Source organism: Xenopus tropicalis, chromosome 6, assembly GCF_000004195.4.
Source record: "Xenopus tropicalis strain Nigerian chromosome 6, UCB_Xtro_10.0, whole genome shotgun sequence".
Taxonomy (NCBI): Eukaryota; Metazoa; Chordata; class Amphibia; order Anura; family Pipidae; genus Xenopus; species Xenopus tropicalis.
This window is the reverse complement of record NC_030682.2, coordinates 7,821,247-8,109,604: the sequence shown is the minus strand read 5'-3', so window position 1 is coordinate 8,109,604 and position 288,358 is coordinate 7,821,247. Positions and strand designations below refer to the sequence as shown.

General features: G+C 45.5%; 1 long non-coding RNA gene across 3 annotated transcripts; it reads left to right on the top strand.

Annotated features, from left to right (window-relative positions):
• Nucleotides 1-84,439: 84,439 nt before the first annotated feature.
• On the top strand, nucleotides 84,440-272,196 carry crhr2. 3 transcript variants are annotated; one of them, XR_001923284.2, is made up of 13 exons: nucleotides 84,440-84,699; nucleotides 144,180-144,273; nucleotides 190,511-190,630; nucleotides 246,937-247,022; nucleotides 253,042-253,148; nucleotides 256,623-256,740; nucleotides 258,051-258,204; nucleotides 261,136-261,196; nucleotides 262,822-262,894; nucleotides 267,596-267,681; nucleotides 268,556-268,691; nucleotides 269,306-269,347; nucleotides 271,627-272,196. It is a non-coding gene; the product is annotated as a corticotropin releasing hormone receptor 2 (long non-coding RNA). The 3 variants fall into 3 exon arrangements; XR_001923285.2 differs by lacking the exons at nucleotides 84,440-84,699; nucleotides 144,180-144,273 and adding an exon at nucleotides 189,976-190,417; XR_004223211.1 differs by lacking the exons at nucleotides 84,440-84,699; nucleotides 144,180-144,273; nucleotides 190,511-190,630 and having other exon boundaries at nucleotides 246,941-247,022; nucleotides 253,044-253,148.
• Nucleotides 272,197-288,358: the final 16,162 nt, after the last annotated feature.

Genomic DNA, 288,358 nt, shown 5'->3' with positions numbered 1-288,358 from the left:
TAGCCCATAACAAGGTTACAGATATATAGAAACATTGGGGTAACAGTCACCCCGCTATAGTTCCAGGGGTACCCAGGGCACAAATAAGCACTCACCCCAAATCCCCCCCTAACTGGCCTTCAGGCTGGGCCCCCTTAGCCCATAACAAGGTTATTTATTTATTTGGATCTCCATACATTAAATCGACTAAAATATGTTTAACCATGAAATAAACCCAATAGGGCTGTTCTGCCCCCCAATAAGGGGTAATTATATCTTAGTTGGGATCAAGTACAGGTACTGTTTTATTATTACAGAGAAAAGGGAATCATTTAACCATTAAATAAACCCAATAGGGCTGTTCTGCCCCCAATAAGGGGTAATTATATCTTAGTTGGGATCAAGTACAGGTACTGTTTTATTATTACAAAGAAAAAGGAAATCATTTTTAAAAATTTGACTTATTTAATTAAAATGGAGTGCATGGTAGATGGCCTTACTATAATGTGCAGCTTTCTAGATAACAGGTTTCCGGATAACAGATCCCATACCTGTACAGAAATATAGCGCTCTAAGAAATATTGAAACCATTATCATTTATTATTTGGGACCTGTATCAGTCTTTTCTATAGAGACTGGGGCAGCCCATGTAATGCCCCCATACTCGGGTTCAGCAGACAAAGACCATTACACAAAAATAATTAAAGATGGACCTGATGTGACACAAGCCGACCCGAACAGTCTGCATTTCTTTTCACACTAAAGCTTAATCCGCGCAGACGGGGCAGTCACAACATATTAAATACCCAGCATATTCCTGGAGGATCGTATATCTAACACAATGGCAGGAATGTGAGTGAGAGCAGAGCGGGGCAAGTCAGACAGAGGGAAAATAGCCCCGACAAAGCCCCTGTCTGCCCTATATTAGGGAACATGTGCAGCCACCGGCCGGAATAAAAATATCAATAAATAAACGTTCTCCGGCGCGTAGAGCCCCACAGCTGTCACCCCCGGGCGGGGATTGGAGCTACTAGAAAATAGAACTTGTTCTGTTCCTTGTATCTTACGGTTCCATCAGACTTAGCATTGTGCCCAATGCTAAGGCCTATGGGGGTAATATGCCCAATGCTAAGGCCTATGGGGGTAATATGCCCAATGCTAAGGCCTATGGGGGTAATGTGCCCAATGCTAAGGCCTATGGGAGTAATGTGCCCAATGCTAAGGCCTACGGGGGTAATGTGCCCAATGCTAAGGCCTACGGGGGTAATGTGCCCAATGCTAAGGCCTACGGGGGTAATGTGCCCAATGCTAAGGCCTATGGGGGTAATGTGCCCAATGCTAAGGCCTTTGGGGGTAATGTGCCCAATGCTAAGGCCTATGGGGGTATTGTGCCCAATGCTAAGGCCTATGGGGGTAATGTGCCCAATGCTAAGGCCTATGGGGGTAATGTGCCCAATGTACAGGCCTGTGGGGGTAATGTGCCCAATGCTAAGGCCTATGGGGGTAATGTGCCGAATGCAAAGGCCTATGGGGGTAATGTGCCCAATGCTAAGGCCTATGGGGGTAATGTGCCGAATGCAAAGGCCTATGGGGGTAATGTGCCCAATGCTAAGGCCTGTGGGGGTAATGTGCCCAATGCTAAGGCCTGTGGGGGTAATGTGCCCAATGCTAAGGCCTGTGGGGGTAATGTGCCCAATGCTAAGGCCTATGGGGGTAACGTGCCCATTGCTAAGTCTTCTTAGAACTGCTTCCCAATCATATGAATGGGACTTCATTGTCTATGGAAGTCACCTATCATAGAGATCCTGAGTAGCCATGTAGGTGGCATCATAGAGATCCTGAGTAGCCATGTAGGTGGCATCATAGAGATCCTGAGTAGCCATGTAGGTGGCATCATAGAGATCCTGAGTAGCCATGTAGGTGGCATCATAGGGATCCTGAGTAGCCATGTAGGAGGCATCATAGGGATCCTGAGTAGCCATGTAGGAGGCATCATAGGGATCCTGAGTAGCCATGTAGGAGGCATCATAGGGATCCTGAGTAGCCATGTAGGCGGCATCATAGGGATCCTGAGTAGCCATGTAGGCGGCATCATAGAGATCCTGTCATAGGGGAACAAGTGTTCTGAGGGTCAGTTATTATCTTGTGTTTCACAGATCTCTCAGTTCACTAGGAACTGCCTATTTGCCCCTATTTGCCCCATATTCACAGCATCTAAACAGACACTTGCCTCCCTGAACCACCATTCAATGGAAGGAATATATTTCTAAATAACGTGGGTGGTATTTTTGCTTCTCTATTTACCAAGATCAAAGGCAGCAGAAATATGCCAAATATGAACGGAAACAAAAAGAAAAGTATTAAATCTCTCTCTAACAAAGCCGAGTACTAACCCTCCTGTCCTACTCCTCTCTATGTTACAAGTTAACGTTTACCCCCGGCTGGGACAATCTACCCCGTTGATCTCTTTTTCACAAGTGTTTTCAACATGAAGTACCATTTAATGTGTTTAAAAATAGCCAGAGGGGACTCTTTTGAGCAATGCCTGTTCATGTTTAAATATTTACCCATTGCTGCTTCTTTAAACAGACGAGAGGGACTATCATTGTTGCTGTCGATCTTTTCAGCACCGGATAATGAATGGGTTAGCGCTGAGCTGATTAATGCCCCTCTTGTATAGAAACAACTGACTAATCATGGGCCCCGGGTTCGGGAGACTTGAAAAGAGGGTGACATATTAATCATTTTGTCAGTTCTCTCTATTGGCTGCTAAGTACATACATTGCTGTAATGTTCCACGTTACGCTAAGTTTAACCTACAGGAATGCCGGCGCTTGTACACTAATGACTGCCAATGGGGATATTGAAAGGTGGGAGAGGACCACAGCATTGTGACCAAGGGGGGGGGGGGGGTTGAGGCTGTGTCAAAATAGGAGTCTGAGTATCTGATGGAGTTGAATGTGCCGTTTGTCCCTTGTTTGTACCTTCTCCTTTGTCTGTGAAGGTGTTACTCACCCTATTTGAGATGTTCCTCAACTTTTTAGATCCCACAGCTGAACATTAGTATCCTAACCAACTTACACACCAAGAATGGCCAAGGGTGTTACTTGCCCTAATTGAGATGTTCCTCAACTTTTTAGATCCCACAGCTCAACATTAGTATCCTAACCAACTTACACACCAATGGCCAAGGGTGTTCCTTGCCCTATTTGAAATGTTCCTCAACTTTTTAGATCCCACAACTCAATATTAGTATCCTAACCAACTTACACACCAAGAATGGCCAAGGGTGTTACTTGCCCTAATTGAGATGTTCCTCAACTTTTTAGATCCCACAGCTCAACATCAGTATCCTAACCAACTTACACACCAATGGCCAAGGGTGTTACTTGCCCTATTTGAAATGTTCCTCAACTTTTTAGATCCCACAGCTCAACATTAGATCCCACAGCTCAACTTTTTAGATCCCACAGCTCAACATTAGATCCCACAGCTCAACTTTTTAGATCCCACAGCTCAACATTAGATCGGCTTTAGTGTAAGGACAGCTATTCTGGAGTTCATGGATTTTCATGAAGGCTTGGAATGTGACTGAAGCCTGGTTGCAAGATCACTCCCCAACTGCAGTTTTTGTCATGATTTTGAGTAGCCATGTAGGTGGCATCATAGAGGTCCTGTCCTAGGGGAACAGTGGCAGTTATTATCTTGTGTTTCACAGATCTCTCAATTCACTAGAAACAGTCTATTTGCCCCTATTTGAAATGTTCCTCAACTTTTTAGATCCCACAGCTCAACATTAGTATCCTAACCAACTTACACACCAATAATGGCCAAGGGTGTTACTTGCCCTATTTGAAATGTTCCTCAACTTTATAGACCCCACAGCTCAACATTATTATCCTAACCAACTTACACACCAATGGCCAAGGGTGTTACTAACCCTATTTGAAATGTTCCTCAACTTTTTAGATCCCACAGCTCAATATCAGTATCCTAACCAACTTACACACCAAGAATGACCAAGGGTGTTACTAACCCTATTTGAAATGTTCCTCAACTTTTTAGATCCCACAGCTCAACATTAGTATCCTAACCAACTTACACACCAATAATGGCCAAGGGTGTTACTTGCCCTATTTGAAATGTTCCTCAACTTTATAGACCCCACAGCTCAACATTATTATCCTAACCAACTTACACACCAATGGCCAAGGGTGTTACTAACCCTATTTGAAATGTTCCTCAACTTTTTAGATCCCACAGCTCAATATCAGTATCCTAACCAACTTACACACCACGAATGACCAAGGGTGTTACTTGCCCTATTTGAAATGTTCCTCAACTTTTTAGATCCCACAGCTCAACATTAGTATCCTAACCAACTTACACACCAAGAATGGCCAAGGGTGTTCCTCACCCTATTTGAAATGCTCCTCAACTTTTTAGATCCCACAACTCAACATTAGTATCCTAACCAACTTACACACCAACAGTGGCCAAGGCCTGATGGCCAAGGGAGGGTGGTGTGACATACTGAGGTGTAGCTAGTCATAAACAGTCAACAGGCACCTCAAGTGAATATGTTCTGAGAAGATCACACTAGGGGACAATTTTATTGACTACATTATTGTAGACCCTCCATATTCTTATTGTTGCCACTATTAAATTTGTGTGGGGTTACCTAAAGACCCCACTTCATAAGGAGCGAAAGAATTCCCACCAAAATCTCTGCTCCTGTCCCAGGCTGTGCAGGGGAGCCGGCCCTCAACATTTGCCCTGTAGGATTGGAACCATAGAGCAACTAGGCAGACCTGACAGAGAACTGCAGCCTGAGTAAATGCAGAGTTGTGATTGGCTATCCACATTCTACTGTGGTTCTGGCAGAGAATGGTAGGACACACCCACCACTTATTTGAATCATGACAGGGGCCATAGCGGATCTATGGGGAGCTCCAATAAATGGGCCATTTTGAAAGATAGCTCATGTATTGGAGATCCCCCCGTTGACCCAGAGTGGTCTTTTTCGGGCCTTTTTCAGTTATGCTATATGTCTTCAAATCCAGAGAGGGATATAAAAACCAGTCCAACCAGTTTGAGTTGTATGAATAGTGCAGGCATTATTTAGAAACTTCTCCAAGCCTGACAGTTGCTTTATCTAAATCAAGCCCTTCGATACGGCCTATACTTTACTTTGTCATTATAATGATAACCAGCAAAAACAATCATAAGCTTAAGGTTGTGTTTAACTGTTGCTGGGCCAAAGCAATAGAATGTACAATTGTCCAAGTTGTGGCCCTTTCACCATCTTGTCCTGCTGTCACCATTTTGTTCTACTGTTGCCATCCTTTTATACTGCCCCTATCTTGAATTATCTTGTCCAGCTGACTCCATCTTGCCCTACTTTCCCCTTCTTGCCCTACTGTAACCTTCTTGTACTACCGTCTTCCTTGTATGATGGTTTATTTCTTGTCCATTGTCTTCATCTTGCCCAAAGCCACACTCTTGCCATTCCAGTTCCGTTTTGCCCTACTGTCACCATCTTGCTCTACTCCATTACTTGTGTCATCTAATTCCATCTTGTCCTACTGTCACCACCTTGCTCTACTATGGCCATCTAGCCCTACTGTCTCCATCTTGCCCTACTGTCTGCATCTTGCCCTATTGTCCCCATCTTGCCCTACTGTCCCCATCTTGCTCTACTCCATTACTTGTGTCATCTATTTCCATCTTGTCCTACTGTCTCCATCTTGCCCTACTGTCTCCATCTTGTCCTACTGTCTCCATCTTATCCTACTGTCACCACCTTGCCCTACTGTCTCCATCTTGCCCTACTGTCTCCATCTTGCCCTACTGTCCCCATCTTGTCCTACTGTCTCCATCTTGCCCTACTGTCCCCATCTTGCTCTACTCCATTACTTGTGTCATCTAATTCCATCTTGTCCTACTGTCACCACCTTGCTCTACTATGGCCATCTTGCCCTACTGTCTCCATCTTGCCCTACTATCTCCATCTTGCCCTACTGTCCCCATCTTGCCCTACTGTCTCCATCTTGCCCTACTATCTCCATCTTGCCCTACTGTCCCCATCTTGCCCTACTGTCCCCATCTTGCCCTGCTGTCTCCATCTTGCCCTACAGTCTCCACCTTGCCCTACTGTCTCCATCTTGCCCTACTGTCTCCATCTTGCCCTGCTGTCTCTATCTTGCCCTGCTGTCTCCATCTTGCCCTACTGTCTCCATCTTGCCCTACTGTCACCACTTTGCTCTACTCTGGCCATTTTGCTGTACAGTTTACCTGCCCTACTGTCTCCACCTTGTCCTACTGTCTCCATCTTGTTCTACTGTCTCCATCTTGCCCTACTGTCTCCATCTTGCCCTACTGTCCCCATCTTGCCCTACTGTCCCCATCTTGCCCTACTGTCTCCATCTTGTCCTACTGTCTCCATCTTGCCCTACTGTCCACATCTTGCCCTACTGTCTCCATCTTGCCCTACTGTCCCCATCTTGTCCTACTGTCCCCATCTTGCCCTTCTGTCCCCATCTTGCCCTACTGTCTCCATCTTGTCCTACTGTCTCCATCTTGTCCTACTGTCCCCATCTTGCCCTACTGTCCCCATCTTGCCCTACTGTCTCCATCTTGCCCTACTGTCCCCATCTTGCCCTACTGTCCCCATCTTGCCCTACTGTCCCCATCTTGCCCTACTGTCTCCATCTTGTCCTACTGTCTCCATCTTGCCCTACTGTCCCCATCTTGCCCTACTGTCTCCATCTTGCCCTACTGTCTCCATCTTGTCCTACTGTCTCCATCTTGCCTACTGTCTCCATCTTGTCCTACTGTCCCCATCTTGCCCTACTGTCTCCATCTTGCCCTACTGTCACCATCTTACCCTACTGTCTCCATCTTGCCCTACTGTTCCCATCTTGCCCTACTGTCTCCATCTTCTCCGACTGCCTCACTGTTGCTATAATGTCACATTCTTCTCCTTATGTCACCATCTTGCCCCCTTGCCTATTATCCCACATTCCCCTATTTACAAGAGTGCTCAGTGGGAGCCCACTATATGTGCCCCCATTGGGACAAGCTTTGGATAAGTTTTAGTAATAATAATAATAGCAACAATACCTCTATAAATATAACTATACCTAATAAGTCTGTCAATTTATAATAATATATTTGTCACGTTAGTGTTTCCCCCTCCCCCTCTACTGTTGGCCACTAAGAATCCAGGAGAGTGAGTTCTACTCCGTATTCCAGATACCCCCGGCTACAGCTGCCGCCCCCCCCCCCCATGACATATACTGTACATACTTTACTTAAGCAGAAGGATTAACAGATTTGTGTTGATTAATATTTAAACATTTTAACGCCTTAAAAATTGATGGTTAATTAAGCGATGTATTTATAGCAAATGAATGTTTCGCTAAACGGAATAAGAGCGGAGAGAGCTGGGTCTCAATCATTCAGCCGAGGATTCGGGGGGAGAGAAGGAAAAGCAAAACTACTGCAAGAGACTTCAGATCAAACATTAAACCTGCCCAGTTGAGTTGTAGCCATGAACACTGGTGAGCAACCCTGGCTATTGGCTCTGGGAGCCAATTAAACTGAATACAAATGCCCCAGTGTTGCTATAGGGGCAACTAGATTTGTCCTCTTATAAACATTTCGAATTTAGAAAAATTTCCAATTTAGAAAAATTCACAAAACGACTAAAAAATTTGTGAAATACAATATAAAAATGCCAAAGAAGCAGCCAATACAGATGCCCCCTTACCAGTGTCCATAGTTGGTAAAGACATAAGGAACCAGCCTGCCAGGGTGAGGGTTTTCCTGCAGTAGAAGACAGTGGGTGAATTTAGGGTAACCCCACAATGGGGGTCATTTATAAAGACTGAGAAATTTGCACCTGGGCAGTAACCTATAGCAACCAACTGCAGGTTGAGCAGTGAAAGCAAATACCCCAATGTGTTGCCCAATACTGTATGTAAGTGGCTAAAACCCATGTGATAGGCTACATATAGACGGAACTTTGGCCATTCACCAACCTGGGGTAGGAGATGCATCCAAACCCCCAATGAAGTCCTAAACTGAATTGCAATTCTGCAATCTGACTGGCTAAAGGTCAACGCACCCCTGGTGACTAGTTGGTGAGGCATGACTAGTACTCCCTGTCCCTTATTAGAAGTCACCAGTAGATACACAGAGATGTTTATGTTTGGAATATCCCACCGAAGGTCATATGAGGGGATGGTTACAGGGGTGAATCAGTAACTATCCAGTGGGAACATGATATTCCCTTCCTAATGGAGCTTCCATCTCCCAGGGATCAGCTTGACTGCCCCTAAATAGCTTTGTAACGTTCTCATTCATTCAGGTTTTCATCCAGGTCTGTAGTAATAAGTCAATCAAGGGATATTATAAGTCCCAGAGGAGTTTCTTATAATATATAGCGAATAATGTTCCCCCTATTGTAACATATAAGGATATTATAAGCCCCAGAGGAGTTCCTTATAATATATAGTGAATAAAGTTCCCCCTATTGTAACATATAGGGATATTATAAGTCCCCGAGGAGTTCCTTATAATATATAGGGAATAAAGTGCCCCCTATTGTAACATATAGGGATATTATAAGCCCCCGAGGAGTTCCTTATAATATATAGTGAATAAAGTACCCCCTATTGTAACATATAGGGATATTATAAGCCCCCGAGGGGTTCCTTATAATATATAGTGAATAAAGTGCCCCCTATTGTAACATATAGGGATATTATAAGCCCCCGAGGGGTTCCTTATAATATATAGTGAATAAAGTGCCCCCTATTGTAACATATAGGGATATTATAAGCCCCCGAGGGGTTCCTTATAATATATAGTGAAGTACCCCCTATTGTAACATATAGGGATATTATACGCCCCCGAGGAGTTCCTTATAATATATAGTGAATAAAGTGCCCCCTATTGTAACATATAGGGATATTATAAGCCCCCCGTGGAGTTCCTTATAATATATAGTGAAGTACCCCCTATTGTAACATATAGGGATATTATAAGTCCCCGAGGAGTTCCTTATAATATATAGTGAATAAAGTGCCCCCTATTGTAACATATAGGGATATTATGTCACCCAGGAGTTCCTTATAATATATAGGGAATAAAGTGCCCCCTATTGTAACATATAGGGATATTATAAGCCCCCAAGGAGTTCCTTATAATATATAGTGAATAAAGTACCCCCTATTGTAATATATAGGGATATTATAAGCCCCCGAGGAGTTCCTTATAATATATAGTGAATAAAGTACCCCCTATTGTAACATATAGGGATATTATAAGCCCCCGAGGAGTTCCTTATAATATATAGTGAATAAAGTACCCCCTATTGTAACATATAGGGATATTATAAGCCCCCGAGGAGTTCCTTATAATATATAGGGAATAAAGTGCCCCCTATTGTAACATATAGGGATATTATAAGCCCCCGAGGAGTTCCTTATAATATATAGTAAATAAAGTACCCCCTATTGTAACATATAGGGATATTATAAGCCCCCGAGGAGTTCCTTATAATATATAGTGAATAAAGTGCCCCCTATTGTAACATATGGGGATATTATAAGTCCCCGAGGAGTTCCTTATAATATATAGTGAATAAAGTGCCCCCTATTGTAACATATAGGAATATTATAAGTCACAGAGGAGTTCCTTATAATATATAGTGAATAAAGTGCCCCCTATTGTAACATATAGGGATATTATAAGTCCCCGAGGAGTTCCTTATAATATATAGTGAATAAAGTGCCCCCTATTGTAACATATAGGGATATTATAAGTCCCCAAGGAGTTCCTTATAATATATAGGGAATAAAGTGCCCCCTATTGTAACATATAGGGATATTATAAGCCCCCGAGGAGTTCCTTATAATATATAGTGAATAAAGTACCCCCTATTGTAACATATAGGGATATTATAAGTCCCCGAGGAGTTCCTTATAATATATAGGGAATAAAGTGCCCCCTATTGTAACATATTGGGATATTATAAGCCCCCGAGGAGTTCCTTATAATATATAGGGAATAAAGTGCCCCCTATTGTAACATATAGGGATATTATAAGCCCCCGAGGAGTTCCTTATAATATATAGGGAATAAAGTGCCCCCTATTGTAACATATAGGGATATTATAAGCCCCCGAGGAGTTCCTTATAATATATAGTAAATAAAGTGCCCCCTATTGTAACATATAGGGATATTATAAGCCCCCGAGGGGTTCCTTATAATATATAGTGAATAAAGTACCCCCTATTGTAACATATAGGGATATTATAAGTCCCCGAGGAGTTCCTTATAATATATAGTGAATAAAGTGCCCCCTATTGTAACATATAGGGATATTATAAGCCCCCGAGGAGTTCCTTATAATATATAGTGAATAAAGTACCCCCTATTGTAACATATAGGGATATTATAAGCCCCCGAGGAGTTCCATGACCATATAAACGGACGAGACCAAACGCCGAGGGCTTTTATACAAGTCATGGAACTCCTGGGTAATATCCTCATATTTTACAACATGGGGAACTTTATTTATTATAATATACAAGTTTTAGTGAGTCATGTGACAATTTACATCACTAAGCTCCGATTATAACTGATGACATCACAAAGCATCATTTATAAGGATATAATTTACAGTTTGGCTCCATAGGGAAATGACCCAACTGTATATTATATATATATAGTATATATAGCTTGTTATAGAACAAATAAAGGTATGGAGGTAAAGGTATTTTTGTTTTATTAGCTCCATCTGCTACTGATATTTTGGAATACTTTATATTTGTAAAGTGCCAGTTTGTATAGTAATCTATAAATATAGGTAATAATGGACAGTCTCAGCCATGAAGGAAAAAAAACCCTAACCCTGTAGGCAATTATGAATAATATCCGGTGCTGGTTTCCCTTTGGGCTAAACATTAACCCTATCTGTAACAATGGCCCCTTTATTGGAGCTCCCTATAGATCCTCTCAGGTCCCTGTCTGGGTTTCACATGAGGGGTGGGCGTGTCCTAACGGTCCCTGCCAGAAGCACAGTAGGAGGGGGAGAGCCAATCACAGCCCTGCAGTCACACAAACACAGACAGGCTTCAGTTCCCTATCAGGTCAGCCTAGCAGGAAGTGGAACAGAGGGCGGGGCTAGTGTGGGGAGAAACTTTGAATAAATCAGCTGGAAACGCTACTGTTTAAAGCCCATTCCTTCTATGTTTAGATGAGTACAATTCATTGGCACAATGTTGGTTTGCACACAATACTTCCCCTTTAATATCCATATCCCAGTATCCGTATGTGCTGGGAGCAGCGCCCGTTACAGGATGATTAGGTGCAAACGTGCCGCTACATGAATCTGTAATTAAGCGCAGATCAGTTAATAACATTCTTTACATTTTTCTACTGTAACAACAACCGCACGGGGTTTATTTTTGTCCTGCTAATAACATTCTTTGTACTAATCAGGGTTCTGCTCTTAAATACACAGCGGCCGCTTACTAGTCGCACCCCTATTCCTTATATTCCCTATATTCCCTATATTCCTTATATTCCCTATATTCCTTATATTCCTAATATTCCCTATATTCCTTATATTCCTAATATTCCCTATATTCCTAATATTCCCTATATTCCTAATATTCCCGATATTCCCGATATTCCCTATATTCCTGATATTCCCGATATTCCCTATATTCCTAATATTCCCTATATTCCTAATATTCCCTATATTCCTTATATTCCCTATATTCCTTATATTCCTAATATTCCCTATATTCCTTATATTCCCTATATTCCTAATATTCCCTATATTCCTAATATTCCCGATATTCCCTATATTCCTGATATTCCCAATATTCCCTATATTCCTTATATTCCCTATATTCCTAATATTCCCTATATTCCTGATATTCCCAATATTCCTGATATTCCCTATATTCCTAATATTCCCTATATTCCTTATATTCCTAATATTCCCTATATTCCTGATATTCCCAATATTCCTAATATTCCCTATATTCCTGATATTCCCTATATTCCTGATATTCCCTATATTCCTTATATTCCCTATATTCCTAATATTCTCTATATTCCCTATATTCCCGATATTCCCTATATTCCTGATATTCCCCATATTCCTGATATTCCCGATATTCCCTATATTCCTGATATTCCCAAAATTCCCTATATTCCTGATATTCCCGATATTCCCTATATTCCTGATATTCCCGATATTCCCTATATTCCCTATATTCTTAATATTCCTGATATTCCCTATATTCCCTATATTCCTAATATTCCCTGTATTCCTAATATTCCTGATATTCCCTGTATTCCTAATATTCCTGATATTCCCTATATTCCTAATATTCCTGATATTCCCTATATTCCTAATATTCCTGATATTCCTAATATTCCCAATATTCCTGATATTCCCAATAGTCCTGATATTCCCGATATTCCTGATATTCTGGATATCCCCAATATTCCTGATATTCCCGATAATCCCGATATCCCCGATATTCCTGATAAAATTACATCTGATCACTATGATTTCCCGCGGAGCAGAAGACATGAGGGGGGGGGGAGAAACAAAAACCTGAATTTGTTCTGTTTTGCAGAAAGTTTATTTTTGTCTCGAGTAAGAAATGTAGAAGTGATGAGTTCCATGTATTTCCCTAACATCGTGCCGAGCTCCGAGCTGGAACTTTTCCCTTCTGGGTATAAATAGAGTCTGTCAGCCGTACGTTGGGCAATAGGGCCGACACACTCAGGTACAGACAGATTTATTTGTTCCATTCCTTGTTAAAGGGGAACAAAACCTCATTTATAACCAACCCACCGCCTGAGTCAGAGTCAGAACGAGGGGTGGGCAACAGAGGCCCGTGCCTGGGGCACAAAGGTGAGGGGCAGTGGGGTAACTATAGATACAGAAGACCACACAGTTGAGGGGGAATCCTTCCTACATTAAGGGGGGGAGCAGACTTGGGGTTTTTCCTGGTGTCCCGCCGGCCCAGTCCGACCCTGGTAGAGGGAGGATATTGGAGCTTCCCAATGGGATTAAGGGGGTTGTTAGTAGAGAGGTCGGGCAGGGGGAGCACCGACAAGGGTCGGGTCTGGGCCACCAGGGCCCACTAGAGCCGGGGCCCACCGGGATTTTTCCCGGTGGCCCAGTCAGACCCTGGCTCTCCCCATTCCTGTTTCATTAGGACAAACTATTGACAGGGGGAATTAGTTAGGCACCCCCCCAGTGAATATTGGAGCTAACCATAGACCCCAGGCCGACACTCCTGCTGCCACCCCCCCCCCCCCGGGGTACCTTCTATTGTGGGCACCACTTGTCCATACGTGCCCTGGGATAGTGCAAGGAACCCCTGGACTGAACAAAGATGGAGACACGGGGCTCACACAGAAGGTACAGGCTTGGTCTGTAGAGAACACACGTATGTGCATAGTCACACACATGTTCAGTGCAGCCTGGGCAGGAGCTGAGGACTTACATTCCCCATGTATCTGGGGCAGCAGAAAGTCACTCCTGGTAACTCCAAGAGCTGAAAGTCTGAATTCAATGTGAATTTCAACTCTACTAGTGCCCTAGTGATGTGCCCCACCCCCCTCGCCCCTATGCGGCACTCGGAAAGGTAAGTACCAGGTACGTGGGTGGGTGCGAGGGCAAAAAGGTGTCTCAGGGTGGGAAAGACCCCAGGAATGCCCCCACAGTCTATATTTAATTACAGCAGTGCAATTTAATATCGCTATTAGTAAATAGATTAGTCGCTATTGTAGGTACATTTAAGCACTAGGGCAATGTACTGGCCGCACTGGGGATAAACCCAATAACCCATCCCAAACCCCCCCCTTTTCAGTTCATGCACTTTCCTTTTTACTCTGCGGTTTCCATTACCCTCAGTCTCTATCAATGATTTACATTCCCCTTCCTCTCACTTTACTCCCCTGCCTTTCCCTCTGTCCCACCTTTGCTTTGTTGCCCTTTGCTCTATTCTCTGCCAGACTGTAACCAGCAGCCCTGCCCTCCATTCATAGATTCGCTAGGGCACTGCGGGGGGGCCCCAGCCCTCATCGTACAGACGCGCTCTCCTATTGGTTCATTCACTGTTGCTCGGTATGTTCATAGGAGACACATTTAGTTTAGTCTCACAAAGCTACAATGATACAAAGAATAAAGGGGAGGGTCACCTTTATGTTAACTTTAAGTATGTTATAGAATGGCCAGTTCTAAACAACTTTTCAATTGGTCTTTATTATTTATTTTTTATAGTTTTTGAATTATTTGCCTTCTTCTTCCGACTCTTTGCAGTTTTCAAATGGGGGTCACTGACCCCGGCAGCCAAAAACCTATTGCTCTGTGAGGCTCCAGTTTTATTGTTACTGTTACTTTATATAACTTTCTTTTCTATTCAGTCCCTTTCCTATTCATACATCCAAAACCACTCCATGGTTGCTAAGGTAACTTGGACCCTAGCAACCAAATAGCTGCTGAAACTCCAAACTGCAGAGCTGCTAAACTGAAAATGAATTAACTAAAAAGCTACAAATAATAAAAAATGAAGACCAATTGCAAATTGTCTCAGAATCTCACTCTCTACATCATACTAAAAGTTAACGCAAAGGCTATTGGTTAATACTGGTTTGTACATGACTCTCCCACAGATAATGCACGGATACAGTTTCTTTCCATTTCCAAAAGTCATTAGAATCATAAAAGGGAATTTACAATACTGGAATCCCCCGTGTTTCCTTAGTGCAGAATTTGCAGAATAGGAATTTTCTCTGATTTGCAATGAACTTGTAAAAAAAAAAACTACAAGTAAACTCGCTGTAGATGACCCCCACCTCGAGGGTACATCATGTGACTATCACATGGTTGGAGAAAATATTGTGGTTGGTTATAAATACAATAACACACAGAAAAAGACATTAGGGCAATGACACACGGAGCTACTTGTTGCAGCTACAAAAATAGACACGACTGATAATTGTCTCTACGTGTGTTTTAGCAGCGACAGTTCTCAGTATTGTCTATGGCAGGGGATTTTCTGGTGTTTTGTAGCTGCAACAAGTAGCTGTTACTAAGTAGCTCCATGTGTCATAGCCCTTAGGCCAGGGGTGGCCAATACGCCGATCATGGTCGACCAGTCGATCCCCCGTAGAAATCTGGTGGACTGATATGAAGCCGGGGATGCCGGTCGATCGCGGATGAAAAAGGTCTGGCCACCCCTGGCTTAGGCTGATGTCCCGTGGAGAGATTTAGTTGCCCACAATAGATCTCTGCTACAGCGAGAGACTAATCTCTCCAAAATGCCTTTCCACCGGCAATTGGATCTAGATCCCCAGTGCTGCAAGGCAGTAACACTAACCTCTGTGCCACCAAATCAGCAACTAGCATTTATAAGCTACATATTTGAAAGCAAACATTTTATTGGTTCCTTCCCATATTTTAAGGCCAGCCTTACTTTAGAGGCTCATTTTCAGTTCTAGTGAGGCTTGAGTGGACTGCTTGGACCAAACCATTTCCTTTGGCACCTTCTGCTTCTTGTTCTGCTAAACAACCCCCTGCTGTGGCTTTTAAACAATCAGATTTGCCGAACACAATGATCAGTTCTCCCTTAGGCTGGCCATACACGCACCAATATTATAGTAGGAAATGAGGTTTTGTGCGATATTCGGTGCGTGTTCAACAAGGGACCAGTATCGTGGATCAACAAGGGACCAGTATCGGCAAAAGCCTTGGATATTTGTCATCTCGTTAATCAGGCGGGATAAAAACTGCGTTTAGGGCTGAATCGTCAGATAGGGGTAGAATTATTGTTTCTGCCTCCATATCTGACAATTCAGCCCCAGTAGTCACAGGAAAGACTGTAATTGTAACATGTATGGCCAGCTTTAGGCTAATGTCCCACATTGCAATTTAGTCGCTCTGCTAGATCTCTGTTTTCCGAAGTCGCGTGAAGTTGCCTGCAGAAGGAAACTTTGCTCGACGGAAAGCAAGGTGTAGGCCTTTCCACCAGCGATTCCCTTTGTTGCCAGTGGAAAGGCATTTTGGAGAGAATAGTTGACCGCCATAGCAGAGATCTATTGCAGCAACTAAATCTCCCCATGGGACATCAGCCTTAGGTGGTAGTCTCTTCCAGAACTGGTGCATTCATGGTCTCAGGTAGATAAGTATGTCAATTCAGCAAAACTGGGCCTTCATAAAACTGGTCCTTCAACAAAACTGTTCCTTTGACAAATTGGCTGTCAACAAAGCTGGTCCTTCTGGTCCATCAACAAAACTGGTCCATCAACAAAACTGGTCCTTCAACAAAACTGGTCCTTCAACAAAGCTGGTCCTTCTTGTCCATCAACAAACCTGGTCCTTCAACAAACTGGTCCGTCAACAAAGCTGGTCCTTCTGGTCCATCAACAAAACTGGTCCTTCAACAAAGCTGGTCCTTCTGGTCCATCAACAAAGCTGGTCCTTCAACAAAACTGGTCCTTCAACGAAGCTGGTCCTTCTGGTCCATCAACAAAGCTGGTCCTTCAACAAAACTGGTCCTTCAACGAAGCTGGTCCTTCTGGTCCATCAACAAAGCTGGTCCATCAACAAAACTGGTCCTTCAACAAAGCTGGTCCTTCTGGTCCATCAACAAAGCTGGTCCTTCAACAAAGCTGGTCCTTCTGGTCCATCAACAAAACTGGTCCTTCAACAAAGCTGGTCCTTCTGGTCCATCAACAAAGCTGGTCCTTCAACAAAACTGGTCCTTCAACGAAGCTGGTCCTTCTGGTCCATCAACAAAGCTGGTCCATCAACAAAACTGGTCCTTCAACAAAGCTGGTCCTTCTGGTCCATCAACAAAGCTGGTCCTTCAACAAAACTGGTCCTTCAACGAAGCTGGTTCTTCTGGTCCATCAACAAAGCTGGTCCTTCTGGTCCATCAACAAAACTGGTCCTTCTGGTCCATCAACAAAACTTGTCCTTTAACAAAAGTAGTCCATCAACAAAGCTGGTCCTTCAACAAATTGGTCCGTCAACAAAGCTGGTCCTTCTGGTCCATCAGCTAAAGCTGGTCCTTCAACAAAGCTGGTTCTTCTACACAAAACACAACTCTCAAACACAAAATAAAGATAAAATCTTTTAACACAACCTTCTTCCCTGGTCATTTATCAGTATAATTCCAACTCCCTCTTCCATCATCAGTCTCCTGTGTGTAATTAGACTGAATATGGGCCCCCGTAGTGTGAAAAATGGCTGTACAAGGGGTCACTGTCAGACAAAGCCCAAGAGTGACCCATCAAGTTACATTTCCCTAATAAACTTTGCATAAACCTTACATGGCGGTTATTAAAATTCTTGATTGCAATCAGTTCCCTTGATGCCGAGCCGGTACATCTGTAATATGGAACACGCCATTAGATTAATTGTACCTGCTTTAGACTTTGGGTGGGACGTTCCATTTGCGAGAGTTCCTAAGGTGAATCTGCCTCTACATTGAACTTGCGGACTTTATATCACCCCGTCACAGAAGTTCAGTTTTACTGAAATACATAGTAATAACCTTAGCAAAATTAGACAAATTCTCTTTTCATAAAAATACACTTTTTTACACGACATGATATTAATATTGTTTTCAGCCACAAATAGTATATTTGTATTTTACTAAAATGTATTTAATGATATTTGACAGATATGCAGAAAGCTTTTTGTGCATAGTAGTGAAAAACTCAACCCGACCCTAACCTGCCTGATCCCAACCCGATCCTGCCCTGCCCCACCCTGCAATGATGTCATAAAAGGGGCGTGGTGGGGGCGTGCCTATAAATACAGTCAGCAGTGTTAGGTCTTGGGCAGCGAGGGCAAGTGGAAGAGCTCAACCTGAACCCACTTGCGACCCACAAGTGATGTGCAGAGGCCGGCCCGAGGTCCGGGTTCCAAGGGTATCGGCCCGGCCAACACATCACTAGTGCATAGTAATAGTGATAAGCAGATTTCTTCGTCAGGCATGGATTCGCAGCAAATTTCCGCAATTTTTTTTGCAAAAGTTCAGTGAAAATTTGCTGCGGAAAAATTTGCTGCACAGAATTTTTTGTTGCACATCAAATTGGGCGTGGTTGAGGAAAAAAGGGCATGGTCGTGTCAAAATTATGTGCGGTTGCGTCAAAAAAGCGCGGGCAACAAAATATAGATGCGGACAACAAAAAAGACGTGGCAAACAAAAAAAATCATGCAACAAATGCAGTTTGCAATTTTTTCGCCATTTCGTGAATTTTTTTGCCGTTTTGTGAATTTTCTGGCAAAGCAGATTCACTCATCACTACATAATTTTGTTAGTTTTAGCAATGAGCAAACTTTTTCGCCAGGCATGGATTTGATGGCAATTTATGCATTTTGCCAATTGCGAAAACTTCACGAAACGCATTTGTTGCACGTTTTTTTGTCGCCCGTGCCCATTTTTGCCCAATTTTGACGCGACTGCACCTATTTTGATGCGACCACTACTTTTTTTGCCACGCAATGAATTTTTAATAGGCAAAAGAAGTTTTGCGAAACAATTCGGCAATGGTGAAATGCGGAAATTCGCTGCGAATCCATGCCTGCCAAAAAAATTCGCTCGTAACAACTGTTGAGCCTTTATAGGAGCCAATAGGAATTTTTAAAGATTTATTTTGAAAAACTCAAAAATTCAAACTGGCAGCTAAACCTGTTGTAGTGATGAGCGAATCTGTCCTGTTTCGCGAAAATTCGCGAAACGACCGAAAATTAACGAAATGGCAAGAAAATTCATGAAAACGGCGAATTCACGAAACACATTTGTTGCACTTTTTTTGTCGCCCATGCCCATTTTTGCCGAATTTTATTAGGCGTGGCACCCAATTTTGACGCGACCGCACCGACTTTGATGCGACCGCCTCTATTTTGACGTGACCGCGCTCAATTTGATGCGATCACTACTTTTTTTGATGCACAACAAATATTTAATAGGCAAATTTTTGCGGAAGTTTCACGAAACAATTCGCCAATGCGGAAATTCGCTGTGAATCCATGCCTGGCAAAAAGATTCGCTCATCACTACCGTTGAGCTTTTATACGAATCAATAGGAATTTTCAAAGATTTATTTTGAAAAACTCAAAAATTCAAAATGGCAGCTAAACCTGTCGAGGGTTTATAGGAGTCAATAGGAGGTGTATTTTTAACTTTCAAGCTATAATTTTTTTTAAAAATTAGAAACAAATGAATGTATTTTAGTTCTATGTTCTAAGAAAAGGATGAAGAGATGGAAGTGGAGGAAGGTCACCTTTATCACTTCCTGTTTTACAGGAAGTGATAGTGTTACTGCTTCAGGTTTGGCATTCTAGGCCTGCAATACAGTAACGTCTTGAGATATATTCATTTTTTCTGAATTTTTCTATTTAAAGAATGTATAACTTGAATAAAATAAAGAGTTACCGGCACAAGAGGAGACTTTTCCTAGAACATAAACAATATCTAACGGCCCAAGCTAGAAACAAAAACACCATCCCACAAGGGGTTACACCGTGTTTCCTGTGTTTGGCTACAATTGCACCTGCCATTTATTCATAAATCTTTTATACAGATTTATATCGCTGACATTAAAGGATAAACTGTTCTCGAATGTTGACGAGGAATAACAATTAATATTAATCACCGTCACAAATGATATGAATTGAGTTGCATATTTTTAATATCCCGGCAGATGTTGGGCACGCAGAGTGATGGGTTGTTTTGCCTCGGTGGCTGTTTGTATGTGCCATGTATGGGGAGATCTGGTAAAGGGCAAGTTAATATGAAAGATGATTATTGTCATTACAAAGTTATGTGAAGGGCTACAAGGCTACCCCAAGCTTTCTACTATATAACATATTGGTACATGCACATTTATTTTATATTCATATAATAATAAAACAGTACCTGTACTTGATCCCAACTAAGATATAATTACCCCTTATTGGGGCAGAACAGCCCTATTGGGTTTATTTCATGGTTAAATGATTCCCTTTTCTCTGTAATAATAAAACAGTACCTGTACTTGATCCCAACTAAGATATAATTACCCCTTATTGGGGCAGAACAGCCCTATTGGGTTTATTTAATGGTTAAATGATTCCCTTTTCTCTGTAATAATAAAACAGTACCTGTACTTGATCCCAACTAATATATAATTACCCCTTATTGGGGCAGAACAGCCCTATTGGGTTTATTTAATGGTTAAATGATTCCCTTTTCTCTGTAATAATAAAACAGTACCTGTACTTGATCCCAACTAAGATATAATTACCCCTTATTGGGGCAGAACAGCCCTATTGGGTTTATTTAATGGTTAAATGATTCCCTTTTCTCTGTAATAATAAAACAGTACCTGTACTTGATCCCAACTAAGATATAATTACCCCTTATTGGGGCAGAACAGCCCTATTGGGTTTATTTAATGGTTAAATGATTCCCTTTTCTCTGTAATAATAAAACAGTACCTGTACTTGATCCCAACTAAGATATAATTACCCCTTATTGGGGGCAGAACAGTCCTATTGGGTTTATTTAATGGTTAAATGATTCCCTTTTCTCTGTAATAATAAAACAGTACCTGTACTTGATCCCAACTAAGATATAATTACCCCTTATTGGGGCAGAACAGCCCTATTGGGTTTATTTCATGGTTAAATGATTCCCTTTTCTCTGTAATAATAAAACAGTACCTGTACTTGATCCCAACTAAGATATAATTACCCCTTATTGGGGGCAGAACAGTCCTATTGGGTTTATTTAATGGTTAAATGATTCCCTTTTCTCTGTAATAATAAAACAGTACCTGTACTTGATCCCAACTAAGATATAATTACCCCTTATTGGGGCAGAACAGCCCTATTGGGTTTATTTAATGGTTAAATGATTCCCTTTTCTCTGTAATAATAAAACAGTACCTGTACTTGATCCCAACTAAGATATAATTACCCCTTATTGGGGCAGAACAGCCCTATTGGGTTTATTTAATGGTTAAATGATTCCCTTTTCTCTGTAATAATAAAACAGTACCTGTACTTGATCCCAACTAAGATATAATTACCCCTTATTGGGGGCAGAACAGTCCTATTGGGTTTAACAGACTTTAGGTAGGAGATCCAAATTATGGAAAAAAACCTTATCTGGAAAACCCCAGGTCCCGAGCATTCTGGATAATGGGTCCCATACCTGTATATTTTCTAGCGGAAAACACAGCGACGCCCACTTCCAATGATGTCTCTTCTGGTCTAAGGGGTTCTCAGTCCACAAGGGACCTACAGTGCAACCTGCGGCTAATGGGAAGGACGTATTATCCTATTGCCTGACTCTCCCTGGTATCTGACTATGATAAGCAAAGTCATCTTTAATACTCGTCCAACGCACAGGAAAGAAGCATAAACCAGTTTCCTTAAAACTATACCCCAGAATTACTACATAACCAATAGATAATTCATATCACAATAGGTTGCCTATTAAAGAATCTCCCCAAACTGGAATATATATATCAGTAAATATTGCCCTTTTACATCCTTTCCCTTGAGCCGCCATTTTGTGATGGGCTGTGTGCCCCCTCAGAGATCAGCTGACAGGAAGTGATGCAGCTCTAACTGTAACAGGAAGTAGTGTGGGAGTAAAAGGCAGAACTCTGCCCATTCATTGGCTGATGGGGCCTAGCATGTATGTGTGCCTTGGCTTGTTTGTGTGCACTGTGACTCCTATGATCCCAGGGGGCGGCCCTTAGTACCTAAAATGGCAGTTTCCTAATTGACAAATGACCCTATATATCTAATTATCCATGTAAGTAATTCCATGCAGAATGTACAAAGGGGAGGAGTCTGTCTGGGCCTATGGAAGTCTAGGATTCTGATTGTCACCGGGGCTGAATGAGAACTACAAGCCCCTTTCATTTGTTTGAGAAAATGCCACAAGTGATTTGTGTGTTCGGCTTCTGTACATTTGTTGTCAATTGACTAAATTGGTTCCAGGCCGATTTGTCTGAGATCATTTTTGATATGAAATTGAAAAAATACGTAGCTTTTATTTTTTTTTTGGTAGAATTCTATGAGGGTATATTTATAGGAAGTGCATTGTTGGATTGCTGGGAATAGTGATGGGGAATAGTGAGTAGTGCATGGATTCGCAGCTAATTTCCGCATTTTGCCATCGGCGAATTGTTTCGTGAAACTTCCGTGAAAATTTGCCACGTAAAAATTTGTCCGCCGGAATTTTTTTCATTGCGCGTCAAAAAAGGGAGCAGTCGGGTCAAATCGGGTGCAGTCGCTCCAAAAAAGGACATGGTCGCGGGTGACAAAAATAAGGCAGGCGACAAAAACAAATCACGCTACAAATTTTTCGAGTTTCGCTAAATTTTCTTGCCATTTCGCAAATTTTATGGCAAAGCGAAATGGGACAGATTCCCTCATCACTAGCTGGGCATAATTTATTTACTAAAATAATATGATCTACAGCAGTTGCCAATATGGCAGCCGTGTCTATAGGAATGGAGGTATTGTTGGGTGCTAATGGGCACAGAAGGAATAGAGATCGTAGGTAGTGATGAAGGAATTTTTTCGGCAGGCATGGATTCGCAGCGAATTTCCGCATTTAACTCCCATACGGAGCAGTGGGGAGAAATCCCCATTGCTCCGTATGGGAGCAAAATGTCAAAGTTTTGTTGCGGCGGGGTGGCATGCCGCCCCTAAATTTATGCCGCCCTAGGCCCGGGCCTTTGTGGCCTCGCCACAAATCCGGGCCTGCTAATGGGCGCAGAAGGAATAGAGATCGTAGGTAGTGATGAGGGAATTTTTTCAGCAGGCATGGATTCGCAGCGAATTTCTGCATTTCGCCATTGGCGAATTGTTTCGTGAAAATTCGCCACGAAATGCGTCAAATTGGGCTAAAATGGGCATGGTCGTGTCAAAATAAGGGCGCGGTTGCCTAAAAATGGGCGCGGCTAAAAAACAGCGGGGGCGACAAAAAATAGATTCAGGCGACAAAAAAAATAGCTGCGGGCGTCAAAAAAGAAGCGGGCGACAAAAAAATTGTGACAAAAGCATTTCGCGAATTTTTCGACGTTTCGCGAATTTTCTTGCCGTTTCACGAATTTTATGGCGAAGCAAAACAGGACAAATTCCCTCACCACTAGCTGGGCATAATTTATTTACTAAAATAATATGATCTACAGCAGTTGCCAATATGGCAGTCGTGTCTATAGGAATGGAGGTTGGGTGCTAATGGGCGCAGAAGGAATAGAGATTGTTGGGACTGAAGGTAATGAATAACCAGTGAGGGTTCCATAAACAAAGCTCATATGATTCTCATTAGTGATATGTGAATTTTTTCGCAAGGCATGGATTTGCAGCGAATTTCCACATTTCGCCATTGTTTCGCGACACTTACGTGAAAATTCATTGCACTGAATTTTTTTGACGTGCGTCAAATTGGGCGCGGTCGCGTTAAAATGGGCATGGTTGTGTCAAAATAAGGGTGCGGTCGCATAAAAATGGGCGCGACTAAAAAACAGCGCGGGCGACAAAAAATAGATTTGGGCGACAAAAATATAGCCGCTGGCGACAAACAAATTGTGCGACAACAGCGTTTTGCAAATTTTCCGACGTTTTGCGAATTTTCTTGCCGTTTTGCGAATTTTATGGCGAAGCGAAACGGGACAGATTCGCTCATCACTAATGGTAGGGACTGAAGGTAATGAATAACCAGTGAGGGTTCCATAAACGAAGTTCATATGATTCTCATTAGTGAAACACAAATTTTTTCGGCAGGCATGGATTTGTAGCGAATTTCCACATTTCGCCATTGTTTCACGAAACTTCAGTAAAAATTTGCCAAGAAAAAAATCATTGCGCTGAATTTTTTTGCCGCACGTCAAATTGGGCGCAGCCGCGTTAAAATGGGCATGGCTGTGTCAAAATAAGGGCGCTGTCGTGTCAAAATGGGCACGGCTAAAAAAACAGCGCAGGCGACAAAAAATAGATTTGGGGCAACAAAAAAATAGCCGCGGACAACAAAAAAATTGTGCGACAAAAGCGTTTCGCGAATTTTTCAAAGTTTTGCAAATTTTCTTGCCGTTTCACAAATTTTATGGCGAAACGGGACAGATTCGCTCATCACTAATCGTAGGGACTGAAGGTAATGAATAACCAGTGATGGTTCCATAAACGAAGCTCATATGATTCTCATCTTAGTCTTTTGCAAGTAAAGGGCTGGATTCAATTCAGTGAGAAAAGGGCTTATCACATGAAAACTTTTGTAGAAGATTCAAATTGAGAAAAATGGAGGAGATTCAATTCAGAAAAACGTATCACATGGAAACTCTATTGACACCTATGGGACAAAAACTGGAACTAGATTAGGAGAAAAGTTTTTTCTCCTCAAATTGAATCTCATCCATAAGTTTTTACATGATAAACCATAAAATAATGTTCTCTCAAGGAGTTCAATCTGGCCCAAAGTCTTAAATGTGGCATTATAAGAGGGGATTTAATACATTTATTTATTTATTTTCTTCCAGATTGTCTGTGGTTTTGAAGCCTAGATGGCTGGCTGCTGGTAGCTCAGATTACGGCCAAAAGGGGAGGGGGAGAGAGCAGAAGGGAGGGGGAGAGAGGAACAAGCTGAGCAAACTCATGCTGAGCACTGAAGGATTTTTCTTAGAGCAGGAAGTGTGACACAGAATATCATGTATACAGAATAAAATTAATAAAAAATGTTTCTTTTCACTGAGGACTCAGAGCAGCAGTTCTGTAAGTGTTTATGGCTGTATTTTACACAGACCTTTCTGATAAAGCTTATTTAGTTTTTACCTTTCCTTCTCTTTTAACGTTGTTGCCATCACACATCTTGATATTAAGGGCTATCTTACCCACGTGTAGTGATGGGCGAAATGTTTCACCAGGCATGGATTCGCAGCGAATTTCCACGTTTCTCCATTGGCGGATTGTTTCGCGAAACGGATGGAAAAATTTTCCGCGGAAAAATTCGCCGCATGTCCAAAAATTATCACCGGCGTAAAAAAAGAATAGTCGCAGGCATCAAAGGAATAGCCGCGCGATGAAATAATAGCTGCGGGCGACAAAATAATAGCCGCGGGCAACAAAATAATAGCCGTGCGACAAAATAATAGCTGTGCGACAAAATAATAGCCGTGTGACAAAATAATAGCCGCGGGCGACAAAATAATAGCCGTGCGACAAAATAATAGCCGCAGGCGTCAAAATAATAGCCGTGTGACAAAATAATAGCTGCGGGCGACAATTTTTTTTGCTGCATGACATCTTCGGTGTTTCGCGAATTTTTCGCCGTTTCGTGGATCGAAACAGAACAGATTCGCTCATCACTACCCACGTGGCTCAGGGTAATACTGCATACGTGTGTATCGGGCCAATCAGCACCATGCCAATTCTGTAATATCCCAGTTGAGCACTTGATACCATTAATCTAAATGGGACCTTACCAGCGCTTTATAAGGAGATGGATGAGCCCCTCCCCCCACGAATGTATGCCCCTCTCTCTGCTAAATCATGGGAGATAGGAAGGCTTATTTATTACTTTTAGAATTTGTAAATAATAGATTTTTTTTTATCAGTTTGAATACACCAAAATAAAAAGAAAGTTTTATATACAAGTTTTTGGATTTTTGAAAGTTTTAGAGAAAAAAAAAATCCAACATGGCAAAAATTCAAATCCGAGCGTTGATAAATTGCCCCCCTTAACTTGTGAGCAAATACGGCGTGAATTATAATTCATAAACGGATCTTCAATTCATTCTTAATCAGCATTTGCTTAATGTGCTTGTCTGCTTTGTCTCCGCTCCTATGGATGGTGGAGGATGCGGAAGTCCGCCTTGATCCGTATGAATGAATAGATGCAATCACTTGCACTTCATCTGTAATTTGGTTTACATATCACAGCTTATTTATAAATCTGCAGAGTGGAATTTATATCTCTATGGAAAAGTCACTGTAAAATGCGTGCATTATTTGTAAAGCGCTTCTGTACGAAACCATGAGAAGTAATGAAAAGTTTCCCTTGCCCTAAAGGCTGTCAAGGTCATGTAGAAGCCAACGGCAGCTGTTTCAATTGGCTAGTTTGGTTTGCATTGTGGTTGTTCTACGCTTTTATTTGTGAGACAAAATGAAAAAGTTGTGGTTTTTGGTTTTTCGGGGGTTTTCTTTTCAATTGCGCTTTTGTGGTTTTTTTTTTTTTTAAAAAACCACTAAAACCAAGAAAATAAGAATGTTGATAAATGGGCCTCTCCAGTGAATAAAGAGACAGGAATAAAAGAACTATATGGCTGAATATGTTGCACCAGTTATGGACTCACGTGGGGGACAAAGTGCGGAATATTCCGGAGCGTAGCTCAGAGCGCAGAACGTAATTTGTCTAGAATCGGAAATCAAATGGACACTTAGGCCCTTCCCTTTACATGCTGTAGCTATTAGTACAAATCCATTTCAGCACTCGGCGGCCATTCCTGGATGTAGGCAGTCGGGTTAATCACCGTGACCCCTAGAATAACATTCCCTTTAGAAGCCTAATGGTTTCTTGCCTATATTTCTGATCGATGCTTCAAACACTGCATTTCCTCTCCTGGGTTCAGTTACTGCTTGAGAGATTGTTGTGTTGCTTATGTTTTAATTTACAATGTAAGTCATGGCTCTCTATTCCTACCCCTTCATCCCTAGGAAATGGGCCTCTCATTTTTTAAGCCTGTCACTTCACCCTTGTGAGTTTAGCTGAACATTAAAGGGAAACTACACCCCCAGAATGAATACGTAACCAACAGACAGTTTATATTATGTTAAGTGACATGGAATTGGCACTGTATTTATCCTGCTGTGGGTTCTGGGGTATTATACATGGAATTGGCACTGTATTTATCCTGCTGTGGGTTCTGGGGTATTATACATGGAATTGGCACTGTATTTATCCTGCTGTGTGTTCTGGGGTATTATACATGGAATTGGCACTGTATTTATCCTGCTGTGGGTTCTGGGATATTATACATGGAATTGGCACTGTATTTATCCTGCTGTGGGTTCTGGGGTATTATACATGGAATTGGCACTGTATTTATCCTGCTGTGGGTTCTGGGGTATTATACATGGAATTGGCACTGTATTTATCCTGCTGTGGGTTCTGGGGTATTATACATGGAATTGGCACTGTATTTATCCTGCTGTGGGTTCTGGGGTATTATACATGGAATTGGCACTGTATTTATCCTGCTGTGGGTTCTGGGGTATTATACATGGAATTGGCACTGTATTTATCCTGCTGTGTGTTCTGGGGTATTATACATGGAATTGGCACTGTATTTATCCTGCTGTGGGTTCTGGGATATTATACATGGAATTGGCACTGTATTTATCCTGCTGTGGGTTCTGGGGTATTATACATGGAATTGGCCCTGTATTTATCTGCTGTGGGTTCTGGGGTATTATACATGGAATTGGCACTGTATTTATCCTGCTGTGGGTTCTGGGGTATTATACATGGAATTGGCACTGTATTTATCCCGCTGTGTGTTCTGGGGTATTATACATGGAATTGGCACTGTATTTATCCCGCTGTGGGTTCTGGGATATTATACATGGAATTGGCACTGTATTTATCCCGCTGTGGGTTCTGGGGTATTATACATGGAATTGGCACTGTATTTATCCTGCTGTGGGTTCTGGGGTATTATACATGGAATTGGCACTGTATTTATCCCGCTGTGGGTTCTGGGGTATTATACATGGAATTGGCACTGTATTTATCCTGCTGTGGGTTCTGGGGTATTATACATGGAATTGGCACTGTATTTATCCTGCTGTGGGTTCTGGGGTATTATACATGGAATTGGCGCTGTATTTATCCCGCTGTGGGTTCTGGCGTATTATACATGGAATTGGCACTGTATTTATCCTGCTGTGGGTTCTGGGGTATTATACATAGAATTGGCACTGTATTTATCCCGCTGTGGGTTCTGGGGTATTATACATGGAATTGGCTCTGTATTTATCCTGCTGTGGGTTCTGGGGTATTATACATGGAATTGGCACTGTATTTATCCTGCTGTGGGTTCTGGGGTATTATACATGGAATTGGCACTGTATTTATCCCGCTGTGGGTTCTGGGGTATTATACATGGAATTGGCACTGTATTTATCCTGCTGTGGGTTCTGGGTTATTATACATGGAATTGGCACTGTATTTATCCCGCTGTGGGTTCTGGGGTATTATACATGGAATTGGAACTGTATTTATCCTGCTGTGGGTTCTGGGGTATTATACATGGAATTGGCACTGTATTTATCCTGCTGTGGGTTCTGGGGTATTATACATGGAATTGGCACTGTATTTATCCTGCTGTGGGTTCTGGGGTATTATACATGGAATTGGCACTGTAATTATCCTGCTGTGGGTTCTGGGGTATTATACATGGAATTGGCACTGTATTTATCTGCTGTGTGTTCTGGGGTATTATACATGGAATTGGCACTGTATTTACCTGCTGTGTGTTCTGGGGTATTATACATGGAATTGGCACTGTATTTATCCTGCTGTGTGTTCTGGGGTATTATACATGGAATTGGTACTGTATTTATCCTGCTGTGGGTTCTGGGGTATTATACATGGAATTGGCACTGTATTTATCTGCTGTGGGTTCTGGGGTATTATACATGGAATTGGCACTGTATTTATCTGCTGTGGGTTCTGGGGTATTATACATGGAATTGGCACTGTATTTATCCTGCTGTGTGTTCTGGGGTATTATACATGGAATTGGCACTGTATTTATCCTGCTGTGGGTTCTGGGGTATTATACATGGAATTGGCTCTGTATTTATCCTGCTGTGGGTTCTGGGGTATTATATATGGAATTGGCTCTGTATTTATCCTGCTGTGGGTTCTGGGGTATTATACATAGAATTGGCCCTGTATTTATCCCGCTGTGGGTTCTGGGGTATTATACATGGAACTGATACTGTATTTATCCCGCTGTGGGTTCTGGGGTATTATACATGGAACTGGCACTGTATTTATCCCGCTGTGAGTTCTGGGGTATTATACATGGAATTGCCCCTGTATTTATCCTGCTGTGGGTTCTGGGGTATTATACATGGAATTGGCCCTGTATTTATCCTGCTGTGTGTTCTGGGGTATTATACATGGAATTGGCACTGTATTTATCCTGCTGTGGGTTCTGGGGTATTATACATGGAATTGGCGCTGTATTTATCCTGCTGTGGGTTCTGGGGGTATTATACATGGAATTGGCACTGTATTTATCCTGCTGTGGGTTCTGGGGTATTATACATGGAATTGGCACTGTTTTTATCCTGCTGTGGGTTCTGGGGTATTATACATGGAACTGGCACTGTATTTATCCCGCTGTGGGTTCTGGGGTATTATACATGGAATTGCCCCTGTATTTATCCTGCTGTGGGTTCTGGGGTATTATACATGGAATTGGCCCTGTATTTATCCTGCTGTGTGTTCTGGGGTATTATACATGGAATTGGCACTGTATTTATCCTGCTGTGGGTTCTGGGGTATTATACATGGAATTGGAGCTGTATTTATCCTGCTGTGGGTTCTGGGGGTATTATACATGGAATTGGCACTGTATTTATCCTGCTGTGGGTTCTGGGGTATTATACATGGAATTGGCACTGTATTTATCCTGCTGTGGGTTCTGGGGTATTATACATAGAAGTGGCACTGTATTTATCCTGCTGTGGGTTCTGGGGTATTATACATGGAATTGGCACTGTATTTATCCTGCTGTTTGTTCTGGGGTATTATACATGGAATTGGCTCTGTATTTATCCTGCTGTGGGTTCTGGGGTATTATACATGGAATTGGCACTGTATTTATCCTGCTGTGGGTTCTGGGGTATTATACATGGAATTGGCACTGTATTTATCCTGCTGTGGGTTCTGGGGTATTATACATGGAATTGGCACTGTATTTATCCTGCTGTGGGTTCTGGGTTATTATACATGGAATTGGCACTGTATTTATCCCACTGTGGGTTCTGGGGTATTATACATGGAATTGGAACTGTATTTATCCTGCTGTGGGTTCTGGGGTATTATACATGGAATTGGCACTGTATTTATCCTGCTGTGGGTTCTGGGGTATTATACATGGAATTGGCACTGTATTTATCCTGCTGTGGGTTCTGGGGTATTATACATGGAATTGGCACTGTATTTATCCTGCTGTGGGTTCTGGGGTATTATACATGGAATTGGCACTGTATTTATCTGCTGTGTGTTCTGGGGTATTATACATGGAATTGGCACTGTATTTACCTGCTGTGTGTTCTGGGGTATTATACATGGAATTGGCACTGTATTTATCCTGCTGTGGGTTCTGGGGTATTATACATGGAATTGGCACTGTATTTATCCTGCTGTGTGTTCTGGGGTATTATACATGGAATTGGCACTGTATTTATCTGCTGTGGGTTCTGGGGTATTATACATGGAATTGGCACTGTATTTATCTGCTGTGGGTTCTGGGGTATTATACATGGAATTGGCACTGTATTTATCCTGCTGTGTGTTCTGGGGTATTATACATGGAATTGGCACTGTATTTATCCTGCTGTGTGTTCTGGGGTATTATACATGGAATTGGCACTGTATTTATCCTGCTGTGGGTTCTGGGGTATTATACATGGAATTGGCACTGTATTTATCCTGCTGTGTGTTCTGGGGTATTATACATGGAATTGGCACTGTATTTATCCTGCTGTGGGTTCTGGGGTATTATACATGGAATTGGCACTGTATTTATCCTGCTGTGTGTTCTGGGGTATTATACATGGAATTGGCGCTGTATTTATCCTGCTGTGGGTTCTGGGGTATTATAAATGGAATTGGCACTGTATTTATCCTGCTGTGGGTTCTGGGGTATTATACATGGAATTGGCAACTGTATTTATCCTGCTGTGGGTTCTGGGGTATTATATATGGAATTGGCTCTGTATTTATCCTGCTGTGGGTTCTGGGGTATTATACATGGAATTGGCACTGTATTTATCCTGCTGTGGGTTCTGGGGTATTATACATGGAATTGGCACTGTATTCATCCTGCTGTGGGTTCTGGGGTATTATACATGGAATTGGCACTGTATTTATCCCGCTGTGGGTTCTGGGGTATTATACATGGAATTGGCCCTGTATTTATCCTGCTGTGGGTTCTGGGGTATTATACATGGAATTGGCACTGTATTTATCCTGCTGTGGGTTCTGGGGTATTATACATGGAATTGGCACTGTATTTATCCTGCTGTGTGTTCTGGGGTATTATACATAGAATTGGCACTGTATTTATCCTGCTGTGGGTTCTGGGGTATTATACATGGAATTGGCACTGTATTTATCCTGCTGTGGGTTCTGGGGTATTATACATAGAATTGGCACTGTATTTACCCCGCTGTGTGTTCTGGGGTATTATACATGGAACTGGCACTGTATTTATCCCGCTGTGGGTTCTGGGGTAATATATATGGAATTGGCCCTGTATTTATCCTGCTGTGGGTTCTGGGGTATTATACATGGAATTGGCACTGTATTTATCCTGCTGTGTGTTCTGGGGTTTTATACATGGAATTGGCCCTGTATTTATCCCGCTGTGGGTTCTGGGGTATTATACATGGAACTGATACTGTATTTATCCCGCTGTGGGTTCTGGGGTATTATACATGGAACTGGCACTGTATTTATCCCGCTGTGAGTTCTGGGGTATTATACATGGAATTGCCCCTGTATTTATCCTGCTGTGGGTTCTGGGGTATTATACATGGAATTGGAACTGTATTTATCCTGCTGTGGGTTCTGGGGTATTATACATGGAATTGGCACTGTATTTATCCTGCTGTGGGTTCTGGGGTATTATACATGGAATTGGCACTGTATTTATCCTGCTGTGGGTTCTGGGTTATTATACATGGAATTGGCACTGTATTTATCCCGCTGTGGGTTCTGGGGTATTATACATGGAATTGGAACTGTATTTATCCTGCTGTGGGTTCTGGGGTATTATACATGGAATTGGCACTGTATTTATCCTGCTGTGGGTTCTGGGGTATTATACATGGAATTGGCACTGTATTTATCCTGCTGTGGGTTCTGGGGTATTATACATGGAATTGGCACTGTAATTATCCTGCTGTGGGTTCTGGGGTATTATACATGGAATTGGCACTGTATTTATCTGCTGTGTGTTCTGGGGTATTATACATGGAATTGGCACTGTATTTACCTGCTGTGTGTTCTGGGGTATTATACATGGAATTGGCACTGTATTTATCCTGCTGTGTGTTCTGGGGTATTATACATGGAATTGGTACTGTATTTATCCTGCTGTGGGTTCTGGGGTATTATACATGGAATTGGCACTGTATTTATCTGCTGTGGGTTCTGGGGTATTATACATGGAATTGGCACTGTATTTATCTGCTGTGGGTTCTGGGGTATTATACATGGAATTGGCACTGTATTTATCCTGCTGTGTGTTCTGGGGTATTATACATGGAATTGGCACTGTATTTATCCTGCTGTGGGTTCTGGGGTATTATACATGGAATTGGCTCTGTATTTATCCTGCTGTGGGTTCTGGGGTATTATATATGGAATTGGCTCTGTATTTATCCTGCTGTGGGTTCTGGGGTATTATACATAGAATTGGCCCTGTATTTATCCCGCTGTGGGTTCTGGGGTATTATACATGGAACTGATACTGTATTTATCCCGCTGTGGGTTCTGGGGTATTATACATGGAACTGGCACTGTATTTATCCCGCTGTGAGTTCTGGGGTATTATACATGGAATTGCCCCTGTATTTATCCTGCTGTGGGTTCTGGGGTATTATACATGGAATTGGCCCTGTATTTATCCTGCTGTGTGTTCTGGGGTATTATACATGGAATTGGCACTGTATTTATCCTGCTGTGGGTTCTGGGGTATTATACATGGAATTGGCGCTGTATTTATCCTGCTGTGGGTTCTGGGGGTATTATACATGGAATTGGCACTGTATTTATCCTGCTGTGGGTTCTGGGGTATTATACATGGAATTGGCACTGTTTTTATCCTGCTGTGGGTTCTGGGGTATTATACATGGAACTGGCACTGTATTTATCCCGCTGTGGGTTCTGGGGTATTATACATGGAATTGCCCCTGTATTTATCCTGCTGTGGGTTCTGGGGTATTATACATGGAATTGGCCCTGTATTTATCCTGCTGTGTGTTCTGGGGTATTATACATGGAATTGGCACTGTATTTATCCTGCTGTGGGTTCTGGGGTATTATACATGGAATTGGAGCTGTATTTATCCTGCTGTGGGTTCTGGGGGTATTATACATGGAATTGGCACTGTATTTATCCTGCTGTGGGTTCTGGGGTATTATACATGGAATTGGCACTGTATTTATCCTGCTGTGGGTTCTGGGGTATTATACATAGAAGTGGCACTGTATTTATCCTGCTGTGGGTTCTGGGGTATTATACATGGAATTGGCACTGTATTTATCCTGCTGTTTGTTCTGGGGTATTATACATGGAATTGGCTCTGTATTTATCCTGCTGTGGGTTCTGGGGTATTATACATGGAATTGGCACTGTATTTATCCTGCTGTGGGTTCTGGGGTATTATACATGGAATTGGCACTGTATTTATCCTGCTGTGGGTTCTGGGGTATTATACATGGAATTGGCACTGTATTTATCCTGCTGTGGGTTCTGGGTTATTATACATGGAATTGGCACTGTATTTATCCCACTGTGGGTTCTGGGGTATTATACATGGAATTGGAACTGTATTTATCCTGCTGTGGGTTCTGGGGTATTATACATGGAATTGGCACTGTATTTATCCTGCTGTGGGTTCTGGGGTATTATACATGGAATTGGCACTGTATTTATCCTGCTGTGGGTTCTGGGGTATTATACATGGAATTGGCACTGTATTTATCCTGCTGTGGGTTCTGGGGTATTATACATGGAATTGGCACTGTATTTACCTGCTGTGTGTTCTGGGGTATTATACATGGAATTGGCACTGTATTTATCCTGCTGTGGGTTCTGGGGTATTATACATGGATGGATATGCCTATTTCTGCTGTGGGTTCTGGGGTATTATACATGGAATTGGCACTGTATTTATCTGCTGTGGGTTCTGGGGTATTATACATGGAATTGGCACTGTATTTATCCTGCTGTGTGTTCTGGGGTATTATACATGGAATTGGCACTGTATTTATCCTGCTGTGTGTTCTGGGGTATTATACATGGAATTGGCACTGTATTTATCCTGCTGTGGGTTCTGGGGTATTATACATGGAATTGGCACTGTATTTATCCTGCTGTGTGTTCTGGGGTATTATACATGGAATTGGCACTGTATTTATCCTGCTGTGGGTTCTGGGGTATTATACATGGAATTGGCACTGTATTTATCCTGCTGTGTGTTCTGGGGTATTATACATGGAATTGGCGCTGTATTTATCCTGCTGTGGGTTCTGGGGTATTATAAATGGAATTGGCACTGTATTTATCCTGCTGTGGGTTCTGGGGTATTATACATGGAATTGGCACTGTATTTATCCTGCTGTGGGTTCTGGGGTATTATATATGGAATTGGCTCTGTATTTATCCTGCTGTGGGTTCTGGGGTATTATACATGGAATTGGCACTGTATTTATCCTGCTGTGGGTTCTGGGGTATTATACATGGAATTGGCACTGTATTCATCCTGCTGTGGGTTCTGGGGTATTATACATGGAATTGGCACTGTATTTATCCCGCTGTGGGTTCTGGGGTATTATACATGGAATTGGCCCTGTATTTATCCTGCTGTGGGTTCTGGGGTATTATACATGGAATTGGCACTGTATTTATCCTGCTGTGGGTTCTGGGGTATTATACATGGAATTGGCACTGTATTTATCCTGCTGTGTGTTCTGGGGTATTATACATAGAATTGGCACTGTATTTATCCTGCTGTGGGTTCTGGGGTATTATACATGGAATTGGCACTGTATTTATCCTGCTGTGGGTTCTGGGGTATTATACATAGAATTGGCACTGTATTTACCCCGCTGTGTGTTCTGGGGTATTATACATGGAACTGGCACTGTATTTATCCCGCTGTGGGTTCTGGGGTAATATATATGGAATTGGCCCTGTATTTATCCTGCTGTGGGTTCTGGGGTATTATACATGGAATTGGCACTGTATTTATCCTGCTGTGTGTTCTGGGGTTTTATACATGGAATTGGCCCTGTATTTATCCCGCTGTGGGTTCTGGGGTATTATACATGGAACTGATACTGTATTTATCCCGCTGTGGGTTCTGGGGTATTATACATGGAACTGGCACTGTATTTATCCCGCTGTGAGTTCTGGGGTATTATACATGGAATTGCCCCTGTATTTATCCTGCTGTGGGTTCTGGGGTATTATACATGGAATTGGCCCTGTATTTATCCTGCTGTGTGTTCTGGGGTATTATACATGGAATTGGCACTGTATTTATCCTGCTGTGGGTTCTGGGGTATTATACATGGAATTGGCGCTGTATTTATCCTGCTGTGGGTTCTGGGGGTATTATACATGGAATTGGCACTGTATTTATCCTGCTGTGGGTTCTGGGGTATTATACATGGAATTGGCACTGTATTTATCCTGCTGTGGGTTCTGGGGTATTATACATGGAACTGGCACTGTATTTATCCCGCTGTGAGTTCTGGGGTATTATACATGGAATTGCCCCTGTATTTATCCTGCTGTGGGTTCTGGGGTATTATACATGGAATTGGCCCTGTATTTATCCTGCTGTGTGTTCTGGGGTATTATACATGGAATTGGCACTGTATTTATCCTGCTGTGGGTTCTGGGGTATTATACATGGAATTGGCGCTGTATTTATCCTGCTGTGGGTTCTGGGGGTATTATACATGGAATTGGCACTGTATTTATCCTGCTGTGGGTTCTGGGGTATTATACATGGAATTGGCACTGTATTTATCCTGCTGTGGGTTCTGGGGTATTATACATAGAATTGGCACTGTATTTATCCTGCTGTGGGTTCTGGGGTATTATACATGGAATTGGCACTGTATTTATCCTTCTGTTTGTTCTGGGGTATTATACATGGAATTGGCTCTGTATTTATCCTGCTGTGGGTTCTGGGGTATTATACATGGAATTGGCACTGTATTTATCCTGCTGTTGGTTCTGGGGTATTATACATGGAATTGGCACTGTATTTATCCTGCTGTGGGTTCTGGGGTATTATACATGGAATTGGCACTGTATTTATCCTGCTGTGGGTTCTGGGGGTATTATACATGGAATTGGCACTGTATTTATCCTGCTGTGGGTTCTGGGGTATTATACATGGAATTGGCACTGTATTTATCCTGCTGTGGGTTCTGGGGTATTATACATAGAATTGGCACTGTATTTATCCTGCTGTGGGTTCTGGGGTATTATACATGGAATTGGCACTGTATTTATCCTGCTGTTTGTTCTGGGGTATTATACATGGAATTGGCTCTGTATTTATCCTGCTGTGGGTTCTGGGGTATTATACATGGAATTGGCACTGTATTTATCCTGCTGTGGGTTCTGGGGTATTATACATGGAATTGGCACTGTATTTATCCCGCTGTGGGTTCTGGGGTATTATACATGGAATTGGCACTGTATTTATCCTGCTGTGGGTTCTGGGGTATTATACATGGAATTGGCACTGTATTTATCCTGCTGTGGGTTCTGGGGTATTATACATGGAATTGGCACTGTATTTATCCTGCTGTGGGTTCTGGGGTATTATACATGGAATTGGCACTGTATTTATCCCGCTGTGGGTTCTGGGGTATTATACATGGAATTGGCACTGTATTTATCCTGCTGTGGGTTCTGGGGTATTATACATGGAATTGGCACTGTATTTATCCTGCTGTGGGTTCTGGGGTATTATATATGGAATTGGCACTGTATTTATCCTGCTGTGGGTTCTGGGGGTATTATATATGGAATTGGCACTGTATTTATCCTGCTGTGTGTTCTGGGGTATTATAAATGGAATTGGCACTGTATTTATCCTGTTGTGGGTTCTGGGGTATAATACATGGAATTGGCACTGTATTTATTCTGCTGTGTGTTCTGGGGTATTATACATGGAATTGGCACTGTATTTATCCTGCTGTGGGTTCTGGGGTATTATAAATGGAATTGGCACTGTATTTATCCTGCTGTGGGTTCTGGGGTATTATACATGGAATTGGCACTGTATTTATCCTGCTGTGGGTTCTGGGGTATTATACATGGAATTGGCACTGTATTTATCCTGCTGTGGGTTCTGGGGTATTATACATGGAATTGGCACTGTATTTATCCTGCTGTGTGTTCTGGGGTATTATACATGGAATTGGCACTGTATTTATCCTGCTGTGTGTTCTGGGGTATTATACATGGAATTGGCACTGTATTTATCCTGCTGTGGGTTCTGGGGTATTATACATGGAATTGGCACTGTATTTATCCTGCTGTGGGTTCTGGGGTATTATACATGGAATTGGCACTGTATTTATCCCGCTGTGGGTTCTGGGGTATTATTCATGGAATTGGCACTGTATTTATCCCGCTGTGTGTTCTGGGGTATTATACATGGAATTGGCACTGTATTTATCTTGCTGTGTGTTCTGGGGTATTATACATGGAATTGGCACTGTATTTATCCTGCTGTGTGTTCTGGGGTATTATACATGGAATTGGCACTGTATTTATCCTGCTGTGGGTTCTGGGGTATTATACATGGAATTGGCACTGTATTTATCCTGCTGTGGGTTCTGGGGTATTATACATGGAATTGGCACTGTATTTATCCTGCTGTGTGTTCTGGGGTATTATACATGGAATTGGCACTGTATTTATCCTGCTGTGTGTTCTGGGGTATTATACATGGAATTGGCACTGTATTTATCCTGCTGTGGGTTCTGGGGTATTATACATTGAATTGGCACTGTATTTATCCTGCTGTGGGTTCTGGGGTATTATACATGGAATTGGCACTGTATTTATCCTGCTGTGGGTTCTGGGGTATTATTCATGGAATTGGCACTGTATTTATCCCGCTGTGTGTTCTGGGGTATTATACATGGAATTGGCACTGTATTTATCCTGCTGTGGGTTCTGGGGTATTATTCATGGAATTGGCCCTGTATTTATCCTGCTGTGTGTTCTGGGGTATTATACATGGAATTGGAACTGTATTTATCCTGCTGTGTGTTCTGGGGTTTTATACATGGAATTGGCCCTGTATTTATCCCGCTGTGGGTTCTGGGGTATTATACATGGAACTGGCACTGTATTGATCCCACTGTGGGTTCTGGGGTATTATACATGGAATTGGCGCTGTATTTATCCTGCTGTGGGTTCTGGGGTATTATACATGGAATTGGCACTGTATTTATCCTGCTGTGGGTTCTGGGGTATTATACATGGAACTGGCACTGTATTTATCCTGCTGTGGGTTCTAGGGTATTATACATGGAATTGCCCCTGTATTTATCCTGCTGTGTGTTCTGGGGTATTATACATGGAATTGGCACTGTATTTATCTGCTGTGTGTTCTGGGGTATTATACATGGAATTGGCACTGTATTTACCTGCTGTGTGTTCTGGGGTATTATACATGGAATTGGCACTGTATTTATCCTGCTGTGGGTTCTGGGGTATTATACATGGAATTGGCACTGTATTTATCCTGCTGTGGGTTCTGGGTATTATACATGGAATTGGCACTGTTTTTACCTGCTGTGTGTTCTGAGGTATTATACATGGAATTGGCACTGTATTTATCCTGCTGTGTTTTCTGGGGTATTATACATGGAATTGGCACTGTATTTATCCTGCTGTGGGTTCTGGGGTATTATACATGGAATTGGCACTGTATTTATCTGCTGTGGGTTCTGGGGTATTATACATGGAATTGGCCCTGTATTTATCCTGCTGTGTGTTCTGGGGTATTATACATGGAATTGGCACTGTATTTATCCTGCTGTGGGTTCTGGGGTATTATACATGGAATTGGCACTGTATTTATCCTGCTGTGGGTTCTGGGGTATTATACATGGAAATGGCACTGTATTTATCCTGCTGTGTGTTCTGGGGTATTATACATGGAATTGGCTCTGTATTTATCCTGCTGTGGGTTCTGGGGTATTATACATGGAATTGGCACTGTATTTATCCTGCTGTGGGTTCTGGGGTATTATACATGGAATTGGCACTGTATTTATCCTGCTGTGGGTTCTGGGGGTATTATACATGGAATTGGCACTGTATTTATCCTGCTGTGGGTTCTGGGGGTATTATACATGGAATTGGCACTGTATTTATCCTGCTGTGGGTTCTGGGGGTATTATACATGCAATTGGCACTGTATTTATCCTGCTGTGGGTTCTGGGGTATTATACATGGAATTGGCACTGTATTTATCCTGCTGTGGGTTCTGGGGTATTATACATGGAATTGGCACTGTATTTATCCTACTGTGGGTTCTGGGGGTATTATACATGGAATTGGCACTGTATTTATCCTGCTGTGGGTTCTGGGGTATTATACATGGAATTGGCACTGTATTTATCCTGCTGTGGGTTCTGGGGTATTATACATGGAATTGGCACTGTATTTATCCTGCTGTGGGTTCTGGGGTATTATACATGGAATTGGCACTGTATTTATCCTGCTGTGGGTTCTGGGGTATTATACATGGAATTGGCCCTGTATTTATCCTGCTGTGGGTTCTGGGGTATTATACATGGAATTGGCTCTGTATTTATCCTGCTGTGGGTTCTGGGGTAAACTACGTATGTAAACATACTGAATTTAATTTTCCTCAAGATGAAAACTGTAGTAATTAGATACATAAATAGTTTTATAACTCAGTACATTTTGTAAGAAAAAAAGAAAAGAAAACCCCATTATGAACAGTTTCAGAGCTAGCGCCCAATGCTATTAAATCCATTATCCAATTAACTATTTGGGGGGGGGTTCCTTCATCCTAAATTAATATTTGACAGCAGTCATATCTCTTAAGGATTGTAAAGTAAGCAGGAAAGGGGGTTGTATAATGATGTTAATTGAAAACAAATTAAAATATGTCGACTTAAATAATGGTTCTATTGTACTCCATAAATCAAAGTTCCTAAATCTTTTCCTTGGGGGTCAGTTACGTAGCGTAAAAATGGGGCTAGTATTCATTATGCAACTTATTATAAGTACTTCTGTGCTGTGTGTTACTATTGGAAGAGACAATGCTGTAGTGTAAAAAGGGGCCCCCGCCCCCCCTAACCCCCCGCAGGGGCACCTACCCGACATTCTCCCCTGAGTGTTTGTAAGTGACGCATCAAGGGAAGGACACCGGCGGCTGGGGGAGCGCCGACAGGGATTGGGTATGGGCTGCTGGGGCTCACAAGGGCTGGGGCCCACCGGCAGGGTCGGACTGAGGGGTGAAGGGCCCACTGTGGCTCCCGCCCCAGGGGGCCCTGCAAGTGCCCCCGTCGGCCACGTCCCCTAACCCCCCCACAGGGGCCCCCCTCACAGGGCCCCCCACCCGACGTCCTCCCTCCTCAGGGGAGGAGCGGTCGGGCAGGGGGAGCGCCGGCAAGAGTTGGGTCTGGGCCGCCGGGGCCCACTAGAGCTGGGGCCCACCGGGATTTTTCCTGGTGTCCCAGCAGCCCAGTCCGACCCTGCCCACCGGGTTTTTTTCCCGGTGCCCCCGCAGCTCAGACCCAGAGTTAAAAATCCCTACGTTAATTAAAGCAGCTGGATTTAGTAACATGGGTCCTACAAGTACAGTTGCCGGTAGCAGCCAATCAACAATTACCTTAGAATAGTCTATTACAAGCTAGAAAATGAAAGCAAAGACATGATTGGTTGCTATGTGGATAAATAAACCCTCTAATGTGAGAAGCAGAGATTTTGCTTAATTGATGCTCTGTACATAGAAATCAGATGCAGTTTCAGTGTAAACAGACACTTGCCTGTTCCCGGGGTACAAAGAGGCATTTTTGGGCAAAGTGAGTCAGGAGAGGATGATTTTTTTTTTCATTTTTCTAAGAATGAGATGCACTGACGTCCAGAGACCCAGCACAGGGGCCAAACTGGTAGGAACACTGTATCATTCATGGTGTGATCACAATACCAAGCACTGTGGGCTGGGGGGAACTGGGAATGAATCTACAGCTCAGTCCGGCGACAGAGATCCGGGTGAATACGCTGGAGCTCACAATGGCTTTCTGCTAAGGAACCGTGAGTCTGGAAGCTCACATAGCAGGATCCACAGTGACTACTGAGAACATGTTGTTCCATAAATATTGCTTAAGGGTAAAAGAGCTGGGGAAGATTAGTTCTAGAGCCTAAGGAGGTATAATTAGCACCGTGCTGGGCAAGTGGGGACCATCCAGATGAAGCCCATGTTGCCCATTGGTGCTGGAAGGTATAGACAAATCTAGGGCTTCAATGGAGCTCTAGAGACAACTCTGCTTTATAGTATCTGGTCACCTGGTGGGTCAGTAAAGACTTGATCTATTCATAGGTGCCCAGGAATGCAGGCACACATAGCCGATATCCATGTTATTTGGCACCAGGCGGATTTAGTGATTCCAGGTACAAGGAAAATTGGAATTTTACAAGTGTATGGGCACATTGTCAGCCTATCCTTATACACAGGCTTATACTCCGCCTCGTTGGGCCTTACCCCCAAGGCTCCAGCCAATAAAAAGAAGACACAGCCTTATTCTGTCCTGTTCCTCTGCCAAATAAATGTTATTGTTCAGTGCTCCAAAAGAAGTTCTGTCAACCCAAAACAGTTTGTTTGCACTCCCACCCTTGGGAAGGGAACACACACACCCTGTATCTCTGTGTAGAAGAGCAACTGCCCACTCTTGGGAAAGATAAAGCTCTATCTGTCAACAAGCCTAGCAAGATCCATGAGATACTGGGCTTCCTCCTAATCCTAGATGCTCCCAAACATCACAACCACCATGATTGTCCCTTTGTGCTCCATTACTGCATGTCCTCCATGCTCCATTACCTTTATTGTTCTGATTCATTCTTAATAGATTTGTTATGTGTTTGCCGTTGCTAAAGGGCTGTATTAATATTTACTACACATGGAAATTCCTCGGAGACGCGCGTATGTCAGCGTTTGAATGGGCTGTATATTTTGGCTCGACAGGACACATGCAGAATGTGCCTTAGATGATCCGACATGACTGAAATGCTAAACAGAGTCACTTATTAGATGTTTTAAAGCAACGTGGGTGGTGAGGTTTCATAACTTTGTTTGGCATTTATGTCACCGGAATGGAACACGGGTCACAAATCTAACAAATGAATTGCACCAAGGCCAAATGCCCCTAGGAAATGGACTGGTTAAATCTGTTTTCCAAGGACTATGCCCATGGACTTCTTCTATGGGGCTGGCCAAGGGTTTCTCTGACATAAGTCAAGGAGAGGACCTCTCTTCAGTAACATCCCTGGACAATCCTTATGAAGCAATCCAATGAAGCAATGGACCTACAAGAGTAGATTCTATGTATTCTAGAGCTTAGTTTTGCTCAAGAACATGTTCCATTGTAGGAATATGGTGGTTGTACACGCACAGTTATTATCTTTTTGTGTATGGAGGTCCACCCATCCCAGTCATTATCCATGTACAGTACTGTGGATATTAATTGGTTTGAGATTGGACAAGTTTGAAAATGTATCTGCAGATGCACCATGTCATCCAGGGAACTGTGGGAAGATGTGGAAATGAAGAGAAACTGTGGCTTTTTGCATGAACCAATTAAACAATAGAAAGGCGGCCATGACATTTGTAGCTCCTGTACATTCTCCATCCCATAGGCCCCATGTATGGCCAACTTTAAGTCCATGAAGGATTGTAGAAGTGGCTCACTGTAACCACCAAAATGAAGGTTATAGTTAAGGTGACCATTAACGGGATGATTCTTGCTGAAGATATCGGTCCCTTAGACTGTATGGGCACAAACGACAGGCCTGCCTGATATTTGGCCTGAAATTGCCCAGATCTCGATCGGGCAAGTTAAAAAATTTCGTCGGAACAGGGACTGCATCGGCTCGTTGATGTGGTCCCCGAACGGACTGCGCCTATTACCGGCGTTTTAATTCGATTGTTTGGCCCCAGGTTGCAGTTTGATTCCGGCTTTTCCATGGACATAGAAAGTGGAAGTTATTTTTCCTACTCAGAGAAACATGTCTACACGGCTGCTCCTTAGAATGAATGACTGCCGTGGTTACATACAGCCTAGAGTAATTAGTTATATACATGCCGACATGGGCCGTGCAGTTGTTGCGCTGATGTAAAACAGACGCTACTTTATGGACTGGCGCTTCAACAGTTCAAGCAAAATGACTGTGAACTCTCCGTTTAGCGATGTCAAGCTCGTGCTGCCATTAGTTCTGCTCCAGTTCTTATGTAAAGGTGAAGCCATCTACCCACTGCCTTAGTGACTGTGCTAGAGGAGCCTCAGCAAAGCAGTGACTTATTCAGGTTAATAATAGCTGGGGAAAAGCCTGATGAATGAATTGCCATTAGTATGAATTATTAACCGTATGACAAGGCTTTGTGTGTGTACAAGTCTGAAAATATGGGTATATGGGCGTATCTATAGCTTAAAGGTCCCCATACACGGGCTGATTCTAGCTGCCGATATGGGTCCCTTAGACCAATTCTGCAGCTAATCGGTCTGTGTGTGGGCACTACCGACGGGCCTGCCCGACCGATATCTGGGCTGAAATCGGCCAGATATCAATCATGCAGATTATAAAATCTAGTCGGATCGGGGACCGTGCCGGATCATTGATGCGGTCTCCGGACCAACTTTGCCTATACCCGTCGTTATAATTCGATCATTTGGCCCCAGGGTCCATTTGCCTGGATTCTCCTGATATCGCCCACCCGCCAAGCAAGCGGATCTGAAGGTGTATGGGCACCTTAAGAGTTTGTTTAATATTATGATAAAAATGATTATGTTATTATCTTCTGCCTCTTGCATAGGGAAACTTCATCCTATTTCATGAGTTCCGACACATGAGAATCCGACCCAACTGGCTGACAGTTTGGGAATGAAATGGTGAGAGGTGTTTCCCTTATGGACCCATTTGATACAATCCCCTTTGGTTTGATCCCAACATTGTGCCTATTAAAATACCCTACTCAATGCTTGTTTGCCTTTCCCCTCTATTTACAGTATTCTTCCAGCTTGTGCCAACTTTGTTGTACAAGAGAACCCTGTGCCAAACATTCGCATTGACCAGATGGTAAGTAGAGGGTTCCCTTTGGCCTATTGGTGCCAGTTGACTCTCACATAACTCAAGGGTGTGTGCCCATCTACATCCCATCCTCATGCCACCCTATACCCCTTAGGTAATTCATTACTTGCACTGTATATAGAGGGGAAAGGCCTTGAGTAGGGTATTTTAATAGGCACAATGTTGTACTCAAGCAGTTTGGATCAAACCAAAGGTGGAGGATTTGTAGTGTCACCCACTGTGACCTACAGCCCTTATATTTGCCTTCTTGTGCCTGTATGTTACCCTCCCATATAGATTGTAAGCTCTACGGGGCAGGGACCTCCATCCTCTTGTGTCTTTGACTCTTATCTTATTTCAACTGTATCTTGTATTTATCTGTATTTATTGTTATACTGTGTATTTATCTGTTATTATCTTATTAACCCCCTGTTTGCAGCGCCAGATTTGTAGTGGGGCCGCCCCGAGGCCGCCCCCATTTGGCGCCCCCTATCCCCCCCCGCTGCGCCAATACGCTTACGTGAAGCCCCCCTTCCCCCGCCCGCCGAGCGAACGCGCATGCGCAAGCGCCAAAGTTGAAGCTCCCATACGGAGCTGTGGGGAGAGTTCCCCATTGCTCCGTATGGGAGCAAAATGTTAAAATTTGCCTGCGGCGGGGCGGCATGCCCCCCTATGCTTGTGCCGCCCTAGGCCCGGGCCTTTGTGGCCTCGCCACAAATCCGGGCCTGCCTGTTTGTATTAATGTATTCTACTGTACAGCGCTGCGTACATAAGTAGCACTTTATAAATATATACATACATACATTATATTTCTGAGGGAACCCTCTCCTATTTATCTCCCATCATTCCCAGCACTCCCAAAAGGCCAACTTACTAATGGTTTGAAAAATCTTTTGCCAGCTTTCCCATGTTACCCTTGGGGCAGTGTCCCCTACAATTTACTACCATTTTTTCCTGTGCAAAAATAAACAAAAATATTTTCTTCTCTATAGACTACTCTCATAAGAACATTTAGCCCAACTCATGAACATTTATCAGATTCCTGATAAAGATATATTTAGAATTTGAAAGCTGAGGGTAGTTCCCTGAGTCTTAGCACAGATAGATAATCCATGGGCTCAGTATTAATCAGTTGTTCCCAAACTGTGGGACCCGCACCCCTTTGGAAAGTGGGGATCAGCCTATAAGCCAGTTAGATGCCCATTTAGCAACATTCTCATGTCCACGGTTTTAGAGTTTTTTCAAACCACAACGGAACTCATTTCCACTACAACCATGAATGTCCGGTCATTTATTGAAAACACAAACGAATTAAGATGTGGTCCGAAAACTATTGTTTTGGTGGTTTTTCCACGAATCTTAGTAGACATGTAAAAAACCCCAAAAACTCCAAAACCACAAATGTAATAAAAATTTTTACAATTTGCCCAGAACAATTACATTGACTTCTACACGACGTCAACAGCTTTTAGATGGTAAAGCTTTATATTAGTGTTTTTTGTGGTTTTGTGATAATAATAAATCACAAAAAATTGTGGGGTTTTTTTTTTTTACACAAGCAAAAGATTTGAGTTTTAGCACAGAACCGTAATAAAATGGCACCCATAGGGGCAGATTTATGAAAACACATGTTCGAATCCTGAATTGGAAAAATTCGGATAGGAAACAAAAATTTCTGAAGATCACAAATATCACAAAAATGCTTATGAAAAAATCGTAGTAGTCATGGTAATATCGTATTGGCGATCCGAAAGTCACAGAATTTTTGTACCAAACGATTGTAAACGGCGGCAAAACCGATTGAAAACACAAAAAAGTCGTGCAAGCGTCGAAAAAGTTGCGGAAAATACGGCTGGACCGAACGAACGAACGAATGCTCGGAGCGTTCGCGGATAAGTAAATGTGCCCCATAGAGTTAGATTTGAGGACATTGCCTGTTTACTCCTCCTTAATACAACAAGTCCATCGTAAAGGGACCAGGGGTCTAAGGAATGCTGCCCCCTAACATTACCAAGGCCAAGGGGGAGGGGGGCCGTGTCAAGAGAGAAAGAGCCTAAATAAAATGATTGACAATGACTCCCTACTTCATAGAGACTGATACCAAGGGAGGATTATAGACAAGCCCTACAGCTTATTGCCCTTCATCAGACTCCACGACAGACGCCCATCTCCTATATCGGCACGCTCTGCGTGACTTTTGTTTGTTTATTTTGAGATTAGAATTAATTAGGCACGATAATTCTTTCCATGTGTCGCCGGAATTTACTTCTGTCGACAGGAAAATACATTTCTGCTATTATACAATTATGGAGGGGGGGGGGGAAATTGTAGGCTTTTTGTCAACTTTGATTTGTGTATTTTCTCTCCAATTAGAAAGAGTAAACCTGCAAAGTTCAGGAGAAGTGGGAGAAACCTCTCGTTGGTATGCGGGGGTCTCCTCGCTAAGTCAGCACCCAAGGGAGTTCCCTGTAGCCGTGTTTATATCAGAATCTCATGTAAACTCTTTTGTCCTCTATGCACAGTATGATCCTGGTACCGGAGTCCAGTTGGTCTTTGCAAAGGTTTTTTTTGCCATGTCTTACAAATCTAAAAGAATGGTCCAGTCTTTATGTTGGTGGTTCCCAAATTGTGTGGCTGTCCCCCCCTATTGGGCCCAGTCCAATGGAAGGAGGGGAGGCATGAAGATCAGTTTGGATGGAATATGAAGGTTTATGCTTGTTTATAGGTTGTCCATCTGTAACCCAATTATAAGTTAGGAGGACCCCACCAGATGTATGAGCACAATTGGGCATCAGAGCCAAGAAAGTCTAAAGATCTGTTTTTAGGTGGGAAATGGACAATGAAAAAGAGGCAACAGAAAAGCCATTGATATTGGATAAAGGTTTGGTTTTCCCCATCAATAGTGATAAGTAGTGATGGGTGAAATGTTTTGCCAGGCATGGATTTCCGCGTTTCGCCATTGGTGTATTGTTTCGGATGAAAAAATTTGCCACGGAAAAATTCACTTTGCGTCCAAAAATTGTTGCCTGTGACAAAAGAGTAGCCGGGGGTGACAAAATAATAGCTGCAGGTGACAAAATAATAGCCGTGGGTGACAAAATAATAGCCACGGGCGACAAAATAATAGCTGCGCGACAAAATAATAGCCGCAGGCGACGAAAGAATAGCCACGTGACAAAAGAATAGCCGCGGGCGACAATTTTATTTTTGACGCGCGACATTTCCGCGTTTTGCGAAACGGATGAAAAAATTTGCCGCGCAAAAAATTCACTCAACGCCGTGGTTGCGTCAAAAAAGGCACGGTCGCAGCGAAATGGGCGTGGTCGCATCAAAATATGGGGGGAAAAAAAAAACATTCAATGCAGGCGACAAAAAATAGACGCGAGCGACAAAAAATAGATGCGGGCGACAAAACAACAAGTGCGTTTCGCGAATTTTCTTGCTGTTTTGCGAATTTTATGGCGAAGCGAAATGGGACAGATTCGCTCATCACTAGAGGCCATGTAAAATAAAAGGGACACATAAAAAAAAGGACACGGTTGCATCAAAAAAAGGCGCAATTGCTTCAAAATAGACGTGCTTGTGTTAAAAAAGTGCAGTTGCGTCAAAATAGGCGCGGTCATGACAAAAAAGGTGCTTATGTAAAAGAAGGGTGCGGCCAAGTAAAAAAATGTGAGGGCATGTCAAAATAATAATGTACTGTATCTTGCAATGGCTATCATCCAAGCCAACAAGCCTAATCATTTTCCATTAAATCTTTTCTTTTTTTGTTTTCATGCTATTGGGTTAAGACATTCAAGGTCAAATTGGACCAATGGGGATATTAGGAACCCCCAATAACAGCTTATAAAGAGCAGCCTATGTAGCTTGTCGAGTTTTCAACAAGATGGGTGGGTGGTGGAGGCCGTAGAGCGTCAGGTTTATGCAGAAGGTGTAGATAACCTCAGCGGACCCTTGGTTAGAAGACTCTTTGATAACCCCGAGACACATTTGTCTAATCTTGGGATCTGCGAGTGTTTGTTCCCTGATACTTTTCTACACAAGCGTAAGCACAGGCCTCTGTTCCCTCCCTAATGACTTATCCTTTGGCTTCTGAATCGAGCCTTTTACTCTTCCTGTTCATGTTCAACCCTCATTTAGTTCACTCGAAGGCTTAATAATGATTCAGCGGCATAAGCCCTCCAATAAATCATTATTTCTGAGTTCCTGCTAAGAGCGAGTCATTAGAACCGCAGCGAAGTTGGACAAAACAAACCGTTCAGCACAGAAGTTTGATGAGGACTTTGCATAAGTGAAAACCTGTTTGGGTGATTAATGTCCCACATCCAAGCGCGGCTCTCTGTGTCATTATGGATTACTGCAGATTACTGGTTTCCGGGCTGGGACTCGCGAACAATCATACCAAGGCAACATATGCGCTATATATATGTAAGTATGGGTTACTTTTTATTTATTTTTCTTGAAATAGACATGTGAGGATCAAGCCTGCTGAGTGCTGAGAACATTCCTTCCCACCAAACATGAATGTGACCATGGAGTCCATGTTGCTGTGTATTCTCTAATAGTGATGGGCGAAATGTTTTCCAGGCATGGATTCGCGGCGAATTTCCATGTTTCGCCATTGGCGGATTGTTTTGCGAAATGGATGAAAAAATTTGCCGCAGAAAAATTCGCCGCATGTCCAAAAATTGTCACCGGCGTAAAAAAAGAATAGTCGCGGGCGTCAAAAGAATAGCCGCGCGACGAAATAATAGCCGCGGGCGACCAAGGAATAGCCATGCGACAAAATAATAGCCACGGGCGACGAAATAATAGCCACTCCCGACAAAATAATAGCCACTGGTGACAAAATAATAGCCTGGGGCGACAAAATAATAGCCGCGGACGACAAGAATAGCCGTGCGACAAAATAATAGCCGCGGGCGACAAAATAATAGCCACTGACGACGAAATAATAGCCGCGGGCAACAAAAGAATAGCCGTGCGACAAAATAATAGCCACTGGCGACGAAATAATAGCCGTGGGCGACAAAATAATAGCCGCAGACGACAAAAGAATAGCCGTGCGACAAAATAAAAGCCACGGGCGACAAGATAAAAGCCGCGCGACAAAATAATAGCCACAGGTGACAATTATTTTTGTCGCAGGACATTTTCGCCGTTTCGCGAATTATTCGTCGTTTCTTTTGAAAGATTCGCAAATTTTTTGCCGAAGCGAAACAGAACAGATTCGCTCATCACTATTCTCTAATTCTCTCACTTTGGTTGTTCTATGTATAAATACAACTGTTGTGTTAACCCAACTAGCTTTTCCTTTTTGTATTATTATCCATCATTTATATCCCGTAGGTCCAAAAAGGTCCAAAATCATGAAGATGGTTCTGCATTAAAAACCCCTGCTTTATGGCTATGTGGAATTATCCACTGTAACTCAACACCTGGATTAATGTATGTTATAATCATAATTCCCTATAACGTTCGTCTTAATCAGGAACCAATGTACTGTCAAATAGCAATATTTCCCATTTCTGCTGATAAGAACCGATCATTGGAGATCTGAAGCATTTGGCTGCAGCGGTTGAAATTTCCCTCTGCATTGACATTATTTTATTTACTCTGCAATTTTTTTACAAGCCTGTAACCCTTTCTGCTCTTCATCTCTTTGATTGGACCATGTGGGTGTTGGCATAGATCAAAGAGAAACCCCAAACCATAGATTCCACTCTGTCGGCACGATGGTCTTTATAGGCCTCCAATGAAACTCTCCCTGGATATTTTTTATCCCAATCTGAACCTTTCACCTACCAGTGTTGCCTTCATTTCTGTTGGTCTTATCAACGTTTGCATCAAATCGTTGGCCTCTGAAGTCTACAGTTCAATTTCAATGGCTGTTAAGAAATGTTTCTTAATAAGGCTGGGGTTTGGACCTGGGACTGCCAGATGATTGGCCAATCTCAGCAAGTTTCTGTTCGTTAAAATGCAATACACGAAAGGGCAAGAGGCAGCACTAGGATAAGATGGGGATATCAGAGCAAGATGTCATCAGCGGGACTAAGATAAAGGCACTAGGACAATATGAAGACATTAGGGCAACTGGCAGAACTAGGGCAAATTGTGGACAGTAGTGCAAGATGTCAACAGCAGAAGAAAATGGTGGCACTAGGACAATATGATGACAGCAGGGCAAGATGGCAACTTTAGGAAAAGATGGAGGCACTAGGACAATATGGCAACAGTAGGACAAGTGGTGATACTAGATTAAGTTAAAGACAGTAGCACAAGATGGCAACTTTAGAAAAAATTGTGGCACTAAAACAATATGGTGACAGTAGAACAAGTAGTGGTACTTGGTCAGTAAACGAAATAGCAAAAGCAAAACAAGATGGTGGCAGTAACACGTGGTATTCATTCCGCCCAACCTGCCTCCATTCTGTTGTTGTTGAACAGTAAGAGAGATAGCAAAAGCAAAACAAGATGGCGGCAGTAACACGTGATATTCATTCCGTCCAACCTGCCTCCATTCTGTTGTTGTTGAACAGTAAGAGAGATAGCAAAAGCAAAACAAGATGGCGGCAGTAACACGTGACATTCATTCCGCCCAACCTGCCTCCATTCTGTTGTTGTTGAACAGTAAGAGAGATAGCAAAAGCAAAACAAGATGGCGGCAGTAACACGTGACATTCTTTCCGCCCAACCTGCCTCCATTCTGTTGTTGTTGAACAGTAAGAGAGATAGCAAAAGCAAAACAAGATGGCGGCAGTAACACGTGGTATTCATTCCGCCCAACCTGCCTCCATTCTGTTGTTGTTGTTGTTGTTTTTGAAATCAAACTGTCAGCGCCCAATTGTCAGCTGAAATAGTTTCATGCCAGGATTCTGATCTAAATTTAGTTCCGGACATACACGACACAATACATTTGAACGCTCAGCAATGTTTGTTTTAAAGCTGATGGAGATTTCCACGAATCTCTCCCTGTTACCTGTTGCTAATCGCCTGGCAACGTCGCCTTTGTTTTTCTCCTCCAGTGACTGTCGGCCCACCCTTACTCGCTGCTATACGGACTCTCTTTGTCTCCCCAGCTCCCCGGCATTATAGCTGATGTGCATCACTTAGCGCCTGTCACTGGGAACTTTCCCTTTGTTGAACTCTCGTGGTTGGCAACAAGACTCTCACGGAACACAGTGAAGTCTCTGTACCCTCCCTGTTTCACTCCCAGGTCCCTCAGCTCACAAAACTTTTTGTGCCGATCCGTTGGCCTCAGCTCATCTGTGCGTTTCGGTATCTCCAACAACTTGGTTTGGCTGTGGCTTGGATTCCAACATCAAGAACAAGAGAACTGAAACCAGTAGGACAATACAGGGTTAGACTGGGCCACCGTGGGACCATGAAAAACCTGGTGGGCCCAGGGTGGGACTGGGCGGCCGGGACACCAAGAAAGAACCTGGTGGGCCCCTGTGGCCCAGACCCGACCCTGGGCCCATCGGTTTTGTCCTGGTCCCCCGGCGGCCCAGACCCCACCCTTGCCGGCGCTCCCCCTGCCCAGCTGTTCCTCCCCTGACGCATTAAACTTACGTGCGCTCAGGGGAGGATGTCGGTGGGGGACCCTGTTGGGGGTTACGGGGGACGTTGGGGACGCGGCTGGTGGGGGCACCTGCAAGGCTCCTGGGGTGGGAGCCCGTTGACCCTGGGTGGGCCCCAGACCCTATCCCAGCAGGGTGCTCCCCAGAGCCGCCGGTTTCTCTCCCCGTGGAAGTTCCGCTTAATTTTTGTGCACTTGGGGGTGCTTTCCCAGGGTCTCTTTTGGGTGCAGTACTTTGTATTTTCCCTATGTTTTTGACTTTTTTTTATGCAGGCAACAATTTTTTGACGCAGGCGATTTTTTTTTTGACGCGGACAGCAACTTTTTGATGCACAATGAACTTTCCCGCTGCAAATTTTGTTGCCTGTTTCGCGAAACAATCCGCCAATGGCAAAAAAAAGAAATTTGTTTTTAGCAAATTTTTGGCCCTTTCGCTACTCTATTAGCAGCCTTTTCCCTAATCACTTAGGGGCTTATTTAGCAATTTTCCAATTGGAGAACGAGAGTTTGTTTTTCTAAATTGATTCAACCCGCGTATGGATAAAAAAAAATGTGAATACTCCAATATTCGAGTTTTAAACTGGAATAAAACTCGTAATCCCGTATTGACCGTACGGCTTGTCTTGGGCGACTCCCATTGGCTCCTATAGAAGCTTTTAGATGGGGAAGTTTAACGTTCGAGTTTATGGGTTTTTTGCGCTTAATTAATACCAGACATTATGGATAGTGATGAGCCAATCTGTCCTGTTTAGGTCCACCGAAAAATGTGCGAATCTTTCAAAAGATTCGCAAAACGGTGAAAAATGTGCAAAACGCCGAATATGTCACGCGGCAGAAAAAATTTTGCCCATGACTATTTTTTTGACGCATGCGACTATTCGTGCAACAATTTTTGGACGTGTGGCGAATTTTTTCATCCGTTTCACAAAACAATCCGCCAATGGCAAAACGCGGAAATTCGCCGCAAATCCAGCCTGGTGAAACATTTCGCTCATCACTAATTATGGAAATATAACTCGAACCGAGAGGGCGTTTTCTGCCTTTATATGAAGACATATATGTAGCAATGAATGACATTTTTCACCAGGCATGGATTCGTGCTGAATTTCCGCGTTTCACCATTGGCGTATTTTTTCGCAAAACGGGTCCAAAAAATTGCAGTGGAAACAATTTGCTGCGCGTCAAAAACAAAGTAATGTACGTAAAAACGGGCGCAGTCACATCGAAATAGGCACGGTCGTGTCAAATTGGGAGCGTCAAAATGGGTGCGGTTGTGGCAAAATAGGCGTGGAAATAGGCGTGAATCGCTTCTCCATAAAATTCGCGAACCGACAAGAAATTTCACGAAACGGCGAAAAATCCATGAAACGTATGTCGCACAACTTTTTTGTCGCCTGCGTCTTTTTTTTGGTGTGACTGCGGCCATTTTGACACGGGCACGCCCGATTTTGATGCGACCGCGACTTTTTTTGACGCGCAACGAATTTTCCATGGCAAATTTTCACTGAAGTTTCACGAAACAATTTGCCAATGGCGAAATTGGAAAATTCGCTGCAAATCCAAACTAGCGGTTGCGTCAAAATAGGCACGGACATGTCAAAAAAGTCACACACATCAAAAAAGTTGCGTTTTGGGAATTTTTCTGAAGTTTTGTGTTTTTTTTGGGTGAAGCGAAACGGGATCGATTTGCTCATCACTACGTACATGTAATTTTTCAGCAGGATTCGCTGCGAAAAAAAGGGGGTTGGAAAAAGTTGCAGCAGTGCCAAAAAAGTCGTGGTTGCGTCAAAAAAATTGCATTTGCGTCAGAAAGAAGTTTGTGCTGTGGCCGCATTTTAGCAGTTCCACTAATTTTTCGGCAACACAAAATGGGACAGATTCACTCATCGCTAAATATTAGATATGAACGAATTTGTCCCGTTTTGCTTCGCCATAAAATTTGCGAACTTTTCAAAAGATTCGCGAAAATTACTACTAGATATATTTCTTTATTGATATTAATTTATAATGTATATGTGACAGCCTGAATGAGGCCTTCCTAGAGAAGCCCTGCCTGACGCATTTCACGCTAGAATAGAAATTCAACAATATCTCAACACAAAGATGGACAAAGAGGGAAACCCTTTCTGTGCACCAATAAGATTCAGTGTTACAATAGTACATCCAAGTCAATCAAACCTCGTCCGGGTTTATTTACATAGCGCCGGGGCAGCTACAGAGAGCGTGATTAGTTCCTCGCAAACAGCGCTCTCACATACACACAAACTGAATCAAACATGTTGGGGATCAGGGGATTTCCTGGCGCGGATGGAGGTCGGTGCCTTAAGGCTACGGAAAAACATTCAAACGTTAGAAAACCCATTGGGATTGTTTTGCCGTCATTCTGGATCGGGGCAGCTCAGTCCAAGGCACCGTCAGGCAAAGGGCTTATTATCTAAACACGTAGATCTGATCATAAGGGCCCAATAGGAACGCAGTAAGTGATAGCAATGAAATAGTTCAGCATTTACAGTCGCTCCGAGAAAAGTTGTAAAGTCGCCACTCCCCCTCCTGCCGTGTCATCCACACCCACTGCAGAGGCCCCCGCCGCACCACCCCAACCCCCTGTAGGTGCCCCCTCCTGCCATGTCATCCACACCCACTGCAGAGGCCCCCGCCGCACCACCCCAACCCCCTGTAGGTGCCCCCTCCTGCCGTGTCATCCACACCCACTGCAGAGGCCCCCGCCGCACCACCCCAACCCCCTGTAGGTGCCCCCTCCTGCCGTGTTATCCACACCCACTGCAGAGGCCCCCCGCCGCACCACCCCAACCCCCTGTAGGTGCCCCCTCCTGCCGTGTTATCCACACCCACTGCAGAGGCCCCCGCCGTGCCCCCCAACCCCCTGTAGGTGCCCCCTCCTGCCGTGTTATCCACACCCACTGCAGAGGCCCCCGCCGCACCACCCCAACCTCCTGTAGGTGCCCCCTCCTGCCGTGTTATCCACACCCACTGCAGAGGCCCCCGCCGCACCACCCCAACCCCCTGTAGGTGCCCCCTCTTGCCGTGTTATCCACACCCACTGCAGAGGCCCCCGCTGTGCCCCCCCCAACCCCCTGTAGGTGCCCCCTCCTGCCGTGTTATCCACACCCACTGCAGAGGCCCCCGCTGTGCCCCCCCAACCCCCTGTAGGTGCCCCCTCCTGCCGTGTCATCCACACCCACTGCAGAGGCCCCCGCTGTGCCCCCCCCAACCCCCTGTAGGTGCCCCCTCCTGCCGTGTCATCCACACCCACTGCAGAGGCCCCCGCTGTGCCCCCCCCAACCCCCTGTAGGTGCCCCCTCTTGCCGTGTTATCCACACCCACTGCAGAGGCCCCCGCCGTGCCCCCCCCAACCCCCTGTAGGTGCCCCCTCTTGCCGTGTTATCCACACCCACTGCAGAGGCCCCCGCTGTGCCCCCCCAACCCCCTGTAGGTGCCCCCTCCTGCCGTGTTATCCACACCCACTGCAGAGGCCCCCGCTGTGCCCCCCCAACCCCCTGTAGGTGCCCCCTCCTGCCGTGTCATCCACACCCACTGCAGAGGCCCCCGCCACGCCCCCCCAACCCCCTGTAGGTGCCCCCGCCACCCACCTGACATGCTCCCCTGAGCGCACGTAAGTGAAACGCGTCTGGGAAGGACATTGGCAGTCAGGGGAAGTGGCAACAGGGATTAGGTCTGGGTCATCGGGGCCCACTAGGGCCTGGGCCCACCGGGTTTTTTCCCCAGTCCGACCCTGGACAGGTCCCCTTTAAGGGCTCCTGTACCCAGAATGCATGATGGGAAGCCGCAGTAGCATCACTGCAGCCCACTAAGCAATACAGCAGATGTTGGAAGAGGCTATTGGATCTCTATATCTGACAGATTGAGATGAAAAGGTCGGAGCCATTACCCGCGGCTTCATTAAATCGTTCTTCTCAGAAGGAACATTTTTCATTTCAGTAGGGATTCCCCTGTTTGATCCGAGGAACAAGAGTTCACGTGGGGTTTGGCCTGAAGGAGGGTCCGGCCGGTTCTGCCCGTGGAACGAAATGTTTCCTCGGATATAGAATACGCGTCTGGAAACAGAATTAGGGAGATATCTCGTACGGCAAAAACACTGCGCCGGTGGGGAGATCATGGGATTCCACTATTGGGACTCTCATGGCTTTTCCATTAGCCCCTCTACTGCTTCATTTCATTTTCCACTGACTTCTATAAAAACTAGAGGTTTATAATTAAAATATAATAAGGGCAATGGGAACCTGTAGGGCTCATTCACATCCACAAGCAACTTGCGCTTTCCCCCCAGAGAGTTGCATTTTCCCCACAGAGAGTTGCGCTTTCCCCCCAGAGAGTTGCGCTTTCCCCCAGAGAGTTGCGCTTTCCCCCCAGAGAGTTGCGCTTTCCCCCCAGAGAGTTGCGCTTTCCCCACAGAGAGTTGCGCTTTCCCCCCAGAGAGTTGCGCTTTCCCCCCAGAGAGTTGCGCTTTCCCCCCAGAGAGTTGCGCTTTCCCCTCACAAAGTTGCATTTTCCCCCCAGAGAGTTGCGCTTTCCCCCCAGAGAGTTGCGCTTTCCCCCCAGAGAGTTGCACTTTCCCCCCAGAGAGTTGCGCTTTCCCCACAGAGAGTTGCGCTTTCCCCCCAGAGAGTTGCGCTTTCCCCCCAGAGAGTTGCGCTTTCCCCCCAGAGAGTTGCGCTTTCCCCCCAGAGAGTTGCGCTTTCCCCCCAGAGAGTTGCGCTTTCCCCCCAGAAAGTTGCACTTTCCCCCCAGAGAGTTGCGCTTTCCCCCCACAAAGTTGCATTTTCCCCCCAGAGAGTTGCACTTTCCCCCCAGAAAGTTGCGCTTTTTCCCCCCAGAGAGTTGCGCTTTCCCCCCAGAGAGTTGCGCTTTCCCCCCAGAAAGTTGCGCTTTCCCCCCAGAGAGTTGCGCTTTCCCCCCAGAGAGTTGCACTTTCCCCCCAGAAAGTTGCGCTTTTTCCCCCCAGAGAGTTGCGCTTTCCCCCCAGAGAGTTGCGCTTTCCCCCCAGAGAGTTGCGCTTTCCCCCCAGAAAGTTGCGCTTTCCCCCCCAGAGAGTTGCGCTTTCCCCCCAGAGAGTTGCGCTTTCCCCCCAGAGAGTTGCGCTTTCCCCCAGAGAGTTGCGCTTTCCCCCAGAGAGTTGCGCTTTCCCCCCAGAGAGTTGCGCTTTCCCCCAGAGAGTTGCGCTTTCCCCCCAGAGAGTTGCGCTTTCCCCCCCAGAAAGTTGCGCTTTCCCCCCAGAGAGCTGGGTCACAATGTGGATTTCACACATGCGTGTAGTTGCGCTCGGCACCGCTCAGTCCTTTTTGCCTTCTGTAGCCAATCGGGAGACGCTGCACATTTGACGAATGGGGGAACCCTGAAAATACCCCCTCTGGTCTGGGCTGTAGCCCATGGTCCCCTAAAAGTGACGAGCGAGTCTGTCCCTTTTCACTTCCCGAAAAATTCACAAAACTGCAGAAAAATAAGCGAAACGCGGCTACAACTTTTTTTCAACGCGGCCGGAATTTTTTTGCCGTGACTGTGACGCAACCACGACTTTTTCCTCGCTTGGCAATTTTTATTCTGCTGTGGATTTTTGCGCTCGTTTCGCAAAAAAAAAATTTGCATATGATAATTAGGATTAGGATTTGGTTTGGCCAGGACCATGGATTCGACCGAATCCGAATCTTGCCAAAAAAGGCCAAATCCTGGGCGAATACCAAACTGAACCCTGAATTCCGTGCATCCCCACTCTAGAAATGATGCCGGGCAGAGTTAGACAATAGTGATGAGCGAATCTGTCCCTTTTCACTTCAACATAAAATTTGCGAAACGGCGAGAAATTCACTAAACGCATTTGTCGCACAATTTTTTAGTCGCCGATGTCTTTTTTGTCACCTGCGCTTTTTTTGACGCGACTGCGCACCCTTGTTTTACGCGACGTCAAATTTGTGAAATTTTTTTTACACGTGACAAGTTTTTCTTCGGTGAATTTTCACGAAACAATTCTCCAATGGCGAAATGCGGAAATTCGCTGCAAATCCATGCCTGGCGAAAAAATACTAGTGATGAGTGAATTGGTGAATTGTTTTGCGAAACTTCCGTGAAAGTTCACCGGCGAAAAAATTCAGAATTTTTTTTGTCGCGCGTCAAGTTGGGTGCGCTAAAAAAGGAGCGGTCGCGTAAAAAAAAGGCACGGTTGCGTCAAAAAAGCGCGGGCGACAAAAAAATAGACGCGGGTGACAAAAAATAGACGTGGGTGACAAAAAATAGACGCAGGCGACAAAAAAAATTGTGCGACAGATGCGTTTCGTGAACGGGACAGAATTGCTTATCACTACTCATCACTATTAGACAATATTCGGCACAATTGTGTCCATTTTGACTCGGGTACACATAACGCAACTGCGTCAAGAGAATCACCCATCTGTGCCCTCAATGACACCGGAATGGTGGGAAAAAACGTTGTATTGTTGGAAAAATATGGGAATACTTTTAATATTTTTTGGATTCAGCGAATTTAGAAGTCTCCACAAAGATTTCTCTGAATACTCAACTTTTCAATTACAAATTCAAGTTTGAGAAAAAAATTGAAAAATTGCATTTTCACAGCTTGTCAAGTGGTCTAATTCTCTAAAATCCCAGGTTGGTTTTGGTTCTGCCGAACGCATTTACTAAAAAACTTTGAGATAAATTAGTTTTTTTTCTAAATTATACAACATTTCTGAATGTATGCTAAAATGTCGGTAAAATTTCAAGATTTTTTTGTGGTTTTCCCACAAAAAAATCGTAATTTTCGCAAAGAATTCGATCATTTCAGAATTTGTTAATGCTTTGGTTACACTTTCATTGGGACTATATTTTTGCAAAGGTTTGATCTGCCGAGTGCCATTGAGTCCTGTGGAAGGAATCAAAACTGGTGATGAGCAAATCTGTCCCGCGAAAAATTTGCAAAACGGCGAAAATGTTGCGCGTCAAAAAAATGTTGCGCACTACTATTCTTTTGCCGTCCGCGGCTATTCATTTGTCACCCGCGGCTATTCTTTTGTCGCCCGCGGCTATTCTTTTGTCGCCTGGCTATTCTTTTGTCGCCCCGCGGCTATTCTTTTGTCGCCCGGCTATTCATTTGTCGCCCGCGGCTATTCATTTGTCACCCGCAGCTATTCTTTTGTCGCCTGCAGCTATTCTTTTGTTGCCCGTGGCTATTCTTTTGTTGAGAGGCTATTCATTTGTCACCTGTGGCTATTCTTTTGTCGCCCGTGGCTATTCTTTTGTCGCCCGTGGCTATTCTTTTGTCGCCCGTGGCTATTCATTTGTCATCCGCAGCTTTTCGTTTGTCGCCCGCGGCTATTCTTTTGTCACCCACGGCTATTCATTTGTCATCCGCGGCTATTCTTTTGTCGCCCGCGGCTATTGTTCTGTCGCCCGTGGCTATTCTTTTGTTGCCCGTGGCTATTCTTTTGTCAAGCGGCTATTCATTTGTCACCCGTGGCTATTCTTTTGTCGCCCGAGGCTATTCATTTGTCATCCGCGACTATTCTTTTTTGACGCATGACTATTCTTTTGACACGGGTGACAATTTTTGAACGCGCTGCAAATTTTTCCGTGGCAAATTTTTTCATCTGTTTCGCGAAACAATCAGCCAATGGCGAAACGTGGAAATTCAACCCACGAATCTATCCCTGCTGAAACATTTTGCCCATCACTATTCAAAACCAGAACTGTTTTCGTGGCGTTTACGAACTTGTCCAAAAATGTTGTGACTTTCGGAACTCAATTATGATATAGTGATGAGTGAATCTGTCCTGTTTTGCTTCGTTGAAAACATTTGCAAATTGGTAAGAAATTTGCGAAACACGAAAATTCATGTGTGTCAAAAAATTGTTGCGCACGTCAAAAAATGACACGTGCACACATATTTTTCTGTGGCCTAAATGGTGCCTATGGCGAAACATGGAAACTCACCGTGAATCCATGCCTGGCAAAAGATTTTGCTCATCAGATTTTGCGCATCATGTTCGCCATTGGTGAATTGTTTCATGAAACCTCTGCGAAAATTCACAGCGGAAAAATTTTGTCGAGACAATTCTTTTTTGACGTGAGAGACAATTCTTTTGATGCGCGGCGCCCGTTTCGAGAAAAATTTGGCACATTTTTTCGTCCATCACTAAAAACCGGTTGATTCAGTAGATTCTTCTTCCCATAATTCCCATTGACTATTTAATAGTGATGACCGAATCTGTCCCATTTCGCTTTGTCATAAAATTTGCGAAACGGCAAAAAATTCGAGAAACGCATTTTTCACACAATTTTTTTGGCGCCTGTGTCTTTTTTGGTTGCCTGCACTTTTTTTGCCACGCCCGCGCCCTTTTTTGCTGCAATCACACCCAATTTTGATGCAACTGCGCCTTTTTTTGACGCTCCCACATCCAATTTTGACACGACCGCACCCTATTTTGACGCACGTCAAATTTTTTATACATATGAAGAATTTTTGCATGGCGAATTTTCACAGAAGTTTCTCGAAACAATTCGCCAATGGTGAAATGTGGACATTCATCTGGTGTAAAAATTTGCTCATCACTACTGCTTAAATCACCCCTTAGGACTAATTACGGCTGGGTGATTCCTATTAGGGATGCACCAAACCCACTTTTTGGGGTTCGGATCCCTAATTCCTATATAAAGCAGGTAGGATCCTTGTTCATTAAGGGAAACTTATAATAACTGAACAGAGACGCTGTTTTCATAGGCTTCTTGGTGTATTTCTTTCTCCTTATAGAAAGTCTATTTATGGAGCAAAAATGTGAGCGATTGTGTAAATCTCCGATGGAATGCCGAGCAGCGGCGCGCTCACTCAGCCAGCTGGTAATTGTGCGTGGAAACTGCCAGCAGCGTTGGCTTAGACTCCCTGCCAAGGGCTTAGGGTGCAGCTTCCATGGGCGCTGACATCTCTCATCCCTCTCCCACGAGAGCACAGAGGGGTTTTTTATGTGTTAAAGGGGAACTGTCACCCTAAAAAATGTCAATTACATTATTTCAATAATAGAAATAATGTTTCCTTCATTCTTGGAATTCATAATTGCAGCAAGCAGGGAGGCGCCATTTTGTGGACCCTGTTAGTAAGGCAAAGCTTTGTATCACCCCATAATCTTGTTTATGCGCCAGAATGGGGGGCCTGATGCCCATATTCATGCACAGGATAAACAATTAGATGGTGAGGAGGGAGGGGGGAAAAATGAGTGCTGATTGGAAAGTGAAAGTAATTGTCTGTCCTGTTTTGCTTCCGCGAAACAGTGGAAAATCCGGGAAACGCATTTATCCCGTGAATTTTTTGTCGCCCACATCTATTTATTGTTGCCTGTGTCTTTTCTTGCTGTGACGGCGGGCATTTTGACACAACCGTGCCCAATTTGCAGCGAAACGGCGAAAAATCCGCGAAACACATTTGTCACGTGACTTTTTTTTGTCGCCCGCGTCTTTTTTTGCTGTGACGGCGCCCATCTTGACACAACCGTGCCCAATTTGACACAACCACAGCTTTTTTTTGACGCACAACAAATTTTTCCATGGCAAATTTTTGATTCACAAAACAATTGCCTAATGGTGAAATGCGGAAATTCTCTACGAATCCAAGCCCGATGAAAAAATTTGCTAGTGTTCCCTCAGTGATCTGATTCTCAATTACTCCCGTGACTGATCCTTATAGGACCCAACATTTAGGGGGACATTTAGTATTTTTTTTGCACAAAATATGATTTTTGTTTTTAAAAAAAACTTGTAAATTTATTATGTGATAAAACTGCGACAAATCCGAAAGAAAAAAAACATACCAGCCTTTTAACAATTGGAAGATCTTTTTTGCGACAACTTTTTGGTCTCAGCGACATTTTTTCTTGGCGACTTTTTTGTCTCAGTGAATTTTTGTATCGGAGTCACAGTTTTAGTAATGAAATCACCAACGGTGAATTGTGGAATTTCTCTTTGAATCCATGCCTGGAATAAAAAATTCACTCACCATTCATTATTTTAGAGCTTTTGGGGTTATTTTTGATGCTTATAGTGATGAGCGAATCTGTCCCATTTTGCTTTGCGAAAAATTCACCAAGCACATTGAAGTCAAGGGCTGACTTTTTTATGTGCAACATTTGTTACGTGCAACTTTTTTTCTTGATCCAAATGCCAATGCCCAAGCCAATTTGTCTTAGCGACATTTTTTCTTGCCAATGTTTTTGACTTGGTGACTTTTTTATCTTGGCAAATTTTTTTGCGACAAATTTTTGCCCCAGTTGGACTGTGGAATTTCGCTGCGCGTCCACGTGTGGCTGAAAAATTGGCTCATCGCTATCCACCAACATATACACTGCAAAACGCACAACCCAATGCCACAATGACACAATGATCTTGCTCATCCCACACATACCTGCCCTGGGGTTCAAGGGAGACCATTTTTATATAACCCCCCACCTGAGGCAATAAGGAATCTAAAGAATAATGGAAATTCCATTAAATTCCACTACCTGCTCTGTACCCGTCACTTTTCTACTGGTTTCCGTTCCACCGCAGAAATATCTCTGGTCAGTTACAGCCTCTGCTTGTCATTGGCCCAAGATTTTCACACTCTTCTCATCTCAGAACTCGCCCAAAAGGCAAACTGTCGCTTTCAGAAAACACTTCTACTAAATCCTTCGCTTGTGTCTGTTCAACGGGAATTATGAACTGAATTTCCTAAGGCAAGTTCCTTTTTCATTTCGTGAAAATATCCGGCTCTCAGGTTTGAAAGAGAAGAACATTCTCCTCGACGGCTCTTGTGGGGCCCCCATGGAAAATCATTTTACCGGAGGTTTTTTCCCATCAAGATCAAATATTGTTCTTTGTCATTATCTAGAGCTGAATAGGCATCGGTTCCACTAAGGGGCACATTCATTAAAGTACGAATCCGAATCACGGAATCCGATAGTTTCTGATGTTTGCAAAAGTCACGAAAATTCAGTTCGTTTAAATACGAAAATTTCGTACTTAAGTTCCAAAATTTTTGTTTTGGCGAATGGGGCCGGGTTGGAGCTGCAGTCACAAAATTTTCATATCCGATCGGATACGATCATTAATGGTGGGAAAACCTTTCTGACCTTGACCCTTCAGTGCATGATTTTGGAAGCCTCCTATTGGACTCAATGGCACTCTGCAGCTCCAACCCGGCCCAAGGAAAGTCTCCCATAGGGCTCAATGGCACTCTGCAGCTCCAACCCGGCCCAAGGAAAGTCTCCCATAGGGCTCAATGGCACTCTGCAGCTCCAACCTGGCCCAAGGAAAGTCTCCCATAGGGCTCAATGGCACTCTGCAGCTCCAACCCGGCCCAAGGAAAGTCTCCCATAGGGCTCAATGGCACTCTGCAGCTCCAACCCGGCCCAAGGAAAGTCTCCCATAGGGCTCAATGGCACTCTGCAGCTCCAACCCGGCCCAAGGATAGTCTCCCATAGGGCTCAATGGCACTCTGCAGCTCCAACCTGGCCCAAGGAAAGTCTCCCATAGGGCTCAATGGCACTCTGCAGCTCCAACCCGGCCCAAGGATAGTCTCCCATAGGGCTCAATGGCACTCTGCAGCTCCAACCCGGCCCAAGGAAAGTCTCCCATAGGGCTCAATGGCACTCTGCAGCTCCAACCCAGCCCAAGGAAAGCCTCCCATAGGGCTCAATGGCACTCTGCAGCTCCAACCCGGCCCAAGGAAAGCCTCCCATAGGGCTCAATGGCACTCTGCAGCTCCAACCCGGCCCAAGGAAAGTCTCCCGTAGGGCTCAATGGCACTCTGCAGCTCCAACCCAGCCCAAGGAAAGTCTCCCGTAGGGCTCAATGGCACTCTGCAGCTCCAACCCGGCCCAAGGAAAGCCTCCCGTAGGGCTCAATGGCACTCTGCAGCTCCAACCCGGCCCAAGGAAAGCCTCCCGTAGGGCTCAATGGCACTCTGCAGCTCCAACCCGGCCCAAGGAAAGTCTCCCATAGGGCTCAATGGCACCCTGCAGCTCCAACCCGGCCCAAGGAAAGTCTCCCATAGGGCTCAATGGCACTCTGCAGCTCCAACCCGGCCCAAGGAAAGCCTCCCATAGGGCTCAATGGCACTCTGCAGCTCCAACCCGGCCCAAGGAAAGTCTCCCATAGGGCTCAATGGCACTCTGCAGCTCCAACCCGGCCCAAGGAAAGTCTCCCATAGGGCTCAATGGCACTCTGCAGCTCCAACCCGGCCCAAGGAAAGTCTCCCATAGGACTCAATGGCACTCTGCAGCTCCAACCCGGCCCAAGGAAAGTCACCATACCGAAGCTTGAATGGATCCAAAACTTTCCTACTCATTGTGACAAATACAATTTTGTCGCACAAATTTTCGCAAAGTACGAAAAAGTCACGCAAATTAAGGAAAATATCGCAGAAAATACAAAAAAGTTGTAAACATTAGAAAAAATATGATTTTTTTCTATTTGGACCTGTCGTACTTGAATTAATGTGCCCCTTAAAGGTCCCCATACACCTTAAGATCCGCTCACTTGGCGCTCACTTTCGCCAAGCAAGCAGATCTTCTCCCGATATCCCCACCTAAGGGACCCATATCGGCAGCTAGAATCGGCCCGTGTATGGGGACCTTAAGTGTCTTCCTAAAATATCCCTTTAGCCTATTATGAAACTGGGGGGGGGGGGGGTCATCGACCAAGTGCAAAGTAGCATTGCGTTAAACCCATAATGGTCTAATTAAATCAACTGAATGTTCCAAACACAAGCGTAACTATAGAGGAAGCATCATTCTAATGCTCTGATTGGATACAGGTTGGTCTAGCCCTGGGATCATTCTAATGCTCTGATTGGATACAGGTTGGTCTAGCCCTGGGATCATTCTAATGCTCTGATTGGATACAGGTTGGACTAGCCCTGGGATCATTCTAATGCTCTGATTGGATACAGGTTGGTCTAGCCCTGGGATCATTCTAATGCTCTGATTGGATACAGGTTGGACTAGCCCTGGGATCATTCTAATGCTCTGATTGGATACAGGTTGGTCTAGCCCAGGGATCATTCTAATGCTCTGATTGGATACAGGTTGGTCTAGCCCAGGGATCATTCTAATGCTCTGATTGGATACAGGTTGGACTAGCCCTGTGATCATTCTAATGCTCTGATTGGATACAGGTTGGACTAGCCCTGTGATCATTCTAATGCTCTGATTGGATACAGGTTGGTCTAGCCCAGGGATCATTCTAATGCTCTGATTGGATACAGGTTGGACTAGCCCTGTGATCATTCTAATGCTCTGATTGGATACAGGTTGGACTAGCCCTGGGATCATTCTAATGCTCTGATTGGATACAGGTTGGACTAGCCCTGGGATCATTCTAATGCTCTGATTGGATACAGGTTGGTCTAGCCCAGGGATCATTCTAATGCTCTGATTGGATACAGGTTGGTCTAGCCCAGGGATCATTCTAATGCTCTGATTGGATACAGGTTGGACTAGCCCTGTGATCATTCTAATGCTCTGATTGGATACAGGTTGGACTAGCCCTGTGATCATTCTAATGCTCTGATTGGATACAGGTTGGTCTAGCCCTGGGATCATTCTAATGCTCTGATTGGATACAGGTTGGACTAGCCCTGTGATCATTCTAATGCTCTGATTGGATACAGGTTGGTCTAGCCCAGGGATCATTCTAATGCTCTGATTGGATACAGGTTGGTCTAGCCCAGGGATCATTCTAATGCTCTGATTGGATACAGGTTGGTCTAGCCCTGGGATCATTCTAATGCTCTGATTGGATACAGGTTGGACTAGCCCTGTGATCATTCTAATGCTCTGATTGGATACAGGTTGGTCTAGCCCAGGGATCATTCTAATGCTCTGATTGGATACAGGTTGGTCTAGCCCTGGGATCATTCTAATGCTCTGATTGGATACAGGTTGGTCTAGCCCAGGGATCATTCTAATGCTCTGATTGGATACAGGTTGGCCTAGCCCTGTGATCATTCTAATGCTCTGATTGGATACAGTTTGGTATAGCCCTGTGATCATTCTAATGCTCTGATTGGATACAGGTTGGACTAGCCCTGGGATCATTCTAATGCTCTGATTGGATACAGGTTGGTCTAGCCCTGTAATCATTCTAATGCTCTGATTGGATACAGGTTGGCTAGGCCTGTGATCATTCTAATACTCTGATTGGATACAGGTTGGTCTAGCCCTGTAATCATTCTAATGCTCTGATTGGATACAGGTTGGCTAGGCCTGTGATCATTCTAATACTCTGAATGGATACAGGTTGGTCTAGCCCTGTAATCATTCTAATGCTCTGATTGGATACAGGTTGGTCTAGCCCTGGGATCATTCTAATGCTCTGATTGGATAGAGGTCGGACTAGCCCTGGGATCATTCTAATGCTCTGATTGGATACAGGTTGGACTAGCCCTGTAATCATTCTAATGCTCTGATTGGATACAGGTTGGTCTAGCCCTGTAATCATTCTAATGCTCTGATTGGATACAGATTGGTCTAGCCCTGTGATCATTCTAATGCTCTGATTGGATACAGTTTGGTATAGCCCTGTGATCATTCTAATGCTCTGATTGGATACAGGTTGGACTAGCCCTGGGATCATTCTAATGCTCTGATTGGATACAGGTTGGTCTAGCCCTGTAATCATTCTAATGCTCTGATTGGATACAGGTTGGCTAGGCCTGTGATCATTCTAATACTCTGATTGGATACAGGTTGGTCTAGCCCTGTAATCATTCTAATGCTCTGATTGGATACAGGTTGGTCTAGCCCTGGGATCATTCTAATGCTCTGATTGGATACAGGTCGGACTAGCCCTGGGATCATTCTAATGCTCTGATTGGATACAGGTTGGACTAGCCCTGTAATCATTCTAATGCTCTGATTGGATACAGGTTGGACTAGCCCTGTGATCATTCTAATGCTCTGATTGGATACAGGTTGGTCTAGCCCTGTAATCATTCTAATGCTCTGATTGGATACAGATTGGTCTAGCCCTGTGATCATTCTAATGCTCTGATTGGATACAGGTTGGTCTAGCCCTGTGATCATTCTAATGCTCTGATTGGATACAGGTTAGTCTAGCCGTGGGATCATTCTAATGCTCTGATTGGATACAGGTTGGACTAGCCCTGGGATCATTCTAATGCTCTGATTGGATACAGGTTGATCTAGCCCTGGGATCATTCTAATGCTCTGATTGGATACAGGTTGGTCTAGCCCAGGGATCATTCTAATGCTCTGATTGGATACAGGTTGATCTAGCCCTGGGATCATTCTAATGCACTACAAATATTATTGCCAAATTATACAATTTAAACAATTATACAATGGTTTTAGTGGAAATCCTTCCCAAACACTTCACATACAATATAAATATTCCCATTATGGGTGCTTACAGTACATATAAGCAAACTCAGGCACCAAGATACACAAACAACATCTCGCACTGATTTCCCCGAGGAAGAAACGCGCAACCCCCCAACTACATCTGACAAAAACAAATTCACAGAGTAATCCATTAAATCCCAGTAAATTTGTTTCATTGTCGGCAGGAGAAATGCATCTGGTGAAAAATCTCTTTCCCATGAATCTGAGCAGACGCCGGGTTTTCCCAATTTTGAAAACTGGGATTCTCTATGATTGATGCGGCAATTGGCCAATCGGCAGTGGTTCCCAAACTGTGAGCCACGCCCCCCCCCTTGGGAGATATGGAGCAGTATAGGGGGGCTCAGCCCAAAGGCCAGTTAGGGTGAGAATGGGGATAAAATTGCTATTTGCCCTCCTAGATACACCTTGGGTGAGATTTGGGGTGAATAGGTAAATATTCTTGTAACGATGGCTGAATGGTAACATATCTAGATTTTTTCTATGTTCGTGCTCATTTCATGAACCCTGATCAAATGCTGGGCCTGCAAAGGTGCACCCCCCCCCCACCCCAGTAAGGTTGCCACCTGTCTGGTTTTGACCTTGACAGCCTAGTTTTTTTTATAGGTTTTCAGCGCCCCGCCCCATAATGGCACTGCCCCGCCCCATGACATCATGCTCCACTTGCCTGCCCGGAGTTCCTACACAGCAAAGGTGGCCACCCTACACCCCAGCAGTGAGGTCCTCCACACCTCAAAGCTAACCCTAACCCCCTGCACTATGTACAAGTATTGGATCCATTATCCAGAAACCTATTACCCAGAAAGTTCCAAATTACGGGAAGCAAATAATTCTAATTTTTAAAAATGATTCACTTTTCTCTGTAATAATAAAACAGTACCTGTACTTGATCCCAACTAAGATATAATTACCCCTTATTGGGGGCAGAACAGTCCTATTGGGTTTATTTAATGGTTAAATGATTCCCTTTTCTCTGTAATAATAAAACAGTACCTGTACTTGATCCCAACTAAGATATAATTACCCCTTATTGGGGGCAGAACAGCCCTATTGGGTTTATTTAATGGTTAAATGATTCCCTTTTCTCTGTAATAATAAAACAGTACCTGTACTTGATCCCAACTAAGATATAATTACCCCTTATTGGGGGCAGAACAGCCCTATTGGGTTTATTTAATGGTTAAATGATTCCCTTTTCTCTGTAATAATAAAACAGTACCTGTACTTGATCCCAACTAAGATATAATTACCCCTTATTGGGGCAGAACAGCCCTATTGGGTTTATTTCATGGTTAAATGATTCCCTTTTCTCTGTAATAATAAAACAGTACCTGTACTTGATCCCAACTAAGATATAATTACCCCTTATTGGGGGCAGAACAGCCCTATTGGGTTTATTTAATGGTTAAATGATTCCCTTTTCTCTGTAATAATAAAACAGTACCTGTACTTGATCCCAACTAAGATATAATTACCCCTTATTGGGGGCAGAACAGCCCTATTGGGTTTATTTCATGGTTAAATGATTCCCTTTTCTCTGTAATAATAAAACAGTACCTGTACTTGATCCCAACTAAGATATAATTACCCCTTATTGGGGCAGAACAGCCCTATTGGGTTTATTTCATGGTTAAATGATTCCCTTTTCTCTGTAATAATAAAACAGTACCTGTACTTGATCCCAACTAAGATATAATTACCCCTTATTGGGGGCAGAACAGCCCTATTGGGTTTATTTCATGGTTAAATGATTCCCTTTTCTCTGTAATAATAAAACAGTACCTGTACTTGATCCCAACTAAGATATAATTACCCCTTATTGGGGCAGAACAGCCCTATTGGGTTTATTTAATGGTTAAATGATTCCCTTTTCTCTGTAATAATAAAACAGTACCTGTACTTGATCCCAACTAAGATATAATTACCCCTTATTGGGGGCAGAACAGCCCTATTGGGTTTATTTAATGGTTAAATGATTCCCTTTTCTCTGTAATAATAAAACAGTACCTGTACTTGATCCCAACTAAGATATAATTACCCCTTATTGGGGCAGAACAGCCCTATTGGGTTTATTTAATGGTTAAATGATTCCCTTTTCTCTGTAATAATAAAACAGTACCTGTACTTGATCCCAACTAAGATATAATTACCCCTTATTGGGGGCAGAACAGCCCTATTGGGTTTATTTAATGGTTAAATGATTCCCTTTTCTCTGTAATAATAAAACAGTACCTGTACTTGATCCCAACTAAGATATAATTACCCCTTATTGGGGGCAGAACAGCCCTATTGGGTTTATTTAATGGTTAAATGATTCCCTTTTCTCTGTAATAATAAAACAGTACCTGTACTTGATCCCAACTAAGATATAATTACCCCTTATTGGGGCAGAACAGCCCTATTTTACCTAATTTTGCACGTCTGCTCCAAACCTCACACCATCACAGGTACATTTCGGTTCCATTCCCACTGTATAACTCCTTAGCTCATATTTTTCTTCGCCATCTCTCTTATTAACCTGTTTACTGTAGAAATAAAGCCCCCCCCGGCCCCCCCAGCCCGTTGCTCTCTAGTCGGCGTTGGTTTCTCGGTCATTGCCACTATCTCTTTGACGTGTTTTTCGAGACAACTGTCACATTTGCTAAGAAGCAGAACCGGCTCTCGGAAGTTTCCATGGTTAAGCTGACAGTTTAGTGAGGCATGAGTGGCTGCTCTGTAAGCAAGGCTTGGCCCGGTGGTGAATAATGGCAGTTGACCTATATCTGACCATAGGAGCTTGTTGCATTTTTTTTCCTTTTTGTTTGCCAACTAAAGACATTGTTATCTATATCAACACTGAAATGGACCTGTCCCACTGAGCAACACCATCAAATAGCAGCTGCTCAGAACTGACAGGAAGGCTTATTTACAAATGCAAACAAATCACTATGGAGGCAAAATTGGATTTGTGTCTGCGCTGCTGGCCAGCTACCTGCATCCATCCGTGCGTCTGTGCAACTTGTAGTATCAGCCCCATTCACACAAGTCTGGGCCTGGCGCTAAGTCCATGGTTCCCTTGTGGCAAGTAAATTGGACTCTTCTACAGACTTTATTAAAAGGGCGGAAGTGGCATGTGTAAGGGTCTGTGTAAGGGCGGAAGTGGCATGTGTAAGGGCGGAAGTGGCACGTGTGAGGGTCTGTGTAAGGGCGGAAGTGGTACGTGTGAGGGTCTGTGTAAGGGCGGAAGTGGTACGTGTGAGGGTCTGTGTAAGGGCGGAAGTGGTACGTGTGAGGGTCTGTGTAGGGGTCTGTGTAAGTGTGGAAGTGGCACATGTGAGGGTCTGTGTAAGGGCGGAAGTGGCACGTGTGAGGCCCCGTGTAAGGGCGGAAGTGGCATGTGTAAGGGCCTGTGTAAGGGCGGAAGTGGCACGTGTAAGGGCCTGTGTAAGGGCGGAAGTGGTACGTGTGAGGGTCTGTGTAAGGGCCCGTGTAAGTGTGGAAGTGGCACGTGTAAGGGTCTGTGTAAGGGCGGAAGTGGCACGTGTAAGGGTCTGTGTAAGGGCGGAAGTGGTACGTGTGAGGGTCTGTGTAAGGGCCTGTGTAAGTGTGGAAGTGGCACATGTGAGGGTCTGTGTAAGGGCGGAAGTGGCACGTGTGAGGCCCCGTGTAAGGGCGGAAGTGGCATGTGTAAGGGCCTGTGTAAGGGCGGAAGTGGCACGTGTAAGGGCCTGTGTAAGGGCGGAAGTGGCACGTGTAAGGGCCTGTGTAAGGGCGGAAGTGGCACGTGTAAGGGCCTGTGTAAGGGCGGAAGTGGCACATGTAAGGGCCTGTGTAAGGGCGAAAGTGGCACGTGTAAGGGCCTGTGTAAGGGCGGAAGTGGCACATGTAAGGGCCTGTGTAAGGGCGGAAGTGGCACGTGTAAGGGCCTGTGTAAGGGCGGAAGTGGCACATGTAAGGGCCTGTGTAAGGGCAGAAGGGGCACGTGTAAGGGTCTGTGTAAGGGCAGAAGTGGCACGTGTAAGGGCCTGTGTAAGGGCAGAAGTGGTACGTGTGAGGGCCTGTGTAAGGGCGGAAGTGGCACGTGTAAGGGCCTGTGTAAGGGCGGAAGTGGCACGTGTAAGGGCCTGTGTAAGGGCGGAAGTGGCACGTGTAAGGGCCTGTGTAAGGGCAGAAGGGGCACGTGTAAGGGTCTGTGTAAGGGCAGAAGTGGCACGTGTAAGGGCCTGTGTAAGGGCAGAAGTGGCACGTGTAAGGGTCTGTGTAAGGGCAGAAGTGGCACGTGTAAGGGCCTGTGTAAGGGCAGAAGTGGCACGTGTAAGGGCCTGTGTAAGGGCGGAAGTGGCACGTGTAAGGGCCTGTGTAAGGGCAGAAGTGGCACGTGTGAGGGCCTGTGTAAGTGCGGAAGTGGCATGTGTAAGGGCCTCTGTAAGGGCAGAAGGGGCACGTGTAAGGGCCTGTGTAAGGGCGGAAGTGGCACGTGTAAGGGCCTGTGTAAGGGCGGAAGTGGCACGTGTAAGGGCCTGTGTAAGGGTGGAAGTGGCACGTGTAAGGGCCTGTGTAAGGGCGGAAGTGGCACGTGTAAGGGCCTGTGTAAGGGCGGAAGTGGCACGTGTAAGGGCCTGTGTAAGGGCGGAAGTGGCACATGTAAGGGCCTGTGTAAGGGCAGAAGTGGCACGTGTAAGGGCCTGTGTAAGGGCAGAAGTGGCACGTTTAAGGGCCTGTGTAAGGGGGTAAGTCCATGGTTCCCTTGTGGCAAGTAAATTGGACTTTTCTAAAGACTTTTTTAAAAAAAAACTGCACCCCTGAATAATGTAGGGCTCTACAAAAATATAAAACAGCAACTATGAGGGGTATTCTTCCCCTTTACAGGCCCCATCTAGAATGTGCCGGGCAGTTTTGGTCTCCAGTGCTCAAACGGGACATGATCGAGTTAGGGAGGGTCCAGAGAAAGGTGCTCCATACCTATAAGGTAGCAGAAGCCATGACGGTGCTAGGAACAGCAGGGGGAGTGGAAGGGGTTAATTAATACAGGCTAAGACTGGGGGAAGGAGGGTTTGTGAAGTAAGAGGCGGTACCATTACCTTGTGGAGAGTCAAGGAGCATTGTCCCGCCCACCCGCCCGCCCTTGAATATAAGCAAGGTGGACCGGGTCGGGGAGGGGTTCGTTTATGCTGTCACAGCTTGCGGTAGGCATGCTTGCTGGAAGGTGGGGGCTAAGCCCCAGTTTTGGCACATGGGTGTCAAAAGGTGGATGGTAACCTCCTCGGGCAAGGGTCCCAGGAGAGTAGTGGATTCTGGTTGGCTGCTCTCACTTGCCCATATATATATAAATATATATATTTAGAAACAACAACAATATATATAAATATATATATTTATATATTTTCTGTTAATAAAGCTGTGGCCTGTTATATCCCATCCTGGGCGTCATTATTGTCTCTGAGGTACCGGGGGGGGTAGGGCCTTCCAACGGGCACGAGGGCACCCACTCCGATTAGAAGAAGGGAGGTTCCGGCTGGATATTGGGAAAGGGTTTGTTACTGTGAGAGCTGAGCCATAGGGGCGGGGCAGGCAATATATGATTGACAGCTGGGGTTTTTAAATGCCTTTATAATGGGTATAGATGTGTTATTAAAAAAAGGAATTTGGGTTTCATGTTTAACATGAAAAGGACTTTTAATATTCAGCTTTTTATGTTTGGGTGACAGGTCCCCTTTAAGGTTGAACGTGATGGACATGTGTCTTTTTTCAACCAAACTTAATATGTTACTAAGTTACTAATTACTATGTTCAACTAATAATAACACCACGAGGTGTAAATGGCTGTCAACTTTGCACTATATATGTAACCTTTCCAAATCAAGTACATCGTATGTGACTCCCCCACCGATCATATAGTAAGTCTGTCTACTGACCAGACACACACGGGGGTAAATGCCAAATATTGTCCAACCGGGAACACAGAGGCTTCGCAATGACCACCAAATCCTCATTCAGTATGGCACATAAAGAAAAGAAGATTTACCAATAGTGTGATAAAGTTCAGCTCCTTCAGCCCCTGCTCAATGCAGGCTACTCACAGGCTACTCACTGGCTACTCACTGGCTACTCACAGGCTACTCACTGGCTACTCACTGGCTACTCACAGGCTACTCACTGGCTACTCACAGGCTACTCACTGGCTACTCACTGGCTACTCACAGGCTACTCACTGGCTACTCACAGGCTACTCACTGACAACTCACAGGCTACTCACAGGCTACTCACTGGCTACTCACTGACAACTCACAGGCTACTCACAGGCTATTTACTGGTTACTCACAGGCTTCTCACAGGCTACTCACTGACAACTCACAGGCTAATCACGGGCTATTTACTGGCTACTCACAGGCTTCTCACTGGCTACTCACTGACAACTCACAGGCTAATCACGGGCTATTTACTGGCTACTCACAGGCTTCTCACAGGCTACTCACGGGCTATTTACTGGCTACTCACAGGCTACTCACAGGTTACTCACTGGCTACTCACAGGGTACTCACTGGCTACTCACTGGCTACTCACAGGCTATTCACTGGCTACTCACAGGATTCTCAAGAATCACAAAACATATAATAATTCAAATTTCACCAGCGATAATGAATAAATAAAGGAATATAATCCCTTCATTTAAACCCAAAGTTTGTGTGGACTGTCAGTCTATGGGCGGAAATGATGCCTGTAAGGGCTGTGTGAGGGCGGAAGTGGCACATGTAAGGGCCTGTGTGAGGGCAGATGTGGCACATGTAAAAGTCTGTGTGAGGGCAAAAGTGGCACATGTAAGGGCCTGTGTGAGGGCGGAAGTGGCACATGTAAGGGTCTGTGTGAGGGCGGAAGTGGCACATGTAAGGGTCTGTGTGAGGGCGGAAGTGGCACTTGTGAGGGCCTGGGTACAGGAGGAAGTGACACGTGTAAGGGTCTGTGTGAGGGCGGAAGTGGCACATGTAAGGGTCTGTGTGAGGGCGGAAGTGGCACATGTAAGGGTCTGTGTGAGGGCGGAAGTGGCACTTGTGAGGGCCTGGGTACAGGAGGAAGTGACACGTGTAAGGGTCTGTGTGAGGGCGGAAGTGGCACATGTAAGGGTCTGTGTGAGGGCGGAAGTGGCACATGTAAGGGTCTGTGTGAGGGCGGAAGTGGCACTTGTGAGGGCCTGGGTACAGGAGGAAGTGACACGTGTAAGGGTCTGTGTGAGGGCGGAAGTGGCACATGTAAGGGTCTGTGTGAGGGCGGAAGTGGCACATGTAAGGGTCTGTGTGAGGGCGGAAGTGGCACTTGTGAGGGCCTGGGTACAGGAGGAAGTGACACGTGTAAGGGTCTGTGTGAGGGCGGAAGTGGCACATGTAAGGGTCTGTGTGAGGGCGGAAGTGGCACATGTAAGGGTCTGTGTGAGGGCGGAAGTGGCACATGTAAGGGTCTGTGTGAGGGCGGAAGTGGCACTTGTGAGGGCCTGGGTACAGGAGGAAGTGACACGTGTAAGGGTCTGTGTGAGGGCGGAAGTGGCACATGTAAGGGTCTGTGTGAGAGCGGAAGTGGCACATGTAAGGGTCTCTGTGAGGGCGGAAGTGGCACTTGTGAGGGCCTGGGTACAGGAGGAAGTGACACGTGTAAGGGTCTGTGTGAGGGCGGAAGTGGCACATGTAAGGGTCTGTGTGAGGGCGGAAGTGGCACATGTAAGGGTCTGTGTGAGGGCGGAAGTGGCACATGTAAGGGTCTGTGTGAGGGCGGAAGTGGCACTTGTGAGGGCCTGGGTACAGGAGGAAGTGACACGTGTAAGGGTCTGTGTGAGGGCGGAAGTGGCACATGTAAGGGTCTGTGTGAGGGCGGAAGTGGCACATGTAAGGGTCTGTGTGAGGGCGGAAGTGGCACATGTAAGGGTCTGTGTGAGGGCGGAAGTGGCACATGTAAGGGTCTGTGTGAGGGCGGAAGTGGCACATGTAAGGGTCTGTGTGAGGGCGGAAGTGGCACATGTAAGGGTCTGTGTGAGGGCGGAAGTGGCACATGTAAGGGCCTGTGTGAGGGCGGTAGTGGCACATGTAAGGGCCTGTGTGAGGGCGGTAGTGGCACATGTAAGGGTCTGTGTGAGGGCAAAAGTGGCACATGTAAGGGCCTGTGTGAGGGCGGAAGTGGCACATGTAAGGGTCTGTGTGAGGGCGGAAGTGGCACATGTAAGGGTCTGTGTGAGGGCGGAAGTGGCACATGTAAGGGTCTGTGTGAGGGCGGAAGTGGCACATGTAAGGGTCTGTGTGAGGGCAAAAGTGGCACATGTAAGGGCCTGTGTGAGGGCGGAAGTGGCACATGTAAGGGTCTGTGTGAGGGCAGAAGTGGCACTTGTGAGGGCCTGTGTGAGGGCAGAAGTGGCACATGTAAGGGTCTGTGTGAGGGCAGAAGTGGCACTTGTGAGGGCCTGGGTACAGGAGGAAGTGACACGTGTAAGGGTCTGTGTGAGGGTCTGTGGAAGGGCAAAAGTGATATTTGTAAATCTGTGTAAAATTATGTTGCAAAAGCAGCTTATTTGTAAAACCCGGCTTCATCTAAATAAACCATTTTCATATAAATATACTTTAGCAGTATGTGCCATTGGGTAATCCTAAATAGGAAACTGCCATTTTAGGTACTAAGGGCCGCCCCCTGGGATCATAGGAGTCACAGTGCACACAAACAAGCCAAGGCACACATACATGCTAGGCCCCATCAGCCAATGAATGGGCAGAGTTCTGCCTTTTGCTCCCACACTACTTCCTGTTACAGTTAGAGCTGCATCACTTCCTGTCAGCTGATCTCTGAGGGAGCACCCAGCCCATCACTAAATGGCGGCTCAAGGGAAAGGATGTAAAAGGGCAATATTTACTGATATATATATACACCAGATCTTTAATAGGTCACTTAATATTATATAAACTATCTGTTGGTTACGTATTCATTCTGGGGGGATAGTTTCCCTTTAATAACTCCAACAACAACGTACCCCACTTTGCATCTAAAATGGAGTCCAAATTTTGCACGTTGCATAATGTCCGTTCGTGTGTATGTAAATAAGCCCCGGTGCCTTCAGGACGGAAATCCCAAGGATATGCATGTGAAACAAAGCACAAAACCTGCCCTTATGGGCTTGGGAACAGCTCGGAAACACAAACACATCACATACCTGCCAAAACAAATAGGCTCCTCCCATTTCACAAGTGACACAAGTGTCAGCGAATACAACATGCCCGCGTGAGTGCCACCTTGCACGAAACATGGCGTTAATTATAAGAGAAACTCATGGTGTTACCGCCAGCCTGGCATTTAAACCTTTGCCCGCTTTCTCCCAGGCCTGATAGGGAGGCGACAACCTTGCGCAATTGCCGTGTTCTATTCGAGGCTCGTGTTTGTGCGCAGAATATACTTTTCCAAGGAAGTGTAACCTTTTCCAATACACATTTCTCAGCCGCCCTGTCATCCTATAACAAGGAAGCTTAAGGTTATTGTGGGTCATTTTTTCAGATAAAACTAATGTATTCTCCAGAGTATATATATATGTGTGTGTGTGTGTATAGGAGGCTACATGACTGCTAACGTGGCACTAAGGGGATCTCGGCACAGACGGGGCCAGTTTGTAGCTCCTACGTGAGACAGTGGGGGTCATTTATCAACACTGGGCAAATTTGCCCATGGGCAGTAACCCGTGGCAACCAAACAAATTGTTGCTTTCATTGTTCTACCTGTAGCAGGCTGAAAAAAGCCAATCACTGATTGGTTGTAGGGTCGGATTGGGCTGTCGGGACACTGGGAAAAATCCCTAGTGGGCCTCGGCGGCCCAGACCCGACCCTCGCTGGCACTTCCCCTGCCCAACCGCGTGCTCAGGGGAGGATGTTGGGAGGGGGACCCTGCAGGGGGTTAGGGGGACCCCTGCGGGGACGGGGGCCAGGGGTGTTAGGGAATGCGGCTGGCAGGGGAACCTGCAGGGACCCCCGATGGGCCCTGCCCCCCCTCCAGTCCGACCCTGATTGGTTGCTATGGGTTAATGCCCAAGAGCAAATTTGCCCAGTGTTGCTAAATGAGCCCCATTGTGCGCGGCACAAGTAGGTTCAAATCCATGCACAGAATAAGCTGAAGAATTCCAATTCCAACCCAAACATTTGCCTTTCCCCCCATAGGCGACAAAGTTATAGAAGATGATAGGGAACTGCCCTTTGCATGTTCTTATTTGGAACACACACGGCACATAGTCGAGTCCTGGGCGGAACCAGTTTTTGAGACACGGACCTGACCCGGATCTGCGGCCTGTGACCCGGAACTGCAACCTGCATTTTTACTTGCTTTGACCTGTTACCCGACCCGCAACTGCCTTATCCGCAACCCGATCCACTAACCGCCAACCTCCATTACACAGGCAGTGGGGCCCCACCAGTGAAATGTGTGTGTATAGGAGGCTGCCATGACTGCTAATGTGGCACTAAGGCACAGACCGGGGCAGTTTGTAGCTCCTACGTGAGACAGTGGTGGTCATTTATCAACACTCTGCAAATTTGCCCATGGGCAGTAACCCATGGCAACCAATCATATTGTTCTCCCTGTAGAAGGCTGAAAAAAGCCAATCCCTGATAGGTTGCAGGATCGGACTGGATCGTCGGGACACGAGGAAAAATCCTAGAGGGCCCCGGCGGGCAGACTCAACCCTCACTGGCGCTTCCCCTGCCCAACTGTTCCTCCCCTGATGCGTTAAATTTATGTGCGCTCAGGGGAGGACGTCGGCTGGGGGGATAGGGAAGTCCCTGCGGGGGGGGGGGGGTTAGTGGATACAGCCCCCTGCAGGGAGCCTGCTGGTACCTTAAAGCAACCCTGCAGAGGGCCTGGCACACACAACAACCACTACCCCCCCCCATTAATTTGTGCCCCCATTCCTGGCCCACTAGGTAGAAAAGCAGCTGGGGAGGGTGGTCCATGTAGGGTTACCTATCTGGTTTTGACCTGGACAGCCCTGTTTTCGGAAGGCTGTCCGGGTCAGAACCACCACCATTTTTGGAAGGGCTGTCCGGGTCAGAACCACCACCGTTTTTGGAAGGGCTGTCCGGGTCAGAACCACCAGTTTTCGGAAGGGCTGTCCAGGTCAAAACCACCAATGTTTTCTAAAGGGCTGTCCGGGTCAGAACCACCACTGTTTTCTAAAGGGCTGTCCGGGTCAAAACCACCACTGTTTTCTAAAGGGCTGTCCGGCTCAAAACCACCACCGTTTTCGGAAGGGCTGTCTGGGTCAGAACCACCACTGTTTTCGGAAGGGCTGTCCGGGTCAAAACCACCACCATTTTCGGAAGGGCTGTCCGGGTCAAAACCACCAATGTTTTCTAAAGGGCTGTCCGGCTCAAAACCACCAATGTTTTCTAAAGGGCTGTCCGGGTCAAAACCACCAATGTTTTCTAAAGGGCTGTCCGGGTCAAAACCACCAATGTTTTCTAAAGGGCTGTCCGGCTCAAAACCACCAATGTTTTCGGAAGGGCTGTCCGGCTCAAAACCACCAATGTTTTCGGAAGGGCTGTCCGGCTCAAAACCACCACCGTTTTCGGAAGGGCTGTCCGGCTCAAAACCACCAATGTTTTCGGAAGGGCTGTCCGGCTCAAAACCACCACCGTTTTCGGAAGGGCTGTCCGGCTCAAAACCACCAATGTTTTCTAAAGGGCTGTCCGGCTCAAAACCACCACCGTTTTCGGAAGGGCTGTCCGGCTCAAAACCACCAATGTTTTCTAAAGGGCTGTCCGGCTCAAAACCACCACCGTTTTCGGAAGGGCTGTCCGGGTCAAAACCACCAATGTTTTCGGAAGGGCTGTCCGGCTCAAAACCACCACCGTTTTCGAAAGGGCTGTCCGGGTCAAAACCACCACTGTTTTCGAAAGGGCTGTCTGGGTCAAAACCACCACCGTTTTCGGAAGGGCTGTCCGGGTCAGAACCACCACCGTTTTCGAAAGGGCTGTCCGGGTCAAAACCACCACCGTTTTCGAAAGGGCTGTCCGGGTCAAAACCACCACCGTTTTCGGAAGGGCTGTCCGGGTCAAAACCACCACTGTTTTCGAAAGGGCTGTCTGGGTCAAAACCACCACCGTTTTCGGAAGGGCTGTCCGGGTCAGAACCACCACCGTTTTCGAAAGGGCTGTCCGGGTCAAAACCACCACTGTTTTCGGAAGGGCTGTCTGGGTCAAAACCACCAATGTTTTCGAAAGGGCTGTCCGGGTCAAAACCACCACCGTTTTCGGAAGGGCTGTCCGGGTCAAAACCACCACTGTTTTCGAAAGGGCTGTCCGGGTCAGAACCACCACCGTTTTCGAAAGGGCTGTCCGGGTCAAAACCACCAATGTTTTCGAAAGGGCTGTCCGGGTCAAAACCACCACCGTTTTCGGAAGGGCTGTCCGGGTCAAAACCACCACCGTTTTCGGAAGGCTGTCCGGGTCAGAACCACCACCATTTTTGGAAGGGCTGTCTGGGTCAAAACCACCAATGTTTCAGTATCTAGCTCTTTTCCTATTAACCCCTGACATGCTGGTTATGTCCTATTGCCACCCCCAAAACTCACAAGGGGCCCCATTAGTCAGACAAGCAGACAGTGCCAGGCACAGCGTTGGGGGCACATCAGGAGCCTGGTACTTACCTTCTGCTCAAACACAGCAATAAGTCCAGTTCTGACTTGTGCCCCAGTGGGCTGCGCCGGATGCCGGAAGCACTAACCAGGGTGCAGGGGGCCCACGTGCTCGATGCCTGGAGGTTTTGTAACCTCGAGAAAAAGAAGCAGTGGACAAGCATATTAATAAAAATGTCAATAAGTTCAGTTCTCTGTGTACACAAATCAATACCCACAGTGTATTCCCGACACACAGAGCCGGTGTGAGGAGACAGCAGAAAGGACAATGGCTTCCCACATCCCTGTGGCTCCACGGGGGGAAAATACAAAGAACATACAGTGTGGGACACTGGGGGGAGCAGAGAGTGGCCCCTGAGACCCCCCCCCCTCCCCCCGGTCACTATTCTGCTCCAGGAAAACAAAAATAGTAAAAAGGTAAATCTTTCCCTTAATCGTTGTCTTGTTTTCATACAGGAGAAAAATAACCTCAAGGAAAAGTAAAGTTTCACAGACACATGTGAATCAATGAGAAAAAAAAAGTCCCGGGTTCTGAAGGCGACAGCACCTCCCTAAAGCTTGTGGAACAGCCCCATCTACTTCTGTCTTTATATATAGGAATACATTACAGGGTCCAGTTACCCCGGGGTGGGGCAGCAACTGATGCAAACTGCCATGCTAAATGCCCTTGACCCCCTGTTTGCATGCAACGCATTGTACCTCCCAAATGGAGCACATAGAGTAAACTGCATGCTCTGAGGGAAAATATTTATTTGTCATTGGTAGGGTTGCCACCTTCTTCTGTCAATAACATGGGCCTGCGGGTTGGGGAGAGGTCATGACTCCATTTTGGGGTGGGGCTATAATGTAATGGGCAGGGAAATGGCCGCCTTCTTCTGTCAATAACATGGGCCTGCGGGTTGGGGAGAGGTCATGACTCCATTTTGGGGTGGGGCTATAATGTAATGGGCAGGGAAATGGCCGCCTTCTTCTGTCAATAACATGGGCCTGCGGGTTGGGGACAGGTCATGACTCCATTTTGGGGTGGGGCTATAATGTAATGGGCAGGGAAATGGCCGCCTTCTTCTGTCAATAACATGGGCCTGCGGGTTGGGGACAGGTCATGACTCCATTTTGGGGTGGGGCTATAATGTAATGGGCAGGGAAATGGCCGCCTTCTTCTGTCAATAACATGGGCCTGCGGGTTGGGGACAGGTCATGACTCCATTTTGGGGTGGGGCTATAATGTAATGGGCAGGGAAATGGCCGCCTTCTTCTGTCAATAACATGGGCCTGCGGGTTGGGGAGAGGTCATGACTCCATTTTGGGGTGGGGCTATAATGTAATGGGCAGGGAAATGGCCGCCTTCTTCTGTCAATAACATGGGTCTGCGGGTTGGGGAGAGGTCATGACTCCATTTTGGGGTGGGGCTATAATGTAACGGGCAGGGAAATGGCCATCTTCTTCTGTCAATAACATGGGCCTGCGGGTTGGGGACAGGTCATGACTCCATTTTGGGGTGGGGCTATAATGTAACGGGCAGGGAAATGGCCGCCTTCTTCTGTCAATAACATGGGCCTGCGGGTTGGGGACAGGTCATGACTCCATTTTGGGGTGGGGCTATAATGTAACGGGCAGGGAAATGGCCACCTTCTTCTGTCAATAACATGGGTCTGCGGGTTGGGGAGAGGTCATGACTCCATTTTGGGGTGGGGCTATAATGTAATGGGCAGGGAAATGGCCGCCTTCTTCTGTCAATAACATGGGTCTGCGGGTTGGGGACAGGTCATGACTCCATTTTGGGGTGGGGCTATAATGTAACAGGCAGGGAAATGGCCGCCTTCTTCTGTCAATAACATGGGCCTGCGGGTTGGGGAGAGGTCATGACTCCATTTTGGGGTGGGGCTATAATATAACGGGCAGGGAAATGAGCAGGTTGGGTGGGAAAGATGGATGGGTGGGGCTATAGGCAGAGTAGAGGGCGGAGATAGCTAGAAAGGTTGATTGGCAGCAGAGATGGTCAGGAAAGGGAGGGATTTATAGGGCATTTCCAATTTACTGGAAAGTACATTGCTGGTATATTTGTAATACCGGTACCGGCCCTAGCTGGGGATTTACTGGTTAGGCCGCTCAAATACCGGCCAGGTGGCAACCCCAGCCATCAGGTGTGCGTGTAAGTGGCCCTTGGGCATCTACCTACACAGCCCCTGCACTCCCCCTACAGTTTTATTAAGGGCAGGTAAGGGGTTGCCACCTTCCCAGTTTTTACCCTGACGAACCGGTTTTCGGGGGTCAAAAATGACCTGCCCGGTTTCCATATTAGCGGAACAGCCAGGACCCTTCTAGACTGACATTGCGACTTTTCCGAGATTTACTATGCATCTAAACGACTAAAAATCCAAATTGGACAATTCTCCAGATTAAACTTCATGTAGAAGCCAATGGCAGAGGTCTCTTTACTTGAAGTTCTTTCTTCAATACAAACCGAATCCAAATCTTATTAAGCATAGGCTAATTAGGTTATGGAAGGGTTAAAGAGTTACATTTTCAACTTCTGTGTTATGTGACAAAAAGTCACGTGATTTATAGGATTCGGTTTGGCCAAGAGCGTGGATTCGACCGAATGCTGCTGAATAAGGCAGAATCTTGGCCGAACCAAATCCTGGATTGGGCAATGCATAATGGATTCATGGGGAAATTCCACATTTCACTATTGCTAGTTTTTTTAGCAAAACGGGCACAAAAAAGTCCTAGTTGTGTCCAAAAAAAGCCGCACAATAGCTGTGTAAGCAAAACCGGACAGATTCGCTCATCACCAGCAGTAACCCATAGCCACCAATAGGATGTTTGCTTTTAAACAGGTGACCACTAAATTCTACCTGCTGATTGGTTGCTATGGGTTACTGCTCCTGGGCAAACTTAGTGCCTTATATGACCCAACTCCACTTGTGCACTAAATGCTTTTGGCGTTTCTATGCCCCAGAATCCTTGCGTGGGTGAAACTTAATAAACAATAATCATTACCCAGGAGGAAGAATACACTAAAAACAAAAAAGGTACGGGTATGGGATCCGTTATCTGGAAAGCCGTTATCCAGAAAGCTCCGAATTACGGAAAGCCCGTCTCCCATAGACTCCATTTTAATCAAATAATTCAGAATTTTAAAAATGATTTCCTTTTTCCCTGTAATAATAAAACAGTACCTGTACTTGATCCCAACTAAGATATAATTACCCCTTATTGGGGCAGAACAGCCCTATTGGGTTTATTTAATGGTTAAATGATTCCCTTTTCTCTGTAATAATAAAACAGTACTTGTACTTGATCCCAACTAAGATATAATTACCCCTTATTGGGGCAGAACAGCCCTATTGGGTTTATTTAATGGTTAAATGATTCCCTTTTCTCTGTAATAATAAAACAGTACCTGTACTTGATCCCAACTAAGATATAATTACCCCTTATTGGGGCAGAACAGCCCTATTGGGTTTATTTCATGGTTAAATGATTCCCTTTTCTCTGTAATAATAAAACAGTACCTGTACTTGATCCCAACTAAGATATAATTACCCCTTATTGGGGCAGAACAGCCCTATTGGGTTTATTTAATGGTTAAATGATTCCCTTTTCTCTGTAATAATAAAACAGTACCTGTACTTGATTCCAACTAAGATATAATTACCCCTTATTGGGGCAGAACAGCCCTATTGGGTTTATTTAATGGTTAAATGATTCCCTTTTCTCTGTAATAATAAAACAGTACCTGTACTTGATCCCAACTAAGATATAATTACCCCTTATTGGGGGCAGAACAGCCCTATTGGGTTTATTTAATGGTTAAATGATTCCCTTTTCTCTGTAATAATAAAACAGTACCTGTACTTGATCCCAACTAAGATATAATTACCCCTTATTGGGGCAGAACAGCCCTATTGGGTTTATTTAATGGTTAAATGATTCCCTTTTCTCTGTAATAATAAAACAGTACCTGTACTTGATCCCAACTAAGATATAATTACCCCTTATTGGGGGCAGAACAAGCCTATTGGGTTTAATTAATGTTTTAGTGATTTTTTAGTAGACTTAAGGTATGGAGATCCAAATTATGGAAAGACCCCTTATCTGGAATACCCTTAGTCCCAAGCAGTCTGGATAATGGGTCCTATACCTGTACAGCAGGACCTTTGGGGCCCCTTACACACACATTTGGGAGCCCACCCACGCTCAGGAACAAATCAGAGACAGCTGCCCAAGCCGGAGCTTCAAAGATTGCAGGTATTAATATTAAACACTGACTTTTAATGAAAGAGCGTGTTGTGTTGAAGTGTTACCATTCAGCTTAGTGACTGCCCCCACTATCCCCCGGCGGGGCAGGACGGAGAGGCTCCAGCAGAGAACCTGCCTGTGTCTTTAAAAACTGCTTGTGTGTTCACTTGCACGCCCCTCCCTGCTCCGCGCAGACTGAACCTGGGACTCACTATGCAGCCTCTACATAGGGAGCAGCTCCCAATCTATGCGGGGCGACCAAATCAAAGTTTAGCCTGCCTAAGTTAACACTTACCTGGAGAGATTGACTGGAAAAAACCAAGCCCTGGGGGGGGGGGACAGTTTACACAGAGCTCCGCCGGTCACAAGCCTTGGACTTTTTCTGATAATGAAATCAGCAATTGTGCTTCTCCTACTGCAAGTAAGTTCTACTTTGCCTTTATGCATCACTGTCAGGTTGCCTTTCTGCTCAGAACCGGTCCTCCGCGTGTAGAACGTCCAGCATTATGGGTTTGGGACTCTTACGGGAGGCAATAAGTGTGATTTATAGGAGGGTAAAAGTGCAATGAAGTTGTGTTTCCCTTCTTTTATATAGATATAAAGTGGCATTTGCCCTATTTCATGTGTATGTGTTTCTTTCTATGGCAGATAGTTTCAAGTTGCTTTAGAACATATATGGTTGCACTTTATGTACAGGTATGGGATCTGTTATCCAAAAACCTGTTATTCAGAAAGTTCTGTATTACAGAAAATCCTCTCCCATGGACTCCATTATAAGCAAATATTTCTTATTTTTAAAAACAATTTCCATTTTCTCTGTAATAATAAAACAGTACCTGTACTTGATCCCAACTAAGATATAATTACCCCTTATTGGGGCAGAACAGCCCTATTGGGTTTATTTAATGGTTAAATGATTCCCTTTTCTCTGTAATAATAAAACAGTACCTGTACTTGATCCCAACTAAGATATAATTACCCCTTATTGGGGGCAGAACAGCCCTATTGGGTTTATTTAATGGTTAAATGATTCCCTTTTCTCTGTAATAATAAAACAGCACCTGTACTTGATCCCAACTAAGATATAATTACCCCTTATTGGGGGCAGAACAGCCCTATTGGGTTTATTTAATGGTTAAATGATTCCCTTTTCTCTGTAATAATAAAACAGTACCTGTACTTGATCCCAACTAAGATATAATTACCCCTTATTGGGGCAGAACAGCCCTATTGGGTTTATTTAATGGTTAAATGATTCCCTTTTCTCTGTAATAATAAAACAGTACCTGTACTTGATCCCAACTAAGATATAATTACCCCTTATTGGGGGCAGAACAGCCCTATTGGGTTTATTTAATGGTTAAATGATTCCCTTTTCTCTGTAATAATAAAACAGTACCTGTACTTGATCCCAACTAAGATATAATTACCCCTTATTGGGGGCAGAACAGCCCTATTGGGTTTATTTAATGGTTAAATGATTCCCTTTTCTCTGTAATAATAAAACAGTACCTGTACTTGATCCCAACTAATTACCCCTTATTGGGGGCAAAGAAATCCTATTGGCTAATACTTTTAAGGTATGGAGATCCAAAGTCCGGATCTGGAAAACCCCAGGTCCCGAGCATTCTGGTTAACAGGTCCCATACCTGTACTTATACTTCCTTATTGGTCGAGGTTTCATATCGGTTCCGTGTGACTAACTCATGGCTTTGGACTTACTAAGGGACTGGCACAATGAATGTTTATATATTGTCTGAATGAAGTCTGCTCCATCTTTATCTGATATCATTGTATGGGAAATAACTTGTTACATGGTATTTAAAAGGGATTTATTTGTGTGATCCTGACTTGTAAGCTTCTATTAAACATGTAGTTATATTGTCCCAAAATGCAAGGGAAATGGACCAATTCTGCTCCTTGTTCCTATGATAGAAACCAGAAAGCCATAGTCGCTTGTTTTATGCCCTGTGTAGATTAAATATACAGTATATTTGCTCCCATTGTAGCTTCCGTCTCCCAAACAGGCGTTTGTAAAATAATCAGACGTATATTATGTGATTTACTCAATGTAAAGCCTGGACTTTATTGGTTCTAAGGGACGTTTGATGTTAAGAGGTTAATTTTGTAATACGGAAATGCAAAAAGTTCAAGGCTCCTTTAAGAAACGAGCCTGCCCTACCTCTATAGAGAATCAATAAACTCGCATGATTGTTGGTTTTTCGAAGGGGTTGCACTTGGCTGAACAAGCCACTTTTAGTAGCGGTTGAGTTGTATAAATATCCCATGTAAATGGGGCATTAAAGTCCACCATGCTATATTTTTTGGCTCATTGAGGAAGTTTTAGTGGTCGACATTTCTAGAAAGCTCCAGAATCCATGGCAACTTTTTGCTTTATCACTTTAGATCTGTTCCTAAACTTTCCCAGAAACCCAGTATCTCAAAAAAAAAAACCTTAAGGTGATGGAGGGGAGGGGGGTGTAGAATTTGAGCTTTATCTTGGTTCTAGAAGCTACTTTTAGTGGTGCTCAATCAAAACGTCCAGTTTCATAATGACTACTAATGAAGCGTTACATAGAAGCATAATTGTCCTTGATGTTATTTTTTTTGGGGGGGGTCAGACTGCAGATCTGTCGGCGTTACCAATACGACAATACCAATTCCTGCAGTTAGCCGAGGGGGTTAAGATTTCAGCTATGAAATATGCTACCAACTCCTACTTTCCTAGGGGTGCAAGAAGTCTACACTAACCCTCTGGAAATGTTATTCTTTCCTGCAGATCTGGGAAGGCAAAGTGGTCAAAGTTACAATACCAATTTCTGCAGTTGGTCTAGAGGGTTGATATTCCAGCTATGAAATATGTTACCATCTCACATCCTTTCCTGATGATTCCTATCAGTCTGCAAAAATTTCTATTGGAACAGACCATCTGGAGATGTTATTTTTTCTGGTCAGACTGCGGATTTAGGAAGGCATAATGGTTGATGTTTCAATGCCAATCGCTGGAGACCAAGGGGGTTGAGATTCCAGCTATGAAATATGCTACCATCTCAAATGCTTTCCTAATCATTCCTAGCAGTCTGCAAAATAATTCTAGTGGAACAAACCTCTTGAGATGTTATGGATGTTATTTCTTCTGGTCAGACTGCAGATTTAAGAAGGCAAAGTGGTTGATATTTCAATGCCAATTTCTGGAGTTGACCAAGGGGGTTGAGATTCCAGCTATGAAATATGCTACCATCTCAGGTCCTTTACTAATAATTCCTATCAGTCTACAAAAATTTCTAGTGGAACAAACCCTCTGGAGATGTTATTGATGTTATTTCTTCTGGTCAGACTGCAGATTTAAGAAGGCAAAATGGTTGATATTTGCCAATTGCTGGAGTTAACCAAGGGGGTTGAGATGCCAGCTATGAAATATGCTATCATCTCAAATGCTTTCCTAATCGTTCCAAGCAGTCTACAAAAAATTCTAGTGGATCAAACCCTTTGTAGATGTTTTTGATGTAATTGATGTTATTTCTTCTGGTCAGACTGCAGATTTAAGAAGGCAAAGTGGTTGATATTTCAATGCCAATTTCTGGAGTTGAAAAAGGGGGTTGAGAATCCAGCTATGAAATATGCTACCATCTCAAATGCTTTCGTAATCATTTCTAGCAGTCGACAAAAAATTCTAGTGGAACAAACCTCTTGAGATGTTATTGATTTTATTTCTTCTGGTCAGACTGCGGAATAAAGAAGGCAAAATGGTTGATATTTCAATGCCAATCGTTGGAGTTGACCAAGAGGGTTGACATTCCAGCTATGAAATATGCTTCCATCTCAAATGCTTTCCTAATCGTTCCTAGCAGTCTACAAAAAATTCTAGTGGATCAAACCCTCTGGAGATGTTATTACCGTTATTTCTTCTGGTCAGACTGCACATTTAAAAAGGAAAAGTGGTTGATATTTCAATGCCAATTTCTGGAGCTGACCAAGGGGTTCCAGTTATCAAATATGCTCAGATGCTTTCCCAATGATTCCTAGCAGTCTACAAAAATTTCTAGTGGAACAAACCTCTTGAGATGTTATTGATGTTATTTTTCTCGTCCGACTGCAGATTTAGGAAGGCAAAGTGGATGATGTTAAATTATCAATTGCTGCCGCTGGTCAAGGGGGTTGAGATTCCAGAAAAATTTAAATTCTTTTTTGTTTTGAGGGTTCAGATCCCCACAAATCTGCCACCAGCTCAAATGCTCCCTTAAGTTTTCCACCAGTAGAAGATATCCAAGTAGAGCGGAAGGTGTCGGAAGAATCAAACTTCTATTCTATTTATATTCTTCTATTTTGTGCTTGTAGATTCTGTAGCCGCAATACCCCACTGTATTACCCCACTTAAGTGACTTAAATCATTTTTTGTTTTGAGGGTTCAGATGCCCAAACATCTGCCACCAGCTCAAATGCTCCCTTAAGTTTTCCACCAGTAGAAAGTCTCCAAGTAGAGCAGAAGGTGTCGGAAGAATCAAACTTCTATTCTGTTTCTATTCTTCTATTTTGTGCTTGTAGATTCTGTAGCCACAATACCCCACTGTATTACCCCACTTAAGTGACTTAAATCCATTTTTGTTTTGAGGGTTCAGATCCCCAATAATCTGCAACCAACTGAAATTGTCCCTTAAGTTTTCCACCAGTAGAAGGTCTCCAAGTAGAGCAGAAGGTGTCGGAAGAATCAAACTTCTATTCTGTTTCTATTCTTCTATTTTGTGCTTGTAGATCTGTAGCCGCAATACCCCACTGTATTACCCCACTTAAGTGACTTAAATCCTTTTTTGTTTTGAGGGTTCAGATCCCCAAAAATCTGCCACCAACTCAAATGCTCCCTTAAGTTTTCCCCCAGTAGAAGGTCTCCAAGTAGAGCAGAAGGTGTCGGAAGAATCAAATTTCTATTCTATTCTTCTATTTTGTGCTTGTAGATTCTGTAGCCACAATACCCCACTGTATTACCCCACTTAAGTGACTTAAATCCTTTTTTGTTTTGAGGGTTCAGATCCCCAAAAATCTGCCACCAACTCAAATGCTCCCTTAAGTTTTCCCCCAGTAGAAGGTCTCCAAGTAGAGCAGAAGGTGTCGGAAGAATCAAATTTCTATTCTATTCTTCTATTTTGTGCTTGTAGATTCTGTAGCCACAATACCCCACTGTATTACCCCACTTAAGTGACTTAAATCCTTTTTTGTTTTGAGGGTTCAGATCCCCAAAAATCTGCCACCAACTCAAATGCTCCCTTAAGTTTTCCCCCAGTAGAAGGTCTCCAAGTAGAGCAGAAGGTGTCGGAAGAATCAAATTTCTATTCTATTCTTCTATTTTGTGCTTGTAGATTCTGTAGCCACAATACCCCACTGTATTACCCCACTTAAGTGACTTAAATCCTTTTTTGTTATGAGGGTTCAGATGCCCAAAATCTGCCACCAGTTCAAATGCTCCCTTAAGTTTTCCACCAGTAGAAGGTCTCCAAGAAGAGCAGAAGGTGTCGGAAGAATCAAACTTCTATTCTTTTATTTTGTGCTTGAAGATTCTGTAGCCACAATACCCCACTGGTTTACCCCACTTAAGTGACTTAAGTCATTTTTATACCAACTACAGCTAATAGCTTCCCCCCTAAGGTTATTTTTTTCTCTACCTCTGCTGGGGGTTTTCCCAACACAGACTTGGCCAACTGTTCCACAGAGCTGAATATGGTGCCACCAACCAGTTAATACGCATTGACTACCCATCATTGCTCTTTGTGTGTGTGTTTTACAAAAAGCTGTTTATCTTTCCCTGAAGTGCTCTGTTAATTTCCCCCCTCATGAAAAGTGCATTTTATCACCCTATATGAGACAGCGATTAAACGTGTAATACTAATAATGCTTTTCTGATTCCTTATCCCAGAGTTTATTTATACAGTTCGCTCCACAGCAAATGGAACCTGTTTACATAAATCATAATAGACAGATAAATAAATCCCGAGGATTCCGGCCTTTGAGGAATAGTTTAGATTCTAAATAAATAGCTTTATACAAAAACAACACAAAAAAAAAAAAAATATGGGTCCAAACTTTTTCTCTAGGAATTGGGAAAGAGAGTTGCTGAAAGGAGTTTTGTGTTGGAGAAATTAGAGGCAGCTGTTTGTTTACACAGAGCGGCTATATGTATTTATATTTAATATCCTTGTATTTTACATGGGCAAGAGGAACCCAGCGTGGATACGATTTGTTGGGCAATTTGCCTGCGGTTATGGGCGCGTGCCAAAAACATTACGCCTTTTGTTCAACAATGTTGGGATAATGGCTTGACCGGCAAAGGGTATAAAAACATAAAGATAATCTGTAGCTGAAATATTAGCGGAATTAGTGACTGTAGAAAAGAATTAGAAATGAATACAAAAATATGGAGTTAGAAATAGTGATTACAATAAATCTTCATTCTTCTTACAGCCCAGGATTTCTACATTGAAAGCACAGTTGCATTTAGACCACACCCCTGATCAGACCCTGTCCTTGCCCATTTACACCTAAACACGCCTCAACCCACACAGAGCTCCGCCCAGATCCCCCATAACCACACCAATGAAGGACAGAGCAATTTGAGACGGTTCCACTTCATTTGGAACCAATGGAGTATGACTTCTTTGTTGTGCAGAACATAGGGGTTGAGTCTTTGGTAGGAGATAGAAGAAGGCAGGTAGTTTGGGGCCTTCATTAGCGATGAGCGAATCTGTCCCATTTTGCTTCGCCGAAAAATTAGCGAATCATTCAAAAATATCACGAAACAGCGAAAATGTCCTGCGTCAAAAAAAAATGTGTTGCCCGCGACTATTCTTTTGTTGCCCGCGACTATTCTTTTGTCACCTGCGGCTAGTATTTTGTCCCCTGCACCTATTCTTTTGTCACCCGTGGCTATTCTTTTGTCGCCTGCGGCTATTCTTTTGTCGCCCGCGACTATTCTTTTGTCGTCCGCGACTATTCTTTTGCCACTCGCGGCTATTCTTTTGCCACTCGCGGCTATTATTTTGTCACCCGGCTATTCTTTTGTCGCCCGGCTATTCTTTTGTCGCCCGGCTATTCTTTTGTCGCCCGCGGCTACTCTTTTGTCGTGCAGCTATTCTTTTGTCGCCCGCAGCTATTCTTTTGTCGCGCGGCTATTCTTTTGGCGCACAGCTATTCTTTGTCACCCGCACCTATTCTTTTGTAGCGCAACTATTCTTTTGACGCCCGCAAGGCGTCACCACAGGGGTGATGATGATTATGAGCACAGTGATGATGTTCAACAGGTTGGACATTGCTCATGAACATTTATAGTCTTTTGTACTTTTAGCTACCCTACCATCCAAGAGGCCTATCTGGTACAGATGGCCCAGGGCAAATGTCCTTCCTGCCCTACTGTAAAGCTGAGAGCATGTAAGCTAAGCAATGCAGAAGGCTCTTCCAACGTAAATGCCTTAAGGGACAAAGAAAGTCTAAACTTCTGAGGCTGGAACCCCCTCAGTGCTCCCCTTGACTTGGCAGTTTTCTTTCAGCCAACAGTGCCGCCATCTTGGCAGATCTCTCACTAAAGTGCAATAAGTGTATGGGGTTTTGTTGTCCTTTAGGTGTAACTATTACAGATGTATAATTACATTACAGCTAGTGAACTTGAGATTTTCTGTATCCAAGAGACATTTTTTCTCCCCCCCCATTTTGAGATCGGGTCAGATAAGCAAGAATTTCAGTCTGGAAAGTTCATATGTTGGGATAATTGATTTGATTGATGGGTTTGACGCAATCTACAGGGAAATCTGCATATTTTTATTGAGGGATAGATAGGGTGTTGTTTAACATTTTTCCCCAAGACGGGGATGGAAATGAAGCGTATAAATATAACATAAGGGCAAGTCGGACTATGAACGTTTTCACTTTCCTCTTTGGTGTCAGAATCATTTTGCCTTACGAATACATCCCTCTGGGAGCCATTAGATGGATAAAACAACTGTTCCAGAGAATGGCAGTATTTCTGTAAGGGAGGCTGTACAGACTAGAGCTAGAACCCGGAATTAAAGCAACAACCCATTCTTATAGTTGGGCCTCCTCAACGTCTTATCCTATTGGCCTTAGGCCTGACACTTCTCGGAGGTTCTTTGGTATGAGGGATAACAGGTTAATCTGAAAAATATGGGTGGGGCTGCCATGGGGGGGGGGGTCTGGTTTATTATTATATGACAACCATAACCCCTTATTTTGTTTTTTCGGACACGCTATTAGTAGAGCTGAAGTTGTAGCCTCGACTGAGCCGTTTCACACTACAAGCTCCTACACATATACTGACCCATGGGAAAATCCAAGTCAAGACAACATTATTGACCCTCAAAATTGCTATTCCCTTAGCTCCCTGGGCCAGTCAAGCTAGAACGCTATCCTAGAACTCTAGAACATGTCCAACCAGCAAATAGCTTGGCTGCTCTTACAGTTAAGGAACCCTTGCTATGCTCATGCAGAATCCCCCTTCATGTCACCTATACCAACCTATGGAAACACACTTTTGACAACAGGGACAGCTTTCAAGAAAGACTAAGAAAGGTTAACACCTAGGTTAAAGGACATGTAAACCCCGAGGGAAAAAAAGGCTGTAACTCCCCCTTAATCACTTGGGATTCTTTCTCCTTTTCTATCCCACTCCGCCCCCTCCCTTAGAAATTGACTTTGGCTCTTGACTTACTGGGCATGCTCAGTTCTTCTTAACTCAGGGTACCAAACACACCCTCCAGTCTAGCAGCCAATGAAGAGATGGTTTCCATAGAAACTCTGATCTAGCTGTGCCCTCTGCTGGAGAAATATGTTTTTTCTCCTAACCTCCTCTCCTGAGCTCAGTTTTACCTTTACTAGGCTATACTGCTTAAGGGTGAAGACGCACGGCGCTACTTAGTAGCAGCTACTAAACTCCAGAAAATCCCCTGCCATAGACAATACTGAGAATTGCCTCTGCGAAAACACTCGTAGAGCCAGTTATCAGTAAATGATCAGCATTGTCTATTTTAGTAGTCGCAACAAGTAGCTGCTACTAGTAACCTGTGTGTCTTCACCCTAAAGGGGTTTAAATTAACTTTTAGTATTACGTAGAGAGCGCTATTCTGAGATAAATTGCAGTTGGTCTATTTTCTTATTATTTGTATTTTTGTTCTTATTTAGCTGTTTGTTTAACATCATTCCAGTTTGGGATTTCAGTAGCTATCTGGTTGCTATGGCCCAATTTAACCTAGCAACCAGGCAGTGGTTTGGAAGAGAGACAGGAATATGAATAGAGGAGGGGCTGAATAGAATGATAAGTAATACAAAGCAACAATAACAATAAAACTGGAGCCTCACAGAGCAATAGGCTTTTGGCTGCCAGGGTCGGTGACCCCCATTTGAAGTGAAGCGGCCGGGACACCTTGTCAGTCTGTATCTAGTTCTGCGCAGCGAGGGAGGTTTATTCTCCGTAACCTCTGCGCTCTCATCCGTCGCTCTGGATTTATAACCTGCTGCCAAAACATCTTACATTACATCCCGCTGCTAAAGCAACACATCCCCGGCAACGCCGGCCGGAGACAGATTTCTCAGCTGTTTGGCTGTGGCCCCTGCTGAGGGCCAGTGAGGAGCGTAAAAAAAACTGCAAAACTGCATGACTTTTTTTGACTCAAATGCAACTTATTTGACGCAACCGCAACTGTTTTTGGACACAAAAGGGACTATTTTTTTTATAGATGAGCCCGCGACTCTTTCCAAATTTTTGCGCCAGTTTTGTAATAAAAAAAAAATTGCCAATAGCGAAGTGCGGAATTTCGCTGCGAACCCATTCCTGGCAAAAATATTCTCTCGTCGCTACCGAGGACAAAGCTCTGTGACAGCTAATTAAAGGGGAAGCTAATTATAGGAATACGTTTTACACACGGATAAAAAAAGACACCAGTGCTTTAATAATAACCATTCCCAAGAAACAGCCCCCCCGCCGGCCAGTTGCCAATTGACCCCCACAAGGGGGAAAAATGAATTCTTTCCTGTCCCTTAGCAGGACATCTGTACCGGTCCCGGCTGAATTAATGTAGAAATTATATTTGTGCCTGATACAAACCCAACTCAGATCTTCCCATTTGTACCAGTCATTGCAGAGATGGATAAAGGCAAAGGCCATAGGTGGGCGTGGCGTAACCCCCCCTCCGGCGGACATGGGTGGGCCCAGGGGACAGGGCGGGGCCCGTGGACTTGTCAGGGCCCTACCAAGATTTATTTAACTGCCTAGAACGTACAAATTGTGTAGTCATCTATGACCTGGTCCTGCTCTAGGGTAGCCACCTCTACTGCCTGGGAATTCTGGGCAGGGAGGTGGGGTAACAATTTAGGCAGTGGTGTAACCCCCCCTCTGGAGGACATGGGTGGGCCCAGGGGATAAGGTGGGGCCCGTGGAGTTTTCAGGGCCCTTCCAAGATTCTTTGCGTGGGGGCTCGGCAGTACTTTGGTACACCCCTGGATTTAGGCCTAGTTATTCAACTGCCTAGAACGTACAACATGTATAGCCATTTATGACCTGGTCCTGATCTAGGGTAGCCACCTCTACTGAAAGGGAATTCTGGGCAGGGAGGTGGGGTAACAATTTAGGCAGTGGCGTTACCCCCCCTCCGGCGGACATGGGCGGGCCCAGGGGACAGGGCGGGACCTGCAGAGTTTTCAGGGCCCTTCCAAGATTCTTTGAATGGGGATTCGGCAGCACTTTGGTACACCCCTGGATTTAAGCCTAGTCATTCTACTGCCTAGAACGTACAACATGGGTAGCCATCTATGACCTGGTCCTGATCTAGGGTAGCCACCTCTACTGCCTGGGTATTCTGGGCAGGGAGGTGGGTGTGACAACTGGGAGAGGCGGGGTGTGATGTCATGGGGCGGAGCTATGACAAATTGGAAAAACTGGGCTGTCTGGGTCCAAACAAGATAGGTGGCAACCCTATCCTGATCCAAGACAGATCATAAATGGCTGCACATAGAGGGGATTCGCTCAATAATAACCAGTCAATGTGCCCATGTTTAACTATGGGAGGGGCTGAACCTTAACTTGTTCTTACCCCCAAAAGTAACAACGAGGGGAGCAATATTAGGGGCAATATACAATGACACCAGTTGTAACCCCGGCGTAGCCTCCTTTATGAGAGACTTTCCCCGTAATTCTCATACATTGCCCCTCTTGTTGCTATTAATAGACTGCTTAGTTTCCCTTTACTGGTTACGGCTCGGACGCTTCGTGTGTGGGTTTTTTTAATATCGTAACCTGGAATTAGCAGCCCCTTCTAAACGTGGCCCCGTGGGATTAATGTTCAAGAATGTTCAAAGCCTCTTAACATATCTGCCGTTATGAACTTGTGTTGCTCCTTCAACGTTGGATTTATAATGGCCGCCTCTGTAAGTAAGAAGGGTGGAGGCCTTACACAGGCAGAATGGCCTGCTATTAGAGCAGAGGATTTCCCAGTAGGCCCCGGCCTGGAAGAGTTCCCATTAGCCCTTTCTTATTTCCCCCATAGGCCTATATAACCTCTATGGCATTTGGCCAACTTTCAAGTGACTTTTTTCCCATGATTCAAGTTTATTGCACTAAAAAACTCGAATTCGAATTAAGGTTCAAAAACTCGAATGTCTGGTATTTATTAAGTGGTAAAAACGCCCCCCCCCCCCCAAAAAAAATTGCCATCTAAAAGCCAGTTTCTATAGAAGTCAATGGGAGTTGTACTGGGCAAAGTTGAGCCATATTGTCCATATTGGGTTGTCCACCTTTGAGTTAACCTTTAGTACTTTTTAGTAATATTCAGAGGCAGTTTGCAATTGGTCTTCTTTTTTTATTATTTGTCATTTTTTAATGATTTAAATTTTTGTTCAGCAGCGCTGGAGTTTTAGCAGCTATCTGGATGCTAGGGCCCAAATGACCTTAGCAACCAGGGAATGGTTTGAACGATAGACTAGATAGAATAGAAAAGACAGTTATGAAAAGTAACAATAACAATGAAACTGGAGCCTCACAGAGCAATAGGGTTTGGCTGCCGGGGTCAGTGACCCCCATTTGAAAAAACTATAACTAATAAATAATGAATAGTGATGAGCAAATCTGTCCCGTTTCGCCTGCAAAATTCGCAAATCTTTCAAAAGATTCGCAAAACGGAGGAAAATTCGCAAAACAGCGAAAATGTCGTGCGGCAAAAAAAATTGTCGCACGCGGCTATTCTTTCGTCGCCCGCGGCTATTCTTTCGTCGCCCTCGGCTATTCTTTCGCCGCCCGCGGCTATTCTTTCGTCGCCCGCGGCTATTCTTTCGTCGCCCCCGGCTATTCTTTCGTCGCCCCCGGCTATTCTTACGCCGCCCGCGGCTATTGTTATGCCACCCGCGGCTATTCTTCCGTCGCCCCCGGCTATTCTTTTGTCGCCCGCGGCTATTCTTACGCCGCCCGCGGCTATTCTTTCGTCGCCCCCGGCTATTCTTTCGTCACCCCCGGCTATTCTTACGCCGCCCGCGGCTATTCTTATGCCGCCTGCGGCTATTCTTCCGTCGCCCCCGGCTATTCTTTTGTCGCCCGCGGCTATTCTTTCGTCGCCCCCGGCTATTCTTATGCCGCCTGCGGCTATTCTTCCGTCGCCCCCGGCTATTCTTTTGTCGCCCGCGGCTATTCTTACGCCGCCCGCGGCTATTCTTTCGTCGCCCCCGGCTATTCTTTCGTCACCCCCGGCTATTCTTACGCCGCCCGCGGCTATTCTTCCGTCGCCCCCGGCTATTCTTTTGTCGACCGGGGCTACTATTTTGTCGCCAGCGGCTATTCTTTTGTCGCCCGCGGCTATTCTTCCGTCGCCCCCGGCTATTCTTTTGTCGCCCGGGGCTACTATTTTGTCGCCAGCGGCTATTCTTTTGGCACACGGCAATTTTTTTCATCCATTTTGCGAACAAATCCGCCAATGGCGAACCGAGAGAATTCGCCGCGAATCCATACCTGGCGAAACATTTCGCCCATCACTAATAATGAAGACCAATTGAAAAGTTGATTAGAATTGACCATTCTAATTCTGTAACACACTAAAAGTTAGCTTAAAGGTGAACCCACCCCTTTATTAGTAATTAATTAATGACACAGAAGCTCTCACACTAACCTATGGGCAGATATTTATTGACATTTATGGAAAGGGGAAGTAAACACTTCCTTTAATGGCATGGCAACCAATCAGAAGTCACCGTTCCTGGTTGCCAGGTTCTGCGGTTGGTTCTATTTATCTCCCGTGTACCGTGTCCTGCACGTGGGGCTCAGGGGTCCATTTAGGTTCTTTGAAGGCTGAATGAATGGACTGTCTCTAAAGCCCCGACGGGCTCCGACAAAAGCGCTGCCTGTTGAAACGTGACCACTGAGATGTGTATATATATATATAGCGACACAAAGGGTTCCGCTCAAACACAGGAACAAACAGTGGGAAATGACACTTTGTGCCAGTAGCGATCGCCTAAATACAAATAAAAGCTCAACAAAAGAAGTCATACACCTTATGGCAGTGATCCCCAACCAGTGGCTCGGGGGTAACATGTTGCTCCCCAACCCCTTGGATGTTGCTCTCAGTGCCCCCAAACCAGGGAGTTATTTTTGAATTCCTGACTTGGGGGCAAGTTTTGGTTGGATAAAAACAAGATTTCCTACCAAATAAAGCCCCCTGTAAGCGGATAGGGTGCATAGAGGCCCCTAATAGCCAATCACAGCCCTTATTTGGCTCCTCCATGAACTTTTATGGTGCTTGTGTTGCTCCCCAAGTCTTTTTACATTTGACTGTGGCTAGCGAGTAAGAAAGGTTGGGGAACCCTGCCTTATGGGCTGGTGTTTCCCATAGTCCTTCAGCAGGGAGGGTGCTGGGATTTGTAGTTCTGCAGCAGGGAGGGTGCTTGGATTTGTAGTTCTGCAGCAGGGAGGGTGCTTGGATTTGTAGTTCTGCAGCAGGGAGGGTGCTGGGATTTGTAGTTCTGCAGCAGGGAGGGTGCTTGGATTTGTAGTTCTGCAGCAGGGAGGGTGCTGGGATTTGTAGTTCTGCAGCAGGGAGGGTGCTGGGATTTGTAGTTCCGCAGCAGGGAGGGTGCTGGGATTTGTAGTTCCGCAGCAGGGAGGGTGCTGGGATTTGTAGTTCCGCAGCAGGGAGGGTGCTGGGATTTGTAGTTCCGCAGCAGGGAGGGTGCTGGGATTTGTAGTTCCGCAGCAGGGAGGGTGCTGGGATTTGTAGTTCCTCAGCAGGGAGGGTGCTGGGATTTGTAGTTCCGCAGCAGGGAGGGTGCTGGGATTTGTAGTTCCGCAGCAGGGAGGGTGCTGGGATTTGTAGTTCCGCAGCAGGGAGGGTGCTGGGATTTGTAGTTCCGCAGCAGGGAGGGTGCTGGGATTTGTAGTTCCACAGCAGGGAGGGTGCTGGGATTTGTAGTTCTGCAGCAGCTGCCTGTTCCTATACAAGAGCCGGGCTGGCGTCTATAGCAAAGCGGCTCTTTTATCATCTGGTTTTTATGAGGCGAGTTCCTGCCGGGCTCAGCGGGGGGCAGATAAGCGCAGTATTTAGGGGATTAATTACACGGCTGCTGTGTGGGGGCTGCAGTGACTGGGAGCAATGGGAGATTGTGGCTGAGGCTCCTGGCCTATCGAGTACATACTGAGTGCTTAGTATATATGGGGCCAGATTCAATACCATTAATAACTTATGAGCGAGATTCAGTTAGAAGAGAAAAAGCTTTTCTCCCAATTCAGTTCCAGTCAGCTGCGGAACTACTCTCGGCCGGGCCCCCCTGCAAAAAAGTCTTCGGAGGGGCCCGGCACAGAGTACCAAACCCTACCAGCCCCTTCCCTCCGTCTGCCCTCTCTCACCCCCCAGCTGACAGCCAGGGTCGGCTGACCATCCCGGTGGGCCCCAGCCCCGACCCTTGCCGGCACCCCCCCTGCCCGACCGTTCCTGCCCTGACGCATTAAACTGACACACGCTCAGGGGAGGACGTCAGTGGGGGCCGCTGTGGGGGGTTAGGGGGCCCCTGCGTGGGGGGGGGGTAGGGGACATGGCTGGTGGGGGCACCTGCAGGGCCCCTGGGGAAGGAGCCCCGGTGGGCCCTTCACCCCTCAGTCCGACCCTGCTGACCGCCTATAGCTCCCTGGCCACTCTCCTATGTAACATTTATATGCAGTCAGGTCAGGGGACAGGAGAGATGGGGGGGAAGGAAGGGGGCCATTCAACACTAAAGGAAACAGATCCTGTGGTCTGGGCCCCACCCCCAAGGCCGACCTTAGTCCAGTTGGACCTATTGGGCCCCATACCCATAAGGAATAAACACATAAAGCTAACAACGATTGGCCGATAATGCTGCTATGTGTTCTGGGACATTAAACACAAAGGGGGCCCTGCATTCATACTGCTCCCCCAGGTACCCACTGTCTGTCACTGTGTATGGTGTCCCGGAGGGGCCAATAATCCCTGTCTCATACTGTATATAGTATGCTTGGCGTGTTGGGGGCCACATTGTGCCATGAAATGTTGGGGGCCAATGGAAAGAGAGAAAGAGAGGCAAAAAGTAGAGAGTAGGAGAGAGTGTAAGGGGCCCCCCAAATGGTCAAATGGTCCTAATTGGACCCCGTAGTATATAAGACTGGCCCTGCCCCCGCAGCCACAGGGTCTGCTTCCCTTATCGTTACGCCAATGGTTCCAGTTTTTTCCCCCCATAGACTGCGACAGAGTTTTCATTTAATAATCAGTGAGATACTTTAACTTATTGAACTGCATCTGTCTCTATGGGGAAATCTGGAACTGATCTACGGCGATGAGTCCCGCTGTGTTTATTCTCTCCATCGTCATAGTCATTTCCTATTTACCCTCTTTATTGGGGGGAATGTAAAAACACCCCCACCCCCAAGGATCGACCCATAGCGACTAAACCAAAACTGAACCTTAAATGTTTGCTTTTAGAGCACAAAAACCGATTGGTTGCTATGGGTTACTAGAACACAGAACTATCCTCGCAACGGCTGCTGGATATTTATGCACTTTCATTAACTTACGGGCCCATGCGGTCCCCAGTGTATCTGCCCTGGGGGGACGGGGGAACCTAGGAACCTATTGGTTATTTGTGTGTGTAATTTATATGTTCAATATACACCCATTTATTATAATAGCACCAAGGTGCTAAATATATGTTTGTAATAATAATAATGTAATGGGAGGAGCACATGGCTTATCCTTATGGTGTAGGGCCCACCCCACTCCCCCAGGGGCCCCTGTATGATCAGGGGCCCCTACTGCCCAACCAACCCCTTCTACCCCAAGGTATGAATGCATGGTAATACAATGTGAGCAGTGACTGCAGTACTGCCATGTAACCACTGGGGGTGCTGCTATGGTCCTTATTGTTGTAGACAAGACATCTCCTTATCTTTTCATGTTGCAATCAGATGTTCCATTGTCTCGCCGAACGAGCGCTCATATTTGCAACCTGTCTCCGAGCCAATAGGAAGGCGGTAAACCCAAGCCCTCGCCATTGTCAGACTGTTTAATCAACGGGAGGCAGCGAACTGAGACCGAGAGAATGTTATGAAAAAGATTGATTTGATTTTCTGGCTCCCGGACAGCAATCTGGACTCTAAAGAGACGGAATGATTCATATTTCAGTGCTAGAATAACATCCCCCTCACTTCTGCACTCAACAGGTCTCGCTCGACGGCAAACTGTTGGGAAAAGGGGTCACTCGAGGGGTTGTTGACCTCTGAGTGGACTTTTAATATGATGTACAAAGTGATATTGTGATGTCATTTGCCATTGGTCTTGGAATTTCAGCAGTTACCTGGTTGCTAGGGTCCAAATGACCTTAGCAACCAGGGATTCATTTGAATAAAAGACTGATTTATGAATAAGAGGGGGGCTGAATAGAAAGATAAGTAATAAAAAGTAACAATAACAATAAAACTGGAGCCTCACCGAGCGATAGGTTTTGGCTGCCGGGGTCAGTGACCCCCATTTGAAAGCTGGAAAGAGTCATGAGAGGAAGGCAAATAAAAGCAATAAAAAATAAAAAACGAAGACCAGTTGAAAAGTTGCTTAGAAGGCCATTCTATAACATACAGGTATGGAATCCGTTATCTGGAAACCCATTATCCAGAAAGCTCCGAATTACGGAAAGCCAGTCTCCCATAGACTCCATTTTAATCAAATAATTTCCCTTTTCTCTGTAATAATAAAACAGTACCTGTACTTGATCCCAACTAAGATATAATTACCCCTTATTGGGGGCAGAACAGCCCTATTGGGTTTATTTAATGGTTAAATGATTCCCTTTTCTCTGTAATAATAAAACAGTACCTGTACTTGATCCCAACTAAGATATAATTACCCCTTATTGGGGGCAGAACAGCCCTATTGGGTTTATTTCATGGTTAAATGATTCCCTTTTCTCTGTAATAATAAAACAGTACCTGTACTTGATCCCAACTAAGATATAATTACCCCTTATTGGGGCAGAACAGCCCTATTGGGTTTATTTCATGGTTAAATGATTCCCTTTTCTCTGTAATAATAAAACAGTACCTGTACTTGATCCCAACTAAGATATAATTACCCCTTATTGGGGCAGAACAGTCCTATTGGGTTTATTTAATGGTTAAATGATTCCCTTTTCTCTGTAATAATAAAACAGTACCTGTACTTGATCCCAACTAAGATATAATTACCCCTTATTGGGGGCAGAACAGCCCTATTGGGTTTATTTAATTGTTAAATGATTCCCTTTTCTCTGTAATAATAAAACAGTACCTGTACTTGATCCCAACTAAGATATAATTACCCCTTATTGGGGGCAAAACAAGCCTATTGGGTTTTTTCAATATTTAAATGATTTTTAGCAGATTTAAGTTATGGAGATCCAAATTACGGAAAGACCCCTTATCTGGAAAACCCCAGGTCCCGAGCATTCTGGATAACAGGTCCCATACCTGTACTGTGCCCCCTCACGATTGGTTCCGTGGGCGCTGTGCCCAGCAGGACTTGGGGTGGGCTTCAGTTTCTCAGCGCCAGAAAGTGAAACCTTGCCTCAGTCACATACATGTTTATTGCAGTTTTGCACCGCAGTTATTTACTCACAGTCAGAAAGGGACTGGGAAAACATTGCACAAAGCTGGAAAGCTTTTCTTTGGCAGGGGAATCAGAAAGCCTTAAACTTTAGTTACCTTACAACACAAATATTAAGCAACTGGGTGCAGATTAACTTTATTTTTTTTCTTACCAAAATAAATTGGCATGTACAGGCAGCAGGAATTCCCAACATATTTGTGCTTTAGTATCACTGGGTGCCGTATTTATGTACAAGCTCCATCCAAAGCAACGGGCTCAGGGGGAGAGTTTGCTTAGAACTCAATGTGGCCCTAGGTACTGTATACTGGGGCCCTTCCTTCTAATTACTAGTGACGAGCGAATTTGTCCCGTTTGACTATGCGAAACGGTGAAAATTTTTTGTGGCCCTTTCGTGAACAAATCAGCCAATGGCGAAATGGAGGACGGGGTCAGGAGTCCTAGAGTGGAAGCCCCGGTCGGCCCGGCACCCCCCAGTTCGACCCTGGACATACCAATAGGCAGGGTGCTCCTCCCAAGCGGTAAGAACCTGGCTTCAGGTGGCAGCGCTACACAAGTCACCGGTGGTGGCAAAAAGACACTCCTGGTAAATTTAACGGTTGAAATTACGGTTATGAATCCAGATATTCAGCTCTTCTAGTGTAGAGAGTGCTATTGCACACTCTTTACTAATGATGGGGCGCACCCTGGACCCCGTCTGGAGCTGGAAAGGCAAGGGGTGGTGGCATGGAGAAAGCCACTACAGGGTGGCGCAGGGGCAAGAATCGCTCATGGGAATAGGGCATGAGGGAGACAGTAGGGCAAGATATAAAATATATAAGGGGATCATATAATAACCTCTCTAATGTTTTATTTACCAGTAGGTCCTTCCAACGGGCACGAGGGCACCCACTCCGTTTAGAAGAAGGGAGGTTCCATTTAAACATTCGGAAAGGATTTTTTACAGTGAGAGCTGTGAGGTTCTGGAATTCCCTCCCCGAATAAGTGGTACTGGCTGATACATTATATAGCTTTAAGAAGGGGCTGGATGGATTCTTAGCAAGTGAGGGAATACAGGGGTAGGGGAGATAGCTCTCAGTACAAGTGAGGGAATACAGGGGTAGGGGGGATAGCTCTCAGTACAAGTGAGGGAATACAGGGGTAGGGGAGATAGCTCTCAGTACAAGTGAGGGAATACAGGGGTAGGGGAGATAGCTCTCAGTACAAGTGAGGGAATACAGGGGTAGGGGGGATAGCTCTCAGTACAAGTGAGGGAATACAGGGGTAGGGGAGATAGCTCTCAGTACAAGTGAGGGAATACAGGGGTAGGGGGGATAGCTCTCAGTACAAGTGAGGGAATACAGGGGTAGGGGGATAGCTCTCAGTACAAGTGAGGGAATACAGGGGTAGGGGAGATAGCTCTCAGTACAAGTGAGGGAATACAGGGGTATGGGAGATAGCTCTCAGTACAAGTGAGGGAATACAAGGGTAGGGGAGATAGCTCTTAGTACAAGTGAGGGAATACAGGGGTAGGGGAGATAGCTCTCAGTACAAGTGAGGGAATACAGGGGTAGGGGAGATAGCTCTCAGTACAAGTGAGGGAATACAGGGGTATGGGAGATAGCTCTTAGTACAAGTGAGGGAATACAGGGGTAGGGGAGATAGCTCTTAGTACAAGTGAGGGAATACAGGGGTAGGGGAGATAGCTCTTAGTACAAGTGAGGGAATACAGGGGTAGGGGAGATAGCTCTCAGTACAAGTGAGGGAATACAGGGGTAGGGGGGATAGCTCTCAGTACAAGTGAGGGAATACAGGGGTAGGGGGATAGCTCTCAGTACAAGTGAGGGAATACAGGGGTAGGGGAGATAGCTCTCAGTACAAGTGAGGGAATACAGGGGTAGGGGGGATAGCTCTCAGTACAAGTGAGGGAATACAGGGGTAGGGGAGATAGCTCTCAGTACAAGTGAGGGAATACAGGGGTATGGGAGATAGCTCTTAGTACAAGTGAGGGAATACAGGGGTAGGGGAGATAGCTCTTAGTACAAGTGAGGGAATACAGGGTTATGGGAGATAGCTCTTAGTACAAGTTGCCCCAGGGACTGGTCCGATTGCCATCTTGGAGTCAGGAAGGAATTTTTTCCCCTCTGCGGCAAATTAGAGAGGCTTCAGATGGGGTTTTTTGCCTTCCTCTGGATCAACTAGTAGTTAGGCAGGTTATATATAGGCAGTATGGTTGAACTTGATGGACGTATGTCTTTTTTCAACCCAACTTACTATGTTACTATGGAGACAGTAGGGCATGATGGAGACAGTAGGGCAGGATGGAGACAGTAGGGCAAGATGGAGACAGTAGGGCAAGATGGGGACAGTAGGGCAAGATGGGGACAGTAGGGCAAGATGGAGACAGTAGGGCAAGATAGTGACAGCATGACAAAATCGGGATAGTAGGGCAAGATGGAGACAGTAGGGCAAGATGGAGACAGTAGGGTAAGATGGAGACAGTAGGGCAAGATGGAGACAGTAGGGTAAGATGGAGACAGTAGGGCAGGATGGAGACAGTAGGGCAAGATGGAGACAGTAGGGCAAGATGGAGACAGTAGGGCAAGATGGAGACAGTAGGGCAAGATGGAGACAGTAGGGTAAGATGGAGACAGTAGGGCAAGATGGAGACAGTAGGGTAAGATGGAGACAGTAGGGCAGGAAGGAGACGGTAGGGCAAGATGGAGACGGTAGGGCAAGATGGAGACAGTAGGGCAAGATGGTGACAGTAGGGCAAGATGGTGACAGTAGGGCAAGATGGTGACAGTAGGGCAAGATGGTGACAGTAGGGCAAGATGGTGACAGTAGGGCAAGATGGGGACAGTAGGGCAAGATGGGGACAGTAGGGCAAGATGGGGACAGTAGGGCAAGATGAAAGCAGCAAGGCAACCAGTAGGTGCCAGTGGCAAGATAATAATAGTAGGACAAAATGGCAACAGAAAACCAAGATGGTGACAATAAGACAAGACACAGAGAGAATAGGAACTAGGAATCTTTGTGCATAATCTGAAAGGAACATGGAGAGCGCTGACTTGTCTTTACTTAGCGATGACTGTTGAATGAATAATCTCTCAGAATGGTGGTACCCAAACCAGATTTGTGCCTTCATTATTCCCTAGAGCAGTGAGAGCTGGTTGGTTGGCTGCTGGTTGCTAGTTGGCTGAATTAGACAGTAATTGGTAAATCTGCCTCTATCCCAAGTCTGGATACTGGGGATTTATGGGTTTGAGGTTATTCTTGATGGATCCATCTTGCTTTCCCAGGTGCCCCAGGGGTGCAGAGCGGAAGGGATGTTCCGCCCATTGATGGCTTTGCTGGTAGAACAATAAATCCCCCTGTCTCCGCCATGTAGTTCACAAGTGGTGGAATTTCAGAGGACCCCTAGCCATGTCCCCTTTATGGATGATTGCTTCAAGGCTCCCCGCCAGGCGGGTAATCAGCAGTCATTACGGGTCAATTTAGCGAACAATTTAGGGCCGAGCCACAGGGACAACTTTGTGCCTATTTATTTTTCTAAATATCGTATGGGAATTAGTCAAACCCTGGGAATGATATATAGAGTTACTGGCGGTCGTTTGTGCTTAATTGCCCCTGTATCATGTTCCGGTGCAACGAGACCTTCTTGCAATTACTGCTAATTATCAGAATTGTTAATTCAATCTCAGGAAAATATATATATATATGTGTGTTAGTGTACTCCAGAGTTCCTGATAGTGATGAGCGAATCTGTCCCTAATGCGTTGACAAATGCGTTTCACCAATTTTTCGCCGTTTTGCTTCGCCATAAAATTTGTGACATGGCAATAAAATTGTCAAAACGGCGAAAAATTGGCGAAACGCATTTGTCCAAGGAACTCTGGAGTACACTAACACACATATATATATTTTCCTGAGATTGAATTAACAAATCTGATAATTAGCAGTAATTGCAAGAAGGTCTCGAAAAATTGGCGAAACGCATTTGTCGCAGGATTTTTTTTGTCGCCCGTGTCTTTTTTGTCGTCTACGGCTATTTTTTTGTCGGCCGCATCTATTTTTTCGCTGTGACCGCTCCCTTATTTTGCTGTGACTGCAGCCATTTTGACGCAACGGTGCCCATTTGACGTGCGACAAAATTTTCCGGAATTTTTCCGCGGCAAATTTTTTTTTCTGAAACAATTTGCCAATGTCGAAATGCGGAAATTCACTGCGAATCCATGCCTTGTGAAAAAATTCTCTCATCGCTATTCCTTGACCTTTATCTCTTGGGACCCACATAGGGTTTGGGAATAGGTCTCAGGGGCTACAAATCAGTTTTGAATTAGTTATTTATATTATTTAACATAACAAGGGGCACATTAACTAAAACTCTAACATTTCTCATTTTTTTTTATTTTTACACTTACTAAGTCCACGTAAAAAAAAGCCTCAAATATCCCAAATTTTACAACCTTCATAAGGGGTCTTTCCGTAATTTGGATCTCCATACCTTAAGTCTACTAAAGAATCAATAAAATTAAACCCAATAAGATTGTTTTGCATCCAATAAGGATTATTTATATCTTAGTTGGGATCAAGTACAGGTACTGTTTTATTATTACAGAGAAAAGGGAATCATTTAACCATTAAATAAACCCAATAGGGCTGTTCTGCCCCCAATAAGGGGTAATTATATCTTAGTTGGGATCAAGTACAGGTACTGTTTTATTATTACAGAGAAAAGGGAATCATTTAACCATTAAATAAACCCAATAGGGCTGTTCTGCCCCAATAAGGGGTAATTATATCTTAGTTGGGATCAAGTACAGGTACTGTTTTATTATTACAGAGAAAAGGGAATCATTTAACCATGAAATAAACCCAATAGGGCTGTTCTGCCCCAATAAGGGGTAATTATATCTTAGTTGGGATCAAGTACAGGTACTGTTTTATTATTACAGAGAAAAGGGAATCATTTAACCATGAAATAAACCCAATAGGGCTGTTCTGCCCCCAATAAGGGGTAATTATATCTTAGTTGGGATCAAGTACAGGTACTGTTTTATTATTACAGAGAAAAGGGAATTATTTAACCATTAAATAAACCCAATAGGGCTGTTCTGCCCCCAATAAGGGGTAATTATATCTTAGTTGGGATCAAGTACAGGTACTGTTTTATTATTACAGAGAAAAAGGAATCATTTAACCATTAAATAAACCCAATAGGGCTGTTCTGCCCCCAATAAGGGGTAATTATATCTTAGTTGGGATCAAGTACAGGTACTGTTTTATTATTACAGAGAAAAGGGAATCATTTAACCATGAAATAAACCCAATAGGACTGTTCTGCCCCCAATAAGGGGTAATTATATCTTAGTTGGGATCAAGTACAGGTACTGTTTTATTATTACAGAGAAAAGGGAATCATTTAACCATGAAATAAACCCAATAGGGCTGTTCTGCCCCAATAAGGGGTAATTATATCTTAGTTGGGATCAAGTACAGGTACTGTTTTATTATTACAGAGAAAAGGGAATCATTTAACCATTAAATAAACCCAATAGGGCTGTTCTGCCCCCAATAAGGGGTAATTATATCTTAGTTGGGATCAAGTACAGGTACTGTTTTATTATTACAGAGAAAAGGGAATCATTTAACCATGAAATAAACCCAATAGGGCTGTTCTGCCCCAATAAGGGGTAATTATATCTTAGTTGGGATCAAGTACAGGTACTGTTTTATTATTACAGAGAAAAGGGAATCATTTAACCATTAAATAAACCCAATAGGGCTGTTCTGCCCCCAATAAGGGGTAATTATATCTTAGTTGGGATCAAGTACAGGTACTGTTTTATTATTACAGAGAAAAGGGAATCATTTAACCATGAAATAAACCCAATAGGGCTGTTCTGCCCCCAATAAGGGGTAATTATATCTTAGTTGGGATCAAGTACAGCTACTGTTTTATTATTACAGAGAAAAGGGAATCATTTAACCATTAAATAAACCCAATAGGGCTGTTCTGCCCCAATAAGGGGTAATTATATCTTAGTTGGGATCAAGTACAGGTACTGTTTTATTATTACAGAGAAAAGGGAATCAGTTTTAAAATTCTGAATTATTTGATTAAAATGGAGTCTATGGAAGATGGGCTTTCCGTAATTCGGAGCTTTCTGGATAACGGCTTTCCGGATAAGGGATCCCATACCTGTATAAAACTTCGCCTTCTAAAAGTGAGTTTCTGTAGAAGCCAATGGGAGTGGGTCTAGTTTTTTCATTCAAATTAATTTTCCTTATTAATAAATAATCATTCGATAGGCGAATTTATTCAATTTAGAAAAACAAACTCGTATTCCCAAACTCAAAAATTGATAAATAAGCCCCATTAAAAACTTCGTAGGGACTTCAATGGTTTCCCTTCCAGCGTTTGGAATAGGTTTTATATTCCCTTTTTCTATTTAATTGCCATATGTTCTGTAATTGGGGGTTTCCAGGATATACATAGAATCCTCGCCGTAATGGCGACTTCCCAACTCAGAGATAGATTGGGCGGCTGATTGATGTCGCTCTGTGTCCTTAATAAATCTTCTAATTACGCCCGACGCTGATATTATTTCTATTTTTTTCTTTTTAGAAAGAACAACAACCCCCTGATTGCTATTTTTACCCCTAAAATACCATTCGCCTAAGCGTCCTCGCTGTAAAAACATCTATCGGCCATTTTTTCCCAAATTGGAAAATTGCTGACTTGTAAAAAGGAAACAATTTTAATTAAATTCAAATTGATCATTAAAGCAATTTGCCTGAAAAAAAAAAAAATATCCAGCAGAAGGGCCCCCGGGGGGGGGGGGCTCAGTTGAAAAAACAAATAAATGGCCCAAGGGTGGGGGGATGACAAAAGCAGTCAAAGCAACATGGAGTTCAGAAAGAAAAGCCATTGCCATTTATTGAAGGAATTGCATTTTAACGAGGGTTCTGACGAGGCGTATTTCCCAGAATTCTCAGGTTACCGTACGATTTAGTGCTTCCCATTCACAGAACGTATGGAGGAATGCAAACATCCACAAATCTATGTTATGTGTGTTTATTCATATAGCGCCGGCGCTCCGCAGGGGCCCCGCACCGCAGGCAGTGAAAGGGCCGCTATCGGCAAAAATAAATAACGTTTGTACTTGGGCAAATGTAAATGTTTAGCCGAGGGGTGATGAAAAAGCGATGACAGGCGGAGAATTCTTTGCATTCATGGGGAGGCGATGTGTAATGGCCGCATCTCCTTATACTCACTGGTAAAAGATAGGGGGGTCGGACGCCACTTGCACCCCTTTGTGGAAATGTATTTAGGCCCCTTGCACTCACATGTGTCTATTGGTGCAGAGAATAATGACGTTATAGGGTCCCCAAAATGACTTTTAAGATTAGATTAATGCACTTATTGGGGCGTCGCCAATAACGGAACTTTATATGACGGGGTCCAGTTGCAAGCCGAGCAGATTCACATCGGCACAATCATCCGGGGGGCCCTGAGGGGGTGTGGGTAGGGTTGCCATACCTCAACTTTGCTCACATCTAGAACTCATTATGAGTCAGTACCACAATGAGCAGATATATATATACACACAGTATATCCTTTGCCCCCAACAGTCATGGGGCTTCTTCTTCTATAGTCCAACATTTTTGGTTCACCCCCTGTTGGAGATCCAGCCTTTGCTCAGGGCCCCCTGGCTCATAACCAGGTTACAGATATACGTTGATAGAACATATAAGAAAGCAAATAGGATTTCCCCCCTCAAATCTCACCCTAGGTAGCCTTCTAGATGGGCATTCGGGGGTAACTAGCAGAGTAAATGGGCGTTATCCTCAAGGCCAGGGCCGCATTAAGGTACCAGGGGGCCCAGGGCAAAGTTTGGAAAAATCTATTGTTACGGATGCAAAGAGGCATGGTTCCATGCTGGGCCAATGATTGGATACTAATGGAGGTCTATGCAGGCCCAGGAGGAGGGTATCCCATCATCATATCAATGCATTTTAATCTGCCCAATAGATATCTGGCTGATATTTAGTTAATAATTAATACATTGGCCAAAACTGTAGGCGCCCAGTTAGCAGCTTTTATGGGTCCATGTACGGCCTCCATTACTACAAGTCAGGTACATGGGCTTATAGATTGCTTATAAGCACATATATATATTCTTAAATCTCTGCCGTGTATTAAAATCTTATTTTTGTCTTGACTGTGTATTATCTAACGCTCAGCTGAAAACAGTGGGCCTGTGCCTGGCTGGGTGGGTGTTTGTTTATACAAGGGAATTCAGATGTCAGGAGCCATCAGCAGAAAAACAAACACCGAGCAATAAAAACAGGTTTTCTGCTTGAATGGAAGCATTTTCGTTGGTTCTGAATAGGAATAGCAATAGGAATAGCAATGGGAATAGGAATAGGAGTAGGAATAGGAATAGGAATAGCAATGGGAATAGGAATAGCAATGGGAATAGGAATAGGAGTAGGAATAGCAATGGGAATAGGAATAGCAATGGGAATAGGAATAGGAGTAGGAATAGCAATAGGAATAGCAATGGGAATAGGAATAGGAGTAGGAATAGCAATAGGAATAGCAATGGGAATAGGAGTAGGAATAGCAATGGGAATAGGAATAGAAATAAGAATAGTATTAGCAATATTAATAGGAATAGCAAAAGTAATAGGAATAAAAGTAGTAATAGGAGTAGGAATAACAATAGGAATAGGAGTATGAATAGGAATAGGAGTATGAATAGGAATAGTAATAGGAATAGGAGTATGAATAGGAATAGTAATAGGAATAGGAGTATGAGTAGGAATAGTAATAGGAATAGCAATGGGAATAAAAGTAGGAATAGGAATAGAAATAGGAATAGGTATAGCAATAGGAATAGCAATGGGAATAGGAATAGGAGTAGGAATAGGAATAGAAATAAGAATAAGAGTGGGAATAGCAATAGAAATAGCAATAGGAATAGCAATAGGAATAGCAATAGGAATAGCAATAGGAGTAGGAATAGGAATAGAAATAAGAATAAGAGTGGGAATAGCAATAGAAATAGCAATAGAAATAGCAATAGGAATAGCAATAGGAATAGCAATAGGAGTAGGAATAGGAATAGAAATAAGAATAAGAGTGGGAATAGCAATAGAAATAAGAATAAGAGTGGGAATAGCAATAGGAGTAGGAGTAGGAATAGAAATAAGAATAAGAGTGGGAATAGCAATAGGAGTATGAGTAGGAATAGGTGCTATGGCAGTTGCAATTATTTTTTTCAGTTGCTGGTTCTTTAAACAGACAAGAGAATTATATTCCACCCACAAACAATTTAAACCATTTATGTAAAGGTAGAAAATGCCTCCTTTTGGGGGTGCTAGGCTTCCCTAAATCTTTAATATTCTCCACCTATGCACAGAGGTTTCTGATCTATATAACTCAGCCTGCAGCCTTGTGCCTTTATATGGGCACAGAACCCCTCAGTGACTGCTAATATCCTTATCATTTACAGTAGGGGGTACATTATCCCTTATAATACATGAGTGATACTCAGAGTTCCCTGTATAACTCAGCCTGCAGCCTTGTGCCTTTATATGGGCACAGAACCCCTCAGTGACTGCTAATATCCTTATCATTTACAGTAGGGGTACATTATCCCTTATAATACATGAGTGATACTCAGAGTTCCCTGTATAACTCAGCCTGCAGCCTTGTGCCTTTATATGGGCACAGAACCCCTCAGTGACTGCTAATATCCTTATCATTTACAGTAGGGGGTACATTATCCCTTACAATACATGAGTGATACTCAGAGTTCCCTGTATAACTCAGCCTGCAGCCTTGTGCCTTTATATGGGCACAGAACCCCTCAGTGACTGCTAATATCCTTATCATTTACAGTAGGGGGTACATTATCCCTTATAATACATGAGTGATACTCAGAGTTCCCTGTATAACTCAGCCTGCAGCCTTGTGCCTTTATATGGGCACAGAACCCCTCAGTGACTGCTAATATCCTTATTATTTACAGTAGGGGGTACATTATCCCTTATAATAAATGAGTGATACTCAGAGTTCCCTGTATAACTCAGCCTGCAGCCTTGTGCCTTTATACAGTCAGTTAAACTTCATTGCGTATGTCGTCATGTGACATTAGGGAATAAGGCCCTTTCCGTTTCTTTGTGAATGGAATAGTTTATTGGTTTATAATTAGGGGGGGAACTAAAATGTGTTCAGAATTGAAATCTTCAAACATGCCAGGGATTTTTCAGGTCCGACGACATATTCTCAGTGATCCCTTTCAAATCCTCCATCATCTTTTGGGCTGTTTGTTCCATCACTCATCGGAGAAGAATGGGACGTGATTGGGATCAGGAAGCCCCTGACAGGAGTTTTTTTAAAAACACGTTGCCTTCAGGAATTCTCATGTTTCCTGCAACACCGACTGGCGCTGGAACCCTGACTGCTCTACCAGTCGCAACCTGCAACTGTCATCATTGGTTTCTATGGGAGGCTTAATGGATTAGTGCTCAACGGCAGTTATTCATAATGTAAACAGTCAGCCATGGATACCTTAACCCAGTTGTTCCCAAAGTGTGGGGCTGCCCCCCCCCCCCCCGGGGGACTTGTAGCCTTGGCAACGGTGACTCAGTTAGGGGGGGATTTGGGGTGAGTGCTTGTGCCCTGGGTACCCCTGGAACTATAGCGGGGTGACTGTTACCCTAATGTTTCTATATATCTGTAACCTTGTTATGGGCTAAGGGGGCCCAGCCTGAAGGCCAGTTAGGGGGGGATTTGGGGTGAGTGCTTGTGCCCTGGGTACCCCTGGAACTATAGCGGGGTGACTGTTACCCCAATGTTTCTATATATCTGTAACCTTGTTATGGGCTAAGGGGGCCCAGCCTGAAGGCCAATTAGGGGGGGATTTGGGGTGAGTGCTTATTTGTGCCCTGGGTACCCCTGGAACTATAGCAGGGTGACTGTTACCCCAATGTTTCTATATATCTGTAACCTTGTTATGGGCTAAGGGGGCCCAGCCTGAAGGCCAGTTAGGGGGGGATTTGGGGTGAGTGCTTATTTGTGCCCTGGGTACCCCTGGAACTATAGCGGGGTGACTGTTACCCCAATGTTTCTATATATCTGTAACCTTGTTATGGGCTAAGGGGGCCCAGCCTGAAGGCCAGTTAGGGGGGGATTTGGGGTGAGTGCTTATTTGTGCCCTGGGTACCCCTGGAACTATAGCGGGGTGACTGTTACCCCAATGTTTCTATATATCTGTAACCTTGTTATGGGCTAAGGGGGCCCAGCCTGAAGGCCAATTAGGGGGGGATTTGGGGTGAGTGCTTATTTGTGCCCTGGGTACCCCTGGAACTATAGCAGGGTGACTGTTACCCCAATGTTTCTATATATCTGTAACCTTGTTATGGGCTAAGGGGGCCCAGCCTGAAGGCCAGTTAGGGGGGGATTTGGGGTGAGTGCTTATTTGTGCCCTGGGTACCCCTGGAACTATAGCGGGGTGACTGTTACCCCAATGTTTCTATATATCTGTAACCTTGTTATGAGCTAAGGGGGCCATTTTATCCCTGATTCTAACCAATATCACTATTGAGGAACAGCAGGGTCTTATTTTCCCATGGTTCAGCCATGTCCCTTTAATGTGCAGAAACATGGAAATGGTGAAATAAATGTTTATAAAAGTTACAACACGCTCATTCAAGCGACTCGCACCTTAGCTAACATTTTCCTGTAAAACAGTTTATTTAATGATGTTATCTGGTGGGTGGATTTATTTTCCCAATCACTGCCTCCTGTTGTGTGTAATGCCCCCCGGCAAGCAGAGCTGCGCTGGTGCAGTTGGAAAGGTTTAGCCAGAGGGACAGTATTACGCTGGTACCAGTTTCATGGATATTTCAGCCTATGTTATTCCTTTTCTTAATGAAATACACCAGCATAAGTATCAGGGATGCACTGAATCCCGGAATCAGTTCGGGATTCGTCCAAGATTTGTCCTTTTTCGAAAGGATTGAGCTTTGGCCGAATCCACGCTTCTGGCCAAACCGAATCAGAAAAATCATGTGAAAAAGCATAGGGATTCCCCTTTAGTAGGCACAATTCAGCAGGAACAGCCCCCTAAGTTTGCTCATAGCCTGTACAGAGAGATACCATAAAACTATGGCACATAGGGATTCCCCTGTACTAAGCACAATTCAGCAGGAACAGCCCCCTAAGTTTGCTCATAGCCTGTACAGAGAGATACCATAAAACTATGGCACATAGGGATTCCCCTGTACTAAGCACAATTCAGCAGGAACAGCCCCCTAAGTTTGCCCATAGCCTGTACAGAGAGATACCATAAAACTATGGCACATAGGGATACCCCTTTACTAAGCACAATTCAGCAGGAACAGCCCCCTAAGTTTGCTCATAGCCTGTACAGAGAGATACCATAAAACTATGGCACATAGGGATTCCCCTGTACTAAGCACAATTCAGCAGGAACAGCCCCCTAAGTTTGCCCATAGCCTGTACAGAGAGATACCATAAAACTATGGCACATAGGGATTCCCCTTTACTAAGCACAATTCAGCAGGAACAGCCCCCTAAGTTTGCTCATAGCCTGTACAGAGAGATACCATAAAACTATGGCACATAGGGATTCCCCTGTACTAAGCACAATTCAGCAGGAACAGCCCCCTAAGTTTGCTCATAGCCTGTACAGAGAGATACCATAAAACTATGGCACATAGGGATTCCCCTGTACTAAGCACAATTCAGCAGGAACAGCCCCCTAAGTTTGCTCATAGCCTGTACAGAGAGATACCATAAAACTATGGCACATAGGGATTCCCCTGTACTAAGCACAATTCAGCAGGAACAGCCCCCTAAGTTTGCTCATAGCCTGTACAGAGAGATACCATAAAACTATGGCACATAGGGATTCCCCTGTACTAAGCACAATTCAGCAGGAACAGCCCCCTAAGTTTGCTCATAGCCTGTACAGAGAGATACCATAACACTATGGCACATAGGGATTCCCCTGTACTAAGCACAATTCAGCAGGAACAGCCCCCTAAGTTTGCTCATAGCCTGTACAGAGAGATACCATAACACTATGGCACATAGGGATTCCCCTGTACTAAGCACAATTCAGCAGATAGATGTAAGTGTATAGGGGCCCTTTAAGTTCATAGTCAGACATATAATTTTGCACGTTCATGGAGAATCATCTCAAGCTAAGACTGCAGAAAACTCAGATAGTGGCACGATTTATCCGTCAAGCTTCTATTTTAAGGGGCCGGCATGATGGGCTGGACGTGCAGAGTTTCGGGCGCTGCTATTGATTATGAGCAGAATGTGGCCCCGTTCCAAGCTTGTGCCCAGTTACATGAAACCCCTCCGCGTGATAAATGAGTTGGGGAGATCAGAGCGGCACTTGTTTAATTGTGTTGGTTTGCGGATATTTGCTTTCGCTATTCCCTAACTCGGAGCTGTGAGACATTCTTTTCATTAGGGCGAGGTCACATGACTAAATGGCTTTTTCTCATTACAGAGAGACTCGGTAATTACAGTCTGGAAAGCCAATCCGTTATTATTGCTGGGCTCCCTGTGTTATTCCAACGCGGCAGGAATTCACCTTGGAGAAACCCAAATAACCAGGCGTGATCCCAACCTGCACAGCTGCCATTATGGGAGGGGGCGCAAAGCTTTGGGGGGGGGCCCCTTGTTTAGTAGCTGAGTGCCGGGGTCACTCACTGACTGATTTAATAGAATGAATACGTAACCAACAGATAGTTTATATTATATTAAGTGACCTATTAAAGAATATTAGCAAATTGCATTATATATATCAGTAAATATTGCCCTTTTATATTGTTTCCCCTGAGCCACCATTTTGTGTGCTCCCTCAGAGATCACCTGACAGGAAGTAATGCAGCTCTAACTGTAACATTAAGTGTTGGATCCCATTCATTGGCTTATGGGGCCTAGCATGTCTGTGTGCCTTGTAATGCCAGCACAGGGCTAATACCCATAGTCCAATAACCAACGTAAGCCCTGGAGTCCTCTGGGGGCAAAAATGTGGCAAATAGACCCTATGGGGGTTATGTAATATAGGGTGTAACAGTTCTTATCACCTACAGCAATCAATTCACATATTTTACTGGTCACCGTATTAAAGCAAACATCTCATTGGTTGCTATGGGTTAATGCACCAGGCAAACTTTGCGCCTTTATTTACATATGGGGGATAAGTGTTATGGGATGCTGCTGCCATAGGAAGTACAAGGGAGACCTGTTGTCGTTTTCTGCACCTTTTAAAGAGAACTAAAGCCTAAATGAATATGACCAGACTTGCTGTATGTTATATAGAGAACTCACAGTACCAGGCCAGGGGTTCAGCAGCCCTATAGCAGTAATGATCCAGGCTGCTTTCATCTTGGATCTGGTTAGGCCTTCCTTTGTGTGTCAGCGGCACTGCACATGCTCAGTGGGATCTGGGCTGCTTAGGAGTCATTTGAAAATATTGCCAGAAAGCGAGGTCACACCTGGCATGGAAGCTGATGCGACAGGGCTGATTTTTTTTATCACTGGTCTCTATGCTGCCATGTAATGGAAATCTAAATGAATTACTTATGACCCTTCATTAATTTAATATTAAATAATAATGTGTATTTGTGAGTCAGCAGAAGAGAAGATGGGGAGCTACTTCTGTTTTCATTAGTACAGATCATCCGTGCCAATGGTATAGAACCCCCAAAAAACATATGCAGCATTACTAGTGTCATTTTTTGTTGAGCCTAAGTTCCCCTTTAAATATAGCTCAAGGAAGGAGTATGTAGGAGGTGGCTGGTCGGGTTCCATAGTTACCCTCTATTCCCCCCAGCCTACTCACCCAATCCTTGGCAGGTCTGCCCCATCTCTGTCATAACTCCGCCCCCTTGATGGCACAACTCTGCCCCTCCCTTTATGTCATCGTCCGGCCCCTTTTCTGAAACATCGGAATTGCCCTTGACAAAAGTTGAATTCAGGATGTGTGGGGGTGCAGGAAACTAATTAATTAGGGATATTAATAATAATTTAAGGAGGCACCTCTGCACATGTAAAATAAGTGTATATGGGGGTTACCATACAATGTAATCAAAACTCTGTTTCCCAATAACAACCAATGAGTAACTATCATTTCCTGGGTCGCTCTTTGAAAGCAAACATCTGATTGGTTGCTATGGGTTACTTGGGAAGAAAATGTTATGCCTCTTATTCCCCATTAGGTATTAAAGCTCCCGCGCAGTTATTGGAGGCGACAGCAGGGGGCACAAATCTAAAAGCCATCAAAACCCACCCCCCCCAATCAGAGGGAACATTATACCATTAAATGATGATGATGATGATGATGGAGACTGTAGCAGTGATTTCGTTTAGGAGTCCGTAGATAGCAGCATTTGGCTCTTCATGTAAAACCCTCTCATAGGAAAGAGCAGAGTTTATTAAATGTGACAGTTAAACAGCCGCCAGTAACTCCCGTTCAGCACCGAGATACTTTATTTTATTAGAGCCGGATAAATATTCTAAGCCGGGATTAGTGTTAAAGTGGGAATAGCGGGAAGCAAAGGCTCCGGGGCCGGTGTCTCACTGCCCAGAGCTAAACGCTACGAATCTGTGCAATGTGGCTGCCCCCACGGCTTGTGGTACATAAGTGTCCGTATGTACCATATACATATAACATAGGTTACGGGGGGGGGGATTATTTGTTATGACAAATGAGTGATGTCACAAAAGAGATTTCAGCAGTTCCCTCCCTAGATACATACCCCCATATGTAATAAAAGGAACTAAGTTTGCCCAGGAGCAGTAACCCATAGCGACCAATAAGAGCTTTGCTTTTAAACAGGTGACCAATAAATGCAACTGCAACTTTTTTGACGTGACCGGGATGCATTTGACGGTATAGAGTCTTTAATTACTTTTTTTACACGACAAAAAGTGACATGATTTTAAGGATTCGGATTCTTTTTGGCCAGGACCGGATTCGGGCGAATCTGAATCCTACTGAAAATGGCAAATCTTGGCCGAATACTGAACGGAATCCTGGATTCAGCGCATCCCTAGTAGTGATGAGTGGATCTGTCCCGTTTTGCCATAAAATTCGCGAAACAACAAGAAATTTCACGAAACTGCGAAAAATTAGCAAAATGCATTTGTCGTGAAACTTTGCCACCCGCGTCTTATTTTTGTCGTGACAATGCCTGATTTTGACGCAGCTGCGCCCGATTTGGTCGCAACAATGCCTGATTTTGACGCAGCTGCGCCCGATTTTGTCGCGACAATGCCTGATTTTGACGCAGCTGCACCCGATTTGGTCGCAACAATGCCTGATTTTGACACAGCTGCACCCGATTTGGTTGCAACAATGCCTGATTTTGACACAGCTGCACCCGATTTGGTCGCAACAATGCCTGATTTTGACACAGCTGCACCCGATTTGGTCGCAACAATGCCTGATTTTGACGCAGCTGCACCCGATTTGGTTGCAACAATGCCTGATTTTGACGCAGCTGCACCCGATTTGGTTGCAACAATGCCTGATTTTGACGCAGCTGCACCCGATTTGGTCGCAAAAATGCCTGATTTTGACGCAGCTGCACCCGATTTGGTTGCAACAATGCCTGATTTTGACGCAGCTGCACCCGATTTGGTTGCAACAATGCCTGATTTTGATGCAGCTGCACCCGATTTGGTCGCAACAATGCCTGATTTTGACGCAGCTGCACCCGATTTGGTTGCAACAATGCCTGATTTTGACACAGCTGCACCCGATTTGGTCACAGCAATGCCTGATTTTGACGCAGCTGCACCCGATTTGGTCACAACAATGCCTGATTTTGACGCAGCTGCACCCGATTTGGTCGCAACAATGCCTGATTTTGACACAGCTGCACCCGATTTGGTCACAGCAATGCCTGATTTTGACGCAGCTGCACCCGATTTGGTCACAACAATGCCTGATTTTGACGCAGCTGCACCCGATTTGGTCGCAACAATGCCTGATTTTGACGCAGCTGCACTCGATTTGGTCGCAACAATGCCTGATTTTGACGCAGCTGCACCCGATTTGGTCGCGACAATGCCTGATTTTGACGCAACCGTGCCCATTTCTGACGTGACCGTGACTTTTTTTGACAGGCAAACAAATTTTTCCAAGGCGAATTTTCATGGACGTTTCGTGAAACAATTCGGCGGTGACGAAATGCGGAAATTCACTGTGAATCCATGCCTGGCGACAAAATTTTTGTTTGTTAGTTTTGACTCGGACACCTGGTTTTTGGTAGGACTGTCCAGGTCAAAACTGCCTACCTGGTTTTCCCAATTTGGGAAACCGGGCAGGATTCTTGAAGATTGACTTGGTGATTGGCCAATTGGCAGTCACTGCGTCATAGCCCCGCCCCACGCAGCACTGCCCCATGACATCACTGCTCCACCCAGTGATGTCACACTCCGCCTCCCCGCCCGAGTTCCTGGGCCAGAGAGGTGGCAACCCTAGAAACAGTGCTGTAGCAATCACCCACATGTCCCAGAAACAATTCTATTACAGGTATAGGACCCATTATCCAGAATGCTCGGGACCAAAGGTATTCCGGATAAGGGGTCTTTCTGTAATTTGGATTTCCATACCTTAAGTCTACTAAAAAATCAATAAAACATTCATTAAACCCAATAGGATTGTTTTGCATCCAATAAGGGGTAATTATATCTTAGTTGGGATCAAGTACAGGTACTGTTTTATTATTACAGAGAAAAGGGAATCATTTAACCATTAAATAAACCCAATAGGGCTGTTCTGCCCCAATAAGGGGTAATTATATCTTAGTTGGGATCAAGTACAGGTACTGTTTTATTATTACAGAGAAAAGGGAATCATTTAACCATTAAATAAACCCAATAGGGCTGTTCTGCCCCCAATAAGGGGTAATTATATCTTAGTTGGGATCAAGTACAGGTACTGTTTTATTATTACAGAGAAAAGGGAATCATTTAACCATGAAATAAACCCAATAGGGCTGTTCTGCCCCCAATAAGGGGTAATTATATCTTAGTTGGGATCAAGTACAGGTACTGTTTTATTATTACAGAGAAAAGGGAATCATTTAACCATTAAATAAACCCAATAGGGCTGTTCTGCCCCAATAAGGGGTAATTATATCTTAGTTGGGATCAAGTACAGGTACTGTTTTATTATTACAGAGAAAAGGGAATCAGTTTTAAAATTCTGAATTATTTGATTAAAATGGAGTCTATGGGAGACGGGCTTTCCGTAATTCGGAGCTTTCTGGATAATGGCTTTCCGGATTTCCGCAGTAGAACTGGCGTCATGTACAGAATTTCTGTTTAGTTCTCAGCTTAGTGACGGATATTTACTGCCCCCGTGTGCCCCTCTCTCTGACTCCCCCCCCGGTGTCACAGCGCCAGCCTTACATGTTCCTAATATACCGGGGGAGATTGGGACATTCACACCAATTTGCATCTCATTAGAGAATGTTAATCAATTCGCTGGCGGCCGGGTGTCGGCGGGGCCTCGCTATTAACATTAGTTCTGACGAAGTTTGAAAATGAATCTGCTTTTCCCATTTTTTTGTTTCGCTTCAGATTTTAAAGGGGAAATTCTATTTTGAATAATTGTTTAGTGAAACGAAGACCACCCGAAACTTGTTCCGTTGAATCGCGCTCTCCCTAAGTTCCAATGTAATATGCAACGTGACATCGGAGGGTCAGTAACGCCGCGTGAGGTCAAAGCAGATTTATTCAAAGGCCACATTGCCATTATTATCATTATGTATAAATTACCTTTCTATTTAGACCCTCTCCTTTTGATGTTACAGTCTGTCGTTTCTGCTTGGTTGCTAAAGTATTTACCTTAGCAACCAATAAATACACATATGCATATGAGCCTATAGTAACCATATATACATATGTGCAATTTCAGACACAAATCGCCATGTGTTTACCCATAATGCAACATTCCCCCCCCCTCACAATTCCAGCATCTTGGCAGCCAATAACAATTGCATTTGCTTGGTTGCTAGGCAGAAGAACGACCTTTGTTATCCTTAAAGTGACAGTTCCCCTTTAATATTGTGCTTTAAAAGTATTTGACCCCAGTGTTCCTATTGGGCCACTTCTCCTATGAGCCAAGGAAAGAAAGGGCACAGGTTACCGTGGGCAGCTACCCTTAGTAACTGCAATCCTTGCTTTCCCATTTGTACGATATAAGTCACTAAAGGTTTCCGACTTCTACATTTCCTAATACAGTTTTTTTTATCCCAGGTGTCAATCATATATTGCTTGCCCCGCCCCTGTGCCTTGGGCATAGAGGCGGGGCAAACATTTACTTTCATTTTCCATTCACCAATCACTTTCCCCCTCCTCACCATCTATATGTGTATCCAGTGTATGGGCATCAGAGCCCCCATTCTGGCACAAGATTTTGGGGGGATACAAAGCTTTGCCTTAATAACACTGGCCACAAAATGGCGGCTGCCTGCTGGCTGTGACTGTGTAATTCCAAGACCCAAGGAAACACAAATTAAACAATTTATATAGTGTAGGTGAAGTTTATTTTGCTTGACAAACACAATAGATAAGAATTTGGAATTATTTCTTAGGGTGACAGGTTACCCTTTAAATACTCCTGGAAACATTTCACCACAGTGACGGTTAAAATAAATAACAACTAAAGCCCAGCCCTGACGCACGATGCACAAAGGGCAAGTAAAACTGTTTGTACTCTAATATACTCGGTTTTACTGCCGCACACTGAGCGCCTACGGCCTTTTCTGGAGGAGGGAAAGGAAATTCACCCACGGACGGCGCCATATTTCTGTTGTACAGTTACTGTTCATCCAGCACCTTTGAGTAAACTATTTATTGGCAACAAATATCCTCTGTTATACGACAAAAGCTTCTCATTCAACAGTTCTGTAGAGAGCTATGAATGGTATTTGGCTTCCTGTGTAAGAACTAAACCCATTGTATTCCTGCGTGCCCTATTTCAACTGAAATGGTTGCTCCCCTGGCCACAAAGCAGCTTTATTTATATAAACTCTGGTAGCAGGGTAGGGGTACCTGGCTGTGCGGCATCAAGCTGGCGGGCTTGTCTACCTTACTGCCCTTCCATATACCTTACTGCCCCCTCCATATACCTTACTGCCCCTCCATATACCTTACTGCCCCTCCATATACCTTACTGCCCCCTCCATATACCTTACTGCCCCCTCCATATACCTTACTGCCCCTCCATATACCTTACTGCCCCTCTATATACCTTACTGCTCCTCCATATACCTTACTGCCCCCTCCATATACCTTACTGCCCCCTCCATATACCTTACTGCCCCTCCATATACCTTACTGCCCCTCTATATACCTTACTGCTCCTCCATATACCTTACTGCCCCCTCCATATACCTTACTGCCCCTCCATATACCTTACTGCCCCTCTATATACCTTACTGCTCCTCCATATACCTTACTGCCCCCTCCCTGTACCTTACTGCCCCTCTATATACCTTACTGCTCCTCCATATACCTTACTGCCCCCTCCATATACCTTACTGCCCCTCTATATACCTTACTGCCCCTCTATATACCTTACTGCCCCTCTATATACCTTACTGCTCCTCCATATACCTTACTGCCCCCTCCATATACCTTACTGCCCCTCCATATACCTTACTGCCCCCTCCATATACCTTACTGCCCCCTCCATATACCTTACTGCCCCTCCATATACCTTACTGCCCCCTCCATATACCTTACTGCCCCCTCCATATACCTTACTGCCCCTCCATATACCTTACTACCCCCTCCATATACCTTTCTGCCCCCTCCATGTACCTTACTGCCCCCTCCATATACCTTACTGCCCCCGCCTTGTACCTTACTGCCCCCTCCATATACCTTACTGCTCCTCCATATACCTTACTGCCCCCTCCATATACCTTACTGCCCCTCCATATACCTTACTGCCCCCTCCATATACCTTACTGCCCCCTCCATATACCTTACTGCCCCTCCATATAACTTACTGCCCCCTCCATATACCTTACTGCCCCCTCCCTGTACCTTACTTATTTAAAGGGGTAGTTCCCCTTTAAAGAGGTTGTAACCTTTAAGTTAACTTTTAATATGATATAGAGAGTAATATTCTGTGACAATTTGCAATTGGTCTTCATTTATTATTATTTGTAGTTTTTTAATTATTTCATTTTCAGTTCAGGAGCTCTGCACTTTGGAGATTCAACAGCTATTTGGTAGCTAGGGTCAAAGCTACCTTAGCAACCAGGGATTGGTACATAATTAGGAGAGGGACTAAATAGAAAAAAGTTACAAAAAGTACCAATAACAATAAAACCGGAGCCTCACAGAGCAATAGGTTTTTGGCTGCCGGGGTCAGTGACCCCCATTTGAAATCTGAAAGGAGTCAAAAGAGGAAGGCAAATAATTCAAAAACTATAAAAAATAAAAAATATAGACTAATTAAAAGTTGAACTTCCCCTTTAATAGCCAATGTTGGCCGATGGATGCTGCTAGACTGCACGCTCCAGTTAATCTAATGGCCAATCCCAGTCCCATGAGCAAACAGCCCCAAGCGCCAGTGGGAGGGGGTAAATATGGCGGCAACACTGCGTATTATGACATTTCCCTCCAAACATTTCATTCAGAGAGAGCTGAACTGCTGGCAACCCCCTAACCCCAAAGCCTGGCGCGGAGACAAGTTTGCTTGGGAAATAGAAACGACTGTTTGCATATTGTGTGCTCCGTCTCACTGAGAGACATGCGTTCCACCTGGGGGTGAAGTCAAACAACATGGCGGTGGCTTTACAGGAAGCAAAGCATGAAATCTCATTCAGAAAATGAAACATTCGTGGGCGTTCCAACATACATGTGATATGGCTAGCCTGGGAACTCTGAGTATCACTCATGTATTATAAGGGATAATGTACCCCCTACTGTAAATGATAAGGATATTAGCAGTCACTGAGGGGTTCTGTGCCCATATAAAGGCACAAGGCTGCAGGCTGAGTTATACAGGGAACTCTGAGTATCACTCATGTATTATAAGGGATAATGTACCCCCTACTGTAAATGATAAGGATATTAGCAGTCACTGAGGGGTTCTGTGCCCCCCATATAAAGGCACAAGGCTGCAGGCTGAGTTATACAGGGAACTCTGAGTATCACTCATGTATTATAAGGGATAATGTACCCCCCTACTGTAAATGATAAGGATATTAGCAGTCACTGAGGGGTTCTGTGCCCCCCATATAAAGGCACAAGGCTGCAGGCTGAGTTATACAGGGAACTCTGAGTATCACTCATGTATTATAAGGGATAATGTACCCCCTACTGTAAATGATAAGGATATTAGCAGTCACTGAGGGGTTCTGTGCCCATATAAAGGCACAAGGCTGCAGGCTGAGTTATACAGGGAACTCTGAGTATCACTCATGTATTATAAGGGATAATGTACCCCCTACTGTAAATGATAAGGATATTAGCAGTCACTGAGGGGTTCTGTGCCCCCCATATAAAGGCACAAGGCTGCAGGCTGAGTTATACAGGGAACTCTGAGTATCACTCATGTATTATAAGGGATAATGTACCCCCTACTGTAAATGATAAGGATATTAGCAGTCACTGAGGGGTTCTGTGCCCATATAAAGGCACAAGGCTGCAGGCTGAGTTATACAGGGAACTCTGAGTATCACTCATGTATTATAAGGGATAATGTACCCCCTACTGTAAATGATAAGGATATTAGCAGTCACTGAGGGGTTCTGTGCCCATATAAAGGCACAAGGCTGCAGGCTGAGTTATACAGGGAACTCTGAGTATCACTCATGTATTATAAGGGATAATGTACCCCCTACTGTAAATGATAAGGATATCCCATAAAAATCATGGCAGTGTTCAATGTACTGGGAGGAGTAGCTTATATAAAATTCCCAGTATTTCCATAAGATTCAGCTCTTACACAACTCAGTGATTCCCCCCTGCTCCCAGGACAGGGATACAGTAGAACATGTGGATCGCATTGCACAGACTTGTTTCCTGGTTCCAATCAGTGATGTCACAATAGAGGCGACCCACCCAACAACTGCAGCCCCCGGGGAACTGATGGGCCAGTGTGGGGCCTGATGGAGATTCATATTCTATTAGTTATATCTGAAACATCAGTTCATCGAGGGGCTGGATGCCCTGAAATATAATTGTACATAAAACCCAGTGCGTCTGGGATTTACCATGTGTCTAAACATCCGAATTCAACAATTCGCCAGATTAAACTTGCCGAGTTCATGTAGAAGCCAATGGCAGAGGCCCCTCCCCTTTGACTTGAAGTTTTTTCTTTTGTCTCAAAACTTTACAGATTTCGCTGGGTTTTGTCCAAACTTCCCAGCTTTTTTCGATTTGTCGCAGCGACAATTCAATAGAATCAGGATTTTCATGGCGACTTTTCTTGCAGCAACTTTTCCTTGCGACTTTTTCTTTCAGTCAGTGCAAGAAAAAGTTGCAAAAAACACAAATTTTGTTGTCGTCGTCCCGATACCACAACTTTTTTGAATTCTCGCAACAAAACCAGCATTAAAAATCCAAAAAAAAGAAGCCAATAGCGGGTTCTCCAGGACCTTACTGCCACTGGTGCTCCCTATCCTGAATAATGGGCAACTTACATGACCTATTTGACACTTACCTTACATTTGGAATTCCTTCCCTGATGTCCTCCGGAGAGAATCCTCCCTCAGTCTTTTTAAAACTAAACTTAAAGACTACCTTATGGAGCACTCGCCCAGCCCAGCACCTGATCTGGAAACTGGCACTTATACTGTAATGTCACCCACTGTGACCTATAGCACTTATATTTGCCTATTTGTGTCTGTTAGTTACCCTCCCATATAGATTGTAAGCTCTACGGGGCAGGGACCTCCTTCATCTTGTGTTTCTGACTCTTATTGCAACTGTACCTTGTATTTATTTGTATTTATTGTTGTATTTTGTATTTATCCATTATCTTTAACCCCCCTGTCTGTATTAATGAATTCTACTGTACAGCGCTGCGTACATAAGTAGCGCTTTATAAATAAAGATATACATACATACATACATACATACATACATACTTACCTCCTGGTACTTAGGGGCTTATTTACTAAAAATTGGGTTCCAGCCAGTGGCCATTTTAGGAGCATTGGCAGTTATTTTTGGAAAAGAATAATGTGTTTAAGTTTCACTTAAAACTGTGTGAAATTGAAAACAATGATGGGATTAAGTTCCCCTTGAAAGTGGGTGAAATAGAAAATAACAACGGGATTAACTTCCCTGTGAAACTGTGTAAAATAGAAAACAATGATGGGATTAACTTCCCTTTGAAAGTGGGTTAAATAGAAAACAATGATGGGATTAACTTCCCTTTGAAACTGGATTAAATAGAAAACAATGATGAGATTAACTTCCCTTTGAATGTGTGTGAAATAGAAAACAATGATGGGATTGACTTCCCTTTGAAAGTGAATGAAATAGAAAACAATGATGGGATTAATTTATCTTTGAAAGTGGGTTAAATAGAAAACAATGATTGGATTAACTTCCCTTTGAAAATGGGTGAAATAGAAAACAATGATGGGATTGACTTCCCTTTGAAAGTGAATGAAATAGAAAACAATGATGGGATTAATTTATCTTTGAAAGTGGGTGATATAGAAAACTTCCCTTTGAAAGTGGGTGAAATAGAAAACAATGATGGGATTAACTTCCCTTTGAAAGTGAATGAAATAGAAAACAATGATGGGATTAACTTCCCTTTGAAAGTGAATGAAATAGAAAACAATGATGGGATTCATTTATCTTTGAAAGTGGGTGAAATAGAAAACAATGATTGGATTAACTTCCCTTTGAAAGTGGGAGAAATAGAAAACAATGATGGGATTAACTTCCCTTTGAAAGTGGGAGAAATAGAAAACAATGATGGGATTAACTTCCCTTTGAAAGTGAATGAAATAGAAAACAATGATGGGATTAATTTATCTTTGAAAGTGGGTGATATAGAAAACAATGAGGGGATTAACTTCCCTTTGAAAGTGTGTGAAATAGAAAACAATGATGGGATTGACTTCCCTTTGAAAGTGAATGAAATAGAAAACAATGATGGGATTAATTTATCTTTGAAAGTGGGTGATATAGAAAACTTCCCTTTGAAAGTGGGTGAAATAGAAAACAATGATGGGATTAACTTCCCTTTGAAAGTGAATGAAATAGAAAACAATGATGGGATTAACTTCCCTTTGAAAGTGAATGAAATAGAAAACAATGATGGGATTCATTTATCTTTGAAAGTGAATGAAATAGAAAACAATGATGGGATTAACTTCCCTTTGAAAGTGGGTGAAATAGAAAACAATGATGGGATTAACTTCCCTTTGAAAGTGAATGAAATAGAAAACAATGATGGGATTCATTTATCTTTGAAAGTGGGTGAAATAGAAAACAATGATTGGATTAACTTCCCTTTGAAAGTGGGAGAAATAGAAAACAATGATGGGATTAACTTCCCTTTGAAAGTGAATGAAATAGAAAACAATGATGGGATTAATTTATCTTTGAAAGTGGGTGATATAGAAAACTTCCCTTTGAAAGTGGGTGAAATAGAAAACAATGATGGGATTAACTTCCCTTTGAAAGTGAATGAAATAGAAAACAATGATGGGATTAACTTCCCTTTGAAAGTGAATGAAATAGAAAACAATGATGGGATTCATTTATCTTTGAAAGTGGGTGAAATAGAAAACAATGATTGGATTAACTTCCCTTTGAAAGTGGGAGAAATAGAAAACAATGATGGGATTAACTTCCCTTTGAAAGTGGGAGAAATAGAAAACAATGATGGGATTAACTTCCCTTTGAAAGTGAATGAAATAGAAAACAATGATGGGATTAATTTATCTTTGAAAGTGGGTGATATAGAAAACAATGAGGGGATTAACTTCCCTTTGAAAGTGTGTGAAATAGAAAACAATGATGGGATTGACTTCCCTTTGAAAGTGAATGAAATAGAAAACAATGATGGGATTAATTTATCTTTGAAAGTGGGTGATATAGAAAACTTCCCTTTGAAAGTGGGTGAAATAGAAAACAATGATGGGATTAACTTCCCTTTGAAAGTGAATGAAATAGAAAACAATGATGGGATTAACTTCCCTTTGAAAGTGAATGAAATAGAAAACAATGATGGGATTCATTTATCTTTGAAAGTGAATGAAATAGAAAACAATGATGGGATTAACTTCCCTTTGAAAGTGGGTGAAATAGAAAACAATGATGGGATTAACTTCCCTTTGAAAGTGAATGAAATAGAAAACAATGATGGGATTCATTTATCTTTGAAAGTGGGTGAAATAGAAAACAATGATTGGATTAACTTCCCTTTGAAAGTGGGAGAAATAGAAAACAATGATGGGATTAACTTCCCTTTGAAAGTGAATGAAATAGAAAACAATGATGGGATTCATTTATCTTTGAAAGTGGGTTAAATAGAAAACAATGATGGGATGCATTTATCTTTGAAACTGGGTGAAATAGAAAACAATGATGGGATTAACTTCCCTTTGAAAGTGAATGAAATAGAAAACAATGATTGGATTAACTTCCCTTTGAAACTGGGTGAAATAGAAAACAATGATGGGATTAACTTCCCCTTGAAACTGGGTGAAATAGAAAACAATGAGGGGATTAACTTCCCTTTGAAACTGGATGAAATAGAAAACAATGAGGGGATTAACTTCCCTTTGAAAGTGGGTGAAATAGAAAACAATGATGAGATTAACTTCCCTTTGAAACTGGGTGAAATAGAAAACAATGATGGGATTAACTTCCCTTTGAAACTGTGTAAAATAGAAAACAATGATGGGATTAACTTCCCTTTGAAAGTGGGTGAAATAGAAAACAATGATGGGATTAACTTCCCTTTGAAAGTGAATGAAATAGAAAACAATGATGGGATTAACTTCCCTTTGAAACTGGGTGAAATAGAAAACAATAATTGGATTAACTTCCCTTTGAAACTGGGTGAAATAGAAAACAATGATGGGATTAACTTCCCTTTGAAACTGGGTGAAATAGAAAACAATGATGGGATTAACTTCCCTTTGAAACTGGGTGAAATAGAAAACAATGATTGGATTAACTTCCCTTTGAAACTGGGTGAAATAGAAAACAATGATTGGATTAACTTCCCTTTGAAACTGGGTGAAATAGAAAACAATGATGGGATTAACTTCCCCTTGAAACTGGGTGAAATAGAAAACAATGAGGGGATTAACTTCCCTTTGAAAGTGAATGAAATAGAAAACAATGATTGGATTAACTTCCCTTTGAAACTGGGTGAAATAGAAAACAATGATGGGATTAACTTCCCTTTGAAAGTGGGTGAAATAGAAAACAATGATGGGATTAACTTCCCTTTGAAACTGGGTGAAATAGAAAACAATGATTGGATTAACTTCCCTTTGAAACTGGGTGAAATAGAAAACAATGATTGGATTAACTTCCCTTTGAAACTGGGTGAAATAGAAAACAATGATGGGATTAACTTTCCTTTGAAAGTGGGTGAAATAGAAAACAATGATGGGATTAACTTCCCTTTGAAACTGTGTAAAATAGAAAACAATGATGGGATTAACTTCCCTTTGAAACTGTGTGAAATAGAAAACAATGATGGGATTAACTTCCCTTTGAAACTGGGTTAAATAGAAAACAATGATTGGATTAACTTCCCTTTGAAAGTGGGTGAAATAGAAAACAATGATGGGATTAACTTCCCTTTGTAACTGGGTTAAATAGAAAACAATGATTGGATTAACTTCCCTTTGAAAGTGGGTGAAATAGAAAACAATGAGGGGATTAACTTCCCTTTGAAAGTGGGTGAAATAGAAAACAATGATGGGATTAACTTCCCTTTGAAACTGGGTTAAATAGAAAACAATGATTGGATTAACTTCCCTTTGAAAGTGGGTGAAATAGAAAACAATGAGGGGATTAACTTCCCTTTGAAAGTGGGTGAAATAGAAAACAATGATGGGATTAACTTCCCTTTGAAAGTGGGTGAAATAGAAAACAATGATGGGATTAACTTCCCTTTGAAAGTGGGTGAAATAGAAAACAATGATGGGATTAACTTCCCTTTGAAAGTGGGTGAAATAGAAAACAATGAGGGGATTAACTTCCCTTTGTAACTGTGTGAAATAGAAAACAATGATGGGATTAACTTCCCTTTGTAACTGTGTGAAATAGAAAACAATGAGGGGATTAACTTCCCTTTGTAACTGTGTGAAATAGAAAACAATGATGGGATTAACTTCCCTTTGTAACTGGATGAAATAGAAAACAATGAGGGGATTAACTTCCCTTTGAAAGTGGGTTAAATAGAAAACAATGAGGGGATTAACTTCCCTTTGAAAGTGGGTTAAATAGAAAACAATGAGGGGATTAACTTCCCTTTTAAAGTGGGTGAAATAGAAAACAATGATGGGATTAACTTCCCTTTGAAAGTGGGTTAAATAGAAAACAATGAGGGGATTAACTTCCCTTTGAAAGTGGGTTAAATAGAAAACAATGAGGGGATTAACTTCCCTTTGAAAGTGGGTTAAATAGAAAACAATGAGGGGATTAACTTCCCTTTGAAAGTGGGTTAAATAGAAAACAATGAGGGGATTAACTTCCCTTTGAAAGTGGGTTAAATAGAAAACAATGAGGGGATTAACTTCCCTTTTAAAGTGGGTGAAATAGAAAACAATGAGGGGATTAACTTCCCTTTTAAAGTGGGTGAAATAGAAAACAATGAGGGGATTAACTTCCCTTTTAAAGTGGGTGAAATAGAAAACAATGAGGGGATTAACTTCCCTTTTAAAGTGGGTGAAATAGAAAACAATGAGGGGATTAACTTCCCTTTGTAACTGGATGAAATAGAAAACAATGAGGGGATTAACTTCCCTTTGTTACTGGATGAAATAGAAAACAATGATGGGATTAACTTCCCTTTGTTACTGGATGAAATAGAAAACAATGATGGGATTAACTTCCCTTTGTAACTGGGTGAAATAGAAAACAATGAGGGGATTAACTTCCCTTTGTTACTGGATGAAATAGAAAACAATGAGGGGATTAACTTCCCTTTGTTACTGGATGAAATAGAAAACAATGATGGGATTAACTTCCCTTTGTTACTGGATGAAATAGAAAACAATGATGGGATTAACTTCCCTTTGTAACTGGGTGAAATAGAAAACAATGAGGGGATTAACTTCCCATTCAGGATTCTTCTTGCCCAAACATCCCAATAATTTCTCTGTGCTGAGGACAATTGGGCAGCTATTCCCGCATTCGATATAGCAAACCTGCATGGTGCCAGTAGAGATGTAGCGAACTTTGCGAACTTTGCGAACCCCATAGACTTCAATGGGAAGGCGAACTTTAAAACCTAGAAAAGCCATTTCTGGCCAGAAAACTGATTTTAAAGTTGTTTAAAGGGTGCCACGACCTGGACAGTGACATGCAGGAGGGGGATCAAGGGCAAAAATTTCTCTGAAAAATACGTTGTTGACACAACGTTGCGTTTTGTGCTGTAAAGGGCAGAAATCACACTACATTTCTAAACTTGTGTAATAAACTGCTTTTACAAGGACTATTGGGTTACAGCAGATGAGATCAGCAGGACAGCTGCCCACAGCAGCTACATACAGAGCAGTAGAAAGTAGATTACTAGTCAGCAAAGCTACCTAAACTGTCCCTCAAACCCCTGCACAGCTCTCTCCCTATGCTAACTCAACAAGCACACACAGGCAGAATGTAAAATGGCTGCTGGGCTTCGGTTTATATATGGAAGGGAGTGGTCCGGGGGTGGTCCAGGAGGGAGAGCTGCCTGATTGGCTGCCATGTATCTGCTGGCTCTGGGGTGAGAGGTCAAAATTTGGCTCCAGCTAAGGCGAACCCAAAATTGCGAACATCACCAAAAGTTCGCGAACTTGCGAACACCCGATTAGTTCTCCGGCGAACAGTTCGCTACATCTCTAGGTGCCAGTACTCCAAGTGTGGGAGATCATTGGCTGCCCTGGGGGGCCCCATTATGGGGACATTGAACCCACGTTTCACCCCACATGCAAAGAGCAGGTAACTATAGCAGGCCAATACCCTGACTAGATACCGTGTAGCTGAGCACAGTTCAGCAATGCATTGACTCATGTCTCAGTATAAGGTCCAAGGGAAAATATAATTCATTACTAATTTAAAATTAAATCAACACCCCCCCATCAACCAACCCCCTCCCCCATCGGCCTCTTGGCTCTATGAACGGCCATTCTGTGTATTAAAGCTGAATTATAATGAAACAAACAGCAGAGAATGGGGATTACCTCACTGGCTTATGTAAGTCGATAATATGATTTATGTGCTGCTCAAATATAAACACCCCCAGTCTTAACTGATTCCATCCCGACAGCAATTCCATCGGTTCCTAAAGGCAAAAGGTTTTTTTTACAGTGAATACGGTCATGGGGTTCCAAGCAATGCCCAAAGGGTTAAATTAATTGGGGAAAGGTAAATGTAACTGCTGGGCCCAATTACTTATATACAGTAGAACTGTACAACCTGTGGCCCCTCCAAAGCCTTCACTTGTGTGCAGTTTCCCATAATCCCCACACAGGCGTTAATTGTGTAATGTGTCTGAGAGTCTGACCTAAAGGCACAGATTAACTGATATAAACTGCTACTCTATCCATCCTACTATACTCTATTAGCCACCCCACCCCTCCCCCCCGCTACTATAGGCACCATCTCTCCCTACTATACCTGCTATCCCACAGCCCCAGTCCCTTCCCAGAGGCTATTATCCCCCCACTGCTACTATAGGCACCATCTCTCCCTACTATACCTGCTATCCCACAGCCCCAGTCCCTTCCCAGAGGCTATTATCCCCCCACTGCTACTATAGGCACCATCTCTCCCTACTATACCTGCTATCCCACAGCCCCAGTCCCTTCCCAGAGGCTATTATCCCCCCACTGCTACTATAGGCACCATCTCTCCCTACTATACCTGCTATCCCACAGCCCCAGTCCCTTCCCAGAGGCTATTATCCCACTGCTACTATAGGCACCATCTCTCCCTACTATACCTGCTATCCCACAGCCCCAGTCCCTTCCCAGAGGCTATTATCCCCCCACTGCTACTATAGGCACCATCTCTCCCTACTATACCTGCTTTCCCACAGCCCCAGTCCCTTCCCAGAGGCTATTATCCCCCCACTGCTACTATAGGCACCATCTCTCCCTACTATACCTGCTATCCCACAGCCCCAGTCCCTTCCCAGAGGCTATTATCCCCCCCACTGCTACTATAGGCACCATCTCTCCCTACTATACCTGCTATCCCACAGCCCCAGTCCCTTCCCAGAGGCTATTATCCCCCCACTGCTACTATAGGCACCATCTCTCCCTACTATACCTGCTATCCCACAGCCCCAGTCCCTTCCCAGAGGCTATTATCCCCCCACTGCTACTATAGGCACCATCTCTCCCTACTATACCTGCTATCCCACAGCCCCAGTCCCTTCCCAGAGGCTATTATCCCCCCCACTGCTACTATAGGCACCATCTCTCCCTACTATACCTGCTATCCCACAGCCCCAGTCCCTTCCCAGAGGCTATTATCCCCCCACTGCTACTATAGGCACCATCTCTCCCTACTATACCTGCTATCCCACAGCCCCAGTCCCTTCCCAGAGGCTATTATCCCACTGCTACTATAGGCACCATCTCTCCCTACTATACCTGCTATCCCACAGCCCCAGTCCCTTCCCAGAGGCTATTATCCCACTGCTACTATAGGCACCATCTCTCCCTACTATACCTGCTATCCCACAGCCCCAGTCCCTTCCCAGAGGCTATTATCCCCCCACTGCTACTATAGGCACCATCTCTCCCTACTATACCTGCTATCCCACAGCCCCAGTCCCTTCCCAGAGGCTACTATCCCCCCACTGCTACTATAGGCACCATCTCTCCCTACTATACCTGCTATCCCACAGCCCCAGTCCCTTCCCAGAGGCTATTATCCCCCCCAATGCTACTATAGGCACCATCTCTCCCTACTATACCTGCTATCCCACAGCCCCAGTCCCTTCCCAGAGGCTATTATCCCCCCCCACTGCTACTATAGGCACCATCTCTCCCTACTATACCTGCTATCCCACAGCCCCAGTCCCTTCCCAGAGGCTATTATCCCCCCCCCACTGCTACTATAGGCACCATCTCTCCCTACTATACCTGCTATCCCACAGCCCCAGTCCCTTCCCAGAGGCTATTATCCCCCCACTGCTACTATAGGCACCATCTCTCCCTACTATACCTGCTATCCCACAGCCCCAGTCCCTTCCCAGAGGCTATTATCCCACTGCTACTATAGGCACCATCTCTCCCTACTATACCTGCTATCCCACAGCCCCAGTCCCTTCCCAGAGGCTATTATCCCCCCCACTGCTACTATAGGCACCATCTCTCCCTACTATACCTGCTATCCCACAGCCCCAGTCCCTTCCCAGAGGCTATTATCCCCCCACTGCTACTATAGGCACCATCTCTCCCTACTATACCTGCTATCCCACAGCCCCAGTCCCTTCCCAGAGGCTATTATCCCCCCACTGCTACTATAGGCACCATCTCTCCCTACTATACCTGCTATCCCACAGCCCCAGTCCCTTCCCAGAGGCTATTATCCCCCCACTGCTACTATAGGCACCATCTCTCCCTACTATACCTGCTATCCCACAGCCAAAGTTCCTTTCAAGGTGGCAATAATATAATATAATAATATATTATATTTGTATTTATCCTGTTTTGTGTTATTGACAACCTATTGTAACAATATAACAGGCTGTTGATGGGAGACTCTAATAGATGTTACATAAATATCTACATTCTTCTGGTGTATGAGACATGTGTATTTCAAGCAAGCAGCAGCCAATCGGGGGACTTGAAATGTAATGAGTTTTCACAGTGAATAATATAAATGGACTGATGGAATCCCAGGAGGCCGCGCTGACATGTGTGAGTGTAACCAGCGCAGAATGAGTACGGCTACTGGGAAACACACGTCAGAATCATATCCTGCACAGAAATGCTTAACACGGCAGATATTCTCATTCTCTGGTATAACTATATTTTATAGGCAATGCTAAAAAGAATTCTGCCATGATTTTTATGGGGCACTTTTTATCTCTAAATGACACTGTTACACAGCAAATAATTCCCTCTGCCATTTAACCTTTTATTCTTGTACCAACAAATGTATTTGTAGCTGTAATATTGGTGTGTAGGCGCCATCTCAGTGCATTGTGCCTGAGTCTGAGCTTTCAGCCAGCGCTACCCATTAGAACTGCTTTCAGCTAACCTATTGTTTCTCCTACTCCCATGTAACTGGAGGAGTCCCAAGCCGGACTTGGATTTCTTACTATTGAGTGCTACTCTGATACCTACTGGGAGCTGCTATCTTGCTCCCTTCCCATTGTTCTGCTGATCGGCTGCTGGGGGGGAGGGACGGGGGGGGGATATCACTCCAACTTGCAGCGCAGCAGTAAAGTGTGCCTGAGTCTGAGCTTTCAGAAGGAGCCAGCGCTACACATTAGAACTGCTTTCAGCTAACCTATTGTTTTTCCTACTCCCATGTAACTGGAGGAGTCCCAAGCCGGACTTGGATTTCTTACTATTGAGTGCTATTCTGATACCTACTGGGAGCTGCTATCTTGCTCCCTTCCCATTGTTCTGCTGATCGGCTGCTGGGGGTGAGGGGGGGATATCACTCCAACTTGCAGCGCAGCAGTAAAGTGTGCCTGAGTCTGAGCTTTCAGAAGGAGCCGGCACTACACATCAGAATTGCTTTCAGCTAACCTATTGTTTCTCCTACTCCCATGTAACTGGAGGAGTCCCAAGCCGGACTTGGATTTCTTACTATTGAGTGCTATTCTGATACCTACTGGGAGCTGCTATCTTGCTCCCTTCCCATTGTTCTGCTGATCAGCTGCTGGGGGGGAGGGGGGGGATATTACTCCAACTTGCAGCGCAGCAGTAAAGTGTGCCTGAGTCTGAGCTTTCAGCCAGCGCTACACATTAGAACTGCTTTCAGCTAACCTATTGTTTCTCCTACTCCCATGTAACTGGAGGAGTCCCAAGCCGGACTTGGATTTCTTACTATTGAGTGCTATTCTGATACCTACTGGGAGCTGCTATCTTGCTCCCTTCCCATTGTTCTGCTGATTGGCTGCTGTTGTTATATATTTCTGTAGCCTCAGACTCACAGCCCATATAATCTCCCTGAGAGCATTTTATTGTGAGATTCCATTTCATTAAGCTCCAAATGAGAAGGTGACATCAAGCAAAAAAAGACTAAATCAAAAATTGAAACTTTTTAATTCAAACGCACAAACCGAGAGCAGCAGATTTCATTTCCATAATAAAAACCCTCTAACGTAAGAGAAACCGCCGCTAAATAATTTATTCCTTTTCACATCTTTTAAAAGGACGGTAGGAGTGATGACTGATTTTTTTCACTAGACGTGGATTCCCAGTGGAATTACGCATTTCGCCATTGGCAATTTTTTTCCCGAAACTGAAATAAAAAGTTGCTGCAAAAAAAGCGCCCATTTCCTTCACTGTATTTGGAGTAAGAAAAAAAGTCACGCGGAAAAATTGTTGCCTATTGACTTCAATAAGTTAGCAAATTTTTGGCAGTTTTGCGAATTTCTTAGCAGTTTCGGAATTTTTTTGGTGAAGCAAAAAAGGACATATTCACTAGACAGTATTTTGCTACTGAGCCGACTGAACATTCTTTTTTCTATATTTGCACTCACCCTAAATTGCCTTCTAATTGTATACGTAGCGTCGGACTGAGAAGCAAAGTTTTTTCGGCAGGCATGGATTTGTGGCGAATTTCCGCGTTTCGCCATTGGCATATTTTTTCATGAAATGGACACAAAAATTTGGCACAGAAAAAATTAGGTGTAAAAAGAGTCACAGTGACAGCAAAAAAAGTCGTAGTCACATCAAAATTGTCACGGTTGCATCAGATTGGACATGGTCAAGTCAAAATGGGTGTGCCCACATCAAATTGGGTGTGGGGCGTGGCAAAAAAGTCCAAAAAAATAGTGCTTTTTTGCAAATTTTTCAAAAGTTTCGCAAATTTTCTGCTGAACCAAAACCCCCCAGTCACCACCGCTCCCACTCCTCCCCCTGCCACCGCTATTCTTGCTCCGGGGCGCTACTTACATTTATTCCAGTGTTTATAAGCCCCCCCTCCCCGCCCTAAGCAGTGGGCCCCAAACCAAGGACCTATAGCAGTGGGAAAGGAATTCAACCTGAAGGTCAATTAGGGTAAAATTTGGCCAATAGCTGTTCTTGGAACGGTGGCTTTATGGCTATGTTCCTAAATCTATAGCTCTGTTATGAGCCAAGGGGCCCTGGCCAAAGACTGGACCTCCAATGGCGGCTTCAACTGAAAAGTCCAACAATTACTGCCCTAGAGACTCCATCCTTCTATTCATTCACAGGGACTCACCAGTTGATAAATACGCTCCTATAAATCCCATAGGAATGAATAGAACGTGGGTGAGTTTTTATGTATTAAGCTCTAAACTCACATTTGGATAAATCTGCCCCTTAGTGATATATTTTCTCCAAATCTCCCAAAAACAAGGGGTTGTGTTTAGGACCTTCAGGCTAGCTGAGGGTGATGAGAGTTGCAGTTGGCCTATTGCTGGTCTAACATTAGCCCTGAGCCCTGGGCATTACCCAGTAGCCATGGTATAAAGTGACCTATTTAGCAAGGACAATCAGGGGCCCTTTACATCAATAAAGCACTTCCAGTTCTCCCAATCGATACCTATTTTAGGCTCCTATTATCCCATAGGTCGAACCATTGCCCAATTCTATTGGCTGCTCAGTCTACTCCAGGCACGTGGCATGGCCCTGTGAAATTCCCAGTGGCGCTTATGAACCCTGTGCCCCTATAAATATTTTCTCAGCATTAAGTAGAGTCTGTAGGAAATCTGAGTGGCCTTGTATTCCTATGGTTTCCTGGCCTTTAGGGGTTAGTAATGATGCAACATTTTATTATTAATTACAGATCATTGTCCCAAGGTTTTGGGAATGGGAAACCCTAAGATCATTTCCCTGTGGAGCCCGGAAACATCAAGCCCTGTCATTGACTGGTTCCTAGATGGTTAAAAACGGGTTCCATGCTTACACTGACAGTTATTTTATGTAATGGTCAGTCACATGATGGCACTGTCAGTTACACAAAGAGACTGCCAGTCACATGATTAGACTGTTAGTTACATTAGACTGACACATGATGGCATTGTCAGTTAAAAGAAGAGACCACAAGTCAAATGTTGCCACTGTCAGTTACATGAAGACATCAACAGTCACATGATCCCACTGTTAGTTACATGGAGAGACTGTCAGTTGATTGTCAGTTACATAAGGAGTACTGCCAGTCACGTGAGGGCATCGTCAGTTGAATGATAAGACTGTCAGTTACATGATGGAATTGTTAGTTACATAAGACTGTCAGTCACATGATGGCATTGTCAGTTAAATGATTAAACTGTCAGCCAAAGGATGGCATTGTCAGTTACACAAGACTTTGTCACATCGTGGCATTGTCAGTTACATAAGACTGTCGGTCACATGATGGCATTGTCAGTTACATAAGACTGTCGGTCACATGATGGCATTGTCAGTTACATAAGACTGTCGGTCACATGATGGCATTGTCAGTTACATAAGACTGTCGGTCACATGATGGCATTGTCAGTTACATAAGACTGTCGGTCACATGATGGCATTGTCAGTTACATAAGACTGTCGGTCACATGATGGCATTGTCAGTTGAATGATAAGACTGTCAGTTACAGAGACTGTCAGTCACTGGCACTGCCCATTACATGAAGAGACTGTCAGTCACATGATGGAGGAGACCGTGAGCCAATGAAATGAGGCATTAAAGTCTGTAAGTCCCAAGCTGCTCTTGCTGGAGACTTTCCTTCATGCAGTAAATGGCTTTTTCCTTCCAAATATCAAACTTTCAACCCAGACGGTGAATGTGGAATTAGTGTGAGAGCCGCTGAGTGATAAATGGAGATTAACTTCCCTCCCTCCATGGCCGAGAGACACAGGGCCCGACTTTTAACTCATTAACGGCCCCAGACAGGAGTCTAACCGTAAATATGAGGTGCATTCCCGTGTGGCCTTAACCCAACGCAAAGGCCTCGCATGTTCCCAGCATTGTTCCCAGGGTATCCTGGGAGTTGTAGTCCCAAACCACCCAAGAACTGTACAACTCCATGAAATATCCAGTTGGTATGAATGTGTTTATATTGTGTTTATTTACAGTCGCCTTGTGTACAGGGAACATTCCTTCTCTGTGTATTTGCACTCAGACACACGGGTGGGAATTGTTCTGTTTTTAAAAAAACGACAAAACAAAATAAAGGAACAAAATTCACGTCAAAACATCGGATTGTAATATTTACATTTTCCCATAGTTTAACGTATTCCTCGGAGGTTTCCATAATAAAAAGAATTTGTAGAATTCGCAATATCTACTCCCCGCCCCGCCGACCTGGCATTTGTCACAATGAATATTTCCTTATTGCACTGATTATACCCAAAGGGACTGCCCCAATCAGAAGCCTCCCATTAACTTCATTTCTATAGGAAATGATCCCCAATTCTCTGCAGGGAGTGGGGCGTCCAATCAAAACATGGTCCTGGGTCTCGGCTTGTCCGCAGCACCAGGGGGGCCCATTTACTAACGCTCGTTTTTAGTTTTTTTCCCGATTCGGAAACAGGAAAAAAGTTGCACATTTTTTGAGATTTACTGTACGACAAAATAGCTAAAACCCGCCGAGATCATGTAGAATCATGTAGTGATGAGCGCATTTTTTTGTCAGGCATTGATTCACGGCAAAATTCCACATCAAAACAGGTGTGGTCTTGTCAAATTGGGTGTGGTTGCATCAAAACAGGTGTGGTCTTGTCAAATTGGGTGTGGTCGCATTAAAACAGGCATGGTCTTGTCAAATTGGGTGTGGTCGCATCAAAACAGGCGTGGTCTTGTCAAATTGGGTGTGGTCGCATCAAAACAGGCGTGGTCTTGTCAAATTGGGTGTGGTCGCATTAAAACAGGCATGGTCTTGTCAAATTGGGTACGGTCGCATAAAAACAGGCGTTGTCTTGTCAAATTGGGTGTGGTCGCATCAAAACAGGCGTGGTCTTGTCAAATTGGGTGTGGTCGCATTAAAACAGGCATGGTCTTGTCAAATTGGGTACGGCCGCATCAAAACAGGAGTGGTATTGTCAATTTGAAAAGACTTTTATGACACGATTGCGCCGATTTTGATGGCACCACGCCTGTTTTAATGCGACCACACTCAATTTGACAAGACCGCACCTATTTTGATGTGAAAAACAATCAAACAGGTGTGGTCTTGTCAAATTGGGTGTGGTCGCATCAAAACAGGCGTGGTCTTGTCAAATTGGGTGTGGTCGCATCAAAACAGGCGTGGTCTTGTCAAATTGGGTGTGGTCGCATCACAATAGGTGTGGTCTTGTCAAATTGGGTGTGGTCGCATCAAAACAGGCGCGGTCTTGTCAAATTGGGCGTGGTCGCATCAAAATAGGTGTGGTCTTGTCAAATTGGGTGTGGTCGCATCAAAACAGGCACGGTCTTGGCAAATTGGGTACGGTTGCATCAAAACAGGCTTGGTCTTGTCAAATTGGGTATGGCCGCATCAAAATAGGCGCGGTCTTGTCAAATTGGGTGTGGCCGCATCAAAACAGGTGCGGTCTTGTCAAATTGGGTGCGGTCTAAAAAGTTGCGATTTTCAAATGTAAACTAGAACATTTCGTACAAACAATTCAAGCATTATCGTGACATTTTATAAATACAGCAATGATCGAGTTTAATTCGAATTTATACCGTGTCGAGTTTATACGAAAAATGAATTTTAGTCAATGTGCCCCTAAGTTTTCAGAAGTCAAGATCAATTGAAAAGTTTAAAGGGGCCATTTACCAAAGCTGGATTTTTTTTAGTTCGGGTTTTTTTGATGCCAAAATACAATTTTGTCGTGGGAAAAAAACCCATAATTTTTTCACAATTTATTATGCCACAAAATCACAACAAATCCAGAAAACTGTCAAGATCCTTTAGAAGTCAATGTCCCTCTTACAACTGGAAGATCTTTCTTTGCTTCGTGGGTTTGGAGGGTTTTTTTTGGGGGGGGGGCAGGGTTGACGCTGTCATTTGTATTACAATAAGAAAAAGTTGCTTTTTTTGCATTTTTTCTGCATTTTTTTTTCCATTGTGACTTTTCAGTTCAAATGTTTTGATAAATGGTGAAAACTGATCCATCTGGGTTATAGTTGTTGTTATAAAAACATTTGGAACCCATAATCCTATCTCATTCTGCCATTATTGTAACGTAGAAAATATCAATAAACTTCAAGCTTTTTGGCCCCGCCCACTTATTTCTCAACAATGGAAGATTTTGGAGCTGTTTATTTCCTACAAATCACAAACAAGGATTAAGCTCTCGTAGATTTATTAGATGGACGTGTCTCTCTCGATAATATGTCTCTTAATCATAACACAGAATTACTCAATCCATTACATTTATTTATTTTTTCTATGAGAAACATTTCCTGGACTGAATAAGATGTCCCTTCTATTGAGGAAATCTCTTGTTTAAGTCTGAATGAGTCTAAAGGGCCCATTTACTTACTATCGATTTTTATTTTTTTTTACTTGAATTAAAGTTTTAGCACAAAAAGTTGCAGAGAAAAAAACGCTGCAACTTTTTCGAGATTTACTATGCGTCTTAACGGCTACAAATCTGAATTCGACAAATATTTGGAACAAAACTGGAGATTTTATAGAAAGTCAATAGTACTACCTTTCCTTTTTTCTTGTAAACATGCTGGAAATCAAGAATCAAGTATTATTTTTTCAAGATTCGAAAAGCTCAAAAACTCAAGAATCTAAAATTCGAATTTTGGTAAATCTGACTCAATGCCAAAGCAAAATGGAAGTTAACTACTACCCACCCAAATCTCGTTCATTAAGCTTTCTTGTAGCCAGTATTTAATTAGAAGACATAGCCTAAGGCAAGCCTAAGGTCAAGCCTAAAGTTGAGGGTGCCCTAGGCAAGCCCCTCCCCTAGCTCATCTTGAGTGTATGGATTGGTCTAAGTGTGTGTATATGGGCACTGGGGTTCATGCAGAGGGGTTGAACTTTGACTTTGGTCTTTCTTCAACCCAACTTTACTATGTAACAATATGTAACTATGTAACTATGCACACGAAGCCCCTTGTGGTGCCCTTTGATAGAGTGAAGCTCTTGTGGGTCTCCTTCAACTGCATCGCTGCTTCGTCTTGAGTGTATTGATAGGTCTAAGTGTGTATATGGGCACTGGGGTTCATCTAAAGCTCCGTGTCAAGCCTAAGGTTGAGGGTGCCCTAGGCAAGCCCCTCCCCAAGCTCATCTTGAGTGTATTGATAGGTCTAAGTGTGTATATGGGTACTGGGGTTCATCTAAAGCTCCGTGTCAAGCCTAAGGTTGAGGGTGCCCTAGGCAAGCCCCTCCCCAAGCTCATCTTGAGTGTATTGATAGGTCTAAGTGTATGTATATGGGCACTGGGGTTCATCTAAAGCTCCGTGTCAAGCCTAAGGTTGAGGGTGCCCTAGGCAAGCCCCTCCCCAAGCTCATCTTGAGTGTATTGATAGGTCTAAGTGTGTATATGGGCACTGGGGTTCATCTAAAGCTCCGTGTCAAGCCTAAGGTTGAGGGTGCCCTAGGCAAGCCCCTCCCCAAGCTCATCTTGAGTGTATTGATAGGTCTAAGTGTGTGTATATGGGCACTGGGGTTCATAGCAGCCACCTTTGGCATCGGGTGGAGCCGTCCACTGCTCGGGTCAGGTCTAAAAGTGAAAGGACCAGGGCAAAGGTTCAGAGCAAGCAAGGGAACAGATCGTAGGATGCGGACTGGGGCAGTTTAAAAGAATCTGAGTCAGGCAGGCCGGATCAGAACCAGAACAGCAGCGCAGTACAAAGTCAGGATCCAGAAGAGAAGGTCCGGGCAGAGTTCAGTTGACGTCAGGATACAGGCAGGGGTGAGAACCAGTTAGACAGAACCAGATAGAACAGAAAGCAAACCCAGGAGCTATGCTAGATAGACCTATAATGGGCGTGGGAGGAACTGTAGGGTAGGGATTTATAGGCTGGATATCTGGAGATGTAGAACAGGTGTGGGTACATAGAGACCCCTTATAGCAATCATTACTGCCTGGAAAACTAAGGATATTATTGAAGTGAACCCGGCACCCAGCAGTCTGCTCTGATAGGTGAGTTGTAAGAACACTACATAGTAAGCAGTGGGTTCCTGGTTCAAATCCAGGCAGGACGTTACCATCAGCCATGTATCAAGCCATCAAGTCAAGTTGCATAGCACAATAGTTCATGAAGGTCTCATTTTATTCAAACAATTGTCTAAATTCTATTCAAAGCAGAACTTTCTAGATACCGTTATGGTGCACATTAACGTCCATGTGTATTTGAGCCAATCCTCTGGCCAATAGGAGCTCAGGTCTAAGGAGCAAAGCAAAAATCAACTCTAACACTTTCCTTTTCCTTCCTTGTCAGACGATTATTTGTGGAACGTACTCTGAAAACCTGTCTTTGACTGCCCTGTTGGAGAGGTACTGCGAGGCTCTCTCTGCGCTCTATAACATCACAGGTAAGGACTGTCTCTCTGCGCTTTATCCATCTCGGGCCCATAGTGTGGGTTAGAAATATAGATCTATTGAGTTTGCTCTTTTGGTCATGACTGGCGCACCGTTGGGACTTGCCCCGCCTCTTAACAACCTACCACACCCCCTCCTATCCCTCAAATCCCAAACAAATTACACATACACCGGTTTTCGGATGAAAAGGGCCGCAGAACATTTATTAACATCTTAAGTTTTAATTTAAAACATACCATGAACATGTGATAAAGATATCAAAACATAACTTGAACGTTTGTATAACAAACAACCGCAACAATCCAATAACTGCCATTAGCGCTGCCAGCTGCCATCCTAGCCCGGAACCACCTACTCCTCAACACAATCACTTCCTGATACACCTCCTTACCCCTGAGGTGCCAGGTGTGCCAACCACCAATCACCATGCAACCATTGGTTCCCGGACTCAACCACTCCGCCAACAAAACTCCAATACCAACTCACCTGTATAGGGAGGGTGGGCGTTTTCCTGTACTGCCTAAGATGGAACAGAAAGTGGGAAACTCCCTTGCCTGCCACATTCGAAACAGCCAATCCCCTGCTAACTAGGAGTGGCTTACCCCTACGGCTCGGTCATGCCCCTTGGTTCCCTACACTTTTGTGCCAACCACCAATCACCATGCAACCATTGGTACCCGGACTCAACCACCCCGCCAACAAAACTCCAATACCAACTCACCTGTATAGGGAGGTTGGGCGTTTTCCTGTACTGCCTAAGATGGAACAGAAAGCAGGAAACTCCCTTGCCTTTCAAAACAGCCAATCCCCTGCTAACTGGGAGTGGCTTAATCCTACGGCTCAGTCATGCCCCTTGGTTCCCTACACTTTTGTTATGGGTCACTGGTCACTTTCCATCTAGCGCTGATTGTTATTTTCCTATTGTCCAAGGTGTTATTTGAGATTTTTCAACAGTTGAGTTTGGTTTTTTATTTTGAATTGAGTTTTTTTGTGCCCGAGTTATGGTGCGAAAACTCGAATGTCTGCTATTAATTAAGTGCAAAAAGCCCAAAAACTCACAAGTAAAAATTCCGGCATCTTAAAGCTTGTCAATGGGGGTTGCCCTAGGCAAATGCAAGAGATATCGTCAATTTTTGGTTTACGAGTTTTATCCGAGTTTGTAATTAAAGTTTACGAGTCGAGGGTTTAATCGCATGTGTTTACCACTTTAACAAAGGAGCAGACATTCGATATGCGAGTTTAACTGATTTAGAAAAACGAAATTGAATTCACAAATTCGAACATTGACCTACAGCCCTTATATTTGCCTATTTGTGTCTGTAAGTTACCCCTCCCATATAGATTGTAAGCTCTACGGGGCAGGGACCTCCATCCTCTTGTGTCTTTCACTCTTAACTTATTGCAACTGTATCTTGTATTTATTGTTATACTGTGTATTTATCTATTATTATCTTATTAACCCCCTGTTTGTATTAATGTATTCTACTGTACAGCGCTGGGTACATAAGTAGCACTTTATATATAAAGATATAAATACATATATAAAAAAAACCCTAAACAACCATACTGCCTGATAATGCAGACGCAATAATAAGGAGATTTTAGGCTATTGGCTACTTTAGGTTCCATTCAGGCCATTATTAGTGATGGGCGAAATGTTTTGCCAGGCATGGATTCGCGGCGAATTTCCGCGTTTCGCCATTGGCTGATTGTTTCACGAAACGGATGAAAAAATTTGCCGCACATCAAAAAAGAATAGTCGCGGGCATCAAAAGAATAGCCATGCGACAAAAGAATAACCGCGGGCGACAAAAGAATAGCTGCGGGTGACAATTATTTTTGCCGCATGACATTTTCATAGTTTTACGAATTTTCCGCCATTTCGCGGATCTTTTGAAAGATTGTCAAATTATTTCACGAAACGGAACAGATTTGCTCATCACTAGCCATTAGCCTTCATTATCCTCACCTGCTAAACCCCTCCAATATCTTAGGAAGCCCTTTCCTTTCAAAGTCCACTCAGGGTCGGACTGGGGTGTGGAGGGCCCACCGGGGCGCCCATAGCGTACCCCCCTGAGGGCCCCCCAACCCCCCTCGCAGGCCCCCCCACCCGACGACCTTCCCCGAGCGCGTAAATATAACGCGTTGGGGCAGGAGCGTTTGGGCAGGGAGAGCGCCGCAAGGGTCGGGTCTGGGCCGCCCGACCCAGTCCGACCCTGAGTCCACTAATTTCTGGTTTGTCTCACAAAAACCCAGAGGGTAGGAATCTAGAATGTCATTTCTCAGTATGTATGCACAGCGTCCGGCTGGCCCAGTTGGCTACCAAACCCCCCCCCACCGATAGGCATCATTGGGCCCACCTGCTTGCCCAGCCATTTGGCTTTGTATATACACTCTATACCAGGGATCCCCAACCTTTCTTACTCGTGAGCCACAGTCAAATGTAAAAAGACTTGGGGAGCAACACAAGCACCATAAAAGTTCATGGAGGAGCCAAATAAGGGCTGTGATTGGCTATTAGGGGCCTCTATGCACCCTATCAGCTTACAGGGGCTTTATTTGGTAGGAAATCTTGTTTTTATTCAACCAAAACTTGCCCCCAAGTCAGGAATTCAAAAATAACCCCCTGGTTTGGGGTCACTGAGAGCAACATCCAAGGGGTTGGGGAGCAACATGTTGCCCCTGAGTCACTGGTTGGGGATCACTGCTCTATACCATTTCTCTATGGGAACAAAGATGAGGTGAATTGGAGAGAAGGATGGAGAATAATATGTGGATCCCTGGTGCAGAATCTAAAGTTACATACCTGCAATTAAAAAAGGGGATAGCCAATCACAGACCTGCAGTCACACAAGCACAGACAGGCTTCAGTTCCCTATCAGGTCAGCCTAACTGCTGATTGGTTCCTATCCTACAGTGCCGCCGCCCCCCCTGCACAGCCTGGGAAAGGAGGCAGCAGGAAGTGGCACAGATGGGCGGGTCTAGTAGGGTTTTGTGGGAACAACTTTTTTAAGCACATTCCTTCTATATTTAGAAGAGTATAAAGCACTTGTACATTCATAATTTTCACATGATATGTCTCTTTTAATTTACCCAAATCCTTTCTCACTTTTGGCTCAGTAATACCCATTATCCTGCTTACTTCACAACATAATATCTTGATTTCCATATGTGTTTTTAAAAATATATATTGCTGCTTTGGTATGGGATCCCTTATCCAGAAACCCGTTATCCAGAAAGCTCCGAATTTCAGAAAGCCCCTCTCCCATAGACTCCATTATAATCAAATAATTCAGAATTTTAAAACTGATTTCCTTTTTCTCTGTAATAATAAAAGAGTACCTGTACTTGATCCCAACTAAGATATAATTACCCCTTATTGGGGCAGAACAGCCCTATTGGGTTTATTTCATGGTTAAATGATTCCCTTTTCTCTGTAATAATAAAACAGTACCTGTACTTGATCCCAACTAAGATATAATTACCCCTTATTGGGGCAGAACAGCCCTATTGGGTTTATTTCATGGTTAAATGATTCCCTTTTCTCTGTAATAATAAAACAGTACTTGTACTTGATCCCAACTAAGATATAATTACCCCTTATTGGGGGCAGAACAGCCCTATTGGGTTTATTTAATGGTTAAATGATTCCCTTTTCTCTGTAATAATAAAACAGTACCTGTACTTGATCCCAACTAAGATATAATTACCCCTTATTGGGGCAGAACAGCCCTATTGGGTTTATTTAATGGTTAAATGATTCCCTTTTCTCTGTAATAATAAAACAGTACCTGTACTTGATCCCAACTAAGATATAATTACCCCTTATTGGGGGCAGAACAGCCCTATTGGGTTTATTTAATGGTTAAATGATTCCCTTTTCTCTGTAATAATAAAACAGTACCTGTACTTGATCCCAACTAAGATATAATTACCCCTTATTGGGGCAGAACAGCCCTAATGGGTTTATTTCATGTTTTATTTATTTTTTAGTAAACTTAAGGCACGGAGATCCAAATTACGAAAATATCCCTTATCTGGAATACCCTTGGTCCCGAGCATTCTGGATAATGGGTCCTATACCTCTAATCAAAATAAAAAACCAACAAACTACGGGCCCCTTGCTATTGACTTCAGCTATTGGAGGGAGTTACAAAATGCTTCAAGGTTCCCTTTGCCCATGACTATAGCACGTAGGGATGAGGATGAAGCTACAGAGAGCTCAGTAACTTATATAATGTACTATATACCAGGCATGTACATACATTTTCCGTATCATTTCCCCCTAAAGCCCCGGCTGCAGCTCCGTACCGGCCACGTGACTGGTTACTTGTCTGTCGCGGCCCCGATCTGAATGACCTTATCTCAGCAAGTAAAAGTTGCCAATGGCACGCAAACCAAACGGCAAAAATAGCGAATAGAGAGTTCATAGAGGAAAAAATAGATAGAAAAACTCTTGGGGGCATTTCCACGAATGTCTTACATTTACTTAAAAGTCTGAACTGAAAACGTCTGCGTGGGAAAAGTCACGTAAACTTTTGCATGAAAACGGCAACTTTTTCAAATTGTTGCACAAAAAAACCACCATCAAAAATCGGAAACATCTAGGGGCACGTTTATGAAGGCTCGGGCCTCCGGGCGTATCCCCGAAACCACGCGAGAGTTCCCAAACTTGCGCGTGATTTTCTCATCTGAACAGCCCGTTATGTGTGAATCAAGTGTTTCTTTTCCCCGACCAAAAACTAAAAAAAACTCAGCGCCTAAAATCCGCCGAGCTTTTTATTTTTTGGTCAGTGAAAAAAAAATGAATTGGGCTTTTCATATGAAGAAATCACGCGAGTTTGGGAACTCCCATGGCAAAAAATTTGTGAAACACTTTTGTTGTGTTATTTTTTTGTCGCCCGCGTGTTTTTTGTCTGCCCAGCATGTTTTTGTCCGCCCAGCGTGTTTTTTGTCCGCCCGCGTCTTTTTTGTCGCCCGCGTCTTTTTTGTCTCCCACGTCTTTTTTGCCCGCCCACGTTGTTTTTGTTGTCCGCGTCTTTTTTGTCTGCCCGCGTCTTTTTTTTCGCCCACGTCTTTTTTGTCTGCCTGTGTCTTTTTTGTCGCCCACGTCTTTTTTGTCTGCCTGTGTCTTTTTTGTCTCCCACGTCTTTTTTGCCCGCCCGCGTTGTTTTTGTTGTCCGCGTCTTTTTTGTCTGCCCGCGTCTTTTTTTTCGCCCACGTCTTTTTTGTCTGCCTGTGTCTTTTTTGTCGCCCACGTCTTTTTTGTCTGCCTGTGTCTTTTTTGTTGCCCACGTCTTTTTTGCCTGCCCGTGTCTTTTTTGCCCGCGTTGTTTTTGTTGTCCGCGTCTTTTTTGTCCACCCGCGTCTTTTTTGTCGCCAATGTCTTTTTTGTCTGCCTGTGTCTTTTTTGTCACCCATGTCTTTTTTGCCTGCCCGTGTCTTTTTTGTCCGCCCACGTCTTTTTTGTCGTTCACGTTGTTTTTTTTTGTCACCCCGCGTCTTTTTTGGTCACCTGCATCTTTTTTGGCCGCCTGAGCCTTTTTTGTCTGCCCGCGTCTTTTTTGTCTGCCCGCGTCTTTTTTTTCGCCCATGTCTTTTTTTTCGCCCATGTCTTTTTTTCGCCCATGTCTTTTTTGTCGCCCACGTCTTTTTTGCCTGCCCGTGTCTTTTTTGCCCACCCGCGTTGTTTTTGTTGTCCGCGTCTTTTTTGTCCACCCGCGTCTTTTTTGTCGCCCATGTCTTTTTTGTCTGCCTGTGTCTTTTTTTTTTTGAAATAGGGGTTTTGTACACGGTCACCGAAGAATAAATGGGAGGTTCAATTCAATTCTTATCGTTTACAAAATCCCTATTTCGTTATAAATAGGAGTTTTGTAAATGATCAGAATTGGATTAAACCTTTTGAACTTGAAAAAATGTTGCTGCAGTTTAAATTCAAGTCATTGGTCGACCATTTTTTCAGACAAAGACTATATTATAAAAAAAAAAAATGCCCAATACATAGTACAGTTTTTTGCAGAATTTATTAAGCATTTTCCCTGAAATTGGGGTTTTTGTAAATGGTCACCGAAGAATAAATTCTGATCAATTTTAAAATGTTTTTCCAATTTCATTTGATTGTGACGTAAATACTTTTTATGTGGATTTTTATAGATACCGAGAAAAATGTAGATAGAAAGGTCGAGGTAGTTATGAGAAAGTAAAATGGCACATTTATCTGCATGGGGCTTTCATTTGGAATGTAATTCCCATTAGACAGACACTTGAGTATAATGGCAGGGCTTGTTGTGTTCCTTCTGGCTGTATTTCTATGGACACGCACTTTTATCTGGGACTTTGTTAGGATAGAGGTTATTGTGCATTCATACAGGGGCTCATACACGGGCAATGTCGCCAAGAGAGCAGATCTTCTTCCAATATCCCCACCTATGGGTGGGCGATATTGATGGAATTTAGGCTAATCCGATCGTTTGGCCCTGGGGCCAAACGATGGAATTATAATGACGGGTATAGCAAAAGTCGGTCCGGGGACCGCATCAACGAGCCAATGCGGTCCCCGATCCAACTAGATTTTCTAACCTGCCCGATCGAGATCTTGGCAATTTCAAGCCAGATATCGGTCGGGCAGGCCCGTCGGTAGTGCCCATACACGGGCCGATTAGCTGCCGAATCAGTCTAAGGGACCCATATCAGCAGCTAGAATCGGCCCGTGTATGGGGACCTTTAGGTGGAGATTGAGAGTAGGAGTAAATTGTGGGTTAATCTGATGAGTGAGCCACTGGCCAAGTGTTTGTCGGGTCCGCACTGACTGTAGGTCCAGGTAGCACTGATCATTAGTGATGAGCGAATCTGTCCCGTTTCTCTTTGCCGAAAAATTCGCAAATCTTTTAAAAGATTTGCAAAACGGCAAAAAATTTGCAAAAAAAATGTGGAAAACAAAACTGACGCGCGCAATTATTCCTTTGACGCCTGTGACTATTCTTGTGACAATTTTTGGATGCGCGGCAAATTTTTTCATCCGTTTCGCAAAACAATCCACCAATGGCGAAATGTGGAAATTCACTGCGAATCCATGCCTGGCTAAACATTTCGCCCACCACTAACGATCATCTTGTTGAGGTGATGGGCCAACAAGGTGACCTGGGGTTCTTGCTTCCACATCAACCAATGCACCACAATGTTCCACAAGTCCTTTTTTACAACCAACTATGAGTTTTTAAGTTTGAAGAAGTTTTGGAAGCCCAGAGACACATTTTTACTCCAAGCAGAGCCTCCTGCAGGCCACATGGGGCTACCCAATAGCCAATCACAGCCCTTATCTGTCATCCTCAAGGGATTCTTGTGTGGCTCCCTAACACTTTGCTCCCTGCCTTAAGGGGAGTGGTGGGAGTTGCCTTTTACCTATAGCCGATGGGTTACAGTTGGACATGCAGGGGGTACTTTCTGAAAATACCCAATATACATTTATACAATAATACAGCGCAATATGTATTTTATACTTTTATGCCTAGGGTGACTCGGGCCTTCAAATGAGGGGTGGGCGTGTCCTAATGGTCCCTGCCAGAAGCACAGTAGGAGGGGGAGAGCCAATCACAGCCCTGCAGTCACACAAGCACAGACAGGCTTCAGTTCCCTATCAGGTCAGCCTAGCTGCTGATTGGTTCCTATCCTACAGTGCCGCCGCCCCCCTGCACAGCCTGGGAAAGGAGGCAGCAGGAAGTGGCACTGATGGGCGGGGCTAGTGGGGTTTTGTGGGAATTTCTCTTAAATCTAACTAAATCGCACATTCTCACTTTTGGCTCAGTAATACCCATTATCCTGCTTACGTCACGACATAATATGTTCATTTCTATATGTGTTTTTCTAAATATATACTGTATTGCTGCTTTGGTGAATAAGAGGGGGGGGAGAGCGGGGGGGGGGAGATTTTGACAGCTGTTTAAATCTCCCGCCCATTCAGCCCCTAATGCAGCCAATCGGTAAGGGGGTGTGGTGAGCACCGGTGGTGGGGGTGCAAAGGGGGCGAGGGCCAGAGGGGCGCCCTGGTTGTTATGGGTTACTGGAACCTATATCTATATATAAGGAGTCTTGCCCTGACCCAGGAGCACGTGCAGTAGGGCAGATGAGTCGGCATAGGGGGCTTGTATCTGGGGAACAACCAACAAACAGACATTTCCTGTATGTTCAGTTCTCACAGACCCCTAATTATTTACGTGTTAAACACAAACTGTTTTTAGATCGCTCCCGGCCCGATGTATGGAATTCTTGTTGTGAAAAAAAAGAAAATGGCCGAATCTGTTCCGAGCAATCGGTGTGGCAATGCTATTGAGAGCGCCCGGCGCATACAGGCGACTCTGTGCTGTTAATGGGACTAATTAGCGACTCAATGAGCGCATTGATACGTACGGAACTTTCCTGTTTATCGCTGAGTCATAACAAATACGTTGTGTTCGCAGGGAAAATGTTTGCGCTGTCCCATCCGTTCCTCGCCGAGCCAGAAATGCCGTACGCAAATAAATAGACATCGGGGTAATCTACTTGTAATGCTCAAAGGAATAACTTAGAAAGTGTTTTATGGGATTTTAATGGACACAAACACTTCACGTTACATGGAATTTAATGTTAATGCCTATTTATAGCCGAGCCGCTGTCTAAACTGGTTTCATAGGGCTGCTGCGCGCAAGGCTAAATAAAGCAGCTTTATGCGCGGGAAGAAATGCTTTCACTGATTGTGTCCATTTTTAGTACAGGTATGGGACCTGTTATCCAGAATGCTTGGGACCTGGGGTTTTCCGGATAAGGGATCTTTCTGTAATTTGGATCTCCATAACTTAAGTATATAATTACCCCTTATTGGGGGGCAGAAATAATATTTAATGGTTAAATGATTCCCTTTTCTCTGTAATAATAAAACAGCACCTGTACTTGATCCCAACTAAGATATAATTACCCCTTATTGGGGCAGAACAGTCCTATTGGGTTTATTTAATGGTTAAATGATTCCCTTTTCTCTGTAATAATAAAACAGTACCTGTACTTGATCCCAACTAAGATATAATTACCCCTTATTGGGGCAGAACAGCCCTATTGGGTTTATTTAATGGTTAAATGATTCCCTTTTCTCTGTAATAATAAAACAGCACCTGTACTTGATCCCAACTAAGATATAATTACCCCTTATTGGGGCAGAACAGTCCTATTGGGTTTATTTAATGGTTAAATGATTCCCTTTTCTCTGTAATAATAAAACAGTACCTGTACTTGATCCCAACTAAGATATAATTACCCCTTATTGGGGGCAGAACAGCCCTATTGGGTTTATTTAATGGTTAAATGATCCCCTTTTCTCTGTAATAATAAAACAGTACCTGTACTTGATCCCAACTAAGATATAATTACCCCTTATTGGGGCAGAACAGCCCTATTGGGTTTATTTAATGGTTAAATGATCCCCTTTTCTCTGTAATAATAAAACAGTACCTGTACTTGATCCCAACTAAGATATAATTACCCCTTATTGGGGCAGAACAGCCCTATTGGGTTTATTTAATGGTTAAATGATTCCCTTTTCTCTGTAATAATAAAACAGTACCTGTACTTGATCCCAACTAAGATATAATTACCCCTTATTGGGGGCAGAACAGCCCTATTGGGTTTATTTAATGGTTAAATGATTCCCTTTTCTCTGTAATAATAAAACAGTACCTGTACTTGATCCCAACTAAGATCTAAGATATAATTACCCCTTATTGGGGGCAGAACAGCCCTATTGGGTTTATTTAATGGTTAAATGATTCCCTTTTCTCTGTAATAATAAAACAGTACCTGTACTTGATCCCAACTAAGATATAATTACCCCTTATTGGGGCAGAACAGCCCTATTGGGTTTATTTAATGGTTAAATGATTCCCTTTTCTCTGTAATAATAAAACAGTACCTGTACTTGATCCCAGCTAAGATATAATTACCCCTTATTGGGGCAGAACAGCCCTATTGGGTTTATTTAATGGTTAAATGATTCCCTTTTCTCTGTAATAATAAAACAGTACCTGTACTTGATCCCAACTAAGATATAATTACCCCTTATTGGGGCAGAACAGCCCTATTGGGTTTATTTAATGGTTAAATGATTCCCTTTTCTCTGTAATAATAAAACAGTACCTGTACTTGATCCCAACTAAGATATAATTACCCCTTATTGGGGGCAGAACAGCCCTATTGGGTTTTATTAACGTTTTATTGATTTTTTAGTAGACTTAAGGTATGGAGATCCAAATTACGGAAAGACCCCTTATCCAGAATACCCTTGGTCCTGAGCATTCTGGATAACAGGTCCTATACCTGTATTTACATTTTTATAGACAAGACCAAGGGGCTGCTAGGAAGGATCCCCCCACCCTCACAGTAAATCTGTTCCCTAGCGGTTCCCAAGGGAGAGACAAAGCCTAAAGGAAGAAGAAAAGACTAAAAAGAAACCGTGAATTTCCTTCCACTTAAATCCTCCTTTATTGGCCACGACAGATCTCTCCAACGTAATTCCCGCCCGGGGCCAAACGAGAGAGAAAGTACCTGCGGAATCAGCTCCGCTCTGTGTTTATTTATTCTTATTTCCCACTGTGGATTGAGTTTTACGGAATAAATGACTTTTTTTTTTTTCTTCTAAAACCGTTAATTAAAAATAATATGACGCCGCCACTTTGCATTGGAACTGACAGACGCGGATGGGAAATTTCTCTCTAATTGTTTTGTTTGCTCCTGAAAGGCAAAGAACCCTGCTGACGAGTGATTAACTGCTTGTGATTCAGTTTCTAACAACCATTCACTCTGTCTCCCTCAAACCTCACGCATTTTACTGAAATATCTTATGTATATTGATGCATAATACAGTATGGAACCTGTTATCCAGAATGCTGGGGTTTTCCAGATAAGGGGTCTTTCCGTAATTTCGATCTCCATACCTTAAGTCTACTAATCATTTAAACATGAAATAAACCCAATAGGGCTGTTCTGCCCCCAATAAGGGGTAATTATATCTTAGTTGGGATCAAGTACAGGTACTGTTTTATTATTACAGAGAAAAGGGAATCATTTAACCATTAAATAAACCCAATAGGGCTGTTCTGCCCCAATAAGGGGTAATTATATCTTAGTTGGGATCAAGTACAGGTACTGTTTTATTATTACAGAGAAAAGGGAATCATTTAACCATTAAATAAACCCAATAGGGCTGTTCTGCCCCCAATAAGGGGTAATTATATCTTAGTTGGGATCAAGTACAGGTACTGTTTTATTATTACAGAGAAAAGGGAATCATTTAACCATTAAATAAACCCAATAGGACTGTTCTGCCCCCAATAAGGGGTAATTATATCTTAGTTGGGATCAAGTACAGGTACTGTTTTATTATTACAGAGAAAAGGGAATCATTTAACCATTAAATAAACCCAATAGGGCTGTTCTGCCCCCAATAAGGGGTAATTATATCTTAGTTGGGATCAAGTACAGGTACTGTTTTATTATTACAGAGAAAAGGGAATCATTTAACCATTAAATAAACCCAATAGGGCTGTTCTGCCCCAATAAGGGGTAATTATATCTTAGTTGGGATCAAGTACAGGTACTGTTTTATTATTACAGAGAAAAGGGAATCATTTAACCATTAAATAAACCCAATAGGGCTGTTCTGCCCCCAATAAGGGGTAATTATATCTTAGTTGGGATCAAGTACAGGTACTGTTTTATTATTACAGAGAAAAGGGAATCATTTAACCATTAAATAAACCCAATAGGGCTGTTCTGCCCCAATAAGGGGTAATTATATCTTAGTTGGGATCAAGTACAGGTACTGTTTTATTATTACAGAGAAAAGGGAATCATTTAACCATTAAATAAACCCAATAGGGCTGTTCTGCCCCCAATAAGGGGTAATTATATCTTAGTTGGGATCAAGTACAGGTACTGTTTTATTATTACAGAGAAAAGGGAATCATTTAACCATTAAATAAACCCAATAGGGCTGTTCTGCCCCAATAAGGGGTAATTATATCTTAGTTGGGATCAAGTACAGGTACTGTTTTATTATTACAGAGAAAAGGGAATCATTTAACCATTAAATAAACCCAATAGGGCTGTTCTGCCCCCAATAAGGGGTAATTATATCTTAGTTGGGATCAAGTACAGGTACTGTTTTATTATTACAGAGAAAAGGGAATCATTTAACCATTAAATAAACCCAATAGGGCTGTTCTGCCCCAATAAGGGGTAATTATATCTTAGTTGGGATCAAGTACAGGTACTGTTTTATTATTACAGAGAAAAGGGAATTATTTTTAAAAATTAGAATTATTTGCTTATAATAGAGTCTATGGGAGACAGCCTTTCTGTAATTTGGAGCTTTCTGGATAACGGGTTTCCAAATAAGGGATTCCATACCTTTACCTACTTTTGATTATGGTTTTAGGTTAAGGTGGCCTTACGTGAGGCGGGGCAGAGATGAAAATGGGTGGGGCTGGTATTTTACCAGCTAGGGCAATGAAATACTGGAAGGGTGGCAACCATATTTTAAGGCCCAAGTTACAGTGCATGTCCATCCAATAAAAGAAAATGTAGTTTTTAAGATTATTGAATATATTCCAGAGAACAGACAGCAGTGCTGTAATTAGGTGCGGTGCCCGGGGCTCCAGAACTGCGCAGGAGTGCGAGTGACATCACTTCTGATTAAAAGTGATGTCATTTCCGGCTGTGTGTGCCGCCACTTTCACCCAATGAAAAGTTTTTAAAATGAATGTATATTGGGCAGTTGCTTCGCGTCATATTTTCTTTTATAGCAAAAAAAATAAACAATTTTTTGGCATTGTTTCCCCTTTAATATCTACTCGAACCACATATTTATGCAGGAATGAGAAAATCAGATTTTTTTCTCCAAATTTACATCACCTTAATAAAATATCTATAATTCATATGAATGCATTTTTCTTCTGGGTTAATAAAAAAAAATTGGGGCAAGGCTTTTTGATTTAATTTTTAATAGAAATTTAATAGAAATATAATAGAAATTTAGCACAAGAATTAATTTCACTTTCTAGAATTTTTTTTCTCCTCTTTTTGGCCCTTCACAAAATTGTGGGGCAGATTTGGCGAAAAATCTATATTTTATAAATAAGTAACAATTGATTTTATATTTATTCATTGTGCAAAATTGTGCAAAATCCATATTCTGGGGCAGATTTACTAAAGCTTTATAATTTCTCTCTTTTTTTTTTTTTTTTTCATTTTCAAATTCGACTGAACTCGTTTTCCCGAATGTCTAATATTTACGGAAAAAAAGTTGCAAGGAAAAGTCGTAAAAACTACATTTTTTTAAATTGTTGCTGTGAAAATTCCCGACTATGACGGTTAGAAAAAGTTGTGATTTTCTGACAAAACCCAGCAAAATCTTTAAAGTTTTGAGACAAAAGAAAGAACTTCAAGGAAAGGGGAGGGGCCATTGGCTTCTACATGAACTCGGCAAGTTTAATCTGGCGAATTGTCGAATTCTGATTTTTGGCCATTTAGGCGTATAGTAAATCTCAGAGGAGTTGCAGTGTTTATTCCCTGCCACTTTTATGAAAAAAAATTTGAATTGAGTTGAAAATGAAAAGACGTTAGTAAATGGTCGTGGCGTCTTTCCTACAGCGGATGGATCTCAGTTCCTCACGTTCTGTTGTTACAATCTGGTGTAGTTCCGTGACCCCGTCTGACCCTGACACTTAACTCCAAATGGGGTGAAAACACTAAGGGGCACATTTACTAACCCACGAACGGGCCGAATGCGTCCGATTGCGTTTTTTTTCGTAATGATCGGTAATTTTGCGATTTTTTTCGGCGTCTTTGCGATTTTTGCGTAAAAACGCGAGTTTTTCGGCGTCTTTACGAAAGTTGCGCAAAGTCGCGATTTTTTCGTAGCGTTAAAACTTGCGCGAAACGTCGCGCCTTTTAAGTTTTAACGCTACGAAAAAGGCGCGACGTTGCGCGCAAGTGTTAACGCTACGAAAAAATCGCGACTTTGCGCAACTTTCGTAAAGACGCCGAAAAACTCGCGTTTTTACACAAAAATCGTAAAGACGCCGAAAAAATCGCAAAAAATACGAAAAAGTCGCAAAATGTTCGTTTCCAATCGGAATTTTTCCAATTCGGATTCGAAATCGTGTCTTAGTAAATCAGCCCCTAAAACTCAGTGTTGTAAAAAATATACTTCCTAAACTATGTCCCTGCCGGAGCCGCCATCTGTAACCTCTTTGGGCCAATTATACGGCACGCCTGCCCAAGAGACCGATTAACTACGTGAAACATAGAGCTGCCCATTTATTCTTTGATTGGTCCTATTCATCTCTATTCATTCTCTATATTTGCTCCTTGCACTATTTTATTCTGATAAAACCCGTTTATGGAAGTATTCTACACAACATTATGGGTCCATAAAAATCCTCTCGTTCTTTTCCTTGGATCAAATATAACCTGAATATCTTAAAAAATGACCCTTTCTCATATTCACAAATTATTCCAACTCAGAAGGGGTAATAATATATATTGTGCATTAGGGATGCTCTGAATCCAAGACCTGCTTCTACAGGTATGGAATCCTACTATCCAGAAAGCTCCGAATTACAGAAAGCCTGTCTCCCTTAGACTCCATTTTAATCAAATATTATACAATTTTAAAACGGATTCCTTTTTCTCTGTAATAATAAAACAGTACCTGTACTTGATCCCAACTAAGATATAATTACCCCTTATTGGGGGCAGAACAGCCCTATTGGGTTTATTTAATGGTTAAATGATTCCCTTTTCTCTGTAATAATAAAACAGTACCTGTACTTGATCCCAACTAAGATATAATTACCCCTTATTGGGGCAGAACAGCCCTATTGGGTTTATTTAATGGTTAAATGATTCCCTTTTCTCTGTAATAATAAAACAGTACCTGTACTTGATCCCAACTAAGATATAATTACCCCTTATTGGGGCAGAACAGCCCTATTGGGTTTATTTAATGGTTAAATGATTCCCTTTTCTCTGTAATAATAAAACAGTACCTGTACTTGATCCCAACTAAGATATAATTACCCCTTATTGGGGGCAGACCAGCCCTATTGGGTTTATTTAATGGTTAAATGATTCCCTTTTCTCTGTAATAATAAAACAGTAGCTGTACTTGATCCCAACTAAGATATAATTACCCCTTATTGGGGGCAGACCAGCCCTATTGGGTTTATTTAATGTTTTATTGATTTTTTAGTAGACTTAAGGTATGGAGATCCAAATTACGGAAAGATCTCTTATCCAGAATACCCTTAAAAAATATGTTCTTCAGTTTCCACCACCAGTAAAACATATTTGGGGAGTGTAGACTGGTAAGTTTAGAACAGAGAATCAGAAATTCTCCATTTGAGATTCTATTGAGATTCATATTCCGTTAATACAGGTATGGGACCCATTATGCAGAATGCTTGGGACCAAGGGTATTCCAGATAAGGGGCCTTTCCGTAATTTGGATCTCCTACCTTAAGTCTACTAAAAAAAATAATAAAACATGAAATAAACCCAATAGGGCTGTTCTGCCCCCAATAAGGGGTAATTATATCTTAGTTGGGATCAAGTACAGGTACTGTTTTATTATTACAGAGAAAAGGGAATCATTTAACCATTAAATAAACCCAATAGGGCTGTTCTGCCCCCAATAAGGGGTAATTATATCTTAGTTGGGATCAAGTACAGGTACTGTTTTATTATTACAGAGAAAAGGGAATCATTTAACCATTAAATAAACCCAATAGGGCTGTTCTGCCCCCAATAAGGGGTAATTATATCTTAGTTGGGATCAAGTACAGGTACTGTTTTATTATTACAGAGAAAAGGGAGTCATTTAACCATTAAATAAACCCAATAGGACTGTTCTGCCCCCAATAAGGTGTAATTATATCCCATACCTGTATGTGTGTTGAGATTTTACTGGGGAACTTTGACAGAAACGCATCTCAATTCCAATTTTCCAGTGGAAAATCTAGGTTCCATCTTGTCGCCCCTTTCCTATATACCTCCCCGGCTAGCTCGTGATGGGCAGATTCTAGGAATGATAATGGCTGTTGATGAAGGAACCACCTCAGAGATGTATGAAAAGGCCCATTTTGCAGAACAGCCGCGGGTTTCTTTCGCCCACCGACGAGCGTGATTCCAGTTTAACAACATCATTGACATGGGAGACACTCTCACTAATCCGTGCATGCATCAGGGGTTTCCATATTGATTTGAAACAGTGCCCATTGAGCACGAACATGACTACGGACAACAGAAAGTTGTTAACGAGTCTCGGTTGTCAAATTAGAGCTCCTTGTACGACTCGTGACTACTACGTGGCCTTTCATGGCTCCGACCTACTCGTGTCTAGAGAGTCTCAGACATTCAGGACTAATTTCATAGAGAAGTGAGACTGTTTAAACGTATTTGTCAGGGTGAGATCATTGTCGGGGGCTTCATTGGGTTTGACAGATTGTGACGCTAATGAAAACTTTGCTTTTGATTCTGTAAAAACATTTCGAAATGTATTATTATTATTATAAGCTCCTTTCCCTCCTTATCCCTTGGATCGTTTATACTTTTCTGAAATACATGGCAGCCCCATCCCAAGGAGCTTCAAACTTGCCTGTCCATCAGAAACCAAGATGAGCTTTTGTTGGTTCAACGTCTTCGATTCAATCTCTAGTAGGATCCATTTACTACCAGTAGGGCAGGGGAACAAGGTGCAAACAACAGGGGGAGTCCATCATGTTTTTGCACTTTGCTCCCAGGAAGCAGAATTGCCACAGGTAGTGTTGTATTTATGGGGTACACATAGGAAACCAAGATGAGCTATTGTTGGTTCAACGTCTTCGATTCAATCTCTAGTAGGATCCATTTACTACCAGTAGGGCAGGGGAACAAGGTGCAAACAACAGGGGGAGTCCATCATGTTTTTGCACTTTGCTCCCAGGAAGCAGAATTGCCACAGGTAGTGTTGTATTCATGGGGTACACATAGGAAACCAAGATGAGCTTTAGTTGGGACGACATCTTTGATTCAAACTCTAGTAGGGTCCATTTACTACCAGCAGGGCAGGGAACAAGGTGCAAACAATTGGGGGAGTGCTCCCAGGTAGCAGAATTGCTACCGTGTTGTATTCATGGGGTACACATAGGAAACCAAGATGAGCTTCTGTTGGTTCAACATGTTTGATTCAAACTCTAGTAGGGTCCATTTACTACCAGCAGGGCAGGGGAACAAGGTGCAAACAACGGGGGGAGTCCATCATGTTTTTGCACTTTGCCCCCAGGTAGTGTTGTATTCATGGGGTACACATAAGTCTCTGAGCTCTGTTCTGAATACCCCAGTTCATGCCCTGAATACAGACACCTATGTTCACCCCATGAATACAGTGCAAGTTGCAGTCAGTAGCTATGTATTCATGTCCATCCCCGAACTTGTGCCTCATTTAGATGCAGAGTTTACTGAGTGCTGGAAGGCACAGGCCACTTACTACCTGCCCAATGGCCCCTGTCCTGCACTTACCCCCTGTAGTGATGAAGGAAACACATTGAAGTCAATAGGCAACATTATTTAAACCCCATTTTTTTTTCTTACTCCAAATCCATTAGAATCAATGTTTTTTTTTTTGCCTTGACTTTTTTGTCTCTGTGACATTTTGTCTTGTTGTGCCAACATTTTGCCACTGTTTCTTGAAAATAATTGCTTATCATTAACCACCTGCAGCAGTTTTGAAATGTAAGGGAAAATACATTAGTAGTTTCAGTGGGGCTCTTTAACAAATTTTGGTTTGGAAGTTAAAGTTCCCCTTTAATATAGAAAGACATATTTATAGTAGAGATACAGTTATTTATGAGTAGCGGCCATGAAATTGGATTTCCCTATATATCAGATAATAGATAACAGAATCTGAGCACTTGGCTCCCCCTGTCGAAGCCCTGTATTGTTCCAGAACCAGAAGACCCAAACCTGACCGGGATCATTTGCAGCCATTAGAACTCTCCCCGGGGGAATCAGACTCACACACTGCTTGTGCCAGAGACTAAATGCGGTTTTGTGCCCGTGACTCTCCATCCCAGGGCCCCGGCTTTATTTATTGGATACTGAAGCCGACTGTAAGCCATCACCTCTCCTTTGTGCCATGTCCCACGGTGCTTTTGGGAAAAGATCGATACTTATTACAGGGAAAGAGACGGCCACTTGTTCGGGGGCAGCTACGAGAGATCTGTTAGGCTGCCAGTCGCATTGATCCATTTACAGCACATTTAACTGTTGCTGAGCCCTGTCTGTAGCCAGAGGTACCCCAAAGTCATAGCCAGGGTAACCATAATGGTGATATATGAGAGCTATCCTATTAATAGGGGTAGTTTACCTTTAAATTTACTTGTAGTATGATGTAGACAGTGATATTCTGAGACAATGTGTGTGTGTGTGTGTTTTTTTGTTATTAAAGGGAAACTATACCTCCAATCAATGCCAATCTCTATAAAAATATATTACATAAACAGCTCATATGTAAAACCCTGCTTCATCTAAATAAACCATTTTCATATAAATATACTTTAGTAGTATGTGCCATTGGGTAATCCTAAATAGGAAACTGCCATTTAAACGCCCCCTGGGACAGGGTCGGACGGGCTTCTGCCTCAGGGGCCCCTGCACCCCCAATAGTCCCTGCCGCCTTCACCCCCCCTCCCCCCCGCAGAGGCACCCAACACCCTCCAACCCCCTCCCCCGAGCGCTCCTAAAAGAAACTTACCTTTGTGCGTCGGAGGAGGGAGACGGGGGATCGCGGGAATGCCCTGGGGAGGATCAGATATGGGGCCCACTAGGGCCGGGGCCTACCAGGTTATTTCCCCGGCGGCCCATTCCGACGCTGCCCTGGGATCATATGATTCATGGTCAGAGGAGTAACTACAGAGATAGCAGGCCCTGGAGTGTAGAAGGGCCCTAAATAAATACGAAATGTCAATATATCTTGGTCAATTACTAATGTTTACTACGTTTTTGGAGGCCCATTTACATTTACTGTGGGGCCCAGTAACATCTAGTTGTTCACCCAAACAAGCCAAGCGCCCACATACATGCTAGGCCCCATCAGCCAATGAATGGGCAGAGTTCTGCCTTTTGCTCCCACACTACTTCCTGTTACAGTTAGAGCTGCATCACTTCCTGTCAGCTGATCTCTGAGGGGGCACACAGCCCATCACTAAATGGCGGCTCAAGGGAAAGGATGTAAAAGGGCAATATTTACTGATATATATATTCCAGTTTGGGGAGATTGTTTAATAGGCCACTTAATATGATCTGTTGGTTACGTATTCATTTTGGGGGTGTAGTTCCCCTTTAATGGTGTAAAATGGTATAAAATAACAGCATCAAATCCAGAATTCAGACAGTGTAATATAAAACTTGCACCTTGATAAATTCCCCAATTATTTTACAGCTTTTTACGCCTTTTTTCCGGCGTTAATTGTTTCACACAGTATAATAAATAGGCCCCAAAATGTATTTGCGCTTTGGACCGAGCCTGCAGGATAATTTACTGTAGTTCTGCTCGGCAGTCAAGGGGTTAAGCCTTAGAATAAATATAATGTGAACTGTAGCGATGAACCAAACACAGGGCCTGGCGCTACGGAGCCTGACGTGGGTCACGTGGCCACGCGTGTCTCTGAAACTCAAGCTGAAGTTAAAAAAACAGATTTTTAATGGAAATTTAGTGAGAGCGGATTCCTCGGCCCGTATGGAGCGGGGGGGGGGGATATTTAAGGAGAAATGAAGATCTATTTTGATAAATGGAATTATGGAGGAGTTTCCATCCCACGTGTGGGAGAGCCGTCTCCTCAGAACATTCCAAATATACAAACCATTTGTAAATGAGACGCAGTTATGTTGATTGTATCACCCGGCAGGGAATGGGGCCGCGCAGAGCGGGTGTGAATAGTGCCGGATGGGATGGGGCACTCCCAGATTGTGCTGTGGGGCCCGGGGCTCTATACAAAGTCAACTGTTCTGCCCGAGGCTCCTCCATCTTGCCCTGCTCTATTGTCCACTCTTCCCACCAGTGAGGGGCAACACAGAGATAGGGTTGGGGGCAGTAAGGGGCAGTTGAGTCTTTACACAAGTAAAATGGTACCCAAGGCAGAAATTACCATTTGTCACCTCCATTCCCAACAAGAGGCCCCTGTGCTCATTTAAAAAAAAAAATAGGGGGTTTAATGTTCTGTCAGAAAGAGACGTGGCTCTAGGCCCACAGCATCACAGGGCGGTCTCGGGTGGAAAGAAAAAGTCCCTCCTCCCAAAGTCTGTCTTTACCCCCTCCCCTCTGCATCACTTTTACCTCCTATAGTTTGTGGCTTTGATCAGGGGAGAGGGTACAGCCCGGGCAGGGGAGTGGTCTTGGGAGAGAGGGGTCGGTTTGGGCAGGGGAGTGGTCTCGGGGGAGAGGGTTCAGTTTGGGCAGGGGAGTGGTCTTGGGAGAGAGGGGTCGGTTTGGGCAGGGGAGTGGTCTCGGGGGAGAGGGGTCAGTTTGGGCAGGGGAGTGGTCTTGGGAGAGAGGGGTCGGTTTGGGCAGGGGAGTGGTCTCGGGGGAGAGGGGTCAGTTTGGGCAGGGGAGTGGTCTCGGGGGAGAGGGGTCAGTTTGGGCAGGGGAGTGGTCTTGGGGGAGAGGGGTCAGTTTGGGCAGGGGAGTGGTCTCGGGGGAGAGGGGTCGGTTTGGGCAGGGGAGTGGGCTCAGGGGAGAGGGGGCAGCCCGGGCAGGGGAGTGGGCGCAGCCCGGGCAGGGGAGTGGGCTTAGGGGAGGGGGGTCAGTTTGGGCAGGGGAGTGGGCTTAGGGGAGGGGGGTCAGTTTGGGCAGGGGAGTGGGCTCAGGGGAGAGGGGGCAGTTTGGGCAGGGGAGTGGGCTCAGGGGAGAGGGGGCAGTTTGGGCAGGGGAGTGGGCTCAGGGGAGAGGGGGCAGTTTGGGCAGGGGAGTGGGCTCAGGGGAGAGGGGGCAGCCCGGGCAGGGGAGTGGGCTCAGGGGAGAGGGGGCAGCCCGGGCAGGGGAGTGGGCTCAGGGGAGAGGGGGCAGCCCGGGCAGGGGAGTGGGCTCAGGGGAGAGGGGTCAGTTTGGGCAGGGGAGTGGGCTCAGTGGAGAGGGGTCAGTTTGGGCAGGGGAGTGAGCTCAGGGGAGGGGGGTCAGTTTGGGCAGGGGAGTGGGCTCAGGGGAGAGGGGGCAGCCCGGGCAGGGGAGTGGGATCAGGGGAGAGGGGGCAGTTTGGGCAGGGGAGTGGGCTCAGGGGAGAGGGGGCAGTTTGGGCAGGGGAGTGGGATCAGGGGAGAGGGGGCAGTTTGGGCAGGGGAGTGGGCTCAGGGGAGAGGGGGCAGTTTGGGCAGGGGAGTGGGCTCAGGGGAGAGGGGGCAGTTTGGGCAGGGGAGTGGGCTCAGGGGAGAGGGGGCAGTTTGGGCAGGGGAGTGGGCTCAGGGGAGAGGGGTCAGTTTGGGCAGGGGAGTGAGCTCAGGGGAGGGGGGTCAGTTTGGGCAGGGGAGTGAGCTCAGGGGAGGGGGGTCAGTTTGGGCAGGGGAGTGAGCTCAGGGGAGGGGGGTCAGTTTGGGCAGGGGAGTGGGCTCAGGGGAGAGGGGGCAGCCCGGGCAGGGGAGTGGGCTCAGGGGAGAGGGGGCAGCCCGGGCAGGGGAGTGGGCTCAGGGGAGAGGGGGCAGTTTGGGCAGGGGAGTGGGCTCAGGGGAGAGGGGGCAGTTTGGGCAGGGGAGTGGGCTCAGGGGAGAGGGGGCAGTTTGGGCAGGGGAGTGGGCTCAGGGGAGAGGGGGCAGTTTGGGCAGGGGAGTGGGCTCAGGGGAGAGGGGGCAGTTTGGGCAGGGGAGTGGGCTCAGGGGAGGGGAGTCAGTTTGGGCAGGGGAGTGGGCTCAGTGGAGGGGAGTCAGTTTGGGCAGGGGAGTGGGCTTAGGTCAGTGGGACCCACTAGATCTTTCCCAGTGCCCCGCTGGCCCAGTCCAACCCTGGGGATGTACAACAAGCAGCCCTTAATGCCCTTCAACTTAATTTTGAGCTGCAACAGTCGCGGGCGTCTCTCTAGCCTCTTCTACTAACAAACGCGCTGATCCAATTCTATCAACCGCGGCTTTCCAGTTAATAACCTTTACTGGACGAGGCAATGCACTGAGTGGGCAGAGAGTAATATCAGTGCCAGCAAAGCACTATGCGCCCACATTCCCGTATAACAACTGACAGAAAAGATATAAGTAACGCAAGAAATGCTTTATTTCATCTAATCTTCCCCATTACATGCAGAATGGTTCCATTAAGCCCAGGGAGATGCAGGGAATTCCTGTGCCAGGCAACGGATCACAAATATATATGTATATATATATAAGTTGTATAGGGTTTTGTTTTTTTTTTAATAACCTACCAATATAAAGGCCACATTTAAATACAAATATATTGAAATATATCAATAAAAAATACACTGAAACAGGTATTCAGGTTAAGCCTCTTCTCCATCGCTCCAGGTCCAGCCTCACCCTGACGAGGGTGTATAGAAACCAATAGGAATATTCTCTAACAACTCCACCCCCCCTCCCCCCAGCAGCCGATCAGCAGAACAATGGGAAGGGAGCAAGATAGCAGCTCCCAGTAGGTATCAGAATAGCACTCAATAGTAAGAAATCCAAGTCTGGCTTGGGACTCCTCCAGTTACATGGGAGTAGGAAAAACAATAGGTTAGCTGAAAGCAGTTCTAATGGGTAGCGCTGGCTGAAAGCTCAGACTCAGGCACACTTTACTGCTGCGCTGCAAGTTGGAGTGATATCCCCCCTCCCCCCCAGCAGCCGATCAGCAGAACAATGGGAAGGGAGCAAGATAGCAGCTCCCAGTAGGTATCAGAATAGCACTCAATAGTAAGAAATCCAAGTCCGGCTTGGGACTCCTCCAGTTACATGGGAGTAGGAGAAACAATAGGTTAGCTGAAAGCAGTTCTAATGTGTAGCTGTAAGGGACTTTATAACAGAGCATTCTGTCCTAGTGACTCAGATCCTATCCAATACCAGCAGTTGAAAAGTAGATGGAAATTTCCCTTAAACAGATATGGGGAATATACCTTTTAAACCTTGAGCATTAGAGGGCACAGTGCATAGCGTGGACTAGTATAAAAAGCATCAGCAGGTTTCCATTGAAATAGCCAGAATTCCATAGATTCCTAGCTCTTCCAAATAAACCATAAAACCATAGGTGCTGCTCTAGGGATTTTATATACAGAAACAATTCAAGTTTGAAGGGCTTTACAGCACCCACAAGTGCCAGGTTATGTTAAAGCAGAGCACCCAATGCGCTAAATTATGGCTATGAGCTATGGGCTATTGGCTATGAGCCCCCCGCCTGCCTTAGTAAGATTACAGGTCCATATGCCTATAGGAAAGTCCCATAGACTTCTGACTATTGTCTGTCAGCAGCTCTGAATGATTCCGTCCTTCCATAGTCTGTTTTATCCATCAGTTATCCCTCGGGTGTGAGAGACTCCAGCCCACAGATCTTTTAAAAAGACCAATATATTCCATAGATGTGCGCACAGGGCCACCATCAGGGGGAGAGGGGGTACAAATGTGGGGGGGTCCCATGAAATCTTCTTTCCTAAGGGGGCACAGTCGCATCAGGAATGTTACGCAAATTGCGTAAGTTACTCCAAAACTTCTGCAAACGCTGAGTGGGATGATTTAATATTATAGATATTTATATATGTCTGTGCCTTTATTTGGTAAGAGGTTGTCCTTAATAAATTTCTAATACCCTAATAAGTTTAATAAGGATTTATATTATGTCTTATAGTACTGTTCCCTGACAATTTTATTTACCCTGTATAACTCAGCCTGCAGCCTTGTGCCTTTATATGGGCACAGAACCCCTCAGTGACTGTTAATATCCTTATCATTTACAGTAGGGGGTACATTATCCCTTATAATACATGATACTCAGAGTTCCCTGTATAACTCAGCCTGCAGCCTTGTGCCTTTATATGGGCACAGAACCCCTCAGTGACTGCTAATATCCTTATCATTTACAGTAGGGGGTACATTATCCCTTATAATACATGAGTGATACTCAGAGTTCCCTGTATAACTCAGCCTGCAGCCTTGTGCCTTTTATATGGGCACAGAACCCCTCAGTGACTGCTAATATCCTTATCATTTACAGTAGGGGGTACATTATCCCTTATAATACATGAGTGATACTCAGAGTTCCCTGTATAACTCAGCCTGCAGCCTTGTGCCTTTATATGGGCACAGAACCCCTCAGTGACTGCTAATATCCTTATCATTTACAGTAGGGGGTACATTATCCCTTATAATACATGAGTATGAAGCCCTGCAATGTTAACACCAAACTAATCCTGGAATAACAAACACAATGTTGCGACCCCGGTTCTTACCGCAGAACGGCTGCCGGAGGCCTCGCTACGGTACCAGCAGGGTTCTGTTTGGAATCCATTAATTCATCTCACCTCTCCCGCATCAATTTAGCAAGAAGCAGTCGGAATGTCACCGCCAGCAGAGCGCTTGTCACATAGAGTTTGCCGAGCCGTTACCCTGCGAGTGTAAATGAAACAGACAGTTCCTGCTGGGGAAGAAAAGCCTGAATTTCAGCGGCAGCTACAAAAATGGCATCTGTGCAACAATGTCTGATTCCCATAAACCGACCTGACAGGGTTATTATTATTATTATTTACATTTATTTATAAAGCGCCAACATACCCCGCAGCGCTGTACAATAAGTGGGTTACATACATTGGGCATACAGAGTAACATATAAAGCAATCAGTAACCGATACAGGAGGGGAAGGGAGCCCTGCCCAAAAGAGCTTACAATCTACAAGGAGTAACATATAAAGCAACCAATAACCGATACAAGAGGGGAAGAGAGCCCTGCCCAAAAGAGCTTACACTCTACAAGGAGTAACATATAAAGCAACCAATAACCGATACAAGAGGGGAAGAGAGCCCTGCCCAAAAGAGCTTACAATCTACAAGGAGTAACATATAAAGCAATCAATAACCGATACAAGAGGGGAAGAGAGCCCTGCCCAAAAGAGCTTACACTCTACAAGGAGTAACATATAAAGCAACCAATAACCGATACAAGAGGGGAAGAGAGCCCTGCCCAAAAGAGCTTACAATCTACAAGGAGTAACATATAAAGCAATCAATAACCGATACAGGAGGGGAAGAGAGCCCTGCCCAAAAGAGCTTACAATCTACAAGGAGTAACATATAAAGCAACCAATAACCGATACAAGAGGGGAAGAGAGCCCTGCCCAAAAGAGCTTACAATCTACAAGGAGTAACATATAAAGCAATCAATAACCGATACAGGAGGGGAAGAGAGCCCTGCCCAAAAGAGCTTACACTCTACAAGGAGTAACATATAAAGCAATCAGTAACCGATACAAGAGGGGAAGAGAGCCCTGCCCAAAAGAGCTTACACTCTACAAGGAGTAACATATAAAGCAACCAATAACCGATACAAGAGGGGAAGAGAGCCCTGCCCAAAAGAGCTTACACTCTACAAGGAGTAACATATAAAGCAACCAATAACCGATACAAGAGGGGAAGAGAGCCCTGCCCAAAAGAGCTTACACTCTACAAGGAGTAACATATAAAGCAATCAGTAACCGATACAAGAGGGGAAGAGAGCCCTGCCCAAAAGAGCTTACAATCTACAAGGAGTAACATATAAAGCAATCAGTAACCGATACAAGAGGGGAAGAGAGCCCTGCCCAAAAGAGCTTACACTCTACAAGGAGTAACATATAAAGCAATCAATAACCGATACAGGAGGGGAAGAGAGCCCTGCCCAAAAGAGCTTACAATCTACAGGTGCCAGTGAATTATGGGCCCCACCATCAGAAGGGCCCCTATGGGTAAAGCGAAGCATATATTATATTGTATAGCAGAATATATTCAGTCCCACCCACAGTTGAAGGCTGGGGGGCTGCAGATACTCAGAGTGCTGGGGGGCTTGCAGGTTTATGTACCTGTAGCCCACCTGTGCAGATACTGTGGTACTACTTGCTTACTTGGCGCTACAGGAGCCCTGAGCCCCCGCTTACTTTGAGGGACAGGCGTTTCCCAGCAATGGCGTGCCTCCACCCAGGGATAATGGTATGGACCTATATCCTACCTCCTGGGAACTTCATAGGTTGGTGTACCTTTCCGGACTTATAGATCTCACCACACGGTTATATGAATAAAGTAATTGAGAAGGTTTATTGGACGAACACCTCTCCAGGAGTAGCTTAACCATAGTATACAGTGCAGGGTATATCTCCATACATCTCATTGAGTACCATCTCCTGTTGGCCTACCCAACGGTACTCCCGACATGTGCTCCCATCTAGGGGCTCTCCCCGGTACTCACGGCAAGACACTCTACCATAGAGTTCCCCCGGTACTCACGCTAGGACGTTACCCCACAGGGACCCACACCGGTACTCTCACTGGGCATCCTCAGATCCGGCCTCCTGGACTGGTGGTGCCTTGGTACACCTTCCCTAGCCACTTAATTCCCTGCACTCCGGCTGATGTACTGCCGGGAGGTCTTAACCTCGCTTACTACTCCTGGAGGGGCCATGTCCGCCCATTCTAAACTCGGCTGCTCTACATATCACTCCTAGAGCGATCTATTACAAAACTCCTATATAAGAACTGTGCCCGGGGCACCCACTCCATTACTGGAGCAGTCCCTGGACTAACCACCAACCCCCTAACAGCACATGGCTGCGTTACTTATATGGGCCTATGTACCACCCTGTGGCCATAACCCGAACTACAGGGATCCTCCCCATTAACTATGTAGCACCCAGTCATCCCAGTGTCCCTGCTTCCCAGCACCACCCTGTGGTCTGTCCTAGGGGTTCCTGTCCTAAGGGCCCGTTTTTGGTAAACCCCTACATACCCTTACCCCAGCCTTTTCCCCTTCCATTCTGTATCTCCAGCTGATGACAAAGCCCCGTGCTGATGCCGTTAGTCTCGCCTCATTAGCGGATAATTAATATACCCCACTTACAGGGGCCGGGATATCATTTTTAGCAGATAAAGGGTAAATATTTGCACTCGGAAAGGCAGCTCAGTGGAAAAGTCCACACCGACAATGTTTTTCTGCATTCGCTTCCAATTCTTCTTTGTTTCTCTCACCCAGAATGGGCCTTCACAAAGTGGCAGAGGAAGGTGAGGGTGTTGCGCAACTGCACCTCCCTTGCTGCTATACAGAAAATCAGAACAAACAGCGCAGGGGGGGTCACTCACATACATTATGAAGCGGTAACAGAGCACAGATTTGTAGCACTGCTGCGGGGATCCAGCTGGCAGGGTTCAGACGCACCCCCAGGGCCTTTCTTAATAGCCTGGATCCCTCACACTGGATCAGGGAATAAACATAACCTAAATCCCAGTCAGTATTAGGGTCCCTACACTACAGTCATGCCTGAGGGGGTTATACCTCCAGCTATCAATCCTTGTTGGAGCAAGTGCTGCTCTTACTAAGCCCTACCTTACATTCCCAGCACGTACTCTGACAAAACTAAACCCATCACTAGCTACACCTGACTTACGGGGTCCCTGTTCCCCTGACTAACTACCCTTGGGGCCTTTCCTTACTGGGCCCACGCCCAGGCTCCAAGACACAAGCAGCTTTGTATAACCCTCACCACCGAGAGAAACACTGTGGCAGCGCATTCCCACGAATCAACACTAAGCTTTTTTCAGACTTGTGCAGTTCAAATAATGCAAAAATATGTCTTGCTTACTACCATACAGCTGTTCTGTTCAACTATACACGTACCTATGCTTCCATAGTTTTATGCTATATCTCAGGCTATGAGCAAACTTAGGGGGCTGTTCCTGCTGAATTGTGCTTAGTACAGGGGAATCCCTATGTGCCATAGTTTTATGATATCTCTCTGTACAAGCTATGAGCAAACTTAGGGGGCTGTTCCTGCTGAATTGTGCTTAGTACAGGGGGATCCCTATGTGCCATAGTTTTATGGTATCTCTCTGTACAGGCTATGAGCAAACTTAGGGGGCCGTTCCTGCTGAATTGTGCTTAGTACAGGGGGATCCCTATGTGCCATAGTTTTATGGTATCTCTCTGTACAGGCTATGAGCAAACTTAGGGGGCTGTTCCTGCTGAATTGTGCTTAGTACAGGGGGATCCCTATGCTGCCATAGTTTTATGGTATCTCTCTGTACAGGCTATGAGCAAACTTAGGGGGCTGTTCCTGCTGAATTGTGCTTAGTACAGGGGAATCCCTATGTGCCATAGTTTTATGGTATCTCTCTGTACAGGCTATGAGCAAACTTAGGGGGCTGTTCCTGCTGAATTGTGCTTAGTACAAGGGAATCCCTATGTGCCATAGTTTTATGGTATCTCTCTGTACAGGCTATGAGCAAACTTAGGGGGCTGTTCCTGCTGAATTGTGCTTAGTACAGGGGAATCCCTATGTGCCATAGTTTTATGGTATCTCTCTGTACAGGCTATGAGCAAACTTAGGGGGCTGTTCCTGCTGAATTGTGCTTAGTACAGGGTAATCCCTATAGTATATATGGATGGATATGGGCAGCCATCCTGAGACTATGGAAGCTAGACCAGTCATAGAAGCTACTGGAAACAAAGCGAGAGTGAACTAATTAAACATTCCGCTTTTCATATTTCTATTAAAGCGACATAGTTAGAAAATGTATAAAATAAGGATATTGTGGTCTTTGAACCGGGCAGCGCTGACTTGACCTTATTTACTGTTTCCCGGCACGGCGCGGCCGTTAATAACAAATCGTTTGTGCCGATGCTGCTGATTAAACAGAGCGACTCTGTCGGGGCCTAAAGTGAATGTCGCCTCTCAGGGAGGGAGGTCGGGGCGTCGCTCGCACAAATAATACGGTTATTCATTCAGTCTCCTGTATATACACAGCGTGGGGGCATTAAGCACTTTATCCTGTAAGTGATTGGCAGCCCAGGACTGGGGGGGTCCGACACTTCGGTCTGATTTCATCTTCTGTGATTGGCACTTGACAGCGCTGTTAATCAGTGGAATAGAGCGAGTGGGCAGATCATTAATCATGGGGGGAGTGCACTAACACTTATTGTGCCCCCCGAGCGCTACTACCCCTCCATTAACTGAGCTGTCTGTGTACTTTCCTATTCAGCTACAGGGGAACACTTTCTCCATATTATGTCACCGCAATGCATTTCCCTGACACAAATTAAATTCTACTCAAGCACTTTGCTAAGGTTAGTAAGTGTTTCTTATAAGGGATCTCCCCACAATATACACATTATCCTTCCCATTTCCCTACTATCCCACAGCCCCAGTCCCTTCCCAGAGGCTATTATCCCACTGCTACTATAGGCACCATCTCTCCCTACTATACCTGCTATCCCACAGCCCCAGTCCCTTCCCAGAGGCTATTATCCCCCCACTGCTACTATAGGCACCATCTCTCCCTACTATACCTGCTATCCCACAGCCCCAGTCCCTTCCCAGAGGCTATTATCCCCCCACTGCTACTATAGGCACCATCTCTCCCTACTATACCTGCTATCCCACAGCCCCAGTCCCTTCCCAGAGGCTATTATCCCCCCCACTGCTACTATAGGCACCATCTCTCCCTACTATACCTGCTATCCCACAGCCCCAGTCCCTTCCCAGAGGCTATTATCCCCCCACTGCTACTATAGGCACCATCTCTCCCTACTATACCTGCTATCCCACAGCCCCAGTCCCTTCCAGAGGCTATTATCCCCCCACTGCTACTATAGGCACCATCTCTCCCTACTATACCTGCTATCCCACAGCCCCAGTCCCTTCCCAGAGGCTATTATCCCCCCACTGCTACTATAGGCACCATCTCTCCCTACTATACCTGCTATCCCACATCCCCAGTCCCTTCCCAGAGGCTATTATCCCCCCACTGCTACTATAGGCACCATCTCTCCCTACTATACCTGCTTTCCCACAGCCCCAGTCCCTTCCCAGAGGCTATTATCCCCCCACTGCTACTATAGGCACCATCTCTCCCTACTATACCTGCTATCCCACAGCCCCAGTCCCTTCCCAGAGGCTATTATCCCCCCACTGCTACTATAGGCACCATCTCTCCCTACTATACCTGCTATCCCTCAGCCCCAGTCCCTTCCCAGAGGCTATTATCCCCCCACTGCTACTATAGGCACCATCTCTCCCTACTATACCTGCTATCCCACAGCCCCAGTCCCTTCCCAGAGGCTATTATCCCCCCACTGCTACTATAGTAAAGCCCTGGGTTAATACTACAGTACTGGAGAGCTCATTACTTTGAAACAGGATACATCAGATTCGCCGCGGTTTAAAGGGCCAATGTATGTTTTGACTGAGGTGCGGCTGAGCTTTCTATCAAATACCACTCAAGGCTGAATCTGCTAGATTTGCACATTTCCCCAATTCCTCTCTCTCACAAACCCCTTCAGACAAACATGGGATGTAATTAACATTTCTTCCAACACTTTGCCCCCTTCCAGATGTGTTAGTGCTGGAACCATTTTCGGCTGAAGGGCATCTCGGCATAGAAAAGGGACACGTAATGATAACAAATCCATTTAATAAGACTATTGGGCCAGTGTGGGACTGTGAGCTATTGTAATTAGTGATGAGCGAATCTGTCCTGTCTATATATATATATATACAGTATATATATATATATATATATATATATATATATATATATATATATATATATATATTATATATATATATATATATATATATATATATGCATCGGTTACACATGGTCTGTGTAGGGTTAAACCACCATAAAACCCATTCTAACAGTATCCAAGTTTCTCTTTTCATTTATTTGAAACCGTGTAAATGAATCCAGAAATGATATTTTATATCATCTGAAAAAAAATGCACTTCTCATCCATTTTTAAATTAATTTTGTCATCTAGAAGGCAAAGCTCAGGAGTCCCATCGATATTACTGTCCAGCGGGGAGGATTAATTAAGGATTATGAATGGGAGTGTGGAAATTGCTGTGTGAACGCTACATTGGCTGAGGGATTGCTAGGAGCTGCATTCAGAATGGGTTTTATTGATACTGCTACACCAGAACCAAGGTTCCTTTGAACTGAAAGACCCATGAGAGGATGATCAATACATATTCCCTGGCTCCGGGATTGGATTTAGTGTAGGGCATAGAGGATCGACATTACAGGGGCCCCTAATTAAATTAGATGTGCAGTTATTCTACAGGAAGCCACGTGTGGTTGTAACACCCCCTGAGAGTATGTAGAACGGTCTTCCTACGTCCCTAATATAATGTATTGGTGTAGAAACCCTTTGGGCCAGCTGTAGGAGGATCAGCCTGTAGAACCAGTCCTGGGCTTCACCAGATACTTTTGCTGAAATAATGCAATAGGAGGAGGCGTCAGCTTAGGAAAGAGAAAGGTAGGACCATTATGTAGGTATGGCGGATTAACATTATTATAGGCATATACTTGCGAGTAAACGCCCATAAAAGCCTATTCCAGTCTGTCCAAGAACAAATTCTCCTCCTCCTATCGGCCCTCATCGTTTGTCATATCCCTAACTCAGAACTCGTGCTTTCATTGTGCTCCTAGGTCCGTCCAGTCCAAGAATTCCTCTCGCTTTTGTCTTCTTCATGCTTAGCCCTGCTAGAGACCTTTCCTCCAACACAGGGCCAAAGACCTTTTCTCTAAGCACAGGACAAAGATTAATTCCAAAGCCAGGGCAGAAACATCTCCTCCAAACACAGGACCAAAGAAATTACTTTTACAAGACAGGCCAAAGAACTATCCTCCAAACCCAAAGTATTTACTTTAAAACACAGGTCCTCAGATCTTACCTCCCAACACAAGCCAGATACCTCTCCTTCAAATACAAGGCCACAGACCTTTCCTCTCCAGAGACCTCACCTAACAACCCAGAACCAGAGAGTTCACCTTCACACAGGTCCAGAGACTTCCCATCCAAGCCTACTGTAGAAACCTCTCCTCCAAACTTACAGCCACAGACCTTTTCTCCGAGCACAAGCCAGAGACTCCTCCTTCAAACACAAGGCCACAGACCTTTCCTTTAAACAAAGGCCAGAGATCTCCCCTACAAAGCCAGGGTCAGAGACCTCACCTAACAACCCAGAACCAGAGAGTTCACCTACGCACATGTCCAGAGACTTCACATGATAAACCTTTTCTTAAAGCAAAAGCCAGAGAATCATCCTTCAAACACAGGGCCCCAGACCTTACCTCCCAAAACAAACCAGATACCTCTCCTTCAGATACAAGGCCATGGATCATTCCTCTCCAGAGACCTCACCTAACAACCCAGAACCAGAGAGTTCACCTGCACACAGGTCCAGAGACATCCCATCCAAGCATATTGTAGAAACCTCTCCTCCAAACTTACAGCCACAGACCTTGTCTCCGAGCACAAGCCAGAGACTTCTCCTTCAAACACAAGGCCACAGACCTTTCCTCTAAACAAAGGCCAGAGACCTCCCGTACAAAGCCAGGGTCAGAGGCCTCACCTAACAACCCAGAACCAGAGAGTTCACCGACACACAGGTCTAGAGACTTCCCATCACAAACCTTGTCTTCAAGCAAAAGCCAGAGAATCGTCCTTCAAACACAGGGCCCCAGACCTTTCCTCTACACATTGGCCATAGACCTGCCCTCTAAACCAGGGACCTCCTGCCAACCCAGTGCCAGCGATATGTCTATGAAGATTCTCATTCATCCAGGTCATGAAATACAGTATCATGTAGAATTAAGTCTAAAACAACATTACTTTTCTGAGTTTACTTGAAAACATTTCACTACTCATCTGAGTGGCTTCTTCAGTCCAACAAGTTAAACTGATAAACTGAAGAAGCCACTTGTATGAAAGGTTTTCAGGAAAACACAGAAAGTCCAGTTTCTTTTAGACTTAATTCTACTTGATACAGGGCTAGAGACCTGTCCTTCTAGCAGAGACCTACCACAAATCCACACAAATGCATAGAACTTTCTTTCAAACAGAGCACCAGAGACATCTCCTCCATCTCCAGGGTCAGAGACTTCTCTGCTAAGTCCAGGACATGACTCTTCTGCTCGAAACACAGGAGGAGAGGCCTCTTCCACAAACACAGAACCAGATATTTCTTCTCCAAAGCCAAAGCCAGAGACCTAATGGCTGCATGTACCATTGATTTACATGCAGAAGTACTGCACGGAGTAGCAGCCTAATAACCAAATACAGAAGGGAAGGTCACCCTTTCACTGCCAAACAAGACATTCCGCCCTTTTATTAACCACCAGAAATCACCTGTCTCCAAGATACCCCATCACAGCGGTAATTCACTAACAGTTCTGTAAGTTGACTTTACCACTTATAGGAGGAAACATAAATAAGTCCCATAATAAGAACTAACAAGTGGTCACGGGGAGAAACCAGTTTGTGATCCCCTGGAAGCTCGGGATTACGTTCAAGAGCCTGCATAAATATTGTGGTTTGCAATATTTTATAACAGCATATTTTTGGTCGCGAGCCATTGCTTATTTTAGGCGAGCTGTAAATTCCTTTTATAAATCCCCAGGGTGCGTCATATTTTTTTTTTTCTCCAGCTAAATATTGCGTGGTTTTTTTTTATTGAACAATACAAAGTCCAAATAATAAATCCTGAAATGCTGTAAAAGTCAAAACTATGTGTTGAATCTATTCGTTTCTACTCGCGTGGGGGAAAGAAAGGTGCCACCATGTAGATATAAGGGACAGGGATCTGTCAGAGTAATAAGGGGGCAACCAAGTGGCGCAGGGGGGGGTAACCAATATTTTCTGCTGAGACACACCATAGGGACTCTTGGGTGAGTTTCCTTCTTTAAAGGGGGGGCTCAGATTTAAGGTAACTTTTATAATATGGCCAGTTCTTAGCAATCTTTCCTCTGGTCTTTATTTTTTATTTTTTTTATAGTTCCTGAATTATTTGCCTTCATCTGCCTCTTTCCAGCTCTCATATAGGGGTCACTGCCATGAAAACTATTGCTCTGTGAAGCTACAAATGTGTTGCTATTGCTACTTTTTATTACTTATCTTTCTGTTCAGCACCCCTACTCTTCATATTTCAGTCCCTCATTCCATCTACTTATTGGTTGCTAGGGTAAATTGGGTCCTAGCAACCACATACAGATCGGTTATATAATATAATATCATGTGACCTACTAAAGAATCTTACCAAAGTGGAATATTAAGGGCAAATGCCCATACCTTGTGCACTCTTACCTTCCAATTTGTTCCTGTATGTTACCCAACCACTTAGATTGTAAGCTCTATGGGGCAGGGACCATACCTGGTGCACTCTTACCTTCCAGTTTGTGCCTGTATGTTACCCAACCACTTAGACTGTAAGCTCTACGGGGCAGGGACCATACCTGGTGCACTCTTACCTTCCAATTTGTGCCTGTATGTTACCCAACCACTTAGACTGTAAGCTCTACGGGGCAGGGACCATACTTGGTGCACTCTTACCTTCCAATTTGTACCTGTATGTTACCCGACCACTTAGACTGTAAGCTCTACAGGGCAGGGACCATACTTGGTGCACTCTTACCTTCCAATTTGTGCCTGTATGTTACCCAACCACTTAGACTGTAAGCTCTACGGGACAGGGACCATACATGGTGCACTCTTACCTTCCAATTTGTGCCTGTATGTTACCCAACCACTAAGATTGTAAGCTCTACGGGGCAGGGACCATACCTGGTGCCTCTTACCTTCCAATTTGTGCCTGTATGTTACCCAACCACTTAGATTGTAAGCTCTACGGGGCAGGGACCTCCTTCCCATTGTGTCTCATACCACATAGCACTTACTCCCTGTGTATTTATACTTGTTTTTTGTATTTATTATAACACTTGTCCTCCCTGTGTGTAATTGTTTATATTGTAAGACTGTACAGCGCTGCGTACCCTTGTAGCACTTTATAAATAAAGTTATACATACATACGTACATACAATACATATATTAGAAACTATTGCTTGTTACATCCTTTCCCTTGAGCCGCCATTTTGTGATGGGCTGTGTGCCCCCTCAAAGATCACATGACCAGAAATAATGCAGCCCTAGCTGTAACAGGAAGTAGTGTGGGAGCAAAAGGCAGAACTCTGCCCATTCATTGGCTGATGGGGCCTAGCATGTATGTGTGCCTTGGCTTGTTTGTGTGCACTGTGACTCCTATGGTCCCAGGGGGCAGCCATTCTTAAAATGGCGGTTTTCTATTCAGTATTACCCAATGGCACATACTACTAAAAAAAATAAGTTCTTGTGGTAAACTACCCCTATTAATAGGATAGCTCTCATATATCACCATTATGGTTACCGTGGCTATGACTTTGGGGTACCTCTGGCTACAGACAGGGCTCAGCAACAGTTAAATGTGCTGTAAATGGATCAATGCGACTGGCTGCCTAACAGATCTCTCGTAGCTGCCCCCGAACAAGTGGCCGTCTCTTTCCCTGTAATAAGTATCGATCTTTTCCCAAAAGCACCGTGGGACATGGCACAAAGGAGAGGTGATGGGTTACAGTCGGCTTCAGTATCCAATAAATAAAGCCGGGGCCCTGGGATGGAGAGTCACGGGCACAAAACCGCATTTAGTCTCTGGCACAAGCAGTGTGTGAGTCTGATTCCCCCGGGGAGAGTTCTAATGGCTGCAAATGATCCCGGTCAGGTTTGGGTCTTCTGGTTCTGGAACAATACAGGGCTTCGACAGGGGGAGCCAAGTGCTCAGATTCTGTTACCTATTATCTGTATAGCACGATAAATACAAATAGAGAAATCCAATTTCATGGCCGCTACTCATAAATAACTGTATCTCTAGTATAAATATGTCTTTCTATATTAAAGGGGAACTACGGCTGCCGAACCAATATCTGTTAAAGAGCCCACACAACACAGAAACCCCTAATATCCCTATCCCTGTAATCTGTTCCTTCAACCAGTAGGAATAAATCCCATGTTTATATGCTGAAATCCAGCTGCAAAACAGCTCTTCTCTTTCTGCATCATTGGAAATCCTGGCAGGGGAGGAGGGACTAAAACACTGATGTTACAGATTGTAACAACTTCCCCACAGCTTACAGACAGCAGGCAGGAACTACATAACCCACAATGCATTGCACTGGGATGTTCCTTTCCTTATTGACATCACGTGTGCAGCAGGGGATTGTGGGATTGGGAGGAGGCAGGCTGAGGACAGGCGACAACTGTTACATTTTATTTGAGTCACGAAGTTGTCAGCCAGATCAGCAGGGGGTGGGGCTTAGGGAACAGGGGGCGGGGCTTAGGAAACAGGGGGTGGGGCTTAGGGAACTGTTTCAAACTATATTATTACATTAAACATCATGAAAAGGCTGCAAATTGTTTAATTGATGTATATTGCAAAGTTGCTTTTCAAAAAGCTTAAATTGTTTTTGGGTTCCCCTTTAAATATAATCTTGTATCACTTCCTTACTTGCCCTTCACTTTTTCTGGCTGTTCCTATCGATTTCCAGGTGGCCACAAGCTTGGCAGCCCACAGCCCCCTGCAGAGTCATGTGACCAGCAAGCAGATTAAGTGGGTGCAAGTGAGAGGCACCCATACGTAACAAATGTAGCTCTGATTGCTAAATACATAATGCATGTACATAAAAATCCTGCAGTTTTCCCAGAGACGCATTCGGAGCAAAGGGAAATTGATGAAGAGCGGTTGGCTCGCAGGGCTGAGATGTTGGCCGGATTCATAAACAATATGGCAATTACTAAATAGGAAAGTATCGCCTGGGGAGAGTGTAAAGACGAGTGGAATGTGATAGATTGTAAGCTCACTGGGGCAGGGACTGATGGGATTGTGATAGGGACCTTAGATTGTAAGCTCACTGGGGCAGGGACTGATGGGAATGTGATAGGGACCTTAGATTGTAAGCTCACTGGGGCAGGGACTGAGGGGAATGGGATAGGGACCTTAGATTGTAAGCTCACTGGGGCAGGGGCTGATGGGAATGTGATAGGGACCTTAGATTGTAAGCTCACTGGGGCAGGGACTGATGGGAATGTGATAGGGACCTTAGATTGTAAGCTCACTGGGGCAGGGACTGATGGGAATGGGATAGGGACCTTAGATTGTAAGCTCACTGGGGCAGGGGCTGATGGGAATGTGATAGGGGCCTTAGATTGTAAGCTCACTGGGGCAGGGACTGATGGGAATGGGATAGGGACCTTAGATTGTAAGCTCACTGGGGCAGGGGCTGATGGGAATGGGATAGGGACCTTAGATTGTAAGCTCACTGGGGCAGGGACTGATGGGAATGTGATAGGGACCTTAGATTGTAAGCTCCCTGGGGCAGGGACTGATGGGAATGTGATAGGGACCTTAGATTGTAAGCTCACTGGGACAGGGACTGATGGGAATGGGATAGGGACCTTAGATTGTAAGCTCACTGGGGCAGGGGCTGATGGGAATGTGATAGGGACCTTAGATTGTAAGCTCCCTGGGGCAGGGACTGATGGGAATGTGATAGGGACCTTAGATTGTAAGCTCACTGGGGCAGGGGCTGATGGGAATGATGTGTAATCTCAGTAAAGCACTGTGTAAATGTGTTGCACTATATGAATAAGAGAAAATATGCCCCTCTCTCCCTAAGGCCCCCCCTCGGATAGTTGTTACTACAGGGGTAGGTGCCCGTTACTGCCTCCTTTTCAGATTCAGGAAGGGGAGGGGGGTCTGTCTGACTCCCCCTAATGTTGTAGGCTGCATGGATCCATGTTTGTGCGACAGTGCCATCACCTAGCGCTGAACTTGCCCTTTATTTCTTTTTCCTTTCTAATAAGCGCAATGAGAAGCCCAGGCGCATAGGGAACCGCCACCGCCGCGTCGAGTATTTAGTTACGCAATTTAGCAGAGTGGGAGAGATAAGCAGAATCAACCCTAACGGGCAGAATGGGAAACAAATCAGTTAGTGCAAAAATGGAACAGTTACCTTCCACCATAGATAGTTCTACAGGGAACTCTGAGTATCACTCATGTATTATAAGGGATAATGTACCCCCTACTGTAAATGATAAGGATATTAGCAGTCACTGAGGGGTTCTGTGCCCATATAAAGGCACAAGGCTGCAGGCTGAGTTATACAGGGAACTCTGAGTATCACTCATGTATTATAAGGGATAATGTACCCCCTACTGTAAATGATAAGGATATTAGCAGTCACTGAGGGGTTCTGTGCCCATATAAAGGCACAAGGCTGCAGGCTGAGTTATACAGGGAACTCTGAGTATCACTCATGTATTATAAGGGATAATGTACCCCCTACTGTAAATGATAAGGATATTAGCAGTCACTGAGGGGTTCTGTGCCCATATAAAGGCACAAGGCTGCAGGCTGAGTTATACAGGGAACTCTGAGTATCACTCATGTATTATAAGGGATAATGTACCCCCTACTGTAAATGATAAGGATATTAGCAGTCACTGAGGGGTTCTGTGCCCATATAAAGGCACAAGGCTGTGGTGAAATCAGTTGGCAAATAAAATTGCCGGGGAGGGCAGTGCCCGTTCCTTATTGCGGAACAGCTATTACCCAGATTCCCTCAGGGCTGAATTGCTGCAAAGCGCTGATTGCAGAACTCGCTCTCCCTGCTAATGATACAGTGTATGAGCGTCTGGTACCGACCCACAGCCCCATACTTACTGCCTCACTGACAGTACTGCCCTCTGTGTTCTGTATGTACTGTATGGACTTTATACACTGTATTTACTGTATGGACTTTATACACTGTATTTACTGTATGTACTGTGCGGTGGAACAATGCCATAATAATGCCTGCACAGCTGGGATAATATGGAACTAGCAGAGGGTTTATTAGCTAATGCGCCCAGAATGTACAGAGCTCGGGTACATGATGCACAAGTAGTGGGGACGTGGGTAGCAGCTCTATTGTGCCAACACACCCCTCTGTATGGCAGGTAACAGGCTGCAAACATGGGGGGGGGGGGAATAAAGGCAAATAACATTGTGATTTGTGTTAGTTTGTTAATAAGCACAATTCAGCAGGAACAGCCCCCTAAGTTTGCTCATAGCCTGTACAGAGAGATACCATAAAACTATGGCACATAGGGATTCCCCTGTACTAAGCACAATTCAGCAGGAACAGCCCCCTAAGTTTGCTCATAGCCTGTACAGAGAGATACCATAAAACTATGGCACATAGGGATTCCCCTGTACTAAGCACAATTCAGCAGGAACAGCCCCCTAAGTTTGCTCATAGCCTGTACAGAGAGATACCATAAAACTATGGCACATAGGGATTCCCCTGTACTAAGCACAATTCAGCAGGAACAGCCCCCTAAGTTTGCTCATAGCCTGTACAGAGAGATCCCATAAAACTATGGCACATAGGGATTCCCCTGTACTAAGCACAATTCAGCAGGAACAGCCCCCTAAGTTTGCTCATAGCCTGTACAGAGAGATCCCATAAAACTGTGGCACATAGGGATTCCCCTGTACTAAGCACAATTCAGCAGGAACAGCCCCCTAAGTTTGCTCATAGCCTGTACAGAGAGATACCATAAAACTATGGCACATAGGGATTCCCCTGTACTAAGCACAATTCAGCAGGAACAGCCCCCTAAGTTTGCTCATAGCCTGTACAGAGAGATACCTTAAAACTATGGCACATAGGGATTCCCCTGTACTAAGCACAATTCAGCAGGAACGGCCCCCTAAGTTTGCTCATAGCCTGTACAGAGAGATACCATAAAACTATGGCACATAGGGATTCCCCTGTACTAAGCACAATTCAGCAGGAACGGCCCCCTAAGTTTGCTCATAGCCTGTACAGAGAGATACCATAAAACTATGGCACATAGGGATTCCCCTGTACTAAGCACAATTCAGCAGGAACAGCCCCCTACGTTTGCTCATAGCCTGTACAGAGAGATACCATAAAACTATGGCACATAGGGATTCCCCTGTACTAAGCACAATTCAGCAGGAACAGCCCCCTACGTTTGCTCATAGCCTGTACAGAGAGATACCATAAAACTATGGCACATAGGGATTCCCCTGTACTAAGCACAATTCAGCAGGAACAGCCCCCTAAGTTTGCTCATAGCCTGTACAGAGAGATACCATAAAACTGTGGCAGAATAGGGATTCCCCTGTACTAAGCACAATTCAGCAGGAAACACAATAACACACGTTTATCAGTAGGACTGTAGGATACAGCAGTCGAGAGAATGTTCGGTATAAATCAGTCCGGATTATCGTTATCGCTCTGTGTCCCTTTGTGTATGGGGCCCCGGGGGGGTCGCTGCACAACATGCGCCTCTGGCAGATTAATCTGTTTTCTCCTTAATGCATTCCGACTGCCGAGGCGCAATCACTTACCGAGGGGCTTAAGGGCCGATCTGTATGTGAGTGTGTGCGGCACTGACTTATTGCTATTCATTTCCTCTGCTGCGCATCCAACAAGGAGCGGCAAGGAACCTTCCGCCAGCATCTCAGGAACCCATGGAGCCGCGAGTGGCTTCCCAGGATCAAATGCTACCCCCAGTGGGATAATGAGGCTTATACTATATATATATATTTATATTTACAATATTCATTTGTAAGCAGCACTCCTGCCCTGCTTTATGGCTGAGATTCTAGCTATCTGTATAACAGAGCATTCTGTCACAGTGGCACAGATCCTATCTGATCCCCCCATTGTAAGCAGCAGTCCTGCCCTGCTTTATGGCTGAGATTCTAGCTATCTGTATAACAGAGCATTCTGTCACAGTGGCACAGATCCTATCTGATCCCCCCATTGTAAGCAGCAGTCCTGCCCTGCTTTATGGCTGAGATTCTAGCTATCTGTATAACAGAGCATTCTGTCACAGTGGCACAGATCCTATCTGATCCCCCCATTGTAAGCAGCAGTCCTGCCCTGCTTTATGGCTGAGATTCTAGCTATCTGTATAACAGAGCATTCTGTCACAGTGGCACAGATCCTATCTGATCCCCCCATTATAAGCAGCAGTCCTGCCCTGCTTTATGGCTGAGATTCTAGCTATCTGTATAACAGAGCATTCTGTCACAGTGGCACAGATCCTAACTGATCCCCCCCCCCCATTGTAAGCAGCAGTCCTGCCCTGCTTTATGGCTGAGATTCTAGCTATCTGTATAACAGAGCATTCTGTCACAGTGGCACAGATCCTATCTGATCCCCCCCCATTGTAAGCAGCAGTCCTGCCCTGCTTTATGGCTGAGATTCTAGCTATCTGTATAACAGAGCATTCTGTCACAGTGGCACAGATCCTATCTGATCCCCCCCATTGTAAGCAGCAGTCCTGCCCTGCTTTATGGCTGAGATTCTAGCTATCTGTATAACAGAGCATTCTGTCACAGTGGCACAGATCCTATCTGACCCCCCCATTATAAGCAGCAGTCCTGCCCTGCTTTATGGCTGAGATTCTAGCTATCTGTATAACAGAGCATTCTGTCACAGTGGCACAGATCCTATCTGATCCCCCCCATTGTAAGCAGCAGTCCTGCCCTGCTTTATGGCTGAGATTCTAGCTATCTGTATAACAGAGCATTCTGTCACAGTGGCACAGATCCTATCTGATCCCCCCATTGTAAGCAGCAGACCGGCCCTGCTTTATGGCTGAGATTCTAGCTATCTGTATAACAGAGCATTCTGTCACAGTGGCACAGATCCTATCTGATCCCCCCCCCCCCCCCCCCATTGTAAGCAGCAGTCCTGCCCTGCTTTATGGCTGAGATTCTAGCTATCTGTATAACAGAGCATTCTGTCACAGTGGCACAGATCCTATCTGATCCCCCCCATTGTAAGCAGCAGTCCTGCCCTGCTTTATGGCTGAGATTCTAGCTATCTGTATAACAGAGCATTCTGTCACAGTGGCACAGATCCTATCTGACCCCCCCATTATAAGCAGCAGTCCTGCCCTGCTTTATGGCTGAGATTCTAGCTATCTGTATAACAGAGCATTCTGTCACAGTGGCACAGATCCTATCTGATCCCCCCCCCCATTGTAAGCAGCAGTCCTGCCCTGCTTTATGGCTGAGATTCTAGCTATCTGTATAACAGAGCATTCTGTCACAGTGGCACAGATCCTATCTGATCCCCCCATTGTAAGCAGCAGTCCTGCCCTGCTTTATGGCTGAGATTCTAGCTATCTGTATAACAGAGCATTCTGTCACAGTGGCACAGATCCTATCTGATCCCCCCATTGTAAGCAGCAGTCCTGCCCTGCTTTATGGCTGAGATTCTAGCTATCTGTATAACAGAGCATTCTGTCACAGTGGCACAGATCCTATCTGATCCCCCCATTGTAAGCAGCAGTCCTGCCCTGCTTTATGGCTGAGATTCTAGCTATCTGTATAACAGAGCATTCTGTCACAGTGGCACAGATCCTATCTGATCCCCCCATTGTAAGCAGCAGTCCTGCCCTGCTTTATGGCTGAGATTCTAGCTATCTGTATAACAGAGCATTCTGTCACAGTGGCACAGATCCTATCTGATCCCCCCATTGTAAGCAGCAGTCCTGCCCTGCTTTATGGCTGAGATTCTAGCTATCTGTATAACAGAGCATTCTGTCACAGTGGCACAGATCCTATCTGATCCCCTCATTGTAAGCAGCAGTCCTGCCCTGCTTTATGGCTGAGATTCTAGCTATCTGTATAACAGAGCATTCTGTCACAGTTGGACAGATCCCGCAGGACAGGGGCACCCTAATAACTATCTGTATTTATATGGTGTATTTCTGCTATATACCTACTGTACAGCGGTGGATCCCATGTCGAGTCCTATTTAATGGCCGCCCTTATCTCCCCAGCATTTTGTTATATGTAATTTATAATGACTAATGACCTTTTCTATGGGGAATAATAAAAAATTCCAGGTTCCTCTTTAGGACAAACAATGGCCGCACCCAGCCCGTTACACTGAGGCACATTATACTGTTACAATATGTCTTTCCAATAATCATTACAAAAGAAAGGTGGTTATGTAATAACAGTGCAACCAATCAGAAACTGGCACAATCCAGACAGAATACTGGAAGCGGATTGGTTGCTATACATGAGTGTTTGGAGCAAGTTTGCAATATAACAGCTACTGACTCAATCTGCACATATCTGTGGGCAAATCCAATACAACTAAAACGGTTCCAACCCCCCCCCCTAAAGCTACAACCCCCCTTTATTTGTACAATGAAAGAAAATGCAGTTCTGTGCAACTTTCCCATATACAGTCATTAAGGTTCATTCAGATTTATTTGCAATTTACAAATGCAATTGTAGTTGCTAATGAAAGTTGTGTCGGTCTGGCTGTTTGTCTATCCATTTTCTTTCTGTTGTTGTCATCAATCTTTCTATCATCTATCTATCTATCATCTATCTATCTATCTATCCATCTATCTATCATCTATCTATCTATGTATCATCTATCTATCTATCCATTTATCTATCTATCTATCTATCTATCTATCTATCTATCATCTATCTATCTATTATCTATCTATCATCTATCTATCTATCATCTATCTATCTATCTATCTATCTATCATCTATCTATCTATCTATCTATCTATCATCTATCTATCTATCTATCTATCTATCTATCATCTATCTATTTATCTATCTATCTATCATCTATCTATCTATCTATCTAACTATCCATCATCTATCTATCTATCTATCTAACTATCCATCATCTATCTATCTATCCATCTATCTATCTATCATCTATCTATCTATCCATCCTCTATCCATCTATCTATCTATCTATTTATCTATCTATCCATCTATCATCTATCTATCTATCTATCATCTATCTATCTATCTATCCATCTATCTATCATCTATGTATCTATCTATCTATCATCTATCTATCATCTATCTATCTATCTATTTATCATCTATGTATCTCTATCTATCTATCATCTATCTATCTATCTATCTATCTATCTATCTATTATCTATCTATTAACTATCTCATTCTCTCTCCACCTATTATCTATCATGTATCCTTATGATCTATCTATCTGTATCTATCCTCTATCAGCGATAAAAATACAGTAAGTGGGTGCCATTGCATACCAGATACAGTAAGTGGGTGCTATTGCATGCCAGATGCAGTAAGTGGGTGCCATTGCGTGCCAGATGCAGTAAGTGGGTGCCATTGCGTGCCAGATACAGTAAGTGGGTGCCATTGCATGCCAGATGCAGTAAGTGGGTGCCATTGCGTGCCAGATGCAGTAAGTGGGTGCCATTGCGTGCCAGATACAGTAAGTGGGTGCCATTGCGTGCCAGATACAGTAAGTGGGTGCCATTGCGTGCCAGATGCAGTAAGTGGGTGCCATTGCGTGCCAGATGCAGTAAGTGGGTGCCATTGCGTGCCAGATGCAGTAAGTGGGTGTCATTGCATGCCAGATACAGTAAGTGGGTGCCATTTCATGCCAGATACAGTAAGTGGGTGCCACTCGATACAGATACAGTAAGTGGGTGCCACTCGATACAGATACAGTAAGTGGGTGCCACTCGACACAAATACAGTAAGTGGGTGCCACTCAACACAGATACAGTAAGTGGGTGCCATTCGATACAAATACAGTAAGTGGACAGTAAGTGGGTGCCAGATACAGTAAGTGGGTGCCACTCAATACAGGTACAGTAAGTGGGTGCCAGATACAGTAAGTGGGTGCCATGCCATACAGATACAGTAAGTGGGTGCCAGATACAGTAAGTGGGTGCCATGCCATACAGATACAGTAAGTGGGTGACAGATACAGTAAGTGGGTGCCATGCCATACAGATACTGTAAGTGGGTGCCAGATACAGTAAGTGGGTGCCAGATACAGTAAGTGGGTGCCATGTCATACAGATGCAGTAAGTGGGTGCCATGCCATACAGATACAGTAAGTGGGTGCCAGATAAAGTAAGTGGGTGCCAGATAAAGTAAGTGGGTGCCAGATAAAGTAAGTGGGTGCCAGATAAAGTAAGTGGGTGCCAGATACAGTAAGTGGGTGCCAGATACAGTAAGTGGGTGCCATGCCATACAGATACAGTAAGCGGGTGCCATGCCATACAGATACAGTAAGTGGGTGCCAGACACAGTAAGTGGGTGCCATGCCATACAGACACAGTAAGTGGGTGCCATGCCATACAGATACAGTAAGTGGGTGCCAGATACAGTAAGTGGGTGCCAGATATAGTAAGTGGGTGCCATGTCATACAGATGCAGTAAGTGGGTGCCATACAGATACAGTAAGTGGGTGCCAGATACAGTAAGTGGGTGCCAGATACACTCGCTGCCGCTCCAGCCCGGCCACACCCGACTCATTGCTCTCCCAGCGCTTAATGGGTTAATCGCCCGTCCCGTTTCGGATCGATCCCTTCCCAGTGTGCGGCACTCGGGGGGCCCCGCAATATCACAGCCGGTCGCCCTGTGGCCCTCGGCGTCCCCCAAACTCCCCCGCACGGTGCGGAGCCAGGGCCCCTGTGATTGGCTGCCAGTGCGAGATTTACACACAGATGGGCGGGGCCCCAGCACATGATAAATCCCAGTATGAGATCGCAGTGCCCGCTCCTGGGATTTAGCGCTCACTCTCTGCAGCTCCCATTCCTGCCAGCCCCCAGCAACTGCCAGTGTAGTGCCAGCCCCCAGAACCGGCATTTAGTACAGCCATAAGCATCTGCTTGTAATGCCAACCTGTAGTGCCAGCTCCCAGTACTGCAGGCATGAGTGCCAGCTCTAAGTGCCAGCAGATCTCAGTGCCAGCTCCCAGTTCCAGTGCTTAGGGTCAGTACTGAGCAGCAGCCCCTAGAGACCAGTCAGGGTGCCCCCAGTGCCAGCCTTTATACCAGTCTCCTGGTCTCCCCCACACCCTGGGGCACCCCACAGCCTGGCAATGGACAGCTCCATCTTTGAGATTATCATTGATGAATTTGAAGGCAACTGCAGCCTTTTGGATTTTTTTCAGGACAGTTTATTCCACTCTGATTCCTCCTCTTTCTCTGACTTCGAAGGTGAGATTCCCAGAGAGAGGACCGGGCTAGAGATTCCGCACATGAGGATACTGGATTTATTAACCCCCCCTTTTCTCTGCTTTTCTTTCCCAGGTCCCTATTGCAGCGCCACCATTGACCAGATTGGTACCTGCTGGCCCAGGAGCATCGCCGGGGGGCTTGTGGAAAGACCCTGCCCGGATTCCTTCAATGGGATTAGATACAACACTACTAGTAAGTGCCTTTAACTTGCCCGTGTATCGTACTATTGTGTGCCCCACATGTACTGCTCTTGGATTGACATTGCCCAATAACATAGTAACTGAGGCTGATAAATCACAATCAAGTTCAACCTTATTCAGGGCTGTCACTGAGTGATGTTTCCATAGGGCATAGAAGAGTAGGGGAGACAAAGACTCACGGCCATCAAGTACCAGCTTTATAGTTATGTACAATTGCACTGAATGTGATACCTAATGTTGCACTGGGTATGCAGCGGCTGAGGTTGGAAAATGACTCAAACAACTCAAGTTCAGCCCTTCCAAACAGAAATAGGAGCCTCTTGGAATGTAGCCGGAGCCCCTATGTGAGGTAGGAGGGTAAATATCCCTACCCTGCTGTGGTTAAACTACAACTCCCAGAATCCACCATAAAACAGCCTTAGTTTTAAGGCGGCACACTGAGCAATATATATATATACTGTACAACATGCCTGGGTATATACAGTCCCCCCCCCCCCCCCCCCCGATGGAATCCATCACTCGGCTGCAGAGCTCACTGGGGGTTAAATATCCGTCACAGAGAAGAATAGGAAGTTATTGATTTTTAGTTTATCTGGCTTGTACTGAGCCTCCATTATACTGCCCTGTGTATTTTATTGGCTGATATAGAACTTGTCTATGTATTTGCCTTCTCATATTGGCAATAGCACTGGCAAAATGATACCTGTTTAACCCATTCAGGGCAGGGTTGGCCTTTGATTTGCTTATGTCTTATACTGGGCTGAAGGAATGTTGGTGCCAGTCAGGTGCCCGTAGGAGTTTGGTGAGAGGTTTCCTACATAATGAGTGTTTGATGATAATTAATTGTGCTTCGTTTGCTTATATGAGAGCCTTTGGGGGGGGTATCAGGGTGTCTGGGGGGGAGAGTGACGTACGGCACAGATTATTGGTAATTTAATAAACAGGAGGGCAGTGTGCCCATCTCCTGCCATATAACCCAATCTGAACTTTCAGTGCCCGGCAGGGAGAGAGATCCCTCACTGTTACCCCTCTGTGTATAACCGACACTATCCCTAATCTCCCCGTTACCCCTCTGTGTATAACCGACACTATCCCTAATCTCCCCGTTACCCCTCTGTGTATAACCGACACTATCCCTAATCTCACTTTTACCCCTCTGTGTATAACCGACACTATCCCTAATCTCACCGTTACCCCTCTGTGTATAACCGACACTATCCCTAATCTCACCGTTACCCCTCTGTGTATAACCGACACTATCCCTAATCTCACTTTTACCCCTCTGTGTATAACCGACACTATCCCTAATCTCCCCGTTACCCCTCTGTGTATAACCGACACTATCCCTAATCTCCCCGTTACCCCTCTGTGTATAACCGACACTATCCCTAATCTCGCCGTTACCCCTCTGTGTATAACCGACACTATCCCTAATCTCCCCGTTACCCCTCTGTGTATAACCGACACTATCCCTAATCTCACCGTTACCCCTCTGTGTATAACCGACACTATCCCTAATCTCACTTTTACCCCTCTGTGTATAACCGACACTATCCCTAATCTCACTTTTACCCCTCTGTGTATAACCGACACTATCCCTAATCTCACCGTTACCCCTCTGTGTATAACCGACACTATCCCTAATCTCACTTTTACCCCTCTGTGTATAACCGACACTATCCCTAATCTCACTGTTACCCCTCTGTGTATAACCGACACTATCCCTAATCTCACTGTTACCCCTCTGTGTATAACCGACACTATCCTAATCTCCCGTTACCCCTCTGTGTATAACCGACACTATCCCTAATCTCCCCGTTACCCCTCTGTGTATAACCGACACTATCCCTAATCTCACCGTTACCCCTCTGTGTATAACCGACACTATCCCTAATCTCCCCGTTACCCCTCTGTGTATAACCGACACTATCCCTAATCTCACCGTTACCCCTCTGTGTATAACCGACACTATCCCTAATCTCCCCGTTACCCCTCTGTGTATAACCGACACTATCCCTAATCTCACCGTTACCCCTCTGTGTATAACCGACACTATCCCTAATCTCACTTTTACCCCTCTGTGTATAACCGACACTATCCCTAATCTCACCGTTACCCCTCTGTGTATAACCGACACTATCCCTAATCTCACCGTTACCCCTCTGTGTATAACCGACACTATCCCTAATCTCACTTTTACCCCTCTGTGTATAACCGACACTATCCCTAATCTCTCCGTTACCCCTCTGTGTATAACCGACACTATCCCTAATCTCACTGTTACCCCTCTGTGTATAACCGACACTATCCCTAATCTCACTGTTACCCCTCTGTGTATAACCGACACTATCCCTAATCTCACTGTTACCCCTCTGTGTATAACCGACACTATCCCTAATCTCACTGTTACCCCTCTGTGTATAACCGACACTATCCCTAATCTCACTTTTACCCCTCTGTGTATAACCGACACTATCCCTAATCTCACTGTTACCCCTCTGTGTATAACCGACACTATCCCTAATCTCACTGTTACCCCTCTGTGTATAACCGACACTATCCCTAATCTCCCCGTTACCCCTCTGTGTATAACCGACACTATCCCTAATCTCACTTTTACCCCTCTGTGTATAACCGACACTATCCCTAATCTCACTGTTACCCCTCTGTGTATAACCGACACTATCCCTAATCTCACTGTTACCCCTCTGTGTATAACCGACACTATCCCTAATCTCACCGTTACCCCTCTGTGTATAACCGACACTATCCCTAATCTCACTGTTACCCCTCTGTGTATAACCGACACTATCCCTAATCTCACTGTTACCCCTCTGTGTATAACCGACACTATCCCTAATCTCCCCGTTACCCCTCTGTGTATAACCGACACTATCCCTAATCTCACTGTTACCCCTCTGTGTATAACCGACACTATCCCTAATCTCCCCGTTACCCCTCTGTGTATAACCGACACTATCCCTAATCTCCCCGTTACCCCTCTGTGTTATTTTTAGTATAATATAGAGAGTGATATTATGAGACAATTTGCAGTTGGTCTCCATTTTTTATTATTTGTGGTTTTTGAATTATTTAGCTTTTTGTGCAGCAACTATTAATTTCAGCAGCTCTCTGGTTGCTATGGTCTAAATGACCATAGTAACCAGGCAGTGGTTTGGATGACAGACAGGAATATGAATAGTAGAGGAGCCTGAATAAAAGATAAGTTCTAAAAAGTACCAATAACAATAAAACTGGAGCCTCACAGAGCAATAGATTTTTGGCTGCCGGGGTCAGTGACCCCCATGTGAAACAAAGGCAAATAATTCAAAAACTTTACAAAATGGAAAAAATGAAGACCAAATGAAAAGTTGCTAAGAATTGGTTGTTCTATAATATACTATTTTAGTATTATATATACTATCTATAATATAACTACCCCTTTAACCCTTTGTGTACCATAGATCACAGGCTTTATCATGGAAGTACCTAACGGGTTTTTTGGGGGGGGGTTACATGCTTTTCAGTGTAGGATTGTGTTTTGGTTGTGTAATAACACAGTAGACAAAGAGTTAAAAGCCTGTCTGCACAGATATCGGTGTAGTCTGCAGCACGCATTCAGACAAACTGCCAGTGCAAGTTTATAAATCTATTAGAAATACTATCTATCCCGCTCTCTCTCTCTATTCTCACCCCTTGATTATAATCATCATTTCTGTACAGTGTTAACTGTGTTACTATATCAGCTCTTTGGGCATCGCTGTCCCCAACTGATGTGACAGGGAGAAACGCGTTGAGCCAATGGGCTGCGACGGGGACCTTATTAGAATGGTGATTGGCTGGGCGCTGATGCCACAACCTTTTCACACTCTCATAATTGACTCTGTACAGTGAGAATTACACACACATAACTCGGGTATCAGAATGAGCTGCCTCTGAGCCCGGCCGCTTTATCCACCCTTTCCATACGCTGTGTTGGGCAGATTGGGCAGATTTGCCCCTGTCACAAGCTGGGTGGGGCGGGGGGCACAACAATGTTACACAGTAGACTGGGGGGGGGGGGGGTTCCACTCACAATACTGGGTTACAGTAATGCACAGATTTTCATCTGCAGTAGATGCCAGTTGGTCTAGGGTTAAAATTATAATGTGTATAGTAGCATATCTTAATATATGTTATAATAATATATATATATATTATATTAATATATAACTGATATAGGGTTACATCTCTTCTCAAAATATGCTAAAGGTCCATCTCTTGTACATTCTGGCACCTATAGGGTTACAGTAATGCAGGGAATATGCTAAAGGTTCATCTCCTGTACATTCTGGCACCTATAGGGTTACAGTAATGCCCAGAATATGCTAAAGGCTCTGTTTCTATACATTATGGAAGCTACAGAGTTAATGTAATGCTCAGAATATACACAAAGTCCCATATTCTGCGGGTTCTTTTGCTATAGGGTTACAGTAATGCAGGGAATATGCTAAAGGTGCATCTCATATACATTCTGGCACCTATAGGGTTACAGTAATGCAGGGAATATGCTAAAGGTGCATCTCATATACATTCTGGCACCTATAGGGTTACAGTAATGCAGGGAATATGCTAAAGGTGCATCTCATATACATTCTGGCACCTATAGGGTTACAGTAATGCAGGGAATATGCTGAAAGTTTATCCACTATACATTCTGGCACCTATAGGGTTACAGTAATGCAGGGAATATGCTAAATGTTTATTTCCTATACATTCTGGCACCTATAGGGTTACAGTAATGCAGGAAATATGCTAAAGGTGCATCTCATATACATTCTGGCACCTATAGGGTTACAGTAATGCAGGGAATATGCTGAAAGTTTATCCACTATACATTCTGGCACCTATAGGGTTACAGTAATGCAGGAAATATGCTAAAGGTGCATCTCATATACATTCTGGCACCTATAGGGTTACAGTAATGCAGGGAATATGCTGAAAGTTTATCCACTATACATTCTGGCACCTATAGGGTTACAGTAATGCAGGGAATATGCTAAATGTTTATTTCCTATACATTCTGGCACCTATAGGGTTACAGTAATGCAGGGAATATGCTAAAGGTGCATCTCATATACAATCTGGCACCTATAGGGTTACAGTAATGCAGGGGATATGCTAAAGGTGCATTTCATATACATTCTGGCACCTATAGGGTTACAGTAATGCAGGGAATATGCTAAATGTTTATTTCCTATACATTCTGGCACCTATAGGGTTACAGTAATGCAGGGAATATGCTAAATGTTTTTTTTCCTATACATTCTGGCACCTATAGGGTTACAGTAATGCAGGGAATAAGCCACAGGTGCATCTCATATACATTCTGGCACCTATAGGGTTACAGTAATGCAGGGAATAAGCCACAAGTGCATCTGATATACATTCTGGCACCTATAGGGTTACAGTAATGCAGGGAATATGCTAAAGGTTCATCTCATATACATTCTGGCACCTATAGGGTTACAGTAATGCAGGGAATAAGCCACAGGTGCATCTCATATACATTCTGGCACCTATAGGGTTACAGTAATGCTCAGAATATCCCTGGGGTCCCGTATGGACAAAATGGCAGTACAGTACGTACAGTAACTGCGCAATTCTGTAACATAATGTTTCATGCAAAGAGAAACCATTGCTCATCAATGGGGTATAAATAAGGCTACTTTCCCTTTAAATAGCCTTTCACCGTTCCATTTAATACAGGCACCAGGCGGGGGGGCTTTTGTTCCGCATTTTAATACCGAAAGGAACGATTCTAAAAATGCTGCATAAGTGCTGTAAGCGCCAGGCAGAATTACCAGACAAAGGCTGGTTTGGGACAATAAGCCGAAACGCTCACAGATAAAAGCCATCACCTGGGCCCCCCAGTGACTTTATTCTCCATACAGCCCCTGCCCAAGGGCCACTGCTGCACTATATGGAGCCACTGGGATAATGGGCCGGGAGAGGGTCCCCTAAGTGGCCGGGCCGGTTCTGTGCCACCAGGAGAAGTTCTTAGAGCTTTGTTAGAATCATGAGGAGCCCCTTGATGGTGCTTAGGGGTCTGTGTGTTCTAGAGCGGCTGTCGGCACCACAGGCTTCCCTTCTGGATAGAAAAAGCTGCCTGGGCCATTGGCCGTGTATTCCGGTGGCCCTGGTATGGGGGGCAACCTATGGCTCCCCAGCAGCTGCACAACTGAACTCAAACCACAAAATATACATAATAAAGTAAATTATTATCCATTTCTTTATATATATCTCTATTTAGGTCTGCATTATCTCTTTATGGGTCTGTTACTGTTTTGGGCCATTATGTATCCTTTGGTGTTTGGCAATGTAAGTGTTACTGCAGGCAACTTGCCTTAGCCTTACCGGGGCCGGACAGGGCTATCAGGACACCGGGAAAAAACCCAGTGGGTACCGGATCTTGTCGGCCCCTCCTGCCCAGACCTGAGCCAAACCTGCCGCTCCCCACTGCTGTGGCTCCCCCATTTCCCTCCGTCTCCCAATTGCAGTGAAGTATAAGGTACACATGTGGGGGGGGGGGGGGCTGGGTAGGCGTGGGCCCCTGAAGGGGTTTGGGGCCCTTGGGGTAGCAGCCCTGGTGGGACTCACACACCCCAGTCTGACCCTGTGCCTTACTGTCACCAGGGGGCCACCAGGAAGTCTTGGACCCCCAACCCACTCTCTTTATTCTTTGTATCCTTATCTCCATATCACCCCCCTCTCTCTAATACATAAACAGAAGATGGTGTAGGACCCCATGGGTGGGTTGGGCGGGGGGACTTATTGAGCCCACTTGCCACAGAGGGGGTTCTTGAAGTAGTCCCCCTGCTTTCAACTCCCCCCCTTTGCACCCCAGATTTTGACCGCACCCAAAGGTGTAACAGTACATATGTATATTTATGTATAGACTGGTACGTTCCCCAGGGGGTGCTTGAATGGGTGCTTTGCAGCTTATGGCAAAACACTTTCATTCTTGAGAAATATCCATGTATTTGCCTGGCCGCCCTTCTCCCCCCTGCGCTGGGAATGGAACAAACCAGACAGGGAAATGGAAGGTTCCAATTGCTTTGCCATTTCCTTCGCTTGCTGATCATTCTTTATAATGCTGCCCGAAATGCCAGAGATAATAGTGAGAATTTCCCCTCCATTTTGCTTGTCAAATCATCTACTGAGTGCACATCATTCTATGGTGGGTATAAAATATATAACCGCCTGGGTGCATATAACCTGTATATATATATTTTACTTGGGGGGTTAAATTCTTTAAATATGACACAGACAATGGTTATAACCAATGGCATCGATACATATGGATTTTAAGCATTTCCATAGGCTCATTAGTGGTGTCTATTTTTTGGGTCTTTTATCTTTATAATATACAGTTGGGTTATTTCCCTGTGGAACCAAACTGTAAATGATATCCTTATAAACAGTGCTTAGTGATGTCATCAGTTATAATCGGAGCTTAGTGATATAATTTCTGTCACATGACTCACCAAAACTTGTATATTATAATAAATAAAGTTCCCCCTGTTGTAAAATGTGAGGATATTATGTCACCTCGAAGTTCCATGCCATGGACTTATAATATCCCTCTATGTTACAATAGGGGGCACTTTATTCCCTATATATTATAAGGAACTCCTCAGGGGCTTATAATATCCCTATATGTTACAATAGGGGGTACTTTATTCCCTATATATTATAAGGAACTCCTCTGTGACTTATAATATCCCTATATGTTACAATAGGGGGCACTTTATTCACTATATATTATAAGGAACTCCTCAGGGGCTTATAATATCCCTATATGTTACAGTAGGGGGTACTTTATTCACTATATATTATAAGGAACCCCTCGGGGGCTTATAATATCCCTATATGTTACAATAGGGGGCATTTTATTCACTATATATTATAAGGAACTCCTCGGGGGCTTATAATATCCCTATATGTTACAATAGGGGGTACTTTATTCACTATATATTATAAGGAACTCCTCTGTGACTTATAATATCCTTATATTTCACGATAGGGGGTACTTTATTCACTATATTGTTCTCTTTGCAAGGTTTGCCCACACACATGCAGATTTAGGCTGCTAATTTGGCCCCTTCAGACCAAGCTGGCAGCTGATTGGCCCATGTATGGGGCCCTGCGACAGGCCTGCCCTACACATTTGGATATCTGTAATCTTTGTAAACCGGAAAATCATTTCTGTGCGGAGCTTACAGGTCACTGCACCATACGGGGGCAGGGGGCTGTCGCATTAAATGCAGCGTAAAGGGTAAGTCAGCCAGAAAATCCCTGCAACAGGGTCTCTGGGAATAGATATATATATATATATATAGAATTATATTTGCCATTGGATGGCAGCTGTTACCCCAAGGGGTTAATAATCAATGACGCTGTGTACAGCAGCCCCAATGGCTTATTTAATCCCTTTCTGGAATGTTTAAACCGTTCCCCGTCCACAATTCTATTATATTCCAAATATTTAGATGTAGGGGGAAAATAATGATCTATTTAAAAGTGGATTTTTCCCTTTTTGCTGTGGAAACGCACGTTTTTGACATTTTCCTTCCGCGTCAGCTCGAGCCAAAATCTGAAAAAAAATTGCCAGCGCTCTTATGGTTGGGATTGTAAATCAAACAGCGGAATTTGGGAAATGACAGCGGGTGGTAAGCAGCCGGCGGATTGGCCCAGAGGGGTGGGGGGCGGGATCCTCAGGGGCAAAGGTCTGGCTCCATCGGGGTTGTCCGCTTTTGAATTAACATCTAGTGTGACATAGACAGGGATATTCTGAGACAATTTGCAATTGGTCTTCATTTTTTATTATTTGTAGTTTTTTAGTTATTGAGCTTTTTTTGATTGGTTTGGACTGGTCGCTGGGGTCTTGTTTACAACCGGGCAGTGGTTTGAATGAGAGACTGGTATATGAACAGGAGAGGGGCTAAATAGAAAAATAAGTAATAAAAAGTGGAAGGAAAAGGAAGAGATATGACTCTTGAAACAATGCAGCATGAGTCAGACACACACAGAGAATATCAACAGTCTGGCAAATACTGCTTTAATAAGAAATGGGTGCAGTTCCCCTTTATCATTTGGATTCTGAACGATCTGATTGTCTCCCTGCTAGTTGGTCTAGCGCAGGGATCATTCTAATGCTCTGATTGGATACAGGTTGGACTAGCCCTGGGATCATTCTAATGCTCTGATTGGATACAGGTTGGTCTAGCCCTGGGATCATTCTAATGCTCTGATTGGATACAGGTTGGTCTAGCCCTGGGATCATTCTAATGCTCTGATTGGATACAGGTTGGTCTAGCCCTGGGATCATTCTAATGCTCTGATTGGATACAGGTTGGTCTAGCCCTGGGATCATTCTAATGCTCTGATTGGATACAGGTTGGTCTAGCCCTGGGATCATTCTAATGCTCTGATTGGATACAGGTTGGACTAGCCCTGGGATCATTCTAATGCTCTGATTGCATACAGGTTGGTCTAGCCCAGGGATCATTCTAATGCTCTGATTGGATACAGGTTGGTCTAGCCCAGGGATCATTCTAATGCTCTGATTGGATACAGGTTGGTCTAGCCCAGGGATCATTCTAATGCTCTGATTGGATACAGGTTGGTCTAGCCCAGGGATCATTCTAATGCTCTGATTGGATACAGGTTGGTCTAGCCCTGGGATCATTCTAATGTTCTGATTGGATACAGGTTGGACTAGCCCTGGGATCATTCTAATGATCTGATTGAATACAGGTTGGACTAGGCCTGGGATCATTCTAATGCTGTGATTGGATACAGGTTGGACTAGCCCTGGGATCATTCTAATGCTCTGATTGGATACAGGTTGGTCTAGCCCTGGGATCATTCTAATGATCTGATTGGATACAGGTTGGACTAGCCCTGGGATCATTCTAATGATCTGATTGGATACAGGTTGGCCTAGCCCTGGGATCATTCTAATGATCTGATTGGATACAGGTTGGTCTAGCCCTGGGATCATTCTAATGATCTGATTGGATACAGGTTGGACTAGCCCTGGGATCATTCTAATGATCTGATTGGATACAGGTTGGACTAGCCCTGGGATCATTCTAATGCTCTGATTGGATACAGGTTGGACTAGCCCTGGGATCATTCTAATGATCTGATTGGATACAGGTTGGACTAGCCCTGGGATCATTCTAATGATCTGATTGGATACAGGTTGGACTAGCCCTGGGATCATTCTAATGCTCTGATTGGATACAGGTTGGTCTAGCCCTGTGATCATTCTAATGCTCTGATTGGATACAGGTTGGTCTAGCCCTGTGATCATTCTAATGCTCTGATTGGATACAGGTTGGTCTAGCCCTGTGATCATTCTAATGCTCTGATTGGATACAGGTTGGACTAGCCCTGGTATCATTCTAATGCTCTGATTGGATACAGGTTGGTCTAGCGCTGGTATCATTCTAATGCTCTGATTGGATACAGATCGGTCTAGCCAACTGATTTCTGTGCCCTCTACCTAATTCACCTCTAATACTGCCCAGGGTTTTATTGTACCCAGAACTTGAAATATAATTTTATATCAGAAGCTTTTCACCACTTAAGGCTGTTTCCCCTTTAAAGTCTCTGGATCCCTTTAATACAATTAATACAAGGAATGAAAAAGGGCATGAAACACACAGGGCGCAGCTTTTATTCTTTCCTTCTGGATGAATAATTTCCCAACTCGGCTGAAGGAAACAAAGGGAATAACCCCCACGGAGCGGCTGCGGTGTATTGATTACAGGCGAGTGCTTATTTCCTGAGTAACGTTAAACACCGAACAAGACATTATCGACGCACGAGACAAAGTGGTTCATTGAATTAACGCCAGGCGCAAAATGCCAATTAAATAAACAATAACACGTGGCGCTGGGGAGGCTGCATACAGGGGATGTGGAAAAAGACAGAAATTAATTGCAATAATGGATAAATAATGCACTCGCTGCACTGGAGAAATCACAGCAACCTGGCTAATAGGGTGTGTGTGTTTTATTCTAATACTAATAGCAACAATATTACCCTGCAGGGGAATCTGAAGCCACTTACCCTTCTAATTACCTAAATGGAACTCACAGCATCTGGGGCTGTGGGATAGCAGGTATAGTAGGGAGAGATGGTGCCTATAGTAGCAGTGGGGGGATAATAGCCTCTGGGAAGGGACTGGGGCTGTGGGATAGCAGGTATAGTAGGGAGAGATGGTGCCTATAGTAGCAGTGGGGGATAATAGCCTCTGGGAAGGGACTGGGGCTGTGGGATAGCAGGTATAGTAGGGAGAGATGGTGCCTATAGTAGCAGTGGGGGGATAGTAGCCTCTGGGAAGGGACTGGGGCTGTGGGATAGCAGGTATAGTAGGGAGAGATGGTGCCTATAGTAGCAGTGGGATAATAGCCTCTGGGAAGGGACTGGGGCTGTGAGATAGCAGGTATAGTAGGGAGAGATGGTGCCTATAGTAGCAGTGGGGGGATAATAGCCTCTGGGAAGGGACTGGGGCTGTGGGATAGCAGGTATAGTAGGGAGAGATGGTGCCTATAGTAGCAGTGGGATAATAGCCTCTGGGAAGGGACTGGGGCTGTGGGATAGCAGGTATAGTAGGGAGAGATGGTGCCTATAGTAGCAGTGGGATAATAGCCTCTGGGAAGGGACTGGGGCTGTGGGATAGCAGGTATAGTAGGGAGAGATGGTGCCTATAGTAGCAGTGGGGGATAATAGCCTCTGGGAAGGGACTGGGGCTGTGGGATAGCAGGTATAGTAGGGAGAGATGGTGCCTATAGTAGCAGTGGGGGGATAATAGCCTCTGGGAAGGGACTGGGGCTGTGGGATAGCAGGTATAGTAGGGAGAGATGGTGCCTATAATAGCAGTGGGGGGATAATAGCCTCTGGGAAGGGACTGGGGCTGTGGGATAGCAGGTATAGTAGGGAGAGATGGTACCTATAGTAGCAGTGGGGGGATAATAGCCTCTGGGAAGGGACTGGGGCTGTGGGATAGCAGGTATAGTAGGGAGAGATGGTGCCTATAGTAGCAGTGGGGGGATAATAGCCTCTGGGAAGGGACTGGGGCTGTGGGATAGCAGGTATAGTAGGGAGAGATGGTGCCTATAGTAGCAGTGGGGGGATAATAGCCTCTGGGAAGGGACTGGGGCTGTGGGATAGCAGATATAGTAGGGACAGATGGTGCCTATAGTAGCAGTGGGGGGATAATAGCCTCTGGGAAGGGACTGGGGCTGTGGGATAGCAGGTATAGTAGGGAGAGATGGTGCCTATAGTTGCAGTGGGGGGATAATAGCCTCTGGGAAGGGACTGGGACTGTGGGATAGCAGGTATAGTAGGGAGAGATGGTGCCTATAGTATCAGTGGGGGGATAATAGCCTCTGGGAAGGGACTGGGGCTGTGGGATAGCAAGTATAGTAGGGAGAGATGGTGCCTATAGTAGCAGTGGGGGGATAATAGCCTCTGGGAAGGGACTGGGGCTGTGGGATAGCAGGTATAGTAGGGAGAGATGGTGCCTATAGTAGCAGTGGGGGGATAATAGCCTCTGGGAAGGGACTGGGGCTGTGGGATAGCAGGTATAGTAGGGAGAGATGGTGCCTATAGTAGCAGTGGGGGGATAATAGCCTCTGGGAAGGGACTGTGGCTGTGGGATAGCAGGTATAGTAGGGAGAGATGGTGCCTATAGTAGCAGTGGGGGGATAATAGCCTCTGGGAAGGGACTGGGGCTGTGGGATAGCAGGTATAGTAGGGAGAGATGGTGCCTATAGTATCAGTGGGGGATAATAGCCTCTGGGAAGGGACTGGGGCTGTGGGATAGCAAGTATAGTAGGGAGAGATGGTGCCTATAGTAGCAGTGGGGGGATAATAGCCTCTGGGAAGGGACTGGGGCTGTGGGATAGCAGGTATAGTAGGGAGAGATGGTGCCTATAGTAGCAGTGGGGGGATAATAGCCTCTGGGAAGGGACTGGGGCTGTGGGATAGCAGGTATAGTAGGGAGAGATGGTGCCTATAGTAGCAGTGGGGGATAATAGCCTCTGGGAAGGGACTGGGGCTGTGGGATAGCAGGTATAGTAGGGAGAGATGGTGCCTATAGTAGCAGTGGGGGGATAATAGCCTCTGGGAAGGGACTGTGGCTGTGGGATAGCAGGTATAGTAGGGAGAGATGGTGCCTATAGTAGCAGTGGGGGGATAATAGCCTCTGGGAAGGGACTGGGGCTGTGGGAAAGCAGGTATAGTAGGGAGAGATGGTGCCTATAGTAGCAGTGGGGGATAATAGCCTCTGGGAAGGGACTGGGGCTGTGGGATAGCAGGTATAGTAGGGAGAGATGGTGCCTATAGTAGCAGTGGGGGGATAATAGCCTCTGGGAAGGGACTGGGGCTGTGGGATAGCAGGTATAGTAGGGAGAGATGGTGCCTATAGTAGCAGTGGGGGATAATAGCCTCTGGGAAGGGACTGGGGCTGTGGGATAGCAGGTATAGTAGGGAGAGATGGTGCCTATAGTAGCAGTGGGGGGATAATAGCCTCTGGGAAGGGACTGGGGCTGTGGGATAGCAGGTATAGTAGGGAGAGATGGTGCCTATAATAGCAGTGGGGGGATAATAGCCTCTGGGAAGGGACTGGGACTGTGGGATAGCAGGTATAGTAGGGAGAGATGGTGCCTATAGTATCAGTGGGGGGATAATAGCCTCTGGGAAGGGACTGGGGCTGTGGGATAGCAAGTATAGTAGGGAGAGATGGTGCCTATAGTAGCAGTGGGGGGATAATAGCCTCTGGGAAGGGACTGGGGCTGTGGGATAGCAGGTATAGTAGGGAGAGATGGTGCCTATAGTAGCAGTGGGGGATAATAGCCTCTGGGAAGGGACTGGGGCTGTGGGATAGCAGGTATAGTAGGGAGAGATGGTGCCTATAGTAGCAGTGGGGGGATAATAGCCTCTGGGAAGGGACTGTGGCTGTGGGATAGCAGGTATAGTAGGGAGAGATGGTGCCTATAGTAGCAGTGGGGGGATAATAGCCTCTGGGAAGGGACTGGGGCTGTGGGATAGCAGGTATAGTAGGGAGAGATGGTGCCTATAGTATCAGTGGGGGGATAATAGCCTCTGGGAAGGGACTGGGGCTGTGGGATAGCAAGTATAGTAGGGAGAGATGGTGCCTATAGTAGCAGTGGGGGGATAATAGCCTCTGGGAAGGGACTGGGGCTGTGGGATAGCAGGTATAGTAGGGAGAGATGGTGCCTATAGTAGCAGTGGGGGGATAATAGCCTCTGGGAAGGGACTGGGGCTGTGGGATAGCAGGTATAGTAGGGAGAGATGGTGCCTATAGTAGCAGTGGGGGATAATAGCCTCTGGGAAGGGACTGGGGCTGTGGGATAGCAGGTATAGTAGGGAGAGATGGTGCCTATAGTAGCAGTGGGGGGATAATAGCCTCTGGGAAGGGACTGTGGCTGTGGGATAGCAGGTATAGTAGGGAGAGATGGTGCCTATAGTAGCAGTGGGGGGATAATAGCCTCTGGGAAGGGACTGGGGCTGTGGGAAAGCAGGTATAGTAGGGAGAGATGGTGCCTATAGTAGCAGTGGGGGATAATAGCCTCTGGGAAGGGACTGGGGCTGTGGGATAGCAGGTATAGTAGGGAGAGATGGTGCCTATAGTAGCAGTGGGGGGATAATAGCCTCTGGGAAGGGACTGGGGCTGTGGGATAGCAGGTATAGTAGGGAGAGATGGTGCCTATAGTAGCAGTGGGGGGATAATAGCCTCTGGGAAGGGACTGGGGCTGTGGGATAGCAGGTATAGTAGGGAGAGATGGTGCCTATAGTAGCAGTGGGGGATAATAGCCTCTGGGAAGGGACTGGGGCTGTGGGATAGCAGGTATAGTAGGGAGAGATGGTGCCTATAGTAGCAGTGGGGGGATAATAGCCTCTGGGAAGGGACTGTGGCTGTGGGATAGCAGGTATAGTAGGGAGAGATGGTGCCTATAGTAGCAGTGGGGGGATAATAGCCTCTGGGAAGGGACTGGGGCTGTGGGATAGCAGGTATAGTAGGGAGAGATGGTGCCTATAGTAGCAGTGGGGGGATAATAGCCTCTGGGAAGGGACTGGGGCTGTGGGATAGCAGGTATAGTAGGGAGAGATGGTGCCTATAGTAGCAGTGGGGGATAATAGCCTCTGGGAAGGGACTGGGGCTGTGGGATAGCAGGTATAGTAGGGAGAGATGGTGCCTATAGTAGCAGTGGGGGGATAATAGCCTCTGGGAAGGGACTGGGGCTGTGGGATAGCAGGTATAGTAGGGAGAGATGGTGCCTATAGTAGCAGTGGGGGGATAATAGCCTCTGGGAAGGGACTGGGGCTGTGGGAAAGCAGGTATAGTAGGGAGAGATGGTGCCTATAGTAGCAGTGGGGGATAATAGCCTCTGGGAAGGGACTGGGGCTGTGGGATAGCAGGTATAGTAGGGAGAGATGGTGCCTATAGTAGCAGTGGGGGGATAATAGCCTCTGGGAAGGGACTGGGGCTGTGGGATAGCAGGTATAGTAGGGAGAGATGGTGCCTATAGTAGCAGTGGGGGGATAATAGCCTCTGGGAAGGGACTGGGGCTGTGGGATAGCAGGTATAGTAGGGAGAGATGGTGCCTATAGTAGCAGTGGGGGGATAATAGCCTCTGGGAAGGGACTGGGGCTGTGGGATAGCAGGTATAGTAGGGAGAGATGGTGCCTATAGTAGCAGTGGGGGGATAATAGCCTCTGGGAAGGGACTGGGGCTGTGGGATAGCAGGTATAGTAGGGAGAGATGGTGCCTATAGTAGCAGTGGGGGGATAATAGCCTCTGGGAAGGGACTGGGGCTGTGGGATAGCAGGTATAGTAGGGAGAGATGGTGCCTATAGTAGGCAGTGGGGGGATAATAGCCTCTGGGAAGGGACTGGGGCTGTGGGATAGCAGGTATAGTAGGGAGAGATGGTGCCTATAGTAGCAGTGGGGGGATAATAGCCTCTGGGAAGGGACTGGGGCTGTGGGATAGCAGGTATAGTAGGGAGAGATGGTGCCTATAGTAGCAGTGGGGGGATAATAGCCTCTGGGAGGGACTGGGGCTGTGGGATAGCAGGTATAGTAGGGAGAGATGGTGCCTATAGTAGCAGTGGGGGGATAATAGCCTCTGGGAAGGGACTGGGGCTGTGGATAGGCAGGTATAGTAGGGAGAGATGGTGCCTATAGTAGCAGTGGGGGGATAATAGCCTCTGGGAAGGGACTGGGGCTGTGGGATAGCAGGTATAGTAGGGAGAGATGGTGCCTATAGTAGCAGTGGGGGGATAATAGCCTCTGGGAAGGGACTGGGGCTGTGGGATAGCAGGTATAGTAGGGAGAGATGGTGCCTATAGTAGCAGTGGGGGGATAATAGCCTCTGGGAAGGGACTGGGGCTGTGGGATAGCAGGTATAGTAGGGAGAGATGGTGCCTATAGTAGCAGTGGGGGGATAATAGCCTCTGGGAAGGGACTGGGGCTGTGGGATAGCAGGTATAGTAGGGAGAGATGGTGCCTATAGTAGCAGTGGGGGGATAATAGCCTCTGGGAAGGGACTGGGGCTGTGGGATAGCAGGTATAGTAGGGAGAGATGGTGCCTATAGTAGCAGTGGGATAATAGCCTCTGGGAAGGGACTGGGGCTGTGGGATAGCAGGTATAGTAGGGAGAGATGGTGCCTATAGTAGCAGTGGGGGGGATAATAGCCTCTGGGAAGGGACTGGGGCTGAGGGACAGCAGGTATAGTAGGGAGAGATGGTGCCTATAGTAGCAGTAGGTGCATGCCATGTCGGGCCATTGTACCTTTCAGTAACAGAACCTGCAGTTCCAGGAATTCCCGGCCCGTGTATCTCGCTGATTACTTTGTTACCATATAAATCTGCTTCTGTTCCATCTTCCGGATATGAACACTGGGCGTCCTGCTGTTTTATGTTCCCCTGCAATAAACCGCAGAATTTAGCGCTAATAATAAAGAGTCGGTAGAACTACACTGGGCAAACGCCCGCCCTCGTTAAATGGCACATTCCTAAATGCATCATTTTAGAATTTGCTTTTGAATTTGCAAAAATAATCAGTATTATGGCCACAGAGTGCCAGTCAGCTGGTTGGCAGTTTGTGATAGACAGACTCTTTGAGTAACTTTTAGTATGATGTAGAGACTAGATAATTTGCAATTGGTCTTCATTTTTTATTATTTGTGTTTTTTTAATTATTTTACCTTTTGTTCAGCAGCTCTCCAGTTGGAAATTTCAGCAGTTATCTGGTTGCTAAGGTCCAAAGCACCTTAGCAACCTGGGAGTTGCTACAGTAAATTGGAAATGAGTGACCGGAATATGAATAGGAGAGGGGCTGAATAGAAAGATAAATAATAAAAAGTAATAATAACAATAAAACTGGAGCCTCACAGAGCAATAGGTTTTTGGCTGCCGGGGTCAGTGACCCCCATTTCAAAGCTGCAAAGAGTTAGAAGAAGAAGGCAAATCATTTAAAAACTATACAAAGCAAATAATGAAGACCAATTGAAAAGTTGCCTAGAATTGGCCACTCTATAACATACTTAACATTAAATTAAGGGTGAACCAACCCCATTAACCCCTCACTCAAGTGTCAGGCACTGGCCGCGCCGCGCTGGGGCTGTTTAAACACAATACAAATCAATACGTTTTGCAAATATTATTTTCTCCCTTAGTCACGGTATCATGGGACTGATCAACATAACGCAGTCAATGGCAGTCATCTCAGTTAAAGGGAAACTAGACCCAAATAATGAATTTTAGCCGAATGAAAAGAAACAGGTCCTGGTGTCTATTCTGAAGGGCAGGAGCAAAGTGCAGAAATCATGGTTTATTTGCCCTTTGCACCCTACGTCTGTCAGTTAATGACCCCCCAGTGTCGTTGGAATTTGCCAGACAAGTCTGTAATTCCCAGCAATGGAAGGCTCCATTCCCACAATGGGAGTTTCACGGGTTACAGTTATTATCCACCTGCATGTACAACTGGTTGGATCGATCCAGAACAAATGGGAATTGTATTGATTTCTGGGTTCCAAGTGACCCGGTAACAAAGGAGGTTACATTCCATGTGAGTGCACTGACCTCTCCATTTGTTTCTGTAGAGTCTCATAGAATCCTGCTGTACTGCTATTTATTCTGATATTATCTTATTTATACTCGGCTCCTTGCACCCCTCCTTATCTGTGAGACAGAGACACACACAAAGGGGTGGTTCACTAAATAGTATAGCATAGAATGTCATTGTCTTAGCAACTTTGCAAATGGTCTTTATTTTTAATAGTTTTTGAATTATTTGCCTTCATCTTCTACATCTTTTCATCTTTCAAATGGGGGTCACTGACCCCGGCAGCCAAACCCTATTGCTCTGTGAGGCTCCAGTTTTATTGTTATTGTTACTTTTTATTACTTATCTTTCTATTCAGCCCCTCCCCTATTCATATTCCAGTCTCTCTTTCAAACCACTGCCTGCTTGCTAGGGGGTCAGCGACCCCCTAGCAAGCAGGCAGTGGTTTGAAAGAGAGACTGGAATATGAACAGGATCGGACTGGGGGTGCAGGGCCCACTGGGACTGCTGCCCCAGGGGCCCTGCAGGTGCCCCCACCAGCTGCGTACCCTGTGCCCCCTAGAGGCCCCCTCTGCACCCCCTGACCCCCTACTGAGCCTCCCTACCCCCCCCCCCCCCACAGGGGCCCCTGCCTGACTTCCTCCCCTGAGCACGTGCAAGCTTAATGCGTCAAGGGAGGAACACGGTTGACTGGAGAAACGCCTGCAAGGTTTGGGGCCCACTGGGTTTTTTCTCTGTGTCCTGGCGGCCCAGTTCAACCCTGAATATGAAGCACCCAAAAAATCCGTTATTAGTATTGTTCATTTTTATTCCTTATCTTTCTATTTAACCCCTTTCCTATTTATATTCCTGTCTCTCTTTCAAACCACTGCCTGGTTGCTAGGGTAAACAAGACCCTAGTAACCAGGTCAGCGACCCCTAGCAAGCAGTAGGGATGTAGCGAACTGTTCGCCGGCGAACTAATTCGCGCGAACATCGGGTGTTCGCAAGTCTGCAAATTCGCGAACTTTTGGCGATGTTCGCCATTTGGGTTCGCCTTAGCTGGCGCCAAATTTTGACCTCTCACCCCAGACCAGCAGATACATGTCAGGCAATCAGGCAGCTCTCCCTCCTGGGCCACCCCCCCCCCCCCCCCTTGGACCACTCCCTTCCATATATAAACCGAAGCCCAGCAGCCATTTTACATTCTGCCTGTGTGTGCTTGAAGAGATAGTGTAGGGAGAGAAGCTGTGATTGATTTGAGGGAGAGTTTAAGTAGGATTTCTGGCTAGTAATCTACTACTGCTCTGTATTTGTGTGGGGATAGGAGCTGTGCATTCATTTCAGGGAGAGTTTAAGTAGGATTTCTGGCAAGTAATCTACTTTCTACTGCTCTGTATTTGTGTGGGGATAGGAGCTGTGCATTCATTTGAGGGAGAGTTTAAGTAGGATTTCTGGCTAGTAATCTACTACTGCTCTGTATTTGTGTGGGGATAGGAGCTGTGCATTCATTTCAGGGAGAGTTTAAGTAGGATTTCTGGCAAGTAATCTACTACTGCTCTGTATTTGTGTGGGGATAGGAGCTGTGCATTCATTTCAGGGAGAGTTTAAGTAGGATTTCTGGCTAGTAATCTACTTTCTACTGCTCTGTATTTTTTGTCTAAATAACAATTTGTCTAAATAACAATAATAATTCCGTGTCCAGAAACATCACTTGAGTGACGGTTTTCCACCAGCAATAATATATTCCGTATCCACTACTGTATATGTTGCCCTTGCAGGCCTTGTTGCCCGGTGTCTGCAACCAAGTGCCACCTAGCTGTGTGAGCTTTTTCACAATTTGTCTAAATAACAATAATAATTCCGTGTCCAGAAACATCACCCAAGTTGTTGTTGTTTTGTAAAAATAAAAAAAATGCCAGGCAAAGGCAGGCCGCCACGCAGAGGCACTAGGGGCCGTGCTGCTATGATATCCTGTGGCCCTAGGAAATTGCCCAGTTTTCCGAAGGCACTTACCCTGAACTCCCAAAATGCTGAAGAGGTAGTTGACTGGCTTACACAGCACACCCCATCCTCTACTGTTTCTAACTTTGCCACAACATCCTCATCCTCCTTTGCTATGGGCACCCCACGTACCACTTCCTCCACCACCGCCGCCCCTTCTTCACTGGAGTCAGAGGAGTTATTTACTCATGAGTTTGTTGAACTGAGTGATGCGCAACCATTATTGCCAGAAGAAGATGAAGGAGATGCGGACGTTACACCAGATATCATAATTCAGGCAGGCAACACAACAGAGATGGACATAAGGTGTGATGAGGTCCCCGCTGCTGCTGCCTTCTGTGAGCTGTCAGAAGAAATTGATGCATCTGAGGAGAATGATGATGAGGAGCTTGATGTTTTGTGGGTGCCCACAAGAAGAGAGCAAGAGGAGGATAGTTCAGATGGAGAGACGGAGAGTCAGAGAGGCAGGAGGAGATTAAGACTTAGAAGAAGCAGGGACAGCTCCCAGGGAACAGTAGGGCAACAACATGAATCGGCACCTGTGGTCAGCCAGCCAACGCACCCGCCAACTTCTACTGTTACTGCTAGAAAGCCCGCATCAAAAGGCTCAGCAGTGTGGCATTTTTTTAATGTGTGTGCCTCTGACAAAAGCGCTGTAATTTGCAATGAGTGCAGTCAGAAACTGAGTCTTGGGAAGCCCAACACCCACTTAGGTACAACTGCTATGCGAAGGCACATGAACGCCAAACACAAAGCACTATGGGAGCAACACCTCAAAGGCAGCAGCCAAACTCAAAGCCACCCTCCTTCTGGTCCAGCATCTTACTGCTCTACCTCTGCTGTCCTTGACCCGTCTCAACCACCCTCCACTCCGCCTTCCAGTTCCTGCTCATCTGCCCCCAGCCAAGTTTCTGTGAGGGCCATGTTTGAGCGTAAGAAACCAATGCCTCCGAGTCATCCCCTTGCCCGGCGTCTGACAGCTGGATTGTCTGCACTCTTAGCCCGCCAGCTTTTACCATACCAGCTGGTGGACTCTGAGGCTTTCCACCAATTTGTAGCAATTGGGACACCGCAGTGGAAGGTACCCAGCCGCAATTTTTTTTCACAGAAGGGAATACCACACCTGTACCAGCATGTGCAGAGCCAAATCACCGCATCTCTGTCATTTAGTGTTGGGGCAAAGGTCCATATGACTACTGACACATGGTCCTCCAAGCATGGTCAGGGCAGGTATGTCACCTACACTGCCCACTGGGTGAACCTGGTGATGGCTGGGAAGCAGGGAATGCGTGGTTCAACAACAGTGGAGTTGGTGTCACCGCCACGGGTTGCATGCGGGTCTGCCACCACCTCTACTCCTCCTTTGCTCTCTAACTCGTCTTCTAACTCGTCTTCTAACTCGTCTTCTAACTCGTCTTCTAACTCGTCTTCTAACTCGTCTTCTAACTCGGCTTCTTCCTCGGCTTCTTCCTCCTCTGCTGCTGTGTCCTCCTCCACACCTGTGCACCCCCAGCTCCACATAGGCTATTCGACGTGCCAGGTACGCCGTTGTCATGCTGTCTTGGGCATGACGTGCCTGGAAAGTAGAAACCATACCGGATCTGTACTCCTGTCATCTCTGCACTCACAGGCCGATCGGTGGCTGACCCCACACCAACTGAAAATTGGAAAAGTGGTGTGTGACAACGGAAGCAATCTGTTGGCAGCACTGAGACTGGTCAATTTAACACATATGCCCTGCATGGCACATGTTTTAAATTTGATAGTCCAACGGTTTGTCTCGAAGTACCCAGGATTGCAGGACATTCTCAGGCAGTCCAGGAAGGTGTCTGGCCATTTCAGACGTTCCTACACAGCCATGGCACGCCTTGCTGACATTCAGCGGCGGCACAACTTGCCAGTCAGGCGTTTAATTTGCGACAGCCAGACTCGCTGGAATTCAACGCTCCTCATGTTTGAACGTCTGCTGCAACAACAAAGAGCCATCAATGAATACCTATTTGAACTGGGTGGTAGGACTGGATCTGCAGAGCTGGGGATTTTTTTCCCCCGTTACTGGGTGCTTATGCGCGACGCCTGCAGGCTGATGCGCCCTTTTGACGAGGTCACAAATATGGTTAGTCGCACTGAAGGCACCATCAGCGACCTAATACCCTTTGCTTTTTTTCTTGAGCGTGCCGTGCGACGAGTGACAGATGACGCTGTAGACCAGCGTGACCAAGAGCCTGATTTCTGGGCGGAATCACCAGAACGTTCCCAGGCACCTGCTGCAACGCAGGGAGAGGTGTCAGAAGCGGAGTCAGAGGAGGAAGGTGGCTTTGTGGAGGCAGAAGACCAACAGGAGCAGGCTTCCCAGGGGGCTTGTGGTCACCTTTTGTGGAGCCCTGGTCTTGTACGTGGCTGGGGGGAGGAGACGGTGGTGGATGAGGACGTAGTCCTTGATAACGAGGAAGGGGAGATGGATACCTCTGCATCCAACCTTGTGAGAATGGGGTCTTTCATGCTGTCATGCCTGTTGAAGGACCCCCGTATCAAGAGGCTTAAGGAGAAGGACCTGTACTGGGTGGCAACGCTACTAGACCCTCGTTACAAGCATAAAGTGGCAGAAATGTTACCAACGTACCACAAGTCCGAAAGGATGCTGCATTTCCAAACCAGCCTGCAAAACATGTTGTACAATGCTTTTAAGGGTGATGTCACTCCACATTCCAGGGGCAGAGGTGCCGGTAATCCTCCCACGAGCACACCTGCAAGGACAATGCACTTTGGCCACTCTGTAACATCAGACATGCAAAGTTTTTTCAGTCCAAGGCAGCGCCAGGACCCTTCTGGATCCACCCTCAGAGAACGCCTCGACCGGCAGGTAGCGGACTACCTGGCATTAACTGCAGATATTGACACTCTGAGGAGCGATGAACCCCTGGACTACTGGGTGCGCAGGCTTGATCTGTGGCCAGAGCTGTCACAATTTGCCATAAACCTCTTGTCTTGCCCCGCCTCAAGTGTCCTCTCAGAAAGGACCTTCAGTGCAGCAGGAGGGATTATAACTGAGAAGAGAACTCGCCTAGGTCACAAAAGTGTTGATTACCTGACCTTTATTAAAATGAATGAGGCATGGATCTCGGAGGGTTACTGCACGCCGGAAGACTTGTTCTGACTGCCCATGCAGCTGTCCTTCTCTGCACGCCGCTTGACACCACACACAGCTGTCCTTTAGCGTCCTCCTCCACCACCGTACAAACTAGGGTGCAAATCCTACTGGCTTAATTGTAAGCCAAACTTTTTGGACAGGTAAATCCTGAATTTTTTTCTCTTCTACTCTTCTGTGCTTGTCACCCTATCTGAGTTCTTTGAAAGGGTTTGGCTGGGGCATGGTTATGATACCATCTAGCTTTGATGTTTTTAATGTCTTCTGTGCTTGTCACCCTATATGAGTTCTTTGAAAGGGTTTGGCTGGGGCATGGTTATGATACCATCTAGCTTTGATGTTTTTAATGTCTTCTGTGCTTGTCACCCTATATGAGTTCTTTGAAAGGGTTTGGCTGGGGCATGGTTATGATACCATCTAGCTTTGATGTTTTTAATGTCTTCTGTGCTTGTCACCCTATATGAGTTCTTTGAAAGGGTTTGGCTGGGGCATGGTTATGATACCATCTAGCTTTGATGTTTTTAATGTCTTCTGTGCTTGTTGTCACCCTATCTGAGTTCTTTGAAAGGGTTTGGCTGGGGCATGGTTATGATACCATCTAGCTTTGATGTTTTTAATGTCTTCTGTGCTTGTTGTCACCCTATCTGAGTTCTTTGAAAGGGTTTGGCTGGGGCATGGTTATTATACCATCTAGCTTTGATGTTTTTAATGTCTTCTGTGCTTGTTGTCACCCTATCTGAGTTCTTTGAAAGGGTTTGGCTGGGGCATGGTTATTATACCATCTAGCTTTGATGTTTTTAATGTCTTCTGTGCTTGTTGTCACCCTATCTTAGTTCTTTGAAAGGGTTTGCCTGGGGCATGGTTATGATACCATCTATCTGAGATATTTTTTCTGTCCTCTGTGCTTCAGTGGCTGCAACAAAAAAACCATAATTTTTTAGGAATGTACACATTCCTGATTTTTCAGGGTTCTGCAACTGCGGCAAAATCGTATCTTTTATGGTCACCACAGCTGATCGAAAAGGTAGGACAAACCTGGGCCCACACTGCAGAATCAGTGTTTTTTGGTTCACGTTACTGTACATTGAATTACCTCTGCCTGACCGTGCACGTGCGCACAAGCACGGTGACTGCTAAACACACCACTACAGAAATATTCCCACCGACGGGATGAACGTCCTGGAGGTGACAAGCAACTAGTAAAAACTATTATTCGCTCACTTGACAGTATCATTAAAGCTTTTTGCGTTTTTTTTCGTTGCAGTAAACGCGGCGTTTTGTCTTTGCGTGTGAACCGGCCGTAACCTTTACACGACTTGATTGGCATGTAGATGCCGGACTTTTTAAAGCAGTTTATAACATAAGTTTAGGAATGTAGTGTGATTTCTGCCCTTTACAGCACAAAACGCAACGCTGTGTCAACAACGTATTTTTCAGAGAAATTTTTGCCCTTGATCCCCCTCCTGCATGCCACTGTCCAGGTCGTGGCACCCTTTAAACAACTTTAAAATCAGTTTTCTGGCCAGAAATGGCTTTTCTAGGTTTTAAAGTTCGCCTTCCCATTGAAGTCTATGGGGTTCGCAAAGTTCGCGAACGTTCGCACTTTCCAACGAAAGCAGGCAGTGGTTTGAAAGAGAGACTGGAATATGAACAGGATCGGACTGGGGGTGCAGGGCCCACTGGGACTGCTGCCCCAGGGGCCCTGCAGGTGCCCCCACCAGCCGCGTACCCTGTGCCCCCTAGAGGCCCCCTCTGCACCCCCTGACCCCCTACTGAGCCTCCCTACCCCCCCCCCCCACAGGGGCCCCTGCCTGACTTCCTCCTCTGAGCACGTGCAAGCTTAATGCGTCAAGGGAGGAACACGGTTGACTGGAGAAACGCCTGCAAGGTTTGGGGCCCACTGGGTTTTTTCTCTGTGTCCTGGCGGCCCAGTTCAACCCTGAATATGAAGCAGCCAAAAAATCCGTTATTAGTATTGTTCATTTTTATTCCTTATCTTTCCATTTAACCCCTCTCCTATTCATATTCGTGTCTCTCTTTCACACCGCTGCCTGGTTGCTAGGGTAAACAAGACCCTAGTAACCGGATAGCTGCTGAAATTCCGAACCGAATTCCGAACAAAACGCCAAATAACTGAAAAGCCACAAAAAATGAAAACCAACTGCACATGTCTCGGAATATCAATGACACTTAATTTAAAGGTAAACTTACACTGCTGATTGCGGCCATGGGGCTATGGGACTACCCAGTTCTGCCACTAGTCCAAACCAGCTTGCCCCAGTTCAGCAGGGCACCTTGCCACAGGCAGGCAGCAAAAAGCCACCACTTGTATCTTCATTACATTTTAATTTTCATTCTAGAGCGTTAATTTATTTACTTTCCCTTTAAATGCAATGCAAAGCCAGCAGGCGGAGGAGGGCCCGGACCCTGACAGGCACAGAAGGGTACGGCTAATTGTATTGTGACAAGGATGCAGATCTGTCTTCATTCCCTGTACATCCCCAGTGCCTGGAATTGATTGCCCCGTGTATTCCATTACACGTTAATAAATGGGCAGAGGGTTATGTGCGCTAACAGGTGATGATAAATGGCGGCCGGCCAAGCGATTCAATCAGGGCTGTCTGGGCGTTCGGCTATTTCCTCAATAATGGTTAATTCTAGTAATATTCATTTGTGCAGATAGTTATTACTTGCCTTCAGTCTCCGGGCCGCACACTCCAAGGGGCAGATTTATTAGGTGGCGCTATTCCCGGGCACCCTTATGTGCAGCTGTATAGGTGGCGCTATTTCCAGGCACCCTTATGTGCAGCTGTATAGGTGGCGCTATTCCCGGGCACCCTTATGTGCAGCTGTATAGGTGGCGCTATTCCCGGGCACCCTTATGTGCAGCTGTATAGGTGGCGCTATTCCCGGGCACCCTTATGTGCAGCTGTATAGGTGGCGCTATTCCCGGGCACCCTTATGTGCAGCTGTATAGGTGGAGCTTTTCCCGGGCACCCTTATGTGCAGCTGTATAGGTGGCGCTATTCCCTGGCACCCTTATGTGCAGCTGTATAGGTGGCGCTATTCCCGGGCACCCTTATGTGCAGCTGTATAGGTGGCGCTATTCCCGGGCACCCTTATGTGCAGCTGTATAGGTGGCGCTATTCCCGGGCACCCTTATGTGCAGCTGTATAGGTGGCGCTATTCCCGGGCACCCTTATGTGCAGCTGTATAGGTGGCACTATTCCCGGGCACCCTTATGTGCAGCTGTATAGGTGGCGCTATTCCCGGGCACCCTTATGTGCAGCTGTATAGGTGGCGCTATTCCCGGGCACCCTTATGTGCAGCTGTATAGGTGGCGCTATTCCCGGGCACCCTTATGTGCAGCTGTATAGGTGGCGCTATTCCCGGGCACCCTTATGTGCAGCTGTATAGGTGGCGCTATTCCCGGGCACCCTTATGTGCAGCTGTATAGGTGGCGCTATTCCCCGGGCACCCTTATGTGCAGCTGTATAGGTGGCGCTATTCCCGGGCACCCTTATGTGCAGCTGTATAGGTGGCGCTATTCCCGGGCACCCTTATGTGCATCTGTATAGGTGGCGCTATTCCCGGGCACCCTTATGTGCAGCTGTATAGGTGGCGCTATTCCCGGGCACCCTTATGTGCAGCTGTATAGGTGGCGCTATTCCCGGGCAACCTTATGTGCAGCTGTATAGGTGGCGCTATTCCCGGGCACCCTTATGTGCAGCTGTATAGGTGGCGCTATTCCCGGGCACCCTTATGTGCAGCTGTATAGGTGGCGCTATTCCCGGGCACCCTTATGTGCAGCTGTATAGGTGGCGCTATTCCCGGGCACCCTTATGTGCAGCTGTATAGGTGGCGCTATTCCCGGGCACCCTTATGTGCAGCTGTATAGGTGGCGCTATTCCCGGGCACCCTTATGTGCAGCTGTATAGGTGGCGCTATTCCCGGGCACCCTTATGTGCAGCTGTATAGGTGGCGCTATTCCCGGGCACCCTTATGTGCAGCTGTATAGGTGGCGCTATTCCCTGGCACCCTTATGTGCAGCTGTATAGGTGGCGCTATTCCCGGGCACCCTTATGTGCAGCTGTATAGGTGGCGCTATTCCCTGGCACCCTTATGTGCAGCTGTATAGGTGGCGCTATTCCCGGGCACCCTTATGTGCAGCTGTATAGGTGGCGCTATTCCCGGGCACCCTTATGTGCAGCTGTATAGGTGGCGCTATTCCCGGGCACCCTTATGTGCAGCTGTATAGGTGGCGCTATTCCCGGGCACCCTTATGTGCAGCTGTATAGGTGGCGCTATTCCCGGGCACCCTTATGTGCAGCTGTATAGGTGGCGCTATTCCCGGGCACCCTTATGTGCAGCTGTATAGGTGGCGCTATTCCCGGGCAACCTTATGTGCAGCTGTATAGGTGGCGCTATTCCCGGGCACCCTTATGTGCAGCTGTATAGGTGGCGCTATTCCCGGGCACCCTTATGTGCAGCTGTATAGGTGGCGCTATTCCCGGGCACCCTTATGTGCAGCTGTATAGGTGGCGCTATTCCCGGGCACCCTTATGTGCAGCTGTATAGGTGGCGCTATTCCCGGGCACCCTTATGTGCAGCTGTATAGGTGGCGCTATTCCCGGGCACCCTTATGTGCAGCTGTATAGGTGGCGCTATTCCCGGGCACCCTTATGTGCAGCTGTATAGGTGGCGCTATTCCCGGGCACCCTTATGTGCAGCTGTATAGGTGGCGCTATTCCCGGCACACAAACAGGGAAGAGCCCATTAGGTGCGGGCACCGGGAGAACATAAATTCATTTTTATTGTCATTTATTTCATTCCCCACAGACAGACACTTGTAAATGATCTGCCCTTTCATAGCACCCAATAAATCACGGTCATTTATAGAGAGCTGGAGAGACTGCCGGTCCTAAATGTCACTTTCCCATTGCTATAGAAACATAAATTTCCCTGTAGTCACAGCAGTTTCTGGCTGGGCGAGGCCTCCAATCAGATTGTTAGATCCGCGGTGCCAGCTTGGCAGCAAAGTGATGGCAGTTAATGAGGGATCTGTGCCGTGCTAACTTGGCACCACCGGTGGAAGGGCTCATTATACAGGCTGAGTTATACAGGGAACTCTGAGTATCACTCATGTATTATAAGGGATAATGTACCCCCTACTGTAAATGATAAGGATATTAGCAGTCACTGAGGGGTTCTCTGCCCATATAAAGGCACAAGGCTGCAGGCTGAGTTATACAGGGAACTCTGAGTATCACTCATGTATTATAAGGGATAATGTACCCCCTACTGTAAATGATAAGGATATTAGCAGTCACTGAGGGGTTCTGTGCCCATATAAAGGCACAAGGCTGCAGGCTGAGTTATACAGGGAACTCTGAGTATCACTCATGTATTATAAGGGATAATGTACCCCTTACTGTAAATGATAAGGATATTAGCAGTCACTGAGGGGTTCTGTGCCCCCCATATAAAGGCACAAGGCTGCAGGCTGAGTTATACAGGGAACTCTGAGTATCACTCATGTATTATAAGGGATAATGTACCCCCTACTGTAAATGATAAGGATAAGTATCTATCTATCTAGTTCACACAGTAGTTGTGGCTGCAGGATCTCTCCGTGCTGTTAGTATATATATTTATATAATGTAGGGTTTCCCTGACACGGTGTTTCTCTGCTGATTGATGAAGCGGCGGCGGCTAAATAACCTTTCCTAGCCTTATGTATCATGCCTTAATGGGTATTTATTGCTCCCCGGCTCAGCCTAGCCCCATCCCCAGCTGGATTATTGTGTCTCGCGTGTGAAGCCGCACAAGTGCCGGGGAAATTAGCGAGATTGACAGCAGCGCCAGCAGGTCACTGAGAATATTCCTGTGGCCCAGAATGTGATGGGCACTTCCCAGCATGCTCAGCGCCTCCCCCCCAAGCCCGTCGGCAACTGGTTATCATAGGGTGGCACTTGGGCTGTCAGGCTGTGTTAGCGCTCACATACCGTTACCAACGCGGCACCCACTGCCCCAGTCATATATATATATATGGGGCAAAAACACCTTTATAGGGGAATTAAATATACACTTAGGGGCTGATTTACTAAGACACGATTTCGAATCCGAATTGGAAAAATTCCGATTGGAAACGAACATTTTGCGGCTTTTTCGGTAATTTTGCGATTTTTTTAGTATTTTTTGCAATTTTTTCGGCGTCTTTACGATTTTTGCGTAAAAACGCGAGTTTTTCGTAGCCATTACGAAAGTTGCGCAAAGTCGCGATTTTTTCGTAGCGTTAACACTTGCGCGCAAAGTCGCGCCTTTTTCGTAGCGTTAAAACTTAAAAGGCGCGACGTTTCGCGCAAGTTTTAACGCTACGAAAAAATCGCGACTTTGCTCAACTTTCGTAATGGCTACGAAAAACTCGCATTTTTACGCAAAAGTTGTAAAGACGCCGAAAAAAATCGCAAAAAATACGAAAAAAATCGCAAAATTACCGATCATTACGAAAAAAACGCAATCGGACGCATTCCGCAGCTCTCTAGTTTTGAATTTCAGCAGCTATTTGGTTGCTATGGTCCAATTTCCAAGTAACCATGGAGTGATTTGAGAGAGTGACTGATATATGAATAGGAGAGGGTCTGAATAGAAAGATAAGGAATAAAAAGTAACAATAACAATAAAACTGGAGCCTCACAGAGCAATAGGGTTTGGCTGCCGGGGTCAGTGACCCCCATTTGAAAGCTGGAAAGAGTTGGAAGAAGGGAAATAATTCAAAAAAATGAAGACCAACTGAAAAGTTGTTTAAAATTAGCCATTCTATAACATACTAATAGTTACCTTTTGGCATCACACAAGGTAGGGGAGGTGTTTACTTGGTTCCACCAGAAAGGGATGTTCCCCCTGGGGGCATTTGGTGCCGTTGCAGGGGGGGCCCAGTCTTAATGCCACTTGGGCAAAATTTGGGGTTTATTTGCTGTCCTAGATATTCTTGGAATATGATTGGCTGAATGTTTTTCTATGATAAATGCTCAGGGGGTGGGCTTGAGAGGGTCGGTCAGGGTCGGAGCCCACTACAAGTAGGTCCTGGATTCATAGTGAAATTCCCTATTTCAGCACCAGCGAAGTTTTTTTCGATACTGTGGCAACAATTTACTGCGACAAGTCGCCAAGACAAAAAAAGTTGCAGAGAAAAAATGTCGCTGAGACAAAAAAGTCGCCGCAAAAAACGCCCATTGACTTTGTATTTGAAGTAAGAAAAAAGTTGCCTATCGACTTTTTATCCTCCGTTTCGGGAATTTTTGGGCAAAGCAAAATCGGCTACCGCTCAACTTTTTTGACACGTGACTTTTTGAAGCAACCGCCACTTTTTTTGACGCAACCACGATTTTTTTTGACACAAGCGCAACTTTTTTGACACAACTGCAACTTATTCCTCACTCTGCAAATTTTTGTCACACCAAATTTCGCGAAAAAAAAAATCCCCAATGGTGAAATGCAGAATTTCTCAGCGACTCTGCGCCTGGCAGAAAATGTTGCTCGTCACTAGCCCCCATCTGACAGTTGGACGTGTCCCAGAGCCGCATCATTTCCATGGATAAACATTGTCGCCACGGAACATTTATACCGCAGATAAGCGCGCGTCACACGCAGTTTCATAAATCCTCATTTCTATGCGATTCCATGCCTAATCTCCTTATGAATGAAGCAGGGGGGTAAGAGGATGTAGAGCCATTAGCGCAGGGATCAGGGGGTTTTACATAAATGAACATGACTCAATGGTATAAATCTTGCGTTTCACGCGGTTCTCATTCCAGGGACAAACAAGGAAGGGCCGTTTCCAAATGTCACAATCTGCATTTAAATTAATAAAGGGAACGCGGCGACGACGAGGAGATCGATAGATAAATTGCCCCGGGGAGTCGGTCGCCAGAACTTTTCCTTTGAAATGGGAAACGTTTAGATCCCACTGTAGTGAATTTCATTGGGTAAATATTCCTTTGCATTGAAGTCTGTTTGCGTATGCAAAGAATGCGCTTTAGGCGTAGAAATGGCGAGCGGTTTATGGCGTTATACTGCCGGGCCCCGTATGTGGGAAGCCCATAGGCTCTCTTACTAATAAATACAGAATGGTTTGATTGGTTAAGGGGGAGAGGCCATGAGGGGAGAGGTTATGATGTGATATAGGCGGGGCAATAGTGTAAAAGGGGCGTGTCACTAACATTAAAGGAAAACTATCCCCCCAAACAATGTAGGTCTCTATAATAATATATCACATAAACAGCTCATATGTAAAACCCTGCTTCATCTAAATAAACCATTTTCATATAAATATACTTTAGCAGTATGTGCCATTGGGTAATCCTAAATAGGAAACTGCCATTTTAGGTACTAAGGGCCGCCCCCTGGGATCATAGGAGTCACAGTGCACACAAACAAGCCAAGGCACACATACATGCTAGGCCCCATCAGCCAATGAATGGGCAGAGTTCTGCCTTTTGCTCCCACACTACTTCCTGTTACAGTTAGAGTTGCATCACTTCCTGTCAGCTGATCTCTGAGGGGGCACACAGCCCATCACTAAATGGCGGCTCAAGGGAAAGGATGTAAAAGGGCAATATTTACTGATATATATATTCCAGTTTGGGGAGATTCATTAATAGGTCACTAAACATAATATAAACTGTCTGTTGGTTACGTTTCCATTCTGGGGTTTAGTTTCCCTTTAATGGGGACTAATCCAGTGGAATTTGGGCTAGGGAGAAAGGGGAGAGGGCTGGCCTGGAAGCAGGTATTGGGGGGGGGGGAGTGGAACGACAGGTAATAACACATTTACTGGCAAATACATGGCCGGTAAGTTGTAATTCCAGCCCCGGCCTTGGCTTGTACTTTACTGGGCAACCCTAATAGGCCACAAAGGCCACGGGTGTTGGGATTCTTAGGGCTTGCCTGCCTCCCAAAATGCATCTGCACCGGGGACTGGGTGGGAGATTCCAATAGCCGGGGGCCACTGACATAACGTGGAGGTCCCACAGGCTTCCAGTGATACAGCTCTAATCAAGGCAAAGGGAGCACAGCCCCATGATAAACAGACCCCCGCACAAGTCTTCCTTCCCCTTTAAATAAGGCGCCATATTTATCTTGTTATTCGTACACATTGCCCTGCCTATCCAAAGAGCATGACACCCAATGACATTGAGGTGGCCTTACACGGGCAGATTTAAGCCACTGATCCAAGTCCTTGTATGAGGGCCCCCAGTTGGCCAACCCAACCGATATCTGGCCAAAAATTAGACCAATGTTGATCGGGAAGATTTGATTTTCCTGTCGTATCAGGGACGCAATTGGCTAACTGATACAGTCCCTGCTCCAGTGGCTCCTATACCCAAATGGGCAGTTGTCGATCAGACCAGTTTGATTTCCCCATTGGGCTGCATTGGCTCATTGATGTTTTCCTTGCTGCGGCGCCTCTATACTGGTCGGCCCTAGGGCCAAATGTTGGAATTAGCCCAATATCAACCCAACCTTTGGGAAAGATCCGCTAATTTGGCAACCCCGCCAAACCAGCAGACCTTATAGCATACGGCCACCCTTACACCCTGTTAACCATGGTCGCTCAGAGATGTCACTGGAGTATGATGGGAAAATGGTGGAATCTTAAAGGGGACCTGTCACCCTAAGAAATAATTCCAAATTCTTGTCTATTGGGTTTGTCAAGAAAGATAAACATCATTTACACTATGTAAATATTATAAATCATGTTTCCTTCAGTCTTGGAATTCACAATCACACCCAGCAGGCAGCGGCCATTTTGTGGAAACTGACTTTAAGGCAAGTTTTGCATTTCCCCAAAATCTTGTTTACGTGCCAGAATGAGGGACTTGATGTACGTGCCCATGCACTGGCTACACAATTAGATAGAAGTAATTGCCCCGCCTCTATGTCTAAGGCATAGGGGCGGGGCAGGCAATATATGATTGACAGCTAGGATTTTTAAATGCCTTTATAATGGGTATGGGTGTGTTAATACAACAAGGAATTTGCGTTTCATATTTAATTTGAAAATGACTTTCATTATACAGCTTTTTCTGTCTGTGTGACAGGTCCCCTTTAAGGGGAACCTTGATAAACAACACCCACCCCCTCATGGTAGTTCCGATCATAATAAAACATTGTCAGAATAAAGCCGCTACTAGAGATACAGACATCATACCTCTGTCTCGTACTGTCATCCCACTACATCTTTAAGAGGGACGGCAACATTTTTACTGGGGGGGGGCATTACTCTGGGGTATCAAAATCTCATTATTCTCCTTCTGTAGTATTCAGATGGACTAGAAAATAACAATAAGAATCACACAGGGAAAATGCTCAGAGCTAAATTCAATCAGCCGGCAGAGTATATGTTTGAAATGAAATTATGGGATATCAGGAGGGATGAAATTGCTCGGCGGATGAACACAGGGTCCGGGGGCGGGAGGGGGGGAGAGCTCGGGGGGAACAAATGTTAAAAGAAAACAGGTAAAATGAAAGCTGAAAATACGTCCACTCGAGATGTTTTGTACTTTTCTCTGTGAAGGTGAAGAGCTACTTGAGCCTCCCGTGTATTGGCCGCTGTATCCATAGAACATTCCGTCTGCTCGGCTCTAATGGTGTTTGTACATAGGGCTGGGGGGCTCAGCCTTAGTGAGAGCGCCGCCCTTTATAACCACTAGGGGGCTCGGCTTGTTGTTGCCTGTTCTCAGACAGTTTTGAATAGAACTCTCTAGAACTAGAACCCCCTAAAGTGAAAGCAGGAGATGCCCGCTACATGCCAGGGATTCCGGGTGTGAATAGCTCTAATGGTGTTTGTATATAGGGCTGGGGGGCTCAGCAGTAGTGAGAGCGCCGCCCTTTATAACCACTAGGGGGCTCCTTTTGGTGGCTGCACAAATTTGCAGGGGTGACGAGCAGCATGAGCAAAATTATGGGTCATTTTGTGGGTCAAATAAAATCTGATTTTAAAATCTCTCTCTGGGCTCTGTATGATATGGGCGCTGTATGATATGGGGGCTGTATGATATGGGCGCTGTATGATATGAGCGCTGTATGATACGGGGGCTGTATGATATGAGCGCTGTATGATACGGGGGCTGTATGATATGAGCGCTGTATGATACGGGGGCTGTATGATATGGGCGCTGTATGATATGAGCGCTGTATGATACGGGGGCTGTATGATATGGGCGCTGTATGATATGGGGGCTGTATGATATGGGGGCTGTATGATACGGGGGCTGTATGATACGGGGGCTGTATGATACGGGCGCTGTATGATACGGGGGCTGTATGATACGGGCGCTGTATGATACGGGGGCTGTATGATATGGGCGCTGTATGATATGGGGGCTGTATGATATGGGGGCTGTATGATACGGGCGCTGTATGATACGAGCGCTGTATGATATGGGGGCTGTATGATATGGGGGCTGTATGATATGGGGGCTGTATGATATGGGGGCTGTATGATACGGGGGCTGTATGATACGGGGGCTGTATGATATGGGGGGCTGTATGATATGGGGGCTGTATGATATGGGGGCTGTATGATATGGGGGCTGTATGATATGGGCGCTGTATGATATGGGCGCTGTATGATATGGGGGCTGTATGATATGGGGGCTGTATGATATGGGCGCTGTATGATATGGGGGCTGTATGATATGGGGGCTGTATGATATGGGGGCTGTATGATATGGGGGCTGTATGATATGGGGGCTGTATGATATGGGGGCTGTATGATATGGGGGCTGTATGATATGGGGGCTGTATGATATGGGGGCTGTATGATATGGGGGCTGTATGATATGGGGGCTGTATGATATGGGGGCTGTATGATACGGGGGCTGTATGATACGGGGGCTGTATGATACGGGCGCTGTATGATATGGGGGCTGTATGATACGGGGGCTGTATGATATGGGGGCTGTATGATATGGGGGCTGTATGATATGGGGGCTGTATGATATGGGGGCTGTATGATACGGGGGCTGTACAGCAGGGATGGGGCAGGATTAACACTCTCCTCCCATTTTGCCCCAGGGATCTCCCCCTCCCTCTGCGCTTCTGGTTTTTATTACTGGGCTAAAAACGAGATATTTAAGTGCATTTCAGCGCTGATGGATGATTTGCTGTGGGACGAGCCTGTGTGTGTGTTGGATCCCGACCTTACGGGTCTCTGTAAATCAAAGTCATATGGAAACATTTTGCACATTTCGACGCCTTGTTTTGCCCGAGCCTTTACCCCCGCCTTTACCCCCCGAGTGATTTATGGCGCGCACGTGCTGCTATTTACGTACAGATGTCATTGACCCACGTGCTGCTATTTTTATACCATTTCTCTCTCTTTATTTGCAATATTCTTAAAAATGTACATTTTTGTCAGACCCCCAGGGCCTGGTTTGAAAATGCAATTTATGGGCAACCTTTTCGTGTGGGTTTAACAAATAATAGCATGGAAACTGTATAGTGTTTTGGTGCAATCAGCACCTACAGAACTCCCAGGATTCACTTCCTGAGCATTTTAGGCTATCTCATCCACTGCCAATATACTCACTGCCAGCCTTCTATCCCCCAATGTACTCCCTGCCAGCCTTCTATCCCCCAATATACTCCCTGCCAGCCTTCTATCCCCCAATGTACTCCCTGCCAGCCTTCTATCCCCCAATATACTCCCTGCCAGCCTTCTATCCCCCAATATACTCCCTGCCAGCCTTCTATCCCCCAATATACTCCCTGCCAGCCTTCTATCCCCCAATGTACTCCCTGCCAGCCTTCTATCCCCCAATATACTCCCTGCCAGCCTTCTATCCCCCAATGTACTCCCTGCCAGCCTTCTATCCCCCAATGTACTCACTGCCAGCCTTCTATCCCCCAATGTACTCCCTGCCAGCCTTCTATCCCCCAATGTACTCCCTGCCAGCCTTCTATCCCCCAATGTACTCCCTGCCAGCCTTCTATCCCCCAATGTACTCCCTGCCAGCCTTCTATCCCCCAATGTACTCCCTGCCAGCCTTCTATCCCCCAATATACTCCCTGCCAGCCTTCTATCCCCCAATGTACTCCCTGCTGTGGGCAAGCCCTTCTGTCTTTTAGCTGCCTCCTCAAAAGCCACTTAAAAAAAGCAAAACTGGGAGATTGATTATATGTATATGTATATTATTGGCCACACAGTTTAGGTAGCCCGCTCCCCGGCCAGACTTGGCCCCAGTCTAAATTGCCCACACAACCCCTAATCCTAATAGGACTACCCTGGGCAGCTGTGTAAGTAGTCATGAGTGGGGCAGAATTGACCATCTTGGAAGGAAGGACTAACCTGGACAGCTTTTATATTAGTTATAAGCGGGATAGACTTGGCCATCTTCGAAGGAAGGACTACACTACACAACTTTTATAGCAATCATGAGTGGGATAGACTTCTTCATCTTGGAAGAAAGGACTACTCTGGGCAGCATTTATAGTAGTCATGAGTGGGATAGACTTGGCCATCTTGGGAGGAAGGACTACTCTGGACAGCTTTTATAGTAGTCACAAGCGGCATAGACTTGACCATCTTGGAAGGATGGACTATTCTGGACAACTTTTATAGCAATCATGAGTGGGATAGACTTGGCCATCTTGGAAGAAAGGACTACACTACACAACATTTCTAGCAATCATGAGTGGGATAGACTTGACCGTCTTGGAAGGAAAGACTACCCTGGGCAGCTTTTATAGTAGTCATTAGCGGGATAGACTTGGCCATTTTGGAAGGAAGGACTACCCTGGGCAGCTGTGTAAGTAGCCATGAGTGGGTTAGACTTGGCCATCTTGGAAGGAAGGGCTACCCTGAGCAGCTTTTATTGCAGTCTGGGCGACTGCTCTGACCAATCAAAGAAGAGCATGTAACATCCTGCATGTAACAGCTGAAAGAATCAAAACAAACTAATTGAACCAATCACAGGGCAAGAACGCTTATCTTGAAGCTGTATTTCACCAACAGCAGGGTTCAGAGCCACAGTTAAGGCTACAGTGGGATAATTACTAATTGGCTCGTAGAACGAAAGAAGAGGCGGCCATAAGGCCCACATTAAATAGTGAAATAGTTAAAACATTAAATAACCGCTCTACTATTCCTAAGGGCGCCTGAAGAAGCTTTGAATAACTGTAGAACTTCACGTATGTATAATTCCTGCATATAGAGCTGGAGCCGACGGCGAGGCCACTAATAGGACATTCAGGGACACGTGCGCCCGAGAAGTCGGGGGAGGGGGGGCCAAACTCTTCACGTAATTCCTACGTGGCTTTGGTGGAGAATGCATGAAATATTAAGATTCAAGTAACTTTTTAGCAACAAGGACATTCCGATAATGATACCCTGGGAGAATGGAGAGGGAAGAGCAGAGTAATTATAGCGAGGGAACGTCCAATGCCAAAGACCTGAGATGAAATATTCAGATTTCAGGTACAAAAGGTCGGATTATCGGTTTTCATTCAGGATCATTCAGTGATCTTCAGCCTATAGCTACAGGATAGAGATGGCTGATATAGAAACCGTCATTATCAACCCCAAAAGGAATCATTCTATCAAACTACATGTGAAATACTGCTGGGATATTTATTGGAAATAGCCTGAGATATCACTTACCTGAGCGACCCACACACAATATACAGTATATATACACTATAACTGTCACTATATACAGTATATATACACTATAACTGTCACTATATACAGTATATATACACTATAACTGTCACTATATACAGTATATATACACTATAACTGTCACTATATACAGTATATATACACTATAACAGGCACACTATACAGTGTATATATATATATATATATATACAATATAACACAATATAGAGTATACATACACTGTAACACTCACAATATACAGTATATACAGTATAACACAATATAGAGTAAATATACAATATAACACCTGTAGCATCAGCTTCTATGACAGGTGAATTTCACTTTCTGCTAATGGTTTGATCCCCGCAGGGGCCCCCACTGAGCCTCCCTTACCCCCCGCAGGGGCCCCCACTGAGCCTCCCTTACCCCCCGCAGGGGCCCCCACTGAGCCTCCCTTACCCCCCGCAGAGCCTTCCTTACCCCCCGCAGAGGCCCCCACTGAGCCTCCCTTACCCCCCGCAGAGCCTTCCTTACCCCCCACAGGGGCCCCCACTGAGCCTCCCTTACCCCCCGCAGAGCCTTCCTTACCCCCCACAGGGGCCCCCGCTGAGCCTCCCTTACCCCCCGCAGGGGCCCCCACTGAGCCTCCCTTACCCCCCGCAGAGCCTTCCTTACCCCCCACAGGGGCCCCCACTGAGCCTCCCTTACCCCCCACAGGGGCCCCCGCTGAGCCTCCCTTACCCCCCGCAGAGCCTTCCTTACCCCCCACAGGGGCCCCCACTGAGCCTCCCTTACCCCCCGCAGAGCCTTCCTTACCCCCCTCAGGGGCCCCCACTGAGCCTCCCTTACCCCCCACAGGGGCCCCCGCTGAGCCTCCCTTACCCCCCACAGGGGCCCCCGCTGAGCCTCCCTTACCCCCCACAGGGTCCCCCACCCCAAGTCCTCCCCTGAGCGTGCATAGGTTTAACGCATCAGGGGAGGAGCGGTTGGATGGGGAGGGCTGGAAAGGGTCAGTCTGGGCCGTCAGGGCCCACCGGGTTTTCTCCCAGTGTCCCGGCAGCCCAGTCTGACCCTGAGTAAGTTTATAATACAAAATACTGTATTCCCAGCCCTATTCTTTTTCATTCTTTAGTTCTCCTTTGTACAACAGGTGAGTGTGGGAATGGGGTTTAGTTCTCCTTTGTACAACAGGTGAGTGTGGGAATGGGGTTTAGTTCTCCTTTGTACAACAGGTGAGTGTGGGAATGGGGTTTAGTTCTCCTTTGTACAACAGGTGAGTGTGGGAATGGGGTTTAGTTCTCCTTTGTACAACAGGTGAGTGTGGGAATGGGGTTTAGTTCTCCTTTGTACAACAGGTGAGTGTGGGAATGGGGTTTAGTTCTCCTTTGTACAACAGGTGAGTGTGGGAATGGGGTTTAGTTCTCCTTTGTACAACAGGTGAGTGTGGGAATGGGGTTTAGTTCTCCTTTGTACAACAGGTGAGTGTGGGAATGGGGTTTAGTTCTCCTTTGTACAACAGGTGAGTGTGGGAATGGGGTTTAGTTCTCCTTTAATGCGTTCATTGCTCTATATTTGCAGAGATGGGGAGCAGCCATGATTCTCATTAAAGAGTAACGAAGAAAAAGGAATATGTTGAGGGCGGCACTTGACAAATGAAAGTATTGTTTGACCTGCACTTAATAAAAATATATCCAGAGACATTCTTCTTACTTGGAAGCAGATACGGCATTAATTAGATATTTATCAAAATTACCGTCGGTTCTGACTCACCGTTCCTCTCGGCCGCGTAAAACAAATGAAACCAAATTTGAAAGAAAACGTTCAAACAAATTGATTCTTTCTAATGCCCTTTAGTTTGATTCATTGCACATCGGGGCTGAGATACGAATGACAGGTTTAAAGAGGCTTCACATGAATTGGCGTCTTCATTACAAGTCATCATGGAGTCTCCTTGGCTGGGATACATTATTAACCATTCCAGTGCCATGGAGGGTAGAGTCGAATGTGCTGGTCAGCTGGGCTTTGTTTCTGGTTAAATCAAGTCAAAAAAACTTTATAGGACGTAATTTATTATGTGCAGGGTAGGGTGCAACTGTATGTAGGTTGGCACTTTGTGCCCTGGAATGGAGCTGAGAGACCTGAATGCCCCCCAGTTAATACAGGGGCTGCTTCACTCATGGCCTCAGTTCAGGATGGGAAACAATGTGCTCATGGAAATGTCTAGTTGGGACCACTGGGTTAAACCAAACCTTTTTACAACTGGGTTTCTACCATACACTGCACTAGACCAACCTGTATCCAATCAGAGCATTGTAATGATCACAGGGCTAGACCAACCTGTATCCAATCAGAGCATTAGAATGATCCCAGGGCTAGACCAACCTGTATCCAATCAGAGCATTAGAATGATCCCAGGGTTAGACCAACCTGTATCCAATCAGAGCATTGTAATGATCCCAGGGCTAGCCAACCTGTATCCAATCAGAGCATTAGAATGATCACAGGGCTAGACCAACCTGTATCCAATCAGAGCATTAGAATGATCCCAGGGCTAGTCAACCTGTATCCAATCAGAGCATTAGAATGATCACAGGGCTAGACCAACCTGTATCCAATCAGAGCATTAGAATGATCCCAGGGCTAGCCAACCTGTATCCAATCAGAGCATTAGAATGATCCCAGGGCTAGTCCAACCTGTATCCAATCAGAGCATTAGAATGATCCCAGGGCTAGACCAACCTGTATCCAATCAGAGCATTAGAATGATCACAGGGCTAGGCCAACCTGTATCCAATCAGAGCATTAGAATGATCACAGGGCTAGACCAACCTGTATCCAATCAGAGCATTAGAATGATCACAGGGCTAGGCCAACCTGTATCCAATCAGAGCATTAGAACGATCACAGGGCTAGACCAACCTGTATCCAATCAGATCATTAGAATGATCACAGGGCTAGACCAACCTGTATCCAATCAGAGCATTAGAACGATCACAGGGCTAGACCAACCTGTATCCAATCAGAGCATTAGAATGATCCCAGGGCTAGACCAACCTGTATCCAATCAGAGCATTAGAACGATCACAGGGCTAGACCAACCTGTATCCAATCAGAGCGTTAGAATGATCACAGGGCTAGACCAACCTGTATCCAATCAGAGCATTAGAATGATCCCAGGGCTAGTCCAACCTGTATCCAATCAGAGCATTAGAATGATCACAGGGCTAGGCCAACCTGTATCCAATCAGAGCATTAGAATGATCCCAGGGCTAGCCAACCTGTATCCAATCAGAGCATTAGAACGATCACAGGGCTAGACCAACCTGTATCCAATCAGATCATTAGAATGATCACAGGGCTAGACCAACCTGTATCCAATCAGAGCATTAGAACGATCACAGGGCTAGACCAACCTGTATCCAATCAGAGCATTAGAATGATCACAAGGCTAGACCAACCTGTATCCAATCAGAGCATTAGAACGATCACAGGGCTAGACCAACCTGTATCCAATCAGAGCATTAGAATGATCCCAGGGCTAGACCAACCTGTATCCAATCAGAGCATTAGAACGATCACAGGGCTAGACCAACCTGTATCCAATCAGAGCATTAGAATGATCGCAGGGCTAGACCAACCTGTATCCAATCAGAGCATTAGAATGATCGCAGGGCTAGACCAACCTGTATCCAATCAGAGCATTAGAATGATCGCAGGGCTAGACCATCCTGTATCCAATCAGAAAATTACCATATTTTGGCATACTATATATACTCGAGTAGAAGCCGAGTTTTTCAGCACTAAAAATGTGCTCAAAAAGTAACCCTCGGCTTATACTCGAGTATACCTCCCCCCTACCTCCACTTGTGTCCGTCCTGCCGACTCTTGCTCGCAACCCCCCCACCCCCCCCATGGACGGAGGTGAGTGCGTGCGACGGAGGTGAGTGCGTGCCTCCCCCCTACCTCCACTTGTGTCCGTCTTGCTGTCCTGCCGGTTGTAACGCACTCGCAACCCCCCCCCCGCTCCCCCCGTTGACGGAGGTGAGTGCGTCTGTGATTGAGGTTAATACCAATTACCTGTCACTGCTAGTACATACAGTTTTCAGCCTGAAAATGCACATTTGAGTGTTCTTGGGTCATAAACTACATGTACCAATGGTGTTGGTTTGCTGCCATGAGTAGTTTACCTACCATTGTAGTAAATACTGACTGTCAGAAGTCGTTTGCCTTTCAGTTCAATAAACTGCTGTTGGGTGATGGTCCTGTTCAACTAATGAACTAAGAAGAGAGTTTGTGCATCAAGAACCAATAAATCAATGCCCAATCCAAGTCTGCGCGCACGGACACACGTCCGTCCACAGGGGGGGGGCGAGCGCGTTACAAGAGTCGGCAGGACTCTTGTAATCTTCACCATCACTGCCAGAGTAGCCAGAGGCTTGGCACATACCCCCGTGTCACTGACTGAGAATGGATGGGGGTGGGGGCGCACGGACACACGCCCAAGTACTTGATAATTAGTATGGCAGCTTCCTTAGCATTCCCAAACTTGCTTTTGTCTGCTGCTGTAGCATTTTTCTTTCCCTAAAGTTATCTATTTATTTATCTGTTATTTATTTGATTATTGAAACTTAGCAGTAGCGGCTGCATTTCCCACCCTAGGCTTATACTCGAGTCAATACGTTTTTCCAGTTTTCTTAGGTAAAATTAGGTACCTCGGCTTATATTCGGATCGGCTTATACTCGAGTATATACGGTAAATAACCTGCCACCAATCAGAGCATCAGAATATTCAGAAATAGGAAAAAAAAAACCAAAAGGAACCTCTGCAGAAAATGATTCTTCTCCCCGTCTCCTTTTACTCATTGCGATTCCAACTAAATTAGTTTCTGTTGGGTTTGAAAGAAATGGAGTTGATAAGAAAAATGATGCAGTTGCTGTTCGGACTTTAATCCGGTTATTCCGAGCCGCGATACATCTCTGCCGCGTATTCCATTTCCCCCTCTTTTCTTATTAAAATGAAAGATTTCTGGTCCCGAGTGCAACTGGAATCAAATATTGTTTCTAATTTGCTCCTATTCATATTTCTGCAGCTAATAATGATGAATTCCGTTAGCCCTTCCAGCCCCGCGCCGATACCAGCCATTACGCGCCGCTCGGAAATGAGGGAAAGTTTAATTGAAATTTGGCCTCAAACTGGCATTTTTCAGTGCTATTGAGCGTTTGGGGATTAAACTGAAACGTTTCAGTGCAGTTTGCTCTCAGTAATGCGGCTGGCTGAATCGGGAAAATCTGTTTAACCAAAGCAGGGAGTCGGCTAGAAATGATAATGTAACCCTTTCCTGCCAGGATTGTACTCCAGCACCTCAGGGCTCTATGCCCCTTCCCACAGCCGGCGCCTCTATGCCCCTTCCCACAGCCGGCGCCTCTATGCCCCTTCCCACAGCCGGCGCCTCTATGCCCCTTCCCACAGCCGGCGCCTCTATGCCCCTTCCCACAGCCGGCGCCTCTATGCCCCTTCCCACAGCCGGCGCCTCTATGCCCCTTCCCACAGCCGGCGTCTCTATGCCCCTTCCCACAGCCGGCGCCTCTATGCCCCTTCCCACAGCCGGCGCCTCTATGCCCCTTCCCACAGCCGGCGCCTCTATGCCCCTTCCCACAGCCGGCGCCTCTATGCCCCTTCCCACAGCCGGCGCCTCTATGCCCCTTCCCACAGCCGGCGCCTCTATGCCCCTTCCCACAGCCGGCGGCTCTATGCCCCTTCCCACAGCCGGCGCCTCTATGCCCCTTCCCACAGCCGGCGCCTCTATGCCCCTTCCCACAGCCGGCGCCTCTATGCCCCTTCCCACAGCCGGCGCCTCTATGCCCCTTCCCACAGCCGGCGGCTCTATGCCCCTTCCCACAGCCGGCGGCTCTATGCCCCTTCCCACAGCCGGCGCCTCTATGCCCCTTCCCACAGCCGGCGGCTCTATGCCCCTTACCACAGCCGGCGCCTCTATGCCCCTTCCCACAGCCGGCGCCTCTATGCCCTTTCCCACAGCCGGCGCCTCTATGCCCCTTCCCACAGCCGGCGCCTCTATGCCCCTTCCCACAGCCGGCGCCTCTATGCCCCTTCCCACAGCCGCGCCTCTATGCCCCTTCCCACAGCCGGCGCCTCTATGCCCCTTCCCACAGCCGGCGCCTCTATGCCCCTTCCCACAGCCGGCGGCTCTATGCCCCTTCCCACAGCCGGCGGCTCTATGCCCCTTCCCACAGCCGGCGGCTCTATGCCCCTTCCCACAGCCGGCGCCTCTATGCCCCTTCCCACAGCCGGCGCCTCTATGCCCCTTCCCACAGCCGGCGCCACTATGCCCCTTCCCACAGCCGGCGGCTCTATGCCCCTTACCACAGCCGGCGCCTCTATGCCCCTTCCCACAGCCGGCGGCTCTATGCCCCTTACCACAGCCGGCGGCTCTATGCCCCTTACCACAGCCGGCGCCTCTATGCCCCTTCCCACAGCCGGCGCCTCTATGCCCCTTCCCACAGCCGGCGCCTCTATGCCCCTTCCCACAGCCGGCGCCTCTATGCCCCTTCCCACAGCCGGCGCCTCTATGCCCCTTCCCACAGCCGGCGCCTCTATGACCCTTCCCACAGCCGGCGGCTCTATGCCCCTTCCCACAGCCGGCGCCTCTATGCCCCTTCCCACAGCCGGCGGCTCTATGCCCCTTCCCACAGCCGGCGCCTCTATGCCCCTTCCCACAGCCGGCGGCTCTATGCCCCTTCCCACAGCCGGCGCCTCTATGCCCCTTCCCACAGCCGGCGGCTCTATGCCCCTTCCCACAGCCGGCGGCTCTATGCCCCTTCCCCCAGCCGGCGCCTCTATGCCCCTTCCCACAGCCGGCGCCTCTATGCCCTTTCCCACAGCCGGCGCCTCTATGCCCCTTCCCACAGCCGGCGCCTCTATGCCCCTTCCCACAGCCGGCGGCTCTATGCCCCTTCCCACAGCCGGCGGCTCTATGCCCCTTACCACAGCCGGCGGCTCTATGCCCCTTCCCACAGCCGGCGCCTCTATGCCCCTTCCCACAGCCGGCGCCTCTATGCCCCTTCCCACAGCCGGCGGCTCTATGCCCCTTACCACAGCCGGCGGCTCTATGCCCCTTACCACAGCCGGCGCCTCTATGCCCCTTCCCACAGCCGGCGGCTCTATGCCCCTTACCACAGCCGGCGCCTCTATGCCCCTTCCCACAGCCGGCGGCTCTATGCCCCTTACCACAGCCGGCGGCTCTATGCCCCTTCCCACAGCCGGCGCCTCTATGCCCCTTCCCACAGCCGGCGGCTCTATGCCCCTTCCCACAGCCGGTGGCTCTATGCCCCTTCCCACAGCCAGCAGTTTTTCGCCCAGTTCAGCCCAGGTCAGTCTCATTTATTTGAACTCTCTAAAAGTAGCTCTAAATAAGTTGCAGAAAATGCAAACTGAAGCGCATAAGGATGCGCGGAGATGCTCAGTGCCTGGCGGGGGCCCAAGCCTGGGTAGGTTGCATATCATCAGTACCAAAAAAGATATTGTTTTGGGAAAATCACAGTGCATTTCTCCTCTGACATGAAATTTTGCCAGAATGTCTTTTGCCGCGGTTTTATGCAGAGCAGAGCTGCCATGGTGGCACCAGTGACAAAAGCAAAGTGTCAGATTGGGCGCCCCAGTATTAACGAGCACAACGTGTGCCAAAGGGCAGATGCCACGGAACTAATGCTTTGCCCCCGGTGTCGCCTCCCTTTTCCCTTTTATCTCTCATTGTTCTCCTGAGAAGACAAGGGCCGAGCTGATAATTCCCTAATTCTCTTGGCAGAGCCCAGTCCGTCCTGCATGTCTGCAGCCCATCAGCCCAGGTATTCCGCTGGCCCAGCTGACAGTTGGATCACAGAGAGACGGCACGTAGGCAAATCCTTTGTTTGTTGCTATTTTTACAGAACCGTATCCGCTCCCAGCGTGGCACCTCTGCCTTGAAGTGTTAGTCACACGTAGTAGGTCTGTAACGTGCTGACAATATAGAGTTTCCTATAGAAGAACAAAGAACGGCCCCGAGGTCTCTGGCAGGGCAGGACATTGTTTTGTTTTTATTTCAATGGGTCTTTTAAAATGAACCCAAGTGGTATTAATAATATATTGGGAAATCACATGTAGGAGTATATAAACCAGTAATAATTAATAACACTATAGGGCCATATTTATTGGAAGGAGCAGTTGGTAGAAAAGCTCAAGGCATGATGGTAGGTCCTGCCAGGAAGAGTTCCATGTAAAAGGGATGGATCCACCTCAGGTTTGAGGGTAGATATGTGTGCCCAAGATCCTTCTGATCAAGTCTAGCATCAGTTCTTAAGAGCCGTCCTCAAAAGACTAACTTGATCCTCTGGTGGCTATATCACCCGAGGTGGGCATGGTATGAGTTGACACCAAAGGATCATTCCTAATTGTAGAAACCTATTAGAAGAAAAGCTCAAGGCAACCCTATTAATGATGTTACATCCTGCCAGGGAGAGTCCCATGTGACAGGGAGGACCATGTTTGCCCTCTCCTTGTGTATATAAGAAAGTGGGAGTCATGATCTTCATTAGTTTCTTGGATCCACCTCAGCTTTGAGGGTAGATATATGTACCCAAGATCCTTCTAATTAAGTATCTGTTCTTAGGGAGCCTTCCTCAAAAAAACATGGTTAATACCGATGACATCATTAAATTCAATTATTTCTGACGACATCACTAAGCCTATAAAAATATGTTTTAAAGGTCATTTGTTGCCTTTCTGTATCATACAGTATATTGTTAGTATAAGATTTGCATTCCTGGGAACACATATAAAGGAATAAATGGTAAGCCAATAATCAGGCAGCATTATGGGATCTATTATACTGAGTGAGCGCTGTATAAAGCCACTATTCCGGCACTTTCCTAATACAAGTTTGTGCTGGAAGTGAGAATAGAAAATCAGCCGAGTGGAACCCTGTCTCTTCTACCTGCGCTTTATATACAGGAAAGTCACTCCCGGTGCAACCGATGTCTCTCTGTGTGACGCGCTTTGGCAGAAACATGTGAAATTAACAAACGGGGGATTCGTTATAGGAGTTTTATGTTCATTTCAGCCCTTTATTCGCTGCTCTTGATGTTCTTAAAGAAAACGTGGTCTATAGAAACGGCCATGGGATTGTCCAACCACCAATGGTTTTCTGCTGCGGCACTGTCTAACACAATATGTAACATTAGTGATAGTCAGCGGGGCTCATTTACGGCTTGGAAGGCAGGGTGAAAAGTGCAAACAGTGGCCCAAGTGTCGGACTGGCCCACCAGGATACCAGGAAAGTTCTGGTTGGGCCCAGGGGTTAGTTGGCCCTCTTGCTTCTAACCAGGGTTGGACTGGGGGGTGAAGGGCCCACCGGGGCTCCCGCCCCAGGGGCCCTACAGGTGCCCCCGCCAGCCGCATCCCCCGCAGGGGCGTCCTAACCCCCCTCCCACGAAGCGGCGCTCCCCTAACCCCCCCTCACAGGGCCCCCCACCTGATGTCCTCCCCCAAGCGCGGGGGAGGACACCTTGTTGGTAGTAGAGTATTAAAAGTAGTAACATTTGGATTTAACTTTTATAACAAAATTAGAACTTTCGGCTCTTACTTGGTTTTCCTGGGCCTTGTGAGAATTAACTCTCATTGTTGATGCGTGGCCAACATTTTGTTTATTTGTTGACTCCTGGGGGGTCCAAGGTTTTGCTGGTCGGTTTCCTAGCGCGTAAATTTAATGCGTCGGGAGGAGTGGTTGGGCAGGTGGAGCAGGTCTGGGCTGCCGGGGCCACCCGGATTTTTCCCACTGTCTCGGTGGCCCAGTCCGACCCTGCTTCTAACTATTTGGCCAATTGCATGGTCATTCCCTATTTCTGTATGGGAAAAAGAGATGGAATGTTAGAGAAAAGAGACTTGGATAATAAAGAGGTTGAGGGAGGAATAATAGTTTAGAAAGTGGGCCTATGGGCCTAAGTTTTCTGGTGGGCCCCCAGCATCTCAGTCCGACACTGAATCCACCACTGCATATTTGCTCCCTGTCAGCTTGCCTAGATGACTCCTTGCAGGTCTCTGTGCTCCTGTTTTGGATCACAGAAACCTGGGTGCATCCCCATGAATACAGCTCTGCCTGCATTGGGCAGCACTGTATTCATGAGGGATGGGAGGAGGGACTTCTGCGTGCCTAGCCTCCCTCTAACGTGCCTGTCATTCAAGTTAGGGAACAGTTGCAGGCCACAACAAGGCTATGCCAAAGGGAAGCCATAAGGAGAAGACAGTCTGTGGTCTCGCTGACAACGAGTGCAACGAGACCACAGACTGAAGTACTGTCTCTGCAAAAGGACTAAAGGGTGTGCTCTTCCACCCCTTTGTGCTCTTACACTTCTGTCTTTCTAAATAACTCATAATGTATTTAAGAACATAAACACCGAGCTTCCTTCATCTTCTTGGGGTTCCTCTGGTGTCCTCCAATGTCCAACGACATAATGGCAGGTATAATTTCCAATGGTAGGAAAATGAGGCTCAGGGGCTTGGATTTCTTCGTAACCAAGAAATATCAACGGTGCCATAAACGGCTGTAACATGAAAATCAGACTTTATCTCCAGCGGACGAGACAGCCCCTCTACCCCGACAGAGAAGCTTCTATTTATAATGGAAATAAATAACCTGCCTCATGTTAAACTGTGACAGAGAGGGGATTTATGAAGGATCAGGGCGAGGTGACCAAGACGGCTGGGATGGATCTGCAGCAATTATTTGTCCAGGTCTATAGAGCCTGCTTTGTGGCTGAAAGTTATTGCTCTCTGTATCATAGAAATGATTTTCCTTTTACATTTTTATACATTAGCCTTTTATTTAAAATATATTAGGTTTCAAGTCTAGATATAGATCATTCTAGGTGTTCCAAGCAGGACCAGGCTTCCAGGATCTTCTCACGTAATCATGGGTGGCAAGTCAATCTGTTTATTACTATTCCTTCCAATATTTAGAATTGGTGGGCACCATACACCTATACCTCCCAATATCTGAGTAGCATTTGAGGGCACCATACACCTATACCTCCCAATATCTCAGTAGCATTTGAGGGCACCATACACCTATACCTCCCAATATCTCAGTAGCATTTGAGGGCACCATACACCTATACCTCCCAATATCTCAGTAGCATTTGAGGGCACCATACACCTATACCTCCCAATATCTCAGTAGCATTTGAGGGCACCATACACCTATACCTCCCAATATCTCAGTAGCATTTGAGGGCACCATACACCTATACCTCCCAATATCTCAGTAGCATTTGAGGGCACCATACACCTATACCTCCCAATATCTCAGTAGCATTTGAGGGCACCATACACCTATACCTCCCAATATCTCAGTAGCATTTGAGGGCACCATACACCTATACCTCCCAATATCTCAGTAGCATTGGTGGGCACCATACACCTATACCTCCCAATATCTCAATAACATTGGTGGGCACCATACACCTATACCTCCCAATGTATAACTAAAAGCCAAAGTACCGGTCATGATTCTTTAACTGGGAAATTCACCTGAGAAAATTCAACTCAACAACTCAACAGTCTCACATTCAGTAGCCACATTCTCCACGTTTAACTTATTTACAGTTTACAGTATATTTATATGTAATAAAATCTATGGAACAAAGAATTTTCCACTCTACCATGCGTTATTTTGAGTGATAAATCTTTATTTGAGTAGAAGGACTGCAGTTCCTGCACCCATTGGGTGTGCCCTTTTGGACCCCAAGCCGATGCGTTGCAACAGAGCTGTCATCTTAACGTTGTTTGTTGGAATTCTGCACAAACAGTTCCAGTTCTGAACGCGCTGCTCGCAAACAAAGACATTTGGGAGATCAATGGGTCAGCGCGCCGAGCTCTCTAAAAACACGGAATGTTCTACCCAGTTATGCATCAATGTCTACTTTGGCGCAAGTGTGTCTCCCAACGCAGCGGAGCGTGTCACCGAAGATCACATTGCCCCGGTGATATGCGCACTCTCTCGCTGGGTTGTCGTCTCCTTGCTCTGCTTCGTTTGTTTGCCGAACAAGCAGGTTGCTAATTACACAAACCATGGGATGTTCTTAGTAACAAGTCTTGGAACAAATTGACTTTCCACAGCTGAAGAAACAAAAACACATTGCAGTGTGACAGAACATCGGGTTATTCAATATTTTGTTGCAACAATATATTAATACTAACACGTGTAGCGCCAGTTCCATACGTTATGCCCCCAGGACACATGGTAGAATAAATAAAATGCCAGTTTAATGTATAATACCCCAAAACACCCATGTAAAATACTCCAGAATGTATGGTAGGATAACATGGAAATGTCTTATATAATAACCCAAATAATAATCTTGGCTACAGAGGAGCTGGAATCACTAACAAGATGATTCTGGGAGCTTCTCTCTAGAACATTTAGGGGCTGATTTACTAAGACACGAATTCCGACCGAATTGGAAAAATTCTGATTGGAAAACGAACATTTTGCGACTTTTTCGTATTTTTTGCGATTTTTTTCGGCGCCTTTACAACTTTTTGGAAATTATCGCGACTTTTTCGTTACCAATACGATTTGCGCGAAAAAACGCGAGTTTTTCGTAGCCATTCCGAAAGTTGCGATTTTTTCGTAGCGTTAAAACTTAAAAGGCGCGATGTTTTGCGCAAGTTTTAACACTACGAAAAAATCGCAACTTTCGGCGCAAGTTTTAACGCTACGAAAAAATCGCAACTTTCGGAATGGCTACGAAAAACTCGCGTTTTTCCGCAAAAATCGTATTGGTAACGAAAAAGTCGCGATAATTTTCCGAAAAAATCGCAAAATACCGATTATTACGAAAAAAACGCAATCGGACGCATTCGGCCCGTTCGTGAGTAAGTAAATGGGCCCCTTAGTGATGTTTTCCTTCTTACAGAATGGAACTGCTGGGAGTTGCCGAACGCTCTGTGTCCCAGTAGCAACCCTGCGCCGCTTTCACAGATAGAAGAATTCTTCAAACGTGGAATTTAAGTTGTAGCTTTAACAGGAGCCTTATGTGTGCGGCTTGGGGGGATTCAGGGGATGTTTAGTAAAGAAACAAGCGATTCCAAACAAACTTTGCAGAATAGACATTGAGCCGCATGTGAATTGAAAAAAGATGGAAAATAACCACTTTTTAGAATGGAGAGACTTATTTATCATTTGTCAAATTGATACATTTTAGATTATTTTTTTCAAATCAAAGAACATGTGCTTATTCATTAAGAAATTCAAATATTAAAAAAATTGACCACATCGGATTTGTATTCTTCTCATTGTTTTCCGTGGGTCTAAAAACTCTCAAAAACATTTGAAAAATTCGAAAAACTCAAATTGAAAAAAAAAACGACATCTTGCCTACAGCAAATCCCACTGACTTCTACCTACCGTTAATCTTTAGAGGCCGTAGTTTTACACTTTTTTTTTTTTTTTAGCGTAATAAATATCGAACGTTCGAGTTTTGGAAACCTGAATTCGGGAGTTTTTGTCCAAAAAAAAAAAAATAATCGAATGGCGGAAAAAAATTCAATCATTCAAACCTTAGCGTCCATGTGTGAGACTTAGTACTTATCTAACGAGATCTGGGCCCACACGGGAATGTTCTGGTAACTAATATATCAACGCACATATCATATTAAGTGACCTATTAAAGGGAAACTACACCCCCAGAATGAATACGTAACCAACAGACAGTTTATATAATGTAAGTGGCCTATTAAAGAATCTCCCCAAACTGGAATATATATATCAGTAAATATTGCCCTTTTACATCCTTTCCCTTGAGCCGCCATTTAGTGATGGGCTGTGTGCCCCCTCAGAGATCAGCTGACAGGAAGTGATGCAGCTCTAACTGTAACAGGAAGTAGTGTGGGAGCAAAAGGCAGAACTCTGCCCATTCATTGGCTGATGGGGCCTAGCATGTACAGTGGAGGAAATAATTATTTGACCCCTCACTGATTTTGTAAGTTTGTCCAATGACAAAGAAATGAAAAGTCTCAGAACAGTATCATTTCAATGGTAGGTTTATTTTAACAGTGGCAGATAGCACATCAAAAGGAAAATAAAAAAATAACTTTAAATAAAAGATAGCAACTGATTTGCATTTCATTGAGTGAAATAAGTTTTTGAACCCCTACCAACCATTAAGAGTTCTGGCTCCCACAGAGTGGTTAGCCACTTCTACTCAATTAGTCAACCTCATTAAGGACACCTGTCTTAACTAGTCACCTGTATAAAAGACACCTGTCCACAGAATCAATCAATCAAGCAGACTCCAAACTCTCCAACATGGGAAAGACCAAAGAGCTGTCCAAGGATGTCAGAGACAAAATTGTAGACCTGCACAAGGCTGGAATGGGCTACAAAACCATTAGCAAGAAGCTGGGAGAGAAGGTGACAACTGTTGGTGCGATTGTTGGAAAATGGAAGGAGCACAAAATGACCATCAATCGACCTCGCTCTGGGGCTCCACGCAAGATCTCACCTCGTGGGGTGTCAATGATTCTGAGAAAGGTGAAAAAGCATCCTAGAACTACACGGGAGGAGTTAGTTACTGACCTCAAATTAGCAGGGACCACAGTCACCAAGAAAACCATTGGAAACACATTACACCGCAATGGATTAAAATCCTGCAGGGCTCGCAAGGTCCCCCTGCTCAAGAAGGCACATGTGCAGGCCCATCTGAAGTTTGCCAATGAACACCTGAATGATTCTGTGAGTGACTGGGAGAAGGTGCTGTGATCTGATGAGACCAAAATAGAGCTCTTTGGCATTAACTCAACTCGCTGTGTTTGGAGGAAGAAAAATGCTGCCTATGACCCCCAAAACACCGTCCCCACCGTCAAGCATGGGGGTGGAAACATTTTGCTTTGGGGGTGTTTTTCTGCTAAGGGCACAGGACAACTTATTCGCATTAACGGGAAAATGGACGGAGCCATGTATCGTGAAATCCTGAACGACAACCTCCTTCCCTCTGCCAGGAAACTGAAAATGGGTCGTGGATGGGTGTTCCAGCACGACAATGACCCAAAACATACAGTAAAGGCAACAAAGGAGTGGCTCAAGAAGAAGCACATTAAGGTCATGGAGTGGCCTAGTCAGTCTCCGGACCTTAATCCAATAGAAAACCTATGGAGGGAGCTCAAGCTCAGAGTTGCACAGAGACAGAAACCTTAGGGATTTAGAGATGATCTGCAAAGAGGAGTGGGACCAACATTCCTCCTAAAATGTGCGCAAACTTGCTCATCAATTACAAGAAACGTTTGACCTCTGTGCTTGCAAACAAGGGCTTTCCACTAAGTATTAAGTCTTTTTTTGTTCACTCAATGAAATGCAAATCAGTTGCCATCTTTTATTTAAAGTTATTTTTTCCATTTTCCTTTTGATGTGCTATCTGCCACTGTTAAACCTACCATTGAAATGATACTGTTCTGAGACTTTTCATTTCTTTGTCATTGGACAAACTTACAAAATCAGTGAGGGGTCAAATAATTATTTCCTCCATTGTATGTGTGCCTTGGCTTGTTTGTGGGCACTGTGACTCCTATGATCTCAGGGGGCGGCCCTTAGTACCTAAAATGGCAGTTTCCTATTTAGGATTACCCAATGGCACATACTGCTAAAGTATATTTATATGAAAATGGTTTATTTAGATGAAGCAGGGTTTTACATATGAGCTGTTTATGTGATATATATTTATAGAGACCTACATTGTTTGGGGGGATAGTTTCCCTTTAGTTTCCTTGTGTCTCAGTCAACAAGGGCTTTAACATAAAGGGGAAATCCTCCTTATCTGTAAACCTAATCTGTAATCGGTGCGATACAGGGAAACAGGGGCTCATTACACAGAGTTAGTTCTATTTCCTAACGCTGCTCGTTCCAGGGGGAAGAAGTGAGAGGCAATAAGGGTAAAAATGAAATAATAATAATAATTAGCCCAATTAGAAACTATAAACAAGGAAAGGCAGAGCCATTATCAGTACAAGCCCCATGTGTCTGGCTCATGGGAAGTATAGAAGTATTTTGCCATTTAAAGTGTTTTTATCCTTCTCCGCGTTGTTGAAAACTGTAATTATTAGATTTCAGGATAATAGAAATAACATCTCAACTTTCCTGCTGGTTCTCATAACAGATCTCTCAGCCTCGGAATTTCTAAACAATTGCCATTAATTGCCTTGTTTACCAAACCCCCCGAATATGGCCGGCCCTTGTGTAATTGCAATTAATGTTAATTCATCAACTCATCATTCTGCGTGTAAATAGCTTGGTGGTTTTGGTTCTAATGGATTGGGGGGCGGGGTTTACCCAATCAGGAAACCCACGGGGGGTCATTAAAGGGGAAGTCTTCCATAGAAAGGAATTCGTGGGTTTTCTGTACTTTCTGACAGAAAATGGAACAGAAACAAATATGTCTGGGTTTTGTATTTAATCACAAAGATCTCATTTGTTTTCCCATTATAATGTTGCTTTTTTTGGGGCAAAGTCTAGAAATGTTCTTTAATTCTTTTCTACACAATTTTGTAGCCATGAATGATGAATGAGCACCCTATTTACCACTGGTTTTGCCCACCTCAAATAAAAGCTAATTGTCAGATTTGCGCTGATAATAACCATTATCTACTATGGCCCAAACCATTACCTACTATGGCCTAAACCATTACCTACTATGGCCTAAACCATTACCTACTATGGCCTAAACCATTACCTACTATGGCCCAAACCATTACCTACTATGGCCTAAACCATTACCTACTATGGCCTAAACCATTACCTACTATGGCCCAAACCATTACCTACTATGGCCTAAACCATTACCTACTATGGCCTAAACCATTACCTACTATGGCCCAAACCATTACCTACTATGGCCTAAACCATTACCTACTATGGCCTAAACCATTACCTACTATGGCCTAAACCATTACCTACTATGGCCTAAACCATTACCTACTATGGCCTAAACCATTACCTACTATGGCCTAAACCATTACCTACTATGGCCTAAACCATTACCTACTATGGCCTAAACCATTACCTACTATGGCCTAAACCATTACCTACTATGGCCTAAACCATTACCTACTATGGCCTAAACCATTACCTACTATGGCCCAAACCATTACCTACTATGGCCCAAACCATTACCTACTATGGCCCAAACCATTATCTACTATGGCCCAAACCATTACCTACTATGGCCTAAACCATTACCTACTATGGCCCAAACCATTACCTACTATGGCCCAAACCATTACCTACTATGGCCCAAACCATTACCTACTATGGCCCAAACCATTGCCTACTATGGCCCAAACCATTACCTACTATGGCCCAAACCATTACCTACTATGTCCCAAACCATTGCCTACTATGGCCCAAACCATTACCTACTATGGCCCAAACCATTACCTACTATGGCCCAAACCATTACCTACTATGGCCCAAACTATTATCTACTATGGCCCAAATACCTGCAAATTTGCCCCAAATTTTATCAGACCGATCAAGGCAAAAAGAAATAAATTTGTGAAATTCTTTTCATAGAGAATTATTTTTTCAGTCACTTTCGCTGAGTGCCTATAATAGTAAATATCCAAAAAGTTACAGAAATGTATCTATATATATTATGGATGCACCATAACTTTCATTTTCTAATGTAATTTATACATAAATATATATTTACATTTTGTATTTTTTAATCTAATATCATTTTTTTCAAGTTTTTATTTTTTTTTTTACATTTGCTAAAGGCAAACGTATCTTTAAAGGAAAATATCCAATAATGAAAGGGGAACAATTCATATTTCTATATTTGCACATGAAACAATAGCGATGTCGCAGATGATGTCACAGATGCCAAAAATATATATATTTTTTTTATGTTTAAGATACCTGTAGGACCGAGAGAGACTCGGTATCTATCTCGTATAGTAAAAATGTATTTTTGAAGCAGAACTAAAGCCCCCAGAGCAAAATTTCCTTTGTTTAAGGGTAAAGGCTCGCTGGAACACTAACCTGTGCAGCCTATGGAAATACTGCTGTGTCTGTTTCCTATTGGGTCCGGTTCAGCTGGTCCCTCAGCAGAAGCACCAATGCCGAGTGGCATCCAGAGTGGAATAAAGGGCAACTCACACTTGTGCCTTTGGGTTGGGGGGTCACTATAGAGCCCCAGAAGGTTCTACACACATACTGTCCTGCTACAAACCCACCGTTACTTCATCTAGCGCTTTAGTTACCCTTTTGATCCCCCCGGGCCACCATATAACTTGTGTGTTTTGGTCGTTTTAGGAAGTGTCACCAGAGAATGCTTTGAGAATGGAACCTGGGCGTCCTGGATGAACTACTCGCAGTGTGTGCCCATTCTGGATAATAAGGTACAATGAGGTTTTATTGTTCTTCAGCTTCTTCTGTCTGTTCTGCCATTGTGTCATTTTCTTCATTGGCTACTGAAATGTCCCCATAGAAATGTGCGTGGTACAAAAATGCCTCTGCCGGCACAGTATCTCTCTGTATCTGTCTTAAGGGACTGGTAGGGGGTTCTGTTAAAGGGGAACTCCGGCTTCCAAACCAATATTTGTCAAAGAGCCCCCCATAATACAGAAACCCCTAATATCCCTATCATCTGTTCCTTCAAAAAGTAGGAATAAATCCCATGTTTATATGCTGAGATCCAGCTGCAAAACTGTTCTACTCTTTCTGCATCATTGGAAATCCTGGCAGGGGAGGAGGGACTAAAACACTGATGTTACAAATTGTAACCACTTCCCCACAGCTTACAGACAGCAGGCAGGAACTACATCACCCACAATGCATTGCACTGGGATGTTCTTTTCCTTATTGACATCACGTGTGCAGCAGGGGATTGTGGGATTTAGAGGAGGAGGCAGGCTGAGGGCAGGCAACTACTGTTACATTTTATTTGAGTCACAAAGTAGTCAGCCAGATCAGCAGGGGAACAGGGGGTGGGGCTTAGGGAACAGGGGGTGGGGCTTAGGGAACAGGAGGGCGGGGCTTAGGGAACTGTTCCAAACCATATTATTACATTAAACATCATGAAAAGGCTGCAGATTGTTTAACTGATATATATTGCAAAGTTGCTTGAAATTATGTTTACTCTTTACAATATTTGTATCCAGTAATGTGAACATTATATCAGGTAAATATACTTACAAAGAAAGATACAGCAAGGGAATAATGGAGGGAAGCCGGGGGAATAACGGGGTATAACGGCACACAGGGAAATAGAGTCGGAGGCAGCAGAGGAGAGGCCCCCGCGGCACAACCGGATCAGGCTCCCATTCTGCTTAATGGACTTGGTTCTCCTCCAAATGACTAATTGCTCCATGTGCTGACACAGAGCTCGGATCCCCGGCCCCCTCGCTGGATTAGATTCAGATCAGTGACAATGCGGGGAAGGAGTTCAGGCACATTAGTGCCAACTTTGCTCATTTCATGGTGCCAGGAACAATTAGCCGCCTCTTTTATTGAGCCTTTCATTCCGCCCTCCCTGTTGGCCGCTCTCCATCCCCGGCTGTCAGCATTCAGAGCCCAACTCGAACTTTGGGATAGAAACCATGTCTGAGCCTCTAGTAAATCATAGTATATATAATGATCAGGGCTTAAGGCGGCCAAACACAGGCGGATTTTAGCTGCCGATTGGGGTCCGTTAGACCGAATTAGCAGCTTATCTGCCCGTGTGTAGGCACCCCCGATGGGCCTAATGATATCTGCCCAACAATTGGCATGTTTGATTTTCCGTCCATTTGGAGGACCACATTGGCACATTGATACAGCCCCCATGCCCTTCCTAGAACCAAATGATTGACCTTTAGGTGAGCATATCGGGAAAAGATCTGCTCATTGGTCGCACAAAAGATCATTTCCACCCTCCATGGACGTTCAGGGCTGAATAGTCAGATATGTAGGTAGGTACAATAGGAATTCTAACTCCTTCTGACGATTCAGCTCTGAACGTAGATTTTGCTTGGGCGCCCGATTTTTCAATGGTGCCCGATCAAAATCTTTTAACCTGGCCGATCAATTAGTCGACCGATATCCGCAGCCTTTTGTGATATCAGTCGCCTCGTTTAGCCTCCATACACGCACCGAATATCGTACGTAACAAGGTTTCATACTATATCATCAGTGCGTGTATGGCCACCTTTACTCTTCAGCACGTGAGATTGCTTTCATTATCAACGTTTCCCATTCATTCTTCATAGGATCCCTTCTTAGTGCAAACCTTTAGGAGTCTCAGACATGTTTGACCTGTTCACTTCCATGATCAAGTTGATTGTTGAGCTCAGAGATCCGCAATCTTTTTATACCTTTGAGCCACATTCAAATGTAAAAAGAGTTGGGGAGCAACAGAAGCATGAAAATTGTTCCTAGGGTCACAAATAAGGGCTATGATCGGCTATTTAGTAGCCCCTATGAGGACTGGCAGCCTATAGGAGACTCTGTTTGGCAGTACAACTAGTTTTTATCCAACCAAAACTTGCCCCCAAGTCAGGAATTCAATAATAACTCCCTGGTTTGGGGGCACTGAGAGCAACACCCAAGGGGTTGGGGAGTCTGAGCCATTGGTTGGGGATCACTGCTCTAGTTCAATAATTGCCCCAGCCTTCAGAATTCCTCACCCCAGGCTAGCCGTTTTTTCGCGAAACTGACGCAAAAAAATTTGTTTAGTGAAGAAAAAGTTGCGGATGTGTCTAATAAGTCACGATCGCATCATGTAAGTCGCAATCTTGGTCAAAAAAAGTTGCGCAGTAGCTGCGTTTCACAATTTTTTTTGGGTGAATCGCGATGGGACAGATTTGTTCCTCACTATTGCTGGGATCTCTTGTATAGCAGTGTGTTTGGGCCAGGGGTGCCTGTAAGGACTGGGGGCCACCAGGGTTCTTTCCTGTATCCTGTCTGACCCGGAATCATTCCCATGATGATCACTTAAAAAATATCCACCCCCACATGTATGAAAAGGCGCTGAGTTTGCCCAGGAGCAGTAACCCATAACAACCAATAAGATTTTAGCTTTAAAACAGGTGACCAGTAAATGCTACCTGCTGGTTGCTATGGGTTACTGCTCCTGGGCAAACTTAGTGCCTTTTATTACATAACCCCGTAGATCTTTACACTGTAGTATGAAGTGGTTATTATTTGGATGCCTGACAGCTGAGACAGAACAGGAGGCCTATGTATATATATATATATATATATTCTTTTCCTGACCCTACACAGTTCCCGAGGAACAGAAGCAGCTGAGGGACCTGAGGTCAAAACAATCCCACTTGGAAAAGCTTTTGCCTTGAGAGAACCACAATCACACGGAATGATATGCATTTCTGATATTTATTTCTGATATTTCTCTCTATGTTGGGGTATGAGCCACATCTGTGGTCCAAGCCACGTGGCGCCCCCGGCAGTGCGTTCTCACAGAGCTGCGTTCCTGCCATTGTCTCACACTTCATAGAATAAGGGGGAAATAAAAATGTAAAACTCATGGTTTAAAGGACACATAAACCCCTCATACATAAATCAAATCAGTGAACAGCCTCTAAGAAATCTTTTCCTTTTCCTCCACTTACCCACCGGTCCCCCTTTGTCCCCCTTTGGCTGTTGGCTACTGAGCATGCTCAGTTCTTCTCAGGAAAGATTACTAAACACGCCCTCCAGTTGAACAGCCAATGAAGTGATGGCATTGCTGGTTCCCATAGAAACTCTGCTCTAGCTGTCTGCTCCTGAGCCCACCTCAACCATTACAGGGCTCAGTTAGAGCTGGGCCGCTGGGGTACCGGGAAAAAACCCGGTGGGCCCCGGCCCAGATTCAACCCCCCCCCCCCCCCCCCGGGCACTCCCGCGATCTGCTGTCTCCGTCCCCCGACGCGCCGCAGGTAAGTTTCTTTTAGAAGCACTCGAGGAGGGGGGTCGGAGGGCATTCGGGGCCTCTGCAGTGGGGGGTGAAGGCAGTGGGGGCCATTGGGGGGTGCAGGGGCCCTTGTGGGCCCTGCATCCCCCAGTCCGACCCCGGTCAGAGCAGACCGTTTTATCAAAGTAAGTTCTGCCTGTGTAAGCCTGCATTCTTCATTGCCTGAACTTTACAGGGCACTTGTGCTGTTTGCAGATGCCCATGTCACTGATGATGTCAGAAGGAAAATGGCGGCCGGGTCAAAGCTGCAATTTGCTTTAGGAAAATGTGATGGCGCTGGCGTACAGAGGGGGTATGTGCGGTACAAATGGTGCCATTTGGGTGGGGGAGATGCGCCCAAGTGATATACAGTGTAGGAAAATGTAGGTTTGTTAATGTTGTGCCGTTTTCCTTCTATGTGATTTCTATCTAATAAAACATGAACAAATATATCCAGATATGTGAGTCAGGGTTGGAGGGAAAAATCACGTCGATACCTTGTCCTCCCATACTCTGTATATGGCACAAACACACACGCGTTTATTGTTATTGGCCCCCCCAGCGCACCCCTATTTATGCAGCGCTGATTCACTGACCCCAACCTACAGAGTCATTTGAGACCCCAGTCGTCGTTGCCCCCCCCCCCCCCCCCCGCGTGTCTCTAAGGGCAACAGAGCTGGTAATGATGGATCCTTTTGGCAAGAACGTCAAACTGTTCAGCAGATAGAAGGGCCGATGATTGCACTTTATATACAATAAGCTGCTGGGATTTGGGTTTGACAGATGGGTATTTGTTTGCTCCAGTTCTACGCTACATAAACGCCCGTGGCTTCTCTGGGTCGGCGGTGGTATAAGGGAAAAGTGGAGAGAAAGAGGGAGATGAAGGAGGAGGAAGAGGATGATGGGCAGCGGCAAACTGGGCGTCCAAGGCCAACCGGGGCTTCAAGTCCCATCTAAGGCTGAAACTGTCACTCTCTTCATTCATCACTTATAGGATGTGATGGGAAGACAAAAAAAGTCGCCAAGAAAAAAAAGCCCATTGACTTTAATGCAAGAAAAAAAGTCTTGCGTAAAAAATGTTGCACGTAAAAAAAGTCGCCTATTGACTTCAATGCATTTGGAGTAAGAAAATAAAGTCTTGCGTAAAAAATGTTGCACGTAAAAAAAGTCGCCTATTGACTTCAATGCATTTGGAGTAAGAAAATAAAGTCTTGCGTAAAAAATGTTGCACGTAAAAAAAGTCGCCTATTGACTTCAATGCATTTGGAGTAAGAAAATAAAGTCTTGCGTAAAAAATGTTGCACGTAAAAAAAGTCGCCTGTTGACTTCAATGCATTTCGTGAATTTTGAAGCAGTTTCCCTCATCACTATTATAGAATAACCATGTTCCGGGGGCTGGAAGGGAACCTCCCCGGCCGGTATAGTTGCACCGATGCCAAACCGCACTTTGCCTCCTAGGGATCCAATCATCTGAGTGTTTTCATTGGCGCCGCACAGTCGCCCAAAGGGCACGGTTCCCCAGAAACTTCGGGAGCGGCGAGGCCACAGTGACGTATTTATATTCGCTTTGTCTCCAACGCTTTCTGCAAAACAAGAATGAAACAAATAAACAGCCATCAACGTTGGAACCATTTGGGGAAAATATCATTTCCCACTATACATAATTTGTTTATCTCTCGATAGTAAAGCGATTAAGGGGCACATTTGCGGAACGGCGATTTCAGCCTCCAATACAGAAACTGAATGAAATGGGAAATAATGAAATCCATATGAGGGAGTTTGTGTGGATCTGAGGGGCCACGGGAACTGGATCTACAGGGATATATTTCCTAATAATACCCCAGATTGTTCAATTAAAGATGATACAGACGAAATGATGTACAGATGCAATAATTGGGAAGGGAGCAAGATAGCAGTTCCCAGTAGGTATCAGAATAGCACTCAATAGTAAGAAATCCAAGTCCGGCTTGGGACTCCTCCAGTTACATGGGAGTAGGAGAAACAATACGTTAGCTGAAAGCAGTTCTAATGTGTAGCGCTGGCTGAAAGCTCAGACTCAGGCACAATGCACTGAGATGGCGCCTACACACCAATATTACAGCTGGGGGCAACCCTAGATAAAACACAGTAGCCCCATTTTCCATTACTCTTACTCATTGTTTTCCAACAAAAGCAAAGCCTTGTTATTGTGACGACAGTATCCCTCTGAGATCTGGAAAACATATTTGTATTTGTCAGCAAAATACCATTACTCCGGCCCTTAGAGCACGACATCCGGAGTTTTCCGTCTAACTGAATATGAGGCCGTTCCTATAATGGGCCGGTCGTCCATTAATTCTGCCCCAAGCGCAGTCTCGCTCGTCGGCCTGACCTTATGAGATTATCCTGCAGTCTATAAAGCAAATTACTGCTTGCTAAACAGATTAAAGCCTCTGTAACATTATAGCCCAGCCCATGATAATATAATCACGCTCTTCTCTTCTCCCTAGAGGAAGTACGCCCTTCATTACAAGATCGCTCTCATCATTAACTACCTGGGCCACTGCATCTCCGTCTTGGCTCTCGTCATCGCCTTCTTGCTCTTTCTGTGTCTGAGGTAAGTCCTTCTTGGTTCCGAGCCATTAGGGTTCATGATTAAAACTTCTGTAATACAGCATTAGGCTGATTTATTGAAAATGTCTCCAAAACCCCACTAGCCCCGCCCATCTGTTCCACTTCCTGTTGCCTCCTTTCCCAGGCTGTGCAGGGGGGGCGGCGGCACTGTAGGATAGGAACCAATCAGCAGCTAGGCTGACCTGATAGGGAACTGAAGCCTGTCTGTGCTTGTGTGACAGCAGGGCTGTGATTGGCTCCCCCCTCCTACTGTGCTTCTGGCAGTGACCGGTTGGACACGCCCACCCCTCATATGAAACCCAGACAGGGACCTGAGAGGATCTATAGGGAGCCCCAATAAAGGGGCCATCTATCAGATACATTAGACATTCCCATCAGATGAGGATGCAGTCCTCCTCCATTAGGTTTCCTTCAGCCAATTTTATGATCCAATTGTTGACCCAGACTGGGGGCCAATGGATCAGATCATCCCAAACTGGCTCATTGATGGTCCAATCGGGTAGCTGCTTGGGGACCCTACAGCGTATGCCCAGCTACACTGCATGACACTTGGCAGATCTACTATGGTTTATTCATCATTTACCCAGTAGAAGTAGTTGAATTGCCCCAGGTCTCTGCACTTTGTTTTGGAGCACATTAATACATCCCCATGAATACAGTGCTGCCTCTGTTTGGCAATGCTGTATTCATGTTGTCAGGGGCGGTGCAAGTTATGGAGTGCAACTGGGCTCTGTAATTTACACCATATGGCTAATGCTGACACTGCACACCCTATACCAGATTTTTTTATGCGGTGAGAGGTGCAGAGCACGGACAGACCCAGGGTCGGACTGGGCCGGAACCGATCCCTGCTGGGTGCTCCAGGGCCTGTAGGTCCCCCTCTCCCAGCGCACATAAGTATACAAGCTTGGGGGAGGGGGTTGAGTGGGCATCTGGGGCCCATGGGGAGTGTCTGTGGGGACCCTGGTGGGGGTATCTTAGGGGGGGCGGCGGGGCCCCTGCAGTGTGGGCCCTGCACCCCCCCAGTTTAACCCTGGCCAGACCCCAGGCCAGTACTAAGGGACATGCTCTTGCACCGCTTGGAGCCCTGGTTATTCTGCCTGGGGTCTTTGGGAATGACCCCTATGGTGCGTTCCCTGTTACTGATATTGCACTGATATGGGTCGTAGCTAGTGATGAGGGAATTTTTTCGCCAGGCGTGGATCCGCAGCGCATTTCCACATTTTGTCATTGGTGAATTGTTTCGAGAAAACTCTGTGAAAATTCAGCGCGGAAAAATTTGATGTGCGTCAAATTGGGCGTGGTCACGTTGAAATTGGGTGTGGTCGTGGCAAAAAAGGCAGCAGGCGCATAAAAAAGGCATGGTCGCGTAAAAAAGCGCGGGCAATAAAAAATCACGTGACAAATGCGTTTCACAAATTTTTCGCCATTTCGCGAATTTTCTTTGCGTTTCGCAAATTTTATTTTCTTAAATTGCCCGCGGTCGCATAAAAAAAGGTCCGGGTCGTGTACAAAATGCGTTGGCGACCAAAAAAGACGCGGGCGGCAAAAAAGAGGTGGGTGACAAAAAGATCGAGCGACAAATGTATTTTGCGAATTTTTGTGAAAGCAACTGGTGATTTCTCTATGGGGGGGGGGTTCACAAAAATGTCGTTATGGAAATATGTCGTATTTGCACCATTTATTTACAGACCAATTTTCTGTCAGACCATTTTTTTTTTTTTACAGACTTTCTTTTTGCCAAAATTTCTCCTCCATCACAAAAAAAGTCTGGGGGAAAATGCCGATAGGTTGATTTGCCCTAAGTCTGTATAGAGAACATTTTTTGTGGCACAAAAGACATTTTTTCACCAATAACGACAAATGTTTCCTGTGTATAAAATTTTCCGGCATTGTGACAAATCCATAAAACTATAAGGAACCTTGTGTGAATTTGTTGTATTTGCCATTAATACCATCACTGGTTCCCACCGCCCTCCTCTCCCAGCGACTCAATTAGGCACCGGCGACTGAATACGCTGAAGGCTGGAACGACTTATTTATCCGACTGAATTTGATTGATTTTCATGAATTAGCCGTCTCTAAAGCATCTCCTTAATCATCCCTGTCTCTTCTTGTTACTAGAGCAGTCTATCAAGTCAGAGCCAGTTGTTATGTATAAACAGAGAGACTCCCCGGCAACCCGCCGGCAACAGGAATTAGAATTAATCCTATAATACCCCATGTCCCATTTGTTTGTGGTTGGGCGCTAAGCAAGGTCACACCAAGTTATTCCTTATTTATCCCAAATATAGCCGCTCCGGTATTTGCCCTATTGAATTGAGAGGCCTAGGGGACTTCTTGGCTGCCGTCATGTTGCCAAATATCGGGCAGATATCTATCGTGCAGCTTGAAAAGTCCTGGACAAGATACATTATGGGCCATTGAAGTGGTCCTTCTCCTGATGGGATTCCATAGGCCCACTTTGTGATCCAATAAGGTGGCCCCCAGGCCAAGGGTGGCCAAATTGTGGAAAAAGCTGCTTGTTTGATGACGTAATAAGCAGATCTTCCAATGGGCTTTGATGCAACAGGGTTATTAATTTATAGAGATGGGAGAGCAAAGTAAACTGAGAGGCCCAGTCCCATGGATCTATTGTTTTTGGGCTCCTTCAGTGTCTGACTGGGACCCCAGGGGCCACCAGAAAACCTTAGACCCTAGGCCCACTTTTCAAACTATTTTTCCTCCTTTCCTCACCCAACCTCTTTATTCTCCTAGTCTCTTATTTACATGCTAGCATCTATTCTTCCATCTATTTATACTCTTTCTTCCCATTCAGAAATAGGGAATGACCAAGAGGAGCAGGAGGGCCCACTGACACCTTTGCCCACTGGGAGTTTTCCTGGTATCCTGGTGGGCCTGTCCGATACTGGGCTCCTTAGGCCACCTTACATCATGCCCAGCCCCCGCCCCCTGCGCATCTCCTCCCCACTGCTCCCCTCGTCGCTCGAGCTCCTCCTCTGGCCCCCGAGCTCTGAGGAATTGGCTCTCAGGAGAGTTAAACAAATCTTCTGCTCACTTTGTGGCCTTCCCACAAATCCGGGCCTTAATTAAATCAAGTCTGGAGCCTTTGCAGCAATGCCCTGTTCCATGGATCTCAAAATAAAGTCTGCTGTACTGTTCATTTCAATTGCAAACTCCACCTAGTGGCAGAGTGGTTGTATCACAACCTGAGCAAATGATTTTGGCATCTATGCAGTTCATTATCCGTTGTAGGTTGGCTACAAACTTCTATATAACCTCATTATTCCATGGTAATTAATTTGAAGGTATAAATGGAATTTTCTAGATATATATTCAGGCCTGTGTCCCAAAACCTGACTTATTTGTGTCAACCGTTATTTCCCCTATTGCTGTGGGTATTGGGCTCAAGTGCTGTTGCTGCACCCACTGACTGGGTTCTACTTGGTTCCTGTAGGAGTATACGATGCCTCCGGAACATTATCCACTGGAATTTAATCACTACTTTCATCCTGAGGAACATCATGTGGTTCCTGCTGCAGATGATCGACCATAGAATTCACGAAAGCAACGAGGTAAAGTCAGTTATAGAGAGTCTCCCTTTTCATCTGCCGTTGGCACCTTACTAGGGGTGCCATCTTTTTTTTCTTAGAATAACGACCTTCGGGGTAAGGGGGTGGGCACTGATGTCACTTAGGGTGGGCAATGATATCATGGGGTGGGGAAATGGCAAGGGTAGGGGGGGGAATGGGGGCATGTGGGTGGGGCAATGGGCAAGCTAGGGGGGGAATGGGTGTATGGGGCAAGGAAATGGGCGTGTGGGTAAGGAAATGGGCAGGCTAGGGGGGGAATGGGTGTATGGGGCAAGGAAATGGGCGTGTGGGTAAGGAAATGGGCAGGCTAGGGGGGGAATGGGTGTATGGGGCAAGGAAATGTTCGTGTGGGTAAGGAAATGGGCAGGCTAGGGGGGGAATGGGTGTGTGGGGCAAGGAAATGGGCCTGTGGGTAAGGAAATGGGCAGGCTCGGGGGGGGAATGGGTGTGTGGGGCAGGGAATGGGTGTGTGGGTAAGGAAATGGGCAGGCTCGGGGGGGAATGGGTGTATGGGGCAAAGTAATGGGCAGGGCAGATGCTGTTTATATTTAAAAGGGGCTGATTAGCCGCAGAGAGAGTCAGGGCAGTAAGGGATTTATAGGTAAGATATACACGGCTGGTATATTGCTGGTATGTGGGTAATACCGCCACCGGACCTAGATGGCGACTAGTTTAGCCTCTGGCCATTAGCCCAGTACAATACATAAATGTACCGAATACAGTTTAATTCAACCTTCCAGCTGCTCTGGGGGGCTCTGTCCCATTATGGGGGGGTAGTTACCAGTTTATCAGGGAAGGGTGCTGCCCCTGCCACCCAACAGGACACACAGCTTTCCCTCAGTTCATTAGCCGACAGCAGCCAATCAGTGAGTAATAACTGCTATGTAATTAACCCAGCCCGGGGATACAGTTACACGTACCTGCGCTTATAGCCTCGCTGTTATGTAATCCCCCTAATTAAGCGAAGACGAGGAGCCCTGGCAGCCGCTAATCCCTCGCCATTTGCATAAACGCTGACACATCACTGCGCCGGTTGTGCCAGTACGAAGCACATTGTGCCCCTAAACAAATATGGCGTAATTATATCATAAGCCTTTTAATTGCTGCAGGGCTGATTATGGGGGTTATTATTATTATTAACATTTATTTATAAAGCGCCAACATATTCCGGTTATTCCTGTTTAGTCGCCGTATCTGGGGGCCCCCCTGGCAGGTATTGCGCTGGCGTTTTGTTATGGGCCAAAATGGCACCCGAGAAAGTCTAATTCTGCTTCTGTGTTTCCCGTTTCCAGGTCTGGTGTCGGTGCATCACAACTATTTACAATTACTTTGTGGTGACCAACTTCTTCTGGATGTTTGTGGAAGGATGTTACCTACACACAGCGATAGTAATGACCTACTCCACCGACAAGCTTAGGAAATGGGTGTTTCTCTTCATAGGGTGGTGTAAGTCTTTATTATTCTATCTGCCCCATGGTTACAGTCCCCCCCCACTGCTACTATAGGCACCATCTCTCCCTACTATACCTGCTATCCCACAGCCCCAGTCCCTTCCCAGAGGCTATTATCCCCCCACTGCTACTATAGGCACCATCTCTCCCTACTATACCTGCTATCCCACAGCCCCAGTCCCTTCCCAGAGGCTATTATCCCCCCACTGCTACTATAGGCACCATCTCTCCCTACTATACCTGCTATCCCACAGCCCCAGTCCCTTCCCAGAGGCTATTATCCCCCCACTGCTACTATAGGCACCATCTCTCCCTACTATACCTGCTATCCCACAGCCCCAGTCCCTTCCCAGAGGCTATTATCCCCCCACTGCTACTATAGGCACCATCTCTCCCTACTATACCTGCTATCCCACAGCCCCAGTCCCTTCCCAGAGGCTATTATCCCCCCACTGCTACTATAGGCACCATCTCTCCCTACTATACCTGCTATCCCACAGCCCGAGTCCCTTCCCAGAGGCTATTATCCCACTGCTACTATAGGCACCATCTCTCCCTACTATACCTGCTATCCCACAGCCCCAGTCCCTTCCCAGAGGCTATTATCCCCCCACTGCTACTATAGGCACCATCTCTCCCTACTATACCTGCTATCTCACAGCCCCAGTCCCTTCCCAGAGGCTATTATCCCCCCACTGCTACTATAGGCACCATCTCTCCCTACTATACCTGCTATCCCACAGCCCCAGTCCCTTCCCAGAGGCTATTATTCCCCCACTGCTACTATAGGCACCATCTCTCCCTACTATACCTGCTATCCCACAGCCCCAGTCCCTTCCCAGAGGCTATTATCCCCCCACTGCTACTATAAGCACCATCTCTCCCTACTATACCTGCTATCCCACAGCCCCAGTCCCTTCCCAGAGGCTATTATCCCCCCACTGCTACTATAGGCACCATCTCTCCCTACTATACCTGCTATCCACAGCCCCAGTCCCTTCCCAGAGGCTATTATCCCCCCACTGCTACTATAGGCACCATCTCTCCCTACTATACCTGCTATCCCACAGCCCCAGTCCCTTCCCAGAGGCTATTATCCCCCCACTGCTACTATAGGCACCATCTCTCCCTACTATACCTGCTATCCCACAGCCCCAGTCCCTTCCCAGAGGCTATTATCCCCCCACTGCTACTATAGGCACCATCTCTCCCTACTATACCTGCTATCCCACAGCCCCAGTCCCTTCCCAGAGGCTATTATCCCCCCACTGCTACTATAGGCACCATCTCTCCCTACTATACCTGCTATCCCACAGCCCCAGTCCCTTCCCAGAGGCTATTATCCCCCCACTGCTACTATAGGCACCATCTCTCCCTACTATACCTGCTATCCCACAGCCCCAGTCCCTTCCCAGAGGCTATTATCCCCCCACTGCTACTATAGGCACCATCTCTCCCTACTATACCTGCTATCCCACAGCCCCAGTCCCTTCCCAGAGGCTATTATCCCCCCACTGCTACTACAGGCACCATCTCTCCCTACTATACCTGCTATCCCACAGCCACAGTCCCTTCCCAGAGGCTATTATCCCACTGCTACTATAGGCACCATCTCTCCCTACTATACCTGCTATCCCACAGCCCCAGTCCCTTCCCAGAGGCTATTATCCCCCCACTGCTACTATAGGCACCATCTCTCCCTACTATACCTGCTATCCCACAGCCCCAGTCCCTTCCCAGAGGCTATTATCCCCCCACTGCTACTACAGGCACCATCTCTCCCTACTATACCTGCTATCCCACAGCCCCAGTCCCTTCCCAGAGGCTATTATCCCCCCACTGCTACTACAGGCACCATCTCTCCCTACTATACCTGCTATCCCACAGCCACAGTCCCTTCCCAGAGGCTATTATCCCACTGCTACTATAGGCACCATCTCTCCCTACTATACCTGCTATCCCACAGCCCCAGTCCCTTCCCAGAGGCTATTATCCCCCCACTGCTACTATAGGCACCATCTCTCCCTACTATACCTGCTATCCCACAGCCCCAGTCCCTTCCCAGAGGCTATTATCCCCCCACTGCTACTATAGGCACCATCTCTCCCTACTATACCTGCTATCCCACAGCCCCAGTCCCTTCCCAGAGGCTATTATCCCCCCACTGCTACTACAGGCACCATCTCTCCCTACTATACCTGCTATCCCACAGCCCCAGTCCCTTCCCAGAGGCTATTATCCCCCCACTGCTACTATAGGCACCATCTCTCCCTACTATACCTGCTATCCCACCCTTCAGAGGTTACTCCCTGCATTACTAATATAGGTGAGGCTGTGCTGTTATTATTATTAGTGGCGCGTTATTGAACTTTACTACTCACTATAAATATCGAATAACATAATTTTTTATTCTCTTTGAAGGCATCAAATTAGCTTCCAGAGCAAAGATTTCTATTATCATTTTGCTGCATGATATCTTACAGCTGTCAGGACAAATCAGAAGCCTCGTCTGTGTGTTTAGATTTAAATGAAAAAAAATAATTGTATTCCAGTCCTGGGCCGGCTCTGCCTCCTCCACCACATATTAAATGGGTTTTATTATTAAGTGGCACATTCATTTAGTCTGAGCCCATAAAGTCGAGTCATTTCAGCTCTGGGAAATGCTTTTCTCGGGGCAGATGATGCTTTTCTGTTCCCAGGTTTCCTGTCTCAGGTGTCGCCTATAATTCACCCCCATGTGATGGTACAAAGGAGATGTGCAAGGCACGTGCTGGGATATAGGGAGCGGATGGGATTACTTAGACTTTTTACATTCAGTCGGTGTATTTATTTTGTGCTCGTTATGTTTCATATCAACAGTTTTATCCTGTAAAGTGAAGGAAATAATAAATAATAAGTAAATTTTCCTTATTTGTCCTTATCGCAGGCATTCCCTCTCCGATCATTGTCACCTGGGCCGTCTGCAAGCTTTTCTATGAAAATGAACAGTAAGTAAAGTACTTTATTGATTAATAATCAGAGCTGAATGAAGAGTAAATGGAGCCCTAGGCAAGGAAATGATTTTGGGGCCCCCATATTCTATAAAATATAGAGAGACCCCCACATACCATAACCCACTGTATAAAAACACACCCTTTTCCATGTTATGAACTCCATTAACCCCAGACTTGCCAGTAAGATCACTGCAGAAATGGCCAATGAGCACATAATTAACCCCAGACTTGCCAGTAAGATCACTGCAGAAATGGCTGATGAGCACTCCATTAACCCCAGACTTGCCAGTAAGATCACTGCAGAAATGGCCAATGAGCACATAATTAACCCCAGACTTGCCAGTAAGATCACTGCAGAAATGGCTGATGAGCACTCCATTAACCCCAGACTTGCCAGTAAGATCACTGCAGAAATGGCCAATGAGCACATAATTAACCCCAGACTTGCCAGTAAGATCGCTGCAGAAATGGCCAACGAGCACTCCATTAACCCCAGACTTGCCAGTAAGAGCACTGCAAAAATGGCCAACGAGCACTCCATTAACCCCAGACTTGCCAGTAAGATGACTGCAGAAATGGCTGATGAGCACTCCATTAACCCCAGACTTGCCAGTAAGATCGCTGCAGAAATGGCTGATGAGCACTCCATTAACCCCAGACTTGCCAGTAAGATCACTGCAGGAATTTGCCAATGAGCACATCATTAACCCCAGACTTGCCAGTAAGATCACTGCAGAAATGGCCAACGAGCACTCCATTAACCCCAGACTTGCCAGTAAGATGACTGCAGAAATGGCTGATGAGCACTCCATTAACCCCAGACTTGCCAGTAAGATTGATGCAGAAATGGCCAATGAGCACTCCATTAACCCCAGACTTGCCAGTAAGATCGCTGCAGAAATGGCTGATGAGCACTCCATTAACCCCAGACTTGCCAGTAAGATTGATGCAGAAATGGCCAATGAGCACTCCATTAACCCCAGACTTGCCAGTAAGATCACTGCAGAAATTGCCAATGAGCACATCATTAACCCCAGACTTGCCAGTAAGATCACTGCAGAAATGGCCAACGAGCACTCTATTAACCCCAGACTTGCCAATAAGATCACTCCAGATATGGCCAAAGAGCACTACTTATTCTGGGACTGGGACCGGGCCCCTAACACTAGGAACGGGCCCTAGGCTAGTGCCAAGGGGGCCTTGCGAGTAATCCGGCTCTGTTTATAATACCCAAAAGCCCTGAATATCTTGTAAATTATATCCTTATAAACAAAGCTTAGTGATGTCATCAATTATAATCGGTACTTAATGATGTCATGTCTGTCTGACTAGTATGTCTGTCTGTATGACTCGCTGAAAGGAGTCATTAATTTGAACATCTAAAATGATGATGATAATGATAATACTGCTACTAATAATAATAATAGCAAAATATACAGTTGATTCTGATTATTAATTATATAATAATATACACAGTAACATAGTAAGTTAGGTTGAAAAAAGACACATGTCTAGGTGGAAGCCATCATGGTGGGAGGGGGAGGGGTCTGAATAATCTCATTTATTGCCTAGTTTTTGGGGTGTAACTAACGCACTCACGGGTGCCTCTCGTTCCGCAGGTGTTGGATTGGAAAGGAGCCGGGGAAATACATTGATTACATATATCAGGGGCCGGTGATTCTGGTACTGCTAGTAAGTAACTGTGCAATCATTAACCCTTTTCTACCCCATAATGCAGCATATTTCTGGGGGGGCACTTTGGCTAATGGGGATTTATATTTTACCTTCTGTAAACTACCCGACGGGGTATGTGTTGTGTTCAACCATTCAGTGTTAAAGGGCAACTCCACCCAAACACAACTTACATTTTTTGAAAGGAAACATCATTTCAAGCAACTTTGTTATATACGTCAGTTAAACAATCTGCAGCATTTTCATTATGTGTAGTGTAATAATCTGGTTTGGATCAGTTCCCTAAGCCCCACCCCCTGTTCCCCAAGCCCCACCCCCTGTTCCCTAAGCCCCGCCCATTGTATAAATTGGGGTCTGCATATAAATGGCCCCCCCCGGTACCTATATTACATTAGCTCTGTATAAATGTATAAATGGGGGGGGCTGCGGATGGGCCCCCCGTGCCTATTACATTAGCTCTGTATAAATGGGGGGGCTGCAGATGGGCCCCCCATGCCTATATCACATTAGCTCTGTATAAATGGGGGGCTGCGGATGGCCCCCCGTGCCTATTACATTAGCTCTATATAAATGGGGGGGCTGCAGATGGCCCCCCGTGCCTATTACATTAGCTCTGTATAAATGGGGGGGCTGCGGATGGGCCCCCCGTGCCTATTACATTAGCTCTATATAAATGGGGGGGCTGCAGATGGGCCCCCCGTGCCTATATCACATTAGCTCTGTATAAATGGGGGGGCTGCGGATGGGCCCCCCGTGCCTATTACATTAGCTCTATATAAATGGGGGGGCTGCAGATGGGCCCCCCGTGCCTATATCACATTAGCTATGTATAAATGGGGGGGCTGCGGATGGCCCCCCGTGCCTATTACATTAGCTCTGTATAAATGGGGGGGCTGCGGATGGCCCCCCGTGCCTATTACATTAGCTCTGTATAAATGGGGGGGCTGCGGATGGCCCCCCGTGCCTATTACATTAGCTCTGTATAAATGGGGGGGTTGCGGATGGGCCCCCCGTGCCTATATTACATTAGCTCTGTATAAATGTATAAATGGGAGGGCTGCGGATGGGCCCCCCGTGCCTATTACATTAGCTCTGTATAAATGTATAAATGGGGGGGCTGCGGATGGGCCCCCCGTGCCTATATTACATTAGCTCTGTATAAATGTATAAATGGGGGGCTGCATATAAATGGCCCCCCGTGCCTATTACATTAGCTCTGTATAAATGTATAAATGGGGGGGCTGCGGATGGGCCCCCCGTGCCTATATTACATTAGCTCTGTATAAATGTATAAATGGGGGGCTGCATATAAATGGCCCCCCGTGCCTATTACATTAGCTCTGTATAAATGTATAAATGGGGGGGCTGCGGATGGCCCCCCGTGCCTATTACATTAGCTCTGTATAAATGGGGGGGCTGCGGATGGCCCCCCGTGCCTATTACATTAGCTCTGTATAAATGGGGGGGCTGCGGATGGGCCCCCCGTGCCTATATTACATTAGCTCTGTATAAATGTATAAATGGGGGGCTGCATATAAATGGCCCCCGTGCCTATTACATTAGCTCTGCATAAATGGGGGGCTGCGGATGGCCCCCCGTGCCTATTACATTAGCTCTGTATAAATGGGGGGGCTGCGGGTGGCCCCCCGTGCCTATTACATTAGCTCTGTATAAATGGGGGGGCTGCGGATGGCCCCCCGTGCCTATTACATTAGCTCTGTATAAATGTATAAATGGGGGGCTGCATATAAATGGCCCCCCCGTGCCTATTACATTAGCTCTGTATAAATGGGGGGGCTGCTGATGGGCCCCCGTGCCTATTACAGTAGCTCTGTATAAATGTATAAATGGGGGGCTGCATATAAATGGCTCCCCCGTGCCTATTACATTAGCTCTGTATAAATGGGGGGGCTGCGGATGGCCCCCCGTGCCTATTACATTAGCTATGTATAAATGGGGGGGCTGCGGATTGGCCCCCGTGCCTATTAGATTAGCTCTGTATAAATGGGGGGCTGCATATAAATGGCCCCCCCGTGCCTATTACATTAGCTCTGTATAAATGGGGGGGCTGCGGATGGCCCCCCGTGCCTATTACATTAGCTCTGTATAAATGGGGGGGCTGCGGATGGGCCCCCGTGCCTATTACATTAGCTCTGTATAAATGGGGGGGCTGCGGATGGCCCCCCGTGCCTATTACATTAGCTCTGTATAAATGGGGGGGCTGCGGATGGCCCCCCGTGCCTATTACATTAGCTCTGTATAAATGGGGGGGCTGCGGGTGGCCCCCCGTGCCTATTACATTAGCTCTGTATAAATGGGGGGGCTGCGGATGGCCCCCCGTGCCTATTACATTAGCTCTGTATAAATGTATAAATGGGGGGCTGCATATAAATGGCCCCCCCGTGCCTATTACATTAGCTCTGTATAAATGTATAAATGGGGGGGCTGCTGATGGGCCCCCGTGCCTATTACATTAGCTCTGTATAAATGGGGGGGCTGCTGATGGGCCCCCGTGCCTATTACATTAGCTCTGTATAAATGGGGGGGCTGCGGATGGCCCCCCGTGCCTATTACATTAGCTCTGTATAAATGGGGGGGCTGCGGATGGGCCCCCGTGCCTATTACATTAGCTCTGTATAAATGGGGGGGCTGCGGATGGCCCCCCGTGCCTATTACATTAGCTCTGTATAAATGGGGGGGCTGCGGATGGCCCCCCGTGCCTATTACATTAGCTCTGTATAAATGTATAAATGGGGGGGCTGCTGATGGGCCCCCGTGCCTATTACATTAGCTCTGTATAAATGGGGGGGCTGCGGATGGCCCCCCGTGCCTATTACATTAGCTCTGTATAAATGTATAAATGGGGGGGCTGCGGATGGGCCCCCGTGCCTATTACATTAGCTCTGTATAAATGGGGGGGCTGCGGATGGGCCCCCGTGCCTATTACATTAGCTCTGTATAAATGTATAAATGGGGGGGCTGCTGATGGGCCCCCGTGCCTATTACATTAGCTCTGTATAAATGGGGGGGCTGCGGATGGGCCCCCGTGCCTATTACATTAGCTCTGTATAAATGTATAAATGGGGGGGCTGCTGATGGGCCCCCCGTGCCTATTACATTAGCTCTGTATAAATGGGGGGGCTGCGGATGGCCCCCCGTGCCTATTACATTAGCTCTGTATAAATGGGGGGGCTGCGGATGGGCCCCCCGTGCCTATTACATTAGCTCTGTATAAATGGGGGGGCTGCGGGTGGCCCCCCGTGCCTATTACATTAGCTCTGTATAAATGGGGGGGCTGCGGGTGGCCCCCCGTGCCTATTACATTAGCTCTGTATAAATGGGGGGGCTGCGGATGGGCCCCCGTGCCTATTACATTAGCTCTGTATAAATGGGGGGGCTGCGGATGGCCCCCCGTGCCTATTACATTAGCTCTGTATAAATGGGGGGGCTGCGGATGGCCCCCCGTGCCTATTACATTAGCTCTGTATAAATGGGGGGGCTGCGGATGGCCCCCCGTGCCTATTACATTAGCTCTGTATAAATGGGGGGGCTGCGGATGGCCCCCCGTGCCTATTACATTAGCTCTGTATAAATGGGGGGGCTGCGGATGGCCCCCGTGCCTATTACATTAGCTCTGTATAAATGGGGGGGCAGCGGATGGCCCCCCGTGCCTATTACATTAGCTCTGTATAAATGGGGGGGCTGCGGATGGCCCCCGTGCCTATTACATTAGCTCTGTATAAATGGGGGGGCTGCGGATGGGCCCCCGTGCCTATTACATTAGCTCTGTATAAATGGGGGGGCTGCGGATGGCCCCCCGTGCCTATTACATTAGCTCTGTATAAATGGGGGGGCTGCGGATGGCCCCCCGTGCCTATTGCATTAGCTCTGTATAAATGGGGGGGCTGCGGATGGCCCCCCGTGCCTATTGCATTAGCTCTGTATAAATGGGGGGGCTGCGGATGGCCCCCCGTGCCTATTACATTAGCTCTGTATAAATGGGGGGGCTGCGGATGGCCCCCCGTGCCTATTGCATTAGCTCTGTATAAATGGGGGGGCTGCGGATGGCCCCCCGTGCCTATTGCATTAGCTCTGTATAAATGGGGGGGCTGCGGATGGCCCCCTGTGCCTATTACATTAGCTCTGACACAGGTCTGGACTCTATAATGCGGCTGTTTGTGCGACGGGATATTTATCTCGCAGTTGCTGCGCTTTTATCTCATTCCAACCGGACAGATTGTCATCTGCTCCTAGATAATAGCCCCCAATTATCCTTACTGCCTATCATTAAACCCCAAATCCTTTTCTTATTAACACATCAATACTCATTATAAAGGCATTTATAAAATCTCAGCTGTCAATCATATATGGTAGCCCCGCCCCTATGCCAATGGGTAATGTTATTGGACTAAATCCGGTTTCTATAAGAGCCCATATTGTATAATTCCGTGTGGGGTTATTTCCTGGCTGCTAATTGTGCCCTGATAGAAACATTATCCCTGACCCCCGCGGCGCTCAGAGTAATGACAGCTGGGGGTTATCCCTCGCCCCCCCCGGCACATTGTCAGGAGAGAATTTGCTGCTAATTGCCTGAGCCTAATGGGGGGCAGTAAGTACGGTGTCTGAGATGGAACATATGGGGGATGTTTATTCATTGGAACCGGCTCATTCACGATCCTTCCCATTCTTTTTATTTCACAGATAAACTTTGTGTTTTTATTCAACATTGTGAGAATTTTGATGACAAAACTGAGGGCGTCAACTACGTCTGAGACGATACAGTACAGGTAAGAAAGGCAGTGAGACCCCCTTCCCCCCCGCTGCATTGCATCAGCCAAGCACCCTGACTGGTTCCAGACTGATGCAAAGCATCCTGACAGGTTCCTGACTATCAGCAAAGCACCCCAACTGGTTCCAGACTATCAGCCAAGCACCCTGACTGGTTCCCGACTATCAGCCAAGCACCCTGGCTGGTTCCCGACTATCAGCCAAGGACCCTGACTGGTTCCTGACTATCACCAAAGCATCCTGACAGGTTCCTGACTATCAGCAAAGCACCCCAACTGGTTCCAGACTATCAGCCAAGCACCCTGACTGGTTCCCGACTATCAGCCAAGCACCCTGACTGGTTCCCGACTATCAGCCAAGCACCCTGACTGGTTCCCGACTATCAGCCAAGCACCCTGACTGGTTCCCGACTATCATCCAAGCACCCTGACTGGTTCCCGACTATCATCCAAGCACCCTGACTGGTTCCCGACTATCAGCCAAGCACCCTGACTGGTTCCCGACTATCAGCCAAGCACCCTGACTGGTTCCCGACTATCAGCCAAGCACCCTGACTGGTTCCCGACTATCAGCCAAGCACCCTGACTGGTTCCCGACTATCATCCAAGCACCCTGACTGGTTCCCGACTATCAGCCAAGCACCCCGACTGGTTCCTGACTATCAGCAAAGCACCCCGACTGGTTCCTGACTATCAGCAAAGCACCCCGACTGGTGCCAGGTATCTGCTGTAGAGTCTTGTATAATCCCACCCTTATATAATGTAACTGGGGACATAACTGGACGTACTGGTGGGCCCCCAGCAGATGCAGGAAGTTCTCTTTGCGTTCTTACCCCCCCCCATACAAGTGGTTGCTGATTGCTGTCTCTTACAGGAAGGCAGTGAAGGCCACGTTAGTGCTCCTCCCGCTCCTGGGAATCACCTACATGCTCTTCTTCGTCAACCCCGGAGAGGATGATGTTTCTCAGATCGTTTTTATTTACTTCAACTCCTTTCTCCAATCCTTTCAGGTGGGTGGGTTCCTGGGACCATTTCTTATCTTAGAATACATTTGTAGCACTCAGTCTAATGCATAGTACTCCCAATATTACTCCCCATAGTACTACCAATATTACTCCTCATAGTACTCCCCAATAGTACTGCCCATAGTACTCCCCAATAGTACTGCCCATAGTACTCCCCAATAGTACTGCCCATAGTACTCCCCAATAGTACTGCCCATAGTACTCCCCAATAGTACTGCCCATAGTACTCCCCAATAGTACTGCCCATAGTACTTCCCATAGTACACCCCATATTACTCCCCATTGTTCTCCCACTAGTATTCCCCATAGTACTCCCCATAGTACTTCCCATAGTACACCCCATATTACTCCCCATTGTTCTCCCACTAGTATTCCCCATAGTACTCCCCATAGTACTTCCCATAGTACACCCCATATTACTCCCCATTGTACTCCCACTAGTATTCCCCATAATACTTCACATAATACTCCCAATAGTACTCCCCATAATACTCCCAATAGTACTCCCCATAGTTCCCCATGAAACGCACATGTATAGGCATAACGTGGGGATAAATGACGTAATTAACTAATAAGCTGTTATATGTTTTGATTTTCAGGGTTTCTTTGTGTCAGTATTTTACTGCTTCCTTAACGGGGAGGTAAGTACCATATTTACCTGGGGGGGTAATCGGGTCTCTTTAGTTTAATCCAATGCTTTTTATAACCCTAAGGCCAATGTTACACACAAGTTAAGTGACATTCCAGACACAGTTTCCTTTTTTTATGGAGAGTGTTTTTCCCGCTATATATGAGTCCCTATTGACTGTACTTGCCTCCATATATGCAGTCTGCAATGAGCGCCCCCTAGGCCTGCTCTTATGAACTTCACCCAAGTGCCCATGGGAGGGAACCCTGGGGCAGTATAAGCGTCAGACTGGGGCAGCGGCATTGGGGCCCCATAACGGCTGGGTTTTCTCCCAGTGTCTCGCCAGCATTTGCACCGGTATTCCAGAAAAAAAGGGTATTGTGGGTAAAAAACATGGCAGTTTGCATCTGGCTTTTAACTTTGCACATTGCATTCATATATATAAACTCATATATATACAGTATATTGCCCAATCGGACTATCCATGGAGGAGTATATTCTCCACTTGGAATCTATGCGCCATTTATATTTACTTTCTCACTAACAACCAATGAGCATATTTCCGAGCCATTAGCGCCGCGCATTCATTATTATGGCTAAACGGAGGCTTTATTGCCAGTGACAGGGCTAATTATGGGGAAAGATCGCATTATTGCAGCCCTTTGACTCCTCTCGCAATCAGCTGAAAGAGCGGAAAAATAACGCTAGACTGGGGGGAGGGGCTCCCTATGCAAATGTGACAGTATGACAGCGCCATCTGCTCGACCCTCTCCCTATTGAATAGGCCCCGCCATAGGCAGAGGCTTTATTTAGACTCACGAATGCCCTCGACACAGGGCTCTGCTGTGCTACTAGGCAGGAAGTTGCCGCTCTATTAATAAATTGGTAGGACATCTTCCATTATCTCTCTGCCATTCATACCACTATGTGCTGTATTATGTTTCACGCTATGCAATTTTGACAGTATAGTCTTTGTTATAAAGTTGTACTGAGGGATTGATACCACTATGGGCAGTACCACCTTTGGAGTAGGTTCACATTATATTACTGGTACCACTATTGTCAGTATAGTCTTTTGTATAGACTCTCACTGTGTAAGTGATACCACAATTCACTGTATAGTTCTTGTTAAAGACTCAGTTGATATCACAATTGCCAGTACAGTCTGTGCTAAAGACTCACACTAAGCAATTAATAGTACAGGTATGGGACCTATTATCCAGAATGCTCGGGACCTGGGGTTTTCCATAATTTGGAAGTTTATATTTTAAGTCTAGTAAAGAATCATTTAACCATTAAATAAACCCAATAGGGCTGTTCTGCCCCAATAAGGGGTAATTATATCTTAGTTGGGATCAAGTACAGGTACTGTTTTATTATTACAGAGAAAAGGGAATCATTTAACCATTAAATAAACCCAATAGGGCTGTTCTGCCCCAATAAGGGGTAATTATATCTTAGTTGGGATCAAGTACAGGTACTGTTTTATTATTACAGAGAAAAGGGAATCATTTAACTATGAAATAAACCCAATAGGGCTGTTCTGCCCCCAATAAGGGGTAATTATATCTTAGTTGGGATCAAGTACAGGTACTGTTTTATTATTACAGAGAAAAGGGAATCATTTAACCATTAAATAAACCCAATAGGGCTGTTCTGCCCCAATAAGGGGTAATTATATCTTAGTTGGGATCAAGTACAGGTACTGTTTTATTATTACAGAGAAAAGGGAATCATTTAACCATGAAATAAACCCAATAGGGCTGTTCTGCCCCCAATAAGGGGTAATTATATCTTAGTTGGGATCAAGTACAGGTACTGTTTTATTATTACAGAGAAAAGGGAATCATTTAACCATTAAATAAACCCAATAGGGCTGTTCTGCCCCCAATAAGGGGTAATTATATCTTAGTTGGGATCAAGTACAGGTACTGTTTTATTATTACAGAGAAAAGGGAATCATTTAACCATTAAATAAACCCAATAGGGCTGTTCTGCCCCAATAAGGGGTAATTATATCTTAGTTGGGATCAAGTACAGGTACTGTTTTATTATTACAGAGAAAAGGGAATCAGTTTTAAAAATTAGAATTATTTGATTATAATGAAGTCTATGGGAGATGGCCTTCCCGTAATTCTTCTTTCTGGATAATGGGTTTCCGGATAATGGGTCCCATACCTGTACTATTAGCAGTATAATCTGTTACAAACTATAGGGCTGAGATCACTTTTGGCAGTATAGTCTGTGTTATAGACTCTCACTATGTGATTGATACCACAATTGTTCTTTCAGGTCCGATCAGCAGCAAGAAAAAGATGGCACCGCTGGCAGGACCACCATTCTCTCCGGGTTCGAGTGGCCCGAGCAATGTCCATACCAACATCACCGACCAGAATCAGCTTTCACAGCATCAAGCAAACGGCAGCCGTGTGATTGTAATACCGCGAGAGACCACTAGGTTTCCCGTTCTTTGCCCTGGGCTTTTGTTTGTCTTTTTTTCCCCACTGTGGGGCGCCATTGCGTGTTTGGTGGCGCCACATTTACATTTGTACATGAAGCTTTATTGCCAACATGGGAGATGGACTGAGAACACACAGCTGGAAGGCCAGGGCCTCATTCAGAAGAACCATTGGGTGGCGTAAGCACAAACTACAGGAGGCGCCACCTCCGCCATTGAGTTTCTTCTTCTTTTTGTTTTTTTTATTTAAATGTTGTGCGTGGACAGTGACTTCAGCTCCTTTTCATTGGTCGGAAGGTCGTTTGCGGTTTTATTGCAGATATGACTGTATATTTGCCAATGGGTAAAATAGTGAATATTTTCATACGTGCATATTTATAAATATGGACAGAAATGGAAGGGAGCCAAACCCTTTGGTTGTTTTCTTGGCGCTGTTTTATTGTATTTGCTGGGCTGCTTTTTTATAGGGTAGAGAGGGGGTTGGCCTTGGGGGGGGGGAAATAAAAGTGGGCGGGAGTTGGGCCCATAGCCTTCCTGTTTGGCACGGGCCCTATGCTGTTCTGTGTTTCTAGAGCAAATGGTTTTCTGTTGGTTCAAGACAAACGAAACAGATTGTTGCTGTTTGATCAGATCAATTAACAAATGTATTGATTATTAAGGATTAGGGTTGCCCCGTGGCTAGTACTTACCTGGCCTTGCCCCCAATACCCGGCCCTGCCCCCTCTGATACTTCTCTCTCCCACCCAACTCGCCAAATATTTTATACCATTAGATCCATCCCGTTCCGCCCCATCACATCATTGCCCCGCCCCCTCTTGTGTCACACCCTGCCCATCTTATGTCATAGCTCCGCCCCTTCCTGACACCCCTCTTCCCCCCAATCCCCTGGCCAGTATTATTATTATTAGTTAAGAAAGGTGGCAACTCTACTAAGGATCTTTTTAAAGGCAAACTAAGCCCTGGAAATCTTTCTTTCTCTACTAAGGATCTGTGGGTTCCATGTCCCCATGTACAAAAGGTACCAGTTCCCAGCATTCAACATTGTAGATGAAAAATTGCAGTTGGTCTTTATTTACAGCGGGTGCCTCTCTCCAACATGGCACAATCAGTGTAGTCTAAAAGGGTTAAATTCTAACAAATATAAAGCAAATGAATTGCAAGACTGGCATTTATTTACAATCATTGGCCGAGCAGATTACTGGGGCCCCCTACTGATCTACCAATGTGTGTGGCCAAATTGGCCAATGTTCAGTCCATGTAATGGCAGGTCCAGTTGTAGTTACCCATAAGGTACCATAGCAACAATCAGTAGGGAGCATTTACATGTTTAATAGCAAACATGATTGGTTGCTATGGGTTACTAGACCTGCATCCAGTAGTTACATGTCCATCAGGAGTGCTCCATGTGCAGTTTGACCAGTACTGGATATTGGTTTTAAGGTATTTTTTTAATCAAGTTTGTCAAATAAATGGAACCAGAGAGCGAGCAAGAGAGGTAAGTGATTGGGCCGCCTTGCCAACCAATCAGATTACATAATGAAGGAAACATGGGATTAAAACTTCAAACGGGAGATTTTTCCAAAATTGTATAAACTTTATTACAAATCTATGTGAGTACACTGAGAGCCAATGGGATGACTAGCAAGTCCGGCTGATTGGCCCTGTCGCTACGGATACACCAAGGCCTGGATGAATGGGAACCCTCACAAACTTTATTATAAATCAATTACACGATCATTATGTTTTATTATTGTATAGAGTTTGAGATACATCAGTTATTCATCAAACCCCAGAGTGAGAGATTTTGACCCTTACAGGACCCTGTATTGTCCTGTGCAAATGTAAAAGTTACTCCTCCTCTTCTCATTCTTCTCTCCTCCCACTTCCTGCTTTCCTTATTATACCTCATCACCTTGCTCCGCCTCTCTCCTTTGATCCAGTAGAAGATGGCAGCTTTATATCACGACTTATTCCTTGGGTTTACTGCATTCCTATGGGATTGTGTGGGTTTTTAATTATGAATATCCACGTTTTTATGGTATTGAACCTCAAGTGTTGGTCCTTCAGATGTTGCCGAGCAACAACTCTCAGCACCTTTATCTTGTTTTGAGATGTAGTTCAACCATAATCTAAAGGGCAGAAGGTTGGCTGTAGTTGGATTAAACTCCAACCCCGGCACAGATAACTTGGCTACCTTTGTAGGACCTCCAGGGTCCCATGGACGATGAGGAACACCAATTCCCACAATCCCCCTGGAGGCGTAGATATACAATTCAGAGCATCTGGTAGAAGTTTCCCTGGGATCTCATCCCCAAAAGCAAAAATAAACAGCAAAGAACTAGTCCTCAGATTTTTTAGTTCCTCGGGGGCAGCACCGAATGAGTCAGCTGAATTACAAGCAGTGGGAGGAGCAATGTGAGCAATTAAGCACCGCCCCCGAGGTACCAAAAGCAGTGGATGTGAAACCATTCAGTGTCCCGTTGCCCCTTTATTCTTTTTCCTGTTTTTTTTAAGTCTGTTACAAGATGAAGTTTGTGTTTATTTATTAGCGTAACGGTTTCTGTCGTTGGTCCGCCCCTGATTTCTTACAGGAGCAGAAGGAGCCATGGATTCCGATTGGCCTTCAGGGTGGCTTTTATTGCACCGTTTTTAAGACTGAATATTTACTATTGAGACGTCTACAATTCAATGCAAAACAGGGGGTCTCTACCCCCCACGCCAATGTGTGTTGCCCCTGACAACGTGTGCTTAGCTATGCCAAAATGGTGGCAACGGCCCTACTTGGGGCGTATTTTTCTACTTTATTTAACCTGTTTCTTAAATAACAATGCAATTGTTCTCAAAAAGATCTTTATTTATTAAAAGTGTGATTTAAAAAAAAAACAAACTTGTTCCTGGCGTCTGATTTTACACTTTAGAGATTCAGACTAGTGATGAGCGAAGTTTTTCGGCAGGCATGGATTCGCAGCGAATTTCCACATTTCACCTTTGGCGAATTGTTTCTCGAAACCTCTGTGAAAATTCACAGCGGAAAAATTTGTCATGCGGAATTTTTTTGTCGCGCATCAAATTGGGTGCAACCAAAGAAGGTGCGGTCGCTTAAAAAAAAGTGCGGTCGTGCAAAAAAAGGCGCAGCCGTGGCAAAAAGGGCACGGTCGTTGCAAAAAGGGCGCGGTCTTGTAAAAATTGGGCGGTTGTGTAAAAAAAAGCGCAACCACAAAAAAATAGACGCAGGAGACAAAAAAATAGATGCGGGCAACAAAAAAATAGACGCGGCAACAACAAAAATAGACGTGGGCAGCAAAAAAATAGACCCAGGCGACAAAAAAATAGACGCAGGCGACAAAAAAATAGACCCAGGCGACAATAAAATAGACGCAGGCGACAAAAAAATAGACCCAGGTGACAAAAAAATAGACCCAGGCGACAAAAAAATAGACGCAGGTGACAAAAAAATAGACGCAGGTGACAAAAAAATAGACGCGGGCAACAAAACAATCACACAACAAATGCGTTTCGCGAATTTTTGGCTGTTTCGTGAATTTAATGGCGAAGCAAAATGGGACAGATTCACTCATCACTAATTCAGACGTTACAGAAAGAAACATGGAAGTTACCAGGACAAACACCATAATAGTTGCCTCCCTGGGGCATTTTGTCTGCTGCGGCCATCCTATGGAAACCATTGGCAGCCAGAGGTAGAATAAATACCCCTGTCCAATTGATACCACTCCCAGTGTTTTAAATGAAAAGTTCCTTGGGTGACACCCACAGACTGGGGGCAGAGGGACCTCCATGCCCAAACTCACAGAGGTCACCATTCCTGTAGAGGTGCCATGTAAGAATGTTGGCCCTCTTATGGGGTAGGGTAGAGCAGATGGGTTTGTTGCACTGGTAAATTACTCCCCCTTACACCCCCACGCCTCTCTCTGGCTCCGGAGTAGAAGAAGAAGGTCCTGGAAAGCAGAACCAGGAGAGCAGAACATATATGTCCAGTCTTTATTGGGCTCAAAGCATCAGATGGATGCCATTCAAGCAAATGGTGGCCGCACAGCCATCTTCAGCCACTTCTCTGCCAGCTACAGCTTTCTGCTGGAGAATATTCCATGTGTGCCATAGTGCCCACAGCCACATTTCTGTCCACACAAAATCAGGAAATTAGGGGAAACCCTGGTCAATAGGTCAACAGTTGAAATGAAAGATGCTGATGGCCCCCAGGTTGAGGAGCACTTCTCTGTATGATGCAGCCAAGTATTGTGTTCCACTGATAAAACAAGGAGAACCCATCCAATGTGTAGATGTTCTCCTTATCAATTGCCAAGTGAGTAGAGGAGAAAAAATATATGAGTTTGTTACAGACCTTTCCAGTTTCTATTCCTATTTACATATATTTTACTTGCTGTTCCCCATTCTGCCACTTGGTGGAACATTCAGTGAGAACTTACAACAGAAAAAACCATTGGTTGGTGGCATTGCTGCTAAAGGCTCTCTAGACAACTCTGAAAGCTGGCTTAAGCACAACAGGCCTGGAGTCAAGAAACAGACCAGGGGAGACAAGGGCAGGAACCGACAATCAAGCCCAGGTTGGTGGAGGAAACAGGCTTAAATAGCCCCTTGATTGGGGAGCAGTTACCAGGGAAAGCTGATACGGGGAAAAAACATTGATATTATCCACCAGTACCCACCACACTGCCTTCTGTGGCTCAACCTGTAGGAGCAATGGCCAGAATACCCCAGGTCCTGCTTCTAAACAGGGAGTTCCAAGGGACGAGGCAATTTGCATTGATCTACCCCCCCCCCCCATCCCTCTTGCCAAGGTTGGGGAATGCCCTTCCTAGTGATGGGGTAATGGCAGACTCTGTTAATGCCTATAAGAGGGGCCTGGATGAGTTCTTGATCAAGCAGAATATCCAAGGCTATTGTGATACTAATATCTACAGTTAGTATAGATATATACGGGGTCATTTGGTGGGGGTAAACTTGATTTCCCCCGTCTCAATCTTTATAAAAAACAAGTTGAACAGTTGTATGTTGGGCAGGGGGGGGTACCTATGACTACTACATATACACTATGAATATAAAATGGCTACATTGATTGCTGGTCTAGTGGTCGGGCAGGACTAGAGGCAACTGTAAGTGATTGGAGGGACCTGCCCTTTCTGACACTCGAGAGATGGAATCGATGACAATCGCTGGTTCTGACTGCTCGGCGGTGGGTACTCGGTTACAATCAGCATTTGAAACACTTGGCAGAGATCGATGGCACAGTCATTTGCTGCGGTGCCGGGGGGGGCGGCAAGGTGATTGCAGATGGTCCCCTTCAGTCGTATGGAAACGAGAGGCGCTAGACGCACTGCTGAACCGGTTCCAGAGACTGACAGAACGTAATTTTAAATTGTGGGGCCCAATTATCTCAAGTGACACAAACGACAGGAACACGGAAATGTGCCCTTTATATGCAGTTTGGATGCTGATAAAAATAAAAGCTCAAAAGAACAGCTGACAGTTAGGGGGAGTATTGGGGAGGTTCAAAAGTGGCCAAGTGCAAATGGAGTATAGATCCAAACGGGGCAGACTTGAGGGCACACTCGGGGGAACACTCAGGGTCACACTCGGAGGCACACTCAGGGGCACACTCAGAGGCACACTCTGGGGCACACTCGGGGGCACATTTGGGGGCACACTCGGGGGCACACTCGGGGTCACACTCGGGGCACACTCGGAGGCACACTCGGAGGCACACTCAGGGGCACACTCGGAGGCACACTCGGAGGCACACTCAGGGGCACACTCGGAGGCACACTTGGGGGCACACTCGGGGGCACATTTGGGGGCACACTCGGGGGCACACTCGGGGTCACACTCGGGGCACACTTGGAGGCACACTCGGAGGCACACACAGGGGCACACTCGGAGGCACACTCAGGGGCACACTCGGAGGCACACTCTGGGGCACACTTGGGGGCACACTCAGGGGCACACTCGGAGGCACACTCTGGGGCACACTCGGGGGCACATTTGGGGGCACACTCGGGGGCACACTCGGGGTCACACTCGGGGCACACTCGGAGGCACACTCGGAGGCACACTCAGGGGCACACTCGGAGGCACACTCAGGGGCACACTCGGAGGCACACTCTGGGGCACACTTGGGGGCACACTCGGGGGCACACTCGGGGCACACTCGGAGGCACACTCGGAGGCACACTTGGAGGCACACTCGGAGGCACACTCTGGGGCACTACTGTGTCCCCCATTCTACTATTACCTCTCCAGGGAGAGGAGGTGGGATCATAAATGGAAATTGCACTTTTCTACACAAAAGAATTTCTGCTATTGAAGTTACAAGGAATGGCTTTTTGCCCTCCCTACTAAAGTACCCCCTGTGGTAACATAGTAAGTTAGGTTGAAAAAAGACATACGTCCATCACGTTCAACCATAATGCCTATATATAACCTGCCTAACTGCTAGTTGATCCGGAGGAAGGCAAAAACCCATCTGAAGCCTCTCTAATTTTCTTCCTGACTCCAAGATGGCAATCGGACCAGTCCCTGGTATTAATGTTTTTATTAAGGCCCAGTAGCACAGAACCCAGAACCTACCATACATACCTGGGACAAGGGGCAGTCCTGCATACAGTTGGGCCCACCAATCACCAAGTGGCCAACCACTATTGCCCTTTTCCAGACCTGCAAAAACCCAATGGTGGGGGCAGGGGCATTGTAAACATGAAAACTTCCATAGTTAATATTTCCCATAAAGGGCCCTGTGATGCTGGGGCCCCTGGGTAAATGCCATCTCTGCTTTAGCCTAAAGCTATGCTGGCACCCCGGAGTAGGGCAAAACCAGCACTTGTATCGGAAATCAGTACTTTGTGTGGTTTTTGGGTTCAGCCACCCAAGAATTCTGTGTAAACCACAAACTGAATCAGAACCTGAATGTCCGGGATCTGCTATTGGTATTCACTCAGCGCTAATGTGGCCGCCACCCTTGTGCCCAATATGTTTTTGACTGATTAAAGTGCTTTTATTTGGTTGGGTGGCGCTTGGGAAAATATAAATGGATATCGCAACCGTACTTCCTACACTGCAAGGAAATCGGCTCCATCTTGCCCATTGTGACATCACTGCCGGATCACAAAAATGATCAATGCCTATGTCATTAAATATTAAAGGGGACCTGTCACCCCCCCTCCCCTTGCACCCGGAGCACAGGGGACATGACGTGCAGAGATCTCCCACGCGCCTAGACCCCACTGCTCCGGGTGTGAGCAAACTTCAGGTGTGGCTGGGCGGCTGGGTGACATGCTGCCCCTTAAACTGTGCCCCCCTGGCCAAGGGCCTTTGTGACTTTGCCACTGATCCAGGCCTGATAGTAAAAACAGAGAGCTCCATCTGTTGTAAACTATCCTCATTTCTTCTCAGGGTGAATAATATATGAGCATACTTGGGGTGATGGGTAATGTTGGGGCGCCCTGGGAAGGCAGCTCCTTCTGGCCTTGTACCAATCTGTTGTCTTTTTCCCTTCTGACCTGCATAGTGGGTGCTTTCCAAGTGCCCCCAGGGTGGGCCCACATATTGCCTGGTGTAGATCAATCATAGAAGATAATGGCCCTACCGGATCCCCACAACCAGATCCAGTTGCCGACTGTTTCCAGATAAAACAGATTAAGATCCCTACTAATTCAAAGACCATAGCAAATGACTTTAGAAGACCAATTAAACAGATTTAGAAGTAGTCCTACATTATGGCTTTGTAATTCAGTATTTCCGCCCAGGATTTGCCTTAGTTCCTTGGGCATCAGACACATGAGCTGCTTCATTGCCCGTTGTTACTGCCCCCCCTCTGAGCTTTATTCTATGTATAAATACTCATTTCCCAGGGTGCCGCGCTCCCTCTAGTAGGAACATATGCTCTCCTGTTTATAATGACTCACATTAAGGGCCTCCTGAAACAAGAGATAATGTTGCGCTTGGAAGTAGCAGGCCTCCATATGGCACCAAGATGGTTACCCCCTACATACGTTCTGCTGGATGGAGCCCACCCACGGGCCTTTTGTCCGCTAGAAACATTTCATCACGCGCTACAAACATACACAAACATTATTCCGAACAAATTTGCCGTTGAGCAAACGACTTTATCCATGTAAAGCACCTTGTGCAGCAGATGTTGGATGGAGCCACAGCTGCCGAGCTCCCCTGCCCGGGATTGGTACGTCCCAGTTGTACCCAACGTGCCTTACACTCGCCCCAGTGCATGTATCAGAGGGAGAAAATGACCTGGATTGGCCGCATCAAGGCCAAGGATTCCTCTTCCAAACTGGAGATTCAAAAGGAATTGCAATTAAGAGAGAACTAAAGCTCAACTCTTTTACAAAGGTTGGTCATGTGATACACTAAGTGGCCAAAGGTATGTGGACATCCACATTGGAATTGACTATTTCATTATATTATTGGTGGCCACAGTTTTGGAAGTCTCTTACTTATTTCAAGCATACGAGAGAAGGAATCGATTCCCTGGTCCCCTGTTTCCTTAGGAATTTAGTATCTACATGTAGGGATCCCAAGATTTGGGCCCCTTAGGTTGGGTTCCCCTTTAGACAGGCAAACCAGTGGGTGGCCTGTGGGATATGGACACCTAAGGGTGGTCCTAACTGTGTATGTATGGATCCTCCGCTGCCTGGTAAGCAACCACCCTTAAGAGAAGGGAGTAAGGTCTCGGGAGTTGCAGGGAGGCCTGCACTGATAAATCCAGAGAAGTTTCCCAGGGAGGCTGTGGCCATATTTTCCCTAGTTCCACTACTTGGGCAAAGTGTCTTCTGACCAGAGCATTGGTTCTAATCAAAGGGTTTAATCCTCCCCCGCCATTGGCTTTTATAGGAGAGAGCGACTGTCTTAATCCTCCCCTGCTTGTGGCCCCAACCAACGTTGTCTCCTGTTTCAGCAGAATAATGCCCCCTTGCTCAAGGTAAGGGCCCTACAGAATGGGTTGCTGAGATAGGAAGGGAAGAACTTGACTGGCCTGACCTCAGCCCAACTCAACCCCAATGGGAATAATTGGAACTCTGTAAACCAAGCCTGATCCCCAACATCAGTGCCCAACCTCATGGCTGAATGGAAACAACTCCCCCCAATATTGTTCCAACATCTAGTGCAGTGGTTCTCAACCTGCCTAATACAGTTGCTCATGTTGTGGTGACCGCCAACCATAAAATTATTCCTAAGACCATCGGGAATATGTGTTTTCCAATGGTCTTGGGCGACCCCTGTGAAAGGGTCGTTCGACTCCCAAAGGGGTCCCGACCCACAGGTTGAGAACCGGTGTTCTAGGCTGATGCAACTGGACTCTGATGAGGACCACATGAGCCTCAGAGCCAAAGATCAACCCAATTTGGCTGAGCACGCTTTTAAGGAGGTCTCAAAGGGGTCCCGACCCACAGGTTGAGAACCGGTGTTCTAGGCTGATGCAACTGGACTCTGATGAGGACTACATGAGCCTCAGAGCCAATGATCAACCCAATTTGGCTGAGAATGCTTGTAAGGAGGTCTCAAAGGGGTCCCGACCCACAGGTTGAGAACCGGTGTTCTAGGCTGATGCAGCTTGATTCTGATGAGGACCACATGAGTCTCAGAGCCAATGATCAACCCAATTTGGCTGAGAATGCTTGTAAGGAGGTCTCAAAGGGGTCCCGACCCACAGGTTGAGAACCGGTGTTCTAGGCTGATGCAACTTGACTCTGATGAGGACCACATGAGCCTCAGAGCCAATGATCAACCCAATTTGGCTAAACACACTTGTAAGGAGGTCTCATAGGGGTCCCGACCCACAGGTTGAGAACCGGTGTTCTAGGCTGATGCAACTGGACTCTGATGAGGACCACATGAGCCTCAGAGCCAATGATCAACCCAATTTGGCTGAGCACGCTTTTAAGGAGGTCTCAAAGGGGTCCCGACCCACAGGTTGAGAACCGGTGTTCTAGGCTGATGCAACTGGACTCTGATGAGGACTACATGAGCCTCAGAGCCAATGATCAACCCAATTTGGCTGAGAATGCTTGTAAGGAGGTCTCAAAGGGGTCCCGACCCACAGGTTGAGAACCGGTGTTCTAGGCTGATGCAGCTTGATTCTGATGAGGACCACATGAGTCTCAGAGCCAATGATCAACCCAATTTGGCTGAGAATGCTTGTAAGGAGGTCTCAAAGGGGTCCCGACCCACAGGTTGAGAACCGGTGTTCTAGGCTGATGCAACTTGACTCTGATGAGGACCACATGAGCCTCAGAGCCAATGATCAACCCAATTTGGCTAAACACACTTGTAAGGAGGTCTCATAGGGGTCCCGACCCACAGGTTGAGAACCGGTGTTCTAGGCTGATGCAACTGGACTCTGATGAGGACCACATGAGCCTCAGAGCTAATGAACAACCCAATTTGGCTGAATACACTTGTAAGGAGGTCTCAAAGGGGTCCCGACCCACAGGCTGAGAACCGCTGATCTAGTGGGACCTTCCCAGAGGACTAGGGACAATACTAGCAGCAATGGGAGGGATAGCTTCCCCTTGGTTTAGGCATGAGATGTTGGACAGGCAGGTATCCTAGTACTTTTGGCCATGTAGGGTATAGGACACAATGTTGGACTTGCCGCCGTACCCCCAGCGTGGGTTTATAAGAATTCTTTATATTATTCTATTTGCCTTTGAAAGACACAACATGACCTTCCTGGTTAGGAGATAAAATTCAAGGGAAAGCTGAGAGTCTGCGTTTGCTCCGCACCATCAAGGTGGGAAGATTTATGAGACAATAATACTGCAGAACGCTGGCACCGCCACTTATTGGATTTGTGAGACGGGAAATATCACAGGAGCTGCCATCAAAAAAATGATTAATATATATATATATAAAGTTTTTTAACTGGCAAAACTTCTGTAGGAAGCTGCACCACTAATAGGGGAATATCCTTGTACCGCAGCTGGGGGGGCCACAGTGCCGGTTATATCTACAGACAAATCCCATGTTGTTCCCAGGCTTCAGAACCTCCACCATTAGATGGGATTGGGATCATAGGAGTCACAGTGCACACAAACAAGCCAAGGCACACATACATGCAAGGCCCCATCAGCCAATGAATGGGCAGAGTTCTGCCTTTTGCTCCCACACTACTTCCTGTTACAGTTAGAGCTGCATCACTTCCTGTCAGCTGATCTCTGAGGGGGCACACAGCCCATCACTAAATGGCGGCTCAAGGGAAAGGATGTAAAAGGGCAATATTTACTGATATATATATTCCAGTTTGGGGAGATTCTTTAATAGGCCAATAGTAAAATATACTAAAGTGCTAATTTAATATCTTGAACATCCCTGGAATTGTAAGGGACAGTCACAAACACTAATTCTCACTATAGTGTTAATCTGAAGCAGTAAAGTAGATCTGTCCATTCCCAAGGGGGGTGGGGGAGACCACTAGAGACAATGGACCCTTTGCAGGATGTAGGGAAATAAAATACATTAATATATACATATATTCTTGTACAGTGACTGGGAAACCCTAGAGGGAAAGTATGTACAGGTATGGGATCCGTTATACGGAAACCCCTTATCCAGAAAGCTCCGAATTACAGGAAGACCATCTCCCATAGACTCCATTATAAGCAAATAATTCTAATTTTTTAAAATGATTCCCTTTTCTCTGTAATAATAAAACAGTACCTGTACTTGATCCCAACTAAGATATAATTACCCCTTATTGGGGCAGAACAGCCCTATTGGGTTTATTTAATGGTTAAATGATTCCCTTTTCTCTGTAATAATAAAACAGTACCTGTACTTGATCCCAACTAAGATATAATTACCCCTTATTGGGGGCAGAACAGCCCTATTGGGTTTATTTCATGGTTAAATGATTCCCTTTTCTCTGTAATAATAAAACAGTACCTGTACTTGATCCCAACTAAGATATAATTACCCCTTATTGGGGCAGAACAGCCCTATTGGGTTTATTTAATGGTTAAATGATTCCCTTTTCTCTGTAATAATAAAACAGTACCTGTACTTGATCCCAACTAAGATATAATTACCCCTTATTGGGGCAGAACAGCCCTATTGGGTTTATTTAATGGTTAAATGATTCCCTTTTCTCTGTAATAATAAAACAGTACCTGTACTTGATCCCAACTAAGATATAATTACCCCTTATTGGGGGCAGAACAGCCCTATTGGGTTTATTTAATGGTTAAATGATTCCCTTTCTCTGTAATAATAAAACAGTACCTGTACTTGATCCCAACTAAGATATAATTACCCCTTATTGGGGCAGAACAGCCCTATTGGGTTTATTTAATGGTTAAATGATTCCCTTTTCTCTGTAATAATAAAACAGTACCTGTACTTGATCCCAACTAAGATATAATTACCCCTTATTGGGGCAGAACAGCCCTATTGGGTTTATTTAATGGTTAAATGATTCCCTTTTCTCTGTAATAATAAAACAGTACCTGTACTTGATCCCAACTAAGATATAATTACCCCTTATTGGGGCAGAACAGCCCTATTGGGTTTATTTCATGGTTAAATGATTCCCTTTTCTCTGTAATAATAAAACAGTACCTGTACTTGATCCCAACTAAGATATAATTACCCCTTATTGGGGGCAGAACAGCCCTATTGGGTTTAATTACTGTTTAAGTAATTTTTTTAGTAGACTTAAGGTAGGGAGATCCGAATTACAGAAAGACCCCTTATCTGGAAAACCCTAGGTCCCGAGCATTCTGGATAATGGGTCCCATACCTGTATTAACATTTTTTTAATAATACATTTGCCCCTAAGAAATAATGAAGCGATGGACTGTGACCCCCTTCCTGGGCTTTGATTGGCTGCTCCGTGGCCCTGCAGGGGTGGGTCGGAGGCCCCGTGGAGCCAATATATTTACCCCACAGTAATTACCTTCCCCATAACAATCTGCTGTAAGGAGCATCTCCGGCATTGTACTGTAACACACTGGGATTGCCTCTGTTCAAACCTGTAATTATTTCTGAAAATTACAACAATTAATGATTTTCTTCCGAGCACATTGGGGGTTTGCAATGAATTTCCCTGTTTCTGCACGATATTTCTCTCCTGGGGATATTCCCTACTCAAGAACATTTCAATTAAAATACCAAATGAACATGAAACAAGTTTAATCCGCGTACCAGCCAATCATTTTGTTAGGTTAGAACCCCCCAGCTTATTTATAATGTGCTGCACAATAAACTGCCAGCCCTAACTGCCAGCCCTAACTGCCGCCGCACTAATGTTCATTCTGTAGCAGTAGGAATCACACCTGTCTGCTCCCCTAAAGCCGCAATGGGATTGAACCCTCGTGGGGTTCTGCTAGATACGAACCATAAAATTACAAACGTTTTTAAATTGATTTTACTGTTTTGAACAATCTGTTTAGACGGCATCAAATACTTAATTGTTTTTTTTAATGTCATTGTAGCGGCGCTTACTATTTCATTTCCTTATTACACACACTATGGTCAGTAACTTCACAATCCTATTACCCAGCCTGTATGTGCTGGGACTGGGGGATAGTGCTCTGGCTGGGATCGAACCTGGGACCCCAGGGCTGCAAGGCAACAAAATGGATTCCGCCCATTCGCTTGAATTCTTTCATTCTAATTTTAATTATCTTTTATAAAAATCAGGCCGTGTTAGCCGTGTATCTTGCTCTGATACTAAAAAGATGGAGCTGCCACCTTTCAGCTCCATTCTTACCGACCAGGGCGGGTCCAGTGGGCAGGGAAATGGGGGAGTGGGCAGGGAAATGGGGGGAGGGGCAGGGAAATGGGGGAAGTGGGCAGGGAAATGGGGGGAGGGGCAGGGAAATGGGGGAAGTGGGCAGGGAAATGGGGGGAGGGGCAGGGAAATGGGGAAAGTGGGCAGGGAAATGGGGGAGGGGCAGGGAAATGGGGGAAGTGGGCAGGGAAATGGGGGGAGGGGCAGGGAAATGAGGGGAATGGGCAGGGAAATGGGGGGAGGGGCAGGGAAATGGGGGAAGTGGGCAGGGAAATGGGGGGAGGGGCAGGGAAATGGGGAAAGTGGGCAGGGAAATGGGGGGAGGGGCAGGGAAATGGGGGAAGTGGGCAGGGAAATGGGGGGAGGGGCAGGGAAATGAGGGGAATGGGCAGGGCAATGGGGGGAGTGGGCAGGGCAATGGGGGGAGGGGCAGGGAAATGAGGGGAATGGGCAGGGCAATGGGGGGAGTGGGCAGGGCAATGGGGGAGGGGCAGGGAAATGAGGGGAATGGGCAGGGCAATGGGGGGAGTGGGCAGGGCAATGGGGGGAGGGGCAGGGAAATGAGGGGAATGGGCAGGGCAATGGGGGAGTGGGCAGGGCAATGTGGAGAATGGGCAGGGAAATGGGGGGAGTGGGCAGGGAAATGGGGGGAGTGGGCAGGGCAATGGGGGAAAGGGCAGGGCAATGGGGGGAGTGGGCAGGGCAATGGGGGGAATGGGCAGGGCAATGGGGAGTGGGCAGGGCAATGGGGAGAAAGGGCAGGGAAACGGGGGAGTGGGCAGGGAAATGGGGGAGTGGGCAGGGCAATGGGGGGAGTGGGCAGGGCAAGGGGGGAATGGGCAGGGCAATGGGGAGTGGGCAGGGCAATGGGGGGAGTGGGCAGGGCAATGGGGGGAGTGGGCAGGGCAAGGGGGGAATGGGCAGGGCAATGGGGAGTGGGCAGGGATATGGGGGGAATGGGCAGGGCAATGGGGGAGTGGGCAGGGCAATGGGGAGTGGGCAGGGCAATGGGGAGTGGGCAGGGCAATGGGGGAGTGGGCAGGGCAATGGGGGGAATGCCAGGGCAATGGGGAGTGGGCAGGGCAATGGGGAGAAAGGACAGGGAAACGGGGGGAGTGGGCAGGGCAATGGGGGAGTGGGCAGGGAAATGGGGGAGTGGGCAGGGCAATGGGGGAGTGGGCAGGGAAATGGGGGAGTGGGCAGGGCAATGGGGGAGTGGGCAGGGAAATGGGGGAGTGGGCAGGGCAATGGGGGAGTGGGCAGGGAAATGGGGGAGTGGGCAGGGCAATGGGGGAGTGGGCAGGGAAATGGGGGAGTGGGCAGGGCAATGGGGGGAGTGGGCAGGGCAATGGGGGAGGGGGCAGTGGGGGAGTGGGCAGGGAAATGGGGGAGTGGGCAAGGCAATGGGGGGAGGGGGCAGGGCAATGGGGGGAGGGGGCAGTGGGGGAGTGGGCAGGGAAATGGGGGAGTGGGCAAGGCAATGGGGGGAGGGGGCAGGGCAATGGGGGGAGGGGGCAGGGCAATGGGGGGAGTGGGCAGGGCAATGGGGGGAGGGGGCAGTGGGGGAGTGGGCAGGGAAATGGGGGAGTGGGCAGGGAAATGGGGGAGTGGGCAGGACAATCATTGCAAATTACATTGCAGATAAATCTGTAATTCCGGCCCCGCCCCTAACTGGTGATTTACCGCTGAGGCAGTAAAATACCTGCAGGGTTTCTCGCTAGAATAGAAACAGTCACATGACACATGACCTCCCCTACCCATTGGAGCAAAAGCCTTTTTATTATTGCTCATTGTACTCAGGTGTAAGCAAGGGGGCGCCATTGTGAATTCCCGCGCAATGCTGATTCCCTTGAGTTTTTGCTGAAAGTATCGAGAATATGAGCCGGGAGAATGCTCGGCGCCTCTGTCCCTTTCAGCTGTCGGAATCTCATTTCAATTATACAGAGAAAAAGCCTTGAAGTCTATAAAATGCGCGGAATTCTCTGCAGATACTGAGGATAAATACTTCCAGCCAATTAGGGCCCCGGCCTCTTCTGCCTCCGCTGAGTTTATCTATTTATTCTATATCTGCTCTCAAAGCATCGCCCCCCCCCCCTCTCGCTTTCTGTCAGAAACGGAAAATTCTATTCACTTACAGCCTATTGGCAAAATGGGATTCAGTTATTTCAATTATCCTACAGCCAATCGCTGCTCAGTATAATTATATATATATATTGGTGGAACGTTCCATCGGCACCAGCGAAACAGCAAAATTGCAGAGTTGCCTTTTTTTTAGATTTAAGTGGGACATAAACCAATTAAATCCAAACCCCCAATTAGCGGGAGCGCTGCTGCCATAAGGCGAGTTGAGAAAACAAGTGGCAAATAGTCAAAATGGCTTCTATGTGATCTCAACAGGCTTTAGATGTTTAACCATGAAATAAACCCAATAGGGCTGTTCTGCCCCCAATAAGGGGTAATTATATCTTAGTTGGGATCAAGTACAGGTACTGTTTTATTATTACAGAGAAAAGGGAATCATTTAACCATTAAATAAACCCAATAGGGCTGTTCTGCCCCAATAAGGGGTAATTATATCTTAGTTGGGATCAAGTACAGGTACTGTTTTATTATTACAGAGAAAAGGGAATCATTTAACCATGAAATAAACCCAATAGGGCTGTTCTGCCCCAATAAGGGGTAATTATATCTTAGTTGGGATCAAGTACAGGTACTGTTTTATTATTACAGAGAAAAGGGAATCATTTAACCATGAAATAAACCCAATAGGGCTGTTCTGCCCCAATAAG